The 207,943-nt window shown below is 41.0% G+C and overlaps 6 protein-coding genes and 1 long non-coding RNA gene across 14 annotated transcripts; 3 read left to right on the plus strand and 4 right to left on the minus strand.

The window, feature by feature from the left end:
• Positions 1–21,370: 21,370 nt before the first annotated feature.
• foxo1a (forkhead box O1 a) lies at positions 21,371–47,828 on the minus strand. The gene is made up of 3 exons (XM_020088576.2): positions 46,879–47,828; positions 25,928–26,119; positions 21,371–25,471 (listed from the first exon to the last, which is right to left on the minus strand). Exons 1-3 carry the CDS (start codon positions 47,497–47,499, stop codon positions 24,284–24,286), a joined length of 2,001 nt encoding a protein of 666 aa, XP_019944135.2. The 5' UTR covers positions 47,500–47,828; the 3' UTR covers positions 21,371–24,283.
• Positions 47,829–49,304: 1,476 nt separating this feature from the next.
• Positions 49,305–54,394, plus strand: slc25a15a (solute carrier family 25 member 15a). The gene is given in 8 exon segments (XM_020088135.2): positions 49,305–49,909; positions 50,056–50,134; positions 50,630–50,888; positions 52,061–52,121; positions 52,123–52,202; positions 52,295–52,470; positions 52,557–52,715; positions 54,041–54,394. Coding segments are annotated over 7 exon segments (912 nt in total). The 5' UTR covers positions 49,305–49,909; positions 50,056–50,079; the 3' UTR covers positions 54,163–54,394.
• A 138-nt stretch (positions 54,395–54,532) lies between these two features.
• On the plus strand, positions 54,533–60,699 carry stoml3a (stomatin (EPB72)-like 3a). The gene is made up of 7 exons (XM_020087948.2): positions 54,533–56,171; positions 57,065–57,168; positions 57,733–57,805; positions 58,183–58,265; positions 58,360–58,563; positions 59,339–59,473; positions 59,580–60,699. The coding sequence occupies exons 1-7, from the start codon at positions 56,093–56,095 to the stop codon at positions 59,769–59,771; spliced, it is 870 nt and encodes a 289-aa protein (XP_019943507.1). The 5' UTR covers positions 54,533–56,092; the 3' UTR covers positions 59,772–60,699.
• mtus2b (microtubule associated tumor suppressor candidate 2b) lies at positions 59,977–90,660 on the minus strand. 6 transcript variants are annotated; one of them, XM_069534890.1, is made up of 16 exons: positions 89,597–90,660; positions 86,718–86,816; positions 81,911–83,929; positions 81,213–81,360; positions 80,295–80,483; positions 75,248–75,388; positions 72,872–72,964; positions 71,837–72,033; positions 66,195–66,261; positions 65,636–65,850; positions 64,805–64,910; positions 64,644–64,717; positions 64,461–64,559; positions 64,240–64,359; positions 63,951–64,051; positions 59,977–63,072 (listed from the first exon to the last, which is right to left on the minus strand). In XM_069534890.1, exons 3-16 carry the CDS (start codon positions 83,690–83,692, stop codon positions 62,865–62,867), a joined length of 3,540 nt encoding a protein of 1,179 aa, XP_069390991.1. In that variant the 5' UTR covers positions 83,693–83,929; positions 86,718–86,816; positions 89,597–90,660; the 3' UTR covers positions 59,977–62,864. The 6 variants fall into 6 exon arrangements, with proteins under 6 accessions (XP_069390991.1, XP_069390994.1, XP_069390993.1 ...); XM_069534893.1 differs by lacking the exon at positions 86,718–86,816 and having other exon boundaries at positions 81,213–81,357; XM_069534892.1 differs by lacking the exon at positions 86,718–86,816 and having other exon boundaries at positions 63,951–64,048.
• A 138-nt stretch (positions 90,661–90,798) lies between these two features.
• On the minus strand, positions 90,799–105,291 carry LOC109630384 (high affinity cationic amino acid transporter 1-like). Of its 3 annotated transcripts, none has more exons than XM_069534897.1 (12): positions 105,136–105,291; positions 98,352–98,764; positions 98,106–98,264; positions 97,541–97,718; positions 97,324–97,457; positions 97,015–97,237; positions 95,958–96,094; positions 95,646–95,748; positions 94,956–95,161; positions 94,710–94,861; positions 94,068–94,176; positions 90,799–93,941 (listed from the first exon to the last, which is right to left on the minus strand). In XM_069534897.1, exons 2-12 carry the CDS (start codon positions 98,719–98,721, stop codon positions 93,760–93,762), a joined length of 1,953 nt encoding a protein of 650 aa, XP_069390998.1. In that variant the 5' UTR covers positions 98,722–98,764; positions 105,136–105,291; the 3' UTR covers positions 90,799–93,759. The 3 variants fall into 3 exon arrangements, with proteins under 3 accessions (XP_069390998.1, XP_019944124.1, XP_069390996.1); XM_020088565.2 differs by lacking the exon at positions 95,958–96,094 and adding an exon at positions 96,378–96,517; XM_069534895.1 differs by lacking the exons at positions 95,958–96,094; positions 105,136–105,291 and adding exons at positions 96,378–96,517; positions 100,027–100,166.
• Positions 105,292–106,517: 1,226 nt separating this feature from the next.
• Positions 106,518–113,752, plus strand: LOC138412103 (uncharacterized). The gene is made up of 3 exons (XR_011244608.1): positions 106,518–106,999; positions 111,979–112,047; positions 113,312–113,752. It is a non-coding gene; the product is annotated as an uncharacterized lncRNA (long non-coding RNA).
• On the minus strand, positions 112,176–189,599 carry gbe1b (glucan (1,4-alpha-), branching enzyme 1b). The gene is made up of 16 exons (XM_020088634.2): positions 189,341–189,599; positions 181,015–181,184; positions 177,455–177,570; positions 175,057–175,182; positions 173,932–174,067; positions 171,412–171,502; positions 169,083–169,292; positions 160,963–161,078; positions 159,862–159,989; positions 159,420–159,518; positions 150,490–150,600; positions 150,235–150,406; positions 136,499–136,683; positions 132,043–132,173; positions 123,461–123,578; positions 112,176–113,177 (listed from the first exon to the last, which is right to left on the minus strand). Exons 1-16 carry the CDS (start codon positions 189,436–189,438, stop codon positions 113,115–113,117), a joined length of 2,070 nt encoding a protein of 689 aa, XP_019944193.1. The 5' UTR covers positions 189,439–189,599; the 3' UTR covers positions 112,176–113,114.
• Positions 189,600–207,943: the final 18,344 nt, after the last annotated feature.

Below are 207,943 nucleotides of genomic sequence, written 5' to 3' on the forward strand. Positions count from 1 at the left end.
TATCTTTGCTTTCTCCCAGTTGTGATTCAGCCTTACCTCACGTGGTATGAGAAATACAAAAACCCCCTCTGATCATGATCTCAGTTCTGAACAGGAGAATTGTTTTTTCCAGAATGGTGCAGCCCTACTGTGTGCTTCCCTAATACAACTCATTTTGTGATGTTTTGGATTATATCAACTTTTCTTTAAATTACTGACTCATTTTCTAAGATGAAAGTAGGCAAAAAAGACCAGATAATTACTTTCACAAAGATAAACTAGCTTTTATCATATATATTCAATATAAAATAATTCCATTCATTAAAATACAGAAAAGGTATAAAGAATTGAAATTGCTTAGCTGCACTGTATTTTAAATAATAATAAATGAACATACAGTGATAAAATGAGCATTCATAGTGTTTTTCATTTCTTTTAAAAAATAGTAGACAGTTGTAACATGCCGATGGAATCACATCAGTGAAAATCTGACTCTCACTGAGCTATTTAAATCCCAATAAAACCAGTTCAGATAAATGAACTGGTCCTATCTGTTGTAACTGATCTCAGGCCTGAGAAGCAGCATTTCATTTCTGCGATATGACATCAAGTGTCATGGCAGCAGGCCTGATCTTTGCAGCGCTGCCAGCTCTGAGTCCCAGGATTTCCCCCAGCTCACCGGATGTTACTCGGATATCGTTGGCCGGGACATCGAGTACTGGGAATAAATGGAATTCCGCAAAGTTCAGCATCTGGACTGAGCTTGTCCATCCTTTAAATAGACCAACGCTCTCTCCTCCAGTTCTGCTTGGCTCCGGCCTGATGCGAGCAGGATTCTTGAGTGTTTTTAGTCAGCGCTATTTGGCAGAAAGTGAGATGATGTTTGGAAAGCAGGATCATTGTATAACAACACACTATTCTTGTACGCCAATAAACGCAGGGCACACACGCATCAGGTGTGTTTGAATACATGTGGGCCTCCAGCACGCGAGGGCTTTTTCCTGCCGGTGTCTGTATTAATGACTTGGCAGATGCTGGAGGTGATGGAGTCGCCACTTAGAGGCAGGCAGCGATGAGCAGGGTGGCAAACATTCATCCCATCATTCGCTCCATATGACAGCGGTCACCAAGCGTCTGCCTGCTGAAGCATGAGACCAGCTGGAATCTGGGTTAAAGGATAATAGCAGCAGTATTGAGTTTTTCTTTCTCTCCCCCTCCTTGCACTCCAGCGGCTGGTGGTAAATGTTGATCCACAGCTGACAGCTTGCGTCTTATCTATCGCCTCAGCAGAGACTCTGAAAGGAAAGTGAGTCAAATGAATGAGTGTGGAAATCACATGTCTCAATGTAGTGCTTCCTGAGCTGCTGTAGGTCTGTCTCCACGATTTTGCTGAGAAATGTCATGTGTGTTCTCGCTTGGAAATGACTCATCATCTCTTCGAAGTAGGATTTGCTAACTAGTCCTGAGGAGGGTTCTGTGTCCCAGCACACATCTAGTGCTCTGCTTTTAATGCAAACTCTTGTGTTATCACACTGATGTACAGTATGTTCAAGTGCTCATGTTTCAAATAAGTTTGGTTTTAATTAGGTTTTTGATGCTATATAAATGAGGTGTAACGTCACGATCAGCAGCTACGACTGACTCGTGTTTGGTTCGGCGTGTGTATCGGCGGGACCTTGTTACAGCCAATAAAGCCCCCAATCACTGCTGTGCAGACTCTAGCTCTAAATGATCGTGGTGCAAGATGGAAACACCCACAGCCGGGACATTTTGGCTTCATTGTCATCCAGTAAAGTGAAGATGTGTCCTCCATCTTTGTTTACAGTCTTCGGTCATTGTAGTAACAACATTAATCTTGAGTCCAGAGAGTTTAGAATCTTTCAAATAGCAGAGATTCAAATTTAAATTATATTTTTATTGAGATAGAAATGAAAAGCATAATTTCTGCATATATATATATATATATATATATATATATATATACACAGTATATATAATATCCACCTCTGGATCAAAGACATATTTCCACAGTTATAAAAGCTTTAGTTGTGGCAGACATGAGTCTGCAGTTATAGATGATCAATTCTCCAGCAGAGGACTGTGACGAAGATGGTGCAGAGAGGATGTACGGCTGCATATAAAACGGCTTGGACACATTAAATGCCAACATCAGGTTGATGATTTAGAGTTGACTGGTAAGATCCCAGGTCGACTGTCACTGAGGTTAACATACAATTTACAACTCAAATGCAGAGTTTAAAAAGGAAGGATCTTAAAAATGAAATGGTACAGTTAAAAAAAATTAGTCGCTACAATAATCCAAATGACTCAAAGATGCGGGAGGGGGGGGTCGGCTCTGTGTGACAATTGAGGCAAAACGTCCACACGTCACACGATATCCGTCCCCGCACAGACAACATCCTGTCCAATAGGAAGTAGTTAGGAAATCAGTGATGGAAGAACGGACTTTATGCCACTAAACTACAAAGTAAGAACAGTGTAAAGCGTCTGGTGTTAATGTGTTATCTGTTTGGATTGGGCTCTTCATTTCACACACCATGCTGAACTTGCAGATTGTAGACGGTTGCAACACGCCCCGCTCTCCCCCCGTCTCTCTCTTGTTAAATATTCAACATAAACCCCCTCCAACACGGGGATGTGTTTATCCCTGGATATGGCGTCACAATGAAGTTATCATCATGTGATCTCAGTCAATACTTGGAGAATGCTCTGTTTTGGAATGTTGTCACGCCAGCCAAATTTTTGAATTAAGCCTCTCATCCCTCTCCCTCATGTTTAACATCTTTTATTAGGCTCATTAGCAAAAATAAGACATTAGGTGTGTAATATGCTCTCCATGCATTCAGCACTTGTTGCTCAAGCACAAGGAATATTCATCCGTCTTTTTATGAAGCTGAAATATCTCCTTCCTCTGATAATTATCTCTCCTTGCTTTTCACTTTATGTCAGAGCCCTCTCTCTCTCTCTCTCTCTCTCTCTCTCTTTGGAAGCTATTATGCAATTTGTCTATTAGTGCAGGAAGAGAGTCACTGTGAAGTACTGACCTGAAACACAAGTGCACACTAATTACTCTTCTTCTCTGATTCTCCGCTGTTCCCATCGTCCTAATCAACATTTCATTCTGTGCAACAACAACACGGGGGCCTGAGAAACTTGAAAACGGCCTCACACCAAAAAATAAAACCAACATTTGCTGCTCGTGATTTTGACACATAATCAGAGTTATTAATGCACGTCCATCTGACACTGCTATTGACGAGCACACTCCCTGACTGACCAGATGCACGTCCAGGTGGCCCGATAAACAAAGCATATCAGAGACGTTAGCAGCACAGTGTTTGGATAGTTGTGGGATTAGGGGAGCGCGCAGAGATGACTGGCTCCCTCTGGCCAAAGATTAGCCAATGATGGAGCCGCTCTGCCCTCACACTGTCGGAAAAGGTCAGACCCCCCGATGGTGCCCCAGAATGCTGGTACAGTATTGCATGTGGCTGCGATACTTCATTGTGAAAGCTTTTCCTCCCGGCAGCAGCGTGTTTGTTTTTGCTGATACGAACACTTTGTGCTCGAGCCGCACACGAGCACTTTCAGTCATTTCTGAATTGTGTCACACGTTTGAGATCTCTTGTTGATTTGCCTGCATGAACGTGGAATCTTTTACAAAATCTGTGACACTAAAGGGACATTTTTGAATATGATAAAGATTTACTGAAACCAAGTATTAATCAGAGATGTTTACTTTTCTTGTAGATTAGTTTTAGACATTGAGATGCATTTTCTTTGCCAAACTTTAACAATCACAACGTTCTCCACCGGCACACAACCAAACCCATGATCCTGACAGACAGACAGACCTATTCACACCAACACAATCTAGGGAACAAGAACAAATTCACCATGACTAATTGCTCCTGTGAGTAATCTAACATGCTGTCAATCATTACTCACACCAAAATCACTGTCTCCGCTCATATTGGTCCGAGCGTGACTGAGCTTTGGGCTTCTTCAAAGCAAAGTCCCGTGACTCCCATCGTGAGGCGAAAGAACAGGGCTGTGTGTGTCTGTGTGTATGTGTGTGTGTTTGTGTGTGCGTGTGTGTGAGAGAGAGAGAGAGAGAGAGGAAGAAGGGCAGTAATTACATATGGACAGGAGTTGCTCTTGTCACCAGGGTCATGGCCAAACACTCAGTCACCCCACTTTCATGTGTCCGTGCTCAGGGACAGTAAACATGGACGTGAGCACAAAGCTGTGGCTGCATCTCACACACGGCTGTGTTTTTGAAGCCGGGATGCCCGGATGGTGACGCAACGGCGCAGGGGCTGCGATCCAGTCACAACTGGCAACATCTGCACTGCTTCTTTGCTCCATCACTGTAGGTTTATTTTGAATTTGAGCAGTATCCAAACAGATAAGATCATTTTATTGTCTTTATCTTAAACCCACTGTTTTAATTTCTGTGTAAAACATTTGTCAGCCCCTTTGATGCCCTCTCCCAACTGATGTGGACATTTTCAAAACTGTCTCTGCGTTGAAGCCTCGTGTCAACTCACAAACTGTTGAACTACTATTGTTAAAGGGTTTGTCCAAGGAGAACAAGCTCACTGAGCACGCTCACAATATTCTCTGGTATGTGAAGGACCGATGATATTTGACCGTTTGCTGCCATTTTCATTTTCCCATCTGGACAGAGATATTTTATAAAATGAAGGTTGTGCGGACAAAGTTTTTTTTTTTAAATGTTGGTTGAAAATAGCCTAAAATATCCTTTAAACAGTTTTGAGGCAGAAGTAGCTGTTGCACTAAGTGGGTTCATGATAAGTCATTCATTTATTTGACTTTATTTCGTGTCTATTCATTTGACTGAATGACTTAGGGTGGGTGTTGTTTGAATATTTCGTCTTTTTTTTTGCAGAGGGATCGTAAGAAAAGAGAGAACACAGTGATACAGTTGTCTTGTGTGTATTTGTGTGGTTGGAGGTGGGAGGTGTCAGGTTGGTTGCGCAGAAACGACACTAGAGGCCTGAGAGGGGAAGGAGAGAGCCCCAGTTACTGAGTAACCCAGAGCAGCGGTCCCACGCTCACCTTTCCCCTAATAGCCCTTCACCTTCCGAACCACGTGAAGTGAGCCTGTATGCTTACTCCCCATAGTGTGCTCTCAAACACACATTCACGGGGAAAGCTTAACCAGTGACAGAGAACCATAGCGCACACACGCACATATACACACGCAAGAGCATTAACTACAAGTTTCCCTTGGACAGCAGAACAGGCAGAATAACTGCTAAAAGGTGGAATATGTGTGACGACACAAAATGACCAAAATAAATTTGATGCTGTGAAGCTTTGTCTTGCTGGTCAGATACATAGACTGTAAATAAATATGGACGACGCACCTTCTCCCACTGTACAAGAATGAAGCCAATATATCCAAGATAGGGGTTTGACCATCTTGTGCTGGCAGTGGTATCGACGTCCCTCCTGTCAATCATGAGGTTTAGGCCCATTTATTTAGCATCAAGTTTCAAATTAAAATCTTTAATATCTGTGTATCATAAGTACTGAAATTAATTTATACCACAGGGTGGTGCTAAAGTTCATTAGTCGCTGATAGAGTTTTCAGAAAGGCTCACATGCTGCTTTAAAGTGAAACCTGACTGAACGTTTTTTTTGGAGCATAGAGTACAGTTGGATATGGGGAAGTGTGTGGGAATGTGTGTACCACCGTGTCAGCAGAACGCCACTCCTTCCCATTGTAGCAGCTGAATGAGTAAGCTGTCAATGGAAAGTGTGAGTCACTCGACCTACAACTCACAACAATAATATTTAGCATGAGCAGCGAATCCCAGTGAAGTCTGCACAAGGTAGATAGGTGATTAGTGGCTTTATACGCAGACTGGGAGTGGCAGTGACAGAACTGCTGGCCTGACATCATTAATCCATTCCAGCCCACACACTCTCCATGCCAGACTGGTATAAGGGAGGTACCGGCTGAAAGATGGGTGGCTAATTCAGTCCAGGGTGACGAGCAGAACCAGAGCGATCCAGAGTGGCCACAATGAAACCTGGCGCACGTACATTCCCTCATCACATGGGTGTGACTGGAAGATTTTCTGGTAATGCCCTGTCTCAAAACACAAAAACACAAGTGTGCTTCTCACACCACAGAGCGCATTCTTCTGCATCATTATACAAATATGTAAATATTTTGCTCCAGTAAAAGGTTTAAAGTTTCAGCGCTTTGGCGAACAGCTTCAACAAGAGAGCTCATTGCTGTTAGTCAAGTGTTAGATCAGATCTGCTTGGTTTTCATGGAAAACTGAATAAACGCGTCATGGTGTTTAACAGTATGATGGAAATGAGAAGTGTGGAAAAAGGAACTTTACGGCATGACTCTGCTGAAAAACCTGTTTCTTTTATTTGAACAGTTTAGAGTTTGGGGAAAAGTGGAGATTCAACTTTGAATAAACATAGTGTCCATGTAAGTAATGTCGTTCAAATAACAGAACCATGAGTCTTTTACTAACCTTTAAACAAAATTTTGGACTTTAAAACGTGTCTGAAACATTATTTTTGTGGTGTACCTGCTGTCATTTACTGCTGTGTTGATGATTTTCAAGTAAAATGAAAAAATGAACATGCAAGGAAATCAAGTGATTAATGGTATGATCCGTGATGTCCTTTAACAAGCAAAAACAATCCAAGAACAATGACTCACTTTGAACTCTGAAGTGCAAAAACACCACAGAGCAGTTTCCCCCTCTAACATTTCAGTGAAAACCTAAACAAAACATTTTTTTTCATACACGTGCGATAAACACAGTATTTATGCCGTTCAAAATCAAGCTACATTGAAATTTACAAATCTGCCCATGAATCATGACTGCGTCGAGGCTCAAGTTCGTGATGTTGACTCAGAAAATGAATCATGGAACCTGTGGAGAGCCCAGATCATCCGAGCAGCTGTCCCAACAAGCCGGGGGCTGGCGCCTGGGCCAGAGCGGGCCCTGTTTTCACTGAGGAGGGGGGGGGGGGATAGAGACATCTGAAAACTTTCCATACAATGTACGCTTTCAAATAATGGAAGTAAATCAAATCAATGGAGGGGAAACAAAAAAGCTTTGGTATTTAACCTGAGCGCAGAGAAGCAGAGACGGGGTGTTATTTTGGAATGACTGGCATGGTGGGTAAACTCTCCAGCCACTTCCTCCCATTCAAACGCCCAAAGGTCCTGACTTTCTCTTAAGTGATATCTTGGCTCTGACGAATGAAATGCTCCACAGTGATCAAGAAGTAGGAAGCTGTGTTTGACCTGAAGTAGGAAATCACGGTAGGAAGTTAGATAAAATTCAAGAATGGGAGGGATCAGGCTTTCACAAAACACTTTTCCACTTGTCCACCACTGTGATTGATGTGGATTTGTTTGTGCTGTTTTTGTCTTTGCCCAAGTTAAACATCTGCATGCCAAATTATTGAAAAGATCTGGTTTCTTACAAGCCTGGTGTTTTGGGCAAAGTTTATTCCTCTCTAAGACGGGAACATGATCTCTGTGTTGTGATTATTTTGCTAAAAAAAATCCCATTATTTGACATTGTGAGTCCAGAAGCTATAGTTTCTAATTACATTTCTTTCTGTTTTTTTGGAAGAGATGAAAGACAAAGTTGTTTTGAAGGTATGAATTATGGTTGTCGTGGAAACAGTGTGTGATTTTAGCCTGGCGCTCTCATATGTGGGTGGCCCGAACATGTGAGTCAGTGAAACAGACCACTCGGATTGCATCTGCTGTCACGATATGAGAGAGATCGTGAACTCTATCTATTTTTTTTTTTATTCCCTGAAGTGCGGCCATATGGTCCAGCCTGCTCTCTGCTGGTGCCACATTTGAACTGGGGTTTGTTGCAGCTCAAGATGGAGAAACGTCCTGAGTCAAGTGAATCAGGAATATGCTGCGTTATGCAATGTAATCATCATAAATGTCTGCATTTGCAGCGTCAGTAAACTGCTCTGTAAAGGAAGCCGAGGAGGTGGATCCCAGTTGATTTCACCTGTTAGATCCATATTATGCTGTTTTGACTAACTTCTGCTCAGCTGGGTTTAACATTACATTAAGAAATATGTTTTACTCTGTAAAGCAATATTTTATATAAAGTAATGAGAGAGCTTCAACACAGGAATCTGTACTGCCGTGTCACACTTTCCATCTGATGTAATTTTATTTCAGATGAAAAAAAGAATTTGACATTATCCAAATAAGGTAATTTTTGTGTTCTGGTATTTTTCATTGATTGAGTCATTAATTTGTTTCAAAGTGGGAGTCAGGCTTTAACTTGATTTATTACATTAGTCCTAAGGAGATCATGTCAAGAACAGCTTATAATAGTTTGATTTGGTTAAAGTTGTATGAGAGATTCGATAGTTTTGGGAATATGTATAGTTTTTCTCTTTCCCATATAAGGTATTTAATGCTGACAGAAATCACACTATACTTTTGAGTTCTTTTATTTTTATTTTACTTTATATTTTCCTTCCACCTTTTTTCATCACTATTTTCTGGAATTCAGTCGCAAACAACTTTGTTTGTATTTTGTTTTACTTTTGACAAGAGGCTATTTATATTTGCTCAATTGTAAAGTTGCTATAGAATCATATCATTTTCACACAGGAATCCAGAAAATGTTACAAAACCCAGCGAGTAGCCTCAACCACCCACCCACTCACTCTGAAAACCTCATATTTATCCATCACGAGTCCCAGCTTTTAGCCTGTTAGCTTAGCTTGGTATGAAGACATGGAACAGTAGGAAACAGCTAGCCTAGCTTTTTCTAAAAGTAAAAAAAAAAAAAAACCTACCAGCATCGCTTAAGCTCACTACATCTATTAAGTTTGTTTAATCAAAGCTCCGCATTCATTAGATGGACAAAAATGAGAAAGGTGAAAAGCAAAGAATACAAAAAGTCAACAATGATTTTCACAATGTGTAAAAAAAACCCACTCATACACACAGTTGCAATTGAATAAAAGGAAAAGGGTTTGAAATATACAAATACAAGAATCTAAAATATCTATAACCCCTCAGTTTAACATCTGTAAAGCAGATTTGGTCATCAGAGGATTAATATATTTATTTTCACCTTGAAAATGATTATTCACCATGGTTAATTAAAAGTGATGATCATTTCGAGACATCTTCACTTTCTTTAATCAGATATAACACATTGTACTTGTCCTCAAATCTCCGTCGGTTGAAAGAACCTGTTGGAAGAACGACCGTGGAGGCAAGTTGTGTTTCCTCTGTCCTCTGTAGACAGTGAAAAGTGTGGCTGATGAGCTCAGGGAGTCAAAGAGGGAGCTGGGTCTTCCACCTGCTCCCTGGCGCAGGCACCCATGGGAACAGGTCGGGATCACACCTTGCATGCGACACGTTTGCCCCGGGAGATGCCAGCTACACTGGGCCTTGTTCAGACTTGTCAGGATCCATTCAATCCGACTCCCACTGTACAGGTCAGGCCTGTTTTCCTCTGTCTCGCCCCGGAGCCCTCGTATGAGATAATTAGTGAACTTTCAAGGATGAGTATAACATTGGATTAACTGTAACACCTGAGCCACCACCCACTGCTGAACTGTATGTGAGCGTGTGTGAACTGCTGTTGGCATGAAATCAGTTTCTTATCAGGGACTTTTCTCCTCTTCCTTTTGTCAAGTAAATACACGGCTGGGCGATGGCATCGAAACATGTATAAAGGTTATTGATTCTTTCATTTATGCAATTTAGATAATTATATGATAATAAAATCACCAAAAAAAACTATTAAACTTCAGACTGTGTCAATGCAATAGAAAATACTAGATGAGAACTTTTTAAAATAAAACTCACTATGAACGTTCATTGGTATTATTTATTAGTAGTATTATTGTTATTTATAAGTATTTCAAGGTCTTATAATAAGGATAATCGTGATCTTTGACTAATGACTTAATATCAAAAAAATTTCATCATTATTATTATTATTCATAGGGGAACCGAGCGGAGAAGACATGATGGCTAAATATGAAAAAATTAATGATCGGTTTTGACTTAATACTTTTTGATCATTCTTCAGTTCAGTTGTAATAGAACCTCAGATTCATTATAACCTCAGAATATGATATGTTCCCTTTAAAAGTGACCTCTATTACCTCTATAAATATCATTACTACATTAATACAGTCATTTGTTACAGAAAGTTATAATATTTTTTTAGCTGTGGGTGTTGAATAAGGGTATTTAAGGTACCACATCCATTTACCATCACCACCACCACATGGGATACTAATGAGGTACTCATCAAACAACCACTTCTGACCAACAAGCCATAAATCAGCCCCCACATGCCTTCCTGGATCGTGTCTGTCAGCGTGCACATGTAGCACAAGCCTCCCGCTCTTTCAAAATCCACCTGATGCTGCAGTACTGTGTTGTGCATTGTCGTTCCCTGGGAGGCTCGGGCCTCTGGGGACTCATAATGTCTGTCATGCATACTGTAATAGCCCCACAAATCCAAAGGTGAGAGGCATTAGCGAGTAGTCCTGACAGATCCCCGTGCAAGAGTGTGGCTGTGTTACACTAGGCCTGTGGGCATCAGCTGGGAAAACAAGCAGAGACTGATAACAGATCAGACACCACATTCCAGCCCGGGCTGCGTCGAGGCACAAAGCAGACCACCGATTCTCACACACGGCGAGTGCACTTAGCGTGGGAGTCAGGGTGAGGTCTAAAGAGGAGCGGGGTTGGCTCCACTGCTTTGATACGTATCCCATGTCACGGCCTGGTCGCATGTGGCCGTGTGAATGCCTCTGTGAGGGAGGAAAATGCAAACATAAAGCTCCGTGGCTTCATTTTGTGTCAGTTTGAGGCAGGTCTGTTTCTAATAATGCGAGGAGCAGTTTGGCGGTATAAGGCCCAGGTGCTGATAGTCCTCCCGCCGCGCTGAGCAGGTTCTCTGGGTCCATGCTGCGCAGGCCTGGCGGGGCCCTGCTGGACGGCTGAGTGCAGGTTGCCCAGCAGGCTGTGTTGTCTCAGCCTTCAGCCAGGGATGATAGATGGAGCTGGAAACGCTCCCAGAGAGGGGGAGAGCACATGTGTGACAAGACGTGGCAGGTGGTGAGCGCTGACTTGACAGCAATTAAATGTACAAATCTTTGATTAAGCTCATGGGAAGGCAGTCATTAGCAACACTGAATCGGCTTCTCCCACAACACACATGCACGGCAGCTCTGCACACGTTTTGTATGATTCACACTCTTGAGCAAGGACCTCATCTTCTAAACGTGCCTGTAGACATCAGATCTAATCAATATTTAACGTGCAGAGATTCCATTTTTATTATCTTATTTAACAAGATAAGACAATCTTTAAAATAATTGATGCACAGTAGAATGAAATCTTTTTACGCTCCATGTTGTGTGATGTCAGTAGCACATGAGTTCCATGAGGTGACAGATGTGATGGGTGAAGCATCTATCTGTGCCACTCGTGCCAAACTGAAACCAAAAATGATTTTTTTTTCTCATCTGTTGGACCCGAAAAAAAAACCTCACACGGATATTATGAGTACAGGATGTCAGCAAAAGGGCGTGTTGTTATTTCTGCCAGTAATAATTTTGTCAATTTATGGACTTTTTCTAAGTAGTTTTATTTCTGTGAGATGCTCTGTTGTAATCTGTGGCATCTGTCTGTCACACACATGAACTCATATAAAACAAGTCTCCAGGACAGTTTTCTTCCACCTGTGCAATGTTGTAAAAATTAGAAACATCCTGTTTCAGAAGGATGCTGAGAAACTAGTCCACGCATTTGTTCCCTCTAGACTAAATTACTGTAACTCTTTATTATCAGGATGTCACAGGAAGTCTGTAAAAAGCCTCCATTTGGTCCAAAATGCTGCAGCACGAGTGCTGACAGGAACTAGAGGAGAGATCATATTACTCCTGTCTTAGCTTCTCTACATTGGCTCCCTGTAAAATTCAGAATTCAAGATCCTGCTCCTCACATTTAAAGCCCTTAACAATCAAGCCCCTTCATTTCAGACCTGATAAAACCATATTATCCAAATAGATCACTTTGTTCACAAAACACAGGCTCTCTTGTGGTTCCAAGAGTCTGTAAGAGTAGAGCAGGAGGTAGAGCATTCAGCTACCAGGCTCCTCTCCAGTGGAATCAGCTCCCACTCTGGGTTCAGGAGGCAGACACCATCCCTGCATTCAAGGTTAAACTAAAAATGTTAAATTGTATATGAAGATGGACGATATTAAAGCTACCCAAAAGTGAAGCCAAAGTGTCTTGATTGCCCCCTGGTGGCTAGCTGCAGGATAGTTCATGGAATGAACTGTGCCATTCTGGTGTTTCTGATAAATTTGGTTTTAATTTAAACAATTTGATGCGATAAGAACAGGGTGAAACATCATAATTGACAGCTGACTTGTGATTGGTCAAGCTTGTGTATTAGCAGGCCCTCAATATTGCGGCTCCACCCCCTGAACACTGCAGCACAGACTCTGGCTCCAGATGACTTCATCAGCGTAAGATAGCAGCATTCGTATTTGAGACATTTTGGGACTCTTGTGGATAAACTTTAACCCACTCATACAGATGTCACAGATCTGAACTCAAACTAAGAAGAGAAATTATTATTATTTTTTTTGTGAATCCTCCTGAGGGACTGTACAGGTGCAGAGCTCTATACATCCACACACATACAGTCTCTCATACGAGGAAAAGGTGTCACATTTACGTACAGTGTATCACACGCCTAACAAATCCCTCTTGGAGTTGTTTTCCTGTAGGACTTGAGCGGTAATTGCCATCCTCTCCCCGTCTCACTAATGAGAGCCAGGTCATTCTCTATACCCATGCTGCCTATCTCACTGTCTATATCCCATAATCCCATTGTCTAGGAAACAGAGGAATGCTTGCGGCTGTACACCTGACAAGCTTCCGTTGAATTCGATCGGCTCTCGGTTGCAACACGGGATTACTGAACATAAATCACAGCTCAGAACAAAGTTAAGGCTTCCCCGGCTCAATTCAACATTTCCCTCACAAAGACTAGTCACAATTTCTCTATAATGGTGGGAAAAATATAATCTGTATCTTATTATTATAATGTTAAACCAACATTTTCTTCAGTGGATTCATTTCTTTTGACAGAGAGAGAGGGTCTTTGCCTTTCCTCTTAATCCTTGGTGTCTCTCCTAACATGCTGTTGAGTCTGCTGCTCTGCCCCTTTCATGGGATTTCTGTCACCTTGGAGACACAGAGGTGCTGCCTTCCCGTCAGGGCCTGGAGAGACAGCTGCACATCCCACCGGAGCAAATCCATCCTACCATCGACACTGAGTTATTACAAGAAAGAAAATAAGGATCACTTTAGCCAGAGATACAACTTGAAATGAACTGAACATATACTCTACATTGTGCAACTATATATTTTATAAAGTAGCTTGTGGTTGATGTGTTTCGTTAACAGTTAATTAATTATCTCTCTCACATCCAGAGATTATGATTCATTTGGTGTCTTTTCCTCCTTTGACCTGCTAATGATCCACTTGATCCAGCTGCTCACTTCTTCCATTTGTTCCTACAGGCAAGCATAGCCCATGGTTGGTTTATCAATGGCAGTATTTTTGCTGAAAACAGCTCTGCGCTGCTGGAGACGGGGTTAATGAGTGTTTCATTTGCAGGGTTACATCCAAAACAATGAGGTAAAAGAGCCTAAAATTGGTCCTAAAGCTGATGGATTTCTGATTAAGCTTTTTATGGTACTTTTGTTTATGGAGTCAGGATGTTGCTCTGAGTCCATGACACACCATCATATTAGGACAGTTTATGTCATCAATAGAATTTCCTGGGTCTTTTTTTTATTTCCTCCTTGTTGTCCTGCTCCTCCCCTCTTCTAAGAATACGCTGGCCGGCCTAATCACAGGAACCGACCCAGGCTGGAGGTGCATGCCTTTGCACATGGCAGCACAAATTAAAATGTCTCCTACCGCCCGCCTCTCTAATTCCCTGGCACTATGCCCCAGCCTGTCCCGCGAATTACAACCAGACCTCTCCATATGGTGCAGCCAGCATGGGGCAGACCAGCTTATTGACACAAGCTCCTCCCTGAACTCTCTATGTCAATAACCGACTAGCTCAGAACACATACGTTTGGCCAGCCGCAAAGTGCTAACTCCATAACGTTATTAGGAGCAACAGTGGAGGGACCAATCCTGGACCATTTAATCCACTATAGCTGCACAGTAAGATTCATGAGCAAGGGTCTGTGGGTCGCTCGCAAGTTCAGACTGCAAACAAAAAGAGACTGGGCCATTTGCTCAGTGCTCTTTGGCTTTTAATCCCCCCTCTTAGATTTTTAGATTTGTATTCTTTCACCTCACAATATGCTCTATTATTGTCCAAGGGTTTATTATATCTCAGCTCCTGAATGATCTATTGTTTGTGCAAAGATAACAAACTGTGTTCAGATAATTTCCTTCTAGAACCAAGAAATGGGAATTTCCCACTTTAATTAAATCTTGGGTTGAAGATATTCTGGTCAAAACAAGAGCATCAGTTTGAAAAGTACAGAACAATGTGCGGAGTAGGTGGCAGTACCTGTTTTTATAACAGCACATGGAATTCACAGTTAGCAAAGGTCATAGGAGTATTTTTTAAAGCATATTAGGCAACACAAATTTATTTTGAGTGTCAATGTCTTCATGAGGGAAATACGAGAATTTGAAAATAGACATGAGTTATACAACAAAGTCAAAGAGTAAATATCACATCGGAAAATGCATAGATTTATACATTCTATTGTTTTCTTTGAATATTCTTAACCTGAGAGGATTTTTTTTCTATTTCTATTTCACCACAACAAAGCTGCGACATAAAGTGAATAAAATGGTTGCTTAAAAGATGAAAAAATAATCTATGCTATAAATATGAAAACAAGAGTTACGGTTGCCATTTCCTTTACTTTGTTCTCTGTTGGGTGTATCACTGGTTGATACACCCTTTTTTTTCCACTTTGGTTACATTTGCTCCTCAGCTATGTGCAGAGCCACAGAATGCTACCACCGTCCTTGAAACACAGACATGTTGGCACATATCTCTCACTGTGAGCTTGTCTTGATAAAAGAATGAGCTGAAAGTGAATGTAAAAAACAAGAGTGAAAAAGAAACTGTGGCAAAGATGTAGTGAGGAGGAGTCCTGAAGAGGGGGCGACACCCCTCAAACCAAACGCCTGACAGAAATGCTGTTGTTGACTCGACTTATTATCAGAAGACGAATCTGTGATTGTAACAGCAATGGGAAAAACTGCCTCCACCTTTAACTCAGCGGCAGACTTCTCCAAAAACACACGCTGCTTTGTGAGGATCAGTGTTTGTCAGCTGAGTGTTGTTGATGGTGTTGTTTTCATATGTCCTGCTAATACTCTGTTCTCGCCAACACGTACCCGAGATGCAGATTATTTTTGCACGGGGGCTCAGGTAACCGATATGTTCCTGGACACAACGTAAACAAGCGTAAAACGCCTTATGACACACACACAGTGTAGTGTGTGTGTGTATGGGGGGGGGGGGGGGGCACAGAATCTAATACGCTGATGAATAATTTCATCACTCTGTGAATGACCCACAGATGCAGCAGGATACCTTTCCCCGCTCCCTGCCATTGATGAGCAACACTTTAAAACTCATGACGTATGGTGCGCTAAAGCCCACCACTGATGAATACAAACATGTGTCTATTTACAAGTCTTTCATGAAGTAAATCTGACATTTTGACAACAACAAAAAGCCTACTGGTCAGGAGTTAAATCGTCCATTCAGCATTTGTTAGGATGAACAGCACTCTCAATGGAAATCCAGAGAACCACAAGCCAGAGTTGTCAGTCATAAAAATATCCCGGGGCAGCTCCATCCACAAGAAAGAGAGCAGACAATATTTGTGGGCTTACGGGTATTAAGTCGGGACTAAAACATGCAAATGAGCACCATTGTTCCAAAACCAGAAAGCGTACTTTACCAGGAGCCACAACCCGGCAAAGGACAGTTACAGCCGGCATCCTTTTGTTTTTGAATTTTTGTCTGTGTGGAAGTGTGGGCTGCAGCTGCTTTGGAGAGACTGTGAATTTACAGCTGGTTGATACATACAAGAAATTGGGCAAATCATTTTCTTTTGTCTCTCTTGTAAACCAGACCACAAACTGTAGTTCCATGGGGAAAAGAAACAGATTGCTGAGAGATTCACCGAAATAATGTACAACTATTAAAAGGCATTGCCTCCATGTCTGAAATGTGCTACACAAATAAACCTGCCTCACCTAACTCTTTCTTTCAGCTGGTGTTTTACTTAGTCCATGTGTTTTTCTCTCCCTCTCCGTCGTTCTCTCTTTGTTCTCTTGTAATTTTACCATAGAAACTTCAGTGTTTACATCCTGTGTGCTTTTCAAGAAGACCTTGTTTATTCTCAAGAGTGCCGGTGTGTGACTCTCTTACTATCATTCTGGAGGAAATACCATGAGTCGCGTGCCAGTCGCAGCTAACCACAAACCCAAGCTGGGTGGAGAGGGGCATTTTTCATATAAATCATGGAATATGACTGTGGGCAAGCAATTGCCAGGCTGAGTGAACAGCCATAAATAGAGTCCATTGCATGCCATGTAGTAACAGCTTTGAGCAATACAAAGGAAGACTGTAGTAGCCATTGCCTTTGGTATAGCTGGGGAAAAGGGCTCTTATTGTTTGTGTGTGCTGCCGAGTTGGTCATAAGATATTACCAGGCTGTCAAATTCGATCCATGAAGCATTAGAAGCGAACATTTGAATCTATTTTGAATGCTTGACATTCCCTGAATTTTCACTTTAGTCCTCTCCTCCCAGCACCAGAGGGTTCGACAGTATGACAGAAAACTCCCTTAACGAAGCCCACAGGAGATGTCAGAGACGGCAGCTTTGGTCCTCAACAAAACACTTACTCACAAACTCTGCTCTGTTTCGCTCCGTTTCCCAAGATTCCTGCTTACATCACATGACGTGGACAATGGAGCTCTCGGGTATATATATCTAGTGCTGTGATAGATACTGAAATAATGTCAGGGGTGATTAATGAGGGCTCCTTGAGTGAGAAAATGGGACAGTACAAAGGCTGCAAGGAGCAATGACTGATGTGGAATGTAACTAACCTAGAAGTTCAAGTCATATGGTGCTAATCGGTTCCAGCAATGCATAAATTGCAAAGGCAGGAACAGTAATGGTCAGCAGCACAGTCCGAAACGGTAAAGATAAAACAGAGAGGAGAGAGAGAGAAACAATCACATCAGTATGTGTGTGTCATGCCTGTTGGGTGTCTTATCACTGCTGCTGGAGAGGTCAAGTCAGGACACAAATCACAACCCCAGGCTGGGCTGTCTCCTCTCAACTTACACAACAGTTGAGCTACATCTGTTTCTCTTTTACTCTCTCTATCCCTCTGCCTCTTTCTCCCTTTGTCTCTCTCCCTTTCTTCTGAATTGGAGTGCTTCACAATGACGTATGCTGGCCCCAAAGTTATATGATGTATCGCAATTCAGCACAGCTGATCCGCTGATCAGTGGCGTCTGCAGGCTTCCTATTGGACAGGGAGGCAGAAGGTGGCTTTATGGCAAAGGGGCCAGCTAACATTTGGTTTTATGGTCTATTTAGCCACAAGGTCACATTAGATCAGCACTTGAGTCAACCACAGAAGCACTTTGGATGACCGAATTTATGCCAACCACAGAGTCACTTGGGCTTACCAAGAGGAAATTGGACCAACAAAAGGTGCACTTGACCTAGAAGGGCTCTTGAGCCAACCAGAGAAATCTAAGGCCGACCAACAGGGGATTTGGGGCAAATCAGAAGAGTACTTAAGCCAACAAGAGAGTACTTAGGCCAACTGGAGAGATATTTAGGCGAAATGTGGGCACTTCACACAACTACAAGAACAAGCAAGATAACAGTGGTCAACCAGAGGGTCACTTACCAAGTAGAAGGGCATTTTGGTTGACCAGATGGGTCAATTGGACCAGTTCTAGAGCTTAACAATGGAGTACTTGCAACCTAAGGGTATTTGGATTGACTGCACATCATGTGGGTCATCTGAGGTGTCCTGGCGGACAAGAAGGACAGGACTGTCCAGTAAGTGTCCTGATTATTTCAACCTGTAAGACAAACAGAGCTACACTAATCTCTGCATCTGATGATAGAACACTCCCAGTCTTTCTCATACAGCAAGTTCCTTCATAACTGAGCAGTCCAAATGTTTAATAGATTTTAATGTTATATTGCAGTTAATACTTTTTTGTCTTTTTCTGGGCAAAAATGCATAATTAGCCATCAAACAAAACTGAGAATAGAGGTAAACAATCAAGTAAACAATTGTTAAATACACTAAATGAACTGACAAACTAATGACAATATTATTATATAATTCTGCTTGGTGTGCACCAGGCTGGGTCAGCTGAGCATGGTGGCCACCCATGGGTTCTATCATCCACATAGGCACTTCACTAGTTACAGGCCCCATTTGCATGGTGTCTTTTGGGACCAAAGTCTCTCTGAGACTTATTTGTGCAACATAGAGAGCCCTTGAGATACAACACACACACACACACACACACACACACACACACACACACACACACACACACACACACACACATACACACACATTTACCCCTAACTCCCACCCTAACCCTAACTTAACCCCCGACTTTAACCCTAATCTTAACAATTGAGCCAGAAATCAGATTCTTCCCTACTGGCAACTCAGATTTTGTCCCCAACTGGCCTATGACAGAATCACACACACACACACACACACACACAGACACACACACACACACACACACACACACTCACTCACACACACACACAATCTTGCATGCTCAGGCTTGCATGTCTGTATAGAGGCTAAATGTGATAAAGTACAGTTGATAAGTACATAAATCTCATTATGTGAGTTTGACGGTTTGTTTTTCCATTATCAATTAAAACTTGTTTAAATTTAATTCTTTTTTAAATATATGTTGTTATATAATCAAGCCCAATTACACAGAATCCATTAGTATTCAGGCTGAAATTACAAAGATATTGTGTACACTCCAGCTCTGTAGGTCGATCATGGACTTTTATCCCAGACTAACCCCATTGTGTAACTTAACTAAGAAATAATTCGATTTTGTCCAGATGGCAGCTGATCACCTTGTTGATCCAGAAAAATTTGCCTACTTAAATTTGTATTCTGTTTCACAGCACAGGAGTGTACTGACCCACTGTGTGCTATTTACCCCACGACACATTTGACTTTATGAAACCAAAGATTTGCATGACTACAACACTTTTATCATGTCACAGACATACCTTGTTGTTTGTTGCTCAGGGTGAAGAGCGGAGTCATCCACTAATTGGAAGGCTGGCGGTTCAATCCCTGGCTTCGATTGGTGTGAATACGAGTGCGAATGGTTCAGTGTGACCCATTAGTGATCATTATGACTTGAAAAGCACTATATAACTGCAGTCTATTTACCCAGTTCTTGTCTTGTGATGTTGCCACTTCTTCTCCACAACTTAAGACTTTGTTTTTTTTTATCATTCATACACCATTAATCACTTATGTTGTATTTGTACATGAGTCTCCTAAACAGACGAGTGAGTGTTTTTCTTATTTTAAGCTGTTTGAGTGTGAAAACTCAAACAAGCACATTGTTAGTGGACAACTACCAGGGAGAGTCTTTGATAACAGATTTGACTATTTGCTCCACTGTATTGAGAGTCTCGTGTTTAACTCTTTGTCTTCAGTTCAAATTAGGGGCACAAGAAATCACTGGAAAGAAACTTAAGATGTGAACGCGCAAATGCAGCAAAGAATGTGAACTCCACGGCCTGTTGCCGTGTCCTCACACTGCATCCGTGTCCTGACATGGACCCGACCGTCTAACCACATTTTGCCTTCCTGCACCCAGGGGAACATAAGGATCGCATATGCGTTTGGCAACAGTCCACACCCACCTCCTACTTCGCTCTGACACCAAAATGCTGGCCCACATTGCTGTGCACTGTAAAGAAATGCAAACACTCCAATTTTTTAGCCTCTGGACACAGGGGGAGATGAAACATAAAGTGTCTTACCGAGCTTTTCTCACCATGCTGCTGGCTAAACTGACTAATACAGTGTGCATGTAGATTACGTGGGTTTGTCTGGGGTTGGATTCATTTTATCTACAGTATTTGGATGTTGAAACAAAGAGGAGGAGGAACATTTGTAGGGAAAAGAAGTTGAGCATTGGAACAAGTCTCAACTGCAACTTCCCAAGACTGCTTCTAAGCTAAAGCTTTTTATGAGACTAGTCCCCAGCGGCTTGTCTAGTAAAGGTTATCGTTTACGTACAAGTCAAAGTCAAAGCCGGTGGGTCCAGAGAGGCGGTGCAGTTTGCTGTCTGGGGTGACTGAGTTCAGTGGTAGGGGGTGCATGGTGCGGAATGTGGCTGTAAGGAAAAGCCAGGAGGAATCATTGTAGGGAAGAAATGAGACTCCAGAAACTGGGAGTGTAGCACACGAGTAGAGTTTTCAGTCTTTTTCGAAACAAGCCTCTGCACATGGCTTAAAGCTCCTGCTCTGGGATCCTTTATCCTCATGTGCACTTTCCAGGTTTTAAGCATGGACACGGAATGGAAGATGATGGAGGAATATTTACTTATTTTACTGTCTTTCATTTTCAGCTTATGGGATTATAGGTTATAATTGTTTCTGCCACTTATGCTACTAGTCTCCCACATTTATACTAGTAGAAGTACTGAAGGTATTATAATGCTACATAAGTCACTTGACCTAGAACTGTCAGCTGCCTTATTAGCTGAGAGATGCGTGACCTCATGCCTGACAGCCTGTAAATCATCTTCTACCAAGATGGTTTATGTTAGGATACAACTCAAAAAAAAGGAATCATATGGTAGTTTTAGGTGTAAAATAATATTTGTAAGTTTAAACCAGCTACAACAAACTTCTTTGGGGAATCACTGGTAAAGTCCAAAGACCTTCCTAACCGACCGAGATAAAGGTCATATCGGTATCTGCATTTAAATTTGCAGATATGTGAGGATATAGAAACCTTTACTACAGGGGAATAAATGCAGAATTTATGTTGACATTTTACATAAACAATTTAGTTTTATATATTCTGTTCTATTTGGGTTTCTTTTTTATTTGTTTATAATAAAGTTTATATAAAGTGTATATACTTATTAACTTTCAAGCTCATTTCACCGCCCTTTCTATCCAATGGTGAAGGTTTTCATATCAACTTGTTGAATGACAGATCAGACACATAATTGAACACAGAAGTACATTTATTCAGGTCTTAATACATTAATATTGAACAAGTTACATATTCTTATTGATTGCAAATCACACAGCATATTTCCAATTTATTCCTGTATAAGTTAAATGTAACAGATTTTTATTTTAAAATATGTATCGGGTATTCTTCCTCTTGTTTTGAGGAGCACTTTGTTATAAAATGTGTGTAAAAGTGCAATATCTTTCTATTCATAAAATTACAAAAAAATTGGTCCAGAATCTGCATTCTGAGCAGGACTAAATATTGTGTTTTTTTCATTTTCAAAAATGCAATGTATCTTAACATTTTTTTTTCAGTAATTTGCTTTTTGATGCTATTTTCTAAAAACTGTAGCTAAATACAAGAAATACAACATTGTCAGTTTACAAAAGCTTAGCCTATCAATCACTGCAGCATCTATCTTCTAAATAAACTTCATTTTTTCCCCATATAACTATCTGGAACATAGACTTTTGACAACAACAACACCATAATATCTCACAACGCTATGTTACAATAAAATATCTCTGTCTTAAGTTCAAAAGAAAAGGAAATATAAGAATAGCAACACAAAATTAAAGAATACAATGCATAGATTTAAAAAAAATTAAATGTAGAGATATAATTTACTTAGTACAGCTCTTTTACTTTTAGAATGAACCCTGTGACACTGACTACATGGATTCATTATAGTTTATCCTGACTTGAGTGACCGGCACAAATATATATGTATATATATATATATATATATAATTCTGAACATATCACATGATAAAAATGCTAAATATATCACTTTAACTTCAAAAAGGCAAATTTGGCTATAGTACATTATGGCATGTTTGGGTAAGAAAAGGCAACACCTGGCACCACAGCCAAACAGCAGCTTCTTTAAGGCTTCCCTGCAGAGCCTTTTTGAAATGTTAAGAATTTCATTTGTACTCTTAGTAAACCTTACCGCACCCAGGCGTTACTTAAAACCTGTGTCAGATCATGTGACATTACAGCTCTTGAGTTTGCAAGTTCTCATCTCAAACAAACACCAGAGCTACTAAGGGAGCTTTCCCCTGTGGTCGGAGGTGGTAGCACGACTTCCTGCACAATCAAAGTCCTTGACAGCATGTGAACTGACGCTCGCTGATATATGTGGTTTCTGAGTGAATGAATCAATAAAGATTAACATCAAATAGGCAGTTTTCAGTTTATCTGTAAGCCACTTGGTCTTTCCGCCAGTCGACCTCATGAGAAGGAGTCACATTTACAACACCATCTTTACTTAAGTTCGCCACAGAATAAGTCACTGACTGGTTTACAAGCTCATTGTTAGTACAGCAATAAGTGGGGAAAGCAGGTCAGAAAAATGCAAATATACAAGCTAGATAAAATACTTAACATCTAAGTAGCCATTTTCAGGGGAAGCTTTCAAAAACGAATCAAAATAAATGTGTTGTTAAAAAAGACGTTCGGAGCTATCAAGCTATCACGTGTTTAAACCAATAAATGTTTAAAAAGACAGAGATAGGTAGAGGTAGAGGCAGAGAGAAAGTGGAGTCTTGTTAAGAAGGAATCATACTGTTCTAATTTAAAAATCAGTCACGCGAACGTTCTGAGACAAATAAGAAAATGTAAAAAGTTCTGGAACTTAACAGGGGACAGGCTGGTTACTCACAGTGTCTTTAAGGACAATCTCTAGCAGGTCTCGGACTCAGAACGTCTTTTATCGAACCTGCCTCGACCTGCTCACATTTCACAAAGCATTCAGGAACCAAAACAATGTCTCTTACTCTACACTCACTCGCTTCTTCTTGTAAAAGCAAGGAACTGGAAATCAAGAATTCGCTGCAATTCTCTTGGATTTGAGTATCATCTGGACCGTAGACATTTACAACATAAAACCCTTCAAGCCTGCAGTCGATATCTACTTTGTTAGGCACAATAAATAGGCCCCTGTGGTATTAAGGGTCAGAGTGACAAATGACTCAGAACCATTTTAACGTCTGAGTGCAGGTTATGCACCAGCATAAATCTATCTTAACCTCAAATAATTTAGCCGTCAAATATATATTCTAAATCTAGTAAACACCAACTACATAATTTTAATATACATTCTTAATATATGTACAAGAAATCAGAGTTTATTTCCATTTTACAGCCTGATTGAGAAGGATTCTCAAACACCTGACATGTTTTTAAAAGAATCAGATCCAGTTTTCTGTGTGAGCTCACTCCTGCTGCCTTGAATTTTTGTTTCAATTCTGTAAACACTATTTACAGTCTTATAAAATACACTACGGACCTGATTTTACAAATTTGTACGACTTTATGTACATTCAGGGACAACAACGCGAAACATTATGTTACATCGTCTGAGGATCCCTTGAGAATTCTCTCACTTTAAATCATATCAGGTCACAAACCCATGAGCCAGATTACCTTCATAATTTGCTCGTAGTGGTGATCAATTATCACTAAACTGCACATACAACAGGGTTGATTGTGGAGACAGTAAACAGAATGGTATGAGCTTGTGCACGTCCACAGATTGTGCTGCAGCTGATGATGATGAGATGAAGTTGGCATTTTCTATTTCTAGCCTTGGTGAGTAAACCAGAGAGGTGTGTTTCAGTTTGGCTCTTAAGTTAAGGCAAAATGTTTGGCACTTTGTTTGTACAGAATATTATGATATTTCAAAATGAATCCTGGTTTTATTGTCTTCAGCTCAGGATCTCTAATGGTGTTGCGTCCTCAGCAGATCACGGAAATGATCAGAAAAGTATTTTTGGAACAGAAATGTTGATGTTACAAAACTGCAGATGATGACTGAACTGGGACGAGGATTTAACATCCAAACAGCAACAACAACAATGATCCAGATGAACAGAACTGTTCTTTTTTCAGTCTGCAGTGTCTACCCTGACACCCAGCTGTGTGTGGTGGTTTTGACCCCGTGGGGGAAACCTTGTTGGGTCACCATTGGCTCAAAGTTGAAGTCAAGTGAGTCCCCGTCCATCAGAGTGTCATGGAGGACCGTCTCCATGTCAAACTCAAACTTCTCAATTGACATGTCGTCCAAGTCGCTGGGCAGCTTCTCTGGGTGTGAGGGCGGAGGCAGGCCTGGTCGACCGTATCCGTTGATGTTGAGGGGGCAGAAGCCACCAGGCATGCCTCCCCCGCTGAGGTGGCTGGAGATACCATAAGGCATCTGCATAGGGATTTTGGCTGTAGGCAAACATGAGGTGCCCCCACTGTGGCTCAGGGACATGAGCAAGCGGCCATTCATAGCTTGTGACGTGGCAGGAGCTTGGCTGTGCACATTGTGTGGATGAGTGTGAGAGAGACTGTGCAAGTGACCGTTCCCTCCTCCAATGTGTTTAGCTGCATGCTGACTGCTGCTGTATGGTGGTAGCATGCAGCTTCCACTGGACTGAGACACCACAGTGTCCACTGACGGCATGAGCTCTCCATGCTGGTCTGTGTCTGATGTCAGCAGCTCCTTCAGGAGCCCTGCAGGGCAGCTGTACTGTCCCATGCTGGGTACAAAGCTGGGCTTGCTCTCTGGCAGCGTCTGCAGCGGCATGGAGGACAGGGTGTTCATACCTGCTTGTCCATACCCACACTTGCGATACTCCTGCTGAGGCTGCGTGACCATACTGGGGGAGCTGTATGCGGGGTAACCAGGGCTCGGCTGCATCATGGGAGATGGGGAGGACTGGGAGGAGCCTGGGGTTGTCGCCCCTCCTCCAACCTGAGAATTGTTGGGCGAGAGCAAGTTCAGGTTGTCCAGAAGGTTCTCCATAACATTCTCTGAGCTGTGTCCCAGAGAGCCTGTCATCTCAGTGAGGCTGGGCAGTGTGGCTGTCATTTTGGCACCAGGGGCTCCTGGGTAGCCCATATGCACGTCTGCCTCCCCGAGATCATCCTCCGGCATGAAGGGTGAGAGGCGGCCACTCAGAGTGCTAGCATTGGAGCTTGTCCGAGGCCTGAAGCTGTTCCATGCATCAAAGTCATCGTTGCTGTGGGAGTTGGGGCTGCCAGGCCACTTCGAGTAGGAGCCTGGGCTCTCTGCCCCTCCGTCCGGGCCTCCCTGCAGGGACAGCTGTGGGGAGACAGGGAGATGATGTAACATATGCTTTAGGCTGAAACCACTTGGAATAAAACACCTAAATAATCAGGTCAAATAGCAGACCCAGAATAATTGGGAATGACTATTCAGAGGATGATTACAGACAAGAGGATTATGACAAACAATTAATGCGCATGTGGATATGATTGCCAAACATAATCGTTCTTCATTAATCCATTTCAACTTTAACGGTCAATAATTACGATGTAGCTTTTAAGGCCAACATCTAGACCAAGTGTTCAGCATGATGTCCAATGCTAATCATGCTAAAAATGTATGGTTTTGTGTCAAATTCAGTGTTCCACCCATTCTTAAATTCTTATTTGAAAAATGAGTGGGGAGACAGTGGAGAGAAAACCACGGTACAGCTCATAAAAGATCTACTTTCCCTGAATACAAGAGCATTAGTGGATCCTTTTCTTTGTTTACCTTTTTCTTTGCTGCTCTTCCTCTGCTCTTGGTGAACTTGCTGTTGTTGTCCATGGAGGCAGCTCTGCGCCGTGGGGACTTGCCGCTCTTCCCCCCCTCTGGGTTCAACATCCACCACGAACTCTTCCCTGTTCCCTCATTCTGGACGCGAATAAAGCGGCTGTGCAGCGACAGGTTGTGTCTAATGGAGTTCTGGAGGAAAACAGAGGAGAAAATCTGGGTTAGCAGAAGATAAATGGAGAGTTTTGTGTTTGCCCTTTGACCAAAAACAATTCAGATCTGCTTTAGCGTCCAAGTGTAAATCCCCTCCTGTGCAGGTGGTTCTCTTTTTAAAAACATGCTCAGATTGACAGCTGACTCACGGAGGAGAAAGGGGAGATATTAAGGCCATTCATCAATCTAATGCTGTTTGCTATTCAAAGAATCACATGTGCACAAACATGTACACAATGGGTGTTAATAAGTTGACTCCATGAGCAATATTTCCGTGACAGAGTGAGGATTAGACTGCAAACGCTCTTATCTTCAAACGTTCTGTACAAGTGGGCCTTTATTTCCTTTATAAAAACAGAGGGGCCCTTTGTAAAACACCATTGTACCAACACACATTCCAGCTGACTAAATGTCTTGTCTGCACCGGCACAGAATCAAAAGGTAGGAAACAGACTAATCTTTCCTCCTTACAGAGGAAATTCTGCACTCTAACGTTGCTTGGTGACACCCCCAGTGGAAAAACTAATTTTTGTGCAGGAAGCTAGTCAAGCATTATTAAAACACTGCAAACAGAAGAGCGAGAATATTGAGTGAACGTCTGCTGAGCAAACCACAGAAAGTGAGACGCCGCCGATTCTGTCCTACTTTACTGGAACTGAGCTGGTGTACCGGGACAGAGCGCTTATCAGACTCTACTGTTTTTCAGCCTCAAAGTCTTTACTCATCACAAAAACTGTTTTTAAAGTGACCATTTACCCTCAGAGAATAATTTATACTCTGCCTGCGTTATGGCCTGGCTTGTTTTGTGTCCAGCCCGTAACATGAAGTAATGAGTCTTGGCCAGACATCACTGTGCATGCGTAGAGCTTGTTTTGGAGGAAAGGCTGGAACTCCCGGCAAACACTCACACACACACACTAACACACACACAGACACACACACACACACATGCAGAGCCTAGCGTGCATGGTGGCTCACGTCATCAAGCTTATTCCTGTGGTGAGTCACTGCTTCACATCTGGCTCGCAGTCTGCCCTCAGCTTAGCCTTCGCCACCTCAACTTCTCCTCATCTCTTCCCGTTCTTGACTCTGAAGTCTCATCTGATTCTAACCTACACCAAGACTAATTTAATTAATTTCCAAACAAACAAACTAATCAATGAGCTGTTTAATCCTTGAAATTCTCAGTGGGTCAGGAAGATGTCATTAAATTGCTTGTTTTGTCGCAATCCAAAACTGCAAGATGTCAACATCCTCTCATCCAAAAAAACTTCCCCAGAGGCAATCAGATAAGTGTTGGTTTTCAAGAAAATCGAAATACATGCAGATAAATAGACAGAAATGTCTCTATTATGACATAAAACAGGGAAAACGGGATAATTCTTGATGGTGCCTTTCATTAAACCCTCTATAATGTCCTACCGCCACCTCCTCTTTTTCTTCTCTTTGTACTTTTCCTTCTGTCCACCTCTGTCCTCTCTCCACTGGAGGACCTAAGGCTCAAGGGCACGAGGGCTCTTCTGAACGCTAAAGGCACGGAATGAAATGACCTCTGAATCAAATGACCCGACTGCTTCAGCCAATGGTCTCGGCCTCGTGTGCATGGCCTTTCCCGATTAGCCTAGCAAATGCTTTCCCCTGCCCCACATCGGCAGATATGACAAAAAGCGAGGAGTAAATTCTGGTCATGAGCCTCTCTTTCCCATGACCACTAAGAGTGCTGGTAATTTCAGCTGTGTTGCAACGAGGAATGACTGCAATGTGAGCGAAGACGCCGGGATGTCCTGTTGCAGCCCTATATCATCCCGATGACAGGAACGACAAAGACAAACTCCACTTCAGAGGCTCTGGTTTCTATTTTGGCTTATGTTGCAGCCAGTGCTACACCGATGTGCTGCGACTGCAACCCAGTTCAAAAGTCCTGATGCAAAAGAGGGAGGAAGTGTGAGGGGGTCATTTAAAAAAACTGCTCTGATGGGAAATAGCAGAACTCAGTGTGCTGCATGGGGAGCGAGGCTGAGGGTGTCTACTGGTGCGGCCAATGCAAAAGCCTGATCTCCCACTGTGGGTGTGTGTAAGCATGCGTGCGAGTGACAACTCATGGTTTTAGTGGAATGGCAGGACGACAAGCAGCAGCACAGTATGGTGTTGATTTTGTTGCTCACTCCACTGCAGCCAGCGATAGCGTGCTTTGAAAACACACGCGACTGGGAACACAGGAGACACAGTGACACACACAAAGACACACACACACAGGACTTTCACATTTGCGGATGTACTTATTTTTCCTTTTTGACATATTGGAGTTTTTATTCGAATATTTTTTTCTTTTCAAATGAACAGAGTGCATTTCTTCTGAATCCTGCGACTGTATGTGACACTGATTTATCTCTGGCTGCAGTACACAGAAATCGGAACATTCCTGCTAATCACTGTGTGCAAAGTTCAATCGTAATCACAGCCAACTTGTTAGTATCTCTTAGGAAACAGTAAAGTCAGGATTCCCAGCCGGCCAGCCATCACAATCAACATTCCTCAGGAAGGTTACAAAACCCATGATTTCACACAACCCAACTCTGATTGCTGCTTCTGGAGGAGGATCCTATCTTGTGTTCCATCCCATCTCAGTAGCTCAACACAAAAAATGCAATAGAATAAAGGAGACACTTTTGCAGAGCTGAAAATAATATTGACACACTTGCAACAAAAGAATAGTTCATGTGAATATTTGTTATAGTCAGGAATCCAATCATAACAAATGACAGCCACGCGACATTACAGTTCCTGTGACGGTTACTTCTTGCAGAGGTCTCTCTGCTCTGCCTGAGCCCGCCGCCAGGAGTACCACCTCCGTTCTCTGAGTCAACAGAACGGCAGCGGCACTGGCAAAACACGAGGAAGTGACCACATGAAAGCGGACAGTGACAGGAAGCAGAGCTGACTTCCTGCCTCACAGGATACACGCCGGTCGGGAGGCAGTGAAAAAAGCCATGGAATGCGGAGCCGCAGCGTCGTGAGCCAAGCGGACACCGCAAATTTAGCTTTCGCCCTCCCCTCCTTCAGCAGCCCCCCCCCCCGCTGCCAGCGAGTTTATGTTTAGCAACAGGCACTAATCCCTGATGTCACACGATATCTGTTCAATGAGAGTAATGTTCACTTTGTCATGTCACTGCTGAAAATGCATTACACGATTGGATATGTCATGACTCAACAAGTGACTGCAGCGCATCTGGCTTATGTGAGTGAGTGTGTGTGTGTGTGTGTGTGTGTTTTGAGTGTGAGCCATTTAAAGGAAGAGAGAAAGACGGGTTGTGTGTGACAGAGTGGGCCTGGACCAGTAAAGAACACACTGTGCTGGTTTAAACTTCCTCACTGGCAGCTCGACTGAAAGGCCACAGTGTTCGCTACATCACCCTCTCTTTTTCCTCTCCTTCCCTTTCTTGTCTCCTCCCTCTTTTAATTCCCTTCTCCTTCTCACCTTCCCTCACCTCCTTCCTACACACGTCGTCTCCTTTTTTCTCCTCTGCTTTCCTCATTTGATTCCCTCCTTCACCTCCTTCCTTCCTTCTACATCTCTACCTCTCTTTTCACTTCCTGTCCCCTCCTTTCTTCACCTTTGTTTCCCTCTTTCCTCTCACCTCTCCTCATCTTGTTTCATTCCTTGTCCTCTTCTCACCCCCTCTGTTTTTCTTCCTTCTCCTCGGTTTTCTTCCTTGTCCTCTTCTTCCTTCTCTACTTCTCGTCTCCTCCCTCCCTTTCCTGTCTCCCCCCTCTTTTTTATTCACTTCACTGCATTGCCTTCTCTCACCTTTTCCTACACCTCGTATCTCCTACATTGTCCTCTCCTTTCCTCATTCAATTTCCCTCCTCCTCTACTTTCTGTCACTTCTATCCTTCTTCATCTTTTTCCTTTAACCTCCTGTCTCCTACCTTCTGCAAATCATTTCCCTCTTTCCTCTCACCACTCCTTCCTTGTCCTCCTCTCACCCCCTCTGTTTGTCTTGCTAGTAGTTTTCATCCTTATCCTCTCCTGCCATCTCACCCTATATCTCCTCTCCTCCATTTCTCTTCACTCCTCCTCTGCTTTCTCTTGCAACCAGCAGCCATCTACCTGTAGCAAAACTGAAGACGCGCTCATTGTCGCTTAAATGTCAAGTGATCTAATGAAAAAAATCCCCAGAACGCGTAACAACCACCTACATGCAGGGCTGCTTTGAATAAAGCGAAGCCACAAGTGAAACCTCAGCTGCAAACGCCACGCAGCTATAGGTATGACGAGTCTGCAGCCCGCTGCTCACCGACTGAGAGCACGCAGCAGGTACAAACCCACACGCCATCAGTTCTCTAAGCAGTTTCACATGCACTCATCAGAGATCTGGAAGTGATGAAATTGATAAAATGTGGTTTGCCTGCACTATTTCCCCTGAGCTCATTAGAAAGCGGTGCTGTCCTGATCAGGCGATTTCACCTTTTATTACTAAGCCTGAGCAGAGGTGTGCTCTTGCAGTGTAAGTAGCTATTTTCTGTGTAATGTCTGCGGCTGCAGAGAAGACAATCTATAGAGAAGGTAGAGCAACATTTCTAACCACTGAAGTAAGTAGCCATAAAGCTGAAGCTTGATTATGTCTGGAGCTTTGTGCTGAGTCCAGCTGAGTTGGAGCAGTGCGGTTAAGAAGAAAATGTGTAAAACCTGTTATTACGCTAACACCAGCTCAGCAGGTCTGCCTGCTTAACATCAGCTGGGGCTGAGCACACAGCTCCAGGTGAGACGTCGGCCTGATGGGAGACTAGCAATCACTGAGATCACAGAGTCATCCAAAGATGTGCTCACAGCAGGGTTTTCTTCCCTCAGAGTCAGATGCACTTCAGTGATCTGCAGGCCGAATTACAAGAGATTCCATCAGGTTATAAAAGCAGGTTTGCTAAAGGTGGCGCTTTGTGGTAAAATTTCAATAGTATGAGACCAAAATAATAATAATGCGTTGAGTTAGGGAGGGAGAAACTCAGACATTAGCAAGAGGTAATGGTTATTTTTACAGAGTCAGGTCGTCTTGGCTCCAAATAATATGAGTGAACTCCACTTTAAATAGTTTTTGGTGAAGAGAGAAAGTATCTGGAGCACAGAGAACTAAAATCTGTCAAGTGCTGAAAGATGACATCAGATGTCTGGTCAGATTTGTGCTCCTCCTTTTATGAGACACTTTCTGATTTTTGATCTTTACTTTGGCAAATCCAGTCAAAATTCTTAAACAGATGTTTAAGATGAGAAAATATTAGAGATATTCCAAAACAATTTTTCCCTCCCTAATATGGATTGTGATACCTGCACATCAGATTAGAGTGCAGATCTGATATCGACTAAAATACTTGAACAACTTTATGTTATTTACCCCGTATGGAAGTCGTTCTTCAAATGCTTGAAATGAGACTGCTAGTGTTGTGATTGGCAGCACTAGAATCACAGAAATCCCTGCTTTAAAAAACAGTACATGCCATTGAAAAGCTGTTTTTTTGGGGTAATTTAATGAGTAGGATTTATAATTTACTGAGATCAATAGTCAGAAAAGTGTATTGACCTTCATCCATATTTTGTCACACACACACGCACGCACACAGACACACAAAAGCATTACACCTTCACGCTAGCACATTCATAGAGCAATCAAAATAGCCTGTGATGACCTCATGTGTTTGCAGTTTGATAAGTTATCATCAGCACCAGTATTGAACAGGCCAGGGATAATCACTGACCTATTTACTAGAGTCAATACAACAATGATCATAAAAGGCAGGGGAAATAAAAAGCAGGGCACAGGAAATGTAAAACCTTGGGCCTTTTGTCATTATTTACACCGTCGGTTTGATTAAAACAGCCTGAAGAAAAATAGGAAATGACTGTTGTCATTAGTGTTGCTTGGAGAAAGCAACACAACACAGCACCTCAGGTGTGTCTGGCTGCTTAAGAATAAACTGGTCACTGTTAGCAGGGATATAAAAGGAAATCTGTTCTACCACAATTTGTTTTGAAAAACTCTCCGATTAAAAATGGAAGCTGACCCAAGGATCTGGTTCGAGACAGAAATAAGTTGTTACTGCCCTCTCACCCCATCCAGCCTCTTTGTAAGTCTCCTGATCCTCTATCGTACTTTTCTTTCTTGCTCTTCTGTGGTATCATACACGTACACTACTCGCCACAGCTGATCGCACACTCGTGTTGCAGTGGGAAAAAAAAAGAGCCATTTTTCTCACCGGCTGACGTCCACTTCCAATAATTCAATTTGACAAAGAGAGGGGAGCGAGGAGGGCCTCGGACACAGAGCGCTCACTGTGGAGAGTTCTACGAGCGTGAGTTGCAGGCGACAAGTTCCACAAAGTACCTCTTCTAAATTGGTCATTATCAGAAGCTGAGGAAAACGAGCATTGGAAAGCACAGATGGAGAGGCAGAAACCACAAGTCATGCAGAAGCAAATCTGTCTGCAAATGTATTTACTGACGGCCTCTTGGCAGGATCTCCTTTTCACAATCCTCTGCAAGGAATCTGAGTGCAACAGACTGCCCTACCCCCCCAGACACACACACACACACACACACACACACACACCTGATCACCTAAGCTGGAGATCGGTCAGTCTCACAGACACTACAGACAACTGATGAATAGTCATACGAGTGGTTCTGTGCATATAGCGAGAAGCAGCAAAGCCAACTGACATCTTTCATCACTGTATGATAGTGTGAGATTGTTTTCACAGTGGAGGGGCTATTAGCAACTTCCTGCTGCATTGTATCCGCACAGGAAGAGCTGGCCGGTCCTGATACCGATCCCACCGATGCCTCGGGTTTCTGCGCAGAATGTCGAAGCCCTGGTAGGTGCAACGTGAGAGACTAGTGGGTTCAAGAGCCACCGCTTCCTAATCAAAACTCTGGAGTCTGACAGGGCAAAACAGAAGGAAGGAGAAAAGAGGAAGGAGGGGCCCTCGTCCAGGTAGACTCTTGCAGCAGGATTACAATAGCAGATACAAGTCGTAGAAACAAGTCTCCCCACTTGCCCTAGTTATGGATCCAAACAAACAGAACCTGGTGAGAAAATAATAAATCATCTGCTGTTTCCCTTTGGTTTGGCCGGGACCCGACACATGGACAAATTCCTCCAACAGAAAATTTAGCAGACCAAGCGAGTGACTGACCATTGATTAAACTTTAAAAGACATCAAGTCGTCAAATAGTCAACCACTACTACTTGTGCATGTTGGCTATGAAACTTGAATCCAATATGGTTTACTTTTGTTAGGACTTGATTAACTTTCAAGTGACGCATCAACTGCTTTCATTAACGCTTTAACTCTTTTTGATGGTTCCACTTCATGATACTTTAAATACTCTCAGTGCTTCTCAGAAAACACTTTCCCAACCAAAGACTGTACAAGATTTTAACCTGTTTTTAAAAGCTCTAAACTTTGAGACTTTCGGAAACTTAAAAATTGTAGGTCAAAAACTAAATAAAGTGTACTTTTACAAAATGTTTTCTGCTGAAAAATGAATTATACCCGATGAGTACAGTATAATAACCTCTAACGTCACCTGACCTGGAAGGCCTTAGCTGAGAATAACAGACTGTGTCATTCACATTACGTTTTGTGTTTATTTCCGACTGAACACATGCTGTTTATGAAAGCTGTTGCACCTAGTTTTAAAATAATGACCCAGCAGCATGTCAGCAGCAGTCAGAGCTCGGTATTTACACGCTGGGCTCCCTCTCTCGCACTCGTTGATTTCCTGACTCAGACTTGAGCGGCACGTAGCTCATGTGTACAGACAGGGACCGGGTTGTGCTGGCAAAGCTTACCATGCTAAAATATGTGCATGTGTTGCTATGTGCAACACAATGCGCGTCTGTAAATGCACAGAGCAGTGTCTGTGAAGCGGGGATATTTTCCGCCTCTGATCAGCAGAGCGGCTGGGCTGGGCCACTGCCTGCTCGGCCTGGATAAAGATGCAGTGTGTGGACCGCTGCTGGGTGCCTGTGTGGCGGCCTGCGTCCAAAGGCCTGACCCACCACTGCAGGAAGGGAGGGTGAAGGAAGTGTTTGGGGCGGCTATATTTATATGCTTGTTACCCCAGTTCAACCTGGCAAACACGGGGATATCCCCGAGGCGAGTTACGGCTGAATGTTGATTCCAACAATAAATGTTCACTCGCTTGCGGAGCTGCACGTCTTCTGCTGTAATCCAGGAAATGACCCTGTGTTGGGTATAGATAAAGAAATATCTTATCTGATCTTGAGAGGATTTCTCATAGATGCACATCATTCCTGGATTGTTTTATGACACAGAAAAGCAGATTAAATAAGAGATACAAAGTCTAATAGTTACCACACATTGGAACAGTCACATTGGAACTTCGGTATCAAGTCGATGCCAAAAGAACGGGACTTGTTTTACATGTTCTCTAGTCCGACACACAGACTGTGTATAAAGAAGTGTCTTGATCGCCCCCTGTTGACTGGCTACACTAACGGTTAGTGGATGGGGGCATTGACCAAATAAAAAGTCAAAGTACACGCTAAATAATATTCTAAAAGATGGTCTCTGTCTTTTTAGGTAGTTTTTCTCAAGTGCTTGGTTTTAATTAGTTATATGATGGTATAAAACAACTGACAGTGGACACTGACTCGTGCATGTTTATCGACGGCACCATACTACTGGTGGCTGCATCGCCTGATCGCTACTCTGCAGATTCTTGCTCCTAATGTGCAAGATGGCAGCGTATTTTGACATAATTTCTAAATAGTGGGAGAAAGTGGAGATCCATCATCTATCTTTATTTACAGTCTATGGTCTGACTTCAAATCTGACGGCAGGGGCATTAAATAACAACATGTAGAATGGCTGTGACAAATATAAAAAATTAATCAAAACTGGCGCATGGGGACATTTTGCATTTGACACAGATCATCACAGCCTGCAGAGTGCGAATGGTGCCACAGAGGTAGTCAACTGAAAAGCGGAAACTTTACTGAGCAGCACAAAGACAGTCATCTGGATCTGTACACAGGATTAAGGGTGAGTGAGTTTAAATTGCCGACTTTATAACAATGTGACGTCAAAACGCACACATCCTGAAATGTTACTGTTATTGTTCGCCGATTGTGACAGCTGGCATCTGTTGGGAAAATGTTCCACACACAGTGTTGATAAAAGGGCTAATATTATCTTGTTTGGGTTAATGTAGCGATAGCTCTCTACATCAGCCAGGCTGCCGTCATTGCCGTTCAGTCTGTCAAAACAATTTCTAAATGAATATTTTCACACCACGGCTCTGTCACCTTGATAGTCAACTTAAACTACCACTTGCACCCTCTGTGTGTGTGTGTGTGTGTGTGTGTGTGTGTGTGTGTGTGTGTGTGTGTGTGTGTGTGTGTGTGTGTCTGTGCAGCAGCCTCTGTTGCTTTTATGTTTTGAATGAGTTGTGGGATTTCAAGGATACTGATACAACTATCAAATTTATGGTATGAAGACATCCCTATGACATGAGCAATTGCTAACGAGGTGTGTGTGTGAGATTGTACTTGCAATAACTCAAATATCAAGCTTTCTTTGTGTTGCTGTATTTCCTTTCCAATGGTAATTTGCTTGTATTGTGAGAGACTAGGCAACCAAATGGTTACAAGTGAAGAACTGTGGTTAATTCACAAAGGAAAACGATTTGGGCTTTTAACTGTGCTTGGATATGTACAGAGTCCATGAAGCGGTTTGTAAATCGAGCTGATGTATTTACCTGTTTGCTGGTTCTAAAATTAGCGTGACTCAATCTCGGCCACAAAAAGGAAATAACAGCAACAAATCACATAATAAACTAATATATGATTTTATCAAGTGAACAAGTACTTTAACAGACTCTGCTCTTATTGTCATGGTTATTTTAAACCAAAATAATCATGTTTTTTTAAATGTTAGAAGCTAGTTTTTTTTTTTCAAGGCAGAACTAATGTTTAACATGAACATCACATTTCTCGTTTTGCTGCCTGGAAAATTCTAGTGTTAACAAAACAAACCTAAAAGCTTAAAAAGTCCCACTGAGTGTTATCCTTTCCTCTGGAACTAATCAATCTGTATGACTACAGAGCTCAACATTCAAACTCTCCTCCAGTGACTATCAGAAAACCCCCTAATCACTACGGCTCACATATTTGTGAGGAACAGTAGACAGCAAGTGTGACATTAAAACCAGGGCACCAAGACCTGGACTTGGCATCCCAATCAGAGTGGCCATTATCAAACTGGCAGCTGACAGGCCAAGAAAGGAGATGTAAACCAATACATACAGTATTTATTAATCCGATAATGAGGGAACCCCAGGGTCATTACCACAGTATCTCAATATGAGTATTGTGATGAAATGATCCTATGAATCAGTGAAAACCAACAAAAGCAATTTGTTTCCCAACTATGAGGGGAAGAGGAAGAATGAAAAAAATGAAGGAAACGCTGGAGGAGGAAGAAGCCCCTGACTCTGGCATCACGCTCTGTGTTGTCTTCCTCCCCTGATGTCATCACTACTGTGTTGCTGCATAACTCGAACAGCTCTCAGACCACTCAATTCCTATCAGGCCGAAACTCACCTCTCTTAAGAGGCAGAGGAGCAGATGGGGATGTGCTGACAGTAAATATCAAAATACATATTTACAACAAATACATTCAATTTCAGCAACATTTAAATGTGACGTGCAAATGAATGATTGTTCCTGAGATTGGAGTATTTCTACAATTCTGATATTTTTATCATCAAGAAAGCTGGAGAGAAATGGTGAGTTGCAAAAGACAGATTATATAAACTCAGCCATATTTAAGCTCCAATATTAGTGCAGAATAAAAGATGTGGCATGTGTAGAACCCGGCAGAAGATGTTCAGGACCTACCCGCAATTTCATATTGCTCCTTTGGCTCTCAAGAATAAACTTCTAAATGTTGCCTCACAGCATGAAGATCCCGGTTATACGTTATGTGTTGTTCATGCGTGAAAGGCGAACTCCATTGGAGGACATTTCTTTGGAGATCCTGTCTGAAATCGATCTGAATTGGCCCCGCAATATACCGATGACCTGTGCAGGATGTACCCCGCCTCTCGCCCAATGTCAGCTGGGATTGGCTCCAGCCCCTCCCACAACTCTCAAAGGATAAGCGCTGTGCATAATGGATGAAAAGATGGAAAAGTCCAAATAACAAAATCCTTAAGAACAATGAAAATATTAATGATTCTAGATTCTCCCAACACCAAATCTAGTGTTTGCAGTCATTTCTCTGTTATCTGTCTTTTATCAGGGACATAATTCATAGAAAAATGAGTCCACGTGTGGCTGCATGTGTAAGTCTGTAGTTCCTTGAATTCAGCACAGGAAGCTCAAATGAGGAGCCATACTTGAAAGTAAAGATGCCACACTGAGACTGTACAGTACAGCCAAGTTCAATCTATTAATAGCCCAATAAGGTGAATACGCTTAAAAAACGACATTTCTGTAATTCTCAGCTTTCATTAAGGTGCAAAAATAATAACATTGCTATGGAAATTGCAGAGAGAGAGATCTATTTGGGACTAAAAATCAGTTTTAGTCCCTGTGGTATGAGCTAGTGAACTGAACCTAACTGCTGGCAGCCCCTCCTCTCCCCTGAGCGGGGTGTTTTCTTTTATGAATACTATGTCAGCCAAGAGCCTCGCCGTGCAACACACACAATAGCGCTTCAATGTCGCAACTCCAATACAAACCTACATTGAACACTCCTGAAGGCGGTTTGGTTACGCTGTTACCCACTTTAACCTTGAAAACAAACTATCAATTCCTGCGGCAACAGAAGCGGAGACCCTGCTGTGTGTGACGCTGCAGTCATATTGGCACTTTTCATTAAAGTGCACATTTAAATTCCCAGCATGCCACACAGCTACATAGCACCAGAAAAGGTTCATGTATGTAACAGGGGGGGGGGGGGGGGGGGGGGGGCTGAGTGCATGTGCGATAATGCCAGGCCAGTCTGACAGGCACCGTGCATAATCGCTTTAGGGCAGGACTTGCACAACAATGTGGGTCTGGGTAATGCCTGTGGTTTGGGGCCCTCAGCGGTGAGCGGTCCCATGAAAAAGTTCTCTGCTTGCTCCCTGTGTGTCTGCAGCACACACACACACACACACACACACACACACACACACACACACACACACACACACACACACACACACACACACACACACACACGATATTACACTTTTAATGTGTGAAGAAGCTTCTAATTATTTCACATCTCACTTTAATGGTGACTTAACTTAGAATCCATACAACTGTTCCTCTTCTCAAACAATCCTGAGGTCTTCCTGTTGACCCCACAGGAGATTTTTTTCCTTCCCTGTTTTCCCACTGATGAGAAGATGAGACGACAGACAGAGCAACAGTGTAGTCTGTGAAACAAACCGCCATGCCTGGGCAAACCCACAGCTAGAAAAGACGATCACGTGCTCCCCGTCCCGCTACTACAAAACCCACACGGAGAAAAACAAAACAACGTGACTCACCCTAAATGACTGTTTACCTGACCGTGGAGCTGGATGTCAACTATCTTTTCAACTCTAGCATAAAGCGCCCTGTGTGGGCAGCGACTCTCCGCTCATATCTTTTTCGTATCGTTTACACTCTGTGCAGTTAGTGGACGCTACATGCCCACTGGCTAACCTGTCCCCTGGTACACTGCCAGGACAAAACTAAAACAAAACTCTGGAGGCAGGTGAGCTGCGGAGTTTGAGTGATGCCAGTGTGTGTGGGTGTAAACACCAGTGTAGACATTAGACACGATTTGTCTGAATTCACTAAATGAAAGGGGGACAGTGAGATAAAGGCTCTGTAAGTGTAGAGTCATCAGCTGTGGCACCAGATGAGTCACTGACAGAGGATGTAAATATCACTTCAGTGAGATGTTATTATTGTACAGTTTGAATAGCTCATGCTGTGATTGAGTTTGTTTTACTACATGTTTATCTGTTGTATAGAAATTGTGCAGGTAAACCTGCTTAAAAAAAAAAAAAGTCGACTGACTGACTCATTTCACATTGCTTTGTTTTTTTCAATCAATTAACTTTGACGTCACTACCGCACAGGAAACCAATGCACCAGAAAACCTGCTATTGTGCCAGTGTTGCATCTTGCACGATTCAAAGAAAACTGCACAAACGTTCACAGATATTCATGCACCAATGAGAAAGGATTTCAACGCACGTCATAATGCCACGCCAGGAAATGCGCAGCCTCAGCATCGATAAAAACCTGCTTATGTGAACAACCATTGTTTAAGAGCAAAAAAGCAAAGGCAAATTATTCAAATAACAATAAATTCTAATGCGGACAGAGAAAATAAGTAATCTTTCTGGAAAAAACTTGAGTATTATTAAATATTCTTAAAATAAAAAATAATCCAATAAGGGACTTTTTTTAAAGGGACTCTAATGCAAATTGAATCTGTATGATAGAAACACATTTTCTTTTCTTGCTATGACGAGCACTGGAATTCATTACATAACACCGAATCATAAATTCTATTAAGAATCCGCTGTGGCACACATCGGTGTGGCCAAGACGAGGCCATGGTGTCGGAAAATATCTTGAGTGAGTAATGTTTAGCAGACGATTTGGAACAACCAAAAAGAAAATCAACCCCCAGCAGACTAACTCTGTGGTTGTTTGTTGAATGTAGCAACAGCAATCGTAATTATTGATAGTTTAAAGTTATTTAAATGTTAAAGAGGTTGTGCTTTTTATTTGAGTGAAAAAAGAAACCCGCTACATTACACCAACACAATATACCTGTAGTGAATATGACAATATAACTGTGAAGCCTCTTCAACAACCAGACAGACGGACAAACAACGTCCGCTGCGGCAGACGCGATCCCCTTAGTGGTATCAGTGTCGCGGCTTTTGTCGGCTCTTGTCACGACATTCTGGACATGCATTTAAATGTTTACAGCCAAACTATGACCCAGGCAGCTCACACACATGGAATCTATCATCAATACTGGTCTGAGGTCAAAGTGATCCACATATAAACGCACATGTACCATGCACAGATGTAAACATTCAAACGGCATGTGACCACCCTGCTGTGCCACACTGACCCGTTTTGCCTGCCTCCCTTTGGTCTTTTGAGGTTTGAGGCAGCGATTAACTTCCTAAAAATGTTACTGGGCAAAAGGGGAAAAGAGACAAGATGACAACAGAGAATGCCGATGCTGCAGCCGAGAGGAAAACAAACGTGCGTGTTGTGAAATCCGCGAGGCTACAGTTACATCACTTTGAAAATCCGAATATTCTTTCACTCATCTGTGTCATATTTAATAACGGGCTGAGCCTAAAGCACATATGCAATTCATGAGCTTGTACTGAAACAAACTTTTGATCAAACTAAACTTCAGCAATCAAAAATGAAAATGAATCTCAAATGTAAGAAATTTCTCTTTTTTTCTTTTCTAGTCTATGACCTTTAGTTGCAGAAACTTGTGTTGGCCATTTCCACTTCTGTTTACGTAATACAGACTCATCAATTTCTCAGTTAGAGGAAAATGTTAATCGATATTGGAAAATAATCATTAATGCAGTCATGGTGTCTTGAGGGCATCTTACACATGGCAGAACAAAGACACACGGGTATTGTTCATCAGTGCTCAGCTGCTTTTTAACACCCCTGAGTGTGCCAGCCATGGTGATTCAGCACATCCAGTGATTTGAAAAGCAAAGGGGTGAAAAGGCACTTGTAAGGAAATACTGGATTAAAATCAGCTGGAGAGAAAAGGAAAGGAACAATATCACAACACAATAAAAAAACAACAATATAAAAGCCTGTGCTGGAATGCTCCCTCTGTCTGTCTGCCATTGTGTCTGTGCATCTGCCAGCAGCGGGGCTTTAATTATGAGGCCCAGGTTACACACACACACACACACACACACACACACACACACACACACACACACACACACACACACACACACACACACACACGGAGACAGAAAGAGAAAGAGAGAGAGAGAGAGAGAGAGAGAGAGAGAGAGAGAGAGAGAGAGAGAGAGAGAGAGAAGACTAGCATCCCACATATCTCTAACAGTGCCTCACAGTTCCGCTGACTAACCAGTGGCACCAGACTTTGGCCTGCGGCTCCCTGATTCCAGTAAATGTCTTGTTATGCAACTCCTAACAAGTGTCACCCAGTCTGAACTTAGAGCATTCCGAGTCTCCCTGCTGCTCTTGCCCTCTTTCTCTTTATCTCTTAATTTTTTTCTCTCTCTGAAGACCGTGAGTGTTGGCTCGGCAGGGTTTGACCGAGGGGCCATCCGTTTACCCTTCGAAAACGCCAAGTGTGGCCTGGCCAGCTTTGTGCAGAGGCAGAAAACCAAGGAATGGAGAGTTCGGTGGCAGTGCGAGCAGGAAATGGGGAGGAGGGCGAGGAGAGCTCTGTCTCATTGCCTGAGAAACACAGCTGCCCCTCATGTCTTGGGGCAAAGCCAAGGTTGGACTTCTCAACTGGCTCAGGGGGGTGAGATGTCTGTCTGTGTGTGTGTGTGTGTGTGTGTGTGTGTGTGTGTGTGTGTGTGTGTGTGTGTGTGTGTGTGTGTGTGTGTGTGTGTGTGTGTGTGTGTGTTGAACCAATAGAAACAGGAGGACTGCTGTTCTGTCCAGCTCTCTTTTCCAACTAATACACACTCACCTAACCCTAACCCCACAGAAACAGGCAGTCTGTGACTGGTGATTAAGTAAAACCAGCTTTGTGCTCATTTAGGATTAATGCCTTAATTCTTATAGCTTCTGTATTTCTTTAAGCTGTATTCATGGGGTTCATGGGAAAAATTTGTTCAGGTTACATACACAGCTAATCCTAACTATCAATCAATTAAATGTGATGTTTGAGTAAAGTTGGGCATCATAAAACACAGAACAACAGAAATCTGCTTGTAATGCCTGCAAAGTTGCAGTTCAACAAGCCAGAATACTTAAATATTAAATTAACATTAATTTTGCATTAATATAGTAAAGTGTGTCAGCTACTGGAATAATCAAACAGACATTACCACAGAAAGGTTTGAGTGAACTTTCCTACATTATGATATTGTGAATCAAAACATGACTGTGATCATGCACTTTTCTAATCTATATATTAAACCCACTAGTGCAAACATGCCTGTTTGTAATGGGCTGTTTGCTTGGCCTGTGGTGTCCACAGAACCGTAAAGCTGCACCCCCGCCGCTGCACAAAGAGCTGTTCACCTGTTTGATGTACAGTTCAGGCAACGCATGACTCGGTACAAAGAAACCCAAACTGGAGAGTTAGATGTCATTGTTGCCGTCGTCATGAACTCGCTGTTGTGATCGACAACACCGCCTATGTTGGTGTTGTCGATATTGCTGCTACAGAGCAGCGGTTGCCTGTTTATTCATTGTTTATACATATTGAATTTCTGCACCAAATTCGTCACTGAACCTTCTTGGGCCCTTAACAATATACCATGTGAATTAGATATTGTTATTATTATGTATATTATTATTCAATTGACAGATTAGGCTGTAAATCATCTTGGTCACAACTGAAATTAAATAAAATCTAAACCATATGTATCAAGATAGATTGAAAAAATACTAATTCTCGATTCTGTATCGGCCTCAAAAAAAGGTTACAGTCGTGAATATGAGGTTTCAGATTCCTGATATTTGAAAGTGTTCACTGCAAAAGGCAAAGTTAAGCTTGAAGTTTAAAATGCTTTACATATTCAGATGAACTCCTGATACTCAATGCAACCAAATCACAACAACAAGAGTTGTTTCATAAATATGAATATCAATCAGATCCATGACACGAGGCCTGTCCTCTGTTCTAACACACACTCACACCCTGACCTATCCGAGCGTCTCCTCCCTGCGATACCTCTCCATGTTTACAGTAAGAGTGAAGTGGGATTGGAGTCAGTGGGTGCATTAACATGGTAATGACCTTCGTATCACTTGCTGTACAACCTGCTCGGACCTTCGTGTTTGTCTGCTGCAGCACAGTTTGTTTTGAGACCCGTGGGAGTGTTTACCAGCATAGGCTATGGAATTTCAGGTCAAGAGAGCAGCGTGTACAGAGAAAACCTATGACCAAATTGATCTCGATACTGACATCAAAGCCGCCAAGCTCCACCTGCTGAAACCAAATATTTACCCTGTGATGACGTACGTATAGTAGAGAAATACAAGAAAGAACAGCTTTTGGCAGGCATGCCAGGATGAGTGTGTACTGCAGGTTGTCCTGCCTTAATGCATGTGTGCCACAGTCCTTTTTAACATCTTACAGAGTGAAACGGGTCTATTAGAAACAAATAACCAGCTCTGCAGAGAGGTTTGGTGACACATAATTTGTGCCATCTGTTCCTCTTCCTGCTGGACAGTGCCCTGTGCCAGGGCCGGTGTCCAGTCCACTCGGAGAGCCTCTCCAAGCTGGTCCCACCTGGCACAACTGTCCTCAAAATTCACACTGTTGCAGACGGCCCGAGAAGTGTGGAGGCTGTCATGACTCAGCTCAGACACGACCAACTGTGGAGGATCAGCAGCGCTGTGAAACAAGCTCTGCCTTTAACAAAGAGCAAACAGCTTTAATCAAAGATTAATGAAAACTTAATGTGCTGCAGCTAGTTCAATTCAGGAGAGCGGCATCTGTGCAGGGAGATGGGGACATGATCCTGGGTTCTGTCATTGAGGTCCACGTCTTACAGTGAAAAATAAGTCATCAAAATAATCAGCCTGTATATTTTAACTGTCAACCAGTGAACATCTGTCCAATATTTACACAAACCGCAGAACTTGAGTATTTGTTTATTTTCTCTTGAAGGTTCACTGGATGATAGTGGAACAGTAAAGCTGGTGTCTGTGAAGCTAAGTGTGCCACTTAATTTAGGTTTATTCAATCAGTCGTGTCTCATCAGACTGTAAATAAAGATGGATGACATGTCTCTTCTTCCTCTCACTGTACAAAAAAATGAAGCTAAAATAGTGGTATCAAGGTCCTGCCGCTACACACATTCGACCAATCGCGAGTCAGTCTCAGCTGTCAATCATGAAATTTCAATCTTTTTCATAGCATCAAACTTTCTGGAACAATTAACAAACAAATAAGATCAATATGCAAAGAACTACCTAACATGACAGAAAACATCTTTGAGAAAAATACCATCCACCAGGGGGCGATCGAGATTAACTTTTTGGGTTGGTTGACATTTCGTTGTTTATAATCACGACAAATCATAAGAGGGCTGTCGAGGATGAACAGCTTTACTACAATGCTGCAAAAAAAACAAATATGTGTAGTGGAGAGAAATTAGATAAATGCTAATTGATTCAATAACTTTTTACATTAAATCATCATTAATGACACAACAACAAAAAAAAAACAAAAAAAACATACGGCCCTACAGAAAATGACCAAATTACCAGTTTACATCACCACGTTCACCACAGAGGTTTTCTGTCCTCGGCTTGTTCCGGCTCATAAGTGCGTTCACTCCGAGGAGACAATGTGTGATAGCCCCCCTGTGTTGAACCGAGGGGAGCTCTATGAATAACTCCCCTCGCAGCAGTGAATGGCACTTTTCTTTCCCACAGTATTACTCAGCCTACACCCCCAACATGGCAGGATAAGCAGCGAGCCCAGGCGGCGGTGGCTGAGTGCCCCTCTCCGAATCGCCTGTCAAACAGAAACTGCTAAACGGACATAAAGATGGCGAGAAAATTCAGATTAATAGGTGTATTAATAAAGGTATCTTTTCCTCTGGGACTCTGTTGCATGGTTTACAAAATGTAAATGATCTTCTATTGTAGTTAATGATGCTGGAGACAATTAACTTGAAGCCATTTGTCTTAACTACACTCGGCTATAGAATAACTTCCTAATTACACTGTGACAAATGAGTGTCGCTGAGAAAGGGATGACCACAGCGGCGTTTCATGGTTGACGAGTGGTTGGTGTGACTCTCGACAATCACGTGGCCGAAAGAAAACTCTCTGTTTGCCACCAAAATGCTTACGAGATCATTCAAGAGTAAAAAGAATAATATGAAGCTTGTCCTACATTTTACAGTCTCAATGAATTCAGATTTCTCTCTGCTGCCTGCAGGAAACCCTGTTCACTTCCACAAACCTGCTAATTATCATCCTGGAGTCCTCATAGATTTATCCAGTTTTAATTTCCCATGTTAATCTATTCCTCTTTATTTATTTTAATGAATACACTGGACATATTTGGGATGATTCGCTGGGAAATATTATAAATGGAGACTCAATCTATCTATAAACAACCCTATGGTGATGAACACAACAGGTACACACACTCAAAGTTTGATTTATATGCAATTTGAAGCTTAACCTCTCTTAACTACAAACCATAACAAAGCCATAAGATACATACATGAAGGATGATGCTTTTCTTCTCATGACCAAACCTACTTTGACAATATCACCGCCTATAGCAACATGTCTGCCCGGCAACCGCTTTGTTTACACTGAAGAAGGGGTTTTTCCACCCTCGTATAATTCGACTGACTGACTAGGTTTGACACTTCCACACACGTTTTCTGCCTTCTTGTAAACAGAGTGAATATGGAGCCGCTCGCTGCTGAAAAACGTAGTTGGCACATTATTACAGTTGTGGTTTAGTTTGTCTTTTTTATATGACTGTCCATGTGATTCTGTGAGAACTTAAAAAAAAGGGGGGAGTTCTTGCTGCTTTTTGTGACGGACATGAGTGCGTCTCTCAGCACATGAATCAAACATGGGAGTCTGCTGTGTCAGGGGAAGACAACTGGAGAGAAAGAAGAAAGACAACTGCTTTAAATTTCATCAGCGACCCAGACGGCATATAACGGGGGGGGGGGGGTAGCCGTAATAAATCTCTCACTGTGCGACTACAGGCTCAGTATGATTTCCCACTGGGAGAGTAGACTGTCATCAATTCACTGTCAGACACCAGTGAGACTGTGTCTCCAGAAGGGAGGTTTACGCCCTTCAATAGTGTTCAGTGGGAGGGCCTGTCACATCACACCAGAAAACTTGAAGTCCTCTCTTGTGTAATGTTTTGGACAGTTTCCAGGACACATGAAGGCTCCTGACATCTCCTCACGACACAAGACGTCCACACACGAGTCAGCAGCCTCATATAAATCACATACTGCAGGGAGAGGTCAGAGCACTGCGTGAGGTCACGGTGGCAATTGGTCAGTTTACTGAATTGCCATGAACTGGATGGATGGATGACAATGGAAGGATGTTTTCACAAAGACCAGGAATTAGGAGCTAAAATGATGAACTGAAGTCACTCTTCATGCATGACACTCTTATTATTCCAGTGTAGAAAAGTTTGTGATGAAGGGATGAAAAAGTTAAGGATGATAGAAATCTGTGCAGGAGAGAAAACCCCCTGGCTATATATATATATATATATATATATATATATATATATATATATATGTGTGTGGATAGAGCTATGGCAAGTTGAAGAATATCTTTGGAGGATATCACACACCCCACTGGAAAAGTTTGTGCAACAAGTGACACACACACACACACACACACACACACACACACACACACACACACACACACACACACACACACACACACAGCAGCAACTTTTAACACACTGCAACTCCTGGATGAAGGCACCAAAAGTGAGGAAACACATACCTTCCATCCTGCAGAGCTGTTGCTGTCTCCTTTATCTTTGAAATACGGCACACTCTTCACCATCCAGTCATAAATCTGGGACAGAGTGAGTCGGTTCTCGGGGGAACTTTCGATAGCTTTGGTTATGAGGTCTGCATATGACATATTCCCCCACGCGTTCCTCCGGGAGGAGCTGCTCTTCCTCTGGGCAGCGGCGGCAGCTGCAGCCGCGGCCGCCGAGGACGAGGATCCCACCGGGGAGGAGAGAAGAGGCACCTGCTGCTGCTGCTGCTGCTGATGCGGGAGCTGCGGGGTCTGGTGCTGCTGATGCTGCTGCTGCTGCTGCTGCTGGAGAGGCTGCTGGTGGACGCAGCTCTCCCGACACTGGAAGTCGGTGCACAGGAGAACCGGCTTCTGCTCCGGAAAGTCCTCGCTCTCCTCCAGCAGACTCAGGTTGTTGATGAACTCGGCGTTGCCCGCGGGCTCCTGCTTCACGGAGGGCACCGGCGAGGACGTGTTGGAGTCGCCCGGGTTGATGAACTCCGGCCGCGGCAGGGGCCAAGTGCAGGAGCGGGGCCGCGACAGGGGCTCGAAGTCCGGGTCGATCTCCACCAGGTGTGGCTGCGGGGCCGCTTCCGCCATGGTCGAGAGCTGACGGAGCCAAAAAAAAAAAAGAAAAAAAGAAAGATAAAATGTTACACTGTCATGAAAATGCGACAGAACTGAGGCTCCGGGGGGAAACAAGTTTCAATGCCGCTTTTTGGAACGTGGAAGAATTCGGGAATGTGTCCGGGAAAACAGTTCTCCGCCTGGGCGACAACTCCTCACTTACATCCCCCGAATGAAAACACAGATCACGGGAGCGTGTCGGTGGAAAGTGCGCTCATGTGGAAGTAGAAAAACTTTGCGTCGGTGGTGATGTTGTGCTCGTGTCTGTTGATTCTGCGCGTTTACCAGCGTGACACGACTTTACTGGAAGTATCCCCTGCTGACACCGCCCACACGCGAGTGACACCGCAGCACAGCCAATCCTCGCTCTCCATCCGCTCCCCCGGCAAACATCTCATAGAACTCTCCAAACTCTTTAGTTTCGTTCAAAGTTAAACTTTCTCACATTTTTCATTATCACTCATAACATTGCTGGTACTTTTTTTTGGGGGGGGGGTGAAACAGCATTTCTTTCATCCTTTACATTCAGTTACAGTCATTTGGTAATTATTCTTTTATTCTGTAAAAAACAAAACAAGAATTAGTTAGTATTGACTCCCATTTATTTACAATGAATTTTTTTTCTTTGTTGAGGGTTAAGGACAGAGGTTGTCGCACCTCGTTAAAGGTTCACTGTGTAGAATCTAGTGACATCTAGTGTTGAAGTTTCATGTTGCAGCTGAACACCCCTCACCTCACACTCCCCTTCCAAACATGACAGAGAACCTGTGGCAGACTTCAGTTGTCATAAAAACTCAAAAGGTGTTTAGTTTGTCCTGTTTGCATTACTGTAAAAAACATGTCTGCCTCCATAGAGAGGATCCGCTCCTGATGTAAATATAAGTATTTAAATATAAAGGGAACATTCTAGGGGAAAGAAAACAACAATTTGTACATTTAAGAGGAAACACACTAGTGAAAACATCACTAGGATTTTTTTTATATTCAGTTTCTGCCAATAGATTCCTTCCACCTTAATCATACACACTGAACCTTTAAGCCCCATGTGGCAAATTGTGATTTGTTTGATTGATTGATATTTTCTTCATGAGCTACCTGTTCTTTTTTTTCATCAGAACCTTCTGATTTGTACCAGCAGGAAACAGCCCTGGTGTTCCTTATAATATTAATAATAATAACCACAACACAATTCAAGAGTCTCAGTATTCCATGTAAATCAAATGTCATTGTTAATAATTATAAATAACAACCATTACTTTCTATGGTACAGCTGCTACTCAAACTTGATCATGTGAAAATGTCTTCTAGGAAAAAAGGCTTGTACTCCAGTCATCATAACATATGACACATTAAAGTCAGAATAAGTTGACAAAACCTAATAACAAATACTAAAATAAACTCAAAATTACTAGTAGTACCTAAAAAAATATCCATATTAACTTTGTGTAAAAGTCTAATAGGATTTAAGAAGAGAAAATATTTAAAAAACAACCACTTTGATTGAAAGACAGGAGAAAAGAGAGACAGTCACAAAGCAGCTTCTGTCCTCAACTTGTTGTTTCTTTGTGTCCCGGTGTTCTCAGCTAACTTGGACTATACTGGCCTCTTGTGGCCATTTGTAGGTAATATAATCACACAAACGGGCAGCAGTGCATTATGTATTTACACTCTACCAAAATAAATGATTTATTATTATTATTATTATTATTATCATATTCTTTTATTCCCATAGGAAAGCAGTGTCATATCCTTGTGAGATAAAAATAAAACGTGAAAATTATCAAAATAAAGCTACTTGACAAATGTTATTTTGAATCAATCAGGATTTAAATCAAAGATATATCGAGTATCCTAAAAAAAAAGTTAAAATATCTCAGGTGAGTAATTGTCACCGGATATAGAACAACTTAATAGGCCTGTTTATTAAAGACCGCATATTGGCGTATTTAGATGTAGCATCTTAATTCTACCTGTTGCATCAAGCTTTATTTTGTTTTTAAAACGAACTGTTTCCTATCTCATCACGACTTCCTCTGTTTAACCTGATGCAACTACCTGTGCGCTCCAGTGCGCGCGGCAGCAGCGGGGGGGTCGTTACGCACACGCCTCTGACTTTATGGGACAGCTGCTGAGAAAACTCAAGTTCCATCTCCAGTCCAGCTGAATTAAAAACTGGCTCTGACATAGTCCTTTGCTCCTGGTAAAGAAATGCATTGAATTAGTTTCCGTCTGTGAAGTTACCTGCAGTGAAAACGTGTTGTGCGCCAGGGTGTTGGCCTTTTTAACAATTTACGCTCTAGTGAATCCATGTGCTGTGGCACAGTAAGTTCTTTTCAGGGGAGAAGAAAAGAGATTGGAGAACAGCAGGTGAAGAAGAACACAGGTGAGCATCAAATATGTTTCACTGTCCTGTCTTATGCCTGCACACTTTCATTTCTTGCCACTTATTTTAAGTTGTCTCTTTGTATTTGTGTGTAAGGAGCCGAAGATGTGGTTATTAAGTAGCCTCAGTGTGTTTTGATATTTCAGGTTCCCTGCATCTTTGGAAACAGGATGGCTCCACACCCTGCTATCCAGGTCATCATTGACTTCACTGCTGGAGCAATAGGTGGGTTAGAGCAGGTCAAACCATGAATCCTGACTAATTTCATAATAAATCAAGATATTCTGTCATTATATTGACTTGTTTTTTATTCCCATTAATCCTCAAACAACAGACAACTATCAAATTTCCCTCATTAGAAAGGCTTCATTTCTTAATTTTTAAGATAATGATAATTGTGATTGTTGCACTGAAACACTATTTAGATCATGTATACTAAAGATTGTAACTTTTAAAATTGACAAATTGTGTAAGGATGGCCTGTAGTGATCTCCCTGTAACATTTAGGGGTAATAGGAAATTAAGATTGAGGCTTCGGTCAGCAGGAAGCCACATGAGTAGATTTAGGTTTTTTTAGTTTTTCTTATTGTAGAGCACTGTGGAGTAAGTGTTTTCACAAAGTCGTGTCCATAACAGCAAAGGTGTGGAAACTTAAGTGGACTCTGGTAAAGTCATGAACTCGTGTGCGTCGCCCTCCTCCCCATCGTGCTGTTTCCTCAGGTGGGACAGCGTGCGTGTTCAGTGGTCAAGCGTTCGACACCACCAAGGTGAAGATGCAGACGTTCCCCACCATGTACCGCGGCTTCTTCCACTGCTTCATCTCCACCTACAGACAGGTGGGGGTCCGGGGCCTCTACAAAGGCATGACCCCAGCCCTCATTGCCAACATCAGTGAGAACGCAGTGCTGTTCTTGAGTTATGGCCTCTGCCAGGATGCTGTGCGCTTCTTGTGTGGTACGGCCAAAGGGCAGCAGCTCAGGTTGGACACAGATTTTCTATGATCCTATGATGATGAGCTGATGAATTATCAGTTAAACAGGAGATGAGGGCAGGGAAATTGTCAGATAAAGATTAATGGCTCCATTTGTTTCTGAGTCTCATGTCTTTTTGATTGTGAATCACCTTAAATAACCTGTGTACGATAATGTGCCACATAAATTGATGTTTTCAATGGGAAAAAGGTCTGTCAATACTGTCAGCCAGTCTCTGGGCATCGTTGCAACCCCTTACTTTTTGCATGTTAGTATTTTAAAAATGCAACCTGCTTGTGAAGAAAAACCTGTGAAACTAGAATAATGACAGTCAGGGACACCTCCAGGGCAGGAATCTCATAGTTTGCATCACACCGTAAAACTCAGCAGATACGAGGAGATTATTTCCTGAGGAATTGATGTTAATGTAAAAAAAAAAGTCTCGTAATGTTAAGGAAGGTGAGGAAAACCTTTAACCAGATCTGCACAAACATTTGATGGATTCTTTCCTGGCCCATGCCCCGTCACTTGCAAATTAGTTGAATACCTTTTGCAGACTAATAAACAAACCAACATAAGGAAACATAACCTCCTCTGCAAGGGTACAAAAAGGTAAATCACTCTAATTGTGTGAAGCCAAATTGTGTCGAGTATGAATTTTGATTACCATTTCTTAGAAGTAGCTGTTTTTCTCATTCCAATTTAAGTGTCTCGTGTAGAAGAGGAAATGTTGAGAAAGATTTTAGTGAATTAATGGAACCGAAACTAGAAAAGTAGGATTCTGAAATCATACTGTGGAGGAAACACGTTGCCAAGTCATGCGGAAACAAATTGTTGTGTGCCTCATTTCTACCAAATATAGACATTCATCAGTAAAACAAATAATAAAAGAAATCAGTACAATCTGAGAGTATATGTCTGATAGTTATAAACCAGTGAGGTGAGCAATAGAAATTGGTTTCTAATGGGATTTTTTTGTCGTGGAGAAAATATGTTTGACCAAAGTAAAAGTACAAATAAACAGACAAAAATGTACTACAGTAAAACATGTTCTACTTGTTTAAAGTATCTGTTGAGTGTAGCCTATGCACAGGTCAACTACATCATTGTGGCTGAGTCTCTGCCTCCACTGCTTTGATTGTTTAGTTCACTGACTGAACTTCCTTTTATTGCCCACCAGTGATCTACAGATGGCAGTAGCGGGGTCTTTTTCCTCCATCTTCTCCTCCTTGGCACAGTGGCCCCCCCGAGCTGGTCAAGTGTCGCTTGCAGGCCATGCACGAAATGGAGGCGTCTGGAAGGATCGCAGGCGGACAGAGGAGGTCGGGAGGTCAAACAGAGAGACTGAGCAAAACTTGTTCAGTTTCCGTTGATGCGGTTTTGACTGGGTCATGGTTTGTGTGTGTGACTTCAGCACCGTGTGGACAGTAGTGAAGACTGTCATGAGGAACAACGGTCCCCTGGGTTTCTACCAAGGACTGACTTCCACCTACGTCAGGGACATACCAGGTTACTTCTGCTTCTTCGGGGCGTATGAACTCTGTCGCTCTACGTTTGCGCGGCACATGGGCACAGACAAGGATGGAATAGGTATGGTTGAATGATTTTCCTTTTATATATCATGAGGCATTTTTCCGATTATGTTGTGACATTTTTTGTGATATGGTCCCATGCAGGTGTTCTTCCAGTCATGTTCAGTGGTGGATTTGCGGGAGCTTGTCTTTGGTTGGCGGTTTTTCCCATCGACTGCGTGAAGTCAAGGATCCAGGTGCACTCACTTGCTGGGAGGCAACAGGGCTTCATGAAAACCTTCTTGGGTGTTGTACGCACCGAAGGTAAGATGTGATTATGACTTCTATCAATTCTATAATTTGAAATTTAACGTCACCCCGATGTTTGGCTGTGGTGACTCCCCTCAAGGCTACCAACCCGCCCCCACCACTCGTTTGATTAGAGGGTGTTAACTTTTTCATATGTAGAGATGTAGAGATGTCCCAAAGGGTTGAGTCTATGTACGTAAGCATTGGTCCAAGAGCCATGGTCATGAGCCATGTTTAACCCATTAAAAAATTTCTTATAAATGTCAGCATTAATGTATTTCATCAAAGAACAGTCATATTATTTAAGTGCAGCATCTCTTTAAATACACCTACATTTTAGCAGCTTCTTAAACTCCTCAGACGTTTCTAAATCTGACCATATGTGACAATAGCTGACTGCTTTATATCATATGACCATATAATCATAGTGTGATGGAGAGCACACGTATGATTATGCTCTTTTTAAATGACCGAGGTGCAGTCGAGAACAATGCTTGACTATCTTATCATTAATTAGCCTCTGGGGCAATGGCCATTATTTCAGGGTTCCATTGTAGATATAGACCAAGACTTACCCGTTCACTGTGTTCACGAGTTTCCTTTATCACACAAGTCGCTGTTTATGATACCTTTTAGGGCTAGATTACATTTTAGTTTTTTGTTTTCATTTTAGTTTTTCTGTCGAATGTGTTCCACCTCCACATGGACTGTTCACCTGTGGACAACCAAAGCCTGTTTAAATGCAACTGGTCCAACTAGAAATGGAAACCAAGAGGACTTCAGCTCCAAAAATGCATATTCACATGCTGTATCTGTTTATGGAGATTAGTTGTCTGCTAAACCTGTCCGATGCCTGGCTCCTACAGTCTTTATGGCCAAGTGTCCTTGGGCAAGATACTTAAACCCCAAATGTCCACTGACAGCTGCATGTGACAGAAAAAGCAGTGTGTATATATCCATCTGCAGTTTACCTCTGATCTTTGTCTTTGCACTTTATGTGCAGTGTTACAGCCCCATGATGCACCATCTGCACCACCTGCTGGTATAATGATGACAGTGAATGGGTGTCTTCAGCATATTAATTGGTCTGGGTTTTATGCCAAATTAAAGAGTTACTGTAAACCTAAGGATGTAATAATGAACAGGGAAGAGTTGTTAAACTTTCCCCGAGGGGCTTAATAAAAGAGCAGAAGTCTTCAAACTTTGCAGAGGTTTAAATGCACCGCTACTGATTTGTCTTTGCTGCAGAGTGTCGACGCATCTTGTTACTAATTGGCCCGAGCTGTGGTCCTGACTCATCCGTGGGGAACGTCCTGTTTGACTCTCTCTTGTTCCCACAGGGTTCATGGCTCTGTACTCGGGCCTGACTCCTACCATGATACGCACCTTCCCTGCCAACGGAGCGCTCTTCCTGACTTACGAATGTAGTCGAAAGTTTATGATGGAAACCGTCGGTGCCTGATGTGGAGAATATTTCCAAAAACTAAAGACGACAGGATGAAAGATAGAAAACAAAGAGGGATTCAATAAAAAGAGAGGACGAGTCAAATTAATCTAACAAACACGTCATGTCTTTATTAATGATATGATATGAGCTAAAAAAATTATAAATGTATTTGTGTTTCCAGTGGAGCTGTATCAAACTGTCTTGTGCTGGCCCCAGTAATTTTAATAAAGTTTTAATCTCACCATAATGCTTTATATGCAGTATATCTGCGAACAAGTTACTGCATGATCGATTCCTTGGTTTAGCATCAACAATATTTTTCAGTGAACAAACGTTTTGTCAGTCAAATCAGAAGAAGAGAGGAGAACATTAGCAGCCGGTTCAATGTGTCCTGGTAAACAGCCTAACTCTGTTTAACAAACCTCAATCATTGTATTATTATATTTTATTTTCAGTGCAGTTCCCAAATGTTTCTACTGCAATAAAAATAACAAACTCATCTTTACTTAAGCAAATTCTGAGTTGCCTGTCCTAGAATGGATCCTGTTCACAGTAATCTGAAGTGAACACAAGTCTCACAGCAGAAAAGAGAATCATTCTGCTAAAATGGACTGTATTTATTTCATGAGATGCTGTCACTAAGCTCTGACTTTATTACTTCCCCAGATTACGTTGATTTAATGGAGATTATATACAACGATGAGCACATATCTGAGATGTCCCTGTTGAGCCTGTAGGTGGATGTAGGTGGATGCTGGGGTGGTGGAGGGGCTGAATCCACAGGCAGGAAGCCTTATGCAAAGCTGCAGAGGCACTGACGAGCAAAGAGAGAGGTGAAAAATCTTTGCAGCTTAAATATACCATTGTGGAGGAATATCCACATTGGGAGGCTGTGTGTGATGGCGTACTGTGAAGAGTGAGGCATGTCACATGATCACAGCCGTGCATCTCGAGTTGAACGAGCTCGCAGTACTCACTCCATTTTTGGAAGTTGTTTTTTCAAACTGGTATTTATCAAACCTCCCTACTCAGTCAATGAAATCCTTAAAACAAGAAATCTCTTGGAGTCGGATTGGATTGGAGTTTGACATTTGCATCCACTACTTAAAAGGTAAAACTTTTACAATATGAATACTCAAAATGTAATTTAGTTGTTTAATTTGAAAGCGTTATTATAATTATTTACATCCCCTAATGGAATATAAACCAAATTCGGCCTCACCCAAATCAAAAGCCTGCGAACACACAGATTCATAAATGTAAAAACAATTTCACACTTTTGTGGGAGCATTTTTTAAGAAGTACAGTGAGAATTCATGTGCCAATCATGTCATGAACTTCACATCGTAGAAGTGACCTATCAGGTTTTACACGACTAATTGCTGTATGTATTAACATTCTTGGTAACATCTAATTTCTTCATTTAACTTCTTCTTTCCATCTGTGTAGTTTCCCTTTGTGTGTTTTATTTTACTTCCGTACAATACATTTCTAATAAATCTTGTTTCTCTTGTCTCTACACATTTTAAATGGAGGGAAACTTACATGAGCGTGCGAACACATCTCCCCGTTCCCTCAGCAGCTCTCATGTTTCACGACATGGAAGCCTCCCATTGTTTATTCATTAGCTGCCCTAAGCAGGTGTCAGACTCCTGGATGTCAATGTAAGAATATAATAAAGCACAAGAGCTGAACTGTGAGCTCTCCAATACAAGAGACACATACAAGGCTGGTTATAGGCTCATGTTACCCGATGGCACCCAATCAGATGAGTCCAGGAGTCACACACAACGAGTGAGTGGGAGTTTATGAGTGTGTGTGTGTGTGTCTCATGGAAAGAAGTAAGTGATGAGGGCAGGGAGACAGACCCCACCCCGCAGGGAGTAGAGACGGGTAAACAAGAGCAGCTCTGGTTCACTCCATCACACCGACAACACGCTCACTAATGATCTCAACAACGTCCAGCACGGCAGAGATGGTCACACAAGGTAAACTTCAGATCAACGCTGTGGAGGAAATAGAAGGTAAGAACCTTTTCTTATGAACTTTTTAAAAAGTGAATCTTACTATTGACTTGTTGAACTCTCTCAGCAACTGTGCCTGATGGACAACAGTGGGGGGAACATGCTGGGGATGATAAATATTGTTAAAGGGCCCTGAGGTGAGCTGGAACTCCAGGAATGTCTAGTAATCACAGAATATTGTTTATGCTAACATTATTATTTTTATTTTATTTTATAAACAAACAGCAACAAATATATGGTGTAAACAGGGATCAGGAAAAACTACAAACAACAAAATAATTGAAATGAAAAAAAACTTAAGTGTTACTTATTTCCTTCAGGATTGACGTTGTATTGTACATTGACATTAGTTTCCATAGCTTCAAACACTGTTTGTGGTCCTGGAACTCAACTAGTGCATTATTCATGAGGCATTACAATGAATGGATTCTATTGTTGCCCACATGCCCTTGATAAATCATATCCAAGAAAAAACAAAACACACATCCAGCATGAACCGGATTTAGGTCTATGATTTACAAATTTGGATAACAACATTTATATTTCTGGATGTGACCTCACAGAGGAATCGTTTTATCAAGAAGAGACCATGTCAATAGTTCAGCAGCTTTACATAACACCATGTGACTCTGGTGAACGTGGAGCTGTGTGACTTCCCTCAGAGATTAATTAAACATGTGGATCCACCACCTCGCCACATGATAGCGTTGAATGTTTTGTGTCACCTTCAGTAAAAGGTGCTGTCCCACTGGACCGTGTTACTGCTCAAATCTTCAGCTGGAATGACAAAAGACAAATCTGCACTGGTCTGGACAGAAATGCTCTCATGTGTGGAAAATATGCAGTGTGTCCCTGTACTCGAGGTTCTAACATGTTTTCTGTTCCCTCTGCAGATAAAAGCTCAGGGAGACTGGGATGTTTCGGTTGGCTGTTGGTCATCATATCCCTCCTCTTTGTAGCTGTCACCTTCCCACTCACATTATTCATGTGTGTTAAGGTAAATTATTCTCCTTGGTGTATAGTCGTGATTTATTAAAATTTGTATACGCTTCCCAGGATCCTTTAATTACCTTTCTCTGCGACAGTATCTGTATCTCAAGTGTTTTTTACAGGTTGGCAGCTCTTTAAAGTTGAATATGTGGAGGCCTTAATGTCACAACAACGTTATTCAAATTGCAACGATGAGGTTTTTGTTTGTAAAAAAACCCCAGTGATTGTTTTTTATCGTCTGTTTATTCATCACAGGTGCATTGCCATGTGCAATAGTAGGGCACAGCAATTGGACATTTAGGATGTGATTCTTTACAAACTGGTATCAAATCAGGGAAACTCTCAGCATCTATTCAGTTGTTGGGAATGGACCTTTCATAATTTACAATAATGTATTATGCCAATGATTCAATGACACATGCACTGAAGCTGCGCTCTGAGAGAAACCACAGTCACATTTGACCTACACTGAGTTGATACTGACAGCATATTACATGAATTTAACATTTACAGTGATTTGCACGGATTTGTTATTGTGGTTTTTGTGACTGGTTGTGTGTCTAACAACCAGATTATAAAGGAGTACGAGCGAGCCGTCATTTTCAGACTCGGCCGGATCACAGACAGGAAACCTAAAGGGCCAGGTTTGTCAATTGATCTCCTAAAAACGTGCATTTACACTGAAAAGAAAGTCGACATGTACCATTGTTCTCAGGGGTTTGTTTGTAGTGGGAGAATGTGGGCTTTACTTGCTTTTACTGTCTAGATGCGTATGTGATAATGATTATGTTATTTGATTCCATCAAGAACTGAGCCCAGATTGCATCATTTTGTTGTTCAGACAAAGAAAGTGTTTGTTCGAAGACATTAAATATTTCCTGATGCTGGGAAAGTGTGAACAAACAAAAATTCCATTTCGTCAAAACTAAAGCATCTCTGAAATATTCCTATTTTTATTTCTGGCCAAGTTTCATGGAATGCTCAGTAAATGACTAAAAGCAGCACCTGTGTTCCTCTCCAGGACTTTTCTTTGTTCTGCCCTGCACCGATAACTTTGTGAAAGTCGATCTGAGAACGGTGTCGTTTGACATCCCACCACAAGAGGTAAGTTTGATTTTTTTAATTCATTCATCACGTCATGTGAGATGAATTTGTGTCTCTGTCTGTCATAACTGCTCTTCTTTTTGCCCTTGTTCAGATCTTGACCAAAGACTCAGTGACAGTGTGTGTGGACGGCGTTGTGTACTTCCGAATACACTGCCCAATCTCATCTGTGGCCAATGTGTCCAACGCACACTCGTCCACGCGGCTGCTCGCACAAACCACCCTGAGGAACGTGCTCGGCACCAAAAACCTCGCAGAGCTGTTGGCTGACAGAGAGGGCATCTCTCTCAGCATGCAGGTGAGGAGAAACCAATAATCTATGAGGAGCTGGAGGACGAGTGAGGATGAGAGAATGGTTTTTAAGGAAATAGTTTTGTCAAAATGTATTTTCTTACTTAACAGAAAATCTTGACCCTGCATTCAAACAGGTTCAGTCAGATTGTGTATCTGTGCAAACACACAGCAGGAGGTTTTAAAGTCCAATATTTACCTGACTGGCCTCCGTACTTTCCCTACAATACTTGTTTGCATTTTGTCCACAAGCAAATATGAGAAGAAGGGGAAATAAATATTTGACAAATCAGCACAAAGACAGACTTGCTGTCCTTGTCATGGTCACGAACACCTGAATAGATAAGAGACAATGAGCTCTGACTGTGCAGTAACGTGCCATTTAAAAGCTGCGTTTAAAAGGTGTTTATTCAGTCACTATAGCTGCAGAAGAACACTGACGTATGATTCTCTTCTAGTTAGGAGTAGTCAAGGCAACCATGTCGACAAATATTAGCTTCTTTACTTTCCTCTTTACTCTAGTTCTTAACCAACTAAATAATAAATTAGGCTATTTTCTTTATCATTTGATCAGTTTTTGGTCTAAACTAACTGATAAAATATTTGGATAAATATAATTTGTTGTTAGCGTGCCCATTGTTTGTTCGGTACCCTGGGTTAAAAACTGTTTCCTGCCATCTGAGAACAAACGCAGCACAAAACCAAATTGAGCCCAATAAGCGACTAAAAGGCTCTGCAGGTTTCCTGACTGTATTATTTGCTTTTCTTCATGTCCTCTGCAGGAATCTCTGGATGAAGCCACTGATCCGTGGGGGATTAAGGTGGAGCGAGTGGAGATCAAGGATGTGAAGTTGCCTCAGCAGCTGCAGAGGGCCATGGCTGCAGAGGCCGAGGCCACCCGGGAGGCCAGAGCGAAGGTGAAGAGGGAGCGATGGAAGATTTGAATTTGATTTCCATCTTTGTGCCTTCTAATTGTGAAAAAATGCAGAGGGTAGAGACGATGCTGGTTCGTCTGTGTTTCAGATCATCGCTGCAGAGGGAGAGATGAAGGCCTCCAGGGCTCTGAAAGAAGCCTCTCTGGTGATCGCCGAGGCTCCGTCTGCTCTCCAGCTGAGATACCTGCAGACGCTCAACACCATCGCAGCAGAGAAGAACTCCACCATCATCTTCCCTCTGCCCATGGATATTATCCAGTGTTTTATGCAGAAGAAGTGATGAGTCCTATAAGAGCTGCATTACTTCTTATATTATGATATTATTAGAGTTAAAATCTCCAGCTCTGTCTCCTAAGAGAACACTGCTGAAGTCTGCACTTCATCATCGTTTCTTATAGATTTTCTTTTTCTATTTTCCTAAGAAATAAAAGAGCTATGTATCATAACTGTGTTTTATATCCACTACAAATCTCACTTTTGCACACTTATTTTCTTATTGTGGTTTAATACTTAAATACAAAGTGCAACATATACAGTGTAGATGTTAGTGTCTCATCACTGACAACAATATTTTTACCATCTAAGCTACAGGTGCAGTTTTGGAGGAGGACGAATAAATAAATAAATAAATACATGGAATGCACAAGAAATGTACAAAAAATAAAATCCAATGAAATGCACAACAACCTTATAAAGACATGCTTTCTTAAAAACTCATTCAGAGCGTGGATTTCTGAAATACTGAATACAATCTTTACAACAGAAGTCCTGTAAACAATCAACAGAAGTACTGACATCCGCATGTAAGTACACAGGATGTAAACTGTAAACAAATCCTCTTGTTTAAGTGTTGAACAAACATTCGGCAAATTAGCACAATGTCATGTCCATAGGACACAGAGGCGAGCAGTGCAATATGAGCACCTGACGGAGAGAAGCATCATTTCCACTTCCTCTCGTAACAAAGCGAAACCCACCAGCGACTTGTCCCGACAGCAAATACAACTCACCTACAACCAAAGTCATATCAGAGCAGATTTTCCTATTTTATAGAATGTATGGGGATCTGATTATTAAGTCATATTATTATCATGTACAGCAATGTTTCTTCAAAGTACTTTTATGCACTATAGTTGTGTAAATCATTATATACATATATTCTTCCACAAACTACAAAACAGGCTGTGAACTGTGTGGTCATGTAAACATGAGCATAAAGAAAAAAAAAAACTACTACTGTAAAACAAATCAATGTTATGGCAGTTGTTTCCCTTTTGATGATTCATATTTCTCAACACCTGAGATTCTCAACAATGAGAAATGAGGTAACAGCTTGCAGCAAATTGAAGGATTTTTTTTATCCCTCAGAAGTAATTTGCCAAAAATCAAGAGAAGTAACACGTTAGAGCCCGACTGACATATCGGAAGGCTGATCAAATTCTGCCGATGTGAGCTTTTTACAATTATGATATAAGGATTTATGTTTGCTGAAATAAAAAACTTTATTTTACAGATTATGTGAATTCATGTTATATTTCACATAAAGAAGTTTGTCTAAGGTAAATATTATTTTCAAGTTCAATTTGGGTTTTATTTTTACCAATTTATAATAAAGTTTTTGGTCAAACTGTAAAATAAAAAGTCTCAATAACATTTATTTGTCCTAAGAGTTTGATAACAACATCATAGGAATCATTTCCAATTTTTAAAAAAAATATATAAATAAAGACCAATATATCGGTATTGGAAAATGTTTACTCCCTGATATCGATATTGGTCCCCCAACATCCATATCAGTCGGGCTCTGGTGCACATGGAGGATGAACGCCTGGATGTTTTTCACATCACATTTGTTCTCAAGGTTTTTCTGCAGATAAAACACGAGTGAGACCAAAACCAAAAACATTTAAAGAAAGAACAAGAGAACATATGTCATAGTGTTTCAATGCAGCACCATGAACAGATGTGAGAATCACTCGTGTTCAGGAAAATACTTTTCGATTAGAACTGCAATGTCTGCACCATTTAAGGATGATTCTGAAGCCGTTGACTCCAGATAAATAACAGTTACACTTGATGAACTACTGTCTTTGGTGATCTCCACAAATCCTTTAGTTTTCACCCTTGTCCATTTATTTGTTTGTTTGCTAACAGGATTACACAAAAACAAAACTACAGAACAGATTTCCACAGAACTTGGTGGAAGGATGAGACATGGGCCCAGAAAGAAGTCCTTCGAATTTGGCTTGGTCGCAGACAAAGGACAGGACTTTTTTTTTCTTCACTTCCTCTAACACTGTGAGATGCAGGATTTTGTTTTTCATATTTTCACCAATTTCCAAGATAATAACGAATGGATCTTGATGAAAGAAAGAAATCTGCCTCGTGTTATTTTAAATTCTTCATCTTGTCCTTGCTGCTTCCTGCCATTGCATTATATCTTTGACAGTGGAAATGATGTACTTGTTTAATTGCATATACGGCGGGGAAGTGAGATACAATCTGAGAGGCGACTGTTGGGCTCTAGTTTCATTTGACTTAAACCTGCTCTGTGTTATTAGAGGTAACTAGTCCCACCCCTTCACTCTTCAGCTCCATTTCACACTGATCTGAAAATAAAGAGATCAATACATGTAAATAATTTTAAATAAATTAGAATGAACAACATAGCTAAACTATTTTGGCAGTTCAATGGACTGATGAGTTGTTAAGTTGTCGTACATTTCAGGTCAGCGCTGATATCTGGTCGTTTAAGGAAAACATGGGACGGACGATAGAGGCTGGATGGCTTGATAGACATTCATACAATCCTGATATATGAAAGCTTTCTGCATGAAACATGTCCCACAGAGGAATCCATACTTTGAGAGTGACTTACTGCAGGTAGTTATTTTGTGTGTCGCCTTTGCTGCTGCTGGTGGAAAGAGACTGGACGGCAAAGGCGCTTCTTGTGTTCACTGTTGCACTTTCGACGTTTGCTTTGTGCCGTATATCCATCATCCTGAGCACTGGATGAGAAGGTGGAGATGCAGATGTTGGTGAAAACATGGAAATGAGGCACTGTGAGTCTGTTCCTGCTCTCTGACGTCCGCAATGATCAGATCACCCGCCGCAGTATCGCAGCGCGTTCTGCTTGTGGGAGAATTGTGTCGAATAGAAAAAGAGTAGGGCAGAGAATTCCCTTTTGGACAGCAAGAGGTTGAGCATTGATACAATTATTTAGCCCAAAGATTAAAATTCCTGGGGTTTGTCTGTGGAAATGCATCACCAGGGTGAGAGGCCGTTTCCAAGAAACGTATTTGCGTCTGTCCATCTTCTTTGTTTAATATCCTCCACTAACTGAGAGGAACATTCAGCAAATGTTTGAAGAGTGTCACTGATGGTAGGAGTGTGGGCGGGCAGGGGAGCCCGGTCCAGGGGATGGTCGGTGGATGGGGGAGGAGCTGGGGGACATGCGAGGGCTTAGCTCGCCCGTCTGGAGACGCCACAGCAACTCCTCGTTGGTGCGACTCAGCCGCTTCTTCTCATTGCTCTCCTTCTCCACGTTCACCTGCAGGTTGGCGTTCTCCTCAGAGAGTTGTCTGAGGAAGAAGTGTGTAAAGGTTACAGTGTAAATGCCATGTAAGACATTTCAAGCTGCAAAGTCATAATTATATCCATAAATGTCCCAGAGATATATTTTCCTCACTGCTGAGTTTGCCTGTATACACACTCTTTATACACAGACAATATGACTTCTGATTCTTGACTTTGAGGCTACACTTATACAATATATAAATTATTGTGGAGGTAGCTGGCAGAGCGTGTTCACCTGGACCAGAGGATCCATCAGCGCAGGTGAGAGCTGTTAGCTGATGGATCCTCTGGTACAAAAGGGAGCTGCCTCAAGGAGACACACAAGAACTGAGAGGGACACATGGAGAGACATGGACACACAGAGACACTGAGCTGCAAAGCGAGGGGCCAGCTGAAATAGCTGGCACTGTAAGTTTAGGTTTTTGTGATTTTATGTTTGTATTAATAAAGTGATGCTGGAAAGCATCTGGTTTGTGTCTGGCTGCTGTGGTGAGAGCCCTGAGGCATAATCATGTCCCACTTATATACTCAGAACTAGAAATACTGGCAAGTGCAGTTTCAGTCCACATACATTTGAAGAAATTCCCTAAAGAGAGACTTGTGATATCATGTTCAAGAGGCCAAAAACATCTTTGGTGGATGAACTCTGACCTTGACCTTTGACCACCAAAGTATAAAGAGTTAATTTGTGATTGTAAATGAACATATGTGCCTAATGTGAAAGGATTATCTCACAGCGTTCTCGAGATAACGTGTTCACAAGGCGAAAATAAGTCATTCTTTAGTCCATGTTAGCGATATATCACAGAACATGAGTCGGGAGCATAAAAATCACAAGGTGACAGTGTAAAAAGATTTGCCACACTGAGGCATTTATACTGACCTGGACACAACCAGGTTCTTGTCTATTCGCTCCTTCAGGTCTTCGTTCTGCTGCTGCAACACCTGCAGTCTCTCCTCCAGGTATACATTCTTTTCAGCCTGCTCAAAAACACAGGACAGAGGGTGCACAACATTAAATTCTTTAAATGAAAAGAGAAATATGCCAGATGATGTGCCAAGGAGAAGTTTGTCCTGACAGTTATATTTGTCATTTAAGCTGTCCATACCTTACATGTATGGACAATAACTACTGGAATTTGACCAGACAAAAGCAGAAATTTGAAGCCTACTATTTTCTCCAGCTCTGTTATCTTCAGGTCCTGCTGATGAATTTGTTGATTCTTCATCTCCAGAACATCTTTGAGACTCTTCAGGTCCTCCTCTATGTGTTTGTATGGAGCCAGAGCGTCCTGACAAAAGCAGACAACAACAGTGAAGGCGACCATCAGTCTTTAAAACATCAAGAATAACATCAAGATATTGGCCCTGTAATGTATCATGGAGCCGTTACCACTATCTGCTCATCTGTGCTCTTGCGGAGAGCTTCCTCAAATCGCTTGGCTCGGTCCCTGAGGCTTCGGTTCTGAAACGTCAGGGTGTCCACCTGATCCTGTTGAACAGACAGTATGCTGCCATCACCAAACATAAAATGTCTCCTGTTAAAACAAATCCTTTTTTAAGGAGAGCTGTTGACCTGCAGCGACAGTCTGATCTTCTGAAAATCTTCTTCCAGAGACTTCCTCTGCTGTTCATGGGCCATCTTCAGATCTAACACAAGAAATGACACGTCATCACCTCTCTGAACCTGCAGCACAGTGAGTCAGGACAACAGCAGGTTTCCAGTTTGGTTCTTACTCTTCACAGTCCTGGCATGCTCCTCCTGCAGAGTGGTCAGCGTGTCGTAGTGAGCCGTCTCCATCTCCATCAGGGACGCCTCGTGGTTCTCACTCATCTCCTCAATCTGGGTCAAGATGAAGACGTTTAAAGCAACACTTGGTAGTTTTTTCTACACTCAAATACAACCTGGCGTTCCTGTTGTTGTTGTTGTTATTGGACAAATAAAGCCGTAATTTAGTTTGTTTCATTTGTAGCTTTTCTGAGTAACATTGGGTTGTGTGAGTGAAGTTGTCGACTCACTAGTTTAGCATCAGAAGCCAGGTGAACCCATTTCGAGAGAGGTGAGCCAAACAAATCAGAGTGATTCGATACAGATCGTGCTCGGACTTTGATAACTGCGTCACCCATCTGCTTGCTGTTTGCTTGTTAGCTTGTATGACACTGTTCTACTCTGAGTGCGTGCAGCGAATGTGCAGACATTTACTGTGTGAGTGTGAATGTGTAACTTAAACCACGACACATTTTCAGGACGTAACGTTACAAATGCTATGACAACTCTGCTTCTCGGTCAGTTTGTCAACAAATGCTTGTGTTCAGCTTCTTGCAATTTACAACAGTGAATTATGAACCCCACTAGAAGGGGGAACCCGAGTATAGAGCGCTTGAGGTATCGGTATCCCAACACATAACATGCATTCATGCGATTTGAATGGGACCATAATCTATAAAATGAACATCATGCTGTAATGAAGAAGACTTAAAAACAGCGATTTAAACGCAATCAATGGAGTCGCCCACTGCTGGTCAGAATACAGAATACAGTTCTCAGGCACCCCTGTATTTACACACCTGCTCGTGCTGTTTGACCCGTAGCTCCTCAAGCTCATCCCGCTGTAGGTCCTGCAGACTCTCGGCCTCAGCCATGTGCTGCGCCTTCAGCCGCTCCTCCAGCGCTCTCAGCTCCCTCTGCTGCTGAGCCCGCAATCCCTGCAGCTCAGCCTCAAAGCGACGCTCCAGTTCCTCCTTCTCCCGCTGCAGTTGCTCCCAGTGTGCGACACTGAAAGCTGGAGCACAGAGTGGAGATGGAAATTTTGTTTCACGTGGGTTCAAATTTAGGGTCAAACACGAACCAAAAAAGAAGATGCACCAAGTTAATTTACCAGTTGTTTTATCCGTCCTTTAATTTTTATGATATTGGGAAAAAAACTATTTTTGCAGATGTTTTTTTGTAAAATTTGAAATAAAGCGACTGAGCATCATTAGGACATGGTGTTTTTCTTTTAGACTAAATCCAGCAGCAGAGTGGATTCGCTCGGGGTCACTTATGGCAGTGTAGTGTATAATACATAACATATTGTGAGCTGGGAGTGACTCACCGCCTATTCTCCCCACAATGTTCCCCACTTACCCACTTCATCCCTGATTCTGGCAAGCTCCTGGGACAGTTCCCTCTCCGTCACAACGGCACGTTCACTCTGAAATGGTAAACACATAAAAACTGTGAACACCTCTGGAGCATGAGGACGGATTTCTTACACTTACAGTACAACAGTGAACTTTGTAAGTGGAAATAAGAATGATAATATAATAAATAATAATTAGTTTATAATAATGAATAATGAATTTAAGCTACACAGGAATAGATAATAGTCTTAGCGCTGCCTATACTGGTAACAGGAAGTAAGCCTCGTACGACCACTGTCATTTATCATGCATGATTAGTGGGCGTGGTCTAGCGCTGCATGAGGGACAAAGGAAGTGACTCGTCTGTCCTTCCTGCAGTGCCCAAAACACACGCAAAAATGGTCAGTCCTGCTAGCAGCCCTAGATTATAGTTTAGTTTGTTCTTCAACTCTGTAGGAGCCCTCCATATTGTCAGTTTTTGAATGCTTTGGATTTTGCCTTAAAACACCAAATTTATTGATTTCATCTCATTTTATTTATTTGATAGGGACAGAGCATGTTAATGAACATCAGTATAAAAACATTACATGTAAGAATGCCAGAAATGTCAGCATAAATGCTAATTTACATTTGTTGTCCCTGAAGTAATGTTGCCAATATGTTTTGTATCACAACATTGTCTATATGACCAGAAAGTTATATTTTTTTTACTTGACATAGTATTTATCAATATATTAGATCAGAATACCCACAAATATACTCCAGAGGGTTAATCATTGCCATACATATTACTTTAATCTTGTTGTTTTATTAACATTTGTCAACTTCTGTGCATTGCCTCTTGTTACAGGTATCATTCATATTAATTAAGAATACATCTCTCTGAGTTCAAACCTAGAAACTGACATCCTAAGTCACCGTAGGTGAGAGGTTTGGAGCCCCAAAATGTTTCCGGGTACAGTGGATGAGAGGATTATAGAGCAAAATCACATTCCTGCTTCATTAAAATGTATTTTATTCGCAGCTTCCTCCACCGAAATGTTGTTCCACCACATGCAGCATGTAAATACTGTTATATAAAGCAGCCTGCCAATCTGGTCATGTCTATAAAAGGCTAATTTACGACCTGTTTCCACTAGCCTGACAGTGTAATCAGCAGTTACCACTAACCAAACTGTCCCTCTCTCAAACCAGCACTTTCAATAATCTATTCTCGCTGTCTCTCCTCCGAGATGCATCGACGCGTGATTGGCTGAGGCCACGGCTCACTGATAAACAAGACGCTGGACTAAAAGTCAAAGGTCACAGTTCTGGTCTCAATACAATGGGCGCAGAATAGATGTGGCAGCAACATAATAATAGAAAACACCCCGCCACTTTCTACGTCACATCAGTGTAAAATTTTAATGTGGATCGTAAAAGCCAAGGGTCTTAATAGCTCCAGGGTGAAAGGCTTTACAGCACCACAGAGGAGTCAACGACATTTACAAATGTACATCCACTTTGATTTAGTCTTCACACTGAGCCTGACGGAGTCTCCAGCATCTTCATGATGTGACATTCTCAGAGCTAGGCTCACTCACAGAGGCAGACACATCAGTCCGTTAAGTGACTATTGATCACTGCTTTAAACACGCAGCAAGATGGCCACGAACGCCGTGGCGAGGAGATGAGGCACAAATCACCAAGCTGCGTTCACGAGGAAACGGTGAAGGGAGAAGAGAGACAGAGGGGAGCAGGTGAAATATGCATGAGACAGTATGCAGTTACAGTATGTCTCTGCAGCAAGTGATGTCATCTTCTAAGAGGTTTTACTTGGTGCACGCAGTCATCAGGGGAGAGACGCCGGTGACCTCATTAGGGATGAAGGATGGTCAGCTGCTTTTTTTCATTTCACTCCACACTCTCCCGAGCTCCACCTCTGTTCCCACCCATCATTCCCCTGACTCTGATCCCCAAGGAGTCGTGAGTGTGACATGCATTCTGATTTCACTATTCAGCCCGGCACCCAGGCAACATCATCCATCTCCAACGACTGATTCCATCATTGATTTCACTGTTGATTATATTTGTTGTCTGAGTTTGCAGCATGAGAAAAGAAAAACCTAATGATGTTCAATTAGCATAGAAGTAAAAAGGTAGAGGAACATATCTCAATTCAATCAAGCGGCACCAAATTGCACCCACTCATAGAAATCGATTTCCAAAATATGCCTGATTGTTTTCAGCAAATCCATTAATTATTCCCTGGAATAAGACAGAAGATGTAAAAATAAATGCCCCATCTTGCAATGTTAAAGATATGGATAAAAAAATATCTTATCTGGATCTGCACCAAAACGAATAAGTTCTTCCCTGACTCACACCGAATCCTTCCACCAAGTAATCCATTCAAAGGTTTTTACATAATCAATGGTGAAACGTAACCTCCTTGATGTGGATAATCCTCACGTTTAAGAGGCTGGAAGCAGCTAAATAACAAACAATTACTGGATTATAAAATACTTATATCTCTTTATAACTACTAATCACTTCAGCGCTGCAGCATTTACATACCTTTTTATAGTAAGGTTGCTCAAAAACTGTAACGACTTCATCAACTGGTCTAAAGTCTGCACCCACGTAAACAGTCCAGTTTCAGTGGGACCGTAACATCCCTCCAATGTGCCGTCGCTGTTTTTGTTTTCATCCTGAGGAGAACCCAGTGAACGCACAGGAAGCTGCAGCTGTACAGCCCGAATGCTGCACAGGAAAACTGAACACGTGATTTCTGGTAGCTTAGAAATCCAGTTACATCGAGGATGAGTTTCTCCTGTATGATCAATAAAATGCAATCATGCAATCGAGAGTACAGGAATACAGCAGCATGTTATGTAATGTCCCTGCAAACTGGCAGAGAAAAGAAAGAGGGACAGTGCGACTGAAAACCTGCTTTGACTCAGCACAATCCTGCACACATTCATCCCCTGCACCGGCTTCAACATAGCACATACATGAACACAGACAGTTAGCCCCCCCCCCCCCCTCCCCATGCCAACAAACACACATACTTAAAGGAATCCTCTGTGCCGCCTGCAGAATATTCTGCCTTTTACCGTTTGGTCCAGACAGCGCAGAGGGAGGAGATGGAGCCTACAGCAGCAATGGCCCATACTAGGCAAGGAGACAGCAGCATCCCTGAGCCGGCTGAATGCACGGGGGAAGCAGCAATGACAGATGCAGGAGCCGGAGAGAAATACAGAGCGAGAGAAAGAGAGAGGGGGGAGGGCACCAGGCGAGGGGAAGGAGAAGGGAGGAGAGAAGGGAAGACTGAAGCCTCACCTTGTTTCCTGGTTTGCGTTTATCCCTGCTAGAACAAAGACTGCCAGCCCCAGCCCAGCTCTGCCTGCCCACCCCTGAAACCCCCGCCCTGTATCATACTCACACCCAGGGAGCAACACACACACACACACACACACACACACACACACACACACACACACACACACACACACGGACACATGCATGTGAATGTGTGCTCTGTTGCATCTTTGAGAGAAAAAACTGAAAGAGTGAAGCAGAAGAAGATGGGGGAGGGAGATTATCAATAAGTGGCCAATTAACAGCTCTGATACTGAGCTCAGGGAAAATAGCTGCATGCACCAGATGTTTCAGAACATACGTTTAATTTATAGAAGACAACAAATCCTGGAAGGATCTTTCTAAAGGAATAACGTCTCAATTGTAGCATTGGATGTTCTTGCAAAAAGTCTCATGCAAGAAACTCAGCTTTCTGTGTTTCTGTAAATAGTTTAATGAACCAGACATCTCAGTACAAACAGTAGCAAACCCACATGTGCTTCAGGGAAAATGATCCGACTGAAGGAATAACGTCTTGATTTCAGCAATGGATTTAAAGCTTATTGCGAAAAATGGTAGATGCTCAATAGAACAATTAATATATAAAACAAAACTGGCTCAGGCAAAAGAAAACTTCTATGATTTAGTATTTCTTCAGTCAGAATCATACACGTATCTAAAATCTCATCAGCATATATTTTCACTGCTTGTAACACATATTAGAGATATATCATATCTTGTACCATGATGAAATATTTATTTCATCAAAAATGGACATGGCATTATAATAGAACAAATATTTAAGGCTGGTTATCAAACTCAATGTTGATTTACTTAAAGGCTCAGTGTGTAAGATTTACGTGAAAGGGATCTATTGGCAGAAATTGAATATGAATTAATCCTAGCAATGTTCTCACTAGTGTGTTTTATCTAAATTGTACAAGTTGTAGTTTCTTTACCCCTTTATATTTAAATACTTTATATTTACACCGGGAGGGGGTCCTCTCTATGGAGGCCACCATGTTTTCTACAGTCGACCAGACTGGACAAACTAATCACCTTTTGAGTTTTCATTTGTTTTTTTTATGTTTGGAAGGGGGGGGGGTAAGGTGGGAGGTATTCAGCTGCAACATGCAAATTCACCACTAAATTCGACACAGTGAACCTTTAATAATCATGTAACTATTGCTATATATTCAATAGAACTGATTGAAAACCTTCCGCCCATCGAACCTTTAGTGGATGTTCTATGTTCGATCACTAAAAGCAGGGCCAGGCTCAGACAGGCCGCTCTAATCTGATTAATCATCTCCCACTGGAGAGCAGAAGACGTGGGTGTGGCCGGGAAAAGAGATGAAATGGCAGCGGAGGAGCAGAAGAGGAGGAGAAATAAAACCTCAATCCGCTTCTGAGAACACTCTCAGTCACGTTTCACAATCCAGCTCAATCACACATCCGTCCATATGCTGTGCACTTTAACGTAGAAAAGGCCAAACTACAGCACACTAACAACCAGAAAAGCCTTTGAAAATCTCTGACAAAACCTGCTGCTTCACACTTATTTCCAACGTATTCAAAGAGGAACAAAGTCAGGTTTTCGAGCCTTTGTAGAAAAACTAAAGCTGACAACAGAAGCTGGATGCTACAGGCGTCATTTGTGCTTGTGAAGACATCACGCTTTGTGGTTGAATTCTAGAGCCAGCCACAGTTGTTCCTCTGTTTTCAAAGCAGGAAATGTATTTTATCAAGCTGCAAAATGAATTAACAGTCAGCTTGCAGAGATAAGAATCTTGTTTGATACAGACTTTATCAAAAACAAAGAATATTACATTCAATATGTCAAGTTATGTTGTTGTGAGACAATAATGTTTTTACGATGGAAAATTCATCCCTGAAACATGTTTATCATTTTTTATCCTTATATTTTACACCTTGGTTTCAGCTGTAAAATACTGTATTGTTCATATTTTATGTAGTGTAATGCACAATGTATGCACTATACATACTTCACATGCTTCTTATTCATATTTTATATTAATCTTATTTAGGTGTGCACATATTTCTAAACTTGGTGAGAGCAACTGTAATGAAAACCCAATTTTTCTGTGGATCAATAAGTTTTTCTGATGCTGATTCTGAAAAGTTCAAATTCACAACATGCACAAACTAATTTGTAGAGAAATTAAAGACAGTAGAAGAGTATCATATTCCTTTCTGATGATTTAGCCTACGACTGCTAAGAAGAAAACACTAAGGACTTTAAAAAGTGCTTGCTTGTTAAGGTCCCAGTCTCCTGCAGTGTCCTACCTTTTGACAGAAGTGCTGGGTAGTGATGCTGAAAACGTCCAGGCACAGGGAGGCCTTCTTTAACTGGGCCTGGAGGCTCAGCAGCTGCAGTGCCTGCTGCTCGCAGCGCTCCCGCAGCTGCTGGATCAGAGCCCGGTCCAACTCCTGGGCCCTGTCGGTCCGAACTGAACCATGGACCGCCCCCGTCTGCCCACGAGCTGAGGAAACAGAGCAGAGGGATCAATAAAATATACTTCAATATTTACATGAATATGAGACTTTAAGAAACGTTTTTAAATAAATAAACTCCCATAAACAAGTGGACCATTAGTTTGAACCTTATTGTGTACATATGATTTGACAAAACATTTATAAAAACTGTGAAGACTTTAAAATGTGTAGAGAACAAACACACCAAGCAACAATCATTTTAATAATTTGTAAATTGATGATGTAATTTTTCAAACAAAATTTCAAAAAGTCCAGCTCCTGAAATACCACGACACCCGGCTCTTGAACTGTTTTATATTTAATTGAATATATTTTGTTTTCCACTGTTGTTGAGGCAAAACAACAATTAGAACACATCATCTCATTGCACACACACACACACACACACACACACACACACACACACACACACAGCAATTAATTACTGATTGCCTGGTTGGTTATTGTTTACATCAATCAGTTGTAATTTCCTCTCTCGTTTGAAAAACACTCCTTTTTTCTTGTTGTTCTTTCGTTCGGCTGCTGAGAAACATAAAATGCTGACTTGTGTTGTGGTTATCTGACCCAGCTGGATTCCCACTGAGGGAGCCACGCTGGCATTAGAGCTACTGTAGCCTGTTGCTATGGCAACAGCAGGCTGGCCTTGTACTAAAGTGCCGAGCGAGAGCGACAGTAAATTTTAAAGATGCAGTGGCAGCTGAAGGTGTTACACTATTGACTATGCTATGACACGCGTGCACACACACACACACACACACACACACACACACACACACACACACACACACACACACAAAGAGCAGTTTAATGTTGTGTCAGACTCACCAGGTGACTGAGGTTTGGGTGAAACCACTGCAAATCTTTTAGGGGACGACTTCGGTTGCAATACAGCATCCTTCGGGATCTCTCTCCTAGAGGCTGTGGCGTAAAGGAAAAAAATACGTTGTTAATTTGTTTATTGAAATTTATAATTCAAATACTGAAATCTAAGAAATATTCGTTTTTTCTCATTTGTCGAGTATTGTTTTCATAAATACATGATCCGTTTATTATGAAATTATCCGTGCAGAGGTTAAGAGCACTTTGTATGTTTGTATGTTTTACACTTAATAGTTTATTTTCAAACTGAGATTTTACATATAACATACACGCACTTATGAATTATTATTCCTATTTCTATGGTTTAAAAGTTTTCAGTTAAAGGTACAGTGTGTAAAATTTAGTGATATCTAGTGTTGAAGTTGCATGTTACAGCTGAACACCCCTCACCTCACCCTCTCCTTCCAAACATGAACAAGAACCTGTGGTAGCTTCAGCTGTCATAAAAACTTAAAAGGTGTTTAGTTTGTCCAATCTGGACTAATGTAAAAAACATGGCGGCCTCCTACACCCCTTGATGTAAATATAAAGTATTTAAATATAAAGGGCCTTTTCTGGGGTAAAGAAAACTACAATTCATACAATTAAGATGAAACAAACTAGTGAAAACATTATGAGGATTATTCTACATTAAATTTCTGCCAATAGATCCCTTTCACCTAAATCTTACACACTGGACCTTTAAACAATGATATGTACAAAAATTATTTCTAAAATTTGATCAGCCTCAGCATTAAAACTCAAGAATGCATCAGTATTAATGATAAAATATAAAATAACAATAAAATAAGCATATGTTAAATAAATTTGATTCCTCTGTAGATTTATTATGACTGTGTTTTTTTAAACTTGGATTTTCAAGAGGGAAATAATCTTGTGGATTCTAAAACATCTGAAAATGAAAAATATTGGTACAGTGTTGTTTAGTGGCCTCCAGGTGGCGTCACTGCTCTGTTGCAGGAAGCTGAGGCTGAAACAGCCCCCCCCCCCCCACACACAGGAATCCCCCCTGTAACCATTAGATGGTGTTGATTTTCCACATTGAAGCAAAAACGCCAAAACAGGAAACAAGGTGCAACCAACAAAGCAGAGAGGGGGAATGTAATATATATCACAGGGAACAGAATCTCAGATATGATGCAACACTGAGCAACAGCTAAGATGCTGATTCTTCTTCAGGTCAATTATTTATCTCTCTGAAATGAATGTTAAGTAGTTCAGGGGTTCTGGGACCTGGGCAGTAGATGTGTGATCATACGTCTCTGCTTGCACCACATGTAGATACTTGAACTGTCTTTTAATCACAAGGGGGGATGAGTGGCGGCTTGCGTGTCTGTTATTTTGTCAGGTGATGGTAGTGAAGTGTGTTATTTTCTTTTCTGTCTGCTGCCTGTTGTGAGTCAGAAAGAATTCAGTGGGATCGTGAAGTAGATTTCCTTTTGTTTGTTTTTAAGTTTCACACCACCCGGAGCTCGTCTCTTTGTTTGTCACCTCGTCTGACGTCTTTCCTGTCGTGTTTAACTTTTGAAAGCTTCATTTTTTCGTTAAAACAGAAAAAATCATGTGGTTGATGATTCCTGTTCAGTCAGTTCCTCAAGTTAAATGAAGATTTACATATATAAACACATTTTACATAAGTACCTGCCGGGAGTTTCCTTACAAGAAATAATTATTCAATTCATAAAAAGTATTTACTTGTGATTTACTTTGAGCAATTTTATATCTGAAATGACTCTACAAGGAGACTTTTTCTCTGAGAACAATATACATCATATTTCATTAATATGTTTTATATTCTGAGTTCTCCTTTATTGAAACACTGAGGTGAGGAATGTCAACCAAACCATTTAAACAAACTAAACATATTGAAGCCACGGTCTTTGTCTTGTGTGACACCGTGGCTTTTAAAAGATATATACAGTAAATCCAATAATTCATCTATTTCTGCGTCTAATTCTGAACCATGTAGTACAATCTCGTTTCTGGAAACACAGAGTAAACCAGCCTGTGTGAACTGAGCTACTGACCAACTGTCTTTGTGTTTCATTATGCAACTCAGTGATGATATCAGTGAGCAGAGAAAAAAGTCCTGCAGAGGAATGAAAAAATGTGAGTTGTTGCGTTGGTGCCGACGCCTCCGAGCCTCTCAGCCCACGCTCACACATTCCATCTCGGTGTCATTTGATCACCAGGAACAACGACCGTGACCACGTGGGAGCAGCTTCAGCCTAAGTGTGTGATTTCTGCAGATACACACCCAACACCACATGCACACAGAAACTCAGCTTGTCACCACCGGCCATGTGTCGGGGGGGGACGTACCCACTGGTGAGGAGCGCTGCGGGGGCAGAGTGCGGCGCTGGAGGCTGGGGGCGTTGGGAGGATGAGGTCGGCTCGGACCGTGTGAAACTTCACCGGGGGTTTGTTTGTGTGACAGGGTTTCATCGCTGCCACTGGTGTGATCTGCAGAACAGGAGAAAATGTCCAAATGTAGATTTTCTTTTTGTTTTAATCATTCACATTTTAATTTAAATGAAGTTATTGGGCAACACTGAGCTGCACAAACTTTGCCAAACCGCATGAATCATATTAAAGAGACAAATTTAATAGTTCAAGCAGACCTGCCTTTTGCCTTCATGCAGCCAATGCTTGGAATAAGTGCAAGACATAGGAATCATTACTCTCTCTTAGAATGTTTAAAAAGCAGTTTTATAAATTATTGCACTTACACATGTGCTTTTTAATTTCCATCTGGCATTTTTTCCATTGATTCAAAGTTTGTTTCTGTGTCTGTTCTGTGCTTTAGTCTATTTGCTGCATTTTAGTATTTATCTTGTCTTTTATTTCTTTTATTTATTTCTGTCCCTGCTTGTAATTATATGTAATTAATGTTTTCATTTGATTTGCTTATTCTTAGCCAAGACGTTTTTTACATTGAGCTTTGGTTCATATGATTGAAGATCAAATTTTGGGGGGTGGTAATGTTATAGCTTTAATTTGTTAATCTAATTTAACTTATTATTTGTACATTTATCAGTAAAGAAATGTATCAATGAAAACAACATGCTGTGAGTTATTTTCACTATGAAAAATTAGACAGCATCACTTGTTGAGAGCTGTAGATCTATTCTCACTGACCTACAGGATATAGGATTATAGGGTCCTTTACAGGTCAGTGATATTTATTTACCATTTTGCTTTCCTTTTTTATCTTTAGAATGAAGTATCAGCAGACCACAATCTTTCTATTTTTCCCTGGAGAGTATTTTTTCTCTAAACTGCAGAAATGCACAGGGAGAGAAGAAAGCAAGTTGTGGCAAACATCTTAATTATTCATAACAGCTGTTATTACGCCTCAAGCTTTCTGTGAATAGAAAAGGCTTTGATTCATGGATGAACTAAAACAAGTAGTCAAACATCAAAACACAGTGAACTGGATCTTTGTGTTTGTGATGCATCGTTTTCTTTCATAGAATGTCATCATTACCTGTCTCTAGGACTCCAGTATAAAGACAATTCAGCATTTCGGTTTACTTTGTCAGCCTGATGAGTAGAAATGTAAACTGGACATCTCTAATTACTCTTCATTAAATATTCAGCTGCTCAATCAATTGCTGCGCTGCAGTGACAGGAAACTCAACATGCTCTAAGAGGAAAGAACAACAGTTTGTGTATTTAAATCATCATAAACTCATCTGAAAATTGTTCAAAAGGGCTGAAAACAGGATGAAAAAAAAAGGTGTTGTATGAAAATATAAGACGTGGTATCAAATTTGAACAGCGACACAACTGAAAGGACTAGATAGCATTAAAAATGCAGATTAGATGCCTAAATGCCCACAGGGCCTGAGTGGATGCTGCAGTGGGATCACAGTAACTCTCTCCTCACACTATGAATTCACCTGGGAGAGTCAGTTTACAGAGATCAACGCTGAGCAAAGATGCTGATTGGCTGCAGGAAAGGACCGGAGGCTGATTCACTGCTTGTTTCTATCCTGCATGTTCAGTGCAAATGAATCCCCTGCTCTAAGAATCCTGTGCTCAGTGTTAACACCAGTGAGAAACAACAAGGCCGAAACTCCGCTGGTGACTAATTCACAAGAAGTGAATGGACACATTTTGTTGTAAGATGTTTCCTCATTAAACAGTTCTCATATCTTCTATTTTCAAATTCTTCTTTAACTTCATTTGAATTTGCATTTTGAAATTTTACGTCAGAATGTCCTGATATTGTCAGAGTCAGACTCTGAGGTGGTGAACTATCGTTGTGAAGTGAAATTAGTCTGGAAATTTTCAATATCAATCTGAATCTAGAGGGAAAACAGTAAAAAAAAGGGGTATTTCAAGGGCTTTTACTTTGAAATTCTACATCAGATAGCCATGATATTGTCAGAGTGAGACTCTAAGGTGGTATTTTTTTTAAATAATATTTAATATGAGCAGGTTATGAGTGTGAAAATGGAAACTAAATGGAACTAAATTTGCCTTTAATTTTATTTTTAATTTTATTATTTAACAGAATCTTTTTCTGACATGCAGACAGTGGGGGTCACAATGAAAAACAGTGAGATGAAATATCTGTGTCACCTCTCAAGGATTTAAAAAAAACAACTTATTATGAGCAGGTCATGACAGCCATAATAAAAAAGTAGCCAAATTTGTCTTTAATTTTCTTAAAAATTCAACAGTAAAATCAGAGTTTCTCTTCAAGATGGACTGAAAGAAAAAATAAATAAATAAATGGCCCTTTCAGTCACCAGAGACGTCTCAGTCACTTTGAAGACTTTTCTTCCTGCAGGGATGAGACCGATCCACAGGAAAAGAGGCTTAATATTTAGAACACGCCACAGAGAGAGTTGAGCTGCTTCAACGACCGTGAAGTCTCCCTTGGAACTAGTACTTTTTAATATGTATTAAAAATTAATACATATTTGTGTGTTTTTTTTCTGGGCCCAGGTCACATCCCTTGACCAAGTTTCATGGAAATCCGGCAAAGGTAATAAATCGTGTATTTCAAATGGAAAACACACTGAAGCTCCAAACACAACAAATTCACTGTAATGCTTCAATCTTATGGACAAACTTCTCCACAGAACAACAGACACACGAGCATTATGTCTGCTCCCACTGAGTTAACTGGGCAGATAAATCCCATATGTCACATTTAACTGGAGCGCACCACCAGTACATGTGGTTGCAGTCGAGACTTACGTCTGCATACCAAGAGAGCGACGCTGCCTGAGCCCAGAGCCTGAAGGGAAACACTGCCATGTCATGGATATACTGAGTGTTAGTCACCCATCTATTCAACCTCAGCATCAGCAGGACACAGAATATATGCAACTGGCTTATAAATTCAACAACAGCTCCACAGAGAAGCAAGAAAATCGATGACAGACAGACACTTACATGACGGCAGGTTATCATCTTGAGCTGCGCTTGTTTTCTGAAGAATCAGAGTTAAAAATGGCACAAAATAACCCAGAAACGTGAACATCTGAGCCTTTCAGGAGGGGACGCTGCAGCGGAGAGAGAGAGACACCATTATCTGCCCTGACTGAAAGTTCGAAGAGGAGATTCAGAGGCAAGAAACAGGCGAGTGAAAACAGCTGGTGTAAAAACAGCTGCACACACCACACACCACACCCTGACTCTCTGTTTTCAGCACCACTTCTTCATTTTGTGGATTATAAATAGGGAAGAGGAGACTGTCACAGACGTGTGAAGGACCCTGCATGAGACAGCTGCTGTTTCATTCTTTTTTCTTTTTCCAGTCTGAGGAGCCTGTCTGCACCAGCAGCTCGAAGAATTTCCCAGCAGGTTGGAGAGTAAAAGACTAAAAGTAGGGAGAGGCAGCAGTCAGCTGTCCATGAGTGGAACAAATGTGGGGACACTTGAGCAGAGGAGGACGGCACTGACCCATCATCATGTCCTCCAATCAGGGCGGTCAGAGGAGACTCTTCTGCTTGTGCACAGGAATAATTAATGAATAGATAGCTGATTTAGATGTTTTGGTTATTTGGACTTGTCTATTTCAGGGGTTTGAAGGTTTTGTGCCAAATTTGAAAGGATTCTCTCAAGGAGTTAGAGATGACGCATTCATGAGGAAAAGTGTTTTGTGAGGTCAACCTCTAAATTCTAATCAGGTCATTTTGGAGTCAAAGTTTGTGCCGGATGTGGTGAAATTCCATATGGGTGTTCCTCATATATGTTCACAAGAACATGTGGTCCCTGTGACCTTGACCTTTGACCTTTACCCACCAAGTCTGCACCAAATATGAGGAAATTCTCTCAATGTGCACCTGAGATCTTGCATTCAGAAGACCAAAGAATTGTTTTTTAACATCACCAATGATCTTGACCTATGACATCTGACCACCAAATTCAAATCAGTTCATCCATCAGTCCAAGTTAATGTTTGTACCAAATTTCAAATAATTCCCCGGAGGTGTTCCTGAGATATTGCGTTCACAATGCAAAGTGACCTTGACCTTTGACCTCCAACCACCAAAATGTAATCCGTTAATCCTTGAGTCTGACATAAAGTCTGCACAAAATGTTAACAAATTCCCTCCAGGTGTTGAGATGTTCACAAGAATGAGACAGGCTGAAAACCTAATGTCTGAGGCCTCTCACTGTCGCTGGCGCAGAGAAATAAAAATTCAAAATGGAAAAACAGGATTTTCTGTTAAAGTCTGTCTCAGCATATTCAGACTGTTTGGTCCGCGTCAGCACTCTGAACAAATGAATCTGCTGCAGCTCCATGTTGCAACACAAACGCTGCTTGGGCCGAACTCAGTGATTGAATAGAAAATAAGTGGCAACTGACAACGTCTTATCTTGTTACGACACATTTCCAACGTCGTCTTCACACACAGACATAAGCAGCTCGTCTACTGTGCTGTCATCGACTCCTCTGAGTGGAGCCTGCAGGAAGTTGATGAGAGGGGGTGTCACACTGAGCGCCAGAGAAAATGCTGCAGTTTGCAGACTCAGGAGAGACAGCAGAGCGAGAGAGAGAGAGAGAGAGGGAGGAGAGAGACTTTCATATTTCTTCCAAAAAGCCTCTGTGGTGCAGCAACTTTCAGCGCCTGCTCGATGAATTAATAAAAAAAAACTGAAAAGAAACGAGTGGCTGTTACTATAGTAACTGAGGAGAGCAGCGGCAGCCAGAACTGCTGGTGAACTAACAAGGACGAGAAGATGTGATAAAACAAAAGAGTGAAATATCCTTTTAATCACACTGATCACTCTCTGATGTCTATTTTTATCTCAGGCAGGGTTTTTTAGCCGGTCACACTTTAAGCTGAGGTGGTGGTGACCACGTAACACAGATTCATGCGAAATGTGTGGAGAGAGGATGGCTCACGCTGGGAGGGTCGACAGGGATCGCTGTCACTGGACTGGTTGCTGGATGCAGACGAGACACTGGAGCTGTGGACGAAGCCGAAGGAGGCCAGGCGGGCAGCTGGCAGGGCGGAGAAACCGGGAGGACGGAGACCAGACTGTCCTGGTTTGAGCAGGACACTCTTAGGGGTTGGTTCTGAGCTCTTGTGATCTGAACGTGGGAAAATACGAAATATGAATGGGTGAATATCCAAGACTCACTGAGACAGCGTCTGTTATGGCACATTTATATAAAAAGTACTTTTACTCTGATATAAATGGTTTTGAAAAGAAATACGCAGACGATATATTTCCATTACAAGACTGATGCTGGGATCTGCAGTCACAGTCTGAGTCGCATCTGCTCTGATGAATGAAAAAAGGATTTATGTCACTTTCACTAATCTCACTAATCTCTAATCTCCCTATTACCGATAACTAACCTCTGTCAACCTTCATTCTGCGATGAAATTGGACGTAGATACAGTAAGACGGCACCATACTGTAATATAGAAGCAGGTTAGATGATGATTTGGAATGTGAGCGTGAAGAAATATGCAGTGCAAGTTGCTGCTTTGCACTTCAAAGAGCTTAGGTGCCATGGCGAATAAAAAATTGAGGTAAAATCGACTTCTCTGCATCAGCAATCTGAGGAGGGGATGTGCACAGAACGACGCAGACAGAGGAGAAATCTCTGTCGCACTCTTTTCTAAATGATTCAAAACCATCATTGGTTTAGCAAAGCAAATAAATAAGAAGCATGTATACATATATATATATATATGCTCTTTGGGTGTTATATATATAAGATCACAAAACCATTTTCCTCCTCTAATGAACTCAAATCACAGAGTGTGTTCTGATACTGTAGTTTAAATTACAGTAAATCTAACCATCTCACCTGCAGAGTCCTGGGTGGGTGCTGACCTTTGACCTGTTTGCTGAGCTCTTGTCTTGGCTGCAGGCTGACGGTTGACCGCCCCTAACCCCAGCTGAGGCCTCAGGGCTCGGGGTGACCGGTACACACTGCCGCCCTCGTGAGAAACCTGCTGGTGAGGGACAGAGTCGATAAACTCACTGTCACAACAATAATGTGAAATAATATAGTTTTGCTATAAAATACTAAGATAAACTGGTCAAATCACTTTCATACATGTAGTCTCCTCTTACTACTAGAGCCCAAACATTGTAGATCTTCAGAGGCTGATGCCAGTACACATATAAGTTAAAACAATTCTGATACAGACATATTGGCCAATATATATGTTTATGATGTTATCAAACCCAAAGAAATTGTTTAACCATAAACATTACTGTAAATAATCAGCGAATATAAACTCATATGCTCATATGAGGCGTTTTTTATCGGCCAACCAATGAATCGGTGGTGCTCTCTCTAAAACTGAGCAAAATGTAAAACCAGGTTTATGCTTCTTCCAAAGTTTGAATAACACATAAGTGAAGACAAGTAAATTCAAACGTTGAGATTATTCCAAACCAACTTAAGCCACCAGCATTTAAAGTTACCGTCCTTGTGTGGCTTCAACCATCAATAACATCTGATTGTGTCATGTGAATATGTCAAATCAAAGGTCTCACCTCTTGGAGACATTTCTCTGGCACTTCCTCGTGAAAGCTGCTCGACTTCCCGCTCAACCTCGGGGGGTTGGTGCTGCTCGGAGGCTTCGTCCCAGTCACAGCCATGCCTGGAGGATAAAGCCCCGCCTTCTGCATCTCCTGGCGATACTTGTCAAACAGCAGGTTGGAGGAACACAGCACCGGTGTGGATTTAGGTTGAGGAGTAACCTTCGGAGCTTTATGAGCCGGTGGACTGGAGAAGGAGGATCTTAGTGGGTGTGTAGAAGCTTCATTTGGGGGAACTATGACTTGGGGTTTTGTTTGAAGGTTTGCCCGAACATAGGTGATGATTTTTGGTCGCACGTTTTTAGGTTTCTGGGGAGAAGAAGACCTCCTTGGTTCGGGTTCTTTGTGCTGAGGAGGGATGACAGGTTTGGGGATGCCACTGCTCATCTTTCCTGTCGGCTTGACCGTTTGACCTAAACCTCTCTGTGGGGAGTCGCTGCGCTCCGAGCTCAGCGCCCTGATGCCCTGGACCTTGGCTGGAGAACCAGGCAGTCGTCTCTTGGGCGAACACGAGGTGGTTTTCGAGGACGGGGGAGTTGCGGCTCGACTGGGGCTTCCCCATGGCTTCCTCCGCTCCAGACTTGAGGAGCTGGTGGTGACGGTGTTCTCAAAAGAGGCCTGCTTCTTTAAAGTGTTCTCAAACGACGGCTGCTTTTTAAAACTCCTGTCGAAAGAGTTTTGTTTTTTCAATGTGTTATCAAACGATCCTTGTTTCTTTATGGCTTTGGAATGAATTGGTGATGGATTCTCCTTTGTACCTGCTCTGGATGGGATATAATTCACATCAGGGGCCTCGTCAGCTTGTGTGCTTTTATCAATTTTTGTGTTGCTTTCTTCATGTGAGTCTTTTATAGTGGGCAAAGCCTTGTGCTTACTTCTCCCTTGATCACAATCTTCCTCTGTTATATTTCTCTGGTTATTGTTCCTCCTGTGCTCATCAATGGCATCTCCGCACGCAACAGTTCCATTTCTCCCTTTTGCCTTCAAAGCAATGTCCTCCGAGTGAGGCATTGAATTCAAATTGATGTCCACGTCTTTCTGGTGTGTTGTGCTTTTTCTGGGGGGGAGGGTAGGGTGGTCAGCCTTGCCTCGCTCAGAGAGAGTGATGCAAGCCTGGGAAGTCAGGTCCTCTGAGGTGGTCGAGTAAGGACCAGCGGCAACGTGCCAGGAGTCTGTCGTCTGGGACCTGCCGACAGGGTCCAAAGCAGTGGCCACGCTGGAAATGGTGGACTGACAGGACATGAAGACGTCAGTTTCCGAGCTCAACTCAGTCCTGGAGGCCTCTCTGCTCTCGGACACATGAGATGCAGTGGATTCCTGCTCGCTGGCAGAACGCAGAAAGGACTTCCTCTCTTCCCTGACCTTATTATCCGCTGCTACTTCTGCCGTGGCTTTGCTGCACGATGACGACTGCTCCGGAAGCGTCTTCCGCTCTGCAAGCCCGACAAAGTCCTCCTCCTCCTCAACCAGGTAGGCCTCCAGCTCCTGACACTCCAGCATCTCAAACTCAGCAAGGTCGGGGTCTTCACACTGGGAGTCGGTGCCCCAGATGACGACTTTGTCTTGCTGTGCTTTTCCACTCACCAGCCCCGACACAGTGCCGGTATCGTCGCCCATCCTCCCGCCATCCTCTGCCCTGATCTCATTAGCGTTGGCATCACCGTCGGCCACCACGTCCCCCCGCTGGTTGTTGTTCCTCAGCTCCCCCCCGCAGAAGGGCTCTCCACGCTCACACATTTTGGAAACACTTAACAGTTTTTGAGCGCCCTCGAGAGCACTTTAAAAAAAGAAATCAATCATTCATGACATCAGTTATGAAACAGTCCACCCGGCCATCTCATCAAAGTGTTGTGGTGGCACAGCACGAGCCAGGAAGTGATTTTCACATTTTCTCTCCAGTTTGTCAGAAATCAGAACGTTGAATATCGTGTCTCATGTAGAAGATGGAGCTTCATGACATCTGGGCTCTTTAACCTGTATAGAAGAAACAGACACCAAATGAAAACCTTGTTGAAATGACTTGATGAAAACATATTTAAAGGTCCAGTGTGTAAGATTTAGGTGAAAGGGATCTATTGGCAGAAATTTAATGTAGAATAATCCTCATGATGGTTTCAATAGTTGGTTTCATCTAAATTGTATGAACTGTAGTTTTCTTTACCTCAGAAAAAGCCCTTTATATTTAAATATTTTTAAACATGTTTCTTACATTAGTCCAGACTGGACAAACTAAACACCTTTTGAGTTTTTATGACAACTGAAGCTACCACAGGTTCTTGTTCATGTTTGGAAGGAGAGGGTGAGGTGAGGGGTGTTCAGCTGCAGCATGCAATTTCAATACTATATATATCACAAAATTCTACACACTGTACCTTTAACACCTGAGCTTTGGTATATCACAATAAATTGTGAATTCATGAATTCATTTTATTTATCTTCTAGCACAGAACAGTTTTATTTTCTGTTGTGCTCTGATTTGTCAATTTAAAAAAAGAAGTTAAATAAATGGCTATTTACTCGTCTGAAATGTATTACATGCCATATAACTGAGTTCTATACAAAACTATTATATTCTCTAAGGTAGGGCGGCACGGAAATGCACTGATAGCAAGACAGTTTGTGTTTTGAATGCCAATTCGGCCGGGGCCTTTCTGTGTGGAGTTTGCATGCTCTCCCTCTGTTTGCGTGGGTTTTCTCCAGGTCCTGCAGCTTCCTCCCACAGTCTAAATACATGTACACTGGGGTTAGGCTAACTGGAATGTGTGAATGGTTGCTCTGGGGCCTATATGTCTATATATATGTCACTCCTGTGTTATGCTGATGACCTGGTACCGCCTCTCACCCAATGTCTTCTGCACGACTCCAGCAGAAGGATAAACTGTGTAGAAAATGGATGCATGGATACTCCAGTGTAAGGAATATATCAGTGTGAGCAATGTAACGTGTATTTACAAATGTATGATGCTAGTTTTTTTTCTCTCTTCTTTCAAATATCATCCTTCCTGAGATTATCTTAAATCTGGTCATAGTTTAATGACACGAGCAACTTGTTCTGCAACAACTGTGTTTCCTGCTTGTAAACACAACTGGTACATACACAGTCACAGTTTAACTTGAAAAGCAACGTCTGCTTGTTGTCTTTGTCGGGGGGGGGGGGGTGTTTGTGCAACCGTGGCCTGAAAACAACAACACTGTGCTGTGTGGTTGTTCAGTTCTCCCTGTGGTGTTCCAACTGCATGTATCTGCATTTTAAGCATTAATATAAAAGGCTGTTTAATGTGTTGGGAATCTCCAAAAACAAAATACACTGTTAGCTCAACATCAGGTGATCTCTGCATCACAGCATCACAGCAGAGGAAGAGGAAGTTTCAGAGTTTAAATTATACAAATGTCTAAATGTGTCAGTGCCACGTGGGACTGACTTCTCATGCTGAGGATCATTAGGGATCAACATTTTCAAAGTGGAATTTGGTCTTTACACAACAAACTTGCTGCTCGTCCCTGTTAGTAAGAGCTGTATATTTTGAATACATGATACTTGCAGTGGTGGGATGTAACAAAGTACATTCACTTCATTACTGTATTTAAGTACATTTTTCATGTATCTACGCTTATGTATTTTTATTTTCAGATACTTTTCAGTTTTACTCAACTGATTACATCAGCAAATATCTATCTATATAATATCAAGCATTGCATTTCATTGCTGACAAGGTTTTTATATTTTTAAAACTAGTCAATATCAAGAGCGGAATTGGTCATCTGATCCAATCAGAGCGTGTAGGTAGCATTAGGCCCCGCCTCCTGCAGTCCACCACCAGGACTCAAACATAATGATGTCAAACTGCATGAAAGAATAGGCGGCACTCAATAAGTACTTGTACTTCCTTATACTTTAAGTGTAAGAAAAAGTATACAAACAGCATTTTACCTGAGTACATTTTTGTCCATTTATGCGTACTATTACAAAAATGAAATGTTTGAGCACATTTGAGTATAGGCAGAGTTAATTAAAACCAGGGTTCTAAAAAAGGCCAAACTCAACTGTGCTGGTAGCGGAGAGGGGGCATGTCCTGGCAGTGCTCAGGTGAAGTGCTCAGGTGAAGTGCGGTGTCAACTGTGCAGTTGTTTGGATGATGCTCGTAAAACCCCTGCAGCCTGGGTTAATAGAGGCCAGACCATGAGCCACTGCCTGGAGGCACATTCTGAACGAGCACTGCACTCGTTCTGCAAATTGGAAGAAAAAAAAAAAAGATGTCTGCGGCTGACTCTGACCTTCCTCAGTGGACTCGTGTACGGTACAGAGAACCTGACAGCCTCTCTGATCTCAGACAATTTCTCACCTCCACATTAAATCCCCATCTTGTCACAGTTTGTCATTAGTAAGCTCAGCGTGTCAAGTTCAGCCCTGTACCTTGAATTAAACTCAGGTTTCTTTGTTTTTCATTATATTTATGTCAGTAATGAGCCTTTTTTTCTTTCAGGTGCATGTGGAATAACACCATTCAGTGCAATTTGTGTAACAAATCATCATCCCAATAATTTATTATCATGTGCAATATTTTCAATATCATATGCAATATTTAAATTCCAATATCATTAGATATCCCATATTACTTACTCCTTTATCATTTCATTTCTTCTTACTGCCACTGTAGTTAAGTATTAGTTTCTCTTTATACACTTAATTGAATTGAATTTACATTTCTACTTTATTTGAATCTTCACTTGTATTTTAGACTTTTATTTGTATTCTACTTACCTTATCTTATTGTATCTCATCTCATCCTGACAGCTTTATACTCATTTACAATCACGAGAAATAGATTTGACTCCAGGTATCCAGTGTGGTTTTTGTCATCTGGAACAAATGGAAGAGTGAAAATAAACCTGTTTAAAAGAGCTTGGGGCGATGGAAGACCTAAACAGGTGAATTCTCTGTTTGTTCCTGTTTAACTGATCATTCGTATGAAACCTCCGGGTTTAGAATGAGGAGGAGAAATGAAGCTTCTAATAAGTAATAATTCAGTCTCCTCTCGTCAAATGCCATCCCGCTATCTCATCTCATTCTGTTTTCATCCAATCACTGTGAGCAATCAGAGTTTAAAAGTTGAACATGTTCTCTCTTGCTCCTCTCAACCCTGTCAGTTCAGTATTGCAGAAAGGGACCCACTTCCATAACTGCATCACCTCAACTCTGGATCACTTCCCTTCAACCATCCAACTGACACAATGTTTATAAAGATGGACGACATGACTGCTCCCCAAAAAGGAAGCCAAAGTGTATCAATGAGACGTCACCACCGCAACTCCAGCAATTGTATGACGGATATTTTGGCTTCATTTCTAAAAATACCGCTAGCAACAAGAACTACATAGTCCTATATGTAGAATATACATCGTATTTTCTTACCTTTTACTTTCTGTTGGTACACAAAACGCAGAGACGGTCCAAAGACAAGTGTGTTTGCAGCTCTGGCAAACACACTGCACTAAACGCTGTCTCAGCACCTGCACTGCAGAACAGAGGCCGATGAATCAGATTCCAGACACCTCCCTATCAGGTCCCCATCGGTACTGTATGATTACTGCTCCTCAAACACAAAGACTGCCACCTTGGTCACCAAACAACCGACACAGCTCTCGTAGGGATCCTCACATGCATGTGGCGAGAGATGACATGTTGGATAAATGAAGTCTTGGCTGTAATATGGAAGCAGGATTGTTTCTGCTGCAGCCTTGATTGCTTCTCCTTCCCTTAAATTGATTCCTGACGCAAAATCAATGCAGCTCATGCCACTGCACACGCAGACACAGAGGAGCACTTCATTATGTGACATTCATCAGCACAGCAATGAAAGGATGGCTATGACTCACTTGTTATCAACTTTGTATGTAAAGTTTGAATCCAGAGATGATATCAAGAGCATACAAGTTAATCAGATATATTTGATAATAATTAAATAAATAAGAGGTGAACATGCAATTTTTCAATCTGGAAACGACCACAAACTAAAACTAACATCTTTAAATAAAAGCAACAATTCGTGCTTGAATCTGAACACATCTGTAATGCCCTACATCTCATCCTGACTTTGTGACCCAGCACATTTCATGATTTTCTGCCTCAAACTCTTCAATACTGAGTGAAATAAAAGCGTTGCAGAGATAATTAAACTTTTTAAATTTATCTAAACCTCTTTCCCTGTACAGATCTCTGGACAGCCAAGTGTCAGAAAAGCAGGAGGCTTCTCGTTTCACTGAAAGAACAAAAGTACAGTATCCTGAGTGACTGAAGTGCTGCTCACTTCCTCTGCCATCCCATTTTTCAATCTCCATCCACACATTTCTACACCCCACCACCTCCACCCCTTTATATTAACGCCTCGCTGTTTTTAGTCTCGTGTTTTGCTCTTGCTTCTGCAACAGCTGATAATGTTCCTGCGGTGACAGTGTATAACGGCACAAGGGAGATTGAGGAAATTTATGTTCGCCCCATCAACATGCTTCCCTGAGCATGTGGCCCCATCCCCCCATCGTTCAGCAGCTCACTCCGCCACCTGCCTCCTATGCAGCCGAGACCTTCATCGTGGCCTCTTGTGAAATCTGTGCGTCCTCGTGCGATTGCTTGTGTGAGCGTTTGCAGAGACAACTTGTTTTTTCCTCAGAGGCTCCTTCTGTTTTGGGTCGCACATTATGTTTGAAGCAGAACAAAGATCAAGGCCTCGGTTTGCTCACCGAGCTTCACTTGATGCTCAGACCGGAATCCTCATGAAATATTGAGGCTGAGTGAAAATGGAGGCAAGATTTTGAATGCTTCAGTGACCCTCACTGCTTTTGTGCAACCGGCCCGAACCACTACCTCACAGAGATCATCTGCTGTTGAGACATAAAGAAACTGAAGGTGAGGGCTGCAGGTGAAAGCAGGAGCAACATGCATACCAGGAAACTATTAACGTGACTTGCAAATGTGAATTTCTCTTGTGCAAATGCACAAATATGCAATTCGAACACATATTATGTTCAATTATTATCATCACCGAGCTTCCACTGCTGGGTAATAGAAGTTTTGTTGATGGTGGAGGCTCCACACATGCTCCTCACTGTCACGCCTCCCGTAACATGACAAAACTCAGGCCTTTTGGACATAACTGTGGTCACACCTGCACAAGTCTGACACCTCAGTTCCTAATCCAGCTCGAGCTGCCCTGTTCCTCATTTCACAGTCTGCAAGCAAACAGAATTCCAAGCAGGAGGAAAAGAGGAAGAGCAGGTTTTGTTGCAGACAAAATAAACATAGAGATAAATATAGAGGTGGAAAACACACTTAACTATAGAATTCCGGGTCTTACCCTGCTACCTGCACATCTGCAAACACCTATGGTGGGAGCTGAGCCCACATTTATTTTAAATGTGGCTGTATAGGCAGCAGCTATATCGTAATGGAAACTCCTGCACAAAAATACGCAAATGGCTTCGAAATAGCAAGGTTAATAGAAAACCCGCAGATAACAGGATGATCCGCAGTCTCTCTCCTGCAGATGCAGCTGTGCCAATACATCCAATTATCAACGACCGGTGATGTGCGATGGAGATTGGGAAGAAGAACAAAATCCTCCGGTGTGAGATGGAGCTTCTTACCGTTCACAGTCCGCAGGTGATCCGCTGGGAGAGGAGCGAGCTGGGGGAGGAGGGACGCGTCCAGCCCGGGCAGAGATGGAGAGAATCCGGACTGCAGCAGCATCCCTTGGAAAACAGGGAGGAGAGGAGGAGGAGAGGAAGAGAGGGGGAGAGAGGGAGAGACTCAACGCCCATATCAACATGCACTCAGGTCGCCCCCTGCAGGTGAAACTCTCACATTATTTTCCACAACCTTCACTCAGCAGCAAAAATGTAGTTTTCTTTAATAAAGATACAAATATATATGATAATGTTGCATTAATCATGATAATAAAATGTTTTGCATTGGCTCAGCTCTTGTGTTCATGTAAAATTAATTCAATTAGTAATGATTAATGAATGAAAATCATCATTAATCATCTATGACTAAAAATTGCAGAATAATTATAGATGTAATATAAAGTACTCAGTGTATTGTGATTGGTGCATAACTAACACAACTATACAGTTATTAATACTACTAATGCAATATAATGTAATTTTATTTATGTGAAAATGTCGCACTGCAGCACAACACAAATATTGTGCCAATCTAGATGTGCAGTAAAACACAACAGGATTGATTTCTTTTATTTTACAACAATGCAAAATGTGCAATACTGTGCATGGTTCTGCATGAGGCTATGAATAGTGTATATATTTCCATACTGAACATATTTGAACACATTTTTATTTTCATTTATTCAATGTCATTATGTAGTTTTATACTTGCTTCTTTCTGAGAATGACTGATCAATCTATAGTAGGTTTTCAACATGCATGGACTTTGGTCCATAGCAAATATTAGTTAAAAAAAATAAGGTGAAGGATAAACCAAATAAAGTACTGTAGAATAAAACTATACAATTATTTTAAATATATGTGTAAAAATGTATTACATACAATATGAAAATAAAAGCAATATTTACAGCTCCATAAAGGGCCATAGACAATTGTACAATAGTAGTAGTTTTGCACTGTCCATAAAACACAGGTCATTTATTTACAATTTAATTTTAATTCAAATTTATTATAAATAATGAATGACTCACTAAAATGTCCATGGAAATAAAGGGGAAACAGGACAGTGCATAGAAAACAATGAGCCACATTGTGCAATCCGTTTATGTAACACGTAGGTGAGATGTGTGGCTAAAAAAAAAAAAAAACAGGAAATGTGTGGCTTTAAATTTCAGCATTATTTATTTACAGCAGAAAAGTATACAAACTGCATCCACACAAAGACAGCTGTACAAAAGCTGTACATCCGATCTCCACTGCTCTGACCTCGCAGCACTGTGATATTTAGACTTTAAATACTTTGCTTCACCATGCAAATAAATGTTTACATATAGAAGAGACGGTGTCAAGGCCCAACACCCAAACTGTTTGTGGTTTCAACAGCTCGACACGGCGTCGATATCAAAAAGACACAATATCAGGGAAACAGTACAACTCCAAAGGAAGATGGTATTGACTTTGAGAATGACTCCACCTGGTTCTTAAAAAGATACATAAAGAATTCAGTGCTACGATACTGTTGACAGATTGAATCAGCGTAATTTACTTGACATGATTTCTGTAACAAATGTTTTTAGATGCAAGCTGATAGTTGTAGACCAGTAAAAGTTGTAGTATGGGCAGTAACTTGAGCAAAAATCTAAACTGTGCTTACAAATATTCAAATGTTAAAAATGAGCCTTGCAGGTAATAATGCACATGATTGTTTTTCTAGAGAACAAAACCTGTTTTCATTTAAATGAGTGCAAAGAAAACTATTATCACAGCTTCATCTCTCTTGCAAATGCTGCTTCAATATTTTGAAGTATAAATGTGTTTTTACATCGAGTATTCTAAACTTAAATACCTAAATAGCAGCTTTGTCAATAAATATGAATGTTTTTTAACATATAATCCAATTAAATTAACACAATTTCATTCAGGTTACAGGTCAAAACAACATGAATGGCGACAACAATAGTTTAACATTGAGTTAATTTCAAAAGGGAAGAGATTTTTTTACCTTGTTACATTTTCAGATTTTAGCGCGAACTAAAAAAGGTAAATCATCTGAAATTGCTCAATTTCTCTTATATATGTATTTACATTTAGGATTGTGTACATTATTTACAGTCAACACAAATATTTCACAATCGTAGCAGGTCACACCTCTTACATTCATTTGAGCGATAGGCATTTAAATACATCCCTTTCAATATCCAATAAATCCAGTCACATTAGCAGCTTTTTTTACTTAAATGACTTTGCCCAACTTTACCAGACAACACTGCTATGTGGTGTGGTGCCGTGTATCACTGATACATACAGTTGCCGAGATGTCTCACACAAGTAACAGAAAACACAAATGCAACAGATTTTGATAATGAAACAAGCCGTCGTTTGTAAAAACCTGGACAATGCAATCACTGCTTAAAGGTCCAGAAATTTAATCCAGAATATTCCTCATGATGTTTTCACTAGTTTGTTTCATCTAAATTGTATGAATTGTAGTTTTCTTTACCTCAGAAAAGGCCCTTTATATTTAAATACTTTATATTTACATCGAGGGGACCCTCTCTACGGAGGACAAACTAAACACCTTTCTTTTTTTAATGACGATTAAAGGCTACCACAGGTTCTTTTTCATGTTTGGAAGGAGAGGGTGAGGGGTGTTCAGCTGCAACATGCAACTTCAACACTAGACATCACTAAATTCTACACACTGTACCTTTAAAACATGATGCTTGTTTATTCAAAGTTTTACCGTACAAGTGCTCAGAGTGCCCATAAAAGGTAAAATGCACCTACACGGTAACTCCTCAAATAGAAAAGCATCACATTTTATCTGGCGACTGGCTTGAACAAGTTTTCACAGACAGTTCATTTGACGCACATGTCCATGACATGACGGCAGAAAGTTACTCTGCTCATTTCATTGTCAACATCAGTTGTCGCTCACTTCTGTTGCGATTGGGTTTTATTGTGTGGTTTTGAAAATAGTGTTCTGGTTTTTGTATTTTCTGTTAAAGTGAAAGACATCCCGGCCCCTGCAGATAAACGTTTGTGCCGTGAGCATGAGGACAAAGACAGATCCATGTTCCATGTAGCACCATGTTGTGACTGTCTGAGCTATATTGTATAAAAATAAAGACACAGATGTGTTTTCTATAACTTTCCTCAGTAACAGCAGTCATCTTTTAAACACAGTGAAATTCTCAGCTCTTTGACGATTATTATTACTTTATTTTTAATTAAAATGAAAATGTAAAGCAAAAGGATGCGGATTTAAAAAGTATTATTCCATGTGATCTGGACACAGTTACAGCCTTAGTGATGCATATTTACGGAACATCTGCCAAGCAAAGTTGCCCAAAAGCAAAGTCGAGCTGCATTTCACGAAAAAGCTATGAGAGTTTGTGATTATTTCACTTGTTATGAGCGCACGTAATAAAAGCCACAGCGATTCTCTGTCAGTTAATGCTCTTAATCAACCAGCAGCTGATGACTGGGTCTGGTGCACGTGCACGGGAAGTTTTATTCATTGCTCAGCATCGTACCGCATCAGGAAAGTAACAGATACTCTTAAAATGTTCAAGCTCATATACAACTTAAAAAAAAAGAAATAATAATAATCAAGTTAATCCTGTAGATGAAGGACTCAAAATAAAGTTGAACAATACACTTGTGTACTGCATGTACTGTACATGAGTTTAAAGAAAACTTTTTCTTTGCCACTGCTTCTGATCCACAGCTTCGTTTGTGCTCGGTAAAAATTGATCATATCAAATTGTAAAACATAAAAATCACATTTAATCTAAAAATAATGTTTTTAAGTGAAAGGGAACTGTTGGCAGAAATTTAATGTAGAATAATCCTCACGATGTTTTCACTAGTTCATTTCATCTAAATTCAATGAATTGTAGGTTTCTTTACGCCAGAATGCTACACACCGTAACTTTAAAATCTTGTCAGATATTCATCTCGTACTTTTACTGAGTCAAACAGCCAAACTAGACAAAATAATAAAAACAACTCAATGCTCTGAGTGACGGGCTTGTACAAGTCTCCTGGATTCAAAGAGATTTTTGACACACGTCATTGTCTTAATATGCAGAACAGAGTAGATTTGTGAACCTCATGTATTCTTAGGAATCTTCGTCATCATCTTCGTCGTCTGCGGCGGCGTCCTGTCTGTCATGAAGGAAGGCTTGCTTCTCCGGGATCATGGGCTCGCCCTTTATTTTGCAGGGTGGTGTGTAGGTGCCCGACTTCTGCGACTTGGCCTCCGTGCTGTTTCGAATGCCGTAGCCAAAGTAGATAACAAAACCTGCAAATGGAGTAGACCCATTAATGCAAAGATAAATTACTTCTAACAAATTAAATACAATACAGGTATATTCATTTTATAAATTATAATACTTTCAATAGTTTGCCTCAAAAAAATCTGAATTACCTAAAACCATCCAGATGGCAAAACGCAGCCAGGTTCCTTTGTCGAGCTGCATCATCAGGTAAACATTGATAAACATACTGATGACTGGCAGAAAAGGCAGCAGAGGAACCTGAGAGAAAAGAGAGTGTGAAATTTGACGCAGTTCAACTTTTGATAAAAAGAAAAGACACAAAAAGTGATGGAAGAGATATGGACAATAAGAAAAAACTGTTCAATGGGCTGGAACTTAGACAACTTTTCATTTTTGCAAAAACAACTTTCAAAAGCCATAACTTTAAAGCAATTTCACATGTTTTCCAGGAAACCTCGGTTTAATTTATTTCATTAATGCAAGAAAGAGTTTTCGTGCAGTTGCAAAGAGTCTGTGTTACTCTATAGGGAATGAATGTGTCACGATGGCAGCACACTAAATTCATGAAAGATTCATGTTACTGCACTTTTATTACTATAATGAGTAGTCCAAAATGTAATCAATTAAAAAACAACTTGTGCTTTATTTTATAAATCCATGACAAGAAACGATGTCTAGTTTAAAAGATGTGTAGTAATTGAGCAGGTTAGAAGCAATAACAGTCTTCAGTGAATTTCACCGCGCAGCAGTTAAACTACAATAAAACCGTTCTCTCTTAGAAGCGACTGTACCGTGAAGGCAAGCTTGGTCTTGCTCTGAGGTTGTCGGCACACAATGACGCAGAGAGCCAGACAGATGGCCATGATGATACTAAGGATAGTCAGTGACCAGGGCGCCATCCCTCCCTGAACAGCTACAACACTGAAGACAAACGCCAACACACCTGCACGGGGGGGGAAGAGAGAGCGTCAGCTGATGATAACAAGGTAGCCAGGCCTGCGTGCAAGTGTGTGTGTGTGTGTGTGTGTGTCCCTCACCGAGTAAACTGGCGCACACATTCACAGTAAAACCAGACAGTGGTGACGGTTCTGTGTTTAAAGGGTAAAGCAGATTCTTGATGGTGAAGCGATCCGTGGGCGGAGGCAGAATGTCGATGTTCACCTCGCTACACGACTCCCCATTGTCCGGTTCCTCCTGAGTGTTGGTCATCTCGTAGGCCACACTGGGCTGCTCAGGCTGGTACCTTCAGACGACAAACCACCACACACTGAAACTGTACAGTCCCCAAACACCGCTGCTTTCTATGGTGAATATGCCACAATTGATTTAGATGAATCATAAATGTAATCTGCCATCTGTCTTAACAAGCCGTTTATATTTGATTTAATTGTTTTGTTTAATTATACCTGTTTTGCATTTTTTGATTTATTTTATGCATAGATTAAACTATATAAATATACGTTTATTAGCCTTACTTTTACTGCAACATGCATAAAAAACATGAAATGTATAAGATATTCACAAACTTTAGTCTGAAGGTTCTCATTCTTTTGAAAACAGCTTTTGATATCACCATGGTAATGTGGATCAGAAAACTGAAACACTCTTGCACACTTTTGGACGGGCTGGTTCGATTAGCCTCTGAGTGGGGGATTTCCTTCTCAGTCCGCGGATGTGCTAATATTACATATCATTTAATATGGTGTTATTCAGCCTGAGGACTATACCTGAGGACCAGCACACAGGCAGCGACCAGGGTGTAGGCCAACAAGGTGCCGATGGACATGAGGTCAACCAGGTCCTTCAGGTCAAACAGGAAGGCCATCACAGCTGCAGGAGAAGAGGAAAATACATGTCAGCAAAAACATCTTTAAATTAATCCAGCAGGCCAAAACAGCACAGTTAGCATTTTATCCACAAAAAAAATATAATTTGTAGATTTTTAATTTTAGAAAATTGATCAAAACAGCACCCAAAACACCACCATCCTCCTGCCACAAGGGGGCAGTCTTGCCTTTGCCCTCAGCTCAGCTACCTACCAGACAAGAGCCCCGCCACCAAGGTGGAGATGATGGGCGTCTTCCTCTTGCTGATACGGGCCAGAAACGAGAAGAGAAGACCATCGCGAGCCATAGCAAAGATAATGCGAGGCAGAGGAAACATGGAGCCGAGGAGACTAAGCCGAGGGTGAAGCAAGAAGGAGGAGGAGGAAGAGGTTTATAATGTGTAGAAGAAATCCTCAGTTTGTGAACCCTGGTGTCTCACACACAGCCTCAGCCGCCGCCACACACAGCCTCGCATCCTGAGTCACCAACACAGCACGTTGTATTCAGGATGTTGCAGGGCCACAGCTTTATAATGCTGAGGCCGTGTGCACCAAGAGTCTCACAGGGCTCTGACAGGAACCCCCCCCCCCCCCCCCCCCATAACCAGTTAGTAGGTTTAGGTCGCGGCCTCACCTGCCACAACACCCGAGGTTATTGTAGCTGTTAAAGGGGTTTTGGTTCGGTCGCTGATTTTAGCCAAACATTTGAAGAGCAGGCCATCTTCTGCCATGGCCCAGATCACTCTGGGCATTGGGAACATCGAGCCTAGTAAACTAGTGTGGGGAGAGAGAAAAACAAAAGCATGCCGTGCATGTGAATGCACACAATTAGAACAGGGAACAAGTGTCAGGGTCAATTAAATATTATGTCACTCAGTAGAACCCATACCTCTCTCAGGCCCCTTTATAAATATCAGTCTCCTAAAAATGCAATTTTTCTCCATCTTAAATTATGCTGTGAGGAATTAAGGAAAATGTGGGTAAATGCCGCTTGGGACAAAAATGTGTCCCCCAAAAAGTATGTGAAGCTGAATTAAAAAGACAATGTTAGGTTTAATCACTATTAACAAACTAATTATAGTCTATTTTGTTTGCCTTTCATGTACCAGTGTCAATACAGTTTCCTGTCAATGTCGCATCTACAGGTTGTGGTGGTGGTGGTGGTGGTTACAGGATGTAAACATGAATACAAACGATGCTTTGCAAATGTTTTACGACGCAGGAACATTTCATGCAGAACAATTACAGGAGGCGGCAGGAGGTCCTCTTACCTGGTGGACAGGGCACACAAAGAGCCAATGGCCACAGCGTACGTGGCTCCCTCCCAGCCCACGTACTTAAATGCTACTGGTAGAGGGCTGTTTTTGTCAAGCATGTAGTACGGCATCATCACAGTGAGCGCTGCGGACACGCCGAAGTACGCCACGAAACAGATGAGGAGCGAGGCCACGATCCCAACAGGGATGGCCCTCTGGGGATTCTTCACCTCCTCTCCTACAGGGAGGAAACACAACCAGGAGATGTCAGAGGAAGAACATCATCGTGTGCGATGATTATCAGATCGATGTGCTTCCTCTCACCTGTAGTGGCGATGCAGTCAAATCCGATGAAGGCATAAAAACACGTGGCCGCACCAGAGAGGACTCCAGAGAAGCCAAAAGGCATAAAACCGCCCTCACCGAGGGATTCTTCGGATGGAATATCACTAGTCATGCTGGAAATAAAAAGTAGGCATTTGATTATTTGGAACAGCAACATTTTTGGGGGACGTTTTTAAATGTTCTTTATTTCACCCACTTGAACATGAAGTCGTTGCTGCTGGTGGAATTGAGGATCTTTTCAGGGTTCAATTTCCAGTTCTCCAGGTTTCCTTTCACCATGCCAGAGATGACCACAAACAGCAGCACCAGCACGTTAATGCAGGTGAATACTTTATTTACCAAAGCCGACTCCTTCACTCCAAATACAAGCAGTCCTGCAAGCATTTAAAAAAAGACAAAGTGAAAAATGAAAACCTATAACGAAAAGAAAGGACAAAATATGAGAGACAGTTTACGCATCTTTATTCAAGTGCTCTTTTAGTTTCAGTTTGTAATTCTCTCTCACAGAAAAAACCCTGCACTTGCAAAAAATCCGAGCAGAGTAGAAATCCAGGAGCAGAAGTTGCTCGTGTGCACAGAGTTTGAGGAGAAGAGCAGAAGCTGCAGAGCAGGAAATCTAAGCACTAGCAGGGAATGTTTGAGTGCAAGGGCAGCATTTTGAGAGAGAGCATTACAAATCTGAACATGGATTCAGTAAGTTCCAAGATTGAGCCCTTGAATAAAGATGGGGAAAAACAAACAATATCAGATCAGTTCCTGACCCGTCAGAGTAATGATGATGAAGACAGCAAATATGTCGGGATATTCTGCCAGGATGCCCGGGGCGTTGATGGTCATGTGTTGTCTGCAGAATTCCTCAATATGGCGTCCAATCAGCTCGTCAAAGGTGGCGCTCCACGCTCTGGCCACGCTTGAAGTTCCTGTGCGGAGGAAAGAATTTAATAGAAACCAAAGAATATCTGGTGGGACAGCCAAACTCCTTCCCTTCCTTATCGAAAGTGTCTCACCGATGATGTAAGAGAGGATGAGGTTCCAGCCCGTGATGAACGCCCACAGTTCTCCCACGGTCACGTAGCTGTAGAGGTAGGCCGAGCCAGTTTTGGGGACACGGGCTCCAAACTCGGCGTAGCACAGGCCGGCGAGGACGGAAGCCAGGGCGGCGATGAGGAAGGAGAGGACGATGGCAGGTCCGGAGCTGCTTCGCGCCACGGCGCCAGCGAGCACGTAGACGCCAGCCCCCAGCGTGCTGCCGACACCGAGGGCCACCAGATCGAATGTGTTGAGGCATCGACACAAGCGGGAGTCCTCGGTGTTACAGTCCACGACCTTGACCCGCAGGAGCTGCTTCCCAATGCCTTTCAGTGCTGCCAGAATCATCCTGGTTGGCACTGTGTACCAATGCTCTACTGCAGGTATTCACCTGTTGACACAATAAGCCAGAAGTATTACTATGCAATTGAAAACACACACAATACATGTAGTTTTTATTTCTTACTTCGTCCAAGTCTGATTATTGGTCGGTTGGTTTGTTTGTAAGCAGTATTAAACAAAAACTACTTCTCTGATTTCTTAAAAACATGGAATGTGTATAATCTTTAGTTTAACCTTGGCGTCATCAAGTGTTTCAGCCTTTTAATCACAATAACATTGTGATGGGATGCTTTTTGACATTTTCACAAATTTCCAGAAACTAATTTGTGGATCTAGATGAAAGAAATCGGGCATTTTTAGCAGACTTCTATATTTCAGTGTATACTCTACCGAGTGTTCTAGTTCAATAGGCTTCCAACGGCCAAACAATACAAATTGCAGCAAAAATGTTCTGCCTGTTGGGGGTTTACAGTGAAGACGCTCCCAAATTCCTCTGCTGGATCTACGGGAATTTTCTGTTTTCTACTCAGACGAGTGCTCAGAGTGTTTGGACGGTGCACGAGTTGTCTGAGTTCAGTTTTCTCAGGTGTGAAGATGGAAACTTGACAATAAACCATGTGCAAAGTAAGTGAGTTCAGTTCAGGAAGAAACTGTCAAAAATGTCCCAATATTGATAAAAGGTTTATTAGCAAAGTAGCACTGTAGCTTTTTACCACTGATATCAAGGATAATGCGGAAACTGCTTCAATGTGCAACAAATCTATATCGTGAGACCAAACTAATACTGGTCCATTCAGAACATACAAACAGTGTACTGACCAAAATATATCATTAGTATTATAACATTATACCATGAAAATTAGAGGATATACATCTAAAAAAATACCTTTAGCTCACAAACTAATGTTTAACTATTCAAATATACTTTACATCTACATTTGTACTATATGTAATATATTATTAAGAAAATGGCTCTGACCATTTTCATCGGACGAGAGGCTGGTTGTTTTAAGTACATCAATTTACATACTTACATTCAACCGACACAGCTTCTGATTGGACAATCATTCTACCTTATACTCTCCTATAATAACTTCTATTGTTCCAGGTTACAATGACGGCAGCAAGTAAAACAGAAAGGAAGAGACAGAGAAATCAAATGATTGCTGAGCTTTTTTCATTTTAATTTACCAGGTAGAATATTAAGATACTGTAGATGTGAATGAATCCAGACTTTTCACACCCTATAAAAATGTAAAAGCCAGCACAGCACAGACAACAGATCTATCCAACAACGCACACAATACTCACTGTCACAACACAATACAAAGCAGGGGTTCTCTGCCTTTAGTCTTCTTTCACTTTATAAATCCTCTCAACCACTTTCTCCGAGAGTGTGTAGCTGTGGACCGATTTCTCTTCTTTAGATGAAGAGAGACACACAGGGACGTTTACAAGCGCTGGCTCGACACGTGATGCCGACGCCTCTTGTGTACAAACTATTCAGGTGTCCGATTCACAAATAGAACCGTGACGTGTCACATGGCCTCAGGTCTCAAACACTTGAAGCAGCTGTGACGATAGCCATGTTCCACCCGCACAGGACTGACCCACCAACAGGCTCTACTGATTATCATCAAATAATAAATACCAGAGGTCAAGAACAATATGACTGGATTTTACATCTGACATACCGTCATAGTTGAATAGTTGTACAAGACTTAAGGAGTGATTTTGATTGTAAATTTGTTCTGTCGTAGGTATTACAATCACAGAACTCTGGAAAGCTGCAGAGGGTTATCTCTTCTAGTCTCGATTTTTCTCTAAAGAAAAACAGATTCAAGGACTAAATGAGCCGTAGTTGACATTAAACAATTTCATGTTGTCCATCTGGGTTATGATGACCTGGGACAGTTGGGGCCAGATACTTAAGCAGGCCAGAAGTGTTTGATAAGAGGAGGCCAGAAGTGTCAATAAAAGTATAGGACATGTAAAAAAAAACTACTGCATGTCCTTACAGGCGGCTCAAGGATGAACGTTTGCTCCACCACAGCCAGGGAGGGAAAACAATGGTGGTGGAACAGTCGATGGCTCAGCACAGACACATTTGCACATGACGTGACACGCGGAGATCGAGCTAAAAAAGGAGAATGGGCAGGGAAAGGACCCTGCCCTCTCCTCAGCCAATCACTGAGCTTGCTGCATTGGTGAATCTGGAATAGCAGTGAGTCACATGCTCGTCACTACTTGGCTGTGGGCAAAATACTCCTTCAAACGTCTCCCGTGTGTTGGCTGTGACATTGTTTATGCTCACAAGGAATTTAACACAAAGCTCAAGCACAATCTATTATATAGAAAATACAGCAGAGGTCAAATGTTAAATCCACAAGATAGTGGTGTTTTACTTATTTATTCTTGTTATATTCTCTGAGCAGCCACAACAACAGGGACACCACCCAAGCGTTAATATTGAACCTGTATGTGTCTGTTGGCTGATAAACGCTGCTACAAATGTTGTTACATCTATTACACACAACAGACGGACACCTGCAGAACTACCCGCGTCAGAGAAAACACATTATCTCAAAGATATCAGAGAGCAACTTGACATTTTTCTTTCCAAACATAAATTGGAGAAATACTGCCGGATGTGTTTAATTAGAATTTTCCCTGCGTGAATACAAATAAAAACGATGGAGGCTGCAGCAAAGAGCCCATTTAGAGCCCACTGAGCTGGCACTTGGCACATGAAGGGTATTTAGCAGCACCACAAAGAGCCCACCTGCCCTTGTGGCATAACTGGGGAGCGAGCAAACAAAGGCCCATGTGAGGGCGATCACAAAGCACACAGCTCACACGAGCCAAACAAACTCTCCTTTCCAGGGATTAGGGCCTTGGTGACACCTCTAGGGCTAAGATGACCTTGTAACACTGCACCTGGGTAGGACAAAACTAAAAAAGAACAGCTATCTATTATAAAAAGAACAGAGGTGTTTATAGCTGGAATATCCAAATAATGTTTATTGCACTTGGGACAATTACTAATGCAAAATCACTCACATTTAAAACTTGAACAATTCTTCTTTCATGACACACATAAATAAATGTTCCTGAATATCTCATATAAGTGTGAAGCTGCTATCTTGTGCTACACAGGTCATCTGGACAAGTGGCTTTCACTGCAGCAGGGGCGGATCCAGGCGCAGGGCTAGGGGGCAAGGGTGCCAGCTGAAATCTGATGGGCCCCTGAAGTGCCCCAGTCCTGTCAGCAGTTTTTTTTATATATATATATATAATCTAGTCACTTACTAACATTAAATGCGATTATTTTATATTTTTAAGCCTGTGTTTGAACAAGCAGCATTCACCTCACTGAATCAGGAGTTATGCATGAATGTTGGACATATAAGTCCCTGAAGTCTGAACTAATCAACTTTAAATTTACTTGTGTTTCAAATGTATGTATGTATAATATGTAGCGTGTCATTTTGATTCATTTTAAACTGTTACTTGACTAGTTCATATTAGTTTATTGAGCTCTATATTCAAATGATTTTTTATAGCATTACCGACCTGTCCTCTTGTTCAACAATTTTGAATTGATTGTTGACCTTGTTTACTTCCATGAGAACTGAACCTGAAACTATGCATAAGGGCCAAAAACAAGACATATAATAAACATCTGTGTCAACAAATACTCAACAGATCAATACTCCAGTGCTGACTATTGACCTACTCTTTAAACTGCATTTTCTTTTGAATCGCTAAATAACAGAATCATGAAAACAATCATATGACAATCATTTACCACACCCACACCTTAACCTAACCTCACTTCTTAAAAAACTGAAAATGTAAACACTTATGTTATGGTCACTTGACTTTTTGTCCCAATAAGGGAGACAAGTGAACATAATGTGGCCATTTAAACATGTTTAACAGATTCATGTCCCCACAACATTAGAGAATAACTGGACACAGACACACACCCACACAGTAGCCAGTAATAGCATAATGATTTAGATTCTGAGTTGTTGTCACGTCGGTTTGAAACCAGCTGCGGTGTCAGAAACAGTATCCTGTTCAGGCTCAGCTGACGTGACCTTGCAGCCTCTCACCGTCTGATTCAGTGTTTACATTGTGCACCTTCCTCATGATTTCCACTCCAACATGTCAGGATGACACCACAGGCAGCCATATGTTTAGGCTAACATATCACATTTTTTACATATGTTAATATAAACGTCCCTGATTTACAGGATCATTCCTCAAGAGTCCACCCACTGGTTGACACACATAAAGTCCTCCTAGAAATTATAAAGAATAAAACATTTGGCAGGTGGTCACACTGCTCATTTACAAAGCACACATAATGTACGTAACGTAATTCTACATTTTCATTTCTCTAACCTTTCTACAGTCAGTTGTTCATTTCCAACCGTGCTGAAAATACAAAGCATCAAATAAACGCTGATCACTAAAAATATCACAAACACTTAACAACCTTTTTCACACTATTTTTAACAGAGGCCTGAAACAGATGCCTGTATTTCCAGGTACTGAGGCGTTAATTTTCAGAATAAATCTTTGTGATTGCAGCAACCGTTGGGTAACAAGTGTGAAAGCTGAAATACAACAGGATGAAACACCTGATTAAAATAAATACCTGATTAATACTGTGGCTGCTTCAGGATTGACACAATTTCCATGGATTAAATCAGGTTTGTCTGTTTGTGTAAATAATGGAATATGTGGGATTAACATAGAAAAGCACTGGAGATCAGATACAACAAGCTCAGATAATTACAGGACAGAAATTGTGATGTTGTTCACAATTTCTCAAATGTCTCATTATCCAAGGTTTATTGACACCGTTTTGTATTCTTACTGAGGTAGAGAGATAATAACAGTAAAAGAAACAAGTGTGATGTGACTAACGGTGACTTGTGATTCCTAATTTCAGCTGAACTTTGAAATGTATTTTTCCATGTCATAAGGACTGTTTCTCATCTGTCGCATTGGAAATGCATTAGGACAGAATCTGCTCCTGGCAAATACAGAGCGGAATGTTTACAGAGATCAATAAAACTTGATATGCACGTACAGACACATGAGGTGGGGAACTCATTGTTTCATCTCAGTTTGTCTAACAGACTTCATGACTTCATTCTGCACTTTTACTCTTTAGGGGCATTTTGAATCCTTCTTCAGGCAGACAGATATCACGATGTATTGTGTTTTATGATTGTCTTGCATATCGCAGAATTGCTGTCTCGTGTAATATTGGGTCACGAATCGTGGATCATTATGCCAGGATTCCAAACCCAAAACAGTAGGGTTTTGAGGACAAACTTTGATTGTTCCCTGTCTAAACCACAGCAGAATCAACTTCCTGCAGAATAAAGATGAGGTCTTAAGCTTGAAATGATCCATTTGTCATGTTTGCTATCAATATTAATGCTAGAGACGCTAATATGCCCACTGAGGAGTTTCCTGTTTGCCTCTGACTTCAATCTTTTATATCTGATTTTAATTATCCTTTTTTTCTCTATGTAACTCTTTTCATATTATTATTTTCTGTTTTGTCTTAAGTTGCTTTTACAATTAGCAATGATGCCTTTTATATTTTATGTCAAGCCATTTGAATTGCCTTGTTTAAAATGGTCTTGATCTAAATCAAGTTAAACTGTTATTATGTGTATTTTAATTTAGTTCAGTTTACTCTAACATGAGTCGAACACACAGGGTTTGTTTGTTAACATGTGTTTTAAAACATAAAAAAATGGCTTAAAGTGCATTTGTCTGCATAAAAAAATGACAATTAAAAAAAACATTTCAAGAAAGATGAAATTAAAATCACATTTAAACCAATGACACATTTACAGTTTCACACAGAAACCACATCCTCATGGTGGGAGAAATGTTTGATTTTAAGTTTCCATCCTCCAATTTTGATGACTCTTCCCATTCAAACAAGAATGTGCATGGAGTTTGGTTTGTGTACAGCGCGGGTGGGTCCGTGTGTGTTCACCCACTCACGCTTTGTGAAGTGGTGGCGCTAAACAAGGAAACGTGTCCCCACTGCCCTCCCTCGATCTGCAACAAGACAAACTGCAGGAAACACGTTTCTCTCCAGTATCAGGATCAGATGAAGGTTCACGTTTCTCCTCCACATTAAAAGTTGCTCTGTGATGATCTGATGATCACACGTTGCATCAGCCGGATACTTCCTTGTTCTTTCTCTCACCACGTGCACAAACCTTCAACTACTACTACAGAGTGCGCGTGGCTCAGAGTTGCATCACGCTCATTCTTCTCTTTTACGCAAAAAAAACTTCGAGGCCTTCGACATGCGTAAATATCAAGCTTTGTTTCCAAAATAAGAGTCTGATTATAACTGAAGTTTAAGAACCCTCTTACCTTCTTCACCAAGTCGCCGACACATGAAGAGTACTAGCAGCCCTGCCCTCCTGACGTGTGCATCGACCGGATATTATCTGACAGATGCGCTGAATAGAGGTGTTTCCCTGAAAGTCCAGCCCAGCTGTTTGTGGCCCCACCCAGCTCTAAAATAGGAAACCGAAAAGAAGTGTATTAGGCTATAAATGCCCCATTTTACTGCATGCACCCTCTGCAACCATTAGGTGGCGCTGTGCACAAGCAAATGCACCCTCCATGCTCGTCCTGCTGCAGCCACTTCACTCACTCACTCACACACACACACACACACACACACACACACACACACACACTAATATAATGAAGTAAAGTGTGAAAACTAATGTGATTTCTTGCCAAGAGAGCTCAACACTTGCAAATAAAAAAAAAAGAAACGTGCAAACTCAGAAAACATCTTCATCAAGTTGTTGACACAGGTGCTCACACCCAGAACAGTGATGAACCTGGCTGTAGTTCAATGCTCTGTGTCATTGAAGTCTGCTACTCGTCACTGGTGATGGAACTTCACAAAGCCAGCTTCTTCGCTTCTTTAGCCCCCCTTCAAACATTCCTGTTGTGGTTTTTCACTATTCTCAGCGTGCTTCTGTATTTGCAGGTGTTGGGACTTTTTGCAGCACACGTGTCATCAAATTGATAAAAAATCTTCTCTGAGTTTGCACATTTTTTCAATTTGCATCTTGATTTGCATTTGACGGGCTCTCTTGGCCACCGTACTCTGCGGACAGGAAACACAGCCAAGGAACTTGCAAGATGGGTTAAACATCCTGCAGCAGGAGGAACATTTATTTATTTTACTGTGTCATATGCAGGTGACACACAGATGTATTTCTCTTTAAAAATGAATGACTCAGATCAACTTAGTTTACACAATGACTGTATCCTGAAGATTAAATGTGTGTTTTTTCCTTCAGGATTCATTGAAGGAAAATATCTTCAAGGTGATAACTATTGGCCCGACACAGTCAAAACCTCCATGTTAAACCACCTGCAGTTTGTCCATGGTGTCACCTTTGATAATGGCTGGGCACAAAGAGAAGGTGCAGCCCTGGTTTCCTGACAATAGACCTGCTACTTTTGACCAATGGGTTGTGCACAGCTGTTTCCCTGAAAGTCGGCCCAGCTGTTTGTGACTCCATGCAGTTATAAAAAAAAAAAAACAAGGGGGGGATCGGGTTATAAATGCTCATTTTCTTCAAGGGCCATCTATTTGCGACCATTGGGTGGCGCTGTGGACAAGCGAATGCACCCTCCATGCTGGTCCTGCTGCAGCCGTCTCCTTGAGGCCTCCTGGATGGCGATCACACACAGCAAACACACCCTGTAGTCACGTCTTAATTTTGAATTTGGCTCTGTGTCAGTATGCAAATGTTGACATCTTCCCCCTGCTGTTCCTCCTTCCTCCTCACCCTCACATCAGCACAGGGTGATTATTACGTCGCGTGAAAGTTTCCCAAATTCTCAGTGGGGGGAAACAAAGCTGTCACGCTCTATTCTCCCAAGTTTCCTGCTGGGGCTGTGGAACTCCGCTGTACCACGTTGTGATCCTCTTACCTCAGCCTCATGCTCGATATATAAGCAGGGACCTAAAGTCCTACTCCAGGATTTGGGATTATCGATATAAGGGGATCCGACAGTCAGCAGAAACAGGAGCTCCGTGCAGCCTGGGATGGAGAGATTCCCTCCAGCTAGATCAGTAACTTCTCAGGCTTCCCTGGAACTAACTGCAGAGGTTGTTGAGATCAGCTGGGTATCGGCTGCTTCATGATTCCCTTCTTTGCTTTGACTATAACTACTACATGTATCAAAGCTCGCGAAGACATAATTGGTAAGAGAAGTGCTGTATATGCTGCCTTATCTGACATTTCTGGATTTACGGTTGACTGCCGCTCACCCTGTGGGCCAATTGTGGATTGCCTTGATAAATGGGAGTCAGCGCTCTAAGGTGATTTTGAAGTAATGCAGTTCCTCTGGGACTCGGAGGAGGAATTACTTCATAAGGAATACTTGCACGCTACCCCCCTCTCCAGATATTGCAGCATTTTTGCTCCTTTCAGACAAAGTACCACTTCTGGTGGATCGTCTGTAGCCTCCACCGCATCTTACCCACTTTCATAAATGACAGCCAGTTGATTCTGTGTTAATGCAGTTCCTACTAAAGGCTGTGTACATTATTTCCCTGTTCTGCTTCTCTAGAGCTCCAGCGCTGGTGGTTTTCATTCAAGCTGTTTTAATGAGGACAGAATAGACATGAGATACCAGAGGATGCGGTTAATTACCTTGTACAATAGAAAACAAGTGGCACTTTGGGTCCTTAAGATCTGCATTGAAACCAGTCACTGCCTGTGTTTTCATAGCATGAAAAACTGAATGTTAATAAAGACAAAAAAGAATAACAGCACATGCGTCTCTCTGCCGGGCCTGACAGCAGCACCATCATTGATCTCATCTTCTCCACTGCAGAGCGCTCCACTATGAGACAACATCTCAACCACATTAAAACTAAAATCAGTCCCTTCTCGAGGTGTTGTTATTTAACATTAAATGTTACGACATTTTGGGAGAAATTTGCTAGTTTGTATTATTTATATCAGCAACACCCAGAGACGACCACACGTTTAAGTGCACTGGCATCCTCTGTCAAATGAAAATGAATATTGCCTATAGTCATGCATTACCATTACAGAGCTTAGCATCTTTTTCATGACAAGTAAATACTGGTTGATAAAAAAACAACCAATATCATCTGATTCAAACAGACTATTCATCCTTTTTTGTTTGATTTCATTTATTTATCTTTTCTGATCTCTAACAGTCTTATTCTTGTATAGCTCTGCAACTCAAATGTACATGCTCCAAAATCGTATTTCCATTTTGCATTCACTGTATGCTGCTGTTGAAGCCCTTAGCAGTTCATTTACTCTTATTCCACCCTCTTCTATTTCTAAATGGACACTTAAATCTTCCCCCAAACCGACCCAGAGAAACGACGCCTTTGACCATATGCACCGTCTCAAGTAAGAGACTGAAACGTTCTGGAGGACAATGTCTCAATCCTGGAGAAAAATACAGCTAGTTGGTCTTAAAAGGATCAGGTTCCATACTGCGTGCCCCAGGTGTTCAAATCTGCAGGAGCTGATTGTTCCTGAGAACCACAGGCAAGCTCTTCTTAGAAATACAATGATGAAAAGTACATGTGCTTCTCCTGACTGCTCCACATACTCAGGAGTGAAAAGAACAAGTGGCCTCGAGTTGGAAGATGAACTTTATTCTAACATATAGCAGAATGTGAGAAATGTATAGAATGATCACAAGTATAAAAAAAAATAGTAAAGAATTGTAAAGACACAAATACTAAGGTATTTAGACACCATACACATCACAAACCCATGCACTAACACCAAATAGCCACCAGTGTTTGTCCCCAAAAATATTAGATAAAACATCAGGTGACCTAACCGACATTTCATAAATTAACCTAATAAACTTTGCATTTCTAATTTCTCTTGTCTCGAGCATTTAGCAGTAAACCTCCTGTCGTAGAATAGAATACATCACAGGCGTGTTTACATTAGAGCTGCGGCGGCGTGCGCAGTGAAACCCCTGCCTGACTTGTTCAGTCTCACGGGTCAGAGTCTGAAAACATCTTCTTTGTGCATGTCATCGCTTCACTTCTAACTACGACAATATTGGATTCCCCTGAATCTTCCCTCCAGGCATTTCTATCCTCGTGTGCTCACGAGAAATACACAAAAAAACTGCTACAACACAGAATACACTCTGCTGCTTTCAGGGTAAAGAAACCTTCTCATGTGCAACACGACACACACAAACAGGTTACTGGTTTTACTGCTGGGGCAGATCAGTGTGTGTGTGTTTGTCCTGCATATTTCATGGCAGTCCTATCTGCAGGGGATGGAGATTAAATAACCTTGTATGGATCTAAAAGCATGTATTTCAGTTTTTACTGCAGTTATCGTGTTGATGAAATGACATTATTGCCTTGATCTCCCCCTCGTGGCTGGCTGCAGTATCATAAACCTCACCTCCTCCGTGGTAGTAGATGGGACATGAACCCAACCAAAATTGAAATATGATGTTAGGTTTTTAGTTATTTGATGTTATAAAACATGGTGAAATGTCATGACTGGCAGCTGCAGCTGACTTTTGATCGGTCGAGCTCCGTCCCCTTATAAATACTGCGCAGACTAGAGCTCCAAATGTGCAAGATGACGGCATTCAGCAGGAAGTCTGGTTCTTTTAAAACATTTCTTCCAGTTAATGAGAGAGTTTTTTCTCTCCACAGTCGCCAAAGTGCTGCTCATTGTGGGAACAGTTGGGTTTCTCTATTCAGTGTATATAATGTACAGTAGATATATTTTGATTGGGTGCTATACAAATAAAATTGAATTGAAGTGGAGATACATTGTCCATCTTTAAATAGAGATTACCTCAGCCAGGGTGGCTTTGTTTTTATCAGCGTTTGTCTGTTAGCAAGATTATGCAAACATCTCAGGACGGATTAACACAAAACTTTGTGGAATGATGCGGTACGGGTCAGGAAGCAACACCTGGCGATTTTTTATGTCGCATCTTCAACATTGAGAGATTGAGAGGTGTTTTTATTGTTTGGACACTTTCTCAGTTAACCAGGGAATAGCTCATGGATCTAGATGGAAGAAAACGAGGCATATTAAGGTGAGTGATGGTGCAGCAGGATTAGATTTAAGGGACTTAAAATTGTCGCCTTGTTGGAGGTGTTCGCTCTAATTTAACTCTTCGGACCAGTTGCATTATGCTGGAAGGTGTTTCTGTTATTTTGTCCACTCTGGGATAAAATATGCACCATAATTGGACTGCATTATACTGTAAACACCTTTCTTGTGGGCCACTCCTGGTGAAGGGGTTGGTTGGGGGGGTTGTTTCTTGGGGCTTGACACGGATTTATTGTCATTAATAATAAAAGTGTGAGAAATATGCTGCAATAGTTGCTGTGAATCAGACATCAGATGTACTTTTGAGAACAAATACAGACAATTAATTTTGGCGATGACACGATCAGATGAGGGAGGATTACACTTCTTTCTCGCAACCTCGTTGCTTGAGATGCACGGGGAGTGATCCTCTCTGTGCTTCTTTGGAGAGGTGGAGAAAAGGCTTTTTTTAAATGCTTTGCTGAGACACAAAAAGAAATGACATGCTCATGATACTTTTGGCTAAACACAGGGGGATGGTCCTGAATATAAATGTGTTGTTTTTTTCTTCAGCTGCAGGGGAGGAAGATCAAAACCTGCCATATGCTACAATACACGGCTTAAAAGACTGAGAGTCTGCACTAATGCAGTAGGTGTGGATCGCAGTAATTCAAAGCATTTGCTTTTATCTGGGATGCCCACGATCAGCTCTTGTTTTACTCATAAAAAAATTACTGTTATAAAACCTGCAGGTACTAAAAACTGTCCAAATGAAATTCATTTGTATGGAAAAAGGGGAGTTTTAGAAGATGGATGGAAAATCAAGAGAGGACACAGGCTGGAAAAAAAAAGATCAGTTATCACAGTTGTCTGCGAAACACAACCTCAGAAGATGGCTGTCATATTAAAGAGCGTATAAACGACACTGTGCCTGAGTGAGAGAGTTGAGCTGTGACAAAACAGTCACCTTTGTTCCTCAGCTGGTAAATATTTCAGTTGGAGGTCAGGTCGGGTCAGGTCCTTCTTGTCTTTGACACATAAAGATGCACCATTGATGGACTGTCTCACTGACATCACAGCTCGGACGGCCTTAAAGTTTTTAACTTTAATGAGAGTAAGACTGACCAGCGCTGTCTGTGATATTAACCTGTGTTCTCCACTATCATATGTAACAAGTAGGTTATGATTTCACCCGTTTTTAAATCCAGACTACAAACCGTTTTGTTCTGAAGACTTTAACTCAACTATTCTACAAAATCTAAGGTCATACCATCATTGTATTTTATTATTATTATATCTGTCTGTTTTATTTGTATTATCCTACTCCTTTTACTTATTTTAAAATGTCCATACATAATTACCCTTATTAATCTCTTTACCTCTTTTATTCTGATCTTTTTATCTTCCAAATAAAACCAAATAAAAATGTAAATGTGGTTTATAGCAGTGTAGGAATTTTGGGGGGGGGGGGGCTACACAACTACCACCACTGTGTAGCTGTGGATTCAGGAAATCAAGTTTACATGTGTGGGAGCTCTTCTGAGTGACATTGTAGTCCTTTAGATGTTTCAATTATTTGAAAAGCGTTACACATGAGTTCATACTAGTCTAATGTCCTTTATTTTGGTGTTACCACAGGCCTCCCTCCAACAGTTGGTGCGTCTTCTGTCTCCCTTCATGTTTTAGGTTTGATTTAAGATTTTAATGTTCGCCTACAAATCGATATAGTAGCTCCAAGCTATCTCTCTGACCTTTTACAACCACACCGTCCCATCCAGGTCACTCAGGGTCCGCTGACCAGTTAAAACTTATTGGTTTGTCCCAAGATCAATGTCGCAGCACAGGGGACATTGTGTAATTCGGCTGACCCCTACACCGCCTGTCTTAAAACACATTTATATTCCCCGGCTTTTTGCTCAGCACGACAATTTCTTATTTTTATAGTTATGGTCTTATGGCTTTTATTGTCTTGTAAATTAATCTTTTGGTTTTTATTGTGTTGCTTTATGATATTTGCTGCTTTGATTGTGCAGCACAAAACTATTGTTTCTAAATGTGCTTTACAAATAAATTTAACGTGACTTGTTAATAAATGCTCTTCTCACATTAATAGGAACACAGGATCGGCATCGGAGTCAGTCATCGAGCGTGTTGAGACAAAAGTCGGAGCTAGATGAAAAAGGTGCACATCGTTTTCTATGTTTTTCTGTAATAATCCCAGTAGAATGCTTTAAGTTTTTTAAGGAACAAGGTGAAAATGAACCATAGTACCTCATCAGGTACGTGTCTTCTCCCACACAAATGATGCAATCACATTTAGAATCAATTTATTTGAATGAGCAGTTTGAGAAAGTTTGCTGAACTTCACGACAAACATGACTTGCTGTGATCTACTGCAAGAGAAAACTGTGCATGACTTTATGCAAAGTGGAAACTCTATGTTGGTTCAGTTACTGGTGCATTATACTACACTCTATGAACAATCCAAATTAGGGGATTTTATCACTTTGCTTCAACTGCAAATTACTGACTTAATAACTGGGCCATAAATAACCACATTAATGCTCCTGGTGGCTGAATAAATTCAAACATTACAACAACTGTTACAGACACCCATTAAAAGTGTGATAATTCAAAGCATCTTATTATTTTGTGCAAATTACAATATTTTTATACGTCCCACAAGGCGAATTAACAACCAACTCAGTGATTAAATACGTGGACGTGTGGCTTTTCAAGTGCTGGTGAAACTTAATATTACTCAGTGTCTTTGACACTATCGTACTTTTTGCATTTAAATACAAAATAATCAACTATTGTTCTAAAATATTCTCATTTCTTTGAGCTTTCATCATATTTTAAGATGCTGTATTTTCTCCGCTCTGCCACAGTTGTCGGTCATGTGTTTCAGACGACACACAAAAGTCAGCAGAGCCTATAAATGGCTGCTGGCTCGTGGTGGATGGACTCGGCAGGGTTGTGGGTTTTAGCATCTAGCTGCTGGTTGTGTTGGACGCTTCCCAAATGGACCAATCTGTAGCAAATGGGGTTACACAGCATCTAATGTTGCAGATGGTGTTTGAAAGCACACAAGCTCACAATTTTCTCCCCATTTAGCAAAAGACTCAAACTCAAAAAGTGGGTTTGGGTGGTGTGCAAGGTTGACACTTTAAGATGAAGGTGATTGTTAACACTCAGTTGGGGTTGGAATCTTTTCTCGATCCTCGTGTCTGTGGGGACAATCATCCTCTAATAACAGTAATCTATCTCCTCGTTGGCCAGGACAAGAGCTGTTCTGCAGGGGATGTAGACCTGAGAAAGGGAGAGAGAGATAGAGACAAAGGGAGGGAAGAGAGCAGGGAGAAAAGTGAGATGACAATTGGAGATTAATGACGTTAATGTGATTTTTTCAGATAACTGAATCCTCAGGTTTATCCTTTTTTTAGGAGTGAGGCACGGGGGCACTTGTTGGTGTCTTGATGATCAGGCGTGATTGCTTCTCACAATCAAGGTCAGCGTGATGGCTAAACGAAGACGAGGAGAAAGAGAAGGACCAAAGAAAACCTACGACAAATGGCTGGAGTATATGTGTGTGGAAATGAGGATGTAGTTGAAAACCGCTGCAATGGAACGTAAAGAATTGAAAAAGTCAGTTGATGACACGATACGCTAATTAGCATATTCATGATGTTTCATATCATTCTGCTTGGTGTCAGCTGGTTTCAAACCTTTAACTGTCTCTACCCTTCTCTCTGTGTGCTCATAAATACACTATAATACAGCTGACCTGCAATTTCTATAACTGAAATTTCAACCCTGTTCACACTATACAGATTCTGTTTGCATTAAAGATAGTATTTCTCATGTTTCATACTTCCTTGTGTTTGCATGTTCTCTGTGTGTCTATGCCGACACCTTCCATATAAGATAGGGTGTGTTTTTATCATTTTCAGTGAGTTCCCAGGGAATAATTAATTGTTCTTGATGAAAAAAATCAGGCACGCAAAGGGGAAACATTTCAATGAGTGTGTGAAATTGGCAGCTTGGCTGGATTTTGGGGGACTGTGCTCGAGTGTCATTCTATTTTACTGATGTTTATATTTTCACTATCCCCTTTGTTTCTGTTACACTGCAGGAACACAGCATCATCTTTGTATCATACTGAATTCCTAATAAAGAAGTTCTTACTCAATGTGTTTCTCTCTGTTACTGTTATCAGACACTGGAACATCTGAACTGAAACGTGTTCAACAGTCACTTCCAAGCTTTCCTCTCTGGAAAAACTAATTTCCAGATGACAGAAACTGCTGCATGAAGAAGACCGGGTTTCAGATCTGCAGTGAGGAGTCACCACTGCTTTGGCCAGTGAACTGGTGCTGCAGCATTTCATTTTAAACGTTGATCTATGGAGAATATGCATTCCTTAATCATTGATTAAACTGTCTCAGATTCATTACATTAGCATTGCGTTGCGTTGCATTATGAGCCTGTGCACTCGAGTGAACGATCTCCAAATGAGAAACCGAGCCCAGAGTGAGGAAGCAACAAAGAAAAAAAATCCTAATTTTAAATTCTGAAAGCTCTAATCAATGCAATAACTGTGCGTTTCATCATCTCTAAATATTGGCTGTGCATCAACTGTAAATTTGGGATTCTGTGAAGATACAGGCTGCCAGCGGGCATAAGCTCAGCTAAAAAAATCTCCTGAGTTTTAGTGGACTGAAGAAATATGAAGTAAATGTCAGCAAAAAATAAGCACACCACAAAATAGAGAGAAGGAACCATGTTTGGAAATGTCAGACACCTCATATATACAGTGCAAGTGTGCAGTGAGGGTGTTAATTTGATGCGGTGCAGCTAATAAAGAGTTTGATCAATCCTTTTGATATTCACAGTGTCATTTGGAGGCGAGACGCCATTGTGTACCATTTGTCATTTCAGATTAATGCCAAAGGAACAGCCGAGCAGACATAAATGACGCCGCATTTCCCCACGGAAAAGTGAAAAAGAGAGCAGAGCTGTAAACAATTCAATCACCCCCTGAACTCTTCGAGCCGCCCCTCTGCATCAGTAGATCTGAGCTCACTGTGGATGTGTTTCTTTGGCAACAGTTTGTCACAGAGGGAGTCGAGCAGCCCTGCGCTGAAAGCACTGACACAGACATTGGTGACTAATTAAACAGTCACAGTGGGAGAGTCTGCATGGAGAAAGCACTGCGGGAAGAGAGGGAGGGAGACAGCACCGTGAATCATTGCACCTGTTTAGACGAAAGCAACCACCGCACCTAACCTTGAATGTGTCACCAGCTTTCATTTCCACCAAACACACAGAAACACAGACGAATCCTGAATCAACCCGAGAACCAGGAGCAGCCGATCGCCCTGTGTTGGCACAGCAATTTGTGGAAGACCTTCTCATTAACATATTACTCCTCACAACAGAGAGGTGAAAATTAGATTCAGGCATTGAAACATACCTAACTGTCACGCGAATAAAAAACATTTTTTAGGTTAACAGAAGAGTCATTTCTTTCGTCTTAAAACTGTCATTTACCCCATGTTTTTAGCATAAATGTCCTCTGACATCCTCTTCTGCAGCTGCATCCATTTATGCACGCACACAAGCTCTTGCCCAAGGACACGCGCAGAGTGAGCAGTAGCATCGCTAGTTCCAGTAGCAGACACGTAGGCTAAAAACATGATGTAAATAAAGAGTCGAATTTGAATGTCGGGGCTTATGGACACTCGGATGACACCACAGGAGCAGTATGGATGCATGTTCTGTTTGCACGTTTGAAGAAGTGGTCCCCCAGTAACTTAAAGGTACAGTGTGTAGAATTTAGTGATATCTAGTGTCGAAGTTGCATGTTGCAGCTGAACACCCCTCACCTCACCCTCTCCTTCTAAACATGAAAAAGAACCTGTGGTAGCTTCAGTTGTCATAGAAACTCAAAAGGTGTTTGTCCAGTCTGGACTAATGTAAAAAAACATGGTGGTCTCAGTAGAGAGGGTCCCCTCCATGTAAATATAAAGTATTTAAATATAAAGGGCCTTTTCTGGGGTAAAGAAAACTACAATTCATACAATTTAGATGAAATGAACTAGTGAAAACATCATGAGGATTATTCTACATTAAATTTCCCATTCATCTTTCTAAATCTTACATCTTAGGCTGCAATGCTGTTTACACCTGAGACTCCAAAAGTGTTTTGTGGACTCAATCACTTCACCCACCCCTCCATCTGCATGGTGGTGAATAGATGAGTACATTTTTCAAAGAACCAAACCTTTAACAACCAGTTTACTTTACATGAAAAAATCTCAAGTATTATCGTTACATTGGCTCTTTGGGTCAAGCTATCATGGACTGTACAAATGGTCCAGCTGTAAAATCTTTTCGGAACACAGACATTTGCTTTGCTCTGTGTCCGAACACACCAGCAAAGGTAAAACATGTTCTTAAAATGTTCTTTCACTTAACCTCAGATAGATAAAGTGATAGAACCGACAAAATGCAAGGTCTATGATCACAGGACAGACGCAAACACAAAGGTTGAGTCTGGGTTAATGGCTGCTACAGTTTCAGTGAGTAACAGTTTGCAGCAGCTCACTGTGCTGATCTCCCAGTGCTAATTACTTCACATTACTGGTTAACCTCTGATATGATCTGATTCAATCACTCATCCAATCACAGAGGATTAATATCCATTTCTCAGACGTCATGTCGGACACAGTTCTCATCAGTGTTGCACAAAGTTTGAAGAAAGCAAACCTGGACTTCCTGCATCTGACTTGTGTCAATGAGTGCATGAAGCTTTCTGCTTCTTTCTGATGAGTCATTTGGAGTAGGTGTTTATCTCTTCACCGGCAAACACTCACAAGCCACATTTCAATATCCAAGCAACAACAGCAGTCAAATCCAACAGCATTCACTGTACAATTAAAGATTTGCAAATCTGATGATTTCAATTGAGAAAAACCAAATTGAGATGAGGTGCAGGTGTAGGGAGAAAGTTAGCCAGGGCAGTTTGTCCTTTATTTGACTTCTTGTGTTGATGAGTGGATGCTCTCGCCTTGTATTACGTTCACACGTGAGGATTCAGATATTCTTCTCCCTTCAAGAGCAGAGTCCAGCCTTCAGGCTAATACTGGATCTGATCAGTGTTCAAACACACCGATAAAGGATTCATGAGGTGCTTTCACAGGAATATTTCATCCTCCAGGTGTCTGTCTCCTGACCCCAGCTGCTGGTGAGACGCCCGCCTGAATATCTGTGCACTTTAACTCGCCAGACATGTCTCGGTTTCTCTTCATTAAATGAGGATCAGCTCCCACTAAGAACCTCTGTACATGCTAGTTGTACTTTAGGCAAAGACCAAGGATCTGAGTGGGTAACAACACAAACCTGACTTGGATGGTATGAGCCAGTGCTTGATTAAAGGATAATAATAACTGTTTCTGTCTACAGCCTGGGTCTTAATTCTCTATTGACCATCATTCCTCCTGGTTAAATAAACATTTTACTCAACACCATCAAGATATATTTCTTTATTCCCTGGGAAAGTGCCACAAACTGCCATGATCTTTAAAATGGATCCGTCTCTATTTCAAATTTCATAAATTGCGTAACATGGATGGACGACATGACGGTTTCCCAAAAGTGAAGCCAAAGTGTCTTGTTTGCCACCTAGTGGCTGCTTGGAGTACATGTTATAAACCCTGCCTCCTCCATGTTTGCAGATGGGACATGGGCTTAAATAAAAGTCAAAATACACATCAAATATATTTTTCTTTAAAGATAATTTTATGTCATTCTTATGACACTGACATATGTCCAAGGTCAAATGTTTCTGGTAAATTTGGTTTTAAGTTATTAGTAATTAGATGCAAAAATTGCCAGGTGAACTGTCAAGATGACAGCGTTTGAAACTCGGATTATTTTGGTGGAGATGCCTCGTCCATCTTTATTTACAGTATGAGGAAAACCTAACCTCCTTGGTGGAGTAAAAAAAAAACTAAATGAAGCTTCAGTGAAGTGGAAAAACTTAAGATAAGATCTTGATACCAGGTCGTAACTTTTCTGTGGTAACAGTATTTCAGTGTTCAGCTCACAGGATGATTTACACGACAAACTTAAAAAAGAGAAGTTTAAATGATCCGATCTGCCTCACACTGTAAACACACAATTATATCCAGTTACAAATGAATGTAGGCTCTGAGTTCAGTATAGGTTCCATATACATGTATAAGGATTTCACAGTGCTGCATATACTGTATGTAAGTAAAGTGTGGAGCAGGTCCTCTACGTCTTGTCACACTTGACTCTGTTACTTCACACACACACACACAGGCCTCAGATCTCCCTGATGGAAATGTGCGTCTTTTGATCATTTGCAACAAGCTCGCTTCTCTTTTCCTCGCTTCTCTTTTCTTCACTTTCTTTTTGCTTCCTCACTTCAACTTCATTTTCTTTTTCGTGAATCTGTCAAAGGAGACAACCTCTTTGAAGCGGGCAAAGTTTATCAAAAGGTTTCAGAGCGGCTAATTACTCATCAGTGTTTCTTAGTGTTACGTCTGACACTATAACACTCAAACAAAACTGTAAATTTGACAAATACCAGAAGAGGTTAGGAATACGTTTCCTCACTTTGGGAATTTGGTAACACTTTAGTTTAAGGAACACAATATTAGTCATTAATACATAACTAATAGGGATATCTATTAGTGCTTAGTAAGGTTTTTATTAAGCATCTGCATACATGTATTAGGTCTTAATTGCACACATTCTTATTTTTGCTTAACAACTGGTTTATTCTTGGTAAATCCTTAGAAGGCCACTAGTTGGCCATGATCGTAAGTTATTAGTAATTAGTATGGGTCAAAATAAAGAGGCTATAGACTCCTTATACACTGTCTTAATATACTACCAATTCAGACAGAGTAGCAACATATTGGCAACAATGTATTAGGAGTTTACTTTGATCCATACTATATATCAGCAACTTAACCTCAAGACTAACTAGCTGCTTATTAAGGGTTTGTCAAGAATAAATGACCTATTCAGTAAGAATAAGAAATTGTTGAATAATTACCTAATAGATATGTAGTGATGCTTAATGCAGATCTTATTGATCATTAACACATACACTTATTACTCATGTATTAGTGGCTAACATTGTGTTCCCTGAACTAAAGTGTTACCGGGAATTTTAGTCCCCAACTCAAGTTGATAGATTCTAAATGTTCAATATCAGTAGTTACTGATGAGAGAGATTCTTCGGAGCAGCGAACTGTCAAATCTCTCAGACAAAGGCTGAGCGGCAGCAATGTTTTTATTTGCATAAAGAGAAGAGTGCGTTTCTCATCTTTTTTTAATTCATCATCATGGCAACTTCTTTCAACTCATCATTAAAACATCATCCTCCTCATATTACCAGGGGTAAAATGAAATAAGCCGGGGAGATGATTCCTAAAAAACACTTAAAAAACCTGTTTCAACAAATAATCAAATACACGGGGTGCCACTAATACAGTCTGTATTTAATGGCTACAAATATTATTATAATTTTATTAAGAACTAGTCACCAACATGTGTGTTATTATTAGAAAATTAATTTACAGCTGTTGTCTCTTTTATAGACAGATTAGCGGCCTTTCACACTCAAACTGTAACTTTACTCCAATGAGCATCTGTTCTTTTGTATAACAACACTCACTATTGGGGACAGTGTTTAAGTACACATCAATCAACACCTAATACTAAACTACGACAGAACAATGTACGACAGGGAATACATTACATTAAAACTAAATACAATAGGAAGGAAAGCAATGGTTGAAATAACAATAAATGCAGCACATTAATCGTCTACGATGCTGTGCAGGACTAGTTGTGTGTAAAAGCTACATTACATATTTAGTTTAATTTTATGAACCCAAATTTATTTTTCTATCGAAATATTATTTTTGAAACTGAAACAGCATGAAATCAACTACTTCACCTATTCCACTATTTCCAATGTCTGTTTAACATCTGTACACGTCTAACAGTTTATGTCTTCTCATTATTTTTGTATATTTTTCAGAGGAGCAGGCATTTCTCTTTTTATAATTTTAGAAAAAGTACAAAACAAGAAGACTGAGAGAACTATAGAGACGTCATAAGACAACAGTCCAGCATCAGATTTGTAAACACGGGGCGTTACAGGTACACAGTGTTCACCACAGTCTACCAAGCCCCCTCTGTGCTCTCAACTCTGCTGGTTTCATCCAATTATGTGCATCCTCAGTCTGAGGAGTGATGCCTTTGTGGAGGATATGAGAGTTTATTTTCACTCCATAATGAGAGCACTGGAGAACTTTTAAAGACACGTTTGTGCAGTTGTAGAAAGCAACAGTTGTTAAATTAATCATGTCTGGTGTGGGCACCTTTTGCAGCCCCCACAGGTTCGCTGGCCTGATTATTCTCATCATGATCAGGTAGGAGGAGGAGGAGAAAGAGCATCTTTATGCAAGATTACAGTCCGAACATGCAATCTCTATATGAGTGTCTAAAGGAGATACAGTATGTGCATAAGGGTCCCCACCATTTCTGTCAGCTCCATTTCCCCCACTCCCTTTCATTCCCCACTAATCTGTGATGATGCCAACATTAGCGGATGACCTGTTAACTAAACTTCACATTCATTGCCAAGAGGGACGCGGGTGAGGTGGCGATGTGTGAATGAATACGAGTTTGAAAAGATTTAAGAGAATGTGGAATTGGAGTCCTCACCTGATGAAACCTAAGCTAATACGATGGAGGATCACAGCCAGCATGAAAGCGGACGGGTCGACAGAATATTAAATAATGCTGAATTGATGCTCTTAAAAGCAGCATCAGTTTTGCCAAACACATATGCAATGCATTAAAGTGATCCTGTATTCATTAACGGCAACACTTTCTGTATTAATCTATGGAGGTTTTCTTAAGGGAGGGAGGTTCAACAATCATCAAAGAACCAAACATTTCACCAGGTGATATGTTAACTCGAATAAAAACTAAAACAGCATAAGAGCACTGCCTCTCTATGTTTGGTTTTTTCACTAAACATGTAGAGAACTCAGAGGATGATGTGCAGACCACTTCACAGACTTCACCGTCTTCACACATTAATTGGATTCATTAACATTAGATCCAAGCAGAGCAATCAGCAAAGTTACAGTTGGAGTGTTTGCGTATCTGCGCCTTAATAATTCAGCCCCGACCTTATTCATAAACATCTTGTTGCCTTTCAGCGACTTTAATCAAGAAAACAATTACATCAGGAGGCAAACGTGCGCAATCCTCGAGCGGTCTGCTTAGAATGCATGTTTCTTTCTGTATTTCAAGGACCGACCTATTTTGCGCTATTAGCCCTAAGCAGTCTCCTCGATGGGAGCACAGTAGTTCGTCCTCCCAGATATTTTTGTGCGTGATCTTAAGAGTCGAGCACATGAAAAAGTAAATTCTCTACCATCAATAATGCACATTGTTTGGTGGAGAATCTGAAACCACATTACCACATAACACCCAGTGACTCCGGGATAACTGCAGAAATTCGATATTCACAAAAATGTTGTGTAGAAACCACAAAAAGCAGAAACCACACGCTTACAGGCATCTAACCTTTTTTTAAATGCAGCGCTATTTGATACATTTCTGGATTCTGCATTAAAGGATAATCATATAAATGAAGACAATGTTAAAATTTAGAGCAGCGTTTAGGTGGAGAGGCTCAGACCAGGGAGACGGTGGCTTTCTGCGAGAACAGGCAGAGCTCTTTCATGACAACTCACTACTACCTCATTAGAACGACTCGGAGAGATCCTCTCGCTACAAACTCCATTTCAAGCTAATTAAACCGATTCATGAAATCAAACATGGGACATAAAAAGGACAAAACATTACCACGCTGACAGCTGACATTTGGTAATTGTGAGCTGCTAGTGTGTACAGCTCTGTTTCTGCATAGAGAAATACAGAACCTTTAAAAATATGATTAAAATAAAATCATATGTTCGTATGAATTATAGGAGTTAAGTATATTTATCATTTATCTTGAGAAAAGATACTGATCCCCAAATAGCCCTTGACGTCTGTACCGGCAGTCTGTGAGTGATGTGTGACATCGACAAAGATGCTGAGAGAGTTTTGTGGTGATAAGAGCCAACGTCGGTGTCCATGTGTTGTAAACAAAAACACACGATCTACGTTGCGCCCTGCCTCTGCCTGCTGCACCAGCCCTCGCCTGAGTCCTCCAGAGGATTTGTTAGTGTGAGCGAAGTATCTTGTGTGAAAGACAAACTGCAGAGAAAGTCCGGACTCGATTCTCTGGAGTACCTCCGCAGGTCATGTAAGAAAACTGCTTTAGGTGTATGAGGAAGCCACGTCAGTTATACAGAAGATAAATAAGTAACTAATAAGCTCATTGCAGTGATTTGTAGAAAAAAGACAAGATTATCAGTAACACCATTTCAGTTTGATGTGAGAAAAGTCTAAACCAGCACAACTAAATGAATGCAGCTGTTATTTAAGGACACATGTTCTGCTCATATTCAGATTTATAACTATTTTTTGGATATTACTTGGAAAGGTTTAAAGGCTCTAATCATAACCTCCATCAGCCTGTCCACTGCTGCGGCTCCCCTTTTCAGCCTCTGTCTGAAACACTTGGTTTCAGGTCCTGTCTCTTTAAGGCACCTCTTACTACTAAAGCCCAGTCTGCTCTAATTGGCTGATTGATCCACTCCATTGTGATTGGTCATCCTGATTCTAGCACATATGGGAAATGTTCAGCCTCCACTCTCTGTTTACCTATAGCATTACCTCCAAATGTTCCTGTTGTGGGACAAATAAAGGATTATCTTACCGTATCATTGTTGGGGGGCGTGTCAGACTAACGGCTAGTCGTTTATTATGCATATGTGGGACATAGTGATGTCACATGACCTTTTCCACACACAAAAAAACCTATATAACAAACTAGAAGGGAAAGAATAACTGAAAAAGCAATGTCTCCTTTCATGTGTTTGTCAAGTCAAAATATCTGAAAAGGGAAGTGAAAAACATAAAAGACAAAAACTATAGTTAAAATCAACGCATATAATTGTATACCTTTATGGTTTTCCACATTGTTTAGTGACATTTTGTAATAACGAGAAATAATCCAAAGTTTTATTTCCTGAGATATTTTTGGAGCCGTCTCATCACCGCCCACAACTCCTTCTGATGTTTTTCAGCTGTGAGCGACACCTCCATCACATATGTGCACTGCATTGTGGGACAATAGTGCCCATCAACAGCACTCACAAAATTCATCTAGTATGCACGCTGACATTCATGAGCACACTTAATTTTGTCGGGTTTTCAGTGGGAATGTACAACATGCTCCAGACCTCGTTGGAATTAGCATGCAGAGTGGGATGGTTGATACAGCGTTAGTTTATTAGAAGAGCAGTCTAGTCTGGACTTGGCTACAACAGCCCCGCACTTCTAATTGGAGCATACTCCAGATTTAGGACCCAACCAAAAGGTGACCTCTGATATGTAAAAAGAGTGATGATGGAAATATTTACCTGCATGGAGTTGGAGCGGCCGTTGAAGGGCTGTGGCTCAGCGAAGAACTCCGTGTTGTGGTCCAGCCGCCCGTGACCTCCATACAGAACCTCATCTGTATCCAGCTTGATTTTGTATCTGATGAAGACGGTGGGGTTAAGGTGCAAATAGCAGTGGGAAACTCGATAACAGGATCTAAGACATAAGAACCAGCGGAGAGGGTTTTATCACGGGTGCTTTTGGTTGTACAGCCTTGGTTTAGCAGTGCTCCACTGGTTTATACTCATTGAAATCCTCACATCCATCAGCATTCATCTCCTCCTCAGTAACAGTTCAGAGCTCCAACAGACAAAGAGAATGCTGGCGGAAATTAACATAAATACAAAAGTGATTCAGTCATGGCTCAACCATCTTTCCTGCCTGCCTGTCTAATTTATCTAATTCACTGCATACACTATGAATGTGATCAAAAAAGTGATCCAAATGAGTGACAACAGACTCAAAGACAGAATCCACTCCTCCTCCAGGACGCTTTTTTTTTTTTACAACTTCGAGCCACAGCGGATTAATCAAGCTTCTTTTTGTCACAGATCAAGAGAAAAGATTCATCAATGTGCAAATCATATAATTAAGTGCTTCCATCCATCCCGCTTTTCCTTTGAGGGTTAGAGACGAGGGACTGGAGTCAATCCTCGCTGACGTTGGGTGAAAGGTGGCGTAAACCTGGACAAGTCACCAGTCGGAGGAGGACGGAGGTACGAGGAGAAACAGAAACATCCGTAAACAAACTGGGATTCGAAGCGAGTCTGTTCAAGGTCTGTAACGTTGAAGAAAGTGATAAAATATGCCTGCAGCCAGTCCTAGTTTCAATATAATCAGTTCTGTACTTTATGCATACCACTGCTAACAGATAGACAAACCTCCCTGGCAGAGGTAATAAACCACGATCATGGTATTCATCCCTCTTAAACTAGTAGTAGGACATCTGTACATTAATGTCTCACACTGACTTAAACTATATCTACTTGTCAATCTGTATTATTTTCCCATGCAAATGCTGTTTTGTGCTGTATATGTATTATACTTTGTACTTTTGCATTTGATTTTTTTTTTTTTTTACTTGAGTGTTTTTCGGATAATCGTCTCCAAAAACTATTGATTAATCCACAGTGATTTAAAGTTGTTAAGCAATGCATCTTGTCAGGGAGGTCTGTGGGATGTTCTCTGCTGCACTGAGACAGTTAAGAAAAAATGCAGCTCTCTTTGATCATGCACAGAAAAAATGCACATGCTCAGTGTGTGTGTGTGTGTGTGTGTGTGTGTGTGTGTGTGAGTAGTAAGGGAAGGCCCCTTGCCATCACTTTTTCTTCTTATTGCATATCTCCACTGTGCCTCTGAACAAGGATGCTCAGACACTGAAGAGCTGACTGTTGGCAGCTTCCATAATAAGGTTACCACAGTTTCATGAAATCTGTGCGTTACTGAAGCGGAACCAACGTGGAAAGCCACTGAATTAAAAATAATATGTAAATCACACCATATGCTCCAGTGGGGGCTTCAGCATATATTCACCTTCTTTTTTTCCTTGCCAAATTGCAAGATCAAATTGATTACACGATGAAATGCGTCCTTCAGCAGGAGGAAATGGAGAATGCTGTGATATCTAAATTGTCGGGGAAGAGACCCCCAAAGTCTGACTGAAGAAATAGAATCTTTTTTGCTTTACAAGAAAACCCCAAAAAGGATAGATGTCAGAATCAGTTACGAGGCTGTTATTTATGTCAAAGTAAATATTTAAAAAGCCGGATTTAAAATGAGGGAAAAATCCACTTCGAGACGTACGTATATTTTCATCTGAAAACGTATCTCCAGGCAAAGTTTAGCCTTGCTCACGCCAATCAGAAACACTTTAACTTGCACTCTGATGTCTGTGTTTAATGTAAATACCCTTAAACATCTTATTAACTCCCGTCTCTGCAGGGATGGTGAGCTGTGAAGAGTGGTACTGTAACCAACGTAGACAGAGGAGCACACATGCAAACAGCGCCCTAATTGGCTGGCTGAATAATCACCTTTATCTCCCCATGGGCGGTGTTCTGGAGAGCGAGTGTGATCCTCAAACACCGCCTGGTTCTGCCCCAGAGCCGGGAAAATTCCGCTTTTGCCTGCTGCTTGTCTGCTTTGATAGTGATGATTAAAAAGAAGAGCTGCACTGTGCATTGTTTCTGCCGAGGAGACAGATCCCCTCCTTTGCACCTCCTCTCACCACTATGGAGGGTTATTAACAGAACAAACTCACTTTTCTACAGAGGTTTTACAGGAACCATCAGCAAGATATGCAAGTAGGGCTGAGTTCAAGGGCTGTACGGCTGAAAACTGAGGATATATGTGATTTCAGTCGGGTTAATAATATAAAAATACCTTTACATTAGCTATAATAGTGTATGGAATATGTAAATAGTGCATGCATACTATATTTGTGTGTGTATCTATGGCGCTAAATACAACTCAAAATCAGCACTAGGTGGAAGTTGGAAGCTAATAGTGATTACATCTTCGTTAGTGGCCACAGATGGGCTGCAACAATAGCTTGCAGTAGCAGCCGTAAAGTATTGTTATCAATGCAGCCTTTGTGAATAAAGGGGGAGCCTTAAAAAGACACAATCAATTTTGTCCAGCCTCCAGTGGGCAGTCCGACGCCCAGTGACCATGGTTGCAGAACAAACCACCACTTTCTTCAGTTTCTCCATCAGCTTGACATTTTTCTTCTTCTCTGGCTTTATGAAAGAAATAGCACTCTGGTATGAGTGTGTGTGCACGCCTGAAAAATGTGACACGGCCTTGTAAACATTCTAAACACCATGTCGTGCCTTTTCAGAGCTGCTCTCTGCTCAGCCAGGGTGGATTAATTTGTGACCCTGAAAGTATTCATTTTAAAAAACAGCATGACACCTATTGTACTAACCAGCCTTGAGCATACATTTGTTTTATTGTGACACGTCTAGGGAGATCTAGACAGGATACTTTGATTTTTAAATTATCATTATATATTAAATAAAAGTAAGATAAATATAAACTGACCACCTCTTGGACAGACTTGGTAAAAGTCCATGCTTTTTTCAGGATTATATCAGTGGGATGGGGGGGGTGCTAATAATTTCTGATAACTGAATGAGAATTTGAGTTTTACTGTCTCAACCATAGACTGTAAAGAAGGATGACATGACAGCTGCCCAAAAGTAAAGCCAATCGTCTCCATTGCCCCTGGTGGCTGACTGCAGCATAGACCTATGTTAGCCGACAGGATGTGGACCAAACTAAAAAGGTCAAAGTACACCCCAAGTTTCTGTCATTTTGGGAAGTTCTTGTTAAACCGATGCCTGTTCAAGCGCATGTTAATTTTCCTATAATTTCAGTTTTACTTGCTTATTTGAAAGTGGGGTGAAACGTCATGAGTGACAGCTCAAAGTGACTCTTGATTGGTTGAGTGCAGGCATCAACAGGATATCAATACCACGGCTGAACTCCGTGATCACTGGCTCCAAATGATGGCGGCAACTGTGTCCGGGATGTTTCAGCTCCATATTTGTATATGAGGGAGAAAGTGGAGACATGTCGTCCATCTTAATTTACAGACACTGGTCTTAACACAACCAAACCAATCACCAGAATCATGGTGTCAAACCAGATGAAATGAAAATGAAAAACATAATTTGTCCTGGTTTATGCCTGAAAGTCAAGCATGATTTCAGGAGTTGTGATGAGCTGCAGATTATCGTTCAGATTTACCTATTTACTGCAGAGTTTTATTGAAATAAGATTTGAGATGTCAAAGAGCGTTTTTGTAATTTAAGCTAGAAATAAAGTGGCAGATAATTTAGCTAAACTGTTCAACCTGTCTGAACATCCGACTGCTCGTGTTTCTTGTAATACCGATAACCTCGGGCATTACTTTGTTATGGATGTCATCATAATGGAGAGAAAGTGTGGTCAGAACTGCACAAATAAGACATAAGTTATAGTATAATGGAATTTTCCATTAATACCTGGACTGAAGCAGCTCATCAATTTGTCTGTAGCATTAGAACATGTCAAAATTCAGAATCACAGCTTTAGCATCTGGAGTTAAAACCTAATGGGATCCCACGCAGAGAAAAGTAATGCAACTTTGTTGATGTCATCCATCTCGATGCAGCTCACCTCCGATGATTGATTCTAGATAATATCAGAGTAAATTATTGTCACCTCTGCGTATTTTACTCTGAATTCTTGTTAGTGTCACTAGCACCCGTGGTTGAATTATTCCAAACGGCATTCAAGGAACGGCTCAGACAGAGAGAGAAGAATGATGACCTGACACAATCTCAACTGCCTATTGGCACAGTGTAAATCAAAGACCAATCTGCCCTGACAGGTACAGCTTTCGTGACAGGATCCTACTGGGATTTCAAATAGTCTAACCAGCCAGATAAAGCCCACTGCTCACAAAACGCGTCTACCTCGAGTCAGAGGGAAAATAATAAAAAACAGTGATGGTTTGAGTGCCTGTCGAAAACCTGACTTTGACTGCATTTTAATGGCCGACGTTTTCATCGAAGGTGCTTCTCTTCACTCGCTCTCCTCTTCCTCGTGGAGGAAGAAAAACACACACATTTAAGAGGACAATGAGAAGTGACGAAATAGCTCGTCTTAAAGATATGAAGAGGACAAACAGTCACTGAGCATCCGACTGAGGACTGGCACTGCGGGATGACGACTACATCGTTGTTATTTTATGACAGCTGACTTTCAGTTTTACATTTCGCCCCAGACGCTAAAACCGCAACTCAGCCGCAACATCTCTACGACATCGATTGGGGATTTTTTTCAGCATGACACTGACAGCTTATTTTTTTCTTGTATAATTAAGCAACCTATTGAGAAGTCATGCAGGACAAGTGGGGGTTTCTACAACAATGCTGCAACTGCAACATTCTTATGCTTCTACTAAAATAAAATAACCAAGGAAGGAGAAACCACTAGACAATCCATCGGGGCCATCATGCAGTCCTCCAATATGCGTCACAGTGAACTGAAGGTAACTTAAAGTTGGTTTTCTTTGCTAGAGAGGGACAACCTCTAATAAAATACAGAACTTGTCACGTTGCCAAAGGGAATAAAACTGGTATTGGATCTATTTTCAGTGGTGCACAGCATGCCCGGCTTGATCCAGCCATTATTTCCAGCTGTGGGGGCACCTCTGTGACATCAGTGACCCTATCACAGGTAAGAAGGTTTAAGTATATGACAGCTGAGTGTAATGAAAAAGCACTTTTGGACTCATTGAGCTTGTCTTGTTTACCTCGTCTGCCTCTGAGTGGCACTTTCATCTGTCTTCTCCCCTAATTGGATCCTCTGCACACATTCCCATCGGAGGATCGGCATCTCTTCATGCACACGGCGCATTTACCTTCCTCACACACACAGAGCAGATTTGCCTTTATGTGTTTACTGCTTCTCTGTATAATGACAGCCAGGGCTTTGCCCTCGCATTTATTTGCATTTCCTCTCAACCCACCCAATGTCTGAGGCCTCCTCTAAAACATCAAAAGAAGCACCAGGAGGAAAAGATGTGGTTCCATCTAAATGAAAATAAACCCTCAAAAATGGTGTTACAGACACTGTGCAGCAAGGCTATTAGTGCTGTGCCCAAGACTCACCCCCATCAAGGCAGAGCGGAAAACATGAGGCAGAATATACAATAATTGCAGATCAAACATGCTTACAATTAACACATGATATTCAAAGATAGGAGGTTAATTATGTTTTTTGTTTTAATCTTTAAATACACTTAAATCGTGTTTTTGTGGATGTAAATAAACACCTTGGAATAGAGATTAGAAATGTTCTTGTATTGTTGTGTTTTTCTTATAATCATGGTACCCAGATATTCAGTGACATTATAATCTTTGTTACATTTGCCAGATAATTATATAAGGTAAAATTATATGCATTGCCATATAAGATTATTTTAAATGTAGTAAAAGATATTGATTTTTAATATAATGATATCAGGCTGATTCTGTGTGAAAACCTTTTTTTCCATTTAAGTTCCAAATAAAAATCCAGATCTAGTGAATTTAATTGTTCCCTAATGGGACTGTTGAAATTCTGGTTTTATTATAATTACAACAAAGCATCAACTTATCCATCTAAATGAAACAAAGAAAATCAAGGGACAACTGCTGTTTAACGGCCTCATTGTCAGCCAATCCAATCATCAAAATTTGAGACTGCTCATGTGTGGTGATTTGAGCCGCCGGCACCCAGAGAAAACGAAACAAACTCTCCGCTCTCAACTTGCCGTCCCATTATTTAAGTCACAGACAAAGAAACTACACAGTTTTGAATCCGTTCCGGGGGGGGGGAACTGTTGGCGTGAGCAACACAGGGCCCCAGAAGAGAGTGATGTCCGTTATAATAAATACAAATCTGTCAGATTTCTGTCCCCCTTCACATCCCTGATCATTAAGCCTGGTGTAATCACAACTGTGGGACTCATTAAATTCCTCCGCGCTGCTCGCTGGGAAGACAGACAGCCGCTGCAGCTAAAGAGAGCACTTTCTGAATCACTGCGTCCTGCTATTATTTCTCTGCAACAGCATACCAACACCACGATAAACACCTGACTCATATTCCTCCCAACAGCAACTGCTAAAATGATATCACACAAGTATTAGCCTCGGTGGAACGCTACCATTAAAAGTGTGGGTCTTTTACATGTCACATTTACTTCAAACACGTGTATCACCGTGTTTAGATCGGAGAACCACCTCTCAGCCCGGAAGGAAGGAGGGGATTTTTATTTATTTTTCTTCCATGCACTGACAAATTTAATGGTAGACTCATTTAGAACCATGTCCAGCCTCACATCAACAGTTTGTAGTGAGGCGGAGAGGCGGGGCAGCTTGATGACATAAACCTTCAGTACAGTCACAGACTTCGTTTAAATTGTAGCTGGTCGTCACACACTGGAGATCAGCTACTCGCTCACTTTGATGGAATGTGAGTAGGTTGTTGTATTCTACAAGAAAAACTTCATAAATTCCAGTAGCACTCAGTGGAGCGCATACGTCTGCCAAGGCCCAACAGTCCCCTTAAATTCAATCAAGCTGAATCAAATTTCACACACTCATAGATATCAGTCCCCTAAACATGCCGGATTTTTTTTTCATCCAGGTCCATGAATTATTCTCTGGGAAATCAGTGTCAAAGAACACACTGAGACTTAATGGTAAAGAAAGTAACAAACATCCTGGATCCACAGCAAAAACACCACATCCTTCCACCAAGGTTTGTGGAAGTGTGTCCATTTTTCTTGTAATGCTGCTGACAATAAGACAAGAAAAATGCTGATGAAAACATCCACGGTGAAGGTGATAATTATACTAGCATTTAAATTCACTATAACAGGAAGAACGTGCAACCCTCACAAACTCTGATCATATAACATACATCAACGCTTGAAAAAAGAGGTGGCAAACCCAGAACCAGCTGGTGTGTGTTGCCCCAACAGAAGCGTGTTTTCAATTAATCCATTTAAAAATCAAAAACCATCAATATTTATAAACTACTGCTAATTATGTACCACTGCCTAGTCTGCCAGGGCCTGCAGATGAAAACTAGCCTGTATGGCTAAATCTGGCACATTTACATGGACTCAAGTATGCACGTTAATCAATGTGCATTGTCCCATTTAAATAAACATTAACTAAAATCCTGACATAGAGCACCACCAGCTGCAGCGTAGCCTATGTGTAGATGTGTACCCTCCGTTGTACCCTGACGTGCATCTCCCCAAAAATATAACTGTGCTTCGACTCAGGCCGCAAGAGCTGTGATTGGTCCACTTGGTAGCATTGCATTTCCAGAATCTCCTGCATCGCTTTCACTCTGTTTAATCGTCGTACAAACCATCTCCTATGACGTCTTTCTTTTCCTTGTTGCAGTTCTTTAAGGAAAAGTAATTGCTCTGCAACATCTATCAGCTCCAACTCCAACATGATGACACTCACCATTGTTTTCTGAAGTAAACAGAGAGCCAGAGAATTTCTAAATAAGTGGTATTTACTGTATTTGCAGAGCAACACACACACCTACGCACAGCTGTGAATGCTCATAACAGTGTATAGGGCCCTTGCATGGGCTACGTGTGTAACTCCGGCATACCTTTGACACAGAACCATGAATCAGCCTTAAGTGCTGTTAAGAGTGGAAATGATGTCAGTAGTAAATACACGTTAATGTATGTCAGTGCACAGAGATACAAGAGGGCCTGATTGTAGATGTCTTCCCATATAAAAATAAAAAAAGAACCCTCATGTTTCGATTTCTATCTCCTTTCTGTCCCTTTTTTACGAGACGTCTCGGTAAAAACAGCACATCCTCAGTTAGCGATTCAGTCGAGCTCAAAAAGAGATTAATCATGTTATTGCATCGAAGAAGTAACTAACAAAGGCATCATTACTCTGGGAGGCAGTGTGAGTGTGCAGCGTGGCGTGACAGAGGAAAGATTTAAAAAAGAAACAAGCGCCGACATGACAGATGAAGGCTAAAAGGATACTTCCCTGGAAGGTCCACAGCCACCCTGTATCCCTGGAAGCTCTCACTGGGGTTGAAGTTGAAGATAAAGAGCACGTTTGCCCTGTCAAACACTATGACCTTGTCCCCTTCATGCTGGGCGCTCACATAGGCCTGGAGGGGGGGAGAAGAGGGGGAGAAAAGAGGAGCTAATAAATGACTTCTTCATGAATAGTCATTACCTTTCTCATCTTGGATTTAGAGACTTATAATGGGGCACATTATATCAGTGGCCGACACATTTCCAAATAGAACAGAGCAACATTCCCACATCAATTTTCAGGTGGCACTCATCAGCAGGAAACAGCGGCCCGGGGTATTGCGAGGCGCACGCTGTCAGCTCGAGTCAGCGGCACGTGATAACGTCGCCACTCTCCTGCGGAGCCAGCCACTGTTAACGTGTCATTAGCAGAGATTATCAATGTCACCCAACCCCCTATTTTTAGCGCCTTGTTCCCCAAGCCAATTTCTGGGCAGCGTATTCACGGCTGAGCGGGGAGATAAGCGCCCCTGCAACCCGTCCATCAGAGAGGACGGAGGTTAAGGAAGAACAGGATGACAGTTTGGAGTTTGAGTCCACAGAAGAAGTCTTCAAATTTGCAGCAATACCAAGCTCCTCTGGCTGACAGTGAATGTTTTAGAATCAGAAAACAAAAATAACCTGCATTCATTAAAGGTCCATTGTGTAAGATTTAGGTGAAAGGGATCTATTAGCAGAAATTTTATGTAGAATAGTCCTCATGATGTTTTTTAGTTTATCATCTAAATTGTATGAATTTTAGTTTTCTTTACCCCAGAAAAGACCCTTTATATTTAAATACTTTATATTTACATCAAGGGGACCCTCTCTACAGAGGTCGCCATGTTTTTGACATTAGTCCAGACTGGACAAACTAAACACCTTTTGAGTTTTTATGACAACTGAAGCTACCACAGGTTCTTCTTCATGTTTGGAAGGAGAGGGTGAGGTGAGGGGTGTTCAGCTGCAACATGCAACTTCAACACTAGATATCACAAAATTCTACACACTGTACCTTTAAAATTGAGGCCAACAAGCATATACAGTAAATACAGATGGGGGCGGTAAAGAAGTACAAATACTTTGTACTGTACTTAAGTAGATTCTTCAGGTGCTTGATGACTTGTTTTTCTGACGACTTTTTACTTTCAAAATTTTAACACATATTTAGTTTCTTACATTTTTAAAACAGATACTTTTGTTTACTTTTGCAAAACATTCCCCATCTCTGGCCTTAAATCAATTAATCATCAAAAATAATGCAAATTGTTATCTTATGATTTGCAAATGAAAGAATATCTCCCTTAGATACAATAATACATTCACCGGATGTATATGATGTATGAACACTCTTCTAGTGTTACACGACTAAAGTTTTTAAGTTTCAATTTTCTGTCCCTGCAGCCTCCTGTACTGAATCTACAGTTTAGGGTGAAACTTAGCGAGGCAAGGGGAGCAGGGGTAAATCCCTACAGTAGCCCCATTTGTGACCTCAGCCCTCCTGAATGAAAAAATTTTTTATGAAACCATGTTCGAATACAATATTTCCACAAACTACAGCCTCAGTCCAGAGGAACTTACGTCAAGTCAGCGGCAAGAGCATTCAGGACTGTGTGTGAGCAACAAAAATTGCTTTTGCCCCGGGTAAACATTTTATGTATCCAGGGAGACATCCAAAATACATCTGAAGATGCAACCTGCTTTAAAATTATGTTTAGATTTTTTTCCCCCTTGAGGTTTTCTCAGGGAACGCTGACCAGTGAGCAAATCACAGCCTGATGCACAAATGGTGCTGGGTAAATCCCTCCAATGACCTTGAAATGATAAAATACAGCATCTTTCTAATGTGATCATAAAACAGCTTTTACTGCTATAAATACAGACGGATTCAAGTTATACTGCTAGAAAATAAAAGCATTTTATGGGCATTGAATTGGCGTCCCAGCCGTTAATACTGGTGTAAGTGGAACACGGACAAACACTGAACGTTATGGTGTGCTAGCCTGTGTGTGCCGCCTTATTTACATTTCATCACAGTGCAGAGACTCAAGTGACACTACCTCTGCACCAACACAAGCTTCCGTTCACGTCCTCAGTTTGGCCTTTTGAAGCTCACAGCTGCAGGGCTTCAATGAGGCGGACACAAACCAGACTTTTAAGGTGAGGCCCGCTTAGTTTGCTTTACCTGGGACAACAGGGAGAGTCGCTGACAGATCCTCTGCTCCCACTCCTCGTTTCAACTGCACAATGCCCTTGGATCCTCCCACCGCTGTGAAATATTGAACCGAGCCATAGAATATTCCCACTAAGCACGATTACCTTGGCAATGTCATTGATAAGCTGTACAGAGGATTCAGACTCATCTGGTTATTACAGAATCTCTAAGCAGTTATTGGCGTTATCTGTGAGTGATGTTCTACAAAGACTTTTTTTGATATTGTATCAATCCCTGATTTTCTTTTTGTATCAGTCGCTCCCAAGGACGGACACCGGAGCACAGTGAAAGAGAAAGCTAAAGTAACCCCTGGAACTCATTTATTACAGAGAATGATCATTTGTTTTTTTCAGACCATTTACCTATTATCTTAGATTTTACATTATTATATTTCCAGAATACAACAACCTTGTGTGGAGACTATAGAACCGGACCAATATGGATATTTAAAAAACTTTAATTATTTGGCAGCTTTTTATCGCAACAGACCCTTTTTTAAAATTGGATGTGATAAAAAACCAAATCTATAATTTAATGAACTAATAACAAACAATTCATCCTCTCCAGCCGTCAGTGGGAGGTAGCCACTGCCCTAATTCAATGTTGTCCTCAAGAACACTTTAACAGGGTAAACTCTCTCCATCACAGATACTGCGTCTGTAATATTCATCATCCTTAATTATCTTTTTTTTGATGGATGATCTTCCTGCTCCCTACAGATCATGGCTACCCACAGCTTTGCACATAACTTAACGGAAATTATATCCTTCAGACCGCCATGACATAAACTGAAATATTTTACTTGAAGTTATCAATCACAGAAAGAACATAATTAGATAATGTCTTGAGTATACGCTTCAGAGCTGTCATCCGCTAATGTAAATGAAAAAAAAAAACGTCACAGAAACAGCCAAGAAAAACAGCACCCACAATGTTTAGCAGGTCAGCACTGGTGCCAAATGTATGCATCCTCCCTGCCAATAGCATCCTCTGGGATCAGCATTCCCTCCAACTCCAACAAAAGGGAGCAGAGGAACCAGCCAGACTCGGCTTTTCCTTTGCTGCACCTTCAAAGCTCTGTTTCATTCAGTTGTAAAATGTGTGCATGGCTCCGGTATGTCAGAACACACCTCTGATTGATAGACCAATATGCAGAAGTTATACTCCTGAACCAGACATGTCTCTTAATTATGCTCTCTGATAAATTTCTGCTGCATTTGTCTGTCTGCTGCGGAGAGACGAGTGGGTCAGAGTGTAACGCAGCAAGGTGAAGTAGTTCTAATCTTCAAAAACGGATTCCCGGGGATGTGAGGGAGGTTTTTTTTTAATCAATTACACAGACTTACTTCTAATCCCTGTCAATTCAGCAACACTCTCCATTTGCATTATCCCATCACTTTGCTACCAGAGTCTCGAGAGAAAAAACATCTTTTTTTTTCTTCCATAGGCTTCGACAGCAGGCGAAGAGAGAAGCTACAGGATGAACTGTATTAACGTTCACCTTGACAGCAGCCACAGAAACAAGACATCTCTGAAATAAAACTCTCTTTATGGTGCATTTATTTACTGCCTGAGTCCAGGACTAAAGTACCTACAGAAATAAAACTGTATGTGTGTGTTAAGAGGACGGCTTTAGAAAACATTGACTCAAAATTCTATATCAAATAAATAGTTATTTAAAAGTTGGTTGAGACAAAATCAATTATTAAATAATCCATATCTGACTAAAAATTGTTAAAATGAACTCATCTAGATATAAACAGAGTAAGATCTACCCCCAAAGGGTTTAAAATAAAGACTTAGACCTTTTCTGTGATGTATCTAAAAGATGGACACCATGATGGATTCCCCATTTCAATTGCCCCCTGGGGGCATGCCCCCACCTGATGACCCTGAGTCTTTAATGGGGAACCAACCATTAAATTTATATATAATGTGTTTTCTTATAAACACTGTATATATGTAACCTAGGTTGTTTAACCTTTGTACACCATGTTTTATTTGTCATACATCAAGTGTGTAGGTGTATTTAAGACTGCAAATCCTTCTTTATCAGAGGGAGGGACTTTTGCTTGAAACGTCACTACGGCAGATACAATCCATTAACGGGGTCTTTTAGGTGTACGTGTCTTCTCCTTTGACTTATTTTTAATATTTCTAATGTGTGCACAAAGACCCTGTAGAGTGAGCGTGTGAAGTCCTTACAGGTGGGGCAGCCAGCCAGCCGTACTTGTCTTCTGTGCGGTTCATGTCCCGGTCAAAGGCGTAAAGCTGACGGTAGCGGAGGTGATCGACATCCAGTAGGTTAAACTGCCGCCGGGCATAGTGGCAACTCTGATTGTTCCCCTCTCTGGGGAAATCCAGCCACTCAGGATGGCCAAACTCATTCCCTGCAAGAGAGAAAGTTATTAAAGAATGTACATAATGAAGGGAAAGTCACACACAGTCCCTGGAAATTAGCATTCTCTATCGCAACACTCTATATGAGCTTCTTTTTAAGGTCATGTGCAGTTTTTAACAAGGCAAAAAAAATGATCAAAAGAGACCAGAGCCACAATTTGTGGCCTTTTCATAACCTCAGCAGAGGTTAGTACATTCCATATTTAAACAGAGCCACAAAGCTCCTGCAAAATTTTCATCAACTACAGTGCGCCAAGCTTCCTGTCCCCATTCATGAATAAAACTTTGGAAAAAGAAGCCAACGCAAGTGAAAACATAGCAAATAAATCCCAATGCCTTTATTTGACTCACACTTTTTCAACAAATATATGCAAAAATCATCCACCAGGATATATTTTTTCATTATTTTTCTCCATAACAGAGAGCAAACTTTGAGTCATAGCTGGAATTGGGGAAAAAGTGAAAAGAACTTCACAAGTTCACACAAATAAGTACAAAAAAAAAGAACATCTGGGAGAGAGTCCTCTTTATCACCTTGTTGATAAATTCAACTACATTAAAACATTATCTGCACTCTGAATTATTCTCCCACCCAACAACTGCAACTGCTGTACTTTTAATGCAGCTTCTCCAGGAGATAGCTCATTTTCTTAAAGAAAAAAAGAAAGTATCATTGATGCCTACAGAGCTGCACAGGCCAGATGTACAAGCTGAACGTGTACCGCAGGCGCGTCGGAAACAACGGCCCCGTCGCTACGAAGCTGTCATGAGATGAGATAATGAATCCGTCTTCGGGTGTCACGACAACATCATAAAACAACAGCCGGGATAATTGAATTCCCGGCAGAGCAAGAAATACACGAGACAAGAGATGGAGGAAGATGCATGACAACAGAATGGAGGCCAGTTGTTTATTTGGTGTGAAGAGCGACACCCACCTCCTCCTCCTCACAAAGAGAAAAAAAAAAAAAAGAAAAACCCAGAGTGACAGGATCGAGTGGAACAGACAGGCAGTGACAGTGGATTCTAATGAAGTAAATCATGTAGGTGTTAAAGAAGTAGCAGGCAATAAGGCATAGACTGCCGGCAGAAGAAGCCCGCGGCAGCACTCGCCTACGAATTAGGGCAGCAGGGACGCACTGTATGCACAGAGAGACGGGCAGTGGGGGGTGCAGGTGGAGTGGGAAGGAGGAGGCAGTGGCTTTTCTTGTGACATCTGCATGAATAACAAGCCTCCCACACAGCTGAACTGGGAATGTAAAGGAGAGAATTGCACTTCAAACTAGCAGCGAGGGCAGTGGTGCTACTCACCAAGAGGAACGAGCACACTACACATTTAGCGTGCATCTATGAAAATTTCACGTGCAAATAATCCCACAGAGCTACAGGAGTTATGCAGCTACACACTTACAGCAGGGGCACGGCTTTAATTGATCCTAATGCGAAATGAAATAAATCAAAATTGACTCACTTCATTTGATCTTTAATAGAAAATCCTGGGAGAATCACGAAGAACAACTCATTTTGCATCAGGCCATGAGCCACACGATTGTGCTGCAGTGAACATCATGAGGTCAACTAAATCAACAAGATTGCTGCTAACAGGAACATTTGTTTTGTATTGGAGATGTGTTGACCATTTATCTTTTTTTGCACTCAGTTGTGCAGGAGGGAAGGTCACAGAATCATCAGGTTTCTTCCTCAGGGGAGTTTCGAGATGAAATTTTACACCGATGTGTTCATTAATGTTGAACATATGACAGACTCAAAAAATAGACTGGACGACAGGACAGCTCCCCTATGTGAAGCCATATCTCTAACTTTATCTGGCTGGAGCATAGGTCATACACCCCATCTCCTCTATGTCAGTGGATGGGACACAGACCAAACTGAAAAGAAACCTGCTTGACCTGTGAGTAGGCTTTTTTAAGAACTCTTTTGTCCTAAAATGCAACGACCAAAGGACGGGAGGTAACTCACGCGTGCAGACATGCAAACTGTAAATGGTAGTAAAATAAGATCAAAACAAACAAAGTATGAAATCTGTGTAAGAACAGTTTGTTTACTCTAAGTTTCACCATAGACTGTATTTAACAGATCCCTAAAGTGAAGCCAAATAATCTTGATCACCCCCTGGTGGCTGTCTGTCACAAACACTGCCTCCTCCATGATAGTTGAATACACGATGAATACACATTTCTCTTAAGAAGTTTTCTGTCATTTTAGGCAGCTCTGATTGCACTGATGTTTGGTCAAGTGCTCGTTTTTTGTGCAACAAGTGGATGTGGAGACACGTCGTCCATCTTTATATACAATCTATTGTCACGAACCACAAACAATGAATAAAAACTAAAACATGAATTCCTAGAGGAGTACCATATTGCTGCAAATGCTTTGGTACGTCCTGAAATAACAGCTAATTTCCCTTTATATAGTTTACTGTAATCACAAATGAAGCTTTGGACTGTTTAGCATCAATAAGGTGGGATTGTCTTGACTGTTTTCATTGAATAACACAATCACCTGAGTGACTGAAGTTCTTGCTTCATCTTCCTATCCCAGAAACAGCCACTCTGCATTTTCTCAGAGTGAAATTTGCCTGCACTGTGTGTGCTCAGCCAGTCAGAATGAATTTATCCAGCCCTGTTGGAGCTTGTGTAAGAGCAATGATGATGCCGCTCTTCATTTACTCTCCTTCACTCTGGCTCACCATTGTCATCTCAGTGCTGACAATGCTGCCATGGGGATAAACCACGAGCCGGAGTGTAAGGATCACATGGCTATGTTGTGAGGTGATAAGAAATACGGCAGTGCTATTCTGCTGTGTAACATATTCACTATGGCTGAAGCTCCAGTGCAATCAAAGTGAGGTGTACTGGAGTGTACTGGGGCCCCTTGTCCCTCCAAGATCCTCGCTGCTGTGTCCTCCCCTGGGAGATGAAGACAACTTCACACCTCTCTGCGAAGCAAAAGACAAACCTTCCCGTCCTCACACTGGGGATTTGGTCAGTAAGCTTGGGAAGATATGGCTTTACCCTTGTGGCCCTACTTAATTTTTCTAGAGGGCACCTCCAGGCCAGTTTTTAATCACACTAGTCCCTAAAATCATCTGGCTAAGCAGATTCACAAAGTAATTTCACATTGGATGCTGGATTCAGCCACTGTCCACCGTGTCATGGCCCGTGGCCACATGTGGCAGGTGGTTTGTCTGGAAGTCATTAACGCCCTGGAGCAAAAATAAGTTCTTGTGAGTGCTCTGCTGCCACTAGGGGGACTGTGTAGTGTCAATCTCCCCAACGACGCGATCTGCCTTCAGCACTCCTGGAAGAAAACCAGGATTTCCCGCACCTTCCTCAAGTGTCCAGACATCCTCCCTCTCTGCTCATCATCCACACCACTCTTAAACACAATTTGAACAAAACACATGGTGAGTAGAGTGATTATTAAAGTGCACTGACCTGAAAGCCTTCTAATGGAATAATGCTAAATTCAAGCTACCTTTATTTTCCATGAAACTTGGTGGAAGGAAGGGAAATGGGCCAGGAAATAACCTTGTGGAACCAGTTTTTTTCATTATTATGAGATAGGGCTTTTAAGGGGACTGTCAGGCTTTAGCTGATGAATGCACTGTAGTGACTGACATTCTGGTTAGTCAGTTTGTTGGTTGGTTGGTTTGTTTGTAAGCATTATTATGCAAAAACTACTGAAGAAACATAAATTAATCATCATAAAGCATGACACTTTGGCTTGAATCTGCATAAGGGGACAGATGCAGCACATTTTTTGTCATTTTCACCAATTTACCAGCGAATAATTCATGGACCCTGATGAAAAATAAAAATCAGCTGTATTTATGGAACTGGTATTTATTACTGTGTGCAATTTGGTGCAGCTTTGTTGAATTGAAGGGGACTGTTGGCCCTTGGTGGAAAGATATGCTCCAACAGATCTGTTGACAGAGATAATTGGTCCAACTCACATGCACTGAGCCACAACAAAAAATCTGAAGTTGTGTAGAAACCTTTTACTATTATACCTTATTAAAAGGGAACTAATAATAAGTTCAAGTCACTATAAGCCATGTCAGGATTGTCATTATCTTCTTGGGAATGGAGACTGTCGATGGCACCAAAACATAAAACACTCAAATCTAAAACATTCTAATGACTCAAAGCCTCTCAACCACACATAAGACATCATACACAACATTAAAGGTATTAGAGGATGCATTAAGTTATGGATTTTCCAGACAGAAAACAAGGAATACGGAGGTGAATGAGGAGCCAGCAGCACCGAGGTGAAAAAACCCAGGCCTTCGTGTTCATTTTATGCATGGCCAGAGACTTAGTAGGTGACAGCTTTAAAACATTGATAATTGACTAGCTCTGCTACAAGTGTATCACCTCCACAGTTTGACAGGAGCAGCCCTCCAGACTGAGTTACTGTAGAATTCTCCGAAGTCAATCACAATTTAATGCAGCAAGTGGGGTCTGGAAAAAATAAAAAAATAAAAAAATCAAGACGACGAGGTCAGCCTAGGAAAAATGTTGCCCTCCCCAAGCATGTCTCTTAATGAAGGTTTCCACCAATGCTACCTTGTGTATCGTGTGGCCCTGTATGGTTTAATACGCTCACTACGACTGGCCAAGCACATGCATGTACATTTTCATTGTAAAGGACAAATTGATTAGCCTGAAGTGAGGGCTCCACTTGTAATCATTCAATTACATAGAGATTTACAATGGAAAACGTCATGCGGTCTAGAACTCTAACGAAATGGCAACTAATGATTAAGAGATATTGCTGAGTGAAAAGTGAATGGAAGGAAAGATGTGCTACGATTTAGCAGTCTTCCTTTTTTAAATTTTTTTTTTTTACAAAAGCGGTCACGGTATATTCTCTGGATTTTATCGCATGTCAACGGCGGGAATGAGGTTCCTCCCATTACCTCCGCATGATCACCTCTGGGATCTCATTCTCCAGGAGAAAAGTGGAAACTGTCAGGTTTGAATATGTCATGTTGAATACATAATTTACTATTTTGGTGTATCCACTCTTCGTCTGCCTCGTCAACTTCGACACTACTTTTGAGTTCCAACATTTCCCAGAGTGGCTTTCGCCCCATGGGAAGTGATTCTCTCTGTATTGCACTGCATTGCGTACAGTATGTGTAGGTGGTGGGACTGAGAGCAACCACAGATGCTTTGTTATTTTCTTTTTTCCTCTGTTGAGGAAGAAGTTAGAAGAGGATCAATACGACGGCATGTAATGCACAGTTCAGGTTGTTGTACTTCACATGCTGCTGTCAACACACACAGGAAGACGCAGAGCTACAAATGAATTACACAGATGTTCTACTACGTGCTATGTGTAACACGACTGAGTCAAACCAGCTGAGACCCAGTTCTGAGTAGGTTCGGTATTCACATTGAAAGAATTAAGCATTGTCAGAGATGAAGGTGTGCATAAAAAATTATGAAAACACACACAAAGGATGGGAAGCTACGCTAACTGACAAATACAAAAAAACATTGTGGATGGCTTAAAAAATAGACTGTATAAAGATATATGAAATGATGTCTCCCTAAAAATGAAGCCGAAACATCTGTTTCCCCTCTGGTGGAAGGCTGCAGCATAGGTCATAAACCCAGTCCCCTCGATGTTAGTGGATGGGACATGGGCGAATCTAAAAAATCAAAATACACATCAAATTAACGTTTCACAAAGATGGTTTCTATCATCTTAATTCTCATCACACTGAACAACTGTTCATTTATCCAGCATGTTTGGTTGATGTGGCATGGTGGTGCAGTGGTTAGCACTGTCGCCTGAACAAGAAGGCTCCCGCTTCAAATCCCATCCAGACTGCACCCTACTTTTTTCCCCACTATCAGCTGCATTGGCTCCAACAAACCCCCCAAGCCCCTTAAAGGAACCAAACACAAGATGGCCGCACCCATATCAGAGATATTTGGGCTTCTTTTTTGTACAGATGGAGGAAGTGGAAATGCATCGACCATCTTTATTTACAGTCTATGAGTTTAACTGGCAGCAGTCTTCCAAATTCACAGTTTGAGTGACATCTGGTGGTCCCACTTCATTTTAGATTACTTCACCATGAACATTAGTATGCAGTTTGGATTTGGACAAGTTGTTCCTGCCAAAAGGTGCAACAGATGATTTCACTGATTAGTTCCTTCTCTGTGGTTGAAGATGCACATCAGCCAAATCACCTGATGCAGTGAATTGGAACAACATAGCATATGTTCAGTCTTTGGAGCGCTCCACATATGTTACACACCGATAACCCTGAAGACCAGAGTGGAAACACGTATCCTAATTACTGTGGTTTAAGAAAAAAAAAAATCATGTTGATCTATAAGTGAGGTTATTTGAATATCAGTATGATACTGACCAAAACAATGCTCCTCCAAGTTTCTGCTTGTCTACTGCAGAACACGGACCAGCCAGAGGGATTGCGGGTACATGACAGTCAAATTCAACAATTCAACCAATCATACTGTGGAATGAGCTGGCTCCCTTCCATCTACTTTCTTGAACCTTTTGTCACTTTTCTGGCAAATAAAGCCATATTTCCAGCTCATGACCAAAGGTTTCTCTTTGAGTGAACTTTTTCTGACCTTTAGAGAAAGCATCAGTAACCACAATACAACATGCTATATAAATTTAGTTTTGACTTAACCCCATGGGCCGTTGGAGCACTGATGATGACGCTGGTGTCCAATAAAAAGGCATATGGAGGAAAGTACACATATACAGGCACAAATACACACATGCATGAAGACACAAGAGGAATGAAACAGTCTGCAAGTTTCAGGCAGTCCTCGGTTTTTAAAAAGAGCTTCACCTCATTAACGTTGTCGGGCACCAGCCCCCTTTTTTGCCAGTATTTGCTTTCAGTTTCCCTGCGTTATTATTTTATAAAGTCTAGTGGAGATGATTGATTTCCTGCGCAGGCTGGTTCAGTAACCCATGAAAGCCTTTGACTCTTCATTTCATTTTAGCTTTAAAGAAACACATTGGACACACCTCCATTAGGTAATCATTCCCCTCTCCTCCACGATAACACGCCAATGTTCCTCCCATATGCCTGAATTAATCACCATGATAATCACCCTCCTCTGCCCCCTCACAGCTCAAACTAACCAGAGAGCTCATTCTGCACGTCTATGAAATATGATAAATTCTCACCCGAAATAACCACATAAATAAAATCATTTTGTGTCTCATTGTATATCTTGGGTACTGTTGTCTGAAATTAAATACAAAGAAGAGTTTTTCTATGATATATTGCAAAAATATCATTAAAGGATAATTACAGCTTTTTCAGCAATTTTCACTGGAAAATGATGCATACAAATGGTTGGACACAGTTAACCCTAGCAAGTTTATATCTAACAATTTGGCTCTAAGTTTCGATATTCGCCATGTGTTTTTAAACACTATAGCTATAAGATTATATGAAGGGATGCAATGTCAGTCAACAACTAGACTGAATGCAATGGAACTTAATAGTCCTGTTCAAGTTCCTTTGAGGATCCCATGAATTTTCATCTACGGCCTCCAGCAGGTTGACATTTTTTTGTTTTGAATGAAATGTCTCAACAACTGATGGGAGCATTATCATTATATTTGGTTTGCACTTTCACGCCCCCATCAGGATTAACTGGGAATTGCTTGTAGGACTTTAAATAGAAAACACCAATGTTTGGTAAAACAATTTCAAAAATGTCCAATACTTTCATTTGTGAATGCATATCTGCAAAACTAATAACATTTCCATCACCAGCTCTAATTTGTCTGAGGTGCTAAACATTGTTATTATATTTATATGCTAAATTGATTGAACATTACACAAGCTTAGCATTAGCATGTTGTGGTGGTCCATAGTGGTTGTGTCTTATTTAACAATAGGTGTATTGTGGCCTAAACATGCTACACAGGTAAATAGGGGCCATCTGTGATTCCCTTTAAAAACCAGATGCACTGTTGTAATAGCAGATTTGTCAAGTGGTAAGAAACAATGTTTCTCTGGAAAGTTTAAAATATATATATATTTATTGCCACTATTGGCAGAATAATAAGCAGAATTTATTTCTCATTTGTGGTGAATCTACATTTGTGTACCAAGCAGAAAGCATGCACATTGTGTACCCACCTGTGTAGCTGCATATTATTACTGTATCCTAACTGTTGGAGATGTCACCACATTGACAGCAGTTAAGCTGCTGAGCGAGACATTATCAGCTCCAGTAAAAATGATGGCTAAACCCAAATATATATAGAAGAGGTTGCACAAAGATTTTGCAGCAGTGTTTTAATGGTAATAAAATAACTAAAGGTTTGTAGGATGATGTTGATGCTTAAATTGATAGTGGATCCAGTAATGATATGATTAATGGGAGCAACTGTGTTTACACAGGTTGATGTCAGACAGCTTTTCAACTGGCACATCCCATTACTCCTCTACAGCGGCCGGCATCAGATAAGGGCCTGACAGTGACACAGTCCCCTCAGTAATTAGCAGCACAAGAAGAAGCCAAAGGATCAATGTGTTTTCCATTGGAGGGATTCTGGCAAAGAAAGATCAATGACAGAATCAAGAGGGGATGAAGAGGCGAGAGTCACAGAAGGTTTTAGAAAAAAAAATGTTGGAGGCGTGATGCAATGTTCATGTCCAGATTGATTTCCTGTTAATGTACCCATGTACGCTCCCACAGCAAAGGCGAGATTGGCACATGCATCCACTAATTCATCGAAATACTGTCAATGGCCCGGGGGGTGAAGTGACAAATGTGGTGCAATTTGACACACGTGGGTCAAAATCGCAGCCAGATCATTTTTTGATAATTTGGTTATTTTTATTTGACCATATCAGAGTGCAATTACATTCATAGAAAGACTTCCTGTTTGGCAATTTGTCTTCAAAGTAAAAGCACAGCTTTGAATTTGTTGCTCGAAAATGTTATAATGAGCAGAATTATAGAGCTTTTTTTTTTTTTTTTTAGGTTTGAAGACTGGGATGATGCAGACAAATAATTAAAAGACAATTCAAACTTATATATAAACCACACAAGTGTACAGTAATTGAGAAAATTCAGTTTCATTTTATGAAAAATCTTCATTGCAGATAAACCAGGTAGAATGAACAAAAATTTTTCTAACTTCACTCTGCGTCATTTATGAAAAGCTCTGCTCACAACGTCCACAATAAAAAAGTGACAGCATATTATAGAAGTGTTTGAGGAGGACTCACAGATGACGAGGAATAAATGTGAACAGACACTGCACTCCTGCAACCACAAGCTCCACAAGACTGAAAGCACAGTTAGCTCTCAGTGCGATTATCTGTATATGAGGAGGAAGCTCTGGTTCTCAATTCATCATCCAGGGCTGCAGTATAATGGCTGCCTGTTGCACTGTCACACTCCCTGAATACAGAGTGCAGGGAGAAGTTTTTAGCTCAATAATTTAGGCCGTAAATCTGCAAGGTTATCTTAAGTCTGAGTGAGCCCTGAAAGTCAGGAAGTGCGAGCGGTTCCATTCTGCCCCTGCCGATGCGATGATAAAACCACTGAGGCGTTTCATTACTGCCACACCACTCGGCGCTTTAATGTCATTGACACTCCAACATCCTCAACAGTATCCATCGCTCAGCATCTCAAATACCAACGCTCCCTCTGTCCTCTGTCTGTGGGCTGTTTGCTATCGGCCATGAGTAAATAAATGTTTTTTTCTGTGCTAGGCACTTTAAATTGATTTGCTTGCTAAAAGAATTTGCTCTTGCTCAGCACTGGCTAAATGACTCTCATGTCATTGATCCACTGACATGGCATGTCATCTTGCATTTACTTGATTTTCTCCTTTTTTATTCTCTGTTCTCGAGAATTTCCCTTCTGCTCGTCCACCTGACGGCTTGAACTATGAACGGTTCCCAGGGATAAACTGCGTCGTCGTAGATTAAAAACATTTCTTCTCTCTTCCCTGATTTTACATGCTCAGAGATGAAAAAAAAAAAACTTCCATCCATTATTGTGATGAAAGATGATGTCATCCTTCTTTTAGAGAACCATTTTCCTTTCTGTGTCTCTACAACTCTGCTCTTCTCCTCGAACAACTAAGAACTACTTGGCAGAAAGGGAAAATATTAAACTTTAACTTCTGCAAACTCTGATTTAAGTGTACAAATATTAATCATTGTGAAATATTATGTTATATTCAACTTTACTTGCTCTTGTTAATGTTGCAGGAGACGTTTGCCCTTGCACATCCATGACACAACTCTTGCAAACAATAACTGATAAATTAACTGACACATAAAAGATTTACACACTACTGTCTCTTCCAATAAGGATCATGATTGCATGCATTACTGTTCGCAATAAAAAAGCTTTCTACGTCCTCATAAACCTCGTGGGGAAAAATAGAATAACTGAGGGAGTGGAGGACAGTCACAAAGAGTATGTGATAGAGTATCCATAAGTTCCTGCAGTAAAACTGGTAATAAATGTCCTCCGGTCTCAACTGCATCAGCGAGAGGAATTATCTCAGATCTGGATTTTAAAACCTTCTCACAGCGAAAAGGACAAAAGGCCAGATAGCTATTAAAGACAGATTTCATAAGGTAATAACAGACGTGTTTCCACTTAGACTGTGTAAGGACAGGTGAAAGACAAATTGTCTAGTTCAAATTCGAAATGAATATAGATTCAGAACAAGTGAAAACCGAGTGCCTATTTTAGCAGCTCTAATTTTGATTTAATCCACCGATAAACAAAAGCATGATGCTGAAAATGCAAAAATGTATATGATGTAGACAAGTGGAGAGCATTTAATTTTCATTCTAATTTTTAATAGCGAGAATAACCCAGAATGCACCCAATCTCAAACAAATGTAGGCAGTTTTGATTGTCATGTTTTATTTTTTCTGTATCTATCTGTGTCCTCTTCTTTTCTGTTTGTCCATTTTGTTTGTATATGTATTCACAAATTAGTCACTGAAGGTTAAAATAATAATAATAATTATAATAATAATGACAATGTTGGCTATGAACAATGTATGACTTAAAGACTTGAACTAGTCCCTAATCCCCAATTCTTTATTTTTACTGACTTAATGAAATCATTATCAAATTGACTTTTGCGACCACTGCATCACACTTGTTGAATCAGCTCGTGCACCAATTTGTTGAGAGCACAGAGATCCGAGAGAGACAAAGCACCGGAAGTCCAGCAGCAGGAGTCCAGCAGCAGGAGTCCAGCAGCAGGAGTCCAGCAGCAGGAGTGAGCCTCTTAGCTACACTTTACTCAGAGAATCAGACATAATTACTATCAACTGTTCCTCAACTGCCCACATGAGGTCAATTCTCTGACATCCTGTTCATTACGAGTTGCCCTGTTATCACTGTCCACCAACAACAGCTGCTTTGATTGCAACCCCCCCCCAACACACACACATTCCCACCCTTAAGACAGGCATCAGTCCACTTCACAGGAATTCACAAGGTGCTTCACTCTTTTACCGTCGAGCACGACTGGATATGGTAGTAAAAATAAAAGTATATTGTTTGGGCCCTTGAGGATCACCAGGTGGAGCTAAAATGCTGCGACCACGCGTGCAGGCTGTATACATACATCACACCAGAGAGCAGCACGTGCAGGAAAACACATCCCCTTCAACCAAGGTCAGTCGTTAATTATCACTTTATTATCTTTAGCAGCAGACCTCGATAAAACCACGCCGCAGCTCGGTGTTGAAAATGAGGAGCATCCCAACAGTGACTGAGAACGACAGTAGATCCATTCAAAAAAGAAAAGAAAGATCGGATCTGAGACAGCTTTTGTCCTGTGTTTCACCATCAGCTCTGGAAAGTGAGTATTAATGTCAACCCCACTTCAAAAGGCTGCTTTGATGCTTATCACCAGCCTTGACTAATCGGTGGCGAGCTACTCCACTGATATATTCGGTTAAAGAAATACAACACATCAAATAACTGAGCACTGTAACCCCAATGGAAAATGAGTAACACAGTAACACACAGCTGTGTGGAGCTATTTTGAGCCTTTACGAAGTAGAACAGATCATCTGATTTACACACACAAGTCAGAACTGGTCAGCTGGTTCTACTTTGCATGTTCTAAATATAGTTTTTTCTGCCTTGTTACTAATTAATAACAAACAGAGGAAGAACACAGTGTCCTTCAAGATGTCAAAAAAAAAAAAGTATTTCAGCTGTGATGTGATCGTCATGGTGTTGGTGTTGCCAGGTCACTTAGGTCCTCTGACCAGCATACTGGGTTTAAAAGTTGTCCTTCATAAAATGATTAAAAAGGTAATCACAGCTTTGGAGCCAGGGCTCCGACAGACAAATGTCCTTCCTACTGACATAAGACCTGCAGTTTCAGAAACATTTCCTAAATGGCCTTTGCCTAGTTTTCCTGTTTGTGTGCAAACTTTGTGTTTTTCTTTTATTGTTTAACTTTAACAACTGTACTCTTGTGACTTACTCTGTAAAAGGCTACATTACATTAAATTTATTGACTTACTTATTTCTTTTAGTATCATTAGTATAACAAGTTTCGGTATGTTATTATTGTAAGATTTCAAATATGATGATTATCTTTATTTATTTATCTGTGGTTTGTCACAGATGGCTCTGAATGATCTTTTCTTTTGGAAAATGAAGAGATCATTTGTTTCATTGTTAAAGAGACTGAGATGCAGATGAGATCCCAGTAGGATTGTCTCCATCCTCTACACTCAACGGAAATTATTTTGACACATTATTTTCAATAATAAATTCATTATTTTCTTATCCTTATATCTGTTGGTTGAATTGTTGTGTCTGTCTGAGTGATAAACATTATAATTCAGGGGGTCATCGCAGGTTACATGAGAAGGATTTGAAATTTACGCCCTCATCTCTTTTAATAAAAAATAAGGAACAGAAGGACGATGCCTCATAATTACGACCTCTACAGCCTCTTGACAGTTCACCATTTCAAAGCCAGCTGAACCACAATCTCCACGTATAATGATGAGGCCTAATCAGATTATATGATTATATGATAGCATATGAAATGAAATGTTATAACATGAAATATGATACAAGCTGTGAAAATAATGTGATGATGATGTTAGAGCCATTGAGCTGGGATTAGTGTAAATTAAATTAGGCCATACGAGTGTACTGTATTCAAATATAAATTACAGAAATCATCACTTAAGACTCAATAGTGACATTAAATTGCTATTTAATTTAAAATAATGTAAAAAAAAACAAAAAATAATTTCAAACCAAGCAAACACATTTTGCATGCTAGGTGATTAACATTATTTCTGAATGATTGTGGATTGATTATTTCAACTCAAAAATAAACCACAGGATGGTATATATAACAGGATCTTATTGATGGGCAGATAACAAAGATAATACCACTATTCCACATGACATAATGGTTTAAATTACTGTATATAAAACCGTGGCGTTAGGTTTTCGGTGCGTTGCATGATGACTTACCGATAAAGTTGAGGTACCCTTCTCCACCCAGACTGTGAGTGAGCAGACGGATCATCTTATGCAGCTGCATACCGCGATCAATGACAGGTGTCATGGGAATCTCGGTGCTCATGTTGGTGTACATCTCCTTGTCCATCAACCAGAAGGCCAGACTCTTATCCCCAACCAGAGCCTGGGAAAGTAGACTAGGTTTTATTATCCACAGTGGAGGATCAGACGGACTCGAAATTGGGATCATGTATGGAAATAGCCCACCTGATCGTGACTTTCTGCATAGGCTATGCATTTCTCTCCGTAACGCCTGTTGGTCAGCGTGTGGACAATATTGCCCATGCTCCACTCTTCATCCGTTAACTCCTTCAGGATCTGCACAGTGACAGAGAGGGGTTATTGAAAAGGGGAATGATAGATGTGTAGCTGAGAGATCCAGTCGGACTCTGACTGATGTCTGAAGCTCAGTCTTTCAGTTCCACCAGTCTTTCGACCCTTCCTTAAGTTTTTTCTGGGTTACACTTCTTTCTCAGATCAATCTCTGCTTTGACATCTCTATATCCGCACGGTGAGTTATGTCTACCTTTGAATGGCGGTAATGGAGTTTTTAATAACTTCAATACAGCCCATGGGTAGTAAGGCATCAGCTCTCTCCGACCTGAGATGGGCAAGGTCAGAGCCTCTCATCCAAACGGAGGGATCCAACAATAAATCCAACCATGGAATCGATGCCCTGTCGCTGGCCTGCCTACATGCACACTTCCTGCCATAGGAGTCATATCCAGGGGTCAGAGGGAAGCCGGGCCACCACAACATGCATTCAAAGCACATCTGCCCACACGGAAACGCTGTGCAGTTACACCGACTAATAACTCAAAGACACACAAGCAGATAATAGCACAGGGCAGAGTAAAGATATCCACATGTACTGCAGCGGGCACTGAGGTGATTTAATGAACAGCAGAGATGCTAGAAAGCCACAGTGTCGATAACATTCCTAAATGTGTTAAAAAAAACAGGTTTATGCCCTCCAAGAACCCCCCGGTGATTGACATGCGCTCTGTGTGATTGGTGGGGGAGTTGGCGAGTCCGACTCAGTGACAGGCTGAAGTCTGCTCGGTGGAATTGGCTGTGACAGCTGATTGACATGTCAGGAAACCTTTATGTTACTCTGCAGAGCTATAATCCTCCGAGTAAAGAGAGTAAATTGTGGCGATCAATATGTCTGAGATGAACTGGCTGGTCCACCAAAAGAGAGGCTTCCCCGCTCTATATATCACCATCTGTTCACATTCGCTCCTCCTCACCTTAGCCTTGTGTGGCCATGTTAGTCAGCGCCGACGCCACTGGTGAAACTCGCCGAGGAACATAAGACATCATCTACATGAGCGACACATTCTCAGACCTTTCAACTCTCTCCCTGTGCACTCGGTGCATCGCCTCGGATCCTCAAGACGATCTACGTTATGCATTTGCCTCATTTTGTTTCACTTAAATGTATTTTAAAGGTTTTGAGTTTCACGTTTCAGATATTCAAGTTTAACATGGCAGGAATACAGCGTTTTTAGTTGCGAATCCTGAAATAGGTTAAAGCTTACCGAGCTACTCATGATAAACAAAGAAAGAAACATTGAATCAAAGGCAAATCCCCAATACAACAAGTAATGATCATTAGAATAAATAGGACAATAAATAATCTATAAGACTATAAAATAATTAATATCTTTTTGGATCAGAGAAAGAGCAGAGATCAAGAACATAAATTAAAATAATCAAGTTTAAGAGCAAGAAGAATAAAAGAAATTCTACTAAAATGTGTTTTCTCTGATGCTGTGAAATTACAATTCCTATGTTTTGTTTCAATTCATTAATATTTGACACTACAGAGAAATGCATTTTAAGGAGCATACAGTATAATATGTGATAGGTGAGGAATGATGGGAGACAAGGGGCAAAGACAGAGTCCCCCATGCCTAAAAAGTATAGATAAGGTAATTCATTAAAAAGATACAAATGTGCAAAACAAAAGGTACCTCTTCTATATTAACAAAGGAAAAAAATTTAAGTAAAACAGGTTATTTGGCAGGAGAATGAAAAATAATGAATCTATTTGTAATTAATACTGTATGTGCTATTGTATATAATAGTGAAGCAAATAAAAAAAAAAATAAAAAAATTGAGCAAAATATATATAGAAAAACACCAGGCAACTTTGTGGCATTGCAGAAAAACACACATAACCCTAATATTAAAACTGGGAATGTATGTAGTAAATTTCCTACTGATCAAATCATACTGGTCACAGCAACCAGGATTCTATTCTGAAAATAAATGGAAATGATCTTGTTAATGTGGGCTGGGTTATCATCATCCTGGACAATATTATATTACAATAGTCAACTGTATTATTTATGTGAATAAATTGAGTGGTAACATAGTTTAAAAAAGAATACAGAAAATACATGAATCCTCCAAACGTTGGAACAACTGAATCTACTGATTATACCCTGGAGATCATCCCCGTCGCCTCCACACCCACCTACAATCAGACATTTTACAATTCCTTATGAATCATTACAATTCAATTCAACCGCAAAAGTGGTCGGGGAGCAATTAATCTGGGAGTGGGACTGTCGGAGCGGAGACGGGGAGTGACTGGGTTGACGACTTCCCCACCACCAGCTCACCCACATCAGCCCCGACCAGCCGAGCTTCCTGGCGCCACTGACAGTCCACTTCATCAATGATAATGAGCAGTGCACAAATCTTACTTTACAAGCCTGCTGTCAGGAGCCAACCAGAGTGCCCGGATTAATTAGGCAGAGCCAGAATAAAAAAAAAATGCGAAAAAAATCTAGCAGTGCAGGATGAGGTCACCTCACCGTCGCTGACACAGTGTGACTGATTCAAGAGCTTCTCTGATTCAATCACATGGCACAGGGACAGACGGCTGACTGTCCCCGGCACCTTTCCAATCTTTGAGCTGATGTGTGTTTGCGTTGCTATGGGGACGTCCACTCTTCAGCATGTTCCCTGCTGCCCCCAGGGGTCAAAGAATGAAGGTGTACAACGCTCAATCCCACGAATCAACTGAACGCCTCCCCGTCTTTATCTTTTCACAGTTTTTAAAATTAATGAACTTTCTGCCCACGCTGACGTCTCCTGTAGGAGCTTCACTCAGCTGAACGGCCCTCCTCAGCTCACCTCACAGTTTGAAAAGGCTCTCCGCACCGCCTCGATCCTGCTCTGCCGGGTAACACCTCACCAGCGAGGCCTCAGAGTGCAATTAGCTAATAAAATGAAAGCCAAAATGCTGCTGTTACTGGAGGCGAGCCGAGGGTGACGCTCGATGAGGGGGTCAAAGAGAGTGGGCGCCCTTTAAAAGCCTGCGATGAAGCCACTGACATGTTTACATAACCAAGCCTGACTCCATCGCTGCTTGCCAGCCGCCTGGATTTTATTAAGTTGTTTTAATTGAAAGTGTTTCCAGTATGATGGACGTACAAGCACCAGACATGGATTTTTCCCCTGAAACTAATAAGGAGAGAGCGGCGCAGACTGATATTTTAATTAAATTAAATGGAGGAACGGAAACAAAAAAAAATCGGGGCGTTTGACTTGGAGGTCGTTCGAGTTGAGGAGCCGAGAGAAGACAGAAAAATCCCTGCATCACCCACTCTTAACCACGCTGCGCCCGGTGAGCTCTCTCCCTCCTCCGCCTCTAATTGTTTCAATTACATCTCAATCCATTGTAGCTGGAGGGAAGGAAGCCTGTTAAATTAGAGGGCTTCTGTAATATTATCCATTAGGAGTGACAGCATTTTATGGTCATAACCAGATCGAACCATCCAAACTTGTGCCGCGCTCCTTATCTGGTCCTCTCATTAGGATATCTTCATTTTTCACAGCCTGTTGGTTCTGGCCGTCTTCTGCAGCCAGTAAATGAGTCATATCAATCAGTCACGGTGGGGACGAAACGCAGCGTGAGGCCTTGATCGAGGAACCAAGGGAGATTCATTCATGCACACATGTGAATCTAAAAATAAGCTCACAGCTCCATCGCTCTGACTCTTTGTCTCTCGTTCCGTCTGTTTCTTCCTGCCTGTCTCTCTCTGTCTATCTTTCTGAATGTCTAACCTCCCTGCTCCATGTCTCCGTCTCTGCAGCACACACCTCACTGGAGGCTCCACTTCAGTCCATTCAAATCCCTCCCTAATTGACCCTCTGTGAGAAGAGGCAAGACGAGCCCTGAGTGCACTTCACTGACTTTACCAAGGCATTTTCATACCAATGCTTCCCTGCACTGAAAGCGATGAATTTCGCTGCTCACTTGACGACTTCTACATCGAGTCTCATCAGGGGGGCGACAAATTTAATTGAAAAAGATGCATTCCGGAGACAAATCTAAATGATGATTGCATTGCCAGCGATATTGTCTGCAAAGTGTAAGAGCAGCGGCAGCAGCCTCTCCAGGGGCGTCCCAAGGATAATCCTGTGAATGGAGACTGCCTCTCAGCGGTGCAGTGCCGCCTGCCATGGCGAGTGCAAGCTTCACCGGGGAAGGTCAAGTCTGGGACTATCCCCCGGCCCCTCCCTGCCTCTGCCCCTCTGCTCTTTTTCCTCCATCCCCGCCACCGAGTAAAACCCACCGCTGCGATGTACAGACTTGATTAACGATGCGTGCTCTCCTCCCATTGAGAAACACAAAAAAAACTGTAGCGCAGGAGGATGCATGCGGCGCGGAGGTCACACTCTCTACTTCGCTTTTCTACCCAAAATATGAGTAAGTGCAACTTTCAGTGTGGGCGAGCAGATAAGAAGACACGGCGTTACATGAATCTTACAGCAGATAACCTCTTTAGGCATTCTGCAAGCGGTTTTTGTCAAATATCAAACAGGAGGGGGCTTCTGCTGGAAACATGCACACACACTAGAACAGGACACAAAATAATTCACCAGCCAAAACACACACACACACACACACACACACACACACACACACACACACACACACACACACACACACACACACACACACACACACACACACACACACACACACACACACACACACACACACACACACCTCCCCAGAGATAACCGGCTGCCTGTCTCTTTCCCTACAAATGTTATTGTAATATTTGTTGATTTAATGAAAAAAAAAAACCCACTGTGGCGTACTGAGGATGAATGGGTGGCATTATTATTAATGCAGACTTTGAAGAAAACACCAACGGGGCCATGGAAATAAGTAAATGTATCCAAGTTCCCCAGAGGAGGTAGACATCACTCCAAAGTGACACTGGGAAAAAAAAGTCTTCTGAGACCAAGACTGAACATGTACGACAGGATGTTGGCATCAGAACAGACTGAGAAAGAAAAAAATGTCAGATAAAGAAATGCATATTTATTGGATGGATGAGCCTGCAAGCTCGTTCCCTGTGCTACATGGCGTCACCATCATACAGACTTTCAGACCTGATGCCTGCACGGTTATAAACAATGTTTTTCCATTGTGGGCCATTAAGTACTCTCACAGTGGCAGTTTGGGCTGAAGTGGTGAGGTAAAGGGTGCTTCAGCAGGGACGGAGAAGATTCAGCATCCTGAATTTCCCATCCAGTGTCCAGAGTTTTTAACAACTCACTCAACAGGGTTATATTCAGCAGTAATAATTAATATGACTATTAGTAGTCATATGAATTATTTAAAGGTTCAATGTGCAAGATTTAGGTGAAAGGATCTATTGGCAGAAACTGAATCTTTAATTACTGTTTAATTCACCCTAAAATGGTCCCTTTATATTTAAATACTTTATATTTACATCTGGAGCGGGTCCTCTCTACGAAGGCCACCATGTTTTTTACAGTAGCACAGAATGGATAAACTAAACCTCTTTTGAGTTTTGACAGAAGCTACCACCGGTTCTCCGTCATGTTTTGAAGTGGAGAGTGAGGTGAGGGGTGTTCAGCTGCTACATGCAACTTTACCACTAGATGTCACTAACTTATATACATTGAACCTTTAAGTTGTTTTGCTAAATAAACACTGTATCATGCTAAGGATGAAATTATCTAAAAAAATTAATGTTTTTCTCACAATTGCTGATGACGTTTGTTATGTGTATAAAAATGGACAACTTTAACAGCTCCCAAAAAGTAAAACCAAATCATCTGGATCTCGCTCTGGTGGCCGGCTGGAGTAGGGGTCATTAACACTGCCTCCTCCGTGTAGGCAGATGAGACATGGGCCAAACTAAAAAGTAATTTTAGGTACTTCTGTATTGAATGCACAAGATGGCAGCGTTCATATATACGTTATTTTACCTGAATTTCTGGAGAGTGGGAGGAAGTGGAGACATGTAGATCTTTTTTTTTTACAATTTCAATAATTTACATATTCAATCCAGAGCTGAATACTTTTATTTAAAAAATAACCATCAGCATATAGGGAAGATTGAATTTGTTTCAAATTGTAAATTACAAATATACATCCTCCATAATTCAAGTTCACCATTTTTGCACAGAATGTTTTTATCAATTATGTATGAGATGTAAGAATTCAAAATGAAGAACAGCGCAAAGGTTTTTCCATTCGAGGTTGTGTGCAGCTAATTAATCCACTTTGAAATTATATCATAGTATTTATGTAAAGCTATCAGTGAGTTTTCTCTTGCTGTGCTGAGTTATCAGTATGCAAAGTACGTCTGTTATTAGAGAGATGAAAAATAAAGTGTAGCAATGGATAAAGACATGTTTCTCTCAGCAAATGAAAGAATATTTGTGAAGCGACATGGTGAGATAACATTAAATATTGAAAAAATGATTAAAGTTTAAGAGTCCTGATAAATACACATTCAGTGGGTATTTCTCCGTTTCTGTGTCTGAGCCTATGGTCTGAGCGTGTGAACACTACATTGCATTTCGTCTAGAAGAAAGCAGAGCAAAGCGCTGCACTTTGCTGGACGCTATGACAGATGCTAACCTTCAGGTAAAATGGAAAAACTCCCAAACACTGACAGAACACAAGGAAAGAAAACAGCTCTGACCAACAGAGCAATTTCACTGCTCCGCAAAAATACACAGGACAGCACAACCGAAAACAAAAATGAAAAGCCCAATGTGGTTCATGTGGTAAATAATCTCTTATGCCAATGACCAAATCCTAATATTATTTATAAAGACAATTAAAAGGAATAGAGGGACACTACCAAATTCGGTTTTCTACACTGTACTTGAACCTCATACACAAAAAATAAAAGATTAAATGTTCATTAAATCCTGAATATGCAAAGTAAATCTGGTCAAGGAACTCACAGTTTAATGAGTGTCTATAAACTGTCATGCTCTATTTCCATTTCATGAAATTTATTCATAGAAAACATACTTTTCAAAAAACAAAAAAGAAAGGAAAATAATTTGCCTTCTCCTTTCCCTGACAATGAGCGGAGGATGACATGAGGACGAGGACCTTCTGTCGTTGAAATAGTGTAACTGTTCAATTCTTCAAATACGCAGATTGTCCGACTGGTTGGTAGAGAAAAAAAAATTTCAGCAGAGCATTGAATATAAGCGGAGAAATACTCTTTACTTTATCATATAAAAAATCAATCCCAAGGATAGAACTTTCAGGTTGGATAATGAATCAAAGTGAAATATAAAGGTGACGTTTTATTCAAATGCTTCACTTAAGAAAAAGGCGTCACAAGATATCTCTGCCTGGATCAGTGACCCTGTGACCTTCATGTTAACATTATTAAAGCTCAGCTTTCTTCCCACTCACATCAAATCAAAGCATACATCCACTGTAAAGAAATAACTACTAATGTAAGGACATTACCTATGAATAAGTCAAATGCTTATATTTGTTTGTTTCTTTTCCATCATAACTTGTTGTATTTAGTGGAAGAAATAATGACCTTCACATTTGCAAAGTACGCACGATATCAAAAGAAGAAAAAATTAAATGGGCACTTAGTAAGAAAAAAGCACAAAGAAAAGGAGAAAAAAAACAAGCTTGCATCTCTGAGGGAAAACAAAGACAAGAGCAGAGTCTTCATGGAGTGGATGCCACTAACTTCAGAAGAGACAGAAAAATCCAGAAAACTCAAAACTAAGATTTTAGGACAGATTCATTGTTGTCTGTTTCATGCAAACTGAAAAGTGTTAACTTGACCCCGATAGTCAGAAGTCTTGGTATTTAACCATTTGTAGCCTTACAAAATGAAAGGGGGTTTAGCAAATTAATGAAGTGGTTCATTTCTTTATCACTGAAATATCATTGTTATATAAGCAGCAGTAAAATTCCAACATTAGATCATCGGAGGAGGTGACGACTACAAGCAAAACTGAAATCTGCTTATTTTTCTTCTTCGTCCTTCACCGTCTCAGCTACATGGGATCGGTCTGAAAGTCTGAACTATCCACAACAGTGTTTTCACTCTGCGACAATTCAAACATGATACAGTTTGATCTGGACTTAGGTCGGATTACATTTTGATCCGGCGGTCTGGACACCCATTATCTTGGTTCGGACTAAACTAAAAAGTGTGAAAGTGCCCTCATTGACCACAATGTTTTAATCCAATATAAATACCTCATTGTATTATATAATGCAACCAAATTCAAAAACAGTAACGCGTATCAGCAAATAAATAAAACTGAACATTATAGGATTCTTTGACCCAGGAATATTCTGCTATTAAACACATTGTGCAGGCCTGTGAAGTTTCTCTTGTCATTGAGTGTCTTGTACAAAATAACTTTTCTCTACGGATATAAACATTTAAACTGGACTCCTACATTCCAGAAAACAATTGATCATGTTTGTGCTATTTCTCTACAAGTGTGTTGCCACTAATAACTCACATTATCAAGCCTTCACGTCCATGAATCTTACGCCAGAGCACAACAGTGTGCAGTTATCTCCAGGAAAAATAAAGGATGAGATTCTCGTGTCACTATGTTGATAAGATTTATACTTTTCAAAAGAATGAAATGCTTAGCCTCAAAAGTCCTTTAATACCTCCCAACATTCCCAGTCACTCACTTTGTCTTTCATCCCCCTCTCCAAAACACACGCTCTCGTTTTTCTCTCTATCTGTGGTTCGTGCAGAAGTTTCTCTGTGAACTTATGGAGAGAGAGAGGGCACAGAGAAAAAGGAGTCAGATGAAAAAAAACAAGTGAATAATCTTACCTGGATCCACTTGTCAGGGATGGCCATAGCCAGCCGGTAATCAAACCCGAGCCCTCCCTCCTCCACTCCTCTGCAGAGAGCGGGCATCCCTGACACATCCTGTGGAGAAGTCACACTATTTCATATCACATTTTCTCTTTGTGTGCACAAGTTCCTTTGCCAGGCGTCAATACCACTCTGCCACCCATATATTAAAAAGGAAGCAAAATCCTATATCACAGGGCCAAAGAAAAAAAGAGTGACATCCCATTTCCTTTTGCATTACTTCTTAATTATGCCAATGAATACGTAAGTAGGCTATAATAAGTGGTTTTAATTAATAATAGCTGTGGGCAGTGTCATTGCAAAGTGAGTGCATGCTGAAGGTGTCAGTGTGTGTGTGTGTGTGTGTGTGTGTGTGTGTGTGTGTGTGTGTGTGTGTGTGTGTGTGTGTTTGTTTTACCTCTGCAATAGTGATGCAATCAGGATAAAGGGTATGAAGAATGTGATTGGCAAGCATCAGGTAAACCAAGGAGTCTTCATCCACCTGAAGGCCAAAGTACTCGCTGTAGTCCCCCGAGAAGCCTGTGCCTGAGGAGTAAACACCCACACAGTCAACTCTCGTAATGTTTTTCAGCCCTAAACTTCTGAAATCCTTCACTCTCCCTCTTCTCCTTTTTTTCACATGCTGCTGCCGTTTTTGCTTCATTTCTGTGATATATTTTTATTCTAAAAGACTTAAATGTAATTTTTTTATGGCTCATTTTCAAACTCGTTCAAGTGAGAAACTCAGATTCACTGTCGGCTCACAAGTATATTGTAAATTAGCAGCTACCAGCATTTCTTCAGAGATTCATAGTAACCTACTGCATATATTCCACATGGTGTGACAGCTGCTGGAAATGTGCAATGTGGATTCTTACCTGTTCTCTCCACAGCTTCGATTTTTATGTCCATCTTTGGATTTAATTCCATTTATATATATGTGTGTGTTTTTTACGTAATGATTTGTGTGTATCCAAGTTGAAATTGTTATTCAACTGGCTCTCCTCATTGAATAATAGTTAAAAATCAAGTGATAATGTAAAATTACACTTTCCTCTGAAGAATTACCTCATTTGAAGGTTTGTCAAGTAACCAGACTCCAGTAAACTGAAGCTGCTGTCTGACATGCACTGTAGTTAATTCTTTGTTCTCCTGCTCTATGTGAGAAAGCAGCTGCTGCGTTCTTCATATAGTCCAGAGAAGGTTCGGACTCAATTGTCACAATCACATTGTCCAGAGTCTGGGTCTGAAAACGGCTCGACTGTTTCAATTCCATAAATAAATGTTTCACTTACCTACATGTGTTAATTAAATTGTTACATTCCTGTTGCTTTATCTGTGTTTAATTGAAACAAGTTTTGTAAATAGAAGTTTCACCACATGGGGGCTGAGATCAGTCAGACCACTCAACAAATGTCCTACTGGTTTTATTCTCCCCCCTGGAGTCCGTCGTGTACAGTATATACTGCCCTGATGGTTTTAAAGAAGAGAATGCTTTACACACACAAACCAGTCTTACCGATGCCATGGTGATGATACAGCATGGAGGTAATACCATCAAATCTGAAGCCATCAAAGCGGTACTCCTCCATCCACCAGCGCAGGTTTGACAATAAGAACCGCATCACTTCCCAGCTAGAAAAACACACACACACACTCAAGGTCAGATAAACAAGAGCTTGTGAATTATTCACACATCTCATCATGCACTTGAGGCACCACAGATTAATTTTCACAGCTACAGGACATTCACATATTGATAACCAAAGCTTCATTATGTTGAAGGTGGAGTGTCACTGAGAGGAGATGGTGTTTTCATTAACTACAATGTAAAGTAGGATTCTGTGTTTCCAGCTGAGGGGATGAAAAGTCAGTGTTTTACAGTAGACCCCCGCAAACTTCTTTGATTTCCATCAGACCACTTGCGTGACCACTGGGCGAGCGTTTATTGCAGCCGGGTCCATCCCTCAATGTTTGAACTGATAGGATTTCATGTCACACTTGGGTAAACACACAAACAAACACCATGCAGGGAAAACTGAGTTACCTCCCCTGGGGGAGGGGGGGGGGTGCATCACACGCCTCTCCTCTCTTTGGCTTCCATCATCAACATACGAGAAGCTCCTCTGTCCTACATGCAAGAGCGAGAATACTCTGGAAACCAACGAGCCCTCTGAGTATGAAAGCGTAACTCGTGGCTGTGTTCTTTTGCCCGTGGCGAGCTACAAAGCACACGAATGCTGTGCGTGCCTGTTGGCAGGGCTGTGTTGGTGGAGGCTCGAGGAGGTGGATTCCATAAATGGCCCCAGTCCCCGTTCCTGACTGAGCGATGGGAGAGTCATCTGGATCTGAGCAGCCACTCAAGGCAAAGTACACTAAGCGCCTCACCTCTTCCCCGTTCAGTAGTGTGTTGCCATGGAAACATCAGTTAAAACTCAAGATTTGGTCTTCTGGTCTATAGGCATTGTGCGTAATGAGCACCGTATGAAACGTTGTACTCGCCGGAGAGCGTCCTGGAGAGCAGCCGCAAAGTGTCGGGGATGTGAGACGAATGACACATTGGTTCCACTGATTAAATGCGAACTGCTGCCTCCGCTTAGGTCGATATTCACAGCTCTCCAAGAATGATTTTAATGATATGTGTCCAAAACACCTGCAACCATATTTATATATCTTCTCCTTTTTTTGACTAAAACTTTCACAAAGTATATTTTGACCTCCAGAGCTTCACACTAACCTCCACTGAGACGGTTGGGTTTATTAATACTATAAAAAACAGACTCAGGCAGGCAGTACTGCAGGACCTGCTCCCTCCCATACATACCATGTGTACCTGTGTTTATCTATGAAAACATTTGATATTATGAAGTTAACCCTTGAAGCTTTCAATAAAGTCAATATTTAATACACCCACGTTGTATCTGTAAGCATTAAAAAACTGCTTCCATGCAATTTTACCATTGCTACAGCAAGCTTATTATTTGTGATTGTAATTGTTGTTAGGACGACCTGCTCCCAAAACAGATGGAGATATAAATGTCTCATTCTAACATAACGTGGTTATAAAGCAATGAAAACATAATTATGAATATTATATCCGATTTGATAAATCATACCATTTGAACTTTAACAAAATTCTACAAACACTTTCTTCTATGTCCTGAATATACATTTTATATCCATCCACAACTGAAATAATAGATATAAAAAACTAAAACATAAATAAACATGTTTTTGAAGATATTTTATGTGGGAGATTTTATGTTATATGACATAAGGTTCCCAAAGAAGTTCTTATCTATCAAAAAGGTAGTTTAGCTGTGTTGGAATGTATCATAGGAAAACATAATATACACAAACTGCTGAGTGTCTCCAGCTGATTTATGATTTGAATGCACTAAAGGCAGATATATTCAAATATTTACCCTCCCTGTCTAGACATGAAGCAAACAACCTTCTGTGATCAGAGATGTACTTTAACAATCTAACTCTTAGTTATTTTCATTATTGATAGATGTGTTATTAACAGAGCTTTCAAAGTTCTGGATTTACCGTCAGCTCTTTATATCTACAGAGGCAATTTATAAAAAAGAATGAATCCCTTTCTGAATTTAAAAAGTTTGATATTGAACATCATTTGTTTTTCTTTTCGCTCATGACACCACCACACCGACGGGCAGTTCAACATTTTTTCTGCTCGAATGATGAAATTTCATCATGTCAAAAAGTTGGTGAAGCAGCGAGTGTAGTCCCAGATTCATGCTTCAGCAACACTTCAATAACATCTCCAATATGAAAAATCCATCCAGCCCGAGACAGTTCTTGTTCTCAACAACACCTCCTCTTTAAAACGTATCATTGATTCTCCCTCTGAATATTTAGAGTGCTGTTGAAGATTACATCCTCTACGGCAACAGACAAAAATCCCTGATTTATTTCATTTCGGTCGGGTAAGGCAAAGCATGACACAAAACACATTTAAATGCGTTGCCTTCTGCACTCCGTTCCTCAGGGATGACCGACCTCAACACTGTCTGACAGGTGTGAAGCTGCATGTTACATCAGTGCTGCCTCCTTCCCCCTGAGGAGCAGCACGGGGGAACCTAGCATGATCCGATATAGCAGCCTGGCTGGGTGGTCACGCAGACCCTGTGATAAATAGATTAGGTCCTCCACTCTGCTGCACAGAGCCAACAAAGGCTCACACACAATGTATCCCCACGGGACTCAGATAATAGCCAGTGAGAGCCAGGATGAAACCGTACTGCCACATTAGGGCCCACAATGCCATTCATCATCAAGTCCAATTACAGTGAGAAAGTTAGATCTCTGTACCTGATGCAATACACCGCTTATCTGCCCAAGCTCTATGGAGCTATCACTTGGTCTGTGGTGTTAATACAAAAGCAAATTGGCCTCATGCTAAAAATCAGCAATGACAGTGAAACCTGGTTAGGGGGCGCTAATGGAGTAAAGCTCTAATGTCCTTGCGTGCCTGTGGAGTAAGATAAGGTCATACGAGCCGTTTCACCTGCAACAACACGCTGCTATAAAAGTCTATTTAAACAACATACCTGTTCCACACCTGCTTCATGCTTAGCAGCTTCTTATCGGAGCCCATTTCCTCCTTCTGCTCGAACATGACTGTGACTAATGACACTATGTAAGTCCCGTTTTCCAGAAGTCGATTTTGCATAAGGCGTCACAGCAACTCATTGTAATGACGGCGAGAGATTTAAAGTCCCTGTTTTTGCAGCATCGCAGGTAAGCCGCAGATAAGAGCAAATAAATTTCAGACGCTGACAGGTCATTCCACAAGAAGTGTGATGCTCAAACAACGGCGGCCGACAGCCTGATGGATGGTGCACATTTGTTGGGCCAAAGAGGACAAATAAGGTCCCTTATTTAAAACATTTCAAACTTTCTCCAGTTGCTGGAGCCATTAATGCAAACAGGACAAAGACTATGACCCTGCAGAAAGAGTCACATTTCCTGGTTGATGCTTGATTTATTTATTAGTGCAATAGTCATTAATACAGCTAGTTTGTACATGAAATTCATATACGCACAGTTATATTGAAGGATATAATTAATGAGCACTTTAATTACAGCCGTGACTTAAGGGTAGAAATTCTAATCACGTCTAGTTCTCATAAAATAAGCGTCAGTCAAGTAAACAGCAGCAGAATTAACCAGAGAGCTTTGTGTGTCTTTATACTTTACACTGTTCAGCAGCCTTTCTGGCAGTCTGGTGATGCTGGTGGGAAAACTCTCATCTCGCCGTCTGACAGACTGTCCCTGTATCTCGGTGCTTTGTGACAGATATCTGCCATTTGTCTGTTCTTAAGGCTCCCTGGCAGCTCGCTGCTCTTACTCAGCATCCTGGGAGTTGGATTCTGCAGCCTGTGAGACTGTTTGAATGTTTAGAAACCTGTAATTGGGATCTTCACATATGCACTACCTTTAGGAATCAATTGCACTCTGATAGGCCAATTCTAAACTGTAGTTAGAAGGTTTTCTCCGATTGACCATTTTTCAGTAGTGGCAGGATATGGAAGCTTATAATCCCTGAAGTTATTGGAGTGGTATGACCCTTCTGACAAAGTAAGAGATAAGGTCAATTATAGACATGTCGAGGAATCATAGCTTTACAGTTAGCTAGTTGGCTGACATCACAATAACCCATTGTAATGTGCTCACCTCTCGGGATTGGTTAATTATAAAAACAGGAGGGTCGGAACATGGCAGAAAGCCCTCAGGGAGGGTGCAGCCTTACAGGCTTTACCGAGGGAGTAACAGTCCCTGAGGTCAGGAGAGCAGAGGAGGGAGGACGAGCTACAGCAGGCAGCACTGAATTAGGATTTGTTACACTTATAAAACAGCTTGCTTGATCGGTGGAGATGGAAATGAAACATTCATTAGCAAGATACTGTTAATGAGTAATATGTTTCATGAGGGAGCGAGATCGTCATGTACTCAAATGACCAAAAACCTAAACAAAAACATTTATAGGTTTATGGGCCCATATTTCAATTTGTATGATGTGTTCACTTCCAAAATACGTTATTTATTTGCAATCTTCAATCTCTTGAGCATTTAAGAGCAAAAGTTAATTTGTGCCATGAAGAATGAAACAGAAAGTATTGCTGCCATGGAACTTTTTGTTTTTTTTACAGAACCCAGCAGTACATCTCATGGGTACCAAACACTGAGAATGACTGAATCTGGATTGACTTGACATTTTAAGTTTGGGTTTATTGATGGATCAGACAAGAGTCAGGCCCCAACTACAGTCTCAGAGCCCAGTATGCTGAAACATGAGGGAATCGGTGGTCCCTTGTGTATTAGGCTATTATTGTGTATTGTTATACACATTTACTAATTCAAAGGATGTTTAGCAGTAGATCGACAACAGAAAATAATACTTTATGTTCTGCTGATTGTTACATGGCTTTAAAAACCACATGTAAATGTATAATAATAGAAAAAACTCAAATATTATGCATGACAATAAAGACACCTACAATAAAACCCTACTGTGATCAATGGTTGTAGAACTTCATTATATATAAAAGAACATGAATTATTTGATTCTGCCTTATTTGAGCTCTCATGCTATAGAATATTACAAACCAAGCTATGCTAAGCTCCTTGTGAATAATAAAGCCCTCCCCATTTTTACTGCTCTATTCACACATCATTAACAAATATCTGAATGTAATAAAAAACCCACGTATAGAAAAATCATGTCAAAGAGAGAATTATTGCCCCTTAGTCCTCAAACACAGCGTACATCTCTCAGCATGAGCACACGAAGAAGACTTAAAGGGAGTTTTCAAAAGCCTGGCTGTGGGCCTGCTTTTCATATCTTACAAATTCACACAAAGATTGATGAAAAATGGATGCAAATCATCCTGTGGGACGTGGGGGGGGGGGGGATTACAGGACGAGCCCACATCAAGCTTCTCAGAACTCGCACATCTGAGGGCCCTGATCTGCAAGAAGGCTCGGCTGCTCTGGCTGCCAACCCCAACCATGGGCTCCAATCACTCAGTCACTGTCTCAAGGTGACTTTGACGTCTTTGAACAGAATCATGAAGGTAACAGTGGCCAAAGAGAAATGCAGATATGGCCTAGTTCTGCTTATGAAGAGCAGCTGAGTGTGTGGAACAGGAACCTCTTGACGTACACATAGCATTGCATCTATTGTGAGCCAAGGCGAGTGTCTCCACTGTGTCCTCACATATTCTCAGTGCAGCTCGGCCCTTCTACAATCAAGTTGGTATTCAGCAACTGCAAAGCTACTTCTCGCATTTCAACAGCCTGGAACCGATCTTCTTAATAGTGAATGAGGACGAGGCATTTGACTCTGAGGCAACTTCAGTTAACAAATAGGAGAGCAGGCATCTATCTAACAGCATTCTCCGAGACTGAGTCGAAAGCCTTATGAGGAGAAGTTGTAGAAAAAGGCATACCGACTAAAAATAAAAAGGTGCTCTTTGATAAAGACGCAGCGGTGGAAGCAGAGAGTATTAGTATATATCTTGGCTGCGATAGCCTGCATCACCCAGCTTCTCTCAGCCTAATAAGAACATCATGGTCAGACTGTGTTGTCTGATAGCGGCGCTGCTTGATTAAAACTCAGGTGTTTCGCACGGGGTTCACGGCCAGGCTCTGAGGTTCATTTCCTTCCGAAGGGAGCGGCAGAAAAAGCTTGACACAAACGATGCGTCCAAACAACCTGCGAGAGGCAGAGAAGACAAATGAACCCAGGATGACATTGCAGAGCTCCTTTGGGCTTTTACAAATGACTCCTCATATGCCTCCCAGTCACGGCATATGTCTGCACCGTGTCTAATGAGTGCTTCTGATATGAGGAGAGTTCAATAACTAATGAAAGAGGAACCTTGCTCTCTTATTATAGCCTCCATGTCTGACACTAAGCATTGTGTAATGTATTGGAAACCGCTGCACACCGACATGCACTTATTAAAAGCCAGTTCAAAAAAGGCATTTGATGGACCCGGCCGCTCCTCTTTAATGTGAGCCGGGATCATTTCGCCGCTGCCGAGGTGAGAGGAGAGACATTTAATTAAGACGACTTACAACAACACCAAACAATAGTTTTGGTGCAGACTGAGCCTGTTGACGTTCGATCTGTCACCTTTTTACCTATGTTACCATCACCATTTGTTTTCGTTCGTTTGTTTCTCTGGTGTTTTTACACAAAACTGCTCAACCATTTACCACGAAATTGTTTCGAAGTACGCGGTATGGGTACTGGAGGAACCCACTGAATTCTGGTTTGGATCCGGAAACAGGATTGATTTTTTTTCACTTTCTTAGGCGCTAACAATTCCATAAACATCAAACCATTCCTCATGATGCATTAAAATTCAACACCTGTTTGGGAAAAGTTGTAAAAGTTAAAGAAAAAAATCAAGAGCATTTGAGGAAATTTAAGTTCAACATTTATTAGCCCAGTTGATGCCTCAGGAGTTTCAGATTAGCAGTAAACCTGACTGCACGGCCACTTTGGTGGCAGATTTAATAAGTCATTTTTTGCGATCATGTCTTGCTTTTGACCTCTAACATGTCGCTCTGCATCACTTAGTTTCAGAAAATATAAAGAGTGGTATGTCAGCCGCCGTTTGGGCCCATTCATCAATCTGTTCACACGTGGCTCACACGTTTTTGATTTTAAATTCAGATACCCCTAAAACCAATGTGCTCATCAATCAACCTTGTTTTTAAAAGGTTAGCATTTATATATCGGATGCAGCTAAAGCTGGTTTTAAATCTCCTACATGAGTTTAGTGTCGTATGTGTGTGCGTGCATGCAAACACAAACAGAGGCTTCAGGGCCCCACCCCCGCTGACTCGCTCAGAGACACAGTGAGATCAGAGCTGGTTCATGAAGCAGCAGGTCGGAGACTTTGTTGAAGAGCAGTGGAAACAGTGAAACGCAGAGATTCTCTTCTCATTTAGGCGTCACACCCGCTGAAAAAGCTTGCCTTTTCACACAAAGAGCATCCATGCATAATGCATAACCTACACGTTTTATACTAATGAAATCCGTGATTTCAAAGCCTTGTCCAGCTGTTTACTGATGTTTGTCATGTTTAATATATTGGATGCTTTATTTTTATTTCATTTATTCAGAGCTTTGATAAGTTTTAAAAATATTTTCATGATTATTTTTTGCCTGTTACCCTATTTGATTAGGCTGTGTTGATTGTGTTAACTAAACACATGATCATCAATCTAATAACGGAACAAATGAACGTGAACTAGTTCATTTTCATCTGTAGGACCTGAAATAGATCTTTTTTAAGTGTGAACTGGCGCAACACTCGTCAGTCTCATGGAATAGTCCATTGTAGAGGGGTGTTGCAGAGACAAGTTCATTAGGTTCTTTATGGGGCCCCTGATGGTTCGGGGCCCAAGGCAATTGCCGACCTTTGCCTAATGGTTAAGTCTGCCTCTATTCATGAGTTGACATATACTGACTGTAACCTCTACTCATACAAGTCTAATGAATTCATGAACTGCAGCGTGATAAAACTACACAGATATACCCAGGTATAAAAGTACAGTAGTTAACACTGGCACCGAACAAAAGTAAGTAAAAAAAAGTACCTGGAGTAGTTGAAGAGGCGACTGCCCCAGAGCTTGTGCACCCCTCTGGGTGGTGAGTGGAAGAAACACGAGTTGGAGCCATCAAACTTGTTCAGTCCATCCTCCGTGTTCATGGAGGCGTGGCTGTGAACGACGTCCAGCAGCACCATGATGCCCATCGAATGAGCCACATCGATCAATCGCTTCAGCTCGTCTGGGGTCCCATAGCGACTACGGATACACACAGAGGTATGAGTCGTGGTGATGGTTCACTACATTCAGGCCGTGTTCTGATCCAGTTAATCACCTGATATACGTGATAGAAAAATTTAATACATCAAAAAATAAATCTGGTTGGTGACTTCAAGGTGACGACCAAAAAAAATGGCCTCAATTGAAAGCTTGTTTTTTCCTTCACCTATGTGTGTGTACGAAATAACTCAATAACATATGCATGGATTTTAACAGAATTTGGTGGGAACATTATTAGGGATCAATCGAGGGAAGTTGTAAATCACAGCCTGTTAAAGAGCAGGGCCGGGTTAGGCTGAGGTCAGTATGACCTGTATGCTTGTCACTGGATCTTTCACAGTAAAATTGGGATCTAGCAAGTGAGTGAAGTATCCTGCCTGCCTGCCAAGGATGGTAAAAAACTTCATGGATATTTAAACAACCCACATATGCGCAAGATTTCTCCTGGTGCTACAGATGGTAAGTCTGAGTGTGTCCGTAGTGTAAGGCACAAAATACAGTTAGTTGTTCACTAAAATGTGTATGTGATTTAAGATAAGATAAGATAATCCTTCATTACTTTCATAATGGGGAAATTTGCAATATTCCGGCAGCAAGAGTCAAAAATAGGCATCAGTGAGTAATAATAAGCAACATGCAGTTCTTAAGTGTAAGGAAATATAAAAAATATAAATGGAATAAAAAGTAATATAACCAGAAGACCATTAAACGTTTATTATTTCACAAACAAAACTTCTAAAGATCATGCATCATGACCACACTGTCTAGTCGGCCTATGAGGACTTTGTCATTTGATAGACAATGGACACACTAACTTTGTAACTTGTCTACAGTCCAACAAAATCTACAGAGTAATGGGAAGGAGACACTGTAGAACAGAAACCCACAGAGCACTTGTATGTATGCATACACAGTTCCAAACACATATCTTTGTGCGCACTTCTCATCTTGTCCAGTAAGGACCGTCTGTCCTTCGAGCTATCGTTATATCAGCTTCCTTACAAAACAGGACACATAGCTACAGTATTACCCGGCTTCCCGGTACTCAACCGCTCTGGTTTTAAATGACACTGGTAGATCAATCATGGGTGAAATTACACCATATACATTACACTTTGGGTTTATGCTCTACTCGAAGCGAGGAAGGAGGGATCTCTGAAAGGAGATAAATGCTGTCCTCCTTTATCTAAAACTCCCTCCGCTGCCTGGATTAAAGGAAAATGTATTTATGGAGAGGTTTGCTTTTTTTTTGCCGGTGTCAAACTTCCTAACCTTGATTTAAGTTGATGGAGTTGAGCAGGAAGTAACTCACTTTGTTTCCTTTCATGACGGACTGAAGTTACTCCATCAGCCTGTCTGATACATTTCTCAAAAACTATTTGCAGTTGTAGAAGCTGCAAATGGCGAGTTAAGTGATGTAAATGACACCAGGAAATGAAAAGCAACAGTGAGAGAGCAACTAGTGTTTTTCTCCTCACAAACTGTGGGCTGAGAGGAATCATCCCATTACATTTTGGCACAGAAATATTGAACTCATGATCTTCTCTTCACCTTTATGTGAGATGTGCACATGCATCTTAAATCTGGTGCTTTGACATGTTGCTCCTAAGTATGCATATAAAAATACTTTGTCATTGTCCCTTTTAAGTCTATCTAATAATTCAGGAAATCTCTGTATGTGGCTTGCATATCTCAAGAACCACTTATCTTATCGTTTTCACACGCGGCATGTGTATTGGTACAGGCCCAAGGAAGTGAAGTGTTGAATTTTGTGCCATTTGGACATGAGATACATTCAATATCAATAAAAACAGGCAAGGAGTTCTCTGTAGCATCGGCAGGGACTCACTAACGAAAGTGAAAGTCAAAACGGCACGACAACAGCTGATTCTCCAGTTCGGCATTCTGAGTTGAGCAACACCGATTTTTTTAATCACCAGAAAGAATAAAAAGACAGAAAGCTAAATAAATCAAACTTAGAAGACAAAAATTCTTACAAATGTGTTACCTTTTTTGATTTCTTTTTTTAAACGCAGACTGTTCATGTACAAAATAAATAGTACAAATCAATTTATCAAAACAGACAAATATTTATTACCTTGACGCAGCAAAGAAGCTCGTTATCTGATATCCAAAGCTTGCGTAGTAGGCATGCTCCATGACAGCCATCAGCTGAATACAGTTGTAACCTGAACACAAAGGACAGAGAGAACGAAAATAAAAACCTTAGTGTTTTAAAATCTCAATTTCACATGTTTCCTACCAGATTATAAAGAATACATTATCTAACTGATGTGAATACTTTAGCTATTTGCTGTGGGTTAGGTACTAAATTATGTATGATCAAATAATATCAGTGTGTTGTATACTTTATGTATGGCAGCATGACGCAGTGGAGCTTGACATCCTGGTGCCGTTTTATTATGAACATTACATCCTATCTATTTGGATAGCCTCATTTCCTGCAATAACTGGAGGGGCCATTATGTTTGCCATCACATTATTCCTTTTAAAAATAATAAAAGCTGCTTAGACAGCATAACAAACAACAGTTAAAAATGTAAATGACTCTGGCCACACTGGCTAAAATAAAGGATAAGTTGCTTTTAGATACTTATACTGAAAGAATACACACAACTTTCATTTAAAACCCTGTACTCATATGCAATATTTGCATATTTCTATATAAAATACACATTCATTTGGTGCAACATATTACAACCTGACTCTATTTCCCTCTGACAGTCATACTGTGAGTATGATTTGCTCCAGGCGTTTTCTTTCTGACACCAACGTTCTGATATCCCAAAGACAAGCTGTGGCTACGGGGAAACACCATCTATCAGAGTCACGAGGTCGTGTAGAACATTTCAAAACAACGTACTAAAAGACTCCTATGAATAAGAGAACAACAGGCTTTCAAAGTGTCGATGAGCCCTCTGGAGGAAGGCCGTGTGGATTCTCACTGTGTGCAGCAGATTCATTTATTTTTATCAGAGGTTCTTTTTTGAAAGAGTGTGACAAAGCACATATATTTTATATTAATATAATATAAAATATATGTATAAAATATATGTGCTTTGTCACACTCCTTGTATATATATATATATATATATATATATATATATATATAGTGAAAATGAAAATGGCAAAGTCTGCCATCACTAGAGACAGTGGAGTTTATCCTCCTGGAGAATCCTACTGTGCAGATTCCCTCAGCTGCTGCAGGTAGTTTCTTTGACAGCATTTACTCCGGCACTTTCCTCTCCCACTACACAGGATGACACGAGCAAGGAAGCGGCGTTTATCAGATTGCTCCCGGTTTGCTGTGCCAGTCATATCTGTGCCTTTTAATAATGTCACTGCAGCAGGGCTGTATTTAAATGCAAAATAATGCCACATCTCACACGAGCAGAACGGCAAACAAAGATAGGGCATCTGTTTCATAAGATTACAGTCACATTTGAATTTATATCTGCGTAATGATTTGAGTTAAAATGGAAATGAAATCATGCACTGCAGTTAATGAGTAAGAAGGTGTGGAGACAAGATCACATGTTAAATTATTTTATTTTTTTCAAGAGGGAAAAAAGATTTGATCTTTTCTTTTGTTTTTTTAGTTGAACAGTCTTTGTTTGATTAATTTTCATCACTCCAGAGTCTTGGACAAGGGATCAACTAAACGTACACTAATCACACTGACTCGGTCATCCATAACACTAAGAGTGAAATAAAATTACACTGAATGTTTTGAATTGCTGCCCAATCACCTTCTCAATCCCTCTTGTGCTTGTGGCTACATTAATCAAATAAAAACTGTGAAACAAGTCACATTTGATCAAAATTCTAATCAAAATTCTACATATTTTAACCAAATCCCTGTCTGTTAAATTAACTTCACAAATATTATTTGTTTTATATATGAAGAAAATGTTTACACTGACACTAATAGTCCCAGTCACCTGAAAAACAATAAACCTTCACCATTGTTTTCACCGCTGAAACAACGAGATCGAACTAATTTCATGTGGTTTGTTTGTTTTAACCCTGAGCGCAAGTCTGTGTGATGTTTGACTGAATGACACTAAATGCAGGGAGTCGGCTTTTCCCCACGGCTGGCAGCCTGAGTCGAGATCATGCAAATGGGAACAAGTTGTCGGTTTTGGAGCCATAACTGCTGAGTGGTGTGAACTGTGCTGTCGAGCCCTCTTTACAAAACACCGTCCAGCAGTCAGTGATCCCTCAGGTCATGCCAGTAAACATGATGTTCACTTGCTGATGTGCCTCTGTGCCGAGGGACTGTGACAGGTCCTCCACTGAACATGCAGCCGGTGGCACTGAAAACAGCTTGGCATGACTGCTAAGTTATGGCCCAGTGTTGACAGAGAAGGCACAAGACACTGGCAGTTTAAAAAAAAAAAAACTGCTCTAAGACCCCTTAACTATTGTTTTACCAAAAAGCGGATTCAGATTTGAGGCATATACAAACATCACCCTGATATTTCCCCTCTCACACAGAAGAGAGGGAGAGAATCCCTGCGGGATGATTGCTGTGTACAGACCGGAGAAGCCCAACAAAATAAGAGCAAGGCGGAGGTAATGAGGTCTCGTGTCTTACCCAGGTCTTTTATTCGAGGCAGCACGTTGGTTGTGAAGTTGGTGTACGAGGCGATCTTTGCCTCTGGTGAAGCGATGCCCACGTGGGCCTCGTACGTTCTCAGGCTCGTTGGCTTCTTTGGCTGAGGGTGGATTTGCTGGTAAACAGAAAAGATCGGTCTGGTAAGTTGTTTTTTTTCCTAAAAGCTGTTAAAGTTACAGCACATGGAGTTATTCTGAACCATCAGGTCAAAGACAAAGTGTGGGTTTTTCTGGGTCTCTGCACCAATATCTCACCACAGAGGCTGATGGTAGTTCTGCACGTTAAATATTGAAACGTCTATGATTCACTCTGTCTGAGTTACACAACGGGAGAGGGATGTTTTATAAATTTCCTGATGGCTACCCACCAGGTTTGTGAGCCCACTATCTTCACTACACAATTGCCACTTGAAAATAAAGCGAATATACGAGAGCTCCTCTAATTAAAACGCTGCCGAATAACAAGCTATAAAGAAAGCGAGGGGATCTTAAACAGCTTCTCATTGTTTTGCTCGTGCACACTTGTGCCGAGGATGTCGAATAGATCCTCTCAAATCAGCAGCATCAAGCAGCCACTTCAAGAACAGCCACAACCGGTTCAGATATGAGGATGTGTAGATGATTTCAAGAAATCAAAACTGTGACGGGAAGACCAGAATGTGGGATGCTATTTTAAAAGGCTATCATTAAGTAATCATATTTCTTACAGTTTTAACTATTGCATGTTCACTTATCATTACTTTACTGAAGTCAGATTTCCATATCTTATCTCGTGATGAGGCCTTTTGCAGTAAATCCTAATTGTTTTCACTGAAATAGATGTTTTAAGAAGGACCATCTCGTTTAAACTTCAATTTTAGCTTTCCTGAAAACCCCAAAACTGATGCGTTTGCTGATGCGATAAGACACAGATCACCACCGTTTACATTTAACAAGGTTCTCCTGCAATATTTACAGCTCGGAAAAAAAAAAAAAAATCAATCTCTTTATGACTCACTGTGCTGCAGTGGTGTTTTTCAATTCCAGTTTTAAAATAAAAATAGACAAGTACATATCTAAAAAAATTAGTAGATTAAATAAATATTGAAACAATCAAACAATGTACAATGTAAGGTTGAGGGGGGTCCCAGTGAACCCAGTCATAGATGACGGACTTCTCCTCCTTGGTCACATATTTGGCCCACGGTGAGATCCGGTACAGCCGCTGACCGTCCTCAGTGTGAACTACCACCTGGGAAAATAAGACAAATGAGTGCTATGTTATAGGTGACATAGAGAGAATCATTGAAAAGACACTACAGGTGCTGTACATAGTCAGAGAGGAAGAGGACAAGCGGACAAAGGATAAGGACACATGATACACGTTGCAGAAATAGGATTTAAAAACGTACAGGAATCCCTCTGTCTTGAAGGGTGACAGGATGCAAATTAAAATGGAGAAAATGCTGCAAAGATGAAATCATTCCTGTAAGGAACGGGGAAACGTTCGACAGAGATAACAGTCATCGGTCATTTAAAAGGCCTGAACAACACAGCAAACAGAGGTTTCAAGGTCCTCTGTGACTCCTGTATGTTCCTGTCCCTCAATGTTTGCCATTTAAACATTTGTTTACGTCCTCCAGCCATGAAATGCTTACAGAAAACCGTGCTGCTGCTCCCAATCCATTATACAGGAAAGATGGTGCAGATTGTTCAACCGATAAACATTTTTCAATGTGTCGACATTAAAAGAACAGGCAGATCCTTCCTCTCGAATGCAAACCTGCAGCTGTAAAAGTTTTACACAGGAGGGTTCTCAGGGGGCACTGAAGACATAATATGGTGAGAGGGACTAAACGCTGCAATATTGACTTGAAAACCTGTTGTGGTGAATCTGGATTCAATGGTAATTATGTTGTGTTTTTTTTTATTTTGCTAAGGCTGCAGCTTTATCATTGGCTTTAATGCAACCACTTACTGGACCTTCTTGAGAGGGGATCCGAGCCAGAGAGCAATTTAGAAAAACAGGAAATCTAAATCATTATCCTTTTTGCCTCTCATCTATTATGTCTACAATACAGCACTGGAAGGAGGTCAAATAAGTATAGTTTAAAAAAATCTTATGTGACACATTACTTTGCCTCCATCAGTAAAAAAAGAAAGGAGAAAGCCAGCGTGAGAGTTCGAAAAACCCACCAAGAAATCAATTTTGTAGAGTTTTCCACAGTATGTGTTTTTCGCCCTGTTTTGTCGCCTGCAGAAATGGGCATTAGAACTCAGCTAATTCTGGCCGCTGTTGTGAAGTAATGACTGTTCCAATGCCACCTGCCGGTGAGCCTTTGGCCAGACCCCCCTGTGGGGTTTTTTCATTATGCTCGGGCCACCTGGGGGTTGGCTGCCTGGCTCCCCTTATGACATGCTTCACAGTTTATAGGATTAGGAAAAGATAGTTGGATAAATGGACTGGCATAAAGCCTGACAGAGCGGAGGTCCTTCAGACAAATTGGCCAGCATCAGGTGCATTAAAGAAAAATCAGACTGCTGGAGCGGCCAAGGGGCACACGAACAGGGAAAAACAACTCGGAGCCAAGCAATTTGCAAGAAGTTAGGTGTGGATGAAAATGTGGGCAGTTGATCATTTCGATAACACTCGCTTCTTTAAAGTTGTGCACACTTGCAAACGTAAGATCTCGCGGTGAAAACTGTACGTACAAATACACATTGATTGTGTGCAGACACAAATTGGGCTCGGAACAAAAGGGGGCTGGGAGGACAAGCTGCTCTACACGAGAGTGATTGCGGCTGAGCTTGTGCTTCCACGAGGGAGTGCTGTGGAACTAATTCTAAAGTGGGGCTCACGGCAAGATGGCCAATCACAGGCAGCGGGGGTGCACAAGGAGAGGCCAGGTGCCAGCATTTCCATCTGCTTCTTATCGTCCTCAGACTGACCTCCACTGACAATGGGAGCTGGGCAGCCTGTCCAGGGCGCGGGAGTGTGCCAACGATGACCCGGTGCGAAGGAGAGCGGCGCCGCGTTGCCTTCCATTCCTCGCCTGGCATCTCGTTTCAGGATTATTTTTCATCCACGCTGTTTGCTTGGGAGACAATGCAGAATGGGAGGTGTGTCTTTTGCATTTATCCCTGATGAATTATTTACAAGAGCTAAAAAAAACAATCATCTCCACCCACTGTGGCCCGTGTTTTGCACCGAACAAATGCGGCACGGTGTCCTGAGGGACACCTGCCACAGATGGGCGCAGAAATAAAAGCCATCAGTTGGACTCCTCAGGTGTACCTACCCTCCACTGTGCAGACTGTGTACATACGGTGATCTCCCTTCTGTGCGCCGCGAGTATGACATGTTGTTGACGGCAACACGCCAGGTTTTCACTTGGTTCATGAGACACCACACATGACAGGCAATCTCCCTCGCATATTACGGTGACACGTTCCCATGCCACCCCATGGCAACAGAACACCGACTGTGGGAGTGAAATAAGGCATGAAGATGTTCTGTTCTCTACCTTGAGTTTGGTGTTGTGATCCACAGCTGGAGACTTGTCTTGTTTCGGCGGAAGAATCAGTTCCCACTTTCCAAATTCTTTCTTGGTGAAGGGATGGGAGAATTTGTCCCAGCCATCTGAAGAGGATTTAAAACACATCAAATAAAATGGTTTAAAACACGGATCTGAACGGTTCTGGTTCACTGTGCCCTGATCAAAGAAAGCAGTACGATCATATGCGCCTATGACAAAATCAAAATCAGCACATGAATCCTACTTGTCCCTTTGGAATTTAGATTAGTTTATTATTAGTTCAGCCTCTCACATAACTTACTTATTCTATCTTACTTTATTTCATTTTCATTTCTTCATCCTTTTGCATTTACATATTATATATTTGAAATGTCTCTTTTAATACTACATAAAAACTTATTTTGTTCTATGCACCGAATCATATATTTTGTTTCTGTAATCTGGAGCAAGATGACACATTCATTTCCTTCAGGATCAATAAAATCTTATCTTATCTGAGGAAGTGACCTCAGACGTAACAAATGCATCATTTTAGATATTATATATACATATCCCTGCAATTTGCTTGCCAGTCTAGGATGCACCCCATGTCATGATCTCGCCAACAACAGCTAGGATTGGCTCTAGCCCCCCCATGACCCTCACAGAATAAGCAGTATAGAGAATGGATGATGGATGGATGAATAATAAAAAGTTAAAATCACTAATGTAAAACAACTATCTTTCATCACAACTTTATACTAGAAATGAACCTGACCAAAAGGCTCATGTAACCATGAATTGGTAGACAACTGAGACGTACATAATATTTTTTCCTAAACCGTGTATATGCATACTTGAAATATGTTTGTAGGTGTAGATTATAGCTTAATGTTCTTTTGATTCAACAACTCTGATTTGCAAAAGTCAACAATAATAAAATCCAATAATAAATTTAATTATGTTTGAGTTCAAATAAAACTGTTATTAGTTGCATTGCTCCATATTTCAGTAAGATAGCACCACTTTTCCATGTGCTAACAACAGTTTGCAGATGAGACTCGCCCACTGTGGCTTTTGCTCTATTTCAATATCCCCATGTGGTCACAGGGCCTCTTTATCTCCTGACTTCTCCACTCACTCTTCACACAATTTCTTCCTCTGTGTTTCTCGCCTCTAAATCCTCTTACGTAATTCATCCTTGTTGTTTTTCGTACTCTGCACCGCTTCTCCCGCATCCTGTGACTTTTGCAGCAGCGAAAAAGCAGCAGGCTCAGTGATCTCAAAAAGGAAAACTGATAAAATACCACTTCACTGCTCATTGAATTATATCTGCCAGTGAACAACAGAGAGGCGTTACATTCATAACCTGCTGATAGCACATTACCGGCTGTCGTTGACTGGCAGAAATATATTACGAGACAGAACATTTATTATAAAGTGACCACCATGGAATTACAATTTATGTTTCTTTGTTTATACTCACTAATCCATATCTGCTTGCTATTCATGAACAAAAAGACAACAACAGGGTAGAAAAATGAGTCACAGGAGATGCTCCAGAAGTGACCCGACACAACGCCAGCCCTTTTTCATGGGCCGGCCAATTCCTAGTTTATTCCACAATTTATTTCTCTTCCTACGCTTAAACTATTCTGGAAAAATAGAATTAAAGAAGTGCATCCAACCTGTATCATATTCCTGTATAGGGCTGCTGGGCTGTTTCCACATTCACTATGAAATTGAAATCAAATAATATGACGGAGCTGTGTCAAAATATAATCTCGGGCAGAATAGAATGTTGGAATTGAGCGGCTGCCCAAGGTCCCGGGAAAATAATTAAAAAAAGGAACAGGCATGATATGGAAAGACGGAACGGCAGCAACAGAACAAACACGAAAATGTTTTTAGGGACAATAAACAAAACGACAAATCTCTGGTTTTGCAGCAGTATCAATCCTGGGATATTGCTTTTAGCATTTGCTTTCCTTTATCATTATCTGCAGGGTGTCGGTTCAGAATAGCAGTTGCAGAGAGGTGAGTAGTGTTCCTGCCATGGTGGGGCATGACAAATGGTATTTGAGTTACAGGTCTAATAATCATTCACCTTGTTATTTTCTTTTTCCTATCACTATATTTTTGTATTTGTCCAATAAGAGTAATACATCGCTCCTGGCGTGTGTAATAGATCTCAGTGCGTTAACAACTTTGATAAAGAGAAAAAGGTGTAAAAGAACAAAGAAAATGACTTGTATTACCTTGTGTATCTATGTGATGGATGAAAGCGAGTCTCATTTAATCTTGTTAATGATGATAAAAATAAATAATTTTGCGGCACTTTCCAAAGCCCACATTAACCCAAAATAACACTCAGAAGACTATTAACCTGAAATTACTTTCGAAGTTGGGACCGGAGGGGATAGAGATTTCAGTGCAAATACAGAGGTTGCACTCTCTCCACAACTTTGCAGGCGATGATGAAATAACCAGCTACTAAAATATTAACCAACTCTCCCACATTCAAAAGAACCCCCTTAAGTATGCAAGTTTATCCCTTATAATCAATATATTCCACATTTCCTACTCCCAGGTCGGTTTGATCAAAAGGGCTGATGCCCTCGTCCGCTGTGCTTCTTCTTAACAGTTGGTCCTTTTGTGTTCAAGAGTGCAGAAATGTCAAATCTCTTATTAAGCGCACCATGAAGATACGCAACCTTTGTGTTTGCACTGAAACTGCTTTTCCTTTCCGTCTCAACAGAGTATTTAACTTTATAATGGTGTCCATCTCCTTTTTAAAAGTCCTATTTAGTTTCATCACCACCAAGGACGATATGATTTCGTCTGTGTTCTTCTGTGTTTGCAGGAAAACGCCAAAGCTACTGAAATGATTTCCATGATATTTTGTGGAGGAACCCATAAAATGTTGATGAAAAATAAAAAATGAGGCATGTTTAGGGGACTGATAGAGTGTGTGCAATTTGGTGCACATAAAAATCCAGATCTAGTGAACTGAAATGTGGTTTCATAAGGGCACTGTTGGGCGCTGGTGGGGGTATGAGCTCTACTGAGTGCCACTCTTGTTGCAAATTTATAACTTCTTCTTCATCTTCAGTCTGATGCGCGTTTCTTTAAAACGTAACAAAGATATTTAGAATTCCTATGACAAAAAAAAAACTGTAGGGGCTCAGAGAGCATACTTCCACCTGAGCCAACGCCCTATCCGGCCATGTTAAAGATAATGAAAAAGAGATCCTGGTTAATCTACTTCAAAATGTCATGGATTTTTCATTGGATCATGCCCCACCCCTCCTCAGTTCAGTAGTTTTTGTGTAATCCTGCAAACAAACAAACAAACAGACGTGACTATGATGTTAAAGCTCCAATTGTCACTTTTAATTTTCACATGCACATCAGCTCGGTGTTGCAACAACCACAACACCTTTATCCACACCACAAGCAAGTGTGGAAAAACAAATGAGCGGCACTAAAACTCACTTTGAGGAAACAACCTGGATATCAAACTGGTGTCATGTTGTTCGGGAGCTGACACTTCTCCTCAGGCTACTTACTGAAGTCACCGGTGAGGAAGAGGGCCTCTGCAGCCGGAGCCCACTCTTTAAAGAACAGGCTGTTGTCAGGCCGTCGCTGCACACCAAAGGTATTGTAGCTGCGAGTGAACTGGTCAAAGCCTCCCTCTGCCTCCTCCAGCTGAAACAGCTTCTTCTGTAGCAGCTCATACCTTCAAGCAGCAGGAAACACACACACACGCACACACACGCACACGCACACACACACACACACACACACACACACACACACACACACACCTGAATGAACAGACTGGATAAATGCAGTATTACATGTCATCTCTCAGTATGTCCTCTTTATGTAAACCAATGCATTTTAAGGTGAAAACAATCTTAAGGTTAGGCTAAGGTTAAATTTCGATGAGGGTTAATCAGTGTAAGTCAATGTAATATCCTCTGAAGTCATGGAGACACAAATCTGTGTGTTTGTGTGTGTGTGTGTGTGTGTGTGCATTTTCCTCCATTTCCCAGAATGCTTTTTGACAGCACTCTCAAAAACATAATTTGCATTTCTCCAGCTTTCTCTCTGCATTCAAGTGTAAATATAGCGAATCCAAGATTGGAGGATTCAATTGAAGCCAAACCTGATGTTAACAGTTGAATCTTAGTAAAATGATTGAATGATAAATGAATTATTAATGTGCAGTACTCGCCACAATTTCAGTCCCAACTAACTACCCTCAACAGAAAGAATAATAGAGTTAAAATTAAAGTGATATTGTTTGTGCTGATACGGACGAGCTGTTGACACACACAAACACACACACACAACAACTACTCATCAAATTTAAATTACTGTTGGAGAAGATACTGATCAGTAATTACGAGTATTACCAGAAAAGCGGCCTCTCTATTGTACGGCCTCAGTGTTATCACTTATTGACAACTAATCTTAAGGATACAGCAGCCGAAGCAATTTTCAAAATCACTGGTCACATTGGAATGTTGTTCAAAGGCAAACAAAAATCAATTTTGGTTTATTATGTTTATTGCGCTATTATTTTTGTTTAATCATTAAATATTTCCAATCATTTCTGTGTAATTAATGGTTTTAAATTTAGACTGTTCATTAACCTTTTACAGGGGATTTTTCATTTAAGGCGGAAATAGGAACGAGTGCGATGAATACAAATTATTTCCTTGAATATAAAAGAAATGGAAACAGGCACTGAGCTAACATACATGATATTATACATTGTAAAAGAACACTTTAATGATAACGTTGCTTTTTGTAATAGATTTCAACGTTTTTTTCAACAAACTTTTTAATACGTTATGTGCCCTTCTTTTCTCCTAAATAGAATTATTTAAGAATGTTCGATTTTAGTTTGTTTTTACTTTTTCAAAATGTGTAACATTTTCATTCTTATATTTCTGCTCTAATTTTGTCTGATACCATTTTTGTTTGCCACCATTTTTTAACTTTATAAGTTTATTGCTTATTATTATTATTGATGTTATTGTTAATATTATCAGAACTGATATTTGCCTAAAACTCTGTGTATTGACATTTTGAGTAAAAAAAGTTTTAATATATGTATATTGTATGTATGCGTTTGAAAAAAAAAAAACATATTTACCACTTTTCTAAAAATATTGCAGCACAGGCAGTGCAGCCGTACTGGTGTGCTATCTTAATGTTTCCATGCTAACGTTATCTCTTTGAGGTCCCACCTCAGGATGCAAACCTGCCTCGCTCCCTCAAGAATTTGTGACTACAGGCATATCCTGAGAGATAAACCTCTGTCCGTTACCTTTGGCTGGGAAGGATGGACTAACTACTTCGCAATTTATCTCACTTAAGTTCCTGCAGCCAGCTGGTGTCCATATCAGATTCCCCCCGGTACAGAAAGCCTCTTTCAGCCAGCTGAGTTAAGTGCACTCTCTCCCCTACAGCCCCGGAGCCAAGCTCAGACTGGCCTGTGAAAGCCCTGGGGCTAGTGATGATGGGCTGAAGTAACAGCGCCATTTCTCAGCAGCTGCTCCCTGTGTCGAGCGCAGTGGATACAGACAGCACTTGCCAAACGTAAACCTTTAAAGTCCCAACAAATGCTGCCACATGCCTCCTTTGCCACTTTGTCGCCACGTCGAGAATATGCTGAAAGGAATAAGGGACAAAGGGAGGGTTCATTTAAAGGCAGAGCTGCACTGCTACCATATTAATAAGCATGAAAGTCATGCCTATGATTCTAACAAATGAGTTCCGGGGGGCGGGGGGGCCGGAGGAAACCGCGAGCCAGAATCCTGTATGGAAGCAGCGTGCACCTCTTGTGTCTGTTTTCACTCGAAATTACAGCGAGGAGGCGAAATCCTCCGCACATCACAACTGAATTGTGCCTGTGAAGACACAGTTCATTTCAGAAAGTCATTAACGCAGTTGAGAGCAAGAAGCAAAATCAAAAACTTTCATTTATTTGGCTGTTATTGATAATCTGACGTCTGTGCCCACTGTCACTCTCTTTTTCATCCTCACACTGATGCCACATTACTACAATATCCAGCATGACACCACACGCGGTATCCAAGGGCAACATTTGGCTGTCAAACCTTCACCCATCAAGCTGAAAAGAGCAGAGCCTCAGACTGTGACCATTTCATAACATATGGCAAACCTCTTCTTTTTTTCTTCCGCCAGCACTAGCCCTGAATTCTTAATAAAGTCAAGTCAATGTTAGAAAAGCAGAAGTGGAGTTGTGTTAAACTACGACACAAAGGATTGAAAAAGATGCATTTTAGAGCTGCAATAATACAGAAGGAATTAAATTCATCTCACTGGTGTGCAGGTGAGTTTTCAGGCCCAGTGAGTGGTTGAAAGAGTCCGAGATGAAAATCAGCTGAGCCCGACCCGATGTTTTCCCCAATTAAAGTCACGTGCGGTGTAAAAACACCAAGCTGATAGTAGTGATGCACTTCATTTAGGATTATATCATGGCTCTTAGAAAATTCAGCAACCAGGGTTTTAACAAGAAAAAGGAAAAGAAATCACATTACTCAAGTTTGAGCGTCTTTACACTGGCTTCCTGTATCACTGAGGATTGATTTATAATGATTTTACTTGATTTGAAGTCTCTTAATGGTGCAGCACCCTCATACATTTCTCATTGTTTACCTGACAATGTTCCAAAACCGTTTCCTACCGTTGTCTATCGCTGGCTTGCTGAATATCCCTGAGATCCGATATTGTTTCAAAAACCCTTCTTTCTAAAGAAATTGTTGAAAATAGAAGTCAACAAAGTCTGAATTTTAAAAATCGTACATTTAGGGGCTTTAAAAACTTTTTAAAGTCGTGTTTCTCTGTGATATATGAGAATCAATTGTTCCTGACATGACAGTGCATTCAACTGCTCTTAAATCGACACACATTTCCCAAATGTAAGTTGAATAAGTAAATACAGGGCTTGATAAATTGCTTGTTTATACACCCAGCAGACATAGAGCAACACGATCATTCATTTGTCGAGCAAACAAAGCAAATGTCCAATATTCACTCCCCTTTTGTTTCTGTTCAGCTCTCCATTGCAACTTAAAAGTGACATTTCTCATTAATAGAATATTATTTATCATAGAGTCAGAGTTTGAGTCTTGATTAGGGTCCACATTTTAAAATTCTACCCACAGCTCGGCTGAACTCTGTAACTTGTTCATAGGCTCACTGTTAGACAATGCGGTGTCTAAATTTAGACGGAGCGTTCAGGTCTGTTGTGTTGCGTGTGACTGATGGTGACAGCTGAAGCACAGAGGTGTCAGGACAGTCTGCATCAGCCAGGAGAAACACAAGTAGAAAGCAGAAGCACGGCCAACAATTACAATCTCCAATTCTGCTCCGTGACGTCACAGTGAAGCTGACCTTAGACTTGGATATGGATATTTACTGGGTATAAACTTTCATCACTTCATCATTTTGTCCAATTAGACATTTTACTTAATCCTCGAGTCTGAGTGGACATTTGTGCCAGTTGCAATTAAATTCCCTCCAGGGGCCGTTCCTGATATAGCACATTCAGAAAAATTGGACGGACTTATAGTCACAGTGAACTTGACCTTTGAACAAAACTCCAATCAGGCCGTCCTTGAGTTGGAGTGAGTATTTGAGTTATATTTAAAGGGTGTTCTTGAGATATCGCCTTGACAGGAATGGGACAGACATAAAAAGCGCAGATATCATGAAACCATAATGTCTTCCACTTGTATAAAGTACAGCCTGACCACTTCATCCGATATGAGCCATGAGCATTTGTGTTTGTAGATATGTGCTGGTATTCATTTTTTTAGTTTAGAGAATTCAGAAAAGATGTGTGCATTACATTTTATGTTAAAAAACAAGTTCTATATATTTGGTTGTATTAGTGTTTTTTGTTTTCTTTTAATTTATAGTTATTTATATATTTTTTAAAGTTTATAGATAAACTCTAAATTATCAAGCCTCAATTATATCTCATCTAAGGAATCCTTGCCAAAAAAAATTTCAGATATATATCAGCTGATATATCTTTCTTGTAAATATTCTACTTCCTAACATTGTCCTAAAATCCCCATCAGTCAGGCTCTAATACAAAGCGTCCCAGTGTCCTGATCTCAGTTTGCCTCAAGGGCTTCTCACAGCCCAGGAGCAAGGTGACTTTCAATTATTGTCATTTAATTCCCGTCTTTGACTAAGTGCAGTAATGAAGCTGAAGGGGGACCTGAACATTTGCAGAGAGGTTGATTGATGAACACTAAAACTCCCCGGCCTGAACTTCATCCCTTTGTTGACCCTCAAGCTAAAACAAATGCTGCCTTTAGAATAAAGGTGCATAAAAGACTCATTCATTATAATTCAACAGGCAGTTTCACACATTTAATCCAGTCATTCTAATAATTCCTGTGGAACAGAGTGCTGCCTTTTTACTACTTATCTTTAATTCCTGTTTTTGAGCTCATTAATTTTCAGTCAGAGCACAAGCAGTGGTAGTTATCTCTTCAAAGTCAATAATCAGTTTTTGCCTTAAATATATATTGCATCACCATCGCAAGACTCAGGCTTATTGCGGTTTTTCACTTTGAAATGAGTTGTGATGACATACTCAAATGCAAAATAAGCAGCAATCCCAAAGCTCCCTTCTTTCATTTGGTCCAATTTAGGAGATGCTCTGTGCCACAAGCCTCCAACTCCTCGTAGCACTTCCTGCAAAGTGTTGCAAAAGGAAGGGGAAAAAATAAAGTGTGTCAACAGAGCACTACTCACTGGGGGTGTAACCCGCGTGCATGCGGCATCAACGGTTGTTTTCACAATCAATCTGAAACAAACATCCTGGTAGGAATAAAATAAGAGCTGCCTGCAGCCACGGAATAGTAAATTAGAGAGGGAGCTTTGGAAAAAGTGCCGTCTGTCCACACCGGCTGGATCTGAGGTAGACCAAAGTTCAACAAGCCTGAGATGTGGGCAGTGTTGAGCCGTGACATGGCGGTGAAACATAAAGAGTCACTCTCTGTGGTCATAGGTCTCCTGATAAGCCAGCTGAATTCTTAGAACTGTGCAGCTCAGTGGGGGACTCAGCGTGACACCGAAGCTTGAGAGGGTTCCTGATTTCTTTGCCTGTGTTCACGATATGGTGTTTGGACGCCGAGCCTGAGAACACCAGGGGTTTGCCTTGATTTAACCTTCACACAGCAGCGATTCTATATGTAAAATAATTTACCAGTAACTTTCATCAGCGAGACGGGCGTTTGAGATACGTCTGGAGCTCGGTGAAGCCTGGCAAACCCAAGCTGTGTCTGTGATGGAGCTGACACGCTCATCTCTCTGCAGGGCTACAGCCCTGCACACATGTTTCAAATACAAAGCAGGTGGTCCCCTTACCTGCCACGTTAGGGATGGGATCAGACACGGTAATGAAAATGGATAAAACTATATGGCCCCTAAGCAGAGTTTTAAGGCCTGATTTTGGGCACAAGCCAACAGTGAGCAGGCTCTGCAGCAATTTGAGCTGGAAATGATTGTCACTGTCACACTGTAAGTAAAATACATTACACAACAGGTAAGGCTAATGTGACATGAGGTCGGGAATTGAGCTGAGAATTAGACTCGTTGTGAGCCAGATGTTCTTCCAACCAGAATCAGTTTATAAATGATTATATCAGCATTGTGTTATCATTACATATTATACTCAGTCACAGTGGGGTTGATTATTCTTAAAGATCATCTCTTTATTTTAATACAATCTGTTTTATGTTGTTAAAACCAGAGGTTGAAGATATTTAAAAGATAATAAGAGTAATTGACTTGACCACAGAAGGTCCATTTAGTTTGGACATTATGTTACACACTAGGTCAGTGTATTTTCCTGTGTCAGCCGCATAATGGTTATATTCAGGTGCTGCACTGATTTGAACCCATTTGTATTTATAATTTTTATAATGATTTTCAACTTCCTGTAAATATTCAATGTATTATTGGGTGGCTGTTGGGAGACATGGACCGAACTTTAGATATGGTTGACATTGTGCTCTAAAAATTACCCATGTTATAAACAAGGTTATAATCTGAAGATGGATTCTGGTTGAACAAGTACCTGTGTGGCTCTGACTGAAAATTATATAAATGTTAAAGATCGACGTTGAAACTTCTTCCAATGAATCAACATCGCTGGTGTATTAATATTGGTTTGTCCATTTCTGGCATTAGCTCATGACCCAATTAAGAAGGTGTATCATGCAAACATATTTTAGTCTGATAATAACATCTTGAAATCTTCTGTCTGTTGCTTGACACCATCAATCAGCACAGTTTTGGCAGCTGCAATAAAATCAGTTAGAATTTAAGCGGGAAATAATCCACAATAAATGCACCAGCCCACAAAAACACACACACACACTGCTACCACACGTACAGTGTCAGCTACTTAAGACTTCCACCCTAATAATTAATTTGTATGGTGGTCAAATCGAGGCTGAAGGAGAAAATCGTGCAGCGTACGACTGCTGCATAAAGTCAATTCATGTCTGAGGGGGTCATTTCTTTTGCGAAGCCAGTCACAGTGCGAGAAGCAAACCAATCAGCTACTCAACAAGTTGGAAGCACGTCCATTTCTGGACTTTCACAACTCTGATCAATTGACAGCTTCAAATAGCTCACACAGGACAACAAACCCGTCTCGAAGGACACACAACAACATGTAAAAAAGAGGAGCCATTTGTAATAATATTCTGATATTAACCCAATTAAGCCAATAGTTTTAATAAAACCTTCCATGTAGACTGAGGAACCCAAATAGGGTCATACTCGAAATAAGTAATAAACAAATTAAGACACGTGCAGTATTTTGACCATAGTCGCATTATGTAGACATGCACATGTCGTAATCGTATCATAATGTGCATCAGGTTTGATATCACAAATGCACTCAAAACCTCGCTGTTATGCCAAATCAGTGCATTCACCATCCAGGAATCATGTTATCATCACTGCCGATTAAAACCCGCCTCTACCTGTAGAGTGGATCCCATTGCAGACAAAAGCCAGATGTTAACAGGTGTTTCTGGATTTTTTTGACCAATGAAAAAGAGGCTTGAAAGACAAGACAGGTACGCAAGCAGCCAATCCATCAATTCTGACTGCATGGAATTGTTCTGCGAGGATCACAAACATCACCTCTTTTAATTTCTTTTTTCTCAGATGACTTCGTTTATTGATGGCTTCTGATGGCTACATGAAGATTTCAACAAATAAATTTAAAAAAAAGAAGCAAATTACCGACCCTCCCTTTAATCCGACTATTGAAATGGAAAATAACTGACGCTTTCATAAGAACCAGAGGAAAACTCTTCGACATTAAACTGTTCTGCAGGAGAAAGGTGCTGCACAAAGCAAAGTCTGCTGTGATGATGCAGATGCACCAGCTCCTGCAGGCCAAAAAGCATGACGAAGGCGGTGACGTCATGACGCAGCGTGCACGTCACCACACCAGGAAGCGCGTGCCTCCTCTGTAACTGTCAAACGTTAGAAGTTGAGCAACAATTCATTAATTTTGCATGAGCTGAAATTCTTAATACTTGTTATTCAACAGGCTGGAAGGAAAAATGGTGGGAGAGAAAAGCCAGTGAATGATAAAAGGGAGGAGGGGGGACGCGACTTTCTCTCGACCTCTCCTCACCCTAAAAGTCAAACCTGACACGAATGCGTCGCTTCTGTATCTGTGTAAATTGTGTGTTTTAATGTGTATTTCGACACACGGACGCCGGAGGAAGCCGGGCCTCCTCTCCCTCCACCGGGGACGCATGGTGCCGATGCGCCATGACGCACGAACCACCGTTAGAGCCGCGTTTTTACCTCCGCTTGAAGTCCTTCTCGTACGCTTTGAGCATGGGATCCATTTGGAGAAGGGAGCTGAACTCGGGGATCGAAACATTATCCTCGCTATCTGCCATCGCTTCCCTCAGAGAGAACCAATCGAGCGCGGAGCTGTCGATACGCCCTCTGACAATGGATGGCACGGACTGACCCTGGCACGAGCTGTGCGCGCGAGGGCTTTTAGTGTCCGGAGCAGACGACAGCGAATCGCGATGCGATCTGCAGAGCCCGTCCCATCAAATCAAACACGCGTGTTTTCATTGGGCCAGAGATGAGAGAGAGAGCGAGAAAGAAAGAGAGAGAGGACAGTTGCAGTGTGACTTTAAGATGACAACATCTGGCGCGTCAGAGGCAGATGACTCGCGTTTGTATGCAGATGTGCACCTTGGTAGGCTGTGGCTCTGACTCACTTAAAGGTTCAGTGTGTAGGATTGAGGAGAAAGGGAGATTGATAATCCTAGTGATGTTTTCACTCATGTTTCATCTAAATTGTAAGAATTGCTTTCTTCTTCCCCCTAGAATGAGCCTTTTATATTTAAATACTTCATATTTACATCAGGAGTGTGTCCTCTCTACGGAGGCTGCCATGTTTTTTACAGCCGTCCAAACTGGACAAACTAAAACAGTTTTTGAGTTTGTATACACACTGTACCTTTAATGGAACCTCACCTTAATACACTTGTAGGAGCATGTCTGAAAGTCATCAGAGCACACGGGGATGATTTTGAGGATTTGCTGTATTTCAAAAAACAAACATGTCACATCAGAGTAAAAATTATTCAATGTGACATATTTGTTTTCTGTGTTGTTCAAACTTTTTAGATTTGTAAGTATTTAGTCTTGTTTTTTTGTGTTCGGATGAATTTTCTATGCACTTTTGTTTGAGGTCCAGTGTGTAAGATTTAGGTGAAAGGGATCTATTGGCAAACATTTAATGTAGAATAATCCTCATGATGTTTTCACTAGTTTGTTTCATCTAAATTGTATGACTTGTAGTTTTCTTTACCCCAGAAAAGGTCCTTTATATTTAAATACTTTATATTTACATGGAGGGGACCCTCTCTACAGAGGCCACCATGTTTTTTACATTAGTCCAGACTGGACAAACTAAACACCTTTTGAGTTTGACAACTGAAGCTACCACAGGTTTTCTGTCATGTTTGGAAGGAGAGGGTGAGGTGAGGGGTGTTCAGCTGCAACATGCAACTTCAACACTATCACACAATTCTACACACTGTACCTTTAAGTCTCCTGTTTGAATTGAATATTGAATATTTCCAGTTCATTTATACCACACATTAAAAATAATAGGAGTCACAACATGCTTCAGAAGAGGACAAAATTACAATAAATTAATAAACTAATCACTCAAAAAAACATTTTAAAATAGATCCAAAATATGTTTTAACAAGGGATTTAAGAGCAGTACTCGATTTAAATGGAGCATTTCTGATCTCAGCTGGTAAATCACTCCAGGGTTTGGGGACCTCCACTGCAACTCTGCCCAGTCGAGCTCTGCATGAGAACTAAATCACTATCAACTGATGGCCCCCAGGCTCATAGGGAGTCAGTAAATCCTTGATATACACAGAGGTGTATCAATAAATCACGGCAAAGGAAAGCAACTCAAGCATGAATATAAGAAGGATAACAAGAGCAAAGATAGAATCAAAATCAATGTCATAGAATAACACAGGTAAGAAGATGAGGTTGGCTAAATAGAAATAAAATAATGACAAATATTGAAAGGATTATAACAAAACATCAGGTGGAAATTGGACCAAGATTAAAAAGGTAGTGGGACAAGACCCGTGGAAATGGATCAGGAAAGGTTCCAGAGCTTTGGGATCAACAACAGGAAGCTCTGTCTTTATAAGATGTGAGTTGTTGTGAGGATGAATTTGTGTTTGACTGAAGGATTGTCTGTCTTATATTTTGACTCTGGGTGGACAGTCACTTGTGATCAACACTAAAAATATCTGAAAAACCATACAGCTCAGATGACATAGAGATTTTGTTTGAACATTCATGACCTTTATTTTAGCAACGCTCGCGAGTCAAAGTTCAGAGTCCAGAGCAACATGGAACAACACTGGCTACTTCAGTTGTGCTACAGACACTCAGAGGATTTCTAACACAGGGAGAGCTTCCTCTCTCACAACTTCAGCGATGTGTAGGGGGCGCTCACAAGCTCTAGCCACAAAACATAATGTTAAAGAAAATTCAGCATGCTTTAACCAAATTCTAGCAGATACCCTTCCTGTAAAAAAGAGGGACATTAGTATTTTTTTTTTAACTATATATGATGTATACAATAGAAAATGTGGCTTTCTTTTTCTAAAAGGAAGTGATTTTTAGCCTTTAACTCCATTCACTCCAATTTAATAAGTAATACCTTGTGTCTGCCCTCTAGGTTAACTGCAGCCAATTGCAACATCTCCTCACCTCTGTTGACCCCGCAAGCTTTTCTAGAAGCAGGTGAAGGCCAGTGTCATAGTTCTGACAAGTGCTCCTCAGAGTTATGGCTGAACTTAACTGAGAAATATAATATGTTTGTCCACTGTCCATGGTTTCGAAGGATCCTCAGACTAGTCTAGAGCCACCATCAGGCTTCATTTCCATTTTCAAAGAATATACAATCTAAACCAATTGAATTTTTCTGGACTTATTTGCTGACCACATTAATTCTTCACAGAGAGCGACTCATTCTCACTGAGGACGCTCCCTGAGTCTGTCACCTTGCAGCCAAAATGCCAACCTCACACACTCATGAGACTTCATACAGTCCATTTGGACAGATTACAATTAAATTGACTGCAGCTTCATTCCCATAAAACAATGTACCCCTTGGATTTGAACGACCCCTGCGCTGTTCATCATGTGCTTCCCTCAGGACACTTGAAGTCTACCCACTATTGTGTTTCTAAAAATAAAAACTGCTCCACATATTGTTCAGTGTGTCCGACTCTTTCATAATATGAGGTGTAATGAACAGTGCAGCCTCTCAGGGCCACTACTGGGGCTTTAGACCTCTTGTTGTTCTTATAATGAGTCATATTCATTATTTATTTCTTTTGAAAGTCATTTAATCGTGACATTTTGTTCAGTGCAAGCTGAAAATTAAACACAGGGCTTTAACAAAATTGGCTTTATAGTTTCAAGGTTTTGTAAAAGGTTAATAGTAATGTGCCATGATCTGTATTCTCATTTAAAAAACACATTTTGGATAAGATACCTAAACTTAAACAATTTTACAGAAAAAAAGGAACATATGAATGCACATGCTGCGTGCAATCATTTCCTGCATACTGAAACGTTATTAGAAGAGCCAGCATTGATTTAAGTTGATGATTATTCTGTAAAAAGATCACCGTGCATTAGCAGAGACACTCTTCATGAGGAAAGATCCCATTGATCTGAGCAAAGTTGAATTCGGGCAAAGTTTGTTTAATGTCAAGGCCTGATGTCCTAGAACCACATGGAACCGCCTCCAGCACTGAAACAAACAACAACAGCAGTGTGAGAGCGTGTGCATGTGAGATTGTGGTTGAGGGAATTGTCTATAAGGACACTGAGTTCATTCAGTGATTCGTTGTTCAGCTGGAAATGTTGTGATGCTCCTCCGAAGATTCTTCATCCACTTCCACTGCACCGCCTTCTCTCCTTCTAATCTGCCCGTCTCTCTGAAACACAAATCTCACAGCGTTCTGATCTTGTTGTCTGTGGCCTCGATAATTTTTAGCACAAACTGCTTCACAGAAGTGGAAGAAGTAACTTAATGGACTCGAGACGGGTAACCTTGCGATAATTTACCTCGAATCCCTCTCAGAAAAAAGGGCTGATAAATATGCACGACGCCTTGAGAAATAGTGCGGCTCTTGAAAGTGTTGTCCTTGTCACGACATAAAACTGTTCAGACTAAAGGTCACAAAGTCAGTGTCATTCTGTCTGTTGGTAATAGATGGAACAAGTGTGTCGCTGTCCACCCCAGGAAGTTACACTAATGAGAATTCTCACTAAACAATAAATCGAAACAAAACAAACAAATCACACAGGGATTTATGGGAAAAAGGTTCGATTTTAGCAGAAACATGAGGCAAGTGGCTGATTGACTTCAATATTGCAAAACAATCAATGACACTGTGTCACTGTCTTTGATGAAGTTGATGTATTCTCTTAGTCATAAACGTAAACTTTGTGTTTTCAAGTTCCAAATCCAAAATCTAAAAGAAAACATACCGTCTCAGTTTTGCCTGCAGGAGTCACACACAAAATCATTATTCCTGCCAACCTGTTTCTGATGTCAGGTCAGGGTCAGAACAGTTTGTTCCAGTTTCACCTGCATTTAGTTTGACTACAGGCTAAGAGTCATGTGATGCGTTTTTCAAAAGGTTATGACCTCTGGAGACTCTTAGCTACACCAAAAATACTGCGGAAGAAACATAACAAACATATATATATATATATTCTTTCCTAGTATTTTGGAATACAACTTAAGTTGTTCTTATCAATCTGATGTGCTCAAGTGTTCATATTTACACAGTCAATGCACTGTATACTGTATCTTGAATTGAGAAATAATTGCTATAATAATAAATGCTATGCTTGACCTGACATATACTGACCCCTCTACCTTTGACAAGGTAAGAATCTAAATAAAAATGGTCATTAAAACATCAATATATCTATATCAATATTTATCAAAAAAGCAGATGGTGGTGGTGTTACTCCTCCCATACCATTTTCCCCAAATTTCACCCCAAGTAAATCTTCTCTGTTTTACCAAGACACTGGCTTTAATTTTGTCATTGAGAAAAATTAAAATGCTTCAAAGTTTTGCACTCTCCCTCCCTCCCTGCAGTACTGAACTGGATATGTCCCACAACACAATCCTACTTTAGTCCGAAAGACTCACAAAGATGCAAACCGCAATGAGGGAGTTAAACAGGGGCAGACACAAACAGGTTTCCTGTCTCACTCAACTGACGTCAGTACACAAACTACACCGATATAATGTGTAATGATGACAATACAAGTCGTCTTTCAGCTGCTGTTATTAGCATGATAACACAACCAGGCTGAGAGCATTACTTTCTTCCTCCGAGGCAAATGGTAGAGCTGCTATGATTGAGAAGTGAAGTCAATGAATTATGAAGCCGTAACTGTAAGTATTTATGATCAGACGAAGACAGAGTTCAGAGGCTGAAATTATTTATTAAGCAAATATAAATTACAAAAAGCAAAGTGGTGTAGTGTCTCCTTGAAAATCTTGATTTTAATTTAATTTACATTGACACACATTTAGAAGACTTTAATTGAGTTTTATTGAAAAAAAGAATAAATCTCCCCTAATATATAAATAAAACATTTATCTCTTGTGCATTCTGTTATATGAATATTATTAGTGAAACGATATTACTTGAACTTTCAACATATTTTTGGCCTATTCTGAGTGATTATCACAATATCTCTGTCCTTTGTTGTATGTATTTTGGGTTCCTTAACACTGACAAAATGATAAGTCAGACATGGATTGCACTAAAAAACACAATAGCACACACGGGATAAGGACAGTTTGAAAGGTTCTAAGTGAAGACAGAAAATTGATGCATAAGCTTGGGAAAATACACTAAAATCAGATACCTGATTCAGAGCATTTAAACCTCTGTGTCACTCCATCTCATTTTCTCTTTTGCATCTCGTTGACGTATGACTGCATGCAACCAGATGAATGTGGAGCAGGACGTTGTTCCAAAAGACTGTGTTAATTCAGCAGAAATCCTGGATAAATGAAAGTTCAAAGGAAGAAAACAACTGGTGGCAGTGAATGTGTGTAGGCAGCTGGTGGGCAGCAGCTGACAGAAACACAACAGGTATTATGCTGTGTTAGAATGTTTTTTCCCCTGGTTTTATTTGTCTAAAATCATTCTCAACACAACACAACATAAAAATCCACAACTACACAACTACGACTGTTTGACGCAGAGCAATTCAATGGAGCTTCGAGGAAAAAGCTGAACTTGTGGCATGAGAAAGTTGCTGTGTGCCTTTGTTCAATATTTTTGTTTTAAAGCAAGACAGATTCATTTGTGATTCACAGACAAATATGCTATTTACATGCAAGTTAAGAAAAACTGCTTTTTAAAATATCTTTGAGATGTTGACAGTTTGATGTGGAAATGAAATGCTAAATCATCTGCCGTGCTTCTGAGGATCGCACGAGGACACTAAAGGAACAAAGAAAATAAAAATGGGACAGAAACTCAGAAATCAGGTCCATTTGTTGAGAGAATAAAAATATATATCCAGTAGAAATAAGTAAAAAAAAATATATGTGTGTCCAAATGGCAGGCAACGAGGATAGATCAACTCAATGTTAATATGAGGAGTCACTGTCATCCATATTTGCAGCCGATCCTCCGACACGAGCACAGTCGCTGAAAAACCACATGTGGACACTGTATCACAACAGTCTATGGAGAAAAGGTTTTCTCAGTGGGGCAGGTTTTCAAAACAACAGACATTTTCACCGACTCCAGCTGTCAGACAGGAGCAGAGTCAGCTCTTCTGTTTGTGATTTGGAAAAGAAAACAGGGCCAATTTACTTGCAAAATACAAAATACATCAATCACACTAAACAAAAGCATAAGGCAATGCTTCTGGAACTGCATTCATCCAACATCATAATTGGTGTTCATTTTCTGTGTCTCAAATTGCTGTTGGTTTCTAAGTCTGCGGAACTAAATATTACCTAATTCTTCATCAGGCAATTAGGTTCAGACAGTTTTGTGATTTACAAGCTGTGAACACCTTAAAATCTGCACTTCAAAATGCGTTTTCCTTGGCACCAATCACTCTAAAATGGAGCTCCATAAATTAAACTGCTCGTGCACTCCTATTAAAACAGGTCGCGTTAACAGAAAATGGAAATATGACAATTAATGAGAAATTATACTCGGTGTAAAAGGAGGATCCAGGCAGGATACAGACAGCCTCCTTCTGTCTTGGTTCAAATTAGATGTCATGGATCAGAGCGGGGTGAAATATTGCAAAGCATGTACAGAAAGAAGGACACCACTTCTGTGTGAATACCGCCAAAGTGAGAAGGTTAACATCCGGCAATAAAGGGAGCCGGAGAGAATTGGAGAGAAGCAAATGAGAAGCGATAACATTCACTTCAGCCTTCAATTTCAAGGATGGGGGAGCTGGGATGTCAGAGGACCGGAGACTGACACACAGAGAGAGAGATCTTGATGATGATGATGTCTGAGAGACATTAGAGACAAGACGAAAGCAACGATATCAGTGTGTAAGTGTGAGGCGGAACACAAAGCATGTGCTGACTAAGCCCACCAGGTACATGAAGCTCTTTATGTAGTCGAGATTCTCCGAGCGATACGTCATATCAGCGCTCTCAGGGCTCGTTGTGTGCTTGCTATGATGAATATGCATTCAAGCAGTGAATGCAACAAAGTTTAAAGCTGGCAAGTTGAATTCATTCAATAGATTTTTTTGTCAAATTCTGCTAATATCTCCGCTCAGTGTGCACTGAAAAAAAAATCAGGTTTAAATACACAGCCTTGCCTCTGTATTTGGGAAATGACCTTAACAGCACAACTCTGAATGGTCATAAAGGTATGATAAAAATATACTAATCCTCTTTCTTGTAGCAGTTTTTAACAAACTTAAGGAAACAAAATGAGATAATGTAATCATTCATCTGCTGTCTACTATCGAGGGATGACTTGAAAAAGTGGCCTGAGATAATGTAAACCGCCACTACTGTTCCAGAAGGCTGAATGACTTGAAATAAATATAATATAAATATAGTACAAAATATAAATATATATAAAAACAAATTTTCCTGCTCACAAGTGGCCCCTTTGATAGCTAAACTAAAGAAGGTAGCAAAATAACGAAAGGGCGAAGACCTGTGTGTTGAGGGCAGAGAGACACTCACCGGCAAATGTGATTTTAATCAGTGCACATGTAGTTTATATAGGTACAGAGAATACATTCTGTCCACAGATGATGCTAATGTTTGTGGAGGCTAACTCCAAGTTTTCGCGTCATGTATACATGAATGTTGGGGCTGGAGCATCTGAAGGAGTCGGTCCCCAGAATCACTAACTCTCCCTTTAAAATAAACAAATATTTGTGGTTTCCTCCAGTCGGTGTCATAGGGCCTGATGTAGTTTGAGGACATTAGGAGGTAAGCATAGCTTTTATTACCATATTCAGGCTTTTCAGGCAAAACCCGTTTATGAATTTCAGACGAGTCAGCCCCTTTAGAAGGAGTGAATTGTTAACACTTGACCTCACAATATAACAAGCCAAATGGTTTAAATTGAAGCGCTGGGACTCGGGGGACGACGTCAAAGAAACCCGGGTGAAGAGGCCAAATTTCTGCTGGTCCTCAGTGAGGGGAAGTCAAGGCTTCTCTAACAGAAACAAGGAGATGATTGTCAAATAATGTTAGAAAAAAATTAATCACACTGGCCTCTCAGTTTTAAACAAAGCTACTTAGTATGTGCTGTGGTCATTAATGTATAAAGGAACTCGTGACCGAGGCTTGGATGGAATGCCATGAGAATAACATTTCACTCCTCAGTCCCTTGATTGTAAATACTTGTACTGCTGTTGTGTCTCAAACACAGTGATGTCTGACTATGTTGTCAATCAAAAACAAATCATGAATAAAGATTGACGACTTGTCTCCACTTCCTCCCAATCTACAAAAATAAAGCCAAAATGTCACAACTGTCAATCATGATGTTTCAGCCCTTTTTAATAGCATCATTTAAATTGTTAAAACCAAACGTATGCTTTTGGGGTTTATGACCCACAATGCATCTAGCCACTAGGAGGCACTCAAGATGATTAGGCTTCACGTTTGGGGAACCGCCATATCATCCCACTATATATCATAACAGGCTCACATGTTCATCGTTAGATGCATATACAGAAAAAGAACAGAGCTGTCTGTGTCAACATGACTTCTAAAGATATAGATCAGTGGTGTCAAATTCAATCACAGAGAGGGCCAAAATTAAAAACTGGGACTACGTCGAGGTCCAAACAGGGTCAACATTTATTAAACAGGATGGACAGGATATTGGATAAAGTGCAAAAAGAAAATATAATTAGGTAGGCTACATTTTTCTTTTATGTACATGTGCCGAAGCCAGATGTTTGGCATCCTTTCTTGGCTGCCAGTTCATTAAAGTTTGGGGTTAAGTTCTTTGCTGTGGAAACTCTCAAGATGGAGTGAAGGTGTGCATCAGTGAGACGACTCCTGTGTGGGTTTTTGTTCATCTTCATCACAGAGAAAAGTGTGTGGGGGAACTTGACGGGGCACAGACAGCAGCACACAGACACTGGGATCTCTGGAACACTGCAAAAATAATGAACTAACACCAAATACTCAGCAGGTGAGGAGGGGCGTTTGTTTCGTGTGCGTCTAGCCGGGCATTGCGCACCGTGGATCGGCCTATGCAGCCCATGGACGCCACCTGGCTCCCACTCGGCGAGTGGAGATTAGGGCTCGCTCGCTCGTGGCCAGGCATTGTGCGCCTGTTAAGATAGACATATGATATTTATCGCGGGCTGGATATAATTGTACCATGGGCTGGATGTGGCATAGATGTGGAGTTTGACATCTCTGATATAGATGAAACAGACAAAATGGAGCAATACCCATGGAAATCATGCAGGGGGCACTGTAGCCAATAGTTCCAGCATAATGACCATAAGACAAGAAAGGAATTTGAGAATGAAGAGAGACTTTACCGGTTGTTAGAAACTTCACAGACGTCAATATGATATTACTTCACCCGGGTAAAAGGACAAATAGCCACATATGCTCTTTTGTTTTTTAAACTATCACCTTTGTGCTGCCCCCTGGTGCATAAATTACTACATGCCAACGAAATGGTTGCATGTAAGTGGGCGGTGTGGGTTTGTTTCAAATATCTCTTTTCATATTGGGGCAGTTTGGTGTCAAATACTGTCTGAGATTAGGTTCCAAAATCATCTCAAGCCAAACATTATGATACATGGACCGTAGACCCTGAAACGGGGGTTACAATGGATACATTCATGGCAACATTCATCTATTCTGCAGTTCTGGGTTCAGCGTACTGTGCCGAGCTTCACTGAACTTTGAATATACAGGTGAACAGCTCTCTGTGCAGCAGTCGTGGTGCAGCTTCCGGGCCCTGCAGCAGGTCTTTATTTGCTGTGGCTTAAGTACTGTATGTCACTTTACACTTTTAGAATGAAAAGCTGCAACCAGCATTACCACAGGCCAAGAAAACAGGCCATTCTAAACAGTCATGTGTAGAACAGGCTTGGCACTACAACAAATAAATGTAATATATTGTCAGCAAGGGAAAAATAGTGAGTGTTTCATGCTGTTTATTCAGCCAAACCAGTTGTTCTGTTGGATAACTATGGCCTCCAGTTTATATTCATGCAATGTATGAATAAAGAGGTCATAAGTGTTCAATGTCCATATTATATAATTGTTGCAAAGTTGAAATGAATACGTGTTCTATGTGAATCTATATTTTGTTCAGAGGAATTCTCCTTAAGTGGAGCCACACCTAATCTGGTCAGAAAAAATAGATAATGTCTGAAAATGGTTTCAACTGTGAAGTTATTCCCATATTAAGCTCCCTTTCCAAGTTTTAAGTCTAAAAACATTAATCAATTTGTACCAGTGAACATTTGCATTAAAATAATTACCTTAAGAGGCACATAATGTTCTCCATTAGCCTAAACGAATGCATGAATGCCTTGAAGATCTGAATTCAATTGCCTTCTGCCGAGTGCCCATAATTTGACTGAACATGTCCATAAATGTATAAGGTACCTCATAACCTGTTCAGTCAGGGCTAACTGTTCCCAACTCAGAAAATATTACTTTCATTAAAAGGCTACCTTAACATTTTCATATTTTATTCCACCTGACACTCTAACACACAGTGGTAGAGTTTTAACATGGTCTGAATGTATAATCAGAAGCAATTACCAGAAGAAAAAAAAGCGGTACATAGTACCCATCAGTTTTAATGAAGAATGTAGAAAATGAGCTTTAATTATTTCTTCTGCACGTTACAAATGAACTCGTTTTTAATTAAAAACATAATATTTTCTTAAGTTACTGATGTATTTACACTTTATGCTTAATTAAACTCATTTGCACTTTTTAAATTAATCTTGCACCAAAACAGACAAAAATATTTACTACAATAATTCATGAGCTTATTGAAGCCAAAACTCATCTATCACAATGATCTGTGTACAAAGTGATGAATGCAGGCTTATGGATACAAAACTATATTTATCTATGTTTTTTATTGTTATGTGTATATAATTATATATGCATCATGTATAGGTGTGAACATCATGAATACAAGAAATAACACTGAATCCACGGCAACAATTATTAAAATTCAATCACAGCAGGGTTTAAATACACCATAGGGATAATTTACAAACTGGATATCTGAATACACATATACAATTTTTAAAGAACACAAAAGAAGAAAATGTATAGCTTTATTTCTTGTACAGTGGAGGAAGTGGAGCGATTCCTTTTTATTTACAGTCTATGGTACGAACTTGTTAGCTGTACCTCACTTTTGATTGTTTTGAGTTGGTTCTGGTAACTCACTGTAACATTTGGTTTCTGGTATATCTGAGAGCCACATTGGACATTTACATTGAAGATAACTCATTAAGGCCAATGTCACACGAGTGGTCCACCAACCTTCACTGCTTCATTCAAATGCATGGGGTAGACATTGGAAAAAAAACATATCCTGAATATTGATTAATTTGTATTAATGGAATAGCAGACAAAAAGACACACAAAAAATCCATAGGATAACATGTTAAAGTGAAAAGCCATTTATTTCCAACGTGGTCCCAAGATGTTAAGACAAAAGCAAATGTATATAAAAAAGAGACCAAATAATTAACAAGGACTAATTTAAAAACTAAATAATCTGAAATTATCTCAATTCTTCTAAATGTTGAAAATCCAAATCACAACCAAACAAAATTTGTTTTGTTTTGAATCAGAAGAATTACAACTATATCAAAAGCAGGGGAACATCTTCTGAACAATGATCACATGGATTAAAGAAGCTTAAGTGATGATGATGATGAGTAAAATGGGTCAAAATGTCTCTTCACATAATCACAATGTTTGGAATCTTTGTCAGTTTGCAAAAGACATCAATAAAGTTTGAGGTTTGGTGGTGAAAAAACCCAAAACAAATCAGGTCCACAGGAACAATAAATCAAACGCACCCCTCAGAGCACCTGCGTGTGTTGAGGAAGTTGCGTGGCATGAATTAGGCATGAATTGGTCACTGCTAAGCTTGGAAACATGGTGTAGTGGACAAGGTTAAAGTTAAGGTTTATTGGACATGGTTACATTTATTGGTTATAGTTAATGTTATGGGCGATGTGTATTGGTAATGGTTAAGGTTACATTGCAGACCTTCATGTATGTATGTATGTATGTGTGTTCTTGTTGGAAAAGCAATGTTAATGGGGTTTCTGTATGACAGCCAGCTGTTTACAGGTGTTATGCAAAAAAGGGGTCATCTGCCATAACTGATTTGGCAGCATCTCAAAGTTGTATAACCCAGTTTATATACGTCTGCAGCTGCTTTTAACTCCATCAATCAACTTGTACACACTAAACTTGTCCCTAGTAATAGTACATCTGTAATGAAATAATCTGATTTGTGGCCAAAGAGGTGTTTCAGGTGGATTGATGGGCTCTATTTGATCCATCTCTCTTCAATACATGATATATTCTCCACATTGTTACAGACTTTATTGAATACGATACCACATGCTGGCCAACATAGTAATTTCTTTATAGTCTCTCTCTGCTCTCTACTGTGCTGAACTCAGTGAGTGGATGTGGCAAATCTAGAGCAGAAATATTATCAGAATTTAAGACTTCATCCAAGAGGGTGAAAGCAAAAATCCCCCCAACTTTGGCCTTGTCTGCACAAGTGCAGATATCCAAAGCATCAACCTTCGTTGTACAAAATATTTGAGTCCAGACGAGGACACAAAAACTACTACTTACACTCCAGCAAGCTTTGAAATCATGGTTTCCCAAACGCTTTATTTTACTTTTATACATGGATACACAGTTTTTGAAAATCTGCCCTCTGGGGTTTGTAAAAATGCTGCTTTAAGTGTGTGACAGGTGCTGTTCATACAAGTCTTGAGTGGGCTCAGTTAGAAGGTAGTGAAAGGATTCTCTGATCAGTTGTGTTTGTTCAGCTGCACATTCTAAGCTGGACAAGTGTTTCTGCAGAGGTTCACAACAATTATTTCATCTAATAGAAACATTTCTGTACTCTTTTTATACACTGAATATTCAAATCAAACTTAATTATATTTGCAGAGACCTATTATCTTATAGATTTTGTTGTTGAAAAATTGTGTTGCTTACAATTAGTCTGTATCCCATGTTGATTTATCTGTGATTTGTGTTCTTGGGCATTTAAAGCACACCGGGAGGAAGAGTAAAACAGATATAAAACAAGATGTGCAATATAGAAGCCGTTAGTTATTTCAGCAGAAAAGGACATTATGTTTACGGATGTCATGGCCAAGTGGGAACATATACAAGGAAAAGAAGTTAGGACCTAAAATTGAACCCTGTGGGACCCCATATTTTATTTCTGGTGAGGAGGATGATAAACTGCCTACGGTGACAGAAAAGGTTCTTTGGGAAACGTTGTAGCTGAGCCAGCACTGTGCTGTATCTCCAACCAGCGCTTGAGGCAGTCAATTAAAATTTCATGATCTCTGGTATCAAAAGCGTCACTGAGGTCTAAAAGGATTAAGATTGAGCATTACCCGGCATTTCCTGTGTAAAATAAGGTTATTTGTATATACAAGAAGACATATCTTGCTGCTAATATAGCTCTTTGAATGTTATTGGGTTGTATTTTAAAAGAAAATGCTGATATCTTTCTCAAAAGAAGCACCATGTTTGAAAATATTCTAAGTAGACGTTTGAACAAGATATAGCAGCTGTAATTTCTGTCTGAGCTATCTGATCCAAACTGGGATTATTTGATGACTGAATTTAAAGCTGGACAGCCAAAGAGCACCAAATGAGGCTTCGCCATCTCAGTCTAAGTTGTCAGCTTTATGATACATTTTGACTTTAAAAGGCCTTTTGAGATGAAGCCTAAATACCCAATAGAAAAACTGTGGTCAGGACAAGCTTTCGACATTTGATTAAATAATAGTGAGTCATCGGTGCCATAACTGGCAGAGTGGTTAACTATGAGGTTTATTTCTCTCAGCACAACTCTAGAATTATGACAAGTCTTTCCTTTTGCCATAAAAGACAGTTTAATAACCTTCCATTTAAGTTCATATTACGCTCACACACTATTAAGACCTCCTTCTGTGGCCTCATCCAACCAATTTAAATTTGCTCAGCTCCCTTGAAAGAGGTCCATTATAAAGACTGACATAAGATTATCTCCACAAGTCTCAAGTCTTGGTTTGTGGAAGGTAAATGACACATCATCTCACCCCCCCCCCCCCCCTGTCCTTAAAACTAGCGACTGGCTTCCAAGACCTTTTTGAAACAAAAGCAGAAAACAAAATTCAAAGGGCAACACATCTGTTGTACTTGACACATGTCATAAAGTGAAGTCATTACGTTCTTCAGAAGTCTAACTTGTTGAAACATGCAAAAACCCTGATTTGATTTGAACTAATTGAGTGGAAGATGTAGCTCCTCTGGGATAATCTTTCAAACACCCACACACCTCCGACTTGCACAAAACTTGGCCAAATTAGTCACATTTCAAAATAATAAAGGCAAGAGAATCTATTAATTACATAAAAAATAAATTGCTTCTTACCAATGCAAAGATTTTTAGAAAGGATGCATCCCAAAATGTATCTGGAGCAATTTAATCGGTGTAATTGCATCGAGAACTTTAATGCAGGTGCATCAATGTGAAATGTAAATCTTATCATCCATAGTTAACACCTAAAGATTACATTTTTTTTAACAAATATCACGATGTTCCTCTACAATCACAACATAAAACAGGAGGGATAGAATTGCAGTTATAATATGGCTGCAAGGAAATTAAATCTAATCCAGCGCGCAATGTGCAATAAACAGGGAAACACCATGTTCCCCTCGTCATTTGTGTGTGAATTAGGTGTGAGAGTTTCACAGTTGGAGGTCTCCGGAGGCCCTGATCCGTTGTGCATTCATGACAGATTGGTCACACGTGCACACTGTTACTGAGTGTACCTGAGTAAAATGAACGCTAAAGCCTAAAATAAAGCTAGGAAGTAGATTTAGAAATCCTGATGCTGTACATGTGTGGAGCACCTTTGTTGCTGCATCAATCTTTTAGGCTATTGTCTATTTAAGTTTCTAGATGTTGATGGTGTTTGTTAATGAGAGTAGTTGTATTTATATATTGCATGAATATAGACTGGAGGCCACAGTTATCCAACAGAACAACTGGCTTGGCTGAATAAACAGCATGAAACACTCACTATTTTTCCCTTGCTGACAATATTTTACATTTATTTGTTGTAGTGCCAAGCCCGTTCTACACATGACTGTTTAGAATGGCCTGTTTTCTTGGCCTGTGGTAATGCTGGTTGCAGCTTTTCTTTCTAAAAGTGTAAAGTGACATGCAGTAATTAAGCCACAGCAGGTAAAGACCTGCTGCAGGGCCCGGAAGCTGCCCCACGACTGCTGCACAGAGAGCTGTTCACCTGCATATTCAAATATCAGTGAAGCTCGGCTCAGTTCGCTGAACCCAGAACTGCAGAATAGATTAATGTTGCCGTGAATGTGTCCGTTCTCACGATCAACATGGTGCAGTGTCAAATCGCAGCAAATTTGACACTGCACTTTCTCGGGCCCTTAACAATTCCCATACCATGTATGAAGCTGATAAGATAAGATGAACACTTCTTCATATATGTGTGTAAGCTTTCCTGAATAAGTAGATAGATGGTGTCTAAAATCCTAACGCTCTTTAAAAAGCAAGGCTGAGACCTTATAAAGAGAAACCCACTATTTGACAGGTTTTTATGAAAAAATAGTAGTTCCATGTGGAAAATGTTTTAAATACACATCCATACCGTACCTCTCTGTGTGAGTCTCTAATGTTCCAATTAATGGTGATTGCTCCGCAGATGAGGTGAGAGCAGCCCTATTATATGTCAGTCTGACTTTGCCTCCTCCTCTCCGTGCCATGATGGGGCCTCTTCTGTGTGCAGACCTGTTTTGGAGTAATGCCACAGATGGTGATGAGCCTGTGTAATCCCTGTAGATTTCCACGGTTTATAAACAGCAAGACAAGCAGCAGGTCCCTCCGATCTGAACAAACACTTCTAAATCAGCGGGTGTTTATCGTGCCTGTTTGGGGTGGAGGTTGTAATTATTGCAAACAAGAGCAAACATGCAAAGAGAAATGGATTTCACAGATCTAATTGATTGGGGGAAGAGCAGCAGATTTAGCTGGTGTAACCAAACCCCCTGCCGCCAACCCCCTACCCCCCCATCTCGATGCCACAGTGCTGCATTAGACTATTAGATTTATTATAGTTTACAGCACCTGAAGTATTCATCATTTCAAATGAGATGCATTCAAAGTGATACCGGGGTGCATTTCATTTCCTCGGGCTAAATCTGAAAAACTTAAGCACAGTTGGAAATGGCTTATTGCTATGTATCTCACAGAAAACAACAGATTTCTGGCTCATAACCCTGCGTGCACAGACAGAGAGAGTGTGTTGAGATAATTGACAAAGTCCTTGGTGAAATGAAATGCTGCGCACGCTGAAAGGAACATCAGTGTTTGCTTTCTGTCTGGCGAAAAGAATCACAGCATTTTGATGTATTGCCTCGCCCCTACACGAAAATACATTCTATTTTTTTTTTTTTTGTCGGGTGAATTCCTTCCCAATTTTTCCAGGCAACAGCAGGAACATTGGGAAACTAGTTTGATCCATTACCTGTTGACATTTCTTGTGGAGAAATCAATCCGAATCTACCAGTAAAAAGGGCACAGGAAATGTGGGGGATGAAACAGCGGAAATCAAAAGTTTTATGGAAATGGTTTTGGAATATTTGTCAAGTAAATGAGATATATCAGAGCATCACACAAATCACAGGAGAACTAATCAAGATTTTTTTCTAGCTCTGTTAGTGAGAGGTAGCACCCAGGGGAAATTATTATCATCTGCAAGGCTAGTTTTGTTTTGTGCTTCTTTGATGTGGAAAAAAAAAACCAAATGTATTAACGTTGCAAATTGGAAAATCTATTTTGATTGATGGTATGTGACATTAAAAACCCTTTCATTGTCAGCGTGCAGTGCTGAAACAAAGGCTTTATAATAAGTATGCTTTTGCTTTTGAGAGGCTTCACCTTGATTTCCATGTACAGCGACTGGAGAGTCATCTAAAATTAGCTGCACAGTTTGAGAAACAGCAGGTTGTGCACACTACTAATAGACTCTAGAGGTGAATTAGCCATTAACTGAAAAGGCTAATTCACCTCTAAACCAGATGTCTTTGTGAAAGTGAAAAAAGTGAAATTGTAAATGGGACACAGAAGTGCTGACAGGAGAAGAATGTGTTGATTGGCCCAAAGTAAACGAGCAACAACGGTAAAATATTCCACTTTTGAGTCGATGTAGTATATTTGCCACCAAAATATCATGAAGGTTAAAATCGTAAAAGTAGGAAATGACTGTAAAGTTTAGAAGTTCAGGTCATCATTTCTACTCTGCAGTTCTCGATGAGGTTTTCACCGGGCAGATCGCCTTCTTATCCGCTGTGGTCTGGCATTGTCACCCTGGCAGCTTTGTTTTGACCAGAGAGGACATATTGAAATACTCTCTTTAGGGGAGAGGTGCAAATGCCTCCTAATGGATCTGGCTTGGCACCTGTCAGGTCTGCAAACAGCCACGGTTAGCATACAGCACAACAACAAACTCCAATCACCCTGCTGTGGCCTGACAAGCTGTTCGTGAGACACATCTTTAAAGTTTTGAGCGGCAGAAAAACACAAGCGCACTCTCAAATTCAGCTTTTAAAGAGTGAAAAATTCAAACATCAGCAGCAGGTCGTTGTGCACTGTATTAATCCGACAGTGGAGAAGCTCGCTTGACCAAAAACATCATTATACAACCTACACTGTGGATTCTCCGGGAGCATCTATTAGCCTGAATGCATGTTTCCTTACGTACCATCATTTATTTATATCAGTTTATTTTACTTTGATGTGAGCAAAGCTTGTAATTGCGTGTACCTCAGTCATCATCTTTCCTTGATGAAATTTTCATCTACAAATGAATAATTCATTAGTTATGCATAATGCACTGATAGAATTTCACTTTTTCTCCAAAACAAAACTTGTGAAAGTATTTTTTTTTTCTCTTATTTTTATTTCTCTCTGTGGTAACATCCATACGTCTGATGCTGGTACTTAGCAAATTGGACACAAACATCATAATGGAAATAATATTTGCAAACACCACTGTTCA

This window comes from Paralichthys olivaceus, chromosome 11 (genome assembly GCF_024713975.1).
Source record: "Paralichthys olivaceus isolate ysfri-2021 chromosome 11, ASM2471397v2, whole genome shotgun sequence".
In the NCBI taxonomy this organism is placed as follows: Eukaryota; Metazoa; Chordata; class Actinopteri; order Pleuronectiformes; family Paralichthyidae; genus Paralichthys; species Paralichthys olivaceus.

What these genes read in the sequence shown, in the direction of transcription:
- foxo1a (XM_020088576.2), bottom strand. Translation starts at nt 47,499, where the DNA reads ATGGCGGAAGCGGCCCCGCAGCCACACCTGGTGGAGATCGACCCGGAC. An exon ending in ACAGCTCTGCAGGATGGAAG is followed by an intron (nt 26,120 to 46,878) that starts GTATGTGTTTCC and finishes GTTTTCCTCCAG; the next exon opens with AACTCCATTAGACACAACCT. An exon ending in GAAGAGCAGCAAAGAAAAAG is followed by an intron (nt 25,472 to 25,927) that starts GTAAACAAAGAA and finishes GTCTCCCCACAG; the next exon opens with CTGTCCCTGCAGGGAGGCCC.
- stoml3a (XM_020087948.2), top strand. Translation starts at nt 56,093, where the DNA reads ATGATCTCAACAACGTCCAGCACGGCAGAGATGGTCACACAAGGTAAA. An exon ending in TTGACATCCCACCACAAGAG is followed by an intron (nt 58,266 to 58,359) that starts GTAAGTTTGATT and finishes GCCCTTGTTCAG; the next exon opens with ATCTTGACCAAAGACTCAGT. An exon ending in GCATCTCTCTCAGCATGCAG is followed by an intron (nt 58,564 to 59,338) that starts GTGAGGAGAAAC and finishes TGTCCTCTGCAG; the next exon opens with GAATCTCTGGATGAAGCCAC.
- mtus2b (XM_069534889.1), bottom strand. Translation starts at nt 83,692, where the DNA reads ATGTGTGAGCGTGGAGAGCCCTTCTGCGGGGGGGAGCTGAGGAACAAC. An exon ending in CAGAGAAATGTCTCCAAGAG is followed by an intron (nt 81,361 to 81,910) that starts GTGAGACCTTTG and finishes GTCCCTCACCAG; the next exon opens with CAGGTTTCTCACGAGGGCGG. An exon ending in ACCCACCCAGGACTCTGCAG is followed by an intron (nt 80,484 to 81,212) that starts GTGAGATGGTTA and finishes TCCCACGTTCAG; the next exon opens with ATCACAAGAGCTCAGAACCA.
- LOC109630384 (XM_020088565.2), bottom strand. Translation starts at nt 98,721, where the DNA reads ATGATTCTGGCAGCACTGAAAGGCATTGGGAAGCAGCTCCTGCGGGTC. An exon ending in TTGTGTGCCCTGTCCACCAG is followed by an intron (nt 96,518 to 97,014) that starts GTAAGAGGACCT and finishes TCCCCACACTAG; the next exon opens with TTTACTAGGCTCGATGTTCC. An exon ending in TGCCATCTGGATGGTTTTAG is followed by an intron (nt 93,942 to 94,067) that starts GTAATTCAGATT and finishes CTCCATTTGCAG; the next exon opens with GTTTTGTTATCTACTTTGGC.
- gbe1b (XM_020088634.2), bottom strand. Translation starts at nt 189,438, where the DNA reads ATGGCAGATAGCGAGGATAATGTTTCGATCCCCGAGTTCAGCTCCCTT. An exon ending in GCTGGCTGGCTGCCCCACCT is followed by an intron (nt 132,174 to 136,498) that starts GTAAGGACTTCA and finishes CCCCCCCTCCAG; the next exon opens with GCCTATGTGAGCGCCCAGCA. An exon ending in GCCGCTCCAACTCCATGCAG is followed by an intron (nt 113,178 to 123,460) that starts GTAAATATTTCC and finishes TCCCTTTCTCAG; the next exon opens with GTCTACATCCCCTGCAGAAC.